We start from the raw sequence: 274,401 nt of genomic DNA on the forward strand, positions 1-274,401 counted from the left end.
GCAAGGGAGAGCAAGGTTTGATCGAGCGAAGCGCTGGGCCGATTTTGAAAGGTTATGTACAGGCTGGAACGTGGCAGCGGGGTCCGGGCCCAGAGCATATAAATGCAATAGGGCCCGAGTCTCTGAGCGAGGAACTGCCTGATATTTGGACGATTTAAACGCGCGGCCGGACAGACTGAAAAGGGAGGTTGTCGGGACCGGAGGTGAGGGTCGGGCTGGTTCCACTCGCAGCTCCATGACGTCTGCTCTGCTCTTTGCTGCACTGAGGCTGAGTCTGAGGCCTGCTCCAGACTTCATGTCCATGGACTCACTTTCATCCTGAACGCTGGTTACTTTTATTGCTCGCATGAGTTTTTTTTCCCCCTCTCGCTGCACATCGGGCACTTGTTGGTCCTTTTTAATGGGTTCTTTTGGGCCTCTTGTGGCTGCCTGACAAGAGACAAATCTCAAGGTTCTATAATGGTTACATGCTGATGCACCATCAATAACTCTCTGAGACGTGAAGGCGAGATATCGGCTTTTATTGACTGCAAGAAAGAACGAGCAGCAATCGACCACCATGCTACATCCTGAAGACTGAGGGCAGGGCTCAGGCCTCAATCGCCTTTATACCGGAGTCTGTGGGAGGAGCCACGGTCAGTGGGAGGGGCCACATGAGCAGTCAGCGCGGGGGGTGGGGGATGTCCAGACAGGTATATGTAGTTCACCACACATACTTTGATAATAAGTGTACTTTGAGGGTACAGTGAAAGGCTTGCTTTGGACACTGTCCATCGAAATCAAGTCTTTGTACAATCTTTTCATTTATTCTGTTGTGGTTCTTGAATTTACTGAGTATGCCTGCGAGAAAATGAATGCCAGGTGACGTGTGTACTTTGATAAATTTACTTTGAACTTTGAGGCAGGGAAAGGGGCAGAGGATAGCAGAGTCAGGGAATCATGAGGAAGCAAAAACAGTCAGACAGACAGACAGACATACTTTATTGATCCCGAGGGAAATTGGGTTTCGTTACAGCTGCGCCAACCAAGAATAGTGTAGAAATATAGCAATATAAAACCATAAATAATTAAATAATAATAATCGTGCCAAGTGGAAATAAGTCCAGGACCGGCCTATTGGCTCAGGGTGTCTGACACTCCGAGGGAGGAGTTGTAAAGTTTGATGGCCACAGGCAGTAATGACTTCCTATGATGCTCAGTGCTACATCTCGGTGAAATGAGTCTCTGGCTGAATGTACTGTGCCTAACCAGTACACTATGGAGTGGATGGGAGTCATTGTCCAAGATGGCATGCAACTCGGACAGCATCCTCTTTTCAGACACCACCGTCAGAGAGTCCAGTTCCACCCCCACAACATCACTGGCCTTACGAATGAGTTTATTGATTCTGTTGGTGTCTGCTACCCTCAGCCTGCTGCCCCAGCTCACAACAGCAAACATGATAGCACTGGCCACCACAGCCTCGTAGAACATCCTCAGCATCGTCCGGCAGATGGAATTGGAAAAAGGGGAATTGGAGCCAATGAGGACCATATCCTGAGGACCTGTAAAACCATTGAGATTCCTTCCTGAGCCTTGACAGAGTCACAAACTTATGTCAGCAGTGTTACCGTGTTTTGGTGTAACATCTCCAGCACAATAATAATCTGCAGTTTTATTTTCCAGTTTTACAGTACAGCTGTTAAAATATCAGCTGCTGAAATGGTATTGATGGCCTTTTGTCACTACCCTGTACACTACATTGTCTGCCAATAGCTTTGTTCTGCTCTCCTGATTCCATAAAATCTAGAGCTCCGGAGTGCTTCTTGAGCCCAGGTGACCTTTGTTCCCGGCACTCCCCAGAGCCGAAGCTGCAGCTCAGACTGTCAGGAGGCATCTTGTCTGCAGGTTCCACACTTGCACTCAGCGACTTGGGACGGGAAGCAGCCCCTGGCCGCCACAGTAGGACCAGCAAGCTGTAATTGCCTGTGAGGTCTTGTTGGCCACCCAAGATAACCTCCGGTGCTGAAGGTAGGTTGGGGTGAGGCCTAAATTCTGATTGGTTTGCTCTCCGCCCTCCACCCTGCAGTTTGTAAATACTAGGCCTCCAAGCCTGAGGAAGGTCTGGGCCCCAGTTTCCACGGAGACAGGAGAGGCCGTTTCATTGAAGGCCATGAGTCAGAAACCTTTTTAGGAGTCAACCAGTACTGAAGGTAAATATTCTGAGAAATATCCAGTAGTGTGATCCACTGTCAATAGGTCTTGGGAATGGTATATATTTGGCAAAAGCTCTTGACTTCGCATTCTACCTTATTCTGCCTTTGCACATTATTATTTGCCTGCACTGCACCTTCTCTGTAACACTTTATTCTGCGTTCTGTTATTGCTTTCCCTGTACTACCCCAATACTACACTGATGCGATGAAATGATCAACTTGGGCAGCAAGCAGAACGAAGTTTCTCACTGTGCCCTGGATTGTGCAACAATGATTAAACTACTTGCCACATAGTAGCATCAGTGACAGTGTTCCTTCTGACTTGACCTCTATGCTCAACAGCTCAATGGGAGCCCAGGGCAGCAGGGGCAAGACAGCACCTACCCCAGCCAAAACCGCAACTAACCCCCTTCCTCCCCATCATCAGCCAAGATAGAAAACAAACAAAAGATTTCACCTCATAGAGCTTGGAAACAGGTACCTTAGCCCTCCAATTTGATGATGGCCAATCAGTACCTAACTATAACAAATAAACTCTTCGCGGGCTTCCAGCTGGGTACAGGTATCGATTATTATCAACGTTTCGATAACAAACTCTGCCATCTTCATCAGGAATGATGTCTGGGCAAGTCTAGTATGATGGTGTTTATACCCCGCAGTCCACCCCTCCTGATTGGTTAGTCCCCATCCAATCAGGTTTCCGCTCTCCCACCATGTTTAATATTGAAACCTGATTGGATGAGGTCCCTCTATTTTACTAATCTCCATGTACCTATCTAAAAGTCCCTTAAAAGACCCTATCGTATCCGCCTCCACCACCATTGCCAGCAGCCCATTTTCTCACACTTGTCTAGTTACTTGTTCAATATTGTGAGTCTCTGTCTTCACCACCTCAATAAAAGTTCAAAGTAAATGTGTTATAAAAGTACATCTATGTCAGCAATATACAACCCTGAAATTTATGTTTGCAGGCATTCTCAATAAATCCATAATAGAATAATAACCAAATAACCATTACAAAATCAATAAAAGCGCACCATCTTGGGTGCAAAAATCAACAAACTGTGCAAGTACAAAAATAAATAAATAATAATGATCAATAAGTAAGCAATAAACATTGAGAACATGAGATTGTGGGACCACATCAGTGATGGGGCGAGTGAAGTTATCACCTCTGGTTCAAGACCCTGACGGTTGAAGGGTAGTAACTGCTCCTCAACCTGGTGCTGTGAGTCTTGAGGCTCCTGTACTACCTTTCTAATGGCCGCAGTGAGAAGAGAGCATGATTTGGGTGACAGGGATCCCTGACGATGGATGCTGCTTTCCTGCAACAGTGTTTCATGTAGATGTGCTCAGTGGTGGGGAGGGCTTTACCCGTGATGGACTGGGCCAAATCCACTACTTTTTGTAGGATTTTCCATTCAAGGGCATTGGTGTTTCCATACCAGGTTGAGATGCAGTCAATATGCTCTCCACCACACATCTATCTATAGAAATCAGTCAAAGCTTTAGATGTCTTGCCGAATCTTTGCAACCTCCTAGGGAAGTAATGTGTTCTTCATAATTGCACTCACGTGCTTGAGCTAGGACAGATCCTCTGAAATAGTAACACCGAGGAACTTAGTGTTGCAGACCCTCTTCACCTCAGAGCCTCCGATGAGGACTGGCTCATGGACCTCTGGTTTCCTCCTCCTGAAGTCGATAGTCAGTTCCCAAACACCCAATGGAAGAAAATATTTTCTCAAAAATTCCCTGTAAATCTCCTACTTGTTGGTGCCTGTGCTAAGAGGAAATGTTTCCACATTGTCCATTACATATTGTTCAAATTTTTGATTAACTCAGCCAGTCCTTGTCCCTGCTTAGGGGACAGAGATATTGGAATGGAAATGGGGGGGTCAGCAAAAGCTGGGGGGGATCATCCCATGGGGGATGATGCTTGGATCAAAACTACTGGCTCTAAGTGAGGCAATACTTCATCTGCGAATCTCTAAGGGTCACCCCCTCCTATGCCTGCGAGACCCAACGTAGGTTGGGGGAGCCGCTTTGTCAAACACCTTCACAACAGGCTGGATTCCCCAGTGACCATCCACTTTCATTCCAGTCCCCACTCCCGTTCCAACATGCCGGTCCTACTACCACGGGGAGGCTGTTCTCAGTTTGGCGAGCAACACTTCATATCAGGGCAGCCTGCAACCTGACGGCATGAGCATCAATTTATCTGATTTCCAGTGATTTCTTCCCACTCCCCTTCTCCCTTTTTCCATTTCCCAGTCTGGCTCTCCTCTTACCTTCTCTTCTCTTCACCTGCCCATTGCCTCCCCGTTCTCCCATGGTCCATTCTCCTCTCCTATCAGATTGCTTCTTCTCCGGCCCTTTACCTTTTCCACCTATCACCTCCCATCTTCTTACTTCATTCCCTCTCCCGCCCAACCACCCTCCTTTCCCCTCACCAGGTGGCTGCAGCTTTCCCTCCCACCTCCTTATTCTGGCTTCTTCCCCTTCCCTTCCCAGTCCTGATCAAGAGACTCAATCTGAAATGTCAACTCGAGAGATGGGACCTGACCTGCAGAGTTCCTCCAGCACTTTACTTGTGTGTGTAACTCTGGATTTCCACCATTGCAGACTGCCTTGTGTTTTTGAGGTGGGGGGGGGAAGGGAGATAGTCTCGGTGTTCGGAACAAATTTTGCTTTGTCCTCGAGTGAGGAGAATGTAGCAAATCAGACCCTGAACTTGAGCTGGACTCAAGCACTTCGACTGCTAGCAGCAACAGAGGGTTCGTTTCGTGACGTCTCCACCAATCTGTCGTGACGGGTTTTGCAGAATCTCGCAATGCAGAGATATGAGGGTGGAGAGGCCCTTCCTTCAAACCACTGGAATGTAGAAGCAAAGCAAAAGGTCAGCCACTCAGCAGTGACACTGCTCGACAGGCAACGGGAGAGAATTTGCTTACACTCCCTGGAAAGATCTATCAAGTAAGTATTACAGTCAGAAGCATACTAAATCAGTTACACCAGCCATTGAACTAGGCAGTACGGGCTTTGTCAATGTCTAGAGTTAATGATAACTGGAGGATTTGTATAATACATACTCCCATGGTCTTGCTAGATCAGATTTTGACCCAGCAATGACAAACAATAGTGTGATCGATGGGGAAGCAGTTGGCACTGGTGTCACTGTGCCTGACGCCTTTGTAGTAGAGGTGGCCAGTTTGCAATCTGTAGCCTTACTGAGCAAAGCCACTGTATTATTGCTCAGCTTGTGAAATTGTTTCATTGTTCAGGGTCAGTGTGACAGAAGGAAGTGGTGTCAGCGATTTGGTAGCTTGATATAAATCCAGCACTGAGTATTGGCGTGCTGATTAAAGGAGGCTCTGGAGGCAGGAATGAAGTGAAATGGTGAAAATATCTGAATTTCACAACAGACAGTCTCCAATGGAGTCACAGTGTGTGGGCAGTGTGCGGGTATAGGTGCCCAGTACCAGTAACAGGTCTATGGTACAGGTAACAGTGTCAGTGTGTGGGTACAGGTGCCCAGTACAGGTAACAGTGTCCATGTCTGGGTACAGGTGCCCAGTACAGGTAACAGTGTCCATGTGTGGGTATTAGGTCTATTGTACAGATAACCATGTCAGTGTGTGGGTACAGGTAACAGTGTCAGTGTGTGGGTACAGGTAACAGTGTCAGTGTGTGGGCACAGGTGCCCAGTACAGGTAACAGTGTCAGTGTGTGGGCACAGGTGCCCAGTACAGGTAACAGTGTCCATGTGTGGGTATTAGGTCTATTGTACAGATAACCATGTCAGTGTGTGGGTTCAGGTAACAGTGTCAGTGTGTGGGTACAGGTAACAGTGTCAGTGTGTGGGTACAGGTAACAGTGTCAGTGTGTGGGCACAGATAACAGTGTCAGTGTGTGGGTTCAGGTAACAGTGTCAGTGTGTGGGTACAGATAACAGTGTCAGTGTGTGGGCACAGATGCCCAGTACAGGTAACTGTGTCCATGTGTGGGTATTAGGTCTATTGTACAGATAACCATGTCAGTGTGTGGGTACAGGTAACAGTGTCAGTGTGTGGGTACAGGTAACAGTGTCAGTGTGTGGGTACAGATAACAGTGTCAGTGTGTGGGTACAGGTAACAGTGTCAGTGTGTGGGTACAGATAACCATGTCAGTGTGTGGGTACAGGTAACAGTGTCAGTGTGTGGGTACAGGTAACAGTGTCAGTGTGTGGGTACAGATAACCATGTCAGTGTGTGGGTACAGGTAACAGTGTCAGTGTGTGGGTACAGGTAACAGTGTCAGTGTGTGGGTTCAGGTAACAGTGTCAGTTTGTGGGTACAGGTAACAGTGTCAGTGTGTGGGTACAGATAACCATGTCAGTGTGTGGGTACAGGTAACAGTGTCAGTGTGTGGGCACAGATAACAGTGTCAGTGTGTGGGCACAGATAACAGTGTCAGTGTGTGGGTTCAGGTAACAGTGTCAGTGTGTGGGTACAGATAACAGTGTCAGTGTGTGGGCACAGATGCCCAGTACAGGTAACTGTGTCCATGTGTGGGTATTAGGTCTATTGTACAGGTAACCATGTCAGTGTGTGGGTACAGGTAACAGTGTCAGTGTGTGGGTACAGGTAACAGTGTCAGTGTGTGGGTACAGGTAACAGTGTCAGTGTGTGGGTTCAGGTAACAGTGTCAGTGTGTGGGTACAGGTAACAGTGTCAGTGTGTGGGTACAGATAACAGTGTCAGTGTGTGGGCACAGATACCCAGTACAGGTAACAGTGTCCATGTGTGGGTATTAGGTCTATTGTACAGATGACCATGTCAGTGTGTGGGTACAGGTAACAGTGTCAGTGTGTGGGTTCAGGTAACAGTGTCAGTGTGTGGGCACAGGTGCCCAGTACAGGTAACGGTGTCCATGTGTGGGTATTAGGTCTATGGTACAGATAACCATGTCAGTGCGTGGGTACAGATAACAGTGTCAGTGTGTGGGCACAGGTGCCCAGTACAGGTAACAGTGTCCATGTGTGGGTATTAGGTCTATTGTACAGATAACCATGTCAGTGTGTGGGCACAGGTAACAGTGTCAGTGTGTGGGCACAGATACCCAGTACAGGTAACAGTGTCAGTGTGTGGGTATAGGTAACAGTGTCAGTGTGTGGGTAGTGCCCAGTACAGGTAACCCTGTCAGTGTGTGGGTACAGGTCTATAGTACAGGCAACAGTGTCAGTATGTGGGTATAGGTGTCCAGTACAGATAACCGTGTCAGTGTGTGGGTAGTGCCCAGTACAGGTAACCGTGTCAGTGTGTGGGTACAGGTCTATAGTACAGGCAACAGTGTCATTATGTGGGTATAGGTGTCCAGTACAGGTAACCGTGTCAGTGAGTGGGTACAGGTCTATGGTACAAGTAACCATGTCAGTGCATGGGTACAGGTGTCCACTACAGGTAACAGTGTTAGTGTGTGGGTACAGGTCTATAGTACAGGCAACAGTGTCAGTGTGTGGGTACAGGTGCCCAGTACAAGTTACTGTGTCAGTGTGTGGGTACAAGTCTATGGTACAGGCAACAGTGTCAGTGTCTGGGTACAGGTGCCCAGTACAGGTAACCGTGTCAGTGTGTGGATATAGGTAATAGTGTCAGTGTGTGGGTACAGGTAACCGTGTCAGTGTGTGGGTACAGGTAACAGTGTCAGTGTTATAGATGCCCAGTACAGGTAACAGCTTTAGTGTGTGGGTACAGGTAACAGTGTCAGTGTGTGTGTACAGGCCTTGGCACAAGTAACAGTGTCAGTGTGTGTGTAGAGGTCTGTGGTACAGGTAACAGTATCAGTGTGTGTGTACAGGTCTGTGGTACAGATAAAAGTGTCAGTGTTATAGATGCCCAGTACAGGTAACAGCTTTAGTGTATGGGTACAGGCGCATAGTATGGGTGAAAGGGTTTCTTCCACTGACTGTCTCTGCTCTCATCGTTCCTCAGGGTCCAGCAGTGCCGGCAGTTACAGCAGGAGTTGCTGAAGGATTATTCCCACTTTAATGACTGGATGCACTCAGCTGAAGCCATGGCCAGGGACCCACGCACTTCACAGATCTGTTACTCAGAAGCAAAGGTAGAGCTGAACCGGTTTGAGGTGAGAAATCTGCCTGCGACACCCCCCCCCCCCGGGTCTGAGATCGTCACTCGGGCAATGACCTCCCCAGATAAGGCTACGTAAGGAAGCTCTCTTCCCTATTACTCCCCTGCTGGGAATGGCATCAACAGGGATTTGCATGGATGGTGTTGTTCAGGAGGGATTTGTGATGGGAGTGGGTTATCACAGTGATAGATTGGAGTTGGTTTTTGCAGCAATTGAATGTTTATAATGGAAGTCACCATGAAGTGTACAGGTTGAGAGAATGGGGCACAGCGTAAGTCTTGATGATACTGAATGAGTGGGAAAGCTAACAAAAGGTAACAGAGGGATGGGTTGGAATAAACTGGAAGACAAAGTCAAGTCCATTGTCATGTGCACAAATATATCTATGCAAGGGTGGAACGAACATCTTACCTACAGCAGAGTTACATTTGCAAATATCAGACACACAACATTCACAAGAAAACTATAAATTGTTCAAAATTATACAAGTAGTTTGGACTCAACAGCCTCTCCGGATCCAACCAAATGTGCAATTATTCGTCCTTTGTATTTATTTTTACGATTACAAGACTCTGCTGGCTATTAACAGCATCAAGTACTACAGGTCTTCCCCATCAATGAACTTCACGACAGCAATGGAGCTGGGCTTACTGCGTAACAATGTTGTGTTGAAACTTGGATTTGTTGTGTACCGTTGGTGCGCTGAGGTGATGCGTGATCCAAACAAAATACTATGCGAGTGATTGTCTTGGTTGTTTTTCTTGTGATTGCAAGACCCTGTTGGACATTGGTAATGCACCCAGTCAACTGGTCCTTTGGTGATACCGAGGGCAAGGCGAACTCCATTGCTTCAGTTGTGGTGAGGACTAGCCTTTTGGACAATAGGGTCACCTGTTGCAACTGCCCAGGAGAAGAGACACTGAGATAGTGTGGGAGGCAGAAGAGGCCTTTGTGGAAATGGTGGGTTGAGGGCTGGTCGCTCCTGCAGGTGCTTCCTTCAGTTGCTGCCTCAGAGCTTCCCTCTGGTGTTCGCTAGGAGCTGCCCTCTGGTGTTCGCTCGGTGCTTCCCTCTGGTGTTCGCTCGGTGCTTCCCTCTGGTGTTCGCTAGGTGCTGCCCTCTGGTGTTCGCTAGGTGCTGCCCTCTGGTGTTCGCTAGGTGCTGCCCTCTGGTGTTCGCTCGGTGCTGCCCTCTGGTAGTCGCTCGGTGCAGCCCTCTGGTGTTCGCTCGGTGCTGCCCTCTGGTGTTCACTCGGTGCTGCCCTCTGGTGTTCGTTCGGTGCTTCCCTCTGGTGTTCGCTAGGTGCTGCCCTCTGGTGTTCGCTAGGTGCTGCCCTCTGGTGTTCGCTCGGTGCTGCCCTCTGGTAGTCGCTCAGTGCAGCCCTCTGGTGTTCGCTCGGTGCTGCCCTCTGGTGTTCGCTAGGTGCTGCCCTCTGGTGTTCGCTCGGTGCTTCCCTCTGGTGTTCGCTCAGTGCTGCCCTCTGGTGTTCGCTCGGTGCTGCCCTCTGGTGTTCACTCGGTGCTGCCCTCTGGTGTTCGCTCGCTGCAGCCCTCTGGTGTTCGCTCGGTGCTGCCCTCTGGTGTTCGCTCGGTGCTGCTCTCTGGTGTTCGCTCGGTGCTGCCCTCTGGTAGTCGCTCAGTGCAGCCCTCTGGTGTTCGCTCGGTGCTGCCCTCTGGTGTTCGCTAGGTGCTGCCCTCTGGTGTTCGCTCGGTGCTTCCCTCTGGTGTTCGCTCAGTGCTGCCCTCTGGTGTTCGCTCGGTGCTGCCCTCTGGTGTTCACTCGGTGCTGCCCTCTGGTGTTCGCTCGCTGCAGCCCTCTGGTGTTCGCTCGGTGCTGCCCTCTGGTGTTCGCTCGGTGCTGCTCTCTGGTGTTCGCTCGGTGCTGCTCTCTGGTGTTCGCTCGGTGCTGCTCTCTGGTGTTCGCTCGGTGCTGCCCTCTGGTGTTCGCTCAGTGCTGCCCTCTAGTGTTCGCTCGGTGCTGCCCTCTGGTGTTCACTTGGTGCTGCCCTCTGGTGTTCGCTCGGTGCTGCTCTCTGGTGTTCGCTCGGTGCTGCCCTCTGGTGTTCGCTCGGTGCTGCCCTCTGGTAGTCGCTCGGTGCAGCCCTCTGGTGTTCGCTCGGTGCTGCCCTCTGGTGTTCGCTAGGTGCTGCCCTCTGGTGTTCACTCGGTGCTTCCCTCTGGTGTTCGCTCAGTGCTGCCCTCTGGTGTTCGCTCGGTGCTGCCCTCTGGTGTTCACTCGGTGCTGCCCTCTGGTGTTCGCTCGGTGCTTCCCTCTGGTGTTCGCTAGGTGCTGCCCTCTGGTGTTCACTAGGTACTGCCCTCTGGTATTCGCTCGGTGCAGCCCTCTGGTGTTCGCTCGGTGCTGCCCTCTGGTGTTCGCTCGGTGCTGCTCTCTGGTGTTCGCTCGGTGCTGCTCTCTGGTGTTCGCTCGGTGCTGCTCTCTGGTGTTCGCTCGGTGCTGCCCTCTGGTGTTCGCTCGGTGCTGCCCTCTAGTGTTCGCTCGGTGCTGCCCTCTGGTGTTCGCTCGGTGCTGCCCTCTGGTGTTCGCTCGGTGCTGCTCTCTGGTGTTCGCTCGGTGCTGCCCTCTGGTGTTCGCTCGGTGCTGCCCTCTGGTAGTCGCTCAGTGCAGCCCTCTGGTGTTCGCTCGGTGCTTCCCTCTGGTGTTCGCTCGGTGCTTCCCTCTGGTGTTCGCTCGGTGCTGCCCTCTGGTGTTCGCTCGGTGCTGCCCTCTGGTGTTCACTCGGTGCTGCTCTCTGGTGTTCGCTCGCTGCAGCCCTCTGGTGTTCGCTCGGTGCTGCCCTCTGGTGTTCGCTTGGTGCTGCTCTCTGGTGTTCGCTCGGTGCTGCTCTCTGGTGTTCGCTCGGTGCTGCCCTCTGGTGTTCGCTCAGTGCTGCCCTCTAGTGTTCGCTCGGTGCTGCCCTCTGGTGTTCGCTCGGTGCTGCCCTCTGGTGTTCGCTAGGTGCTGCCCTCTGGTGTTCGCTCGGTGCTTCCCTCTGGTGTTCGCTCGGTGCTGCCCTCTGGTAATCGCTCAGTGCAGCCCTCTGATGTTCGCTCGGTGCTGCCCTCTGGTGTTCGCTAGGTGCTGCCCTCTGGTGCTCACTCGGTGCTGCCCTCTGGTGTTCGCTCGGTGCTTCCCTCTGGTGTTCGCTAGGTGCAGCCCTCTGGTGTTCGCTCGGTGCTGCCCTCTGGTGTTCGCTCGGTGCTGCCCTCTGGTGTTCGCTCGGTGCTGCTCTCTGGTGTTCGCTCGGTGCTGCTCTCTGGTGTTCGCTCGGTGCTGCCCTCTGGTGTTCGCTCGGTGCTTCCCTCTGGTGTTCGCTCAGTGCTGCCCTCTGGTGTTCGCTCGGTGCTGCCCTCTGGTGTTCGCTCGGTGCTGCCCTCTGGTGTTCGCTCGGTGCAGCCCTCTGGTATTCGCTCGGTGCAGCCCTCTGGTGTTCACTCGGTGCAGCCCTCTGGTGTTCGCTCGGTGCTGCCCTCTGGTGTTCGCTCGGTGCAGCCCTCTGGTGTTCGCTCGGTGCTCCCTCTGGTGTTTGTTCTGTGCTGCTCTCTGGTGTTCACTCGGTGCAGCCCTCTGGTGTTCGCTCGGTGCTGCTCTCTGGTGTTCGCTCGGTGCTGCTCTCTGGTGTTCGCTCGGTGCTGCCCTCTGGTGTTCGCTCGGTGCAGCCCTCTGGTGTTCGCTCGGTGCTCCCTCTGGTGTTCGTTCTGTGCTGCTCTCTGGTGTTCACTCGGTGCAGCCCTCTGGTGTTCGCTCGGTGTTCGCTCGGTGCTGCCCTCTGGTGTTCGCTCGGTGCTGCTCTCTGGTGTTCGCTCGGTGCTGCTCTCTGGTGTTCGCTCGGTGCTGCTCTCTGGTGTTCGCTCGGTGCTGCCCTCTGGTGTTCGCTCAGTGCTGCCCTCTAGTGTTCGCTCGGTGCTGCCCTCTGGTGTTCGGTCGGTGCTGCCCTCTGGTGTTCGCTCGGTGCTGCTCTCTGGTGTTCGCTCAGTGCTGCCCTCTGGTGTTCGCTCGGTGCTGCTCTCTGGTGTTCGCTCGGTGCAGCCCTCTGGTGTTCGCTCGGTGCTGCCCTCTGGTGTTCGCTAGGTGCTGCCCTCTGGTGCTCACTCGGTGCTGCCCTCTGGTGTTCGCTCGGTGCTTCCCTCTGGTGTTCGCTAGGTGCTGCCCTCTGGTGTTCGCTAGGTGCTGCCCTCTGGTGTTCGCTCGGTGCTGCCCTCTGGTAGTCGCTCAGTGCAGCCCTCTGGTGTTCGCTCGGTGCTGCCCTCTGGTGTTCGCTAGGTGCTGCCCTCTGGTGTTCGCTCGGTGCTTCCCTCTGGTGTTCGCTCAGTGCTGCCCTCTGGTGTTCGCTCGGTGCTGCCCTCTGGTGTTCGCTCGGTGCTGCTCTCTGGTGTTCGCTCGGTGCTGCCCTCTGGTAGTCGCTCAGTGCAGCCCTCTGGTGTTCGCTCGGTGCTGCCCTCTGGTGTTCACTCGGTGCAGCCCTCTGGTGTTCGCTCGGTGCTCCCTCTGGTGTTCGTTCTGTGCTGCTCTCTGGTGTTCACTCGGTGCAGCCCTCTGGTGTTCGCTCGGTGTTCGCTCGGTGCTGCCCTCTGGTGTTCGCTCGGTGCTGCTCTCTGGTGTTCGCTCGGTGCTGCTCTCTGGTGTTCGCTCGGTGCTGCTCTCTGGTGTTCGCTCGGTGCTGCCCTCTGGTGTTCGCTCAGTGCTGCCCTCTAGTGTTCGCTCGGTGCTGCCCTCTGGTGTTCGGTCGGTGCTGCCCTCTGGTGTTCGCTCGGTGCTGCTCTCTGGTGTTCGCTCAGTGCTGCCCTCTGGTGTTCGCTCGGTGCTGCTCTCTGGTGTTCGCTCGGTGCAGCCCTCTGGTGTTCGCTCGGTGCTGCCCTCTGGTGTTCGCTAGGTGCTGCCCTCTGGTGCTCACTCGGTGCTGCCCTCTGGTGTTCGCTCGGTGCTTCCCTCTGGTGTTCGCTAGGTGCTGCCCTCTGGTGTTCGCTAGGTGCTGCCCTCTGGTGTTCGCTCGGTGCTGCCCTCTGGTAGTCGCTCAGTGCAGCCCTCTGGTGTTCGCTCGGTGCTGCCCTCTGGTGTTCGCTAGGTGCTGCCCTCTGGTGTTCGCTCGGTGCTTCCCTCTGGTGTTCGCTCAGTGCTGCCCTCTGGTGTTCGCTCGGTGCTGCCCTCTGGTGTTCGCTCGGTGCTGCTCTCTGGTGTTCGCTCGGTGCTGCCCTCTGGTAGTCGCTCAGTGCAGCCCTCTGGTGTTCGCTCGGTGCTGCCCTCTGGTGTTCACTCGGTGCAGCCCTCTGGTGTTCGCTCGGTGCTGCTCTCTGGTGTTCGCTGGGTGCTGCTCTCTGGTGTTCGCTGGGTGCTGCTCTCTGGTGTTCGCTCGGTGCTGCCCTCTGGTGTTCGCTCAGTGCTGCCCTCTGGTGTTCGCTCGGTGCTGCTCTCTGGTGTTCGCTCGTTGCTGCTCTCTGGTGTTTGCTCGGTGCAGCCCTCTGGTATTCGCTCGGTGCAGCCCTCTGGTATTCGCTCGGTGCTGCCCTCTGGTGTTCACTCGGTGCAGCCCTCTGGTGTTCGCTCGGTGCTGCCCTCTGGTGTTCGCTCGGTGCTGCTCTCTGGTGTTCGCTTGGTGCTGCTCTCTGGTGTTCGCTCGGTGCTGCTCTCTGGTGTTCGCTCGGTGCTGCCCTCTGGTGTTCGCTCAGTGCTTCCCTCTGGTGTTCGCTAGGTGCTGCCCTCTGGTGTTCGCTCGGTACTGCCCTCTGGTAGTCGCTCAGTGCAGCCCTCTGGTGTTCGCTCGGTGCTGCCCTCTGGTGTTCGCTCGTTGCTGCCCTCTGGTGTTCGCTTGGTGCAGCCCTCTGGTATTCGCTCGGTGCAGCCCTCTGGTGTTCACTCGGTGCAGCCCTCTGGTGTTCGCTCGGTGCTGCTCTCTGGTGTTCGCTCGGTGCTGCTCTCTGGTGTTCGCTCGGTGCAGCCCTCTGGTATTCGCTCGGTGCTGCCCTCTGGTGTTCGCTCGGTGCTGCTCTCTGGTGTTCGCTCGGTGCTGCTCTCTGGTGTTCGTTCGGTGCTGCTCTCTGGTGTTCGCTCGGTGCTGCCCTCTGGTGTTCGCTCAGTGCTGCCCTCTAGTGTTCGCTCGGTGCTGCCCTCTGGTGTTCACTTGGTGCTGCCCTCTGGTGTTCGCTCGGTGCTGCCCTCTGGTGTTCGCTCGGTGCTGCCCTCTGGTGTTCGCTCGGTGCTGCCCTCTGGTGTTCGCTCGGTGCTGCCCCTGGTGTTCGCTCGGTGCTGCTCTCTGGTGTTCGCTCTGTGCTGCCCCCTGGTGTTCGCTCGGTGCTGCCCTCTGGTGTTCGCTCGGTGCTGCCCTCTGGTGTTCGCTCGGTGTTGCCCTCTGGTGGTCGCTCGGTGCAGCCCTCTGGTGTTCGCTCAGTGCTGCCCTCTGGTGTTCGCTCTGTGCTGCCCTCTGGTGTTCGCTCGGTGCAGCCCTCTGGTGTTCGCTCGGTGCAGCCCTCTGGTGTTCGCTCGGTGCTCCCTCTGGTGTTTGTTCTGTGCTGCTCTCTGGTGTTCACTCAGTGCTGCCCTCTGGTATTCACTTGGAGGAAGAACAAGCTGGACCAGGCAATGTCCCATGCACCATCCATCTGTAGGCCTTGCCATACTTGGGACTTGGGCTATATTATTTTTATGTAACTGTATGCTTTCTACGATCATATGCAAATGTGCTGTGTGTTTTGTACCTTGGTCCCAGAGGAATGTTATTTTTGTTTTTCTATATTCATGTAATGGTTGATGATAATTAGACTTGAACTTGAACAAAAAGGAAAAATATTAGAACGATAAAAGAACAAAGTCCGTTGTAGAGCAAAGTGGTTACAGAGTTGCTGCAATAAGTTAGTGATTAGGATTGTGAAGGTTGATTCAAGAACCAAATGGCAGAAGGGAAGCAGCTGTTCTTGAACCTGTGGGCCTGGGATACCCATGATGTTTGGAGCCCGCATTGCCTGCATTTGAGACCAGCTTTGTTCTTCCTGGTGTTGAGTCAGTGCTTGTTGGAAGATCTGGCCTCAAGACGGCAGGCAAGGCAAGAGGTGGGGAGACTTCAGATGTCAGATCCGATTCCGTGATTATGGAGGAGAAACCTTTGTGGCTTGAGGAGAGTGGCAAACACATTTGGGTAAGTCAGACTGGAACCACTTGATGAGGTTGGATAACAAGAGGGAGCACTGGAGAGAAGTTGCTGGCCCTGCCCCAACATCTGAGCACTGCTTATGGCATCGGTCCCTTTTAAGTTGGCTTGGCCTGGAACACCCCAGTGACTGTGCAGTGAGCAATTCTACCATGAATCCTGTAAAGCTCAGCATCCATTCTTGACCATGAAACCAGTCTCACCCTTAACCTGGCATCTCAAAGTCATATTCTGGTTCATGATAGAATATAGGGCATACAACAGGGAATAGTACAACACAGTGTGGGCTCTATGACCCACAAGGTTGTGCTGACTCTCTAATCTAGTCCAAGATTAAATCTAACTCCTCCCTGCCACATAGCCCTCCACTTTTCTTTCATCCATTTTCCTGTCTAAGAGTGTCTCAATGTCTCTTAATGTACTTGCCATTTGGAATTTGGGCTTCATTTGCCTAATTTTTTCCTTCACTGTAATACAACAAGCCTTTGGATAAACTATCCTTTCATCAAAGCCCTCACATTATTTGGCAACTGTGTTACAACCGCAGATTCGGCAGTGCAGCGGATATGGCAATCGCGCTCATGAATATGCATGTACCAGCTAATTATTATTTCATTGTGAAGCTATTTAACTCCATTCTTTTCGTCATAGTACTCATCGAGACTTGAACAAAGCACAGCAATGTCTCGCTGCCTGCTTGCATTCAGTCTTGCCTGAGAAATTGGGCTGTCGAGTCAACTGGCTCTGAAGACTGGCGGTATTTATTTTATATTTAGTTATTCCATTCAACCGCAGTGTTGGCTTCATTTTCCATTTGAGAGATTTTAGTTAACGGCCCTGTTTGGCCTAGCATTAATTATTTTCTTTTCCCTCTAACTCAGTTCTCATTAAAGTCTGTGACCCACTTCAATGTCTCTTGCTTCACACTTGGATATATCCGAAGGTAGTGTCGGACTGTTCTACCTACTTTGGTTCCCGTTTACACTGAATTGATCTGTTCTCATCATATGAAAAATGGGCTTTCTCTAACACTTTTAATATTCATTCAAGGAATGTGGGCCTCGCACAGTGAATCCACATTTAATTGTCCTTGAGAAAGTTTGGGTGCAGCCCTTGAGGTGTAGATAGAAGGATTTTGACATATTGGGACAACTGGTGGAGACTGAGCTGGATAACCACTCTGCAGTTCTGGCTGAAGATCTTTGTAATATTAACATTTTCACCTTAGTGTGGATATGCTAAATATTTTACATCTTTCTTGTTTGGTAAAAAGTCTACTGCCCAGGAAAGTTCTCCTGAAAACACTTAAGAAATTCCTGCTTCCCACTCTCTGTCCCCCATGTTACTGTTAACCTTGTCTATGTTTCAACATGACTTGCCAAGTTCACATTTACATTGGAGATGCAGAAATGACAGCAGGAGAGGTGTGTGCTCAGCTTTACTCAAACTTCTAAATGCACAGGAAACCTATTTTCCCTCCTTGCACGATATACAGCATCATGAATTAAGACAGGAGGAGATCATTCTTAGCCAAATGCCTGCCTATTCTTTGTCTTTTGATTTCCAGACTCATTGTCTCTCTGTATGAATGTCTGCCATCCTTTTGGTATCTTCCGAGAAGCCAAAGGCTGATCCAATTTATTGCTTCATCTTGAATGCCAAGCAATGAAACCTTCTTAACTGACTTCCCGTGTGAAACCTTTGTCAAAGGCCATGTAGACGACATCAGCTGCCTTGTCTTCATCAACTTTCTTGGTAACTTCCACAAAAAACTGTAAGACTGGTTAGACACGGCTTACCATGCATAAAGCCATGTTAACCTTCCCTATTTATCCAAATCCTCACATATCCAGTCCCTTAGAATACCTGTCAATAACTTTCACACCTCCAGTGTCGGACTCACTGGTCTGCAATGTTGTGGTTTATTCTTGGAATCTTTCTTAAATAACCAAACAACATTACCTATCCTCCAAACCTCGGGCACCTCACCCATGGCGAAGGATATTTTAACTATCTCTGCCAGAGCCCCTGCAGTTTCTGCACCAGCCTCCCACAGGATCTGAGAGATCACATTGTCAGGCTCTCAGTATTTATCCACCTACCTTGCCCCAAGATAGCAAACACCTCCTCCTCTGTAATCTGTGTCCGGTCTATGACCTCACTGCTGTATCGCCTGACATGTGTCCATCTCCTGATACAAACGAAATCCATTTAAGATTTCCCCCATCTCTTTCGGTCCACACATAGAATACCACTCCAATCTTCCAGAGGACCAATTTTGTTCCTTGCTATCGTTTTACTCTTAATATGGCTCTTTTAGCCATATTACCTCACGGCTTCTTTTAGCCGTCCTGATTTCCTTCTTAAGTGTTCTCTTGCATTTCTTACACTCCTCAAGTACCTCATTTGTTCCTGGCTGCCTATACCTGCTATGCACCTCCTCCTTTTTCTAAACCAGGGCCTCAATATCTCTTGAAAACCGAGGTTTCCTAAACCTGTTATTCAGGAACATTCAGACTTGTGGCAACTATTTTTCCCCAGGGTTGAAATGGTTGCCACAAGAAGACATAGGTTTAAGGTGCTGGGGAGTAGGTACAGAGGAGATGTCGGGTTAAGTTTTTTTTACTCAGAGAGTGGTGAGTGCATGGAATAGGCTGCCTGCGTGGTAACAATCCTGAGATCACAACCCTGGAGGTTCTGTCCTCTAACTTAACACCTAAATCCCTAAACTCACTTTGCAGGACCTCTTCACCCCTCCTACCCATGTTATTGGTTCTAACACGGACCACGACCTCCGCTCACCCTCCAGTTAAGAATGCTGTGGATGGAATCCGATATGTCCCTGAACCTTTTATCTGGGAGGCAACCTACCTCTTAGAGAAACCTAGAGGCAACCTAAGAGAAAGAATCTCTTTCTCGTCCGCAGAACCCCCTAACCAAAGAATCCCCTATCACTACAGCTCGCCCCTTCTCCCCCCTTCCCTTCTGAGACACAGCACCAGACTCAGTTCCAGAGACCTCTGCATAGTGGCTTCCAGTTAAGGTCCATCCTACTTTGTCCACCTTTGGTCCCACTGCAGTTGAACTACTGACCGCTATGGTATCATTTCTGTTTTTCACCTCAACAACTGTGTGATAACCAATTTATTGTTAATGAGAAAATAAGATTGCGAGAATCAGAGTTTGGAACTGATTGTCGTTGACAGTCATTGGTCGTCACTCCCTGCATGGGTTCCATGGCCAGTTATTTTGTGGTCTTAACCTTGGTTTCTAGTAATCCATAGCATCGTCAGTCTCTTGTGACCCCGTAGGTCTCCAGTTCTTTTTTTCTTTTATAACTCTAGTAATTGTTGCACATCAAAGGAAATGTGGGATGTTGGAATCTTCTGGGACAATAGATGTGAGGTTGAGATTTCTCTTTGTCTTCTCGAATAATAGAGCAAGCAGAAGAGTAAGTTTCACCTACATTGTCTCAATCTTCTGTAGTCTCAGATAACAACTTCAAGGGATGGTGTATTTTGGAGAAGAAGAGATCAAAGATGAAGATAATTCTCCTTCCTGTCTTATTGGGCCCTTAGCATAGTGGAGCATGGGCGATTGATGACCTCCTGTCTCCATCGTCCAAAGTCGATGGTCTGGTTGGAGTTCCGTATTCCATTGTATCCACTGTCCAGGGGATTTGCCTATGCAGCTTCACTAGAGCCCTGTTGGTTGGCCTTGCCTGTTTCCACCTCTCATGACAGGGATGTAGGGCTGATGATGATTCATGACTTTTCAACGTGGAAGGAACTACAGGTAGACAGAGGAGAAAATCCTTCAATTGGGGATTACTGAACAAAATTCTCCATGAAAAAGTTTGTGAGGTCATGGAAGTGGCTGGATGTGCAAAAAAAATATGGTGGCAAAATAGTAATGGCCACTGAACCATTGATATCTTATCCTGTCGGAGAAGGACCATTGTCTTTCAATTCACGCTGACCAAGCATTTGCAATTTTTTCCACTTTTGAGTCCTCGAGTCTTAGTAAAGCAAGCTAATTTCCCAAATTATAACTGCTGCATATTGAAACTGAGAGGATACTAAATTGGGCAATTGTACCTTATTTTGTGCTGGAAAAATTCGCCCTTTGATTAATCAGTCTTAGAGATTCATTCCCCCAATTAAGTCATCATAATTTTTCCTTGACTCTTCATTGGAGAACATCTCGGACCATTAACTATCTTGTGTGTGTGTGTGTCATCCTCCAGGTGGTGGGTTCAACTGAAAATACTGTCCACCCTTTCACTTGGGACGTTTGCTTTTAACCCTTTCTCATTAGCACCACTGCGGCTTCTGAACATTACTGTAATTTCCTGACAGATTTACTTCACGGTATCCTTCCTACAGGTTGGAAGCTCATTGATTTAAAAGTCTTGTTCTACCACAGGGGTTCCCAATGTTTCTTTATGCTATGGACCAGCACCTTTAAGCAAGAGGTCCATGGACACCTGGTTGGGAACCCCCAATCTATCAGGTAGTAGTGACTTCCCACAGCAAGTAGTTCCAGGTTCTGGAGCAATCCCATCAGTGTTGTATCAGCAAAATTCTCCAGACTACTGGAAGGATAATGAATCAACTGCCTTTCCTCTGTCATCCTAATACACCCAGAATTTCGAGAGACCATGGATCTGCGCCTGGAGCTTCCAGGGCGCAGGCCTGGGCAGGGTTGTATGGGAGACCGGCAGTTGCCCAAGCTGCAGGCCTTCCCCTCTCCACGCCACCGATGATGTCCAAGGGAAGGGCACTAGGACCCAAGCAGCTTGGCACCGGTGACGTCGCAGAGCAACGTGTTGTTAAGTGCCTTGCTCAAGGACACAAACACGCTGCCTCAGCTGAGGCTCGAACCAGTGAACTTCAGGTTACTAGACTGATGCCTTGCCCACTAGGCCACGCGCCAATACATTCCACCCAGCAACACACTCTTGGAATGGACAAGACTGGAACCACTCGGTATGTCAGACAAGGTGTTCGGAAAGAGAAAGTCAGCATTTCAGATCATCGACCTTTCATCAGAATGGGAAAGAGAAAAGAAAGGGTGGGGGAGGGATGGGTAGAACAAGCAGAATATCTCCGAAAGGGTGAGACTAAATGGGGCAGATGAAGTACCTATGAAGAAGTATAATATGCCTGTACCCAGCCAGAAGCCCCAAGAAGTGTATATTCATTGTAATATGCTTCTTTGGCTGTGTATTGTGTTGTTCATTGTCAGGTTGTGGGCTAATCCCAGCAGGCTCGGCTGTACTAACAGAATAAGAAATGAGAGCCAAGGTGATGACAGAAATAAATGGCGAGTTCTGATGCAGACAAAAGGAAACAAAGGAGTTATCTCAAGTTGCAGAGTTTGATTTCAAGTTCACAAGGCTCAGATGGAAGATGATTACTGCCCTGCTAGACACATGCTAGCCTCTGTTCAGTGAAGTCTTGAAGAATTAGGGATGGTTAGATTTAATTAGATTAGTCTATTGACATATATACAAGGGTGCAGTGAAATGCCCTACTCGTGTTAAGCTCATGGGGATATACACGTAGGACACATGGCGATGATCTGGTCATTTCTGGTCTGCAGGTTCATTTAGGAGTCCAAAAATTAATTGAAAACTTGTTGCACTACAATCTTTTGTTGAAAGTTTAAATAAAGGAACAGGGACAGAGCAGATGATAGGAAAGAAATTGAGAACTAAGACAAAGATGGTGATTTTTGAAGAGGCAGACTCTTAAACCAACCTAAGGCAAATTCCTAAGATCAGCAGAGGACCAATTAGAAGACACACAGATATAGCATGTTTAACACTCGGTCAATGAGAAATGAAAGGGATGCCACAGCAACAACCTGGCACTCAACGTCAGTAAGACAGAAGAGCTGATTGTGGACTTCAGGAAGGGTAAGACAAAGGAACACACACCAATCCTCATAGAGGGATCAGAAGTGGAGAGAGTGAGCAAGTTCCTGGGTGTCAAGATCTCTGAGGATCTAACCTGGTCCCAACTTATTGATATAGTTATAAAGAAGGCAAGACAGTGGCTATACGTTATTCGGAGTTTGAAGAGATTTGGCATGTCAACAAATACACTCAAAAACTTCTATAGTTGTACTGTGGGGAGCATTCTGACAGGCTGCATCACTGTCTGGTATGGAGTGGCTACTGCACAGGACCGAAAGAAGCTGCAGAAGGTTGTAAATCTACTCAGCTCCATCTTGGGTACTAGCCTAAAAGTACCCAGGACATCTTCAGGGAGCGGTGTCTCAGAAAGGCAGCGTCCATTATTAAGGACCTCCAGCACCCAGGGCATGCCCTTTTATCACTGTTACCATCAGGTAGGAGATACAGAAGCCTGAAGACACACACTCACAATTCAGGAACAGCTTCTTCCCCTCTGCCATCAGGTAGGAGATACAGAAGCCTGAAGACACACACTCAGCGATTCAGGAACAGCTTCTTCCCCTCTGCCATCCGATTCCTAAATGGACATTGAAGCTTTGGACAGTGCCTCACTTTTTTTTAATATACAGTATTTCTGTTTTTGCATGGTTTTTAATCTATTCAATATATGTAATTGATTTACTTGTTAATTTATTATGTTTTATTGTATTTATTATTTTTTTCTCTCTCTCTGCTAGATTATGTATTGCATTGAACTGCTGCTGCTAAGTTAACAAATTTCACGTCACATGCTGATGATAATAAACCTGATTCTGATGTAACTGTTATATCGCTTTGCCACCAGTAGGTGGAGTCTAACACCACATATTGTGAAAAATACAAGTTAAAAATGCCAGTTGTACATTAGTAAAACTACAAATTCAGTCTTGCTAAAAACTTTATTACTTTAACCAATACCTTCTTAAAAAATATAAAAACAACTGATTCCAACAATGAATAAAGTGATAAAATGAAAATTAACAGAATGTGTAAAGATTGTAGTGCGGTCTCAAGTCGTGTGAAAGAACTGGTGAAGTGTTGGAGTAATCACCAGAGATGGGGTTAATTGACTGAGGACATGACAGCACCGTCAGGAAGTCAAAGAGGTGATTGGATCCGGAGTCTGATAGCACTGGGGTGGAAACTGTACGCCAGGGTGTCTGCGTTTTCAAGGTCCTCCACCTTTCCCCGGCATGGTAGTTGAGACAAAAAGGAATGGTCGGGGTGACAGGCCTCCTTGTCAATACTACTAGCCTTCCGGAAGCAGAGCGCCATGAAGATGGACTCGATGCTACTGGACTCTGGGTGGTTTTGGGGATAGTTCACATTGTATGAACACATATAACCATATAACAATTACAGCACGGAAACAGGCCATCTCGGCCCTTCTAGTCCATGCTGAATGCTTACTCTCACCTAGTCCCACCGACCTGCACTCAGCCCATAACCCTTCATTCCTTCCCTGTCCATATACCTATCCAATTTTACTTTATATGACAATACCGAACCTGCCTCTACCACTTCTACTGGAAGCTCGTTCCACACAGCTACCACTCTCTAAGTAAAGAAATTCCCCCTCATGTTACCCTTAACCTTTTGCTCCCTAACTCTCAACTCATGTCCTCTTGTTTGAATCTCCCCTACTCTCAGTGGAAAAAGCCTATCCACGTCATCTCTATGCCCCTCATAATTTTTAATACCTCTATCAAGTCCCCCCTCGACCTTCCACGCTCCAAAGAATAAAGACCTAACTTGTTCAATCTTTCCCTGTAACTTAGGTGCTGAAACCCAGGTAACATTCTAGTAAATCTCCTCTGTACTCTCTCTATTTTGTTGACATCTTTCCTATAATTCAGTGACCAGAACTGCAAATTCGACCTTACCAATGCCTTGTACAATTTTAGCATTACATCCCAACTCCTATACTCAGTGCTCTGATTTATAAAGGCCAGCATACCAAAAGCTTTCTTCACCACCGTAGCCACAGGAGATTCCACCTTCAGGGAACTATGCATCATTATTCCTAGATCACTCTGTTCTACTGCATTCTTCAATGCCCTACCATTTACCATGTATGTCCTATTTCGATTATTCCTACCAAAATGTAGCACCTCACACTTACCAGCATTAAACTCCATCTGCCATCTTTCAGCCCACTCTTCTAACTGGCCTAAATCTCTCTGTAAACTTTGAAAACCTATTTCATTATCCACAACGCCAATTACCTTAGTATCATCTGCATACTTACTAATCCAATTTACCACCCCATCATCCAGATCATTAATGTATATGACAAACAAGTCATATCAACATCTGGAACAAGTCTCAGAACGAATCCATTTAGGGCAGATATAAAGAAAATGCTCTTCTGTCAAAGGGTTTTGTAATTATCCACCCCAGCGAGCTGTGGAACTGAAGTCACTGAATGGATTCAAGGATGAAATAGAGGGAGTTTTGCAAGGGTTATAGGGAATGGGCTGAGGCCAAATGTCAGCTCAGACATGAGCTTATTGAATGGCAGAGCAGACTTTAGTTAAATGGCCAACTTCTTCCCTTCCTAAGTTTCGACCATCTGGTGAAGAGACTTCAGGCAAGATGGCTGCGTGTTCAATAACAGAGGCTTCTGCAGAGTCAACCAAAGATGTTATGGTCCTTTTTACAATCACAAGACCCTGCAGGACATTAAAAAGTACTGCAGGTTTATTCCATCAGTGAGTTGCTCGTTTGCAGAAAGGAGCTGGACTTGGTGCTGCTGTCTGCTTCAGGGAGATGTCGGAGACATCGGGCACAAAGGAGGTGCACAGTCTGACAGCAGGCGATCATCCTCGTCATTTTTCCTGTGATCATAACACACGCCCTGGGACATTGTTAATACGGAATACTGCAAGTCTGATTCACAGATTTATTGGTGGATGGTGGGGGAGCTGCGCGGTCTCGGTCGTGGCGAAGACTAGGCCTCAGGCCATGGTGTTGTCTGCTTACAGCCGCCCAGGAGAGAGGAGTTGAAGTGGGTTGGTCAGTCCGGAGGTGTTGTGGCATGGTGTCCAAGCTGGAACTGGTGCTGCCCCCTAGTGTTCACCTGGCAGAAAACAGTATTGTGCTCGATGGCCGATTTCTACAACATTCAAGAAGGATTCAGGCTCTTGGACAATACTTCTTTATGCGTCTGTATTTTCCTGATATCTTACGCGTGCTTCGTGCAGTGTGTGATTGTTAGTACTGCATGTTGCACCTTGGCCCCGGAGTAACGCTGGTTCATTTGGCTGTGCTTATGGGCATTTGTGTACGGTTGAACTTGAACTTTGAGCTAAGGCGACACACAGAAAATGCTGGAGGAACTCAGCAGGTCAGGCAGCATCGATGGGAATGAATAGATAGTCAATGTTTCATTCCGAGACACTTCTTTCAGGACTGGGAAGGAAAATGCCAGAAAAAAAGGGTGGGGGGGGAAGGGGAAGGAGGCTAGCTAGAAGGTGAAAGGTGAAGCCAGGTGGGTAGAAAGGGTCAAGGGCTGGAGAGGAAGGAATCTGATAGGAGAGGAGAGTGGAGAATAGGAGAAAGGGAAGGAGGGAACCCATACACTTACTGAGATGTGCTTCTACCACTACCTGTGGCCGCTCATTCCATTTTCTCACCACTCTCTGTGTGAAAGTGTTGCCCTTCGGGTCTCTTTCCAACCCTTCTCCTCTCACCTTTGCCTCCCAGCATTTTGATCCTTTTTCCTGGGGGAAAAGACCGCGTGTGTTCACCCTTTCAAGGATCAAGACTCAACTTTATTTGCCGTAAAAAAAATTACATGTGTTAGTAATTTGCAGTGGTGTGTTGGCCCAACGTGTAACAAAAAAAAACAATAAGTTTTAACAATGAACAAGAATAAGGAATTATACAAACTATAAAGTAAGGGATAAAGCACAGATATGGAATAAAATGTGCATAACTACAGCGGGTTCTGGTTAATTGGGACACATCAGGACCAGTATGTTTTGGCCCAATTAAGAGGCTGTCCCAATTAGCTAAGTTTAATAGAAATAGTTAAAAAGATAGGGAAAAAAAGACAAACTGAGTAACAAATGATGCATTTAAATGAAATACAGAACAAGTCAGAACACTATCTATTACTACTACGATGTTGATTCAGGCCTTGGGGGGGGGGTGGGTATTGGATAGAACACTACCAATAGCACAGTACTACAAAACTGTGGATAAGTTCCTAATACTTATCGACGGAGGAATTTATCCAGTGTACCCAATGAACAAAATCAGCACGGACACCTAGTGCAGATAATGGACTGCCTTCACACAATGCTTTCGGCTATTACATCCTCCAAATCTTCATTCTCATTGTAAAATTCAAGGTGATTGTCGATACCTTCAAAATCCTTCATGGTTCCTAACTCGTTGAAGTAGTGAAATTGTTTCACTTTCAGTCCCGGCTGTTTCTGGCATCTCCAAGCCTGAAACCACGGTGAGCAAAACAGTTCTGAGTTGCCTTACCGTTTATTTCTCGCCAACTACCAGTGACCAAAATTGCTGCTTCTTGAGCACAAACACACGCAATTGATGCTATTTAAAAATGTTCACTCTAAGCACGATGTAGTATCTAATGGTCACACAAGTGTACACCACTGCCACCGGGCAAAACCTATTTGGCAACTGTCCTCCGCCCCAATAAGGCAGCATGGTGACCCAAATAAGCAAAGGGAATTTCAGCGATTTTCTCAGATAGTTTTTGTCCTTTAAGAGTTGTCTGAAACAAGTGACCATCCAATTACAGATGGCCCAGTTAACTAGTGTCCACTGTACATAACTAGCATCATGTATTCACAATGCATTAAAAATAGATTTAAGGTGTTTACAGTGCACTGACAGGGGTAATGTATTGAGGGGGTTGGGTGAGATCTCTAGAACGATTGATCAGATTAACTATTCTCTTCTTGATTTTATATACCCAAGCACGAATGAACCTGTAGAAAAATTGTGAATCCTTTTTTTTTCCTCGAATAGCTTCTTCGAAAGCAAATGATTGACATGATGATCTCACTGGAATCGATCAACTGGAAGTACAGGCACCTGGCCAGGGAGCCCAGGGTGGAAGTGGCCCAGGAGCTGAAGGAGATGTTGCACAGTGGTAACCAGAGATGGGACATCCTCCAGAGGAGAGTTGGCAGCATCTGCAAGAGGCTCAAGGTATTTCCACCCACTCTCTATCTGACTCCTCGCTTCTCAACACCAAGGAGGTACAAGAGGCCTGAAATGCTGGAATTTGGAGTAAAGGAAACAAGGCAGAGGAGGGACTCGATGGGTCAGGCTGCATCAATGGAGGGACATGAATAGTCGACGTTTTGGACCCTTCAACAGACAAGATGAAGGATTTTGTTGTCCATTTCCCGCCATAGGTGCTGCCTGACCCGTTGAGTTCCACCAGCTGTTCATTTTTGACATTTCAACACCACTTTATTAACTTTGTGATTGATGAGTCCAAGTTTTCAAGGTGCTATATAAAAGTCCATAAACCTCCATTTTTCGTGTATACAGGTGCATATTTCGGTGGCGGGGTGGAGATGCGTCTCTAACAAAGGACGTGTAAGGAGGTGTACTTGAATTGATAATCCATAACGCTCAAAGGCCATTGGCAAGCCGGGGTGTCATTAATCAGCTGCACAACGGCCCTTGGGAGGAAGCTGTTTTTCAGTCCTATAGACCTGGCCAAGATGTTTGAATCTCCTCCCAGATGGCTGAAGGTTAAACAGACAGTATCCGGGATGCGGTGGGTCATTAACAGTGTTACAAAGTGTGCTGTTGCCATCGGGAGTTGTAGATTGTCTCCAGGTCCAGTATTGGAGACAGAAGTTGGTGGGTGATAGGAGACAGGCGAAAGAAGAAGAGGGAAGAAGGTTGAAAGGGGCAAATGGAATCAGAGACAGGAGCGGTGAAGATGAAGACAGCGGCTGGAGAAAGATCAGAAGGGACACGAAGCACACACATAATCATCATCATCATCATCACGTGCCATGACATATGACGAGGGTGATTATCATCTTCCAATGTCTACGATTGTCCTTGACAATTTTTACTACAGAAGTGCTTTGCCATCGCTTTCTTCTGGGCAGTGTCTTTACAAGAGGGGTGACCCCAGTCATTATCAACACTCTTCAGAGATTGTCTACCTGGTGTCAGTGGTCGCATAACCAGGGCTTCTGTTATGCACCTGCTGCTCGTACGACCATCACATGACCCTGATTGGGGGGTTTAAACAAGTGCTACACCTTGCCCAAGGTTGACCTGCAGGCTAGCGGAGGGAAGGAGCGACTTGCACCTCCTTTGGTGGAGACTTATCTCCACCCCACCACCCACAAATGCTGGAATCTAAATGACACAGCTTTATAAAGCATTGGTTCGGTCATAGCTGCAGTAATATGCACAGATGTGGTTATTTCATGATGGAATTGACGAGATTGCCTTCGAGAGGAAATTCATCAGGATTTTGTTTCAGACAGAATGTTCTCGTTGTGAGGAAAGACAGGAGAGGCTGGGTGTGTCTGCATGGAGATTGACGAGGTGCAGAAGGTCCTGAGGTGCATAGATCGTACAAAACTTTTCCCTACAGCAAGGGTGTCCAAAACTGGATGGAAATGGGTCAGGAAAAGAGGAAGGGGTTTAGAGGGATCTGAAGAGGATTCTCTCTGCCCAGAAGGTAGTTGGGACCTGAAGGCACGGTGTAGAGGTGGATGAGTTCAACTTAAGTTTTTAGGTAAGGCACAGAAATAAAGGACCACATGCTGGAAAGGGAATTAGTATTGATAGGTACTTGATAGTTGCCACGGACGTATTGGACTAAATGGCCTATTTCTCAGCTGTATTTCCCTAATTACATACCACATACATACACTTCTTTATACATTCCTTATAAATTCCCTTCAACACTGCGTTCACAGCCTCTCACATCGACTCACACTGTCTCACCTCCTCCCTCACTCTGCGTGACACTCTCACACCCTGCCTTACATCCTGTCAGATATGTGCATTATAACCAAAGGGGAAATAGCTGGAGTCACTTAGCACTCTGGTGCAAAGTGTTTATTAGGCGAGTTAAAAATCAAACTTACAAACATTAGAGAAAATAGTGAAAAGAAAACTGGCAATACTTACAAACAGATATCTGCCAGAAAACACAATATTAGCTCCATACTATCTCCCTCTCCCACTCCCTCTTCCTCCCCCTCCCCATTCCCCTCTCCCTCTGTGAGATGAGGTGGGAAGTCCCTGATGATTGACGCTGCTTTCCTGCAACAATGTTCGTGCGGCAGCGCTCAGTGATAGGGAGGGTTTTACCTCCGACTAACATCTTGGACTGATCTGACTGTGGGTTCAACTCCATGCTCCCCATATACGACAACACCCTATTGGTCTTTGTGGTCCCTCGTCGTACCCGCAATTATACCCCTTGAGATTCCTGCGCTTGGACATGCAGATCTTTTAGCTCCTCAGTTTTGAAGCTTTTGTCCTTTCCACTTTAGGACAGTGAACTTCCATTGGAAGTGGAAAATATGAGAAAATGGGTAGGATTTCCTGCAAACGCTCTTTCTCTCTTCATGGCTGCTGCCCGACCTGCTGAGTCTTTCCAGCATTTTCTGCTCTCCCCCCCCCATCCCCAGAATACATTTCCAGACTCAGACCTTCTGCTTCCATAGGGTTCATGTCACAGGTCGAGATTAATTTCTGGTCGTCGGTGACCTCTAGGATGTTCATGGTGGGGAAACATTTAAATGTCCTTTCAGAAATTGAATGGCAGAGGGGACAAAGCTGTTCCTGAATCATTGATAGTGTGTCGACAGGCTCCTGTATCTCCGTCCTGGTGGTAGCAACAAGAAGAGGGCATGTCCTGGGTGATGGGGGTCCTTAATGATGGACCGCCCCTTTGAGGCACCGCTCCTTGAAGATGTCCTGGATGCCGGGGAGGCCAGTGCTCATGATGGAGTTGACTGAGTTCAGAACACTCTGTAGCTTATTTTGATCCTGTGCAGTGACCCCCCCCCCCCACCCCCAGGCGGTGAGAATGCTCTCCATGGTGCATCTGTAGAAATTTGCGAGTGTCTTTGGTGACGTAACAAATCGCCTCAAACTCCTAACGAAATATAGCTCCTTTGTTAATGCATCAATCTGTTGGGCCCAGGATAGATCCTTAGAGATGTTGACACCCTGGAAATTAAAATTGCTCACTCTTTCCACTTCTGATGAGGACTGGTGTAAGTTCTGTCGACTTACCCTTCCTGAAGTCCACAGCCAATTCTTTGGTCTTACTAACATTGACTGTAAGGTTGCTGGTGCGACACCACGCAACCAGCTGACCTATCTCGCTCCAGGATGCCTTCTCGTCACCGTCTGAAGTTCTGCAAACAATAATTGTGTCGTCAGTAAATTTTTAGGTGGAATTTCATCTCTGCTGGAACGTTGTTCAGTTGTTGCTATGTGCAGGTAAAGACCGATTCATTTGCTGATGAGTTGCGAGTGGAAACGAGTGTCACCTGCAAACTCACTTCAGGCATGTTGGTAGGACAAAGGCAGGCATGGGATTTGATGGAGTAGTTTGGCATGTAAGCTATTGTCCTGCAGGTACGACCATGGAGGACCGTGGTGATAATCCGCTGATTGACTCCAGTCTCAAGACGTTTGTGACTGGGTTGGGAATGAGCAACTTTTGCATTTAAAAATTTAAATGCCTGGGTTGATGTGAGGATTGTGTAGATGAAAGTGTGAAAGGGAACGTGTGAGTGTGTGCATGCGTGGTTTTTTTCCAATTATGCTTCTGGCTGGCTGCCTGTGAATACTGAAAGGTGTGGACAGTGTGGATGTGGAGAGGATGTTTCCAGTAATAGGAGAGCCTAGAATCCAAGGGCGCAGCCTTATAAAGAAACAACCCTTTGGAACTGAGTTGAGGAGGAATTTCTTACTTATTGAGTTACCGCGCAGAATAGGCCCTTTCCAGCCCATCAAGCTGTCCGTCCAGAAAACCCCAGTTTAATCCCAGTCTAATCACGGGACAGTTTACAACGACCAATTAACCTACCAACCGGTACGTCTTTGGACTGTGGGAGGAAACCAGAGCACCTGGAGGAAATCCACACAGTCATTGTGAGAACGTACAAACTCCTTACAGGCAGCAGAGGGAATTCAATTCAGGTTGCTGGTGCTCTAAAGACTTGTGCTAACCACTCCACTACGGTGTCGTTTCCTCAGTGAGAGGATGGTGAATCAGTGGAACTCATTGTTCCAGTGGATGGCAGAGGCCGAATCACTGGGTATGTTTCTTGGCATCAAGATGTCACCTGCGTAAAATGCTTGCATGATTCGTTTATCATCTCCAATGTGATTGTGAAGCTGTTGGAGCCAGTGATTTGCAATTTAGAGATCATTTGGCTGTTTCCGTGCTCCGCAAAATCCGAGAGGGTTCTGGGAGACAGAGGCAGCGTGCGTGAACCTTGTGGCGGGTAGGCTGCAGGACAGGGCGCGGGTTGATGCTCAACTCCATTTCACCAATTAAAGCATCTGTTGTTTGCCGATTAAAGCAACGAGGGAGATTGAAACATCAAGGCGAATGCGGAAGGTGAGCACTGGCTGCCTGCTTTTTGTTCACTAGTGGGATTGCTCTATTATTGGAGAGGGGAGACTGTCTTTTGATCGCAAGAGGTATCGCTCGGCTGCTGGAAAAGGGAGAGTCTGCCACTATGCCCAGAGAATGTTACCCAGGTTTTTTTGTGTTTTGGATATGGACTTGGACTATGGACCTTTTTAAAAATTATATTTTTTATAGTCTGTGTTTTTCACCCAATCTGTTCCGTATTTTTCTGTATGGAGGGGGGATTTGAGGGTCGATGATTATGTTGTTTTCTTTTCTTTCTTGGCTTCGTGGCTATCTGGAGAAGAAGAGTTTCAGAGTTGTGTACTTCGATAATAAATTAACCTTTGAAGGCAGAGTTGATAGATTATTCATTGGGAAGGTGGTTAGCAGTTACACAAAAAAAAAACTTGGACAATGGGGTTGAGAGATTTTAAAAAATCTGCTATAATTGATTGGTGGTGTAAACTTGATGGGTGAGTGGCCCGATTCTGCTCCGGTATCTTACGTTTATTTTCTTGTTGTTAGTATTTTGTCAGCCAGAGGGAAGAATTTGAAAGCCAGCTAGGTCATCTGTGGCAGCAATCCATGGATTTGGATATCAGACTGACCCATCTGGAATATTTCTCCACAGAAGGAGCAGCCGGAAAGATCAAACAACTGCAGGTAACCTGCTGGAATCCAGGGTGGAGTTCCAACGTGATACCGGTTAAGGGTGGTCAAGAAAGCGGGAGAGCTGGGACGATTCAGCTAACGCAGGGGTTCCCAACCTGGGATCCACAGACCCCTTGCTTCATGGTATTGGTCCATGGCATAAAAAGGGTTGGGAGCTAGAAATAAAATGATGGGGTACGAGTTAATTTAATGAATTAACTGCTTGAGATCTGGATCATTGATTTGAGTTCAAATCCCACGTTGGCAGATGGGGAGTCCGAATTTCAGTGGTTAAACAAAAATGCAATTAAATCTAGACTTAGTAATGGAAAGTGTAAAATTACTGAACCAAATGTATAATTTGCCTTATCTTCAGGCATCCTCACCTCGTCCAGCCGGTAGGTGACACCACACTTCCCTGGACTCACAGTGTTTTGTTTGGGGAAGACATTTCTATCTGTAAGCCATCTGAGTCATCTGAGACACCAGCTTCTCAATTTTCTCTCTCCTCCCTCTTCCCCCCTCCTCTCCCCCTCTCCCCCTCCTCTCCCCCCTCTCCCCTCTCTCCCTCCCTCTCCCCCTCTCCCTCCCTCTCTCCCTTCTCCCCCTCTCTCCATCTATCCCTCTTCCAGCTCTGTGTGTGTGTATGTGGAGATCCGATTCCTTTTGCCCAGGTCTAGGCTTGGACTATCTGACCAGCAGTGACTGGAATTGAACAGCTGATGTTCCTAGTTAGACCGTAAGACACAGGAGCAGAATTAGGCTGTTCAGCCCATCACGTCCACTCCAACATTTCATCATGGCTGATCCCAGATCCCATTCAGCCCCATACACCTGCCCTCTCAACATATTCCTTGCTGCCCCGGCCAATCATGAATCTATCAACTTCCACTTTAAAACACCCACCAGAGGGAACATTCTCTCCACACTCACCCTATCTAGTCTTTTCAACATTCGGTAGGTTTCAATGAGATCCCCCCCTACATTCTTCTAAATTCCAGTGAGTACAGGCCCAAAGCTGCAAACACTCCTCATATGTTAACCCCTTCATTCCCAGAATCATCCTTGTGAACCTCCTACTGGACTCACTCCAATGACAACACATCCTTTCTGAGATATGGGGCCCAAAACAGTTAACAATACTCCAAGTGTGGCCTGAGTAGTGTCTTAAAAAGGCTCAGCATTATCACCTTGCTTTTTTATATTCTATTCCCCTTGAAAGAAATGCCAACATTGCATTTGCCTTCTTTACCACAGACTCCACCCATAAATTAACCTTCTGGGAGTCTTGTACAAAGACTCCTAAGACCCTCCGCACCTCTGATGTTCGAGAGTTCTGGTCGATGAAGGTTGTTGATAAAATAAATGGCAGGGGGAGTTTGAACTGGCTCTGTGTGAGGTGTTGGGAGATCAGATGTAAAGGGAATGTGCACTGTTACGGCTGATTTATACTTGTGCATCACATCTACACTGTATGTTCCGCGTACCCTATGCCATAGGGTACGCAGTAGGGTGACTTGCACCTCTCCAGAAAAGTAACTCACGCATCGCGGTGACGCAGACCGCAACAACTGCGATTGGTCCGCTTGGTAGCATCGCATTTCCTCCTACGCATTTCCGGTTGCTTCTTCTCCGCCATGTCCGTACACTGATACCAAAATAGATGAACCAAATCATCACATCTACCTGCCGACGTGCGAAAATGTTTGAAATGCATTTCCTCGTCCATGTCTCTTGCGAAGAAACTCAACACACTGGCATAGAAACCCCACCGCCAACTAGCATTTTGGCGCACACCAACGCATGCTCCTACGGCGCAGAGTGACACATGTGAAAATCAGGGCTACGGCGTAGCCCGTACGCACAAGTATAAATCTGCCTTTAGTGGCAGGACCCTTAACAGCCTCGAAGTTCAGAGGGGACTTGGGGTCCCGTAAGTGGCTGCGTATGTTATTTGCTTACCGAGATAAAGCACAGAATAGATCCCTCAAGCCCTTCGAGCCTCACCGCCCAACAGTCCCCCCAATTTAATCCAAGCCTCATCACAGAACAATTTACAGTGACCAGTTAACCTCTCAGCCGGTACGTCTTGGGACTGTGGGGGGGGAGGGACCGGAGCACCCAGAGGAAGCCCGCATGCTCACGGGGAGGACGTACAAACTCCTTACGGGCAGCAGCGGGAATTGAACTTGGGTCACCGGTACGGTGGAGCTGCGCTAAAAACTTGGCTACCATGGCCCCTCCCCCAAAATTTTGGACTGCATTGTCTGGACTTTAGAAGGAGGAATAGGTTCATTGAGCAGTACAGCAACTGGTCCAGCAACAGTTTATAAAGCGCTTGACAGGCAAGGAGGAAATTTTCCTGGCTGAGGTGCCAAGAAACAGGAGACACAGCCTAAGGGTGCCATGGTATAAAGGCAGTTAGCATAACAGTATTACAGGGCCAGCAGCCCGGTTTCACTGCTACCACTGTCTGTAAGGAGAGTAGACTGCATGTGTTTCCTCCCTGTGCTCCAGTTTCCTCCCACACTCTTAACACATGGTGATGCACATCAATAACTCTGAGACGTGGGTTAAGGTAGGCTTTTATTGGCTGGAAGAAAGCACAAGCAGCAATTGACCACCATGCTACATCCTGAAGACTTAGTATTAGGAATAAAATTGATGAGTTGACGGTACAAATAATTACGTATGGTTATGATATTGTGGCAATTACGGAAACATGGCTGCAGAGTGACCAGGACTGGGAATTAAACATACAAGGGTATTCGACAATTAGGAAAGACAGGCAAGAAGGAAAAGGAGGTGGGGTGGCTATGTTAATAAAGCAAGAAATCACTGCAATAAAGCAAAATGATATTGGCTCAAAGGATCAGGATAACGAAACAATTTGGGTAGAAATAAGAAATAGTAAAGGGAAAAAAGCAGTGGTGGGAGTAATCTATAGGCCTCCAAACAGCTGTAACTCAGTTGGTCGGAGCATAAATCAGGAAATAGTTGGGGCTTGTAATAAGGGAACAGCTATAATTATGGGGGATTTTAACTTTCATATTGACTGGACTAATCAAGTCGGACACGGCAGCCTTGAAGAAGAGTTTATTGAGTGTATTCTGGATGGGTTCCTTGAACAATACGTTACTGAGCCGAAAAAGGGGGCAAGCAGTCTTAGATCTGGTCCTGTGTAATGAGACAGGACTAATAAAAAATGTCCTAGTAAAGGATCCCCTTGGAATGAGTGACCATAACATGGTCGAATTCCATATTCAATTAGAGGGTGAGAGGGTTGGATCTCAAACAAGCGTACTGAGCTTAAATAAGGGAGACTATGATGGTATGAGAGCGGAATTGCTTAAGATGGATTGGGAAAATAGATTAAAGGGTAGATCGGTACTTGATCAGTGGTGTATATTTAAGGAGTTATTTTACAACTATCAAGAAAAATATATTCCACTGAAGAAAAAAGGCTTGTAAAAGAAAAAATAGTTATCCGCTAAGTAAAGATAAAGATAAGTAAAGATATAAAGCAAAGTATATGACTGAAAAGAAAGTTATATAAGGTAGCTAAATCTAGTGGGAAGATTGAAGATCGAGAAGCTTTTAAAGATCAGCAGCAAATAACAAAAAGATTGGTTAAGAAGGGGAAGATAGATTATGAAAGTAAATTGGCGAAAAACATAAAAGCAGGTAGTAAGAGTTTTTATTGTTACATAAAAAGAAAAAGAGTGGCTAAAGTAAATGTTGGTCCCCTAGAAGATGAGACCAGGAAATTAATGGTAGGGGACATGGAGATGGCGGAAATGCTGAACAAATATTTTGTATCAGTTTTTACAGTAGAGGACACTCAAAATATCCCAACACTGGATAAACAGGGGGCTCTAGGGGGAGAGAAGCTAACTACGATTCAAATCACCAAGGAAATGGTACTTGATAAATTAATGGGACTGAAGGTGGATAAATCCCCTGGACCGGATGGCTTGCATCCTAGGGTCTTAAGGGAAGTGGCGGTCGGGATTGTGGATGCATTAGTGATAATTTTTCAAAACTCGCTGGACTCGGCAATGGTCCCGGCAGATTGGAAAAATGCTAATGTGACTCCTTTATTTAAAAAGGGCAATAGACAGAAGGCTGGGAATTATAGGCCAGTTAGCCTAACATCTGTGGTTGGCAAAATGTTGGAACTGATAATTAAGGAAACAGTAACAGGGCATTTGGATAAACAGTCAGCATAGCTTTACAAAAGGGAAGTCAAGTTTGACAAATTTGTTGGAGTTCTTTGAGGACATAACATATAGGGTAGATAAAGGGGAACCAGTGGATGTGGTGTATTTGGACTTCCAAAAGGCATTTGACAAGGTGCCACACCAAAGGTTATTACTTAAAGTAAAAAATCATGGGATTGGGGATAATATTCTGGCATGGGTGGAGGATTGGCTTTCTAACAGAAAACAGAGAGTTGGGATAAATGGTTTATTCTCAGACTGGCAGTTGGTGACTAGTGGTGTTCCACAGGGGTCGGTGTTGGGACCCCAACTCTTTACATTCTATATTAATGATTTGGACTAAGTGCAATGTATCGAAGTTTGCTGATGACACAAAGATGGGACGGAGTGTAATGAGTGCGGAGGACATTGAAACCCTGCAGGGGGACATAGATAGGCTGAGTGATTGGGCAGACATTTGGCAGATGAAATATAATACTGACGAGTGTGAGGTCTTGCACTTTGGCAGGAAAAATAATAGAGCAAGTTATTATCTAAATGGGGAGAAACTGGAAAGTGCTTCTATGCAAAGGGGTCCTGGTGCAGGAAACACAAAAAGTTAGTATGCAAGTGCAGCAGGTGGTCAAAAAGGCCAATGGAATGCTGGCTTTTATTGCTGGGGGGGATGGAGTATAAGAACAGGGAGGTCTTACTGCAGTTGTACCGGGTATTGGTGAGACCACACCTGGAGTACTGCGTGCAGTTCTGGTGTCCATATTTAAGAAAGGACATACTGGCTCTCGAGGCAGTGCAGAGAAGGTTCACTAGGTTAATTCTGGGGATGGGTGGGTTGATGTATGATGAGAGGTTGAGTAGATTGGGACTCTACTCATTGGAGTTCCGAAGAATGAGAGGCGATCTTATTGAAACATATAAGATTGTGAAGGGGCTTGATCGAGTGGATGCGGGGAGAATGTTCCCAATGATGGGTGAAACTAGGACTAGGGGGCATAATCTTAAAATAAGGGGATGCCATTCCAGGACTGAGATGAGGAGAAATTTCTTCACTCAGAGGGTAGTGGGGCTGTGGAATTTACTGCCCCAGAGAGCTGTGGAAGCTACTACACTCAATAAATTCAAAACAGAGATAGACATTTTCCTGGATAAAAATGGCATTAGGGGATACGGTGAGCGAGCAGGTAAGTGGACATGAGGCTAGGTTTAGATCAGCCATGTGATCTCCTGGACCAGTTTTCGATAGCCTGGATGGGTCGGAGAGGAATTTTCCAGATTTTTTCTCCTCAATTGGCAAATTGTTTCTTTTTTCCCCGGGTGATCACATGGGTTTGGGCGGGATGAATAATAAAATAAAATGGGCGGCATGGTGACCTGTTGGTTGGCACTGTTGCTTTGCGGGATTCGGTGAAAACTGGAGTTAAGATGGGATCAGCCATGATCTTGTTGAATGGCGGAGCAGGCTTGAGGGGCCGATTGGCCTACTCCTGCTCCTATCTCTTATGTTCTTACGTTCTTATGACTGAGGGCAGGGCTCAGGCCTCAATCGCCTTTATACCGGGGTCTGTGGGAGGAGCCACAGGAGCAGTCAGCAGGGGGTGCGTGTCCAGACAGGTATATGTAGTTCACCACACATGGGTAGGTTAACTGGTCAGAGACTTACATGGTAGTGAATCAGAGACTTACATGGCTCTTACTTACATCACATGGCTTACTGAATCAGAGAGGCCCGTTTCTGAGCTGTATCTCCAAATAAATTTTTTTTTTAAATCTCTAAATAATTTTTTGTTTAAATCTAAGGGGTTGTTTATAACAGAGATGAGGAGAACTTTCTTCACTCAGAGAGTGGTGAAGTTTTAGAATTCTCTTCCCCAGAGGGCTGAGGAAGTTGGCTTATTGTGTGAATTGACTGATACTTCTCTGGGCGTCGTGGGAATGAAGGGATATTGGGATGGTGCAGGAAGTTAGGTGGAAGATTTGCTATGACCTTGATGGGTGGTGGAGCAGGTCCAGTGAGCTGGAGACCTCTTCTTCACTGTTTCGCGTTATTAGTAATAACTGCCTTGCTCGCAAATGTTTACTTTCACTGAGGAATTAAGTGAATACTGATAAAGCAAGTGTTGGGAGTTCCAAGCAGGGTCATCAATTATGATTATGGGATGGAGGGGAGGTAGTCAACGTGAGGATGAAGACAGGGTCAAAATGACTGAAGCCTCCTCAAAGCTAGGCCCCAATGATAGTGCCCCCATAGACAGGTCTTCATTGCTCATTCCTCAGTGAAGACAGGTGGAGACGGTAGGTAGTGTTGAGAAAGCAGGGAGGCTACAGAAGGACTTGCATAGGGTTAGGAAAATGAGCACAGAAGTGGGAGGTGCAATACAGTGTTGGGAATGTATGGTCACTTTGGTAGAAGGAATAAAATCATCGACTCTTTTCTAAACGGGGACAAAATTCAAAACTCCGAAGTTCAAAGGGATTTGGGCATTCTCGTGCAGGATTCACTGAATTTTAATTTGCAGGTTGGGTTGTTAGTGAGGAAGACAAATGCAAAGTCAGCATTCATTTCGAGAGGACGAAAATATGAAAGCAAGGAGGCTTTTGTAACACACTGGTAAGGCCTCACTTGAACTACTGTCAGCACTTTTGTGCCACTTGGTTAAGAAGGGATGTGTTGACGTTGGGGAGGGTTTATAGGAGTTTTACAAGAATGATAGGCTTATCATATGAGGAGCGAATGATGGCTCTGGGCCTCTACTCGGTGGAATGTAGAAGAATGAGCAGGGATCTTATTGAAACCTATTGAATGTTGAAAGGCTTAGATAGAGTGGATGTAGAGAGGATGTTTCTTACGTTTGGGGAGTCTAGGACCAGAGGGCACAGTGTCAAAATGGAGGGACGTCCATTTAGAACAGAAATGAGGAGGACTCTCTTTCGCCTGAGGGTGGTGAAGATGTGTGAAGATTTGGTTCTGGTGTTGGCGCGTGGCCTAGTGGATAAGGCATCGGTCTAGTGATCTGAAGGTCACTGGTTCGAGCCTCAGCTGAGGCAGCGTGTTTGTGTCCTTGAGCAAGGCACTTAACCACACATTGCTCTGCGACGTCACCGGTGCCAAGCTGCTTGGGTCCTAGTGCCCTTCCCTTGGACAACATCGGTGGCGTGGAGAGGGGAAGGCCTGCAGCTTGGGCAACTGCCGGTCTCCCATGCAACCCTGCTCAGGTCTCACGAGACTAATGGATGCCTATATTTGGTTGTCTTTAAGGCCGAGGTTGATATGTTCTTGGTTATTGAAAGGTTACAGGAAGAAGGCAGGAGAATGTGCTAGAGAGGGGAATGGATCAGCCATGATGAAATGGTAGAGCAGACTCAATGGGACGTATGGCCTAATTCTACTCCTATGTCCTATTGTTTTTTTAAGACACCGACTGGCTGGACTCTCAGCAACACACTGAGTCAGGTCTCTTGACTGGGCTCTTGTTCACTGGATCCCCACGGGCCCTCACTGCTAGACTGTCATTAACAGTGTCCTCACTGACAGCAGTCTCATAGAATCTGTCTTGTCACTCTGGAGGTCTCCAAAGCTTTTTATTTTCTCTTTTCCCACTCAGGGGCTCCAGCAGAAGATCACTGGCATCACGGCAAAGACCGTTGAGCTGCTGTCCGTGGTGGAGACGCTGCTCCAGAAGAGCGAGTCCCCGGACACCGTGACCATTGAAGCCGAGGTCTGGGATCTCCTCCAGTTCCAGCAGGAGCTGTTCGCAAGAATAGCTCAGTTCCACAAGAAACTGCTGTGCAGTGACCTCGTAAGTGTTCTGGATGGGGTCAGGGAATTGAAGGAGAGGCGTGTGGGTCGGTAGGTTCATTGAGGAACCTAGGGGAGGCGATGAGAACATTGGAACAATAAGAATGGGATTGGTATAGATGGGATGCGTGGACACATTGCACCAAAAGGCCTGTTACTGGGCTGCATCTCTCTCTCTGTGGTTCTATTTTCTGTTTGTTCTAGCTCCTTTGTACCCATACTTTCTTTTTCTTCCTCCATCTTTCTCCCTCTTCTGATGTTAACTCTTACATTGTTTCTGTTTCCTTTTACCCTGTGAAACCTCCTCAAGGTTCATATTTTGACAGGATACAGTGCTGTATGCTCATGGCTGCTGCTGCAACCCATCCACTTCAAAGATGCTCTTCTGCACAACACCATCTGCACACCTCCTCCCTCCCCACCCCTCTCTGCCTCCTCCACCTCCCCCATACCCCTCTTCCCCCTCCTCCCCATGCCCCTCTCCCACTCCCTCTTCCTCCCCCTTACCCCCACTCTCATCTCTCTTCCTCCGCCCTCATCCCCCCTCTTCCTCCCCCATCTTCCTCCTCCCTCTTCCTCACCCCCTTCCTCACCCTCTTCATCTCCCTCTCCTCCACTTTGCCCCCCATCTCTCTCCACCCCTTCTATCCCTCCTCTCTCCCTAAACCCCCCCCATCTGCTTTAACCCTCTCTTTTCATTCAGTGGCCGGACTGTATATCTCATCGCTGCCCTGGATTGATGCCAGTGTCTGGATAAACGAATGACTGGAAGCCTGCTGGGGTTGTGGAGGGTGCGACCGTGAGGGGCAAGTGCGGAGTGGCTGTGTACCCCCTTGGTAACAACTCGAGTGGCTGGAATGAGTCTGCGGGTGGGTGAGCAATACTGAAAGGATTGGGCGAATGCCTCCGGTGAGGGAAGGAGGTGGCAGTTTCAGTGGATGGATCAATTAATTAGCTTTTCTGTACGCCAGGGATTTGAATATTTACCCAACAAAGAAGGCCGCAAGGCTGGCTACCCCCGTGACATGAAGGTGGAGGGGTGGCAGGCCAGTGAATACAGGAGTACCCCACCACACAAGGAGGACCTAAATGACGTTGACTCCGGCCGATCTAGCCCGAGCAGTTTGGACTCGTTACCCCTAGAGTGGGATTCCTTTGTCGATATTGGAGAGGACATCGATTCCTGTCACGGCAAGCTGCCAGGTGCGTACCCGCCACAGGCACAGATCCTCAATTCAACAGTCTGCTGGAGGAACTCGGGGGGCCGAGCAGCATCTGTGGGGAGAAAGGGACCGTCAAGGTTTCAGGCTGAGACCCTGCATCGGAACTTTTCCTTTGCTCAGGTAATTCCTTTCCTCCCATAGAACCACTGAGCTCCTCCAGCAGATTGGCTTTTCCACCAGACTGCACGATCTGCTGCCTCCTGTGCATGTTCGAGGAGGCACCATAAGATCAGAATCAGGTTTATTATCATGTGACGTCAAATTTGTTAACTTAGCAGCGGCAGTTCAATACATAATATAGAAGAAAAAAAAACAAAATAAAATAATAATAAATTAAACAATTCCAGTATATGTATATTGAATAGATTAAAAACCATGCAAAAAACAGAAATAATATATATTTAAAAAGTGAGGTAGTGTCCATGGGTTCAATATCCATTCAGGAATCAGATGACAGAGGGGAAGAAGCTGTTCCTGAATTGCTGAGTGTGTGCCTTCAGGCTTCTGTACCTCCTACCTGATGGTAACAGTGAGAAAAGGGCATGCCCTGGGTGCTGGAGGTCTTTAATAATGCACGCTGCCTTTCTGAGACACCGCTCCTTGAAGATGTCCTGGGCACTTTGTAGGCTAGTACCCAAATTGGAGCTGACTAAATTTGCAACCTTCTGAGGCTTCTTGTTGAATGTTGAATCAGAATCAGGTTTAATATTTATCTGTCTATTTATTTATTGAGATACAGCGTGGAATAGGCCCTACTGGCCTTTGAGCCTCGCTGCCCAGCCACCCCCCAAATTAACCCTAGCCTAATCACAGGACAATTTAAAACAACCAAGTAACCTACCAGACAGTATCTCTTTGGACTCTGGGAGGGAACCGCAGCACCCAGAGGAAACCCACACAATGACAGGGGAGAACGTACAAACTCCTTACAGGTGGCGGTGATAATTGAACCCGGCTCGCTGGACTTGTAAGGTGTTTTGCTAACAACTACAGTACCATGTAGTGTACCATACACTACACTACCATACAACAAGGAATGTTGACGAGGGTAAGGCAGTGGATGTAGACTATATGGACTTCAGCAAGGCCTTTGACAAAGTTCCACATGGAAGGTTAGTTAAGAAGGTTCAGTCGTTAGGTATTAATGCTGGAGTAATAAAATGGATTCAACAGTGGCTAGATGGGAGATGCCAGAGAGTAGTGGTGGATAATTGTTTATCGGGATGGAGGCCGGTGACTAGCGGGGTGCCTCAGGGATCTGTTTTGGGCCCAATGTTGTTTGTAACATACATAAATGATCTGGATGATGGGGTGGTAAATTGGATTAGTAAGTGTGCCGATGATACTAAGGTAGGAGGTGTTGTGGATAATGAGGTGGGTTTTCAAAGCTTGCAGGGAGATTTATGCTGGTTAGAAGAATGGGCTGAACGTTGGCAGATGGAGTTTAATGCTGAGAAGTGTGAGGTTCTACATTTTGGCAGGAATAATCCAAATAGAACATACAGGGTAAATGGTAGGGCATTGATGAATGCAGAGGAACAGAGAGATCTAGGAATAACAGTGCATAGTTCCCTGAAGGTGGAGCCTCATGTAGATAGGGTGGTGAAGAAGGCTTTTGGAACGCTGGCCTTTATAAATCAGAGCATTGAGTACAGAAGTTGGAATGTAATGTTAAAATTGTACAAGGCATTGGTAAGGCCAAATTTAGAATATTGTGTGCAGTTCTGGTCACCGAATTATAGGAAAGATATCAATAAATTAGAGCGAGTGCAGAGATGATTTACTAGGATGTTACCTGGGTTTCAGCACTTAAGTTACAGAGAAAGGTTGAACAAGTTAGGTCTCTATTCATTGGAGCGTAGAAGGTTGAGGGGGGATTTGATCGAGGTATTTAAAATTTTGAGAGGGATAGATTGAGTTGACGTGAATAGGCTGTTTCCATTGAGAGTAGGGGAGATTCAAACGAGAGGACATGATTTGAGAGTTAGGGGGCAGAAGTTTAAGGGAATTACGAGGGGGTATTTCTTTAATCAGAGAGTGATAGCTGTGTGGAATGAGCTTCCTGTAGAAGTAGTAGAGGCCAGTTCAGTTGTGTCATTTAAGGTAAAATTGGATAGGTATATGGACAGGAAAGGAGTGGAGGGTTATGGGCTGAGTGCGGGTAGGTGGGACTAGGTGAGATTAAGAGTTTGGCACGGACTAGGAGGGCCAAGAAGGCCTGTTTCCGTGCTGTGATTGTTATATGGTTATATGGTTATATGTCACCCTGGCATATGTCATGAAATTTGTTGTTATGTGGCAGCTGTACATTGAGATACATAATTACAAAAACTATGAATTGCAGTAATTACAGAAGTATACAACAAAGCGAGGAAAAAAACGTAGTGAGGTGGTGTTTATCAGTTCCATGTCCATTCTGAAATCGGATGGCAGAGGGGAAGAAATTATTCCTGAATCGCTGAGTGTGTGCCTTCAGGTTCCTGTACCACCTCCATGGTGGTAGCAGTGAGAACAAGGCTTGTCCTGGGTGACGGGGGTCCTTAATGATGGATGTGGCCTTTTTGAGGCATCAGTCCTTGAAAATGTCCTGGATGCTGAGGAGGCTAGTGACCATGATGGTTTAATATCACCAGCATATGTCACGAAATTTATTAACTTTGAGGCAGCAGTGCATTGCAATCAGTTTTAATAGAGAAACAAAGGTGAATTACAGTAAGTATACATATATGCACATTAAATAGTTAAATAAGTAGTGCAAAAAGTAATGAGGTTATGTTCATGGGTTCATTATCCATTCAGAAATCTGATAGCAGAGGGGAAGAAGCTGTTCCTGAATCGTTGAGTGTGTGCACGTCCTTCCTGATGGTAGCAATGAGAAGAAGGCATGTCCTGGTTGATGGCGGTCCTTAATGATGGACACCACGTTTTTGAGGAGCAGAATTAGGCCATTTGGCCCACTGAGTCTGCTCTGACAGTAAATCATGGCTGTTTTTTTAACCCTTCATTCTTCTGTTCTCCTGCCTTCTCCCCATAACCCTTAATCATTCTGTGACTCTTGGGCTCTGCACAGCTTCGTCACTCGAGACCACTTTGCCAGTTCACAGGACATATAAGGGTGGAACATTTGGCTGCCAGATTCCACAAAGGCAAATTATTTACTGTTGGCAGACCATGAGTTATTGATTGAGAGAAATCTTGCAGGCAATGTGAGCAGTGAGCAAATCAAGAGTGTCGGCCAGAACTCTGTAAGGCGTCTCTATCTCTTAATCGATATGATAATGTCTCAGATCGTACTCCAGAGAGTCTTGCCAGTGCAGCAGTGAGCTATTTATCAAATTACTTTTTTATCTAAACAGCCCGCATGGTGGATGGAAAACAGGCCCACAGCTGCCCCCTAGTGCCACAGTATCAGCATAGCACTGGAGGGTGATTGTGTGCCCACCCGCTGTCTGTACGGAGTTTGTACGTTCTCACCATGACCTCGCGGGTTTCCTTTGGGTGCTCCCACAGTCCAAAGATGTACCGGTCGGTAGGTTAGTTGGTCATTGGAAATTGCCCCGTGATTAGGAGAGAGTTAAATCAGGGATTGGTGTATAAATAAATAAACAAAATATCAAGCCCCAGACAACAGAAGAATTCTCTCTGGGTAGCTTTCAACCAGTTAACATGAACAGGATTTCTCTAACTCCTGGTAATTTCCGCCCCGTTCCCCTTCTCTCTTTTACTGTTCCATTTTTTGACTCTTCTTCTCGTCTCACCTGCTTACCACCTCCCCTTGGTACCCCTCCTCCTTCCCTTTCTCCCACAGTCCATTCTCCCCTCCTATCAGATTCCTTCTTCCTCAGCACTTCACCTTTTCCTCCTATCCCCTCCCAGCTTCTTATTTCATTCCCCCCACCACCACCCAATCACCCTCCACCTCACCTGGTTCCACCTATCAGCTGCTAGCTTGTTCTGCTTCCCCTCCTCCTAACTTCTTATTCTGGCTTTTTCTCCCTTCATTTCCAATCCCTATGAAGGGCCTCAGCCTGAAATGATCCCCCTCCACGGATGCTGCCTGACCTGCTGAGTTCATCCACTACTTTTTGTCTGTGCGCACCAGAAGAAATTATACTTTTTCATCCCAGAGCAAATCAACCTTCCCACTGTCCCCAACTTACACTATATCTCATTGCCTCTCTCTCTGTCCTACACTGTCACCCTCTACCCAATTTCACATTGTAGCCTAGTGCCACACTGGACTCCATCCTCGTACAGGAATCCCTGAAGGTTGATTTGCAGATTGAGTCACTGATGTGGTGAGGAAGGCAAATGCAATGTTAGCATTCATTTCCAGAGGACTAGAATATAAAAGCACAGATGCAATGTGAAGACATTTGAAAGTTTGAAAGTTCAAAGTAAAGTTTATTACCTGAGATTCTTTTTCCTTCAGTCATGCCTATCTAACGTATTGGCACGTGGCCAAGTGGTTAAGGTGTTCGTCTAGTTATCTGAAGGTCACTAGTTCGAGCCTTGGCTGAGGCTGCGGGTGTGTCCTCGAGCAAGGCACTTAACCACACATTGCTCTGCGACGACACTGGTGCCAAGCTGTATGGGTCGTAATGTCGTTCCCCTGGACAACATTGGTGGCGTGGAGAGGGGAGACTTGCAGCTTGGGCAACTGCCGGTCTTCCATTAAAAAAAACCTTGCCTAGGCTTGTGCCCCGGAAACTTTCCAAGGTGTAAATCCATAGTCTATCGAGACTAACGGGGGCCTACACACTACACAAACTTATCTAACAAAGGATGCGCTGACGTTGGAGAAGGTTCAGAGGAGGTCACAATAATGATCCTGGGATTGAATGGCTTGTCATATGAGGAGCGTTTGATGGCTCCGGGCCTCTACTCACTGGAGTATCTCATTCAGTGAGAGGGGCGATCTCATTGAAAGGCCTCAAAAGAGTGGACTTAGAGCGGATGTTTCCAGTGGTTGGGGAGTCTTAGACCAGAAGATGGCGCAGAATAAACGGATGCCAACTTAGAATGGAGATGAGGTGGAAGTACTTTAGCTGGAGAGTGGTGAATCTGTGGAATTCGTTGCCACAATTGGCTGAGGAGACCAAGTCACTGGCTATATTCAAGGTAGAGGTTGATAGATTGTTAACTAGTCAGGGCATAAAGAGATACGGGAAGAAGGCAGGAGATCGGGGCTGAGAGGGAAAATGGATCAGCCATGATGATATTGTGGAATGGACTCGATGGGCCAAATGGCCTAATTCTGCTCCTATATCTTATGGCCATTACGTCATATAGACATTGTTACACCAGACACCCATACTCTGGATGTTACATCACACTGCAATCTACTCTTACAGTGCATCCCCCTCACCCTGTACCAACTGTTACACTGTACCCCAGCCTCACGCCGTATCTGACCAACACAGCTTACCCCACCATTCGTTATATCGCTCTGTCACACTGTACATCACACACACTGTTATTCACCCTCACACTGTACCCTTCTACCATACCAAGCCAACCTACCCACTGCACCCCTCAACCTGCTATCTCTATTACAGTATTAGTGTAGATGGGTGCTGAGTGGACAGGAAGATTCAGTAGGCTGAGGAGTATGTTCTCATTCTGTATAACTCTATGATTATTGGGCAGTCTATGCATGTCATCATCATTGTCATTATCATTATGTACCGTATAGTTTGGACGATCATGTATCTTTAAATCTGCCCATGAGGAAGACCCCACGTCACGCTGTTGTTCTTACTCTTTTCTCTAGCCATGATCTTGTTAATTTTTTTCTAAAGAAGTGGTTTGCCATTGCCTTCTTCTGGGCAGAGTCTTTACAAGACGGGTGACCCCAGCCATTATCAATACTCTTCAGAAATTGTCTGCCTGGTGTCAGTGGTCGCATAACCAGGTCTTGTGATCTGCACCGGCTGCTCGTACGACCATCCACCACCTGCCCCCATGGCTTCATGTGACCCTGATCAGTGGTGGGGGGGGCAGGGAGATGGTGGTGCTAAGCAGGTGCTACACCTCGCCCAAGGGTGACCTGCCGGTTAGCAGAGGGAAGGAGCGCCATACACCTCCTTTGGTAGAGATGTACCCCATCCCGCCATCCTAACTTTTATTTAGCAGGGCCCAAACTGCTCCTAATTCTATATTATAATTTGCAGAGCCAAGGTCATCTCCCACTGCTGGACTAGCCTCCTCCCTCATCAATAATGTACACCACCTCCTTTATCTTTTCTGACAATCATTGCTGAGTGCCCCGAATGTTCATCTCCCGACTCTGACCACCCTTCTACATTTTCATAATTGTAATTGGATCATTTACTTCAAAGTATATTTACTTCAGAGTCAATTCATCACTCTGTTGCAAATGCTGTCAGCTACTGGAAATAGCATTTTTTAATTATATTTTCATTGGAGACCGAGTAGAGAAAGTTAATTCTTGTGGTGAAGGACTTGCTGTATGATGAAAGTTGAGTAGGGTGGACTTACATTCTTTGCAAGGTGACTTTATGGGAGTGTAGAGAACTCTGAGTGACAATTTCTTGACACTCATATGGAACACTGAAGAAGTGGTCGAGATAGGTACAATGACAACACTTGGATGGAAAAGGTTTATAACAGGGGTTCTCAATTTTATGCCATCGACCCCAACCATTAACCGAGAGGTCCGTGGACCCCAGGTTGGGCACCCCTGTTTTTGAGCTGTATGGGCAAAGTGCAAGCAAATGGGGCAGCATCGATGACTTGGGCCAAAGGGCCTGTTTCTGTGCTGTATGTCTTTATAATTGAGTATATTAACTAGCATTGAGTATAGGAGTTGGGATGTAATGTTAAAATTGTACAAGGCATTGGTGAGGCCAAATTTGAAGTATTGTGTACAGTTCTGGTCACCGAATTATAGGAAAGATGTCAACAAGATAGCGAGAGTACAGAGGAGATTTACTAGAATGTTACCTGGGTTTCAGCACCTAAGCTACAGAGAAAGGTTGAACAAGTTTTTATTCTTTATTTGGTTTTTATTCTTTGGAGCATAAAAGGTTGAGGGGGGACTTGAGAGAGGTATTTAAAGTTATGAGGGGGATAGATAGAGTTGGCGTGGATAGGTTTTTTCCATTGAGAGTAGGGGAGATTCAAACAAGAGGACATGAGTTGAGAGTTAAGGGGCAAAAGTTTAGGGGTAACACGAGGGGGAACTTCTTTACTCAGAGAGTGGTAGCTGTGTGGAACGAGCTACCACTAGAAATGGTAGAGGCAGGTTCAATATTGTCATTTAAGGTAAAATTGGATAGGTATATGGACAGGAAAGGAATGGAGGGTTATGGGCTGAGTGCAGGTTGGTGGGACTAGGTGAGAGTAAGCGTTCGGCAAGGACTAGAAGGGTCAAGATGGGCAGTTTCTGTGCTGTAATTGTTATATGGTTATAAATGACAGGGTGGATTCTGAGAGCATGTTCTCCCCAATGGGGGTTATCTGGAACTCAGGTTATAGTTTCAGATTTAGGGGCAACCAGGTTAGATGGCGATTAGGAAAAAATTTCTTTGCTTAGAGCAGGTGTTCCCAACCTGGTAAGGCTCCATGACATAAATAATGTTGCTCCAGTTTCATCCCACAGTCCAAAAACATACAGCCTATACCGTTCTTTATCTCTAAATAAATAAATGTATAGATAGATAAATAGGTTTCACTGATATTTCTTTACCTCCTGATATTCTCTATCACTTGCACTACCCTAAGGAAACCTCATCTCCTCTGACCCTGTTATGCAGATATAGATTTAGTCGCAGAGCCACAGAATACTACAGCATGGAAACAAGCCCTTCAGCCCATCTATTCCATGCCAAATCATCTTCCTAGTCCCAGCCACCTGCACCTGGATTGAAGCCCTCCATACCCCTCCCAGGGGTCTCTCCTGCTTTGGACTCATGTCAGGGAATGTGGGAGGGGACAGGGATATGGGAGAGAAGAGTCACGGAGGAGATTAGGTAGGGTTTAATGTGAGGGGGGCGGGGAACAACTGTGCAACACTAAGAATGATCTGCTTCTAATTTTTAGACATGCTGACCAGCCTGGTGGGGAAGAGGAGAAGGAAGAGTCAGAAGAACTGGCAATGGGCGAAGATTGACTCCAGCACGCCACAGAGGGTGAGACGAGACTGGTCCACTGCCCCAGCCAGGTTCTCCCCAGTACCTGGGTCTGGCTCCTCTCACTTCCCACAACTGACTCCGCCCCCTTCCCCAGCCAATGCTGCTCTGACTAGCTCAGTCGGGCCTGGGAAAATCCCTTCCACTGAGAATTATATATAGCCAAAACATACAGATGTTTGAAATCTGGAATAAGAGAGAAAATGGTGGAAAAAAGACCTGAGCAAGTTGGGCAGCATCTGCAGAAAGGAAAGCAGCATGCCTTTCAGGTTTGTGACCCTTTGTAGATTTGGCCACTTGTGGGGGTGTGGTAGATTTCTCACTGCCCCAGATACTGTCCACTCCCTGTCCTACCTTAGCTCCTCCCTCTGCTCAGAATTGGCCCCACCCACTGTCCCAGTCTGGCCCCTCCTACTGCTTCATGACTGGCACCTCCCCCTGCCCATGCCTTCCCCTGAACCTGACCTCAGCAGATTCTCCCACAGCCCTGGTCAGTTCCCTTCCTCTGAATAGCTCTGATTCCACACTAATACCCCATCCCCACTGCCTGGGTTCAACTTCTACTGGCTGACTCCGGGTCAGCTTGCTCCCACGCCCGAGTCAAGATCCATCCCACAGCCCAGGGCAGATCTCTCCAACCAGCCCAATGCGGTTCCTCCCTAATGCCCGGGTCAGGAGCCGGTACCCAACTTCCAACACCGGCTGGTCACGTTGGGGTGTGTCGTGGTTAAGATCAGGGTCACGGAACCAACCAGATGTTTAATTTGTAACTTACTTGAATTGTAAGGTTGGAACCTTCACCTATGTTGCACGTCTCAACTTTCAAACTTCTCTCTGATTTACACATCGTTGTACTTGTCTGCGTTTGAGTCGATGTGCAAGAATTTGTGCATTCCCATTCAAGCACATTTGTCCATCTGTACATGTGTAAGTATGTTATTGTATCTGTGTGTGTGTGTGGATACAACAGTGACGCACGTGATGGGTACATATCATAGAGGCATACAACATGGAGGCCACTCAGCCCATCAATTGTGCACCATCCATTGATACTAACTCTACTAATCTTCACTTTGTTCTCCTCATCTTTCAAACAACTCCTCTAGCATTCCGCCACTTGCCCACACATGAGGGACAGTTCACTGCAGCCATTTAATGTGTCCATTAGTGTCCGAGTGCATCTTTCTGTGCGTCCATATGCGAGACTGGGCCTGTGTGTTTAATTGTAGTGTGGGCCTAAGTGATGTCATTATGAGAGAGGAACTGGCTGCCAACCCGTGCCTGAGTGTACATGGATGTGTGTACACGTCTGTGAGTGTCGGAATTTTGTCCGTCAGTGTGAGTAAAGGTTCAAAGGTTCACTTTATTGTCAAAGAATGCATGTACAATACAACTCTGATATTCGTCTTCCCCAGATAGCCATGAAATGCAGAAAAAAAAGAAAAGACATCCCCACATGAAAAGGAAGAAGAAACAAAACTTGCAAACCCAACCGCCCCCCCCCTCCCATCCTCTCCCTTACAGAAAAGCTAACAGATCACCCACTGAGAAAGTGGTGGCTGGAACATCGAACCCCAAACCCCCAATCCCCTCCCTGGCAGAAAACAGCAGCATCACTAGCATCAAAGACCCAAACCCTCCCTCGCAAAACAAAATAGATAATAGCATCAAACCCCCATTCCCCTCCCTCGCATTAAGAGCTGCGACAATAGCATCAAATCCCCAACTCCCCCTCTCCCACACAGAACTGAGTAGATCACCCACACAGAAAAAAACCCAACAAGAACCTCAGGCCGCAAACCCCCAACCGCTCCCTCTCACAAACACGAACATATCACCCACCAACCAATCAGCGACAGGAGAGAAAGCACAGGAAACCGAAAGAGAGAAATATAAACTATGGTCCAATAATCACACAAATCTTAGAATTTCCAAAGTGTCCTCCCGTCAGGATCGAACTCAGTCCTTCCCTGATGAGTGACCGGCATGTTGCCGACCACTGATCTGAGGCCTTCTGAACGTCGCTGACCCAGCTATCAACCCGGTGACCCATGGCCTCTGTGGAGAGGGTATGTTTCAAACTGAATGTGAGTGTTTGTATGTGTGTCTTTCGGCCTGACTGAGACTGTGTGTGTTGGACTACATGTGAGCGTGCATGTGTGTCTATCAGACGGAGTGCGAGGGTGTTAAATGCCATGCCTTACTCCTCTCCAGGTGGCCGTGGGACGTCAGGATGCCTCTGAAGCTATCAGCGTGTTGGGTGAACAAGGACCCCGCGGTGTACAGACACAGACACACGGCGGTGGGCATTGGCAGGGTAAGTGACTGCCTCGCCCCACACTCGGTGATCTGGGGTTTTGTTTATTTATTTATTGGGATACAATGCGGAATAGGCCCTTCCAGCCCTTCGACCCCTGCTGCCAGCGATCCACCGATTAAATCGGGGGCCTAATCATGGGACAATTTACAACAACCAATTGACCCACCCAACTGGATTGTGGGAGGAACCCCACATGGACACGAGGAGAACGTACTAACTCCTTACAAGCAGTGGCCGGAATTGAACCCAGGTACTGTGAAGAGTTGTACTAAGCACTACGCTACCGTCCTGCCTGACTGACAACGTGGTGCTCCAGCTGCAGGACGACAGGTCGCAAAGCACTCCGACGGGTGATCAGGATTGCTCAGCATCGCTGGGATTCAACCACAGGACCTGGGGACAACCTACAACTGTTGATAGCTACAGTGCGCTCGTAACGTCATTAAAGGCCCAGCCTATCCAGGACAGTGTCTGTTTAATCTCCTGCCATCCGGGAGGAGATACAGAAACATCCTGGCAAAGACTGTAGGACCGAAAAAACAGCTTCTTCCCCAGGGCTGTTGTGCAGCTGAATAATGCTACACCCTCACTTGCCAATGGCCTTTGAGTGTTCTGGATGATCTAAATTATGTGTTGCATTTAAATGTGGGCTTTTAAAAAATTAATTGTCAACATCTGTTTTACATGGATAGGAGTAGCAACACAATCTTGTTCTCTTGAGCAATAACAATAAGGTTCTGTTCTATTTTTTTTCCATTCACTTGTTGACCAGATAACACTGTTTAAAATGTTGATCACCCCAGTTTTTCCCTATTAGAGGCATCTCCCTCTCCCATCTTCCCTGCCAGGGGTTATCTTTGAAAGAAAAAGAAAAGCTTTTTTTCCCAGTTAGTATGGGAATTGTATTTTCTCGGCGTAACCTCACCAGTACGCAGCATTCCTCGGATTGTTTACCTTTTATGTCTAATTGTCTTCTGACTGGCTCTTCCGGTTTTTTACTTGGTGTTGCAGGCATGTCATTTGCGATCATGCACATTGTTAAACTCTCTTTGTACTTATCACTTTTATTCAATTTGGTGTAATTTAATTAGCACGGGATTTTCAATGTCTGATTGGTCCTGAGTTCCTGTGGGCTCCAGGGTGTATTTCGGGGGGGGGGAGGGGGCTTGCCAACCCCTCTTTTTCTTGTCATCGTGGATCCTTGTCTGGTAAAACTCAGACCCAAGTTCTCCTACATATCGTGAGTGATTTCAGTTATTCAAGACTCTGTATAGTTTGCCCGAGTGCTTGTTAGTTTTGCCGGTCGACCTCTGTAATAAATCATTAGTTTGAATTGCAGAACTCTCTGTGATTCCTGCGCCTGAGTTCGCTAGGGACCCTGACAGCTCAACAAGATTCTTTTACTTCTTTCCCACTCCTGACAGAAGGTCTTTGATCAGAAACATTAGCTCTGCTTCTCTTCCTACCTTACCTGCTGACATGAGCACTTGAGATTCAAGCGAAAAGTAACCCTCTGAGCAGACATAAACCTCACTGTTCCTTCTCTCCAGATGCTATTGATCTTGGAAGAACCACAGAGACCAGAAGGATGAGAAAGGTGAACAGGCACTGTCAAGAGGGACAAAGTTTGAGCTGTAAACCGTCAAGAGATCAGGAAAGTCGAGACCAGTCAGATGCGATACAGGACCGAGGTCTGGGGTTGTGCTCTCGTCCAAGAGTCAAAGATGGGGAGCGTCGGCTGATGGAGGTCAGTGAAGGTCACAGGTCATGTCCACTGGCTAATCCCCACGAGTACCCGAACGTCATCACCTCCCACACACACACTGACCTTTATTGAATGACAGCTCCATGGATCTGAGCCTTGTTGGATGACAGTCCAACGCACACACTGACCCTCACTGGGGGACAGTCCCACGCACACACTGACCCTCACTGGGGGACAGTCCAACGCACACACCGACCCTCACTGGGGGACAGTCCCACGCACACACTGACCCTCACTGGGGGATGGTCCCACGCACACACCGACCCTCACTGGGGGACAGTCCAACGCACACTGACCCTCACTGGGGGATGGTCCCACGCACACACTGACCCTCACTGGGGGACAGTCCAACGCACACACCGACCCTCACTGGGGGACAGTCCCACGCACACACTGACCCTCACTGGGGGACAGTCCCACGCACACACTGACCCTCACTAGGGGACAGTCCCACGCACACACTGACCCTCACTGGGGGACAGTCCCACGCACACACTGACCCTCACTGGGGGACAGTCCCATGCAGACTCTGACCCTCACTGGGGGACAGTCCCATGCACACACTGACCCTCACTGGGGGACAGTCCCACGCACACACTGACCCTCACTGGGGGATGGTCCAACGCACACCGACCCTCAGTGGGGGACAGTCCCACGCACACACTGACCCTCACTAGGGGACGGTCCAACGCACACCGACCCTCAGTGGGGGACAGTCCCACGCACACACTGACCCTCACTGGGGGATGGTCCCATGCAGACTCTGACCCTCACTGGGGTATGGTCCCATGCAGACTCTGACCCTCACTGGGGTATGGTCCCACGCACACACTGACCCTCACTGGGGGATGGTCCCATGCAGACTCTGACCCTCACTGGGGTATGGTCCTACACATGTACTTATCCTCACTGAGGAACAGTCTCACATACACACTGACCCTCACTAGGGGACGGTCCCACGCACACTGATCCTCACAGGGTACAGCCCCAAACATACTGACCCTCAGTGGGGGATGGTCCCACATACTGTGGCCAGTGGATTGGTAGTGGGAGCCTTACTGTTAGTGAGGTACCGTATATTAGCAAGGTGCCTATGCCAGGGGACACTGGCTTTAAGTAAGGATTGGAAAATTCATAGGAGATTTGAGGCCGAATGTTTTCACACAGACAGTGATTGAAAATGCCTGAGAGAGTGGTGGAGGTAAGATCTCTCATAACATTCACTGCCTACTAAAAGTATTCACCCCCCCCCCCCCCATTGGAAGTTTTCATGTTTTATTGTTTTACAACATTGAATCACAGTGGATTTAATTTGGCTTTTTTGACACAAAGATTCTTCCGTGTAAAAGTAAAAACAGATCTCTACAAAGTGATCTAAATTAATTACAAATATACAAAAACACAAAATGATTGATTGCATAAGTACTTCCCCTTTTGAGTCAGTATTTAGTAGATGCACCTTTGGCAGCAATTACAGCCCAGTGTGGATAAGTCTCTGTCCTGAAGAAGGGTCTTGGCACAAAATGGCGACTGTACTCTTTTCCACGGATGTTGCCTGGCCTTCTGAGTTCCTCCAGCATTTTGTGTGTGTTGTTTGGATAGGTCTCCATGTGGTGAACTACATATACCTGTCTGGATACGCTCCCTGCTGACTGCGCCTGTGGCTCCTCCCACAGACCCCTGTATAAAGGCGATTGAGGTCTGAGCCCAGCCTCTGTGTCTCCAGGATGTAGTATGGTGGTCAACCACTGCTTGTTCCTTCTTCCAGTCAATAAAAGCCGATATCTCGCCTTTACGTCTCAGAGAGAGTTATTGATGGTGCATCACTCCAACAGCTTTGCACACTGCACACTGCAATTTTTCCCCATTCTTCTTTACAAAACTGTTCAAGCTCAGTCAGGTTGGATGGGTATCATGAATGGACAATCTCTTTCAAGTCCACTCATAAATTCTCGATTGGATTGAGGTCTGGACTCTGACTTGGCCACTCCAGTACATTAACTTTACTGTATTTAAGCCATTCCTGAGTAGCTTTGACTTTATGCATGGGGTCATTGTCTCACTGGTAAACAAATCTTCTCCCAAGTTGCAGTTCTCTTTCAGACTGAATCAGGTTTTCTTCCAGGATTTCCTGTGTTTTGCTGCATTCATTTTACCCTCTACCTTCACAAGCCTTCCAGGGCCTGCTGCAGTGAAGCATCCCCACAGCATGATGCAGCCACCACCATGCCTCACGGTAGGGATGGAATGATTTTGATGTGTGGTGTTTGGCTTACGCCAAACATAGCATTTAGTCTGATTGCCAGAAAGCTCAATTTTGGTGTCATCATACCACGGAACCTTCTTCCAGCTGACTTCAGAGTCTCCCACATGCCTTCTGGCGAACTCTAGCCGAGATTTCATTAGAGCTTTTTCCAACAGTGGCTCGCTCTTTGCCACTCTCCCATAACGCTGCGACTGGTGAAGCACCCGGGCAACAGTTGTATGTACAGTCTCTCCCATCTCAGCCACTGAAGTTTGTAACTCCTCCAGAGCTGTCATAGGTCTCTTAGCAGCCTCCCACACTAGTCCCCTTTATGCACGGTCACTCAGTTTTTGAGGATATCCTGCTCTAGACAGATTTACAGCTGTGCCATATTCTTTCCATTTCTTGATGATTGACTTAACTGTACTCTAAGGGATATTCAGTGCCTTGGAAATGTTTTGTATCTACCTCCTGATTGTGCTTTTCATTAACCTTTTTGCGGAGTTGGTTGGAGTGTTATTTTGTCTTCCTGGTGTAGTTTTTGCCAGGATACTGACTCACCAGCAGTTGGACCTTCCAGACACAGGTGTAGTTTTACTACAGTCAATGGAAACACCTTGACTGCACACAGGTGATCTCCATTTAACTAATTATGTGACTTCTAAAACCATTGGCTACACCGGTGATGATTTGGTGCGTCATATTAAAGGGGGTGAGTACTTTGTGTTATATTTGCAATTAATTTAGATCACTTTGTAGAGACCTGTTTTCACTTTGACACGGAAGAGTCATTTTCTGTCGGAATAGTGTCAAAAAAGCCAAATTAAGTCCACTCTGATTCAATGTTGTAAAAGAGTAATACATGAAAACTTCCAATGGAGGTGGGGTGAATACTTTTTATAGGCACTTTTTATAGGTGAATACTTTTTATATCAACATACATATATGTCACCATATACAACCCTGAGATTTATTTTCTTGCAGGCATAATCAATAAATCCATAATAGAATAACTATAACAGAATGAAAGAACACTTGGGTGTTCAAGCAGTGTGTAAAAGACAACAAGCTGCACAAATACAAAAGGAAATAAATAATAATAATTAAATAAATAAACAATAAATATTAAGAGAATGAGATGAAGAGTTCTTGAAAGCGAGTCCATAGGTTATGGGAACATTTCAATGATGGGGCAAAAAAGTTGAGTGACATTATCCCCTTTGGTTTAAGGGGTAATAACTGTTCCTGAACCTGCTGATGTGAGTCTTGAGGCTCCTGTACCTTCTTCCTGATGGCAGCAGGGAGAAGAGAGCATGCCCTGGGTTGTGGGGGTCCCTGATGATGGATGCTGCTTTCCTGGCAGACAACACTCCATGCAGATGTGTTCAGTGGTGAGGAGGGCTTTACCCATGCTGGACTGGGCCATTCCAATACATTTTGTAGAACCTTCCATTCAAGGACATCGGTGTTTCTATAGCAGGCTGTGATGCCAGTCAATATACTCTCCACCGCACATCAGTAGGGTGTAGTGGAAAGTAATTATGCAGAAGAGCACTTGAAATGCCAAAGCATAGGAGGATATAGACCAAACGCTGCTAAATAGAATTAATATGGATATGTATATAACACCACCATCAACATTAGCACAGTAACTGTATACTTCTGCCTTTCATTCAATCTCCCAAAGTGCCACACCTCACACTTTCCCGATTAAACTCCATCTGTCATTTCTCTGTCCATATCTGTAAATGCTCTATACCCTGCTGAATCCTTTCATAGTGCTTTACACTGCCTACAACTTCCCCATTCCTGGTATCATCTGCAAACTTGCAAATCCACCCATTTGCATTCAAATCGCTGACATATATCAAAACTAAGAAAGAAGTGCCCTAACACTAACTCATTTATTCAAACAAGAACACACCTCTCTAGTTTTACCTATTCAGAGAAATACCCACTCAGACCAATATACAAATACATACACACACACACAAACCCACAAAATGTTTGTCTTTTTGACAAACTTCTATAGATGTGTTGTGGAGAGTATATTGATGGGCTGCATCACAGCCTTGTATGGAAACACCAATGCCCTTGAATAGAAAATCCTACAAAAAGTAGTGAATATGGTGCTGTCCATCATGGGTAAAGTTTTCCCAACCATTGAGCACATCTATATGAAATGCTGTCACAGAAAAGCAGTATCCATCATCAGGGACCCCCACCACCCAGGACATGCTCTCTTTTCACTGCTCCCATCAGGAAGAAGGTACAGGAGCATCAGGACTCACACCACCAGGTTCAGGAACAGTAATTACCCCTCAACCATCAGGCTCTTGAATCAAAGGGGATAACTTCACTTGCCCATCATTGAAATGTTCACACAAACAATGGACCACTTTCAAGGACTCTTCGTCTCATGTTCTTGATATTTATTGTTTATTTATTTATATTATTGTTTCTTCTTTTAGCATCTGCACTCTGGTTGAATGCCCCAGTTGGATGGTCTTTCATTGATTTACTATAGTTACTAGTCTATAGATTTGAGTATGCCCTCAAAAAATGAATCTCAGGGCTGAATATGGTGGCACATACGTACTTCGATAATAAAATTTACCATGAACTTTGAACATTCAAGCATACATATTAACAGGTGTACACATACACTTAACTTCACTGACATATACCCGTGAATATAGAGGTTGTGAAGAGATTTGATAGAGCTTTAAACTGCATGAATGATTTAACCAGGGTAATCAAGGAAGTCTGCCCATCTTAGCAGTTGGCTTGAAGACCAAGGAGCACAATATGTTTTAGACAGATTTTTTTTTACATTCCAACAGTCTGAATGAACCCAACCTCGCTATCTGCAGGGATGGTGGGACAAGATCCAGTCAGCCTTCTGAAGGAAAATGGAATGGCAGGAGGCCATTGGGAAACTGGGATTGATTTAGTCAGACCAATATCAGACTCAATGGGAGGAGGACTCCTGTAATTCAATGATTCATGGGTGAGATAGAGGGAGAGCTGGAGAGCTACAGGGAATAAGTGTGAGGGAGACTGTGGCATAAACAGGAATGAAGGGAGGGACCATGGATTGGAGGCTGACAAATGTGTTTCTGTGTCCGTTTAAATGTCTGTCATAAATGTTATCTTCCCACAGACTAAACAGAAGCAAGACCAGAGAGGAATATCTCTGCCAGGGGGGGTGTCAAGAGGTGGCAGCAAGTGAGTAATTCACATAGTAGCATATTACACAGAAATACAGGAACTAGGATTGGGAGTGGGCCTCGTCTGCACCCTCTCCAAAGCCTCAACATCCTTCCTAGAATGGGGTGACCAGAATTGTATGCAATACTCCAGATGTGACCTTACCAGTGTTTTTATAAAGTTGCAATATAACCTCCTGACTTTTGAACAGAATGCCTTGACTAATAAAAGCAAGCATTTCATAAGACTTCTTAACCACCTTGTTGACCTGCGTAGTCACTTTTGATTACCAATGAACTTGGATCCGAAGATCTCTCTGCTTAGAAACACTGTTAAGGATCTTTCCCTTAACGGTGTACCGTCTCCTTGCATTTTCCCTACTGAGGTGCAACACCTTACATTTATCTGGGTTAAGCTCCATCTGCCATTTCTCCACCCATATCTGCAACTTATCTACATTGTCCTGTATTCTTTACCAGTCTTCTAAACTACCCACAACTCCACCAATCTTGGGATCATCCAAAATTTACTAACCCGTCCATCTACATTTTCATCCAGGTTATTTATACGCATCACAGACTGCAGAGGTCCCAGCGGAACTCTGCTAATTAAAGACCTCCAGCTCGAATAAGTTCCTTTAACCACTAATCTCAGTCTTCTGCATGCAAGCCAATTCTGAATCCAAACAGCCAATTCGTCACAGACCCCATGCATCTCAATCTTCTGAATTAGCCTCTCGTGGGGGATTTTGTCAAATGCTTTACTGAAATCCATGTAGGCATCCACTGCCCTTCCTCTTCAATCTCCTTCATAACCTTGTCAAAAAACTCATTCAGGTTGGTAAAGCATGACCTGTCACCTACAATGCCATGCTGGTTCTCCCTAATTAGGCCATGGGTTTCCAAATGCTCATATATATACTATCCCTAAGAATTTTCTCCAGCAATTTCCCTGCAACTGGTATGAGACTCACCGGTCTATAGTTCCCAGGATCTTCCCTTGTTCTCTTCTTAAATAGGGAAGCATATCAATATGATATGATATCAAATTAGATAGAGCCTGTGACTAGTAGAGTGTCACAGGGATCAGTGCTGGGTCTGTTGTTGTGTCATCTATATCAATGATCTGGATGATAATATTGTACCAACCACTGCCACAGGGCAATGTGTGATTCAGTGCCTTGCTCAAGGACACAAACGCTGCCTCGACTGAGGCTCAAACTAACGACCTTCAGATTGCTAGCCCAAAGCCTTAACCACTTGGCCACACGTCAATGTGGTTAACTGGATCAGCAAATTTATGGAGGACAACAAGATTGGGGGTGTACTGGACAGCAAGGAAGGCTCTCAGAGTTTGCGGGGGGGGGGGGGGGGAGTCTGGATCAGCTGGAAAAATGGGATGAAAAATGGCAGATGGGATTTAAGGTGTTGCACGTTGGTAGGGCCAACCAGGGTAGGTTTTACATAGTAAACGGTAGGGCACTGAGGAGTGCGGTGGAATAAAGGGATCTGGGAATACAGGTCCATAATTGGTTGAAAGTGGTAACACAGGGCATAAAGAAAGCTTTTGGCACATTAGCCTTCATAAATCAAAGTATTAAGTATAGAAGATGAGATGTTACATTCTTCCCCTCTGCCATCCAATTCCTAAACGGACTATGAAGCTTTGGACACCACCTCACTTTTTTTAATATACAGTGTTTCTGTTTTTGCATATTTTTAATAATCTATTCAATACACATAATTGATTTACTTGTATATGTATTACTATGTTTTATTTTATTTATTATTATTTTTTCTCTCTCTCTGCTAGATTATGTATTGCATTGAACTGCTGTCGCTAAGTTAACAAATTTCACATCACATGCCGGTGATAATAAACATGATTCTGATTCTGATTCTGAAGTTGTATAAGACGTTGCTGAGGGCTAATTTGGAGAATTGAGTGCAGATTTGGTTACCTACCTACAGGAAAGATGTAAACAAAGTTGAAAGAGTACAGAGAAAATCCACAAGGACGCTACTGGGTCCGGAAGACCTGAGTTATAAGGAAAAATTGAATAGGTTAGGACTTTATTATTTGGAAACTAGAAGGCAGAAGGGAGATTTAGAGGGTTTGAAAGTCGGGAACAGAAATTCGAATTGATAAAGTGAACTGAAATCCTCCCATAGGCAGAAAGCTGCATGATGTTTAAACAGTTTTTGGATGCGTACCTGAAGATTGATGGCTCATGGGCCAAATAAAATGTAGGAAACCCAAATAAGTCAGAGGGCGGGGTGTAGATACTTTTCTACCAAAGGAGGGATAGGATACTCCATCCCTCCGCTAGCCTGCAGGTCACCCCTGTGCAAAATGTAGCACCTGCTTAGCCCCCCGATCAGAGTCATGTGAAGCTATGGAAGCAGGCGCTGGATGGTTGTATGAGCAGCTGGTGCAGATCACAAGTCCTGGTTATGCAACCACTGATGCCAGGCAATCTCTGACGAGCATTAATAATAACTGAGACTACCCATCTCACCCAGGAGAAGCCACTTCTGTATAGAAGTTTGTCAAGAACAATTACGGTCAAAGCTATGGTTGCTCCCGTCATACGACACGGCACAAAGTAATGACGACTTGAAGTATAATGACCTTTAGAATCACAGATATGGTGCTTTAAAGTGGGATTAGTCTGGGTTATTTTTGACACTTATTGGTAAGCAGCTTCCTGTTCTTTACACTTTGCTCCACAGGGTAACATTGCTGTCTTGTGTTTTCCAGACTACATCTACAATCTGGAGCTTCCAAGAAGAAACATGGATCCCGTAGCTGCTTTCTTCCTCTGTGCAATCTGCTCATTATCCTCGTTCTCTTTCTGCTCCTTGCCGTGATGGCTGCCTTCTTCCTGCTCCTCTGCATAATGCAAGAATTCAACTGGCACCACAAAAGCAACTTCCTGCCTTTTCACCTCACGTTGACCTACACTAATGGCCCGCCATCAATGTAGTCAGAGCACTTGCAAGCTCGGCTGTCAGGCCTTTGGACTGCACAGAGTCTAGGGCGAGTGAAGAACCCCCATTACTGTCAAACATGGCCGCTGTGCCAGGATATGGACACTCGCTGGGTGCATGTCTGTTTAGCCTCCCTAGGTAATGGGATTTGGGGTCATGGGCACCTGTTTCCCAAGACACGGGCTCCTGTCTCCACTGAGGGTGCTATCTGATTCCAGTGACATAGGTTCTGCTCAGTAGGGTCTAGTAGGCCTCGATTTTGAGGGCCAATGCACAGGGAGACCACTGTGAGATGCAACTGTGTCTGGGCAATGGATATTAAGAGCCCAATGTATGAAAGCAATGTGTGGAAATGTGAGACTGCTGCAATGGTAGCAAGTGTGTGTGAAACCCAAGTACAACACTTGGTGGTGGGAACAGTATGTGGTTTATGTACAGGGTCAGGGATTGAGCTCAAAAGAAGGGTAGCCACTGGACCAGTGATTGCAAGCAATAGGTGAACAAAACTCAGCAAATCAAACAATAAAATAATAATAATTATATTTCCCTGCTTTAAGCTCGATACTGTATTTAGGAGGGATGAATAATGGCTGGGTATGAGTTTAATCACAAAAGTAAGAATTTTAATCACATAGACTATCCAGTAGCTGTCAGTATCCTGGTGTTAAATTGCAGGAAATGTCATTGTAAATAACTTTGTCTGGATTTATGTATTCCTGTCAGTGTAGGAGTAGATTAAAAAGGATATAAAGCCATTTTATTGTACAAAATTCTTTGGGCTTGTTTGGGGAAATTTGGGCAAATTATGCTGATGAAAACAATCACTGCCAGAACTCCAGGCCAAGTTTAGCCCCCCAAGTAATGGGGATAGGGATATGGACAGCTATTTCCCAAGACGTGGGCTCCTCCCTCCACTGAGGATGCTATCTGATTCCAATGACGAGGCTCTGCTCTATAGGGTCTGGATATTAGGTATTCGGCGGCCACTAATTTAAGTACGTACCACTTGTACACCTGCCCATTAATGCAAATATCTAATCAACCAATCACGTGGCAGCAACATAATGCATTAAAGCATGCAGACATGGTCAGGAGGTTCAGTTGTTGTTCAGACCAAACATCAGAATGGGAAAGAAGTATAATCAAGTCAAGTCAAGTCACTGTATATTGTCATTTCGACCATGACTGCTGGTACAGTACACACTAAAAATGAGACATTTTTCAGGACCATGGTGTTACATGTCAGTACAAAAACTACACTGAACTACATAAAAAAAACTACACTAGACTACAGACCTACCCAGGACTGCATCAAGTGCACAAAACTGTGCAGGTATTACAATAAATAATAAACAATAGGCACAATAGAGGGCAGTAAGTTGGTACCAGTCCAGGCTTTGGGTATTGAGGAGTCTGATAGCTTGGGGGAAGAAACTGTTATACAGTCTGGTCGTGAGAGCCCGAATGCTTCAGTGCCTTTTCCCAGATGGCAGAAGGGGGAAGAGTTTGTATAAAGGGTGCGTGGGGTCCTTCATAATGCTGTTTGCTTTGCGGATGCAGCGTGTAGTGAAAATGTCCCCGATTATCTTCTCAGCTGACCTCACTATCTGCTGCAGGGTCCTGCAATCCCAGATGGTGCGATTTCCAAACCAGGCAGTGATGCAGCTGCTCGGGATGCTCTCAATACAGCCACTGTAGAATGTGATGAGGATGTGGGGGGGGGGGGGGGGTGGGAGATGTACTTCCGTCAGCCTTCGCAGAAGGTAGAGATCTAAGTGACTTTGACTGTGGAATGATTGCTGGTGCCAGATGGGGTTGTTTGAGTATCTCAGAAAATGCGGCTCTCCTGGGATTTTCACGCACAACGGTCTCAAGGATTTAAAGAATGGTACAAAAAACAAAAGAAACACCCACTGAGCAGCAGTTCTGTGGCCAAAAAATGTCTTGCTAATGAGAGAGGTCAGGGGAGAATGGCCATACTGGTTCAAGCTGACAGGAAGGCCACAGAAACTCAAATGACCACACTTCACAAGAGAGGTGTTGCAAAGACTATCTCTGAATGCACAACATAACAAACCTTGAGGTGAAGTGGATGGGCTATGTAGCAGAAGACCAAGAACACTCAGTGGCTACTTTATTGGGTAAAGGTAAATAATAAAATAATAATTTAATAATAATAATATAATAAATAATAAAATAAATAATAAAGGTAAATAATCAGTTATGAAACAAATGCACCAACAACTTGTATTCATGGTAGATCTGACTGCATCAAAAGTTGTTCGGGAGAACCCTGGAGGTCTTAGTTCTTAACTTGTTTCATTGGAATGGATTAGGGGGATGCAGACAGATGGAATAGACTGTGGGGGCTGTTTGTCACATACATTTTGTTCCTGGGTATTAGTTAACAAAAAAGTTTAGAGATAAAGAAAATGGGAGAGGCAAAGAGGGTGTCGGAGAGAAAATTGGGAGCAAAAAGTAAATCCAAAAATATCAGACAGGAAAGAGGAGGAGTGTCGATTATTAGAAATAAAAGCCAGAATGTATTCATAGAGGCAGAAAGTATGGCTGGGATAATAAAAGTGTTTTACTTCACTAAGGAGAAGGATGCTGCTGCCTTGTTTCCAAGATGGTGCTAGGAAATCAAGGTGACATGTTGCAACTGTTTACAAAACACATAAATATACATCTTCAGAATTATGCTCACTTTAATCTGCAGCCTGTAATTTCCCTTCAAGCAATGTACCTTTGAACCGTCTTTATGAACTAGCAATTTCACAATCTTCTGAATGACTCAGCAGACTTAACTCTAGAGCATGCAGGTACAGTACCTTTATGCAGATGAAGTACATTGCCTCAGCTGAAAGAAAGGGAGGAAGGAAGAACTTCAAGCTATACTGAAATGTTGAGGAATGAAACTCCCTCTACCCAGCCTTTTGTTGGGAGAATAAGATTGACGATCTAAGAGCAAAATTGGTGATTTGGCATGAAATGAGGAATTGCTGTGTTCTGTGTTTCATGGAGACATGGCTCACTCCAGACATGCTGGATACTGATCTGAGAGCTTCTCAACACACCAGATAGACTGGACTGCTAATTAGGAGGAGACATAAATTTGGGGGGGGGGGGGGTTGTGCTTCATAATAAATACATTCTGGTGCTTGGACCCAATAGTTTTGTCACACTTTTCTTCCCCTGACCTGCAACATCTGATGATTAACATGAGAGCTCTCCTCTGTGACCCTGACTACAGTTTACATACTGCCAAAAGCAGATGATATTCTATGTAATGAATGCCATGATTAGCAAAGAGGAGTCAATCTACCCCAGTGCCTTTCAGATCCTAGTTGTGGATTTCAATCAGGCTTGTTTGAAGAAATCTCTGCCCATTTATCATCAACGTATCACCGTAAGACCATGACATAGGAGCAAAATTAAGCCATCTGGCCCATCTAGTCTCCTCTGCCATTCAATAATGGCTGATCTTTTATTTCTGTCTCCTCCTCAACCCCAGTTCCTGGTCTTCTCCCCATAACCTTTGATGCCATGTCCAATCAAGAACCTATTAAACTCTGCCTTAAATACACCCAAAAACCTGGCCTCCACAGCTACATGTGGCAACAATTTCCACAAATTCACCACCCTTTGGCTAAAGAAATTTCTCCGCATCTCTGTTTTGAAAGGGCACCCTTCTATCCTGAGGCTGTGCCCTCTTGTCCTAGACTCTCCCACCATGAGAAACATCCTTTCCACATCTACTCTGTCCAGGCCTTTCAACAGTCAAAAGGTTTCAAAGAGATTCCCCCTCATCCTTCTGAATTCCAGTGAATATAGACCCAGAGCCATCAAAAGTTCCTCGTATGTTAACCCTTTCATTCCTGGAATCATCCTTGTGAACCTCCTCTGGACCCTCTCCAATGTCAGCACACCTTTTCTAAGATGAGGAGCCCAAAACTGTTCACAATACTCAAGGTGAGGCCTCACCAGTGCCTTATAAAGCCTCAGCATCACATCTCTCCTGTTGTATTCTAGATCTCTTGAAATGAATGCTAGCATGGCATTTGCCTTCCTCACCACCGACTCAACCTGCAAGTTAACCTTCAGGGTGTTCTGCACAAGGACTCCCAAGTCCCTCTGCATCTCAGATTCCTGGATTTTCTCCCCATTTAGAACATAGTCCACACATTTATTTCTACTACCAAAGTGCATGACCATGCTTCAATTATAATAGAAGAACATTGCAACTTGCCTCAATGACAATTACCCAGTAGCACTTCCATCCATAGTGATGTAAAGCTTTGAGAGGTTGGTGATGAAACATATCATCAACTTCTGTCTGGCAAGTGATTTGGATCCATTCCAATTTGGCTACAGTCACAACAACTCAACAGTAGATGCCATCTCATTGGCACTTCACTCAATCATGAAGCTTCTGGATACTCTTCACTGATTACAGCTTGACATTCAATATGATCATCCAATACAATCATCCCCTCAAAACATATCAATGAGCTTCAAGGCCTTGGTCCAAATACCTCTTCTTGCAACTAGATCCTCCATTTCCTCTCTTGCAGATCCCAATCTGTTTGGATTGGCCACAGCATCTCCTTCACAATCTCACTCAGCACAGATACACTACAAGTATGTGTGTTTAGCCCCCGACTCTACTCACTTTATACTTACGACTGTGAGGCTAAGCACAGCTCCAATGCCATATTTAAGTTTGCCACAATACCACTATTGTCCAAACCAAAGACGGCGATGAATCAGCATTTAGAAGGGAGATTGAAAATATGGCTGAGTGGTGCTCCAACAAGAAACTCTCACTCAAAGTCAGAAAGACCGAGGAGATGATTATTGATGTCAGGAGGAGGAAAATTGGAGGTCCATGAGCCAATCCTCATGGGGGGGGGGGGTGTTCCGCAATTTTAAATTGTTTGGTATTATCACTTCAGAGGATCTGTCATTAGTAAGCATAATACTACATATTACGAAGAAAGTATGGCAACACCTTTACTTTCTTAGAAGTTTGCAAAGATTCAGCATGTCATCTAAAACTTCTATAGATGTATGGCAGGGAGCATATTAACTGGTTGCGTGTTGCCTGGTATGGAAACGCCAATGCCGTTGTACAGAAAAGCCTACAAGAAGTGGTGTATAAGGCCTAGTCTATCACAGGTAACACCTATATGCAGTGCTGTCACAGAAAACAACATCCATCATCAGGAACCCCACATTCAAGGATATGCTTTATTCTCACTGCTGCCAAGAAGGTACAGGAGCCTCAGGACCCATACCACCATTTTAAGGAACAGTTATTAGCCCTCAACCATCAGGCTCTTGAACCAGAGGAGATACTTCACTTAACTGCACTCCCGTTTGCACAGACTGTTCCCCAATCTTTGGACACACTGTTTTTTAACTCTTCATCTCATGTTCTTGATATTACTTATTTATTATTAATTTATTGTTAATTTTTTTCTTTCCTTTTGTATTTGCAGTTTGATAGGATTGATTTTTTTTTTGCTCGTTGGTTGTTATCCATCATGTTGGGAGCAGTTTTTCATTGGTTCTATTTTGTTTTTTGTATTTACTGTAATTACCTGAAAGAGTTCTTGGGGTTGTATATAGTGACATGTACATTCTTTGTTAATAAGTTTACTTTGAACTTTGGAGTCTCGCAAAGGAAGGAGCAGATAAATTGGCAAAAATTTGAAAGAAGTTTGAGAAAGGCTGGATGCATTACAGTTGGATAAATTATCTGGTTTTGATCTCTCTTAGAAGTATTCCCTCTATCCATTCTTAACAAGATTTGATACTTGTACCAGCTTGCCTTAATCTTGCTTTCCCCGCAGTTTGCAACACAGCACAACTTTGCATCTTGTGTATGTTTAGAAATTGAAACCTTTTGCTTATGGCATTGTATCAAACCCTGGGGACACCTCTCTAGTTTGAAGAACAACTTTTTACTAATTTTCTATCTATTCAGCTTCAGTCTCTGTTATTCCTTGGTCACATATCTTGATGTTAAAGCTATATCATGGATTATATAACTCTGTGGTCACTTTAGTAGGTATAGGATTAGAACCCAGTGTGGTCTTTTACCCAACCACTTCAAGGTTCAATGTGTTGTGCATTCAGAGACGCTTTTCTGCACACCAATGTTGTAACGTGTGGATATTCCAGTGAGGGTCACCTTCCTTCTCAGCTTGAACCAGTCTGGCCATTCTCTTCTGATCTCTCTGATTAACAAGCTGTTTTTGTCAGCACAACTACCACTCACTGGATGTTTTCTCGTTTTTCACACACTCCAGTTTCTCTGCAAACTCCAGAGACTGTTGTGCGTGAAAATCTCAGGAAATCAGCAGCTTTTGAGATGCACAACCCACTGCTTCCGGCACCAACAATCATTCAATGGGAAAAGTCACTTAGATCACATTTTTTTCCATTCTGGTATTTGGTCCAAATGACACTGAACCCCTTGACCCAAGCTTTTATGCATTGAATTACAGCTACATGATTGGTTGATTAAATATTTGCATTAATGCAGGTGTACTGTGCAAAAGTCATAAGCACCCTAGATTTTTTATGTGGTTTCAGATGGTATGGCCTTCACAAAACTCTGATCTCAACATCATTGAAGCTGGGATTACCTGGAGAGACAGATGCAGGTGAGACAGCCAAAGTCTGCAGAAGAACTGTGGCAAGGTCTCCAAGATGCTTGGAGCAACTTACCAGCTGATTTTCTTATAAAACTGCACCATAGTGTACCAAAGTGAATTTATGCAGTTTTAAAGGCAAAGGGTTGTCACACCAAATATCGATTTGATTTGGTGCCTTTTACTGTTTACTGCTCTTAATAGTAGATATTTTGCTACTTAGAAACTTGTCATTTCATTGTTTTTGAAAGCACATCCACTTTACAGTACTGTTTTACATATGCTTACAACTTTTGCACAGTACTGTACCTAATAAAGTGGCCACTGAGCATATATAGAAAGAAACTACTCCTTTTGGTGAACTGAGGAACTGGGGACACAGAAGAAAGGTAAAGAGAATAAAAAGCAAAAGTGATATGAAGATTTTGTTATTAACTTGCTTTAGGAAATTCACTCATGCGCATTACACTTACCTCATTGACTTTCATCAAATAGATTTTCCCCATTCAGTCCATTCTTAGGCAAATTCTAGAATAGTTCTGCTTTATATTCCTTCCTGCACAACTGTTCTGTAATTATTAGGTTGGATCTGCTGACGTTGGAGAGTGCATGAGAGTGATAACGAGAATGAAAGGGTTAACATTTGAGGGGCGCTTGATGGCTCGGGGCACAGGGTCAGAATACAAGGATGTCCCTTTAGAACAGAGGTGAAGAGATATTTCTTTAGCCAGAGGGTGCTGAATCTAGAATTCCTTGCCACAGACAGCTGTGGAGGCCAGGTCATTGGGAATACTTAAAGCAGAGGTTCTTGATTAGTAAGGTCATCTAAGGTTACATGGAGAAAGGGAGATTATAAATCAGCCATGGTGAAATAGCAGTGCCCACTCGATGGGTTGATTGGCATAATTCTGCTCCTATGTCTTGTTGTCATATTGCTATGCCTCTTTTTTTTAAACAAGAATGTAACAGCAGTTTTCCAGTCCTCAATATTCTCCTCAGATAGTTGGAAAATTTTGTCGAGGCTCTTTGCAATGACTCTTCCTGTCCAAATATAATAATTTACTTCTTTTGGTCCGAGGTTCGCTGGCATGTGAAACCCTGGTAAATCTCAACAACACTGGGATCTCTGAAACCCATACCCCAGTGGGGGCCACTGCCTAAGCGTCTGTACCCTCGTGTGACTCAAGATTTGTAGAGTGTACTTTACAGTGTTTGTGTTTGGGCATATTCTGAATTTAGGGTTTATAGCAAAATACTAACTTCAGCAGCTATCTTCAGTCACCAATCTTCAAACCCGAACGTGGACTGTAAATTAAATTTAAAATGCAGCTGTGGACAATAGGTTCCTAGATCTGTGAACAGCAGTTAATTAGGAAAAAAACAGACAATGTTGATTAACATTGTCTATAGTGTGGGTGCAAAGAAGGGTGTGAAAGTTGCATGTAATTCAAAGGAAGCATTGTAAATCATTGTAAATATAGAACTGTTCTTTGACTTTTAGCATACAAAATATCAGGTAATGTTGGGTCGAGCAGGCCTCTTCCTCAGAAAGGGTCACAATATGATACCTGCTGCTTGTTTTTGTTAAATAAACCTCTTCTGTTTTACTAGCTTCAGACTATCTCCGGTTACTTTGTTCACACTACAACAAGCTTGTAAGATTGGGGTTCAATTCCCACCACTCTTTGTCAGGAGTTTTTTGTACATTCTCCCTGACTGCGTGGGTTTCCTCCAGGTGCTCTGGTTTCCTCCCACATATGTACATATGACAAATAAAGCTAACCTTTACATCCTTACACGCATGCCTAAGCATTTGTAGGACCTTAACACCACTGGGGTTCAGTGATGGAAGGACTTTCTACTCCAATTAAAACTATACTAGGAGTATTACACACAAAATGCTGGAAGAACTCAGCAGGCCAGGCAGCAGCTACAGAAAAGAGTACAGTTGACATTTTGGGCCGAACTCATCAGGACTGGAGAAAAAAGGCTTAGATTTAAAAGATGGGGGGAGGGGAGAAAGAAACACAAGGTGAAAGGTGAACCTGAAGGTAGAGGGATGAAGTAAAGAGCTGGGAAGTTGATTGGTGAAAAAGACAGAAGGCCATGGAAGAAAGAAGAGGGGGGGTGCACCAGAGGGAGGTGATGGACAGGCAAGGAAATAAAGTGAGAGAAAGAAAAGGAGACGGGAAGTGGTGAGAGAGAGGGGGTTCGCTGGAGGGCATTACCGGAAGTTTGAGAAATTAATGCTCATGCCATCAGGATGGAGGCTACCCAAATTGAATATAAGGTATTGTTCCTCCGACCTAAGTGTGGCCTCATCACGACAGTGGAGGCTATAGATAGACATATCGGAATGGGAATGAGAAGTGGAATTAAAATGGGTTGCCACTGGGAGATCCTGCTTTTTCTGGCAGATGTAGAGTAGGTGCTTGGTGATGCAGTCTCCCAATCTATATCGAGTTTCACTAATAAACTGGATGCCACTCCGGGAGCACCAAACACAGTAAATGACTCCACAGACTCACAGGTGAAGGATTGTTTAGAGCCCTGAATGGTTGTGAGGGAGGATGTGCAGGGACAGGGGTAGCACTTGTTTCACTTGCAAGGGTAAGTGCCGGAGGGATATCAGTGGGAAGGGGCGAATGGACGAAGAAGTTGCTTAGGCAGCGATCCCTGCAGAAAGTGGGGGAGAGGGAAAGATGTGCTGGGTGGTGAGTTCCCGTTGGAGCTGGTATTAGAGTACTCCACTTGACTACTCGAACATGCCCAACCATTAAATATGTTCTGGCCCAGGCTTCGTCTTCTCAGTCAGTATCAGAGGAATCTGTATTCCAGTGAGAGTTAGTGCCTGTGAAACCCGCATCCCAGAAAGAATAAATGCCTACAGGATTCCTTACCCCTGGTGACAAGTCAGAATCTGTGGAACTCATGGCTCAGTGTGAACCAGGGTCTCTAGGACCTATATCACAGTGACAGTTCATATCTTTACCATGTACTCCCCCAGTTAGAACCATTGTCGATGCCATGCACTACCCGAGCAACAACCAGGAAGGTTACGAAAATGATTCCAGGATTGAACACAATGAAGGGTGACCAGATTGAATCCTATCAAATATTGAAAGGTCTGTAGAGTGGATGTGGAGAGGATATTTCCTATGATGGAAGAGTCAAGAACTAGAGGCCACAGCTTCAGGATAAAGGGATGTCCTTTTAGAATGGAGATGAGAAGGAATTTATTTAGCCAGAGAGTGGTAAATCTGTGGAATTTGTTGCCACAGGCAGCTGTAGAGTCCAAGTCACTGGGTGTATTTAAGGCAGAGATTGATAGAATCTTGATTGGTGAGGGCATGAAGGGATACGGGAGAAGGCAGGAGACTGGGGCTGAGACAAAAATTGTATCGGCCCTGATGAAATGATGAAGCAGACTCGATGGGCCAAATAGTCTAATTCTGCTCCTAAATCATATGGTCTACAGGTGTCCCCCGCTTTGCGAATATTCGCTTTACGCCGCTTCGCTTCTACAAAAGACGTACATTCATAACCTGTTTTCGCATTACAAAGAGGATTTTCGCTTTTAAGAAAAATTTTCCCATATAAATTAATGGTTCTTCGCTTTACGCCATATGAATGGTTTCATAGGAACGCTCCAACTTTGTAAAAGTGGGGGACATCTGTGTTGTCTTTTGGATCCCATACCTCAGTGCAAGCCAGGGTTTATAGGTCCTGTACCCCAACTACAATATATGTCCTTGAGATACAATACAGAATTGTCCATGGCACCTGCATGAAACCCAACCCAAGTACATCTGCATTGGTGGGCCATTCATCAATTTTAGACCAGTGCTTGCAGGAGACTAAGTGCAAATCCTAGAAAAAGCATGCCAGCAGAATCATGATGGGTTTTATTGCAGCATGCAGAAATGTTGAAACCTTAGACAACAATTGGGCACAAGTCCAAGATCCAAACATACATAATATCCCATTTTTAATCATATCTTATGTTGTCTGCAGAGGGAGCTCCAACCCAAATATCAAATGATGTGCACCCTCAATTCTACTCAGGAACAAGCTGGGTGCATTATGTAAAGAAATAAAATGGTATTATGTGTGACCTAGTCACATGTTTGCAGCCATGTCCATAACTCTCTTGTAAGAGTAACCATTCAGGTAAAGGCAGAGTGAATTTTCAGAGCAGAGACTGGTTAGTGGGGTATGGGAGATTTTAGGAAATGAGTTAGCATAAATAATGGGTTTTCTGTTGTTCTCCTGGCTTGATCCATGGTGTGCGATGATTAAGTACCTGTCAATATCAGTGCATGCACTGGAAGCGTGGACACCACACGGAAAGAATCATTCATACAGAGGAGCAATGTAATGTAAAAGCTATTTCTGACAAGTAGTACAAAAAAAACACAGCTCTTGTTAAATGTCAGTTTTCTTTCGTCCATTTCTGGAAAGCTTCAAATGGATTACAGATTGGTCTCTACTTTTCTTTCCTGAGCTTCAAGTGGTCCCACAGTGTGGCCGGGGCAATGCCAGGAGACCGTGGCTCCCCATTTTCATCAAACCTCAGACGCAGGGTGTTCCTGATCACCAGCTTTTCCACAATGAAGGAAGCGCAGAACCAAGGGACCGCATACTCCAGTGTAACTAATCCCATGAAGTCATAGTCGAACTGGGAGTAATCCCAGGGGCAGGCATTGAACTGGCGCAGGATGTATCCTGTTGAGAATTCCCAGATGTAGGTCCAGAGGGTGTAGATGAGGCATCTCACCAAACTGGGGCATCGGTCTTTGAGAGACAGGTACATTCGCTCCACCACCATGATGCATGTGCCGTAGATGAACAGAGCCCACACACTGGTAACTCCTGGGAACTTCCAGTTAAAATTGATGACAAACTCCCAAGCAGCTGTAAACATTACCTCACAGAAGTACCCATGGATGGCATACAGGTACCAGCGGGAAAGGGCACCAAGGGGTTCCAGCGCTCCCACCATCCTTTTACTTTCTTTACGTTGCGTGTGGACCTGAACAAACAGAGATCAAAGCTACTTCTGAAAGAGTTATTTTCAGACACAAGTTGTCTCTCCCCCAACAACCCAATCCCAGACAGATCCCACCCAATGCCCCAAAATCCAGTTACGCAACCAGCCCTCAGCCCATACCCAAACCCCCAATCTCCAAAATCCACTGAGGGGTAGTGCTCACATGTCATCTTCCAAACCCAGAATGATGAACACATGCCCCCAAACATAGACGGTCCCACACCACCCAGCCAAACCATAAAGGAGTCCCTACCCTTCCTTTCAAAACCTTAAGGACCCCTGCCCCACCCTGAACACAGAGAGACCTATCTTCAACCCCAATTCTGCAGCCCCTACCTCAAAAACTAGACATATTTTTCACTTAGAGGGTAGTGGGTATTTGGAACAATCTGCCAGAGGAGGTGGCATAACTATAGTGGCTAAAAGTCATTTGAAGAGATACGTGGATAGGAAAGGTTTAGGGGAATATGGACCCCTAATCAAATGCAGGCACACAGATGAGCATCTTGGTCGAGATGGGCAAGTTGGGACAAAGGATCGGCTTCTGTGCTATATGACCCCAAACCCAGAGAGGATCTCACACTCCCCCACACACTCAAGCTCAAGAAAGGGCCACATCCAACAATGAATAGACACTTTCCCCATCATCCAACATCAGATACCCAAATCTTGAACCAGATGCCAGCATAAATTGCTCAACACCAGACTGAGCCACATACCATCATTCAACATTGGAGGAGCCAGTAACAAAGCCAGGTGAATACAGTGTAGACAAACGCCAATATATTTGCTACGGGATCTGCGGCCTGTTCCAGGGAGCCAGCCAAATGGTCATGGTCACTCAGGAATCGGAGATGATTGGTAAATCTACGTATGTCTGAGGACCCTGATTCTGGAGGCTGGCATTCTTTGGTAATGGGGTGAAATGACTGCTTGGAGAAATAGGGTTTCTCGTCCTAGGTCAATTCCACTCTCCTATGCCACTACAGCATCAGGCTGCTGGGTCCGTGAAAGGGTATGCACCTTGAGGGACCAGAGGACACCATGACAAAAAATTAGCAGCTTGCTCTTCCACTCTTTGATTTCAATGCATCCATGGTGGAGGGTGACCTTGTGTGTCTCTTTGTGCCATTTCTTTTGCATGCCTTTTGAGCTTCAGGAAATGGGAGGGGGATCTGAAGGGGGAAAACTATGTGAGGATGACAATTTGGCCTATACGTTGGAGTTTATTAAACATAAGAAATAGGAGCAGGAGTTGGCCATCTGACCCATCAAACCTGCTCCGCTATTCTTTAAGGTCATGGCTGAAAGGACTTGTCCACTTACCTGGCTTTCCCCCACAACCCTTAACTCCCCCTACTTTGCAAAAATCTATCCATTCTTGCCTTAATTATATTTACTGAGGTAGCCTCCACAGCTTCATGGGGCAGAGGATTCCACAGATATTCCTCATCATAAGCGGTGGATTATTGGTGGAATGGTTTTAAAGGTGAATGGTCCAGCTTTCACTGCAGTAGAGGAAGTTAGACAGTGTGATAACACTAAAAACCAGGTCACATGAAGCATTGGCACAATTGTACCATAATGGATTTCTTCATTGCTAGTGGCCACAGATACCAGAACCATGTGGATGATATGTAGTAGGCCTCCGTTAGTCTTGATAGACCATGGATTTGCCCCTTGGAAAGTTTCCAGGGGGCAGGCCTGGTCAAGGTTTTTCTTTAATGGAGGACTGACAGTTGCCCAAGCTGCAAGTCTCCCCTCTCCACAGCACCAATGTTGTCTAATGGAAGGGCATTAGGTGTTGTCGCAGAGTAATGTGTGATTCAGTGCCTTGCTCAAGGACACACATGCAGCCTCAGCCAAGGCTCGAACTAGCAACCTTCAGATAACTAGACGAACACCTTAACCACTTGGCCACGCACCAATACGGATGACATAAGGCATGTTAGAACATAGAACAGTCTCACACAGTACAGGCCCTTCAGCCCACAACATTTTAACCTACTCTACCACGTAGCCCTCCATGTTTCTATCATCCATGCGCCTACCTGAGAGTTTTTTAAATCCCCTTAATGTATCTGCCTCTACCACCACCCCTGGAAGCACTTGGCAAAAGATGATAGAACCGTGGACATTGCTTCCAAAGACAGGGACTAATATTTGATTATTGATTGTTAATTTTGCATTAGAACAGCACAGTACAGGTCCTTTGGCTGGCAATGTTGGGCTGACCCATATAAACATACATCATGATCAAACCCTTCTCTCCTACCCAGCCACAACCCTCTATTTTTCTTTCATCCATATACCATCCATATCCATATCCATCTAAGAGTCTCTCAAATGTTCCAAATGTATCTGCTCCATCACCATTGTTTTCTGTGTCAGTAAAGCTACCTTTGACATATCCCACTATGCTTCTTCAAATCACCTTAAACTTATTCCCTCCCCTATTAGCCATTTCTACCCTGAGGAAAAAAAGTTGACCACAGCCCATTCCATCTCTACCTCTTATCACCTGTACACCTCTATCTAGTCACTAAAGATCAGTGGAGGAATGTTCTCATCTGAAAAATTTTAAGAATAACACACTGCTGGCAGGTCCTACACTGACTGAGCTTTTGCAAAATTATCAGCAAACTCAACATTGGAGATGTCCTTAATGACGACTTTAGTTTGGGAAAATAAAAAGCAGGAATAGGTCAACGGTCCAACCGGATTTCTCCAATTCAATAAGAATATGACTTTCACACTCTTTTCCCTACATCTCAACTCTGCTGTGATTCAACTGTCTATCAGTGTCTGCTGGGACATGCTGAATGACTCCGCTTTCACAGACGTCCAGGTAGAGAACTTCAAAGAGTCAAAATCTTCTAAGAGAAGAAATTCCTCCTCTTTTGATTTTAAATCAATGACTTCTTACTCTGAAGTTATATCTCCTTGTTTTTTTTATTTACTTTGCAAATGAGCGTTTTAATCTATTCCAAGATGATCTAACCCTTCCCTCCGAGACAGCCCTCATTGTTTCTTTCATCCATGTTTATCTAAGAGTCTCTTAGATGTGCTTAATACATTTGTCTCATTCTGTGTAACAAAACCTACCTCTCCCTTCCACCAACAAGCTCACTTTAAATTCCACTCCACCCCATTCTTAGCATCCACCTTGTCAATGCTCCTCAGAACCTTGTGCAGTGAAACATAATAAACTCTCTATTTTCTGAACTGCAATGTACAAGGCCCATCCGACAAACTGCTTTTTTATCGATGTCATGTCATACTTCCAGTGCACAAATCAACCTAGCGAGCAAATCTTTTTGAAGTTAATTGAGAATATAAAGAGCAGGGTAGGTAATTATAAACATATCTGATCTCCCCAAGGCATTTGGCAAAATGGCAATAAAGGGGTCTTAGTCAAGCATTTATGGAGTTAGGTTTTCTTTAGCACGGAGGGGTAGCTGGTTACCTGTCAGAAACAAGAGCCTCAGGATTAATGGTCTGTTTTCAGACTGGTAAGGCGCAACCAAGGAGATCCATGGAAGTTCTCAACTGTCTCTTCAGCTTGATAGGTGAACCCTCAAGAGCGAGGATGACTTACTACCACATTGGTTTTGTAGGGTCTGAGGTGGCTGATGAGGCCAGTGTCCAGTGGAGAACCTGGGCTGGTGCCCTCCTTCCTTACATGGGGGGTCTGACGAGTCAGGGATCTCAATTTCATTCCTAATGCTCCTTCTCTTGTTCATATGGGCCAGAGGTTCCCTGGATTGGAGAGAGTGCAATTTTTTTTTTCAAAGAGACATGGGGAGCATCCTTAAATCTTCCCCTTTCTCCACCTGACCATCTATTCCTGTCAATAAGGTATTTAGTTCTCACTCCTGGTATCAGGCACGGAGACAATGTGACCTGCTCAATGCAATTGACTGAGTGGATCCGAGGCCTCACACTGGGGCTATTGATCTGGCAGAGGACGCCGATGATAGTTTGATGGTTCGGAGTATTTTTATACTAATACCAGAAAAACGGAATGAAGTTACAGCTAGATTTGCTGTGGATGCAGAGATAAGTGGAAAAACAAGATCTAAGGAGAATACACAGAGCATGCAAAGAGTACAGAGAGGTGTGGTAAACAAGCATAAAATTGGCAAACAGAGAGGTTTGGGGGGGGGGGGGAGGGAAAAGTAAGGCTCTGCGCCTTGGTTAGAAAATGGTTAAATGGAAAGCGTCTCCAGAATGCACCTGTCCAGAGGACTCTGTATTCACCTGCATCAAATTCAGATGTCAGCACACAAGTACAGCTAGTGATTAAGAATTCAGAAAGAATGTTTGCTTTGTTGCACGTGGGAAGGAGTACAAAAGAAGAGAATTCTTGCTTCAACACACAGCGTGTTGCTGGCACTACTCCCATAAGGTCACTTTCCCTTCAGTTCATGAAGGATATTCTTGCCACGTTGGCAATGCAGGCAAGTTTGGGTCTTGAGATGCAAGCATTGCCTTCCAAAATAAAAAACAAATGCTGGAAGAAATCGATAGGCCAAGCATCAGCTATGGAGGCAAATGGGTACATCAGTGTTTTGGGTTGAGACCCTGCTAAAGGATTTGTTGAGACTAGGAAAGATTGCCAGTATGTAGATGCACATGAGGGGAGGGAGTGGAATAGAGGCAGGTAGGTGAGAGGTGGAACCAGGTAGGGGAGGAATGTTGACCAGATGGAAACAGGTAGGCAAGAAGGTGGTAATTTTGGACAACACTTTCAGCAGAGTAGATGGGGCATTCACTGGAGCTTAGAAGAATGATAGGTAATCTCATTTAAACGTACATTTACGGGGAATATTTACAATTAAAAGTAAATTTATTATCAATGTAGTACATGTCACCATATACTGAGATTCATTTTCTTGCAGGCATTCACAGTAGAACAAAGAAATACAATAGGATTGATGAGAAACTACACACTAACAACGACTGACAAAGAACAATGTCAGTTTTGAACAAGGAGTTCAAAATTGTGCAACTACAAAATAACAAATAATAATAATAATAATAAATAAGTAAATAAATAATACTGAGAACATGGTTTTTAGGGCTGTTGGAAGTGAATCTATCGGCTGTGGAGTCAGCTCGGTGCTGAGATGTGAAGTTAGCCCCTCTGGTTCAGGAGCCTGATGGTTAAGGGGTAATAACTGTTCCTGACCCTGGTAGTGTTCGATCTTAAGCTCATGTACCTCTTTCCCAATGGCAGCAGTGAGAATTGGATGGTGCATGGCCTTCATGCCTGGATGGAGAGTGACCCTCATGAGGGAATATGGAAGTAGGGAACTAGTTTCAGAATGAGGTGGATTTGAGGAGCAACTTGCTTCCATCAGAGGGCCGTGAATCTATGGAACTCTCTACCCCACAGGGCTGTAGGGACAGAGAGTCATTGAAAATATTTGAAATATCTTTAAATGAGGCAGATCCAAGGATAATGGAGATTCGTCAGTAAGATAAAGATCCACCAGTGAGATAAAGATAGGGGCAACCAGGCAGCATTGCCATTAGCATAACAGTTTACACTGACAATAGTCAGGGTTCCAGTTCTGCCACTGTAGGAGAGTTTTTCCATGTTCTCCTGTTGAACGCTTGGGTTTCCTCCAGGTGCTCTGGTTTCCTCTCACATTGCAAGGACAAACATATTAGTAAGGGTCAGTGGGATGTGGGCACCAGAAGCAGGTCTTAGGTTGCTTCCGATGCCTGTTCGGACTTGTTGGTTGCTGATACAAATGTTGCGTTTCTCTAAGTTCTGATGTTTCGCTGTGCATGTGACAATCTTTGTCTTTTATAAAGGTGTGGCACAGTGGGCAGAATTTCAGACTCTTCTTATTTACATTTTCTCACCTGCCTATCCCTTTTACCTGGGCCCCCTCCTCCTTTCCTTTCTCCTGTGGTGCACTCTCCTCTCTTATCGGATTCCTTCTTCTCCAACCCTTGACCTTTCCCACCCACCTGGCTTCACCTTCCAACTAGCCTCCTTTCCTTCCCACATACCCTTTTACCTTGGCATCTTCCCCTTCCGTCTCAGTCCTGAAGAAGGATCTTAGTCTGAAACATCAACTGTTCATCAATTTCCATAGTTGTTTGCTTACTGTAATTTACAGATTTTTTTCTCTCTGGTATTATGTATTGTATTGTACTACTGCTGAAAAGTTAACACAATTCATGACATAGTGCAGATATTACATCTGATTCTGATATTCTCCAGCACACAGCTCAGTGTTTTTAGCTTCAACAATTTCTCTTTGACTCACTTCCTTCTGATAAACAGTGTTGTTATGGAGCACATGTAGCTTTAACCTGTTACACTTGCAGCCCCTTTTTGAGAATCGCAGGATCGCTATTGATTTGGGTCAGAAGACCCAGGAAATGAGAGAGAGAGAGACGTGCGGAATGTCTTGACCCCCCCACCCACCCCCGGCGATATAACAGCTACGGGAAACGGCCATTGTCTCTTGGAGATGGACTTGTGTATTACAATACTGTGCTACGTAGAAGTCCTCAGGCAAAGTGGGCTGGTTGAGGGAGGGATTGTATCACCCCAACCTGATTGACATCTGAGACCCTGTGAGTCAGGATAAAAGAGGGTTGGTGGGAACAGTCCCACAGACGCACCAGAAGAAACGCTAGCGATCCCGTAATAGCGGAAGCCGGTGGGAGGAGGCCACGAGCGTTCAGTTCCATTTGCCCCGGAACCAGTGGCTTTTACCACGGGAGAATGGCTTTTAGCTAACAACGGGGAACCCAACTCCCAACGACTCTCGAAGGACTGGGCAAGTTTTAACCCGTCTTTCTCTCAAACCAAAACGCTGCAGCTTGAATGAACTAACAGTGACTTTTATATTTCCATCGGACAATACATTATCCCCTAGACAACGATAGAGCTATTTCTTATTGATTATTATTATACCCGCGCTTTTAGATTTGGTATTGACGACGTATATTATCTGTATGTTTGCATTGATATTATTTTGTGTATTTTTATCAATAAATACTGTTAAAATAGTACCATCAGACTTCAACAGACCTCTCTATCTTTGCTGGTAAGTGACCCAGTTACGGGGTTTGTAACAACTTGGGATTCTCGTCTCGGGATTTGATACCAAATTGGAGGGCCAGTGAATCGGGCTTGTAAGTCCAAACTTAGATCTGGTTACGCGGGTAGCCAGGCAGGAAACCAGCAAAGATAGACATGGGTGAATTTATAGAAAACCCGACTCTGGAGGCGCTAGAGGCGGCCACCAAATCAGACTTGATAAATTTGGCGAAGGGGTTAAACCTCGCAGAGGTGAGGTTGTCAATGAAAAAGCAGGACGTGCGAAGGGCAATAACTCAGTATTATATTGGGAAGAATGCGTTTGTAGCTGAGGTATTGGAAAATATCCCTGAAAAGGTACCAGCTAGTGGGACGGCTCAGTTAGAGTTGGAGAAAATAAGGTTGGAACATGCAATTAAGGTAAAGCAGCTGCGAAGGAGAATGAAAGAGCTGAGAAACAAAGAGAGCATGAAATTCAGTTAAAACAGCTGGAAGCAGCTGAGAAAGAGAAAGAGAGAGCCGAGAAGGAGAGAGAGAGAGCCAAGAAGGAGAGAGAGTATGGGGAGGCAGAGAAACAAAGGAAACATGACTTGGAGATGGAGAAGTTAAGGCAAGGGCGAAGAGATCAAGGGTCAGACCGAGAGGAGCGGTTTAACGTTAGTCGAGAGTTGAGGTTAGAACCTCCGTTCGAGGAGACGGATGTTGATAGTTATTTCTTGCTTTTTGAAAAGGTGGCAGTGAATCAGAAGTGGCCCAGAGATCAGTGGGTGGCGCTGTTACAAAGTGTGTTAAAAGGGAAGGCACAGCGGATATATACAGCGTTGTCCATGGAGGAGGAAGAGGAGGAGAGTTATTACAAAGTAAAGGAGGCCATTCTCCGGGGTTATGAGCTAGTACCTGAAGCGTATAGACAAAAGTTCAGAACTTTAAAGAAAGGGTGGAATCAGACGTATACCGAGTTTGTCTATGAGAAGGGTGTGCTCTTGGACCATTGGTGCACAGCAGAGATAGTGGAGGAGGATTATTGGCATCTCAGGGAGTTAATTCTGATTGAGGAATTTAAAGGTTGTGTTTCGGAGGATATCCGGATGTACTTGAATGAGAAGCCGAATCAGTCCATCTCAGAATTTGCTAGGTTCGCAGATGAATATGCCCTAACCCACAAGACAAAGTTTTCCTCAAATAAAAGTTCCCAGAGAGACCGTGGGAACGATCGAGAAAGTCCGCCGGCTGAGGCAGAGGTTCCGCCAGGAGCTAGTGGTAAGATTGAGGGGGAAAGGCCAGATGACCAGAGATTTCTGGGCTTGACCTGTTTTAATTGTGGAAAGGGGGGGCATATTGCATCTAGGTGCTTTGCTCCGAGGAAAGAGACAAGAAAAGGGAAAGCAGCAGTCCCTATCGGATGTGCTGTGGTAATCAGTAAATCGACAAGAGAGCCCAGGGTAGACAGAGTACGAGAAGGGTCTGAGACTTGTCTGTCAAACGGAATGTCTGTGAGGGAGGGAGACACACCAGTTCCAGTACGGATCTGGAGAGACACAGGGGCTGAACTATCATTGATTAGCAGTAAGGTACTGGATTTTGGTTGCAAGACGGGAATGGTAGCTGTGAAAGGAATAAGCAAAGGGCCAGAAATGGTGCCCTTACATAGGGTCATTATGGATTGTGAGCTGGTGTCTGGACCAGTTGAAATAGGGGTGCGATCAGAATTCCCGAGAACTGACGCGGACGTCCTTCTTGGTAACGATTTAGCAGGTGGTAAGGTTTGGTCAGCAATGACGCTGACAAGCCGGCCGGTGAGTGTAGCGGCCCCGCCCCTAGATACTAAGATCTATCCCGCATGCACGATCACTTGCAGCATGTCAAGAAAGGCAGCTAAGAAAGGGAGCAGTTTAAATCCGGCCAGTTTCGATTTGGCCGAGACGTTTTTACCGACCCTGTACCACGAGGGTTTAGAGGGTGGTAAAACAAAGAGTGGTAAAGTGAAAGAGAGTAAGGGAGAGGAGGCAGACCTGCCCTTAGCGAGTAGAAAAGTTCTAGAGGCAGAAGATAAAGATGAGAAACAGATAGAGCTGTTAAAAGGTCCAGGTTTGGACATGGATGATCTGTCTGGTTTGGCAGAACTGTTTGAAGAAGTTGAAAATTCCAAAGGTGTTCCCGATAATGAAATGAGGGCAGTCCTAGATGAAAAGGGTGCCCTTACCTCGAAGAAGTCTGCTGGGTTGGCAAGTGAGGTTGTTTCAGCCCGCGGGGTTGAGTTTACTCCGGAAGGGAGTTGCCCAGAGAGTAGCTGGGAGGATCAGGGGAATTTAGAATTTGGACCGAGTACAGGTATTGAAAGCCTGGAAGAGGCAAATGTCCCATTTGAGTGTGTCCAAGATGTGGATGCACGTGGTACTGAACCTAGTAATGGAGCTCAGAAAAAGTCTTAGGTATTTGATTCAGTTAAAAAGGAAGGCTGTCCTTGTGGGTCAGATAGACTTGGTTCAGTGAAGAAAGGGTTAACCTTGGTAATAGTGGGAAGTGAGAGTTCCCAGGTGTTTGTGCTCGACGGTGTGTTAAAAGTTAATGCAGAGATCAAAAGTGGGGAGATGAATATTATTATTGAAGGAAACGGGAAATATGTAGTTCCCAAATCGAATGAAGAAAATTTAAAGCCTGCGGATCGCTTACAGATTGAGTTGGAAGATGACGGGGGGGGGGGGGGGGGCATGCTATTGTTATGCCAGAGTGTGGTGTGAAAAGGCAGAATTTGAAATGCTGCTTGAACAAAGAATTCGAACTGAAAACTAATAGCCTGAAGGGTCCTGAAGAGAAAGCTAGCAACTTGTGTAAAATTAAAGAATTCGGTGGAAATTCAGAAGATGCTCTAAGTTTGGGACACGGTGTTGATAAAATAACTCCTATGAAAGAAGCGGGCGAAAGCCTATTTCGCCAGGGTAACCAAGCTCTCCACGTGGGGATTAACCGGAAAAGAGGTGAGGGTTAATGGGGACGCCATTTTTAAATAGCAAAAGCCGGTTTTACGGGATTTCGACAAAGCATGTGAATAATAAAGACAACCCCATGGAAGCCTGCCTGTTAAGTTTGAAAGCAACAGAAAGATTAGTATTTGCATGAACTTTTGTAGTATACACGTAAGCTAAGATCACAACTCCTTAGTTTTTGTTTGTTGAAGTAAAGAAATAAAAATAAGTGGTTATTAAATTGAAGTTTGATGCTACAAGACTTTAGTAAGGTACAACATGTTAAGATATTAAAGGAAGTGACACTGTAATCGTTAACTGTTTAGATGCTGAATTGAATGTATAGCTGTATTACTCTGCCATGAAAAGGAAGAGCTTTTGTTTTGGGTTAGATTCTAAAATCCTGTAAGACTCTGTACTACTTCGTTTTCACCGCTGGTGAAAACGCGTTGAAGAAAGGGGGTGTCACGCCTGCAGCCCCCTCCTTTTTGAGAATCGCAGGATCGCTATTGATTTGGGTCAGAAGACCCATGAAATGAGAGAGAGACGTGCCGAATGTCTTGACCCCTCCCCCACTGGCGATATAAAAGCTACAGGAAACGGCCATTGTCTCTTGGAGACGGACTTGTGTATTACAATACTGTGCTACGTAGAAGTCCTCAGGCAAAGTGGGCTGGTTGAGGGAGGGATTACATCACCTCCTAACCTGATTGACATCTGAGACCCTGTGAGTCAGGATAAAAGAGGGTCTGTGGGAACAGCCCCTCAGACGCACCAGAAGAAACACTAGCGATCCCATAATAGCGGAAGCCGGTGGGAGGAGGCCGCCTGCGTACGGTTCCATTTGCCCCGGAACCGGTGGCTTTTACCACGGGAGAATGGCTTTTAGCTAACAACGGGGAAACCAACTCCCAATGACTCTCGAAGGGTTGACATCATAAAAGGACTGGGCAAGTTTTAACCCGTCTTTCTCTCAAACCAAAACGCTGCAGCTTGAAGGAACTAACAGTGACTTTTATATTTCCATCAGACAATACATTATCCCCTAGACAACGATAGAGCTATTTCTTATTTATTATTATACCCGCGCTTTTAGATTTAGTATTGACGACGTATATTATCTGTATGTTTGCATTGATATTATTTTGTGTATTTTTATCAATAAATACTGTTAAAATAGTACCATCAGACTTCAACGGACCTCTCTATCTTTGCTGGTAAGTGACCCAGTTATGGGGTTCGTAACAAACCACACCATAATCTAATTTTCAACTAGACTTCGCTCTAGCATAGCTACTTCCTACAATGGTGCTGATGTTGCTTCTCCGTAAGAAGCCCCTGAACTTCCAGGAGCTCCTCACAACGTGCCAAAATACTCATGCAATTTCTGCACCTCGGGAGAAATGCAATTTATGGTTGCTGTGGAAATGTTCAAGGCAGGGGAATCTTGAAGAAAGCCTGAGAGATTCCAATCCCCATAAAACCTCCTCTATCTCAGAGAATGTGCTCCATAAGCAACCACTATAAGATCATGTAGTTACACAACTTGACTCCTGCGTAGATCCTTAACCCTTTTTTCAAATCCTTAACCTCTCATACTTTACCCTCCCTCTTTTAAGAACGCCTTAGTCACCCTTATATGTGTGTTCTGTGCATTACTGTGCTTTATACCCTGGTCCAGAGAAACATTGTCTCTCCTGATGGTATACATGTCAGAATCTGAATCAGGTTTAAAGTCACTGGCACATGTTGTGAAATTTGTTAACTTTGAAGCAGCAGTACAATTAAATAAATATAAAGCAGAAATGAATGACTATGTGTGTGTGTGTGTGTGTGTGTGTGTGTGTGTGTGTGTGTGTGTAAATTAAATAGTTAAATTAAGATAAGTAGTGCAAAAATAGAAATAAAAAACTGTGGTGAAGAAGTGTTCTCGTGTTCAACATCCATTCAGAAGTTGGATGGCAGAGGGAAGAAGCTGTTCCTGAATTGCTGAGTGTGTGCTTTCAGGCTTCTGTATCTGCTTCCTGATGCCCTGGATGGTGGGGGTCCTTAATGATGAATGCCGCCTTTCTGAGGCACCGCTCCTAGAAGATGTATCTAGTTAAATGACAATAAACTTGACTTGGCTTTATCTTTAACCCAAATCTTCATGCTGCCACCTGTTGAAAGTACAGACTGTGTTTTGGAATTTTTCTTTCTCTGCGACCTCCTGCAACTTTTATGGTTAATGTTAATTTTTTTTCTGCCACACTTGCAGCTTGCATTTCCTTATTTGCTCCTTGTATTGTTGACGTTTGGTGTTTTCACACGTCTGCATTAACTTCCTTCCCCTCAGTTTTCCAGACCACTCTCTTGGGCTTATCTCTTCCAGAAAGCAGTTTACGCTCTGGCAGTTCCAAGTCAACACATGGTTGGTGCTCTCCTCTCCATCTCTCTTGTATACTGTACTACACCCTAATTTCTTGTTTCTATTTCATTCATTCATGCATTTTTATCTAATTGTCTTGATTTTCCTGAATCTGTACCTTGTTCTCTCGCGGGGGGCGGGGCTCTGCACAGGAACAGAGTAAATTGCAAAAAGTTATGAACTCAGTCAGCTCCATCATGAGCTCTAGCCTTCCCAGCATCCAAGATATTTTCAAAAAGGTGGCACACATCATTAAGGACCGTACCCCCCCCAACATCACCTAGGACATGCCATCTTCTCATTGCTACCATCAAGGAGGAGGTACAGAAGCCTGAAGGCACACACACTCAGCAATTCAGGAACAGCTTCTACCTCTCTGCCTTCAGATTTCTGAATACACATTGAACCCATGAACACTGCCTCACTACTTTATTATTTCTATTTTTACATATATATATTTACTGAAAGTCATACTTCTATTTTATGTATTGCATTGTACTACTCCAGCAAAGACAACAAATTGTACGACATATGCCTGTGATATTAAAACCTGATTCTTTAGACGTGTGCTCCAGCTTCCAAAGACCTACCGGCTGGTAGGTTAATTGCACGTTGTAAATTGTGCTGTCATTAGGTTCAGATTAAATCCGGGGGTTGCTGGGCAGCAAGACTCAAAGGGCTGGAGGCCCTGTTCCACACTGCTTCTCAATAAATAAACATATCTGTGCCTCCAACTTCTCATATTTATTTCCTTATTTTGTGTTCCCCCTCTTTCTATTTGTGTCCCCTCCCTTTCCCTGTTTTCCTTCTCACCCACTCCTCTGTGTATCATGCTGGCCATAACAGCTAAACCTTTGCATTTCTGCCTCTCTTTATTTCTGCCCCTGCTCTTCTCTCTCTCAATCTCTCTCTCTCTCTCTCTCACCCCTCCCTCTCCTCCATGATTTTGCACCGACTCTCTCATCTGCTCCCACAGCCATCACCCCATTCCCAGCATCATTCCCTCTTTCTGTATCACCCCCTTTGCTGGATTTTTGTCTCATATCTTTCCTTCTTTTTCATTGGCTGTTCTCTGCTCCAGAGTCACCTTCTACCTGTCCCTCCAATTCTCTCCCTTTTCTTTTCTTTCTAAATCTTTTTATTAATATTAATAATATGGACAGAATACAGATGATATATTGATAAAGAAATTACCAACATACACATTCCATTACATATGAAAAAAAAACATACATAATAGTTACAATATAAATGAGTTTACCAAGACATAAGCCATAAGATATATGTATGGACATAGTAAATCTAAATATTTCATAATGTATAATATAAAAAAAAACAGAAAAAAGAAAGAAAAAAAAACAAAAAAAAATTTATATAATGCAAAACTAACTAATCTAATCTAATAACTATAGCTAATAAGTAATATAAAAGAAAAAAAACAAACAAAAGAGAAGGAAAAAAAAAGTGGGCTGTTTATAATATCTCACAAAAATAAGTATTCATCAATGCCGTCACTTCCGGTCCTCTCAAAATACATAAGCTAAAAGCTGGGAAATCAAATGTACTTGGCACAGGGTCATATTACATCATATGAAAATGTTGAATAAATGGTCTCCATAACTTTTCAAATTTAATAGAAGTCTCAAAAGTACCACTTCTAATTTTTTCTAAATTTAAACATAACATAGTTTGAGAGAACCAATTAAATACAGTGGGAGGATCAATTTCTTTCCAATTCAACAATATAGATCTTCTAGCCATCAAAGTTAGAAATGCAATCATTCGACGGGCTGAAGAAGATAAATGCTGTGAATCTAACATTGGTAAACCAAAAATTGCGGTAATAGGATGAGGTTGTAAATCAATATTCAAAACCGCAGATATAATATCAAAAATATCTTTCCAATATTTCTCCAAAAATGAACACGACCAAAACATGTGAGTTAAAGACACAATTTCAGAATGACATCTATCACAAATAGGACTTATATGAGAGTAAAAATGAGCTAATTTATCCTTGGACATATGGGCCCTATGTACAACCTTAAATTGTATTAGTGAATGTTTGGCACATAACGATGATGTATTAACTAATTGAAGAATTCTATCCCAATTCTCACTAGAAATACTAAAACTAAGCTCTCTTTCCCAATCCTGTTTAGTCTTATAAAGGGGCTCTGAACGTATCTTCATAATTATATTATAAAGTTTTGAAATAAGCCCTTTTTGAAAAGGGTCTAATTCAAATAAGCTCTCCAAAGTATCTGAAGGCACAAAATTTGGAAACGTAGAGAGTACAGAACTTAAAAAATGTCTAATCTGTAAATATCTAAAAAAATGAAATCTCGGCAAGTTTTATCTGTTGGATAATTGTTCAAAAGACATGAAACAATTATCTAAAAATAAATCAGAAAATCTTAGTAATCCCTTAGTTTTCCAAGCTGAATAAGCTTGATCTATAATGGAAGGGTGAAAAAAACAATTAGATACAATAGGACTATTTAAAACGAATTGAGTCAACCCAAAAAATCTCCGAAATTGAAACCATATACGCAATGTATGTTTAACTATCGGGTTGTCAATTCGTTTCGGCAATTTAGAAAGAGCAAAAGGGAGAGAAGTCCCTAAAATAGAACCCAAAGCATAAGCTGATACCGATTTAGTTTCTAAACTCACCCAACAAGGGCCAAAAGATCCACCCCCATCTTTCAACCAGCATAACAAATATCTAATATTAGCTGCCCAATAGTAAAATCTGAAATTAGGTAATGCTAACCCGTCTTCCTTTTTTGTCTTCTGTAAATATGTTTTACCTAACCTGGGATTTTTATACTGCCATATATATGAAGAAATTTTAGAGTCAACATTAGTAAAAAAAGATTTCGGGATAAAAATTGGTATCGCTTGAAAAATATATAAAAACTTAGGTAAAATAACCATCTTAATAGCATTAATCCTGCCTATTAGAGATAGAGACAAAGGTGACCACTTAGTAAACAAACCTTTAATCTGATCAATTAAGGGTAAAAAATTAAATCCAAACAAATCTTTATGGTTCTTTGTGATTTTGATCCCTAAATAAGTAAAAGAGTCATTAACTAATTTAAAGGGTAAATTTCCATAAATTGGGACCCGTTTATTTAATGGAAACAATTCACTTTTATTAAGATTTAACTTATACCCAGAAAACTCACTAAATTGAGCCAATAATGATAAAACTGCTGGAATGGATTTCTCCGGGTTAGAAATGAATAGTAATAAATCATCTGCATACAAAGATAACTTATGAATATCTGTCCCACGATTAATACCCAAAATATCCTGTGATTGTCTGATGGCAATTGCCAAAGGTTCTAAGGCAATGTTAAATAGTAATGGACTAAGAGGACATCCCTGTCTAGTGCCCCGAAATAGGCGAAAAAAGGGAGATCTTTGATTATTGGTAACCACTGAGGCTACTGGAGTATGATAAATCAATTTAATCCATGATATAAATATCGGACTAAAATTAAACTTCTCCAACACATTAAATAAGTAAGGCCATTCAACTCTGTCAAATGCTTTCTCCGCATCTAATGAAATCACGCATTCTGAAGTATCATGTGAGGGAGTATAAACAATATTCAACAATCTCCTAATGTTAAAAAAAGAATAACGATTTTTAATAAAGCCAGTTTGATCATCTGAAATAATTTTGGGTAATACCTTCTCCAATCTAGATGCCAGTAACTTAGAAAAAATCTTGGAGTCTACATTCAATAAAGATATAGGTCTATAAGAAGCATAATTAGTAGGGTCTTTATCTTTCTTCAATATTAGAGAAATGGAAGCTCTATAAAAAGATTGTGGCAAATTCCCTAATCTAATGGCCTCCTCAAAAAGTTACCTAACCAAGGGGAAAGAGTAGCGGAAAAAAATTTAAAAAATTCAACTGTATAACCATCTGGACCCGGTGCTTTCCCAGAATTCATTGAGGAAATAGCCCCTTTAATTTCTACATCCGTAATAGGAGTATCCAATATCAAAAGATCATCAGATGATAACCTTGGAAAATTTAATTTCCCCAGAAAATCAGACATGGTATTATAATCTTGAGGAAATTCAGATTGATACAGGGAGGTATAGAAATCTTGAAATGCCTTATTTATCTCATCATGATTAACTGTCAGATTCCCATTCTGCTGACCAATCTTAGTGATTTGACGTTTAACCAGAGCATTCTTCAATTGACTAGCTAACAGTTTACCAGATTTATCACTATGTATATAAAAATCAGATTTAGTTTTCATTAATTGATTTTCAATCGAGGATGTAAGTAATAAACTATGTTCCATTTGAAGTTCAACCCTTTGTTTGTAAAGCTCCTTACTAGGAGCAATCGAATATTTCTTATCAATCTCTTTAATTTTATCAACCAATAAAAGAGTTTCCATCTTGATACGTTTCCTCAAACCAACAGAATAAGAAATAATCTGTCCACGTATATAAGCTTTAAAAGTGTCCCAAAGTGTTCCGTAGGAAATATCATCCGTAGAATTAGTTGAGAAGAAGAAGTCGATCTGCTCCTCCATAAATTTAATAAAGTCAGAGTCTTGCAACAAGGTAGAGTCAAATCGCCATTGTCTAGCATTAAAAGCTGTATCCGTAAATTTCATAGAAAGTAATAACGGAGCGTGATCAGAGATAGCTATAATATCATAGTTACAACCGATTACCAATGGAATAAAACAAGAGTCTACAAAAAAATAATCAATTCTTGAATAAGAGTGATGAACATGTGAGAAAAAAGAAAACTCTTTGTCATTAGAATGCCGAAATCTCCAAACATCAAAAACTCCATTGTCAGTCAAAAAGGAGTTAATACAAGTGGCCGACTTATTAGGTAAAGTCTGAATAGATAAAGATTTATCCATCAGAGGATTTAAACAACAATTAAAGTCACCACCCATTATTAACTTATATTCGTTTAGATTGGGTAAAGAAGTAAATAAAGACTTAAAAAAGTCAGGACAATCCACATTTGGAGCATAAACATTAACCAAAGCAACCTTTTTATTACAAAGTAAACCCGTAATTAACAAAAATCTGCCATTCGGATCCGAAAAAAATATCATGTTGAACAAATGAAATAGAGGAGTCAATAAAAATTGAAACTCCTTTTACTTTAGCATTCGAATTTGCATGATACTGTTGACCCCGCCAAAATCTAAAAAAACGAAATTTGTCCTCCCTCCTCACATGAGTTTCTTGTACAAAAATGATATGAGCATTAAGTCTTTGGAATACTTTGAAAATCTTCTTTCGTTTAATTGGGTGATTTAAACCATTAGTATTCCAAATTCTCTCCCTCCATGTCTAGCTCACTATCATCACTCATCTCACTCATTACAATTACTTTACTTTTCTCTCCTATATGTGATTTGCTTTCATAATGTTACTCACTGAGATACAGTCCCCTGATTTAATCCGAGCCTAATCACAAGACAATTTACAATGGCCAATTAATCTACAAATCTTTGTACTGTGGGAGGTCACAGGGAGAATGTACAAACTCCTGACAGGCAGCGGCCGGATTTGAACCAGGGTCGCTGGTACTGTAAAGCGCTGTGCTAACCACTACCCTACAGCGCTTGTGAGTATATTTATCCTTCCCTCTCTCTTTTCTACATCTGCCACCCCCTCCTGTTCTGGGGTCTCTCTCCCTCTCTGGTCTTTGTCAATTCCTTCGCACTTTCTCTGTGTTTCTAGCATGAGAAAACCTGCAGATTCTGGAAATCCAAGGCAGTCCTGAAGAGGGGTGTCAGCCTGAAAAATGAACTCTTTACCCTTCACTGTAGATGCTGCCTGGCCTGCTGAGTTTTTTTTTCTCCAGCCCTTTCTGTGTGTTGCTTCTCTGTTATTTCTTCCTGTTTTTTTACAGTGGCCAATAAGCCTAAAATGTCTGCCCACATTTGGGTTGCAGGTGGAAACCACAGCAGCTGGAGGAAACCCACAGGATAACTGTGAGCAGTCAAACTGCACGCAGGCAGCACCAGATGTTTGGACTGAACCCAGGTTTACTGAAGCAGTGAGCCAACATCTCCACTAACCTGCTGTAGGGCTGCCCATTCTAATCTTTGTTAAGACAAAAAGGAGGCCATTTGGCCCATCGATTTCATGCTAGCTTTCACTGCCATCAGTCTCTTTCAGCCATCCCCACCCGTTTCTCCTCCCTACCCTGCCGGCCAGAGGGGCTTCACCTCAACCTACCCTGCTAGTGGCTCAACCTAACCTGTTGATGGTGGTGGGGGGGGGGGGGTAGGCACCCTTCAACCTAACTTGCTGGTGTCAAGCCTGAACCTCAACCTACCCCGCTGGCACGTCCCCCTCCCATTGGTTACCTTCGACGTCAATCAACTTGTACCTGCAGCGACTTTCAGCCCGTACCCGATCGGGACATCGACGGGTCGGCTCGGCACCCGTTCGGGAGCGGGCGCTCGCCACTTTACTCGGTGTGAGCGGCGAGCACGGCTGGCCGACCGAGCTCAGCCCTGACGCCGCTCCTTCCCGATTCTCCTTCTCCTCCTCCTCCTCCCGGCCCCGCTCTCCCCGGCAGAAACGTAAACATTGCGCGATGACGTCTCCCGCCCGCCGCTGTGGATAGGATTGCGCAGGCGTAGTGTATGGGCAGGGGCGGGGCTGAAACGTGATTGACGGCGATCTGAGCCCCGGAGAGTTGGTGATTCGTCGCAAGTTTGCTGCAAAGTTGCATTCGGGACAACGGGTGGACGGGTTAACACTGGTGATAAGGGGCTCGGCCAGCACATAAGTGCAGGGATGCAGACAGGTGACAGGAGCAGACTAACTTCGCGTTTCCCCGGGTGAGCGAAGGGTTAGGTTCCAAAAAAAAAACATTATGCGAAAAATCGTATACCTTCACTTCTGTGGGAGGCACCAGTTACATGGGAGATTAAAAGAAAATGCTTTAAGGTCGCCATCGGGGTGGAAGATGGCCCACGGTTCAGTAGGCACTGAAGTTACCGGCTAGCCAACGTGGGAACTGCAGATTCTTCCAGAAAGGGACAAAGGTCAACTTCCTTAGGCTGTTTACCCAGGGCTTCAATGCACTTTTGATGCATGGCTCTAATAAGGGGTGACAGGCCATAGAATCCCAGTAGGTCACCGAGATGCTGTACATTTCCCTCGGGGGTTTACTCCCGAAGCCTTGCCCGTGAGTGGATATGGCCGCAAGGCAGCCGAGGTTTGAGCCTCCAACTTCCAACCTGCCTTCAAATTTACCCAGTCCACTTCCGGCACCTTTCTCCCCTTTCACTATCTTTCTGTCCCTATCTCTGGAGACAGCTTATGTGCTGATGTCTATTATAAACTTACAGCTTCCTGGCCTCTGCCTCTTCCCACCCTGTTACTTGTAAAAACGCCATTCCCTGCTCTCAATTCCTCCATCTCCTTCGCCTCTGCTCTCAAGGTGAGGCTTTTCATTCCAGAACGAAGGAAATGTCCTCCTTCTTCAAAGAAATGGGCTTTCCTTTCTCCACCATCAACCGTATCTCTTCCTTTTCAGGCACGTCTGCTTTTACCCCATCCTCTTGCCACCCTTCCAGGACTAGGATTCCTCATGTCCTCACCTACCACCCCACCAGCCTCCGTGTCCAGCACATAATTCTCCGAAACCTCCACCATCTCCAACGGGATCCCACCACCAAGCACATCTTTCCCTGCCCCCGCACTTTCTGCTTTCTGCAGGGATGGCGCCCTATGCGACTCTCTTGTCCATTCGTCCCTCCCCACCGATCTCCCTCCCGGCACCTATCCTTGCAAGTGGAACAAGTGCTACACCTCCCCCCTGACTGCCGTTAAGGGTCCCAAACCGTGCTGCTCGGTGAGGCGACACTTCGCCTGATGAGTCTGTTGGGGTCATATACCGTGTACGGTACTCCAGTGTGGCCTCCCTATATCGGTGAGAACCGACGTAGACTGAACAAGCGGGACCTCCCAGTGGCCACCCATTTTAATTCCAGTTCCCATTCCCATTCCCATGTCAATCCTTGGCCTGTTGTGATGTGGCAGGTTGGAGGAGCAACACATTATATTCCGTCACGGTCACCTCCAACCCAACATTATATCCTGGGTACTTTGTAGGCTAGTGCTCAAGATGGAGCTTCTTTTGTCCCGTGCAGTAGCTCCTCCATACCAGACAGTGATTCAGCCCATCAGAATGCTCTCCACAGGGCAACTCTAGTAGTTTATGAGTGTATGTGTTGACATGCTAAAAATCTCTTCAAATCCTAGTAAAGTATGGCTGCTGTCTTGCTTTCATTGATATGTTGAGACCAGGTTAGATCCTCAGAGATCTTGACACCCAGGAACTTGAAGCTGCTCACTCTCTCCACTTCTGATCCCTCTGTGAGGATTGGTATGTGTTCCTTCGTCTTACCCTTCCTGAAGTCCACAATCAGCTCTTTCATCTTACTGACATTGAGTGCCAGGTTGTTGCTGCGGCACCACTCCACTAGTTGGCATATCTCACTCCTGTACGCCCTCTCGTCACCACCTGAGATTCTGCCAACAATGGTTGTATCGTCAGCAAATTTATAGATGGTATTTGAGCTCTGCCTAGCCACACAGTCATGTGTATATAGAGAGTAGAGCAGTGGGCTAAGTACACACCCCTGAGGTGTTGATTGTCAGTGAGGAAGATAAGTTATTACAAATTCGCACATACTGTGGTCTTCCGATTAGGAAGACGAGGATCCAATTGCAGAGGGAGGAACAGAGGCCCAGGTTCTGCAACTTCTCAGTCAGGATCGTGGGATTGATGGTATTAAATGCTGAGCGTTAGTCGATGAACAGCATCCACACATAGGTGTTTGCATTGTCCAGGTGATCTAAGTTTGCTCATGACACCACTGTTTGTTGCTGGAGTGACAAATCAGCATGTTGGAGATTGAAAATCTCGTTGAGTGGTGCCATAACAACCACCTTTCACTCAACGCCAACAAAACCAGCGAGGCATGGTAGCATTGAGGTAGTATTGTGACACTGTTATACAGTCCCAGGAGAAGGAAATTAGGAGAGGTCCATGAACCAGTTCTCATCAGAGGTGGAGAAAACCAATGAAAGACCGCCCAACTTGGGTATTCATCCCAAGTGCAGAAGGCCACAAACTGTGAAAATACAAAAAAAAGATAGAACTAATATTATTAATAATAAATAAGTAATAAATTTCAAGAACAGGAGATGAAGAGTCCTTGAAATTGAGTCTATTGTTTGTGGGAACTGTTTAGTGATAGTGCAAGTGAAGCTGAGTGAAGTTTTCCCCTTTGGTTCAAGAGCCTGATGGTTGAGGGACAGTTACTGTTCCTGAACCCCATGGTGTGAGTCCTGAGGCTCCTATACCTTTGTCCTGATGGCAGCAGTGAGAAGCGAGCATGTCCTGGATGGTGAGGATCTTTGATGAGGAATGCTGCTTTCCTGCGACAGCGTTCCATGCGGCTATGCTCAATGGTGGGGAGTGATTTAACCATGAAGGACTGGGCTGTATGCACTACTTTGTGTAGGATCTGTAAGGCAGTGCAGTTGCTGGAAATTTGAAGTGAAAACAGCAAGTACTGAAAACAACACACACAAAAATGCTGGTGGAACACAGCAGGCCAGGCAGCATCTATAAGGAGAAGCACAGTCGACGTTTCGTCTTGAAGAAGGGTCTCGGCCCGAAACGTCGACAGTGCTTCTCCTGCTGTGTTCCACCAGCATTTTGTGTGTGTTGTTTGAATTTCCAGCATCTGCAGATTTCCTCGTGTTTGCTCTTTAAAAGTACTGAAAATACTTGGCAGACCTGACGGCATCTGCGGAGATCGAAGTCAAAGTCATGAGGAACGTTGTCTCTTTTTTTGTTCTAATTTTGATTCCTTCTTTTAAAATTTGCGTTTCATTTCTATTTTTTCTCATGATGCCTGGGATTGCTGCTGGAACTATTTCATTGTACTTCTGCACGCGCTGACAATAAACCTGACTTTGACTTCGATCTCCGCAGATGCCATCTGGTCTGCCAAGTACTGTCAGTATTTGCTGTAGGAACGGTGACAAAGAGTAGATGGCAGTTGGAGTTAGACAGGTGCACAGAGAGTAGTGAAAGTTATTAATTGCCCCTGACCTGTCAGGTTTCGAGACGGGAACAACATTGGGGCGTGACCAGTGCCTGGAGGCGGAGCAGCGCCTGCGTTGGGGGGCGGGGCTGGGAGGAGCCAGAGCTTGAAGGGCGGAGTCGACTCTTGGGGGTGGAGTCAGCATTCACGCGGTCGTTGTCACCGAGCGCATGCCCAGGGCGGTCTGGGTTTCGCGCGGGGCTTTCTGGAACTAGTAGTCCGGGGTCTCCTCTGCCTTCCCGTCAGCCTTCGCGCGGCGCGGTGCCATGGCGCCCACAATACAGAGCGCGCAGCGGGACGATGGCCACAGGTAGGTCCAGGGCTTGGCCTTTGCTTTAAAACTTGTTGAGTCGGGGAGGTCACTATCTTGAGTAAGCGCTGTCCACTCATTACCCCCCCATTTCAGTCTTAGCAGACTCTGATCCTATGGGTGTCCCCCCTAACTCATGATTAACCCCCCCCCCCCACCAGGATCCTCTGGGTGTTACATTGCCCCTCTCCCACCCGGATCCCCTGGGACATACCCCCCCCCCACCCCAGTGTCCTACCCGGATCGACTGGGATGTTTGATTGCCCACCCCTCCCACCTGGATACCGAGGGACGTAACTCCTCCGTCCCACCCAGATAGACTGGGGTGCTACATTCCGAGGGCTACAATCCCTCCCACCGGGATTCCCTCGGACATACCCCCCCCCCCCCTACAAGCCGGATCTTCTGGGATGTTACATGCCCCGCCCCCCCCCCACACACACACTGTCCCACCTGGATCGACTGAGATGTTAACACCTTCCCACCCAGATTCCCTATGGCAGTTCAACAGTCTGGAAAAGTGAGGATAAAGTTAGAGGGAAGGAGAATGCAACAGAGGTTATAGAACTCGTTGCTACAGATGGTTATGGAGGCCATATCAGAGTCAGATTTAATATCACCGGTATATGTCATGAAATTTGTTAATTCTGCGGCAGCAGTACAATGAAAGACATGATAATAGAAAAAAACTGAATTACAGTAAGTGTGTATGTGTATATGTATATTATAATTAAATAAGGTGTGCAAAAAATAGTGAGGTAGTGTTCATGGGTTCAATGTTCATTTAGAAATGTATGGCAGAGGGGAAGAAGCTGCATTAGGAATTGTGGCCCTAGCAGTATTGAGCATGTACTGAGGCAAGAGAAGTACTGGTGTGGGATAGAGGCAGGGAGAAAAGGAGAGATCTCTGATAGTGTGGAAAGGGATGTAATATATTTAATAGTTAAATAAGTAGGGCAAAAATATAATTTTTTAAAGAAAATACTGAGGTCGTGTTCATGGGTTCAATGTCCATTCAGAAATCTGATGGCAGAGGGGAAGAAGCTGTTCCTGAATTTTTGAGTATGTGCCTTCAGGCTTCTGTACCTCCTTCCTGGTGGTATCAATGAGAATTGGGCATGTCGTGGGTGAGGGGTGTCCTTAATGATGGACGCTGCCTTTTTGATACATTGCTTCTTGATGATACCCTGGATACTATGCAGGCTAGTGCCCCTGATGGAGTTGACTAGTTTTGACAAATTTTACAAGTCTCTACAGCTTACGTATATCCTGTGCAGTAGCCCCTCACTCCATACCAGATGAAAATGCAGCCAGTTTTTAGGTTGTCCACAGTACAATTTTGTCCACAGTCCACATTGTCCACAATCTGTAGAAATTTGTGAGTCATTGGGTACATTTAAAGTGCTGATTGATAGGTTCCTGATCAGTGAGGGTGTCAAGTGTTTTGGGGAGGAGGCAGGAGAATGGGGTTGAGAGAGCTAATAGATCAGCCATGACTCGATGGACTGAATGTTCTGATCTGCTCCTATGCCTTGAGGTCTTGTGGACCATTCATTGTGTAAGTCCTACCTACACTGATATGACTTTCCAAAATGTATCACCTCACTCTGAATTGATAATCCATTTGTCACTCCTTGGCCCACTTGCCTAAATGGTACAGACGAGAAAATCAGCAGACGCTGGAAATCCAAGCAAAACACACTTAGATGCTGCCTGACTTGCTGAGTTCCTCCAGCATTTTGTGTGTGTTGCCTAATAGATAAGATCCCCTTGTAATCAATGATCTTTCTCATTCTCTGAAACTCCTCCTATTTCTGAGTCATCTGCAAAATTACCTATCAAGCCGCGTGCATTCGCCTCCAATTAATTTAAATAAATAACAAATTAAAGGGTGGCAATAGTGACCGATGCAGCACACTGCTGGCCACCAGAAGGTTCAGGAGCCTCAGGACTCACGCCATCATGTCCAGGAACTGTTATTACTCCTCAACCAACAGGGCTGTGAACCAAAGGGGATAACTTCACTTGCCCCATCATTTAAATGTTCCCACAAACATTGGACTCGCTTTCAAGGGCACTTCATCTCATGTTCTCGATATTTATTGTTTATTCGCTTATTTTTTTAATAAATTATTTCTTTCTCTTTCCATTTGCACATTGTTGTCTTCTGCACTCTGGTTGATCAGCCAAATTGATTGGTCTTTGGTTGATTCTATTATGATTATTACTCTATTAATGATTTATTGAGTATGCCTGCAACAAAATGAATGTCAGGGTTGTACATGGTGACATATGTGTACTCTGATAATAAACTTACTTTGTTTTTTTTCTCTGAGAAATAACTTTTCATCACAACCTTCTGCTTCCTATCTCTGAGCCAATTTTGAATCCTCCTTACTGGCTCTTCCTGAAGTCCAAGGGACCTAACCTTCGAGACCAGATGTCCATGCAGGACCTTGTTGAAGGCCTTGCTAAAAACCAGACAGACATCATCACAGTCCTACACTAATGACCATAGAACCATAGAACACTACAGCACAGTACAGGCCCTTCAGCCCTCCATGTTATGCCAACCCAAATATTCCTTAAAAAAAGTACTAAACCTGGACTACCCCATAACCCTCCATTTTTCTTTTATCCATGTGCCTGTCCAAGAGGCTCTTAAATACCCCTAATGTTTCGGCCTTTACCACCATCCCTGGCAAGTCATTCCAGGCACTCACAACCCTCTGTGTAAGAAAACTTACTCCTGATGTCTCCCTTAAACTTCCCTCCTTTAATTTTGTACATATGCCCTCTGGTGTTTGCTATTGGTGCCCTTGGAAACAGGTACTGACTATCCACCCTATCTATGCCTCTCATAATCTTGTGGACCTCTGTCAAGTCCCCTCTCATTCTTCTAGGCTCCAATGAGAAAAGTCCCAGCTCTGCTAACCTTGCTTCATCTGACTTGTTCTCCAAACCAGGCAACATCCTGGTAAATCTCCTCTGCACCCCCTCCATAGTTTCCACATCCTTCCTATAATGAGGTGACCAGAATTGAACACAATACTCTAAGTGCGGTGTCAGCAGAGATTTGTAGAGTTGCGCCATGACCTCTCTACTCTTGAACTCAATCCCCCTGTTAATGAAGCCTAACATCCCATAGCCCTTCTTAACTACCCTATCAACCCGTGCAGTGATCTTGAGGGATGTATGGATTTGAACCCAAGGTCCCTTTGTTCATCCACACTCTTAAGTAACTTACCAATAATCCTGTACTCAGTCTTCTGGTTTGTCCTTCCAAAATGCATCACCTCACACTTGACCTTTTGGGGGAGCTCTTAAAATAAAACTTAGAACCTCTTGGAACATGACTTTCTGTATCCAAAGCTATGCTGACTCCTTGGTTCTGGAGCATATTTGCTCTCGGTGGAAGTTTGGTTAGGTACTTGCCTGGAGTTGGGTGTTGACAAAGTATGATTAGGTGCATGGACAAAACCAGAGAACAGTGTGGTTTTGGGTATGCCATGAGGTTTGGGAGTTGGCAGCTGGAGTGTGGACATGAAGGGGGTAAACCCATGAGGGAAACCCACATTTGAAAATCTGCAGATGCTGGAAATCCAAAGCAAAGACACGCAAAATGCTGGAGGAACTCAGCAGATCAGGCAGCATCTCTGGAAAGGAGTAGACAGTCTATGTTTCGAATCAAGGCCCTTCTTCAGGAAGGGCCAGGGGAATGTCTGAATTAAACAGTGGGGTGAGAGAAAAGTGATTGGTTGGAAGGTGATCCGTGAAGCCAGGTGGAAGAGGTCAAGGGCTGGAAAAGAAAGAACCTGATAGGAGAGGAGAGTGGACAGTGGGAGAGGGAAGTAATAGGTAGGTGAGGAGAGGTTAAAGGTCAGAGTGCGGACTAGTGGGAGGGGGGAATTTTCTTCACTGGAAAGAAAAATCTATATTAATAACTTTTGGCTGGATACAAGCCCATACTTGTGAGGGAGTGCGTATGTTTTGGGCAGCCTCTGGAACCTCGCCTGTGAATCAAGGCCTTCCTTTATAAAACCAGACTGACAGCCGGTGTGTAACAGCTACTGCGCACTAAAGAAATCCCTGTCAGTAGTCACTTCCTTTTCCCTAATGAAGATTGCTGCAAAATTCCTAGGACCTTCACCATGGTTTATGCCTTAAACAATTATTTCACTTCTGACTGGACATTGAACCCCTGAAGACTTTATATGTAATATAAATAAGTAGTGCAAGAAGAGAAAAGTAGTGAGGTAGTGTTCATGGGTTCAATGTCCATTCAGAAAACATGGCAAAAGGGAAGAAGCTGTTTCTGAATCGTTGATCATGTGCCTTCCGGCTCCAGTACCTCCTCCTTGATGATAGCAATGAGGAGAGGGCATGTCCTGGGTGATGGGAGGGAGGGTCCTCTTTAATCAATGAGGCAGTATATTAGCATCATGGTTGGTGTAATGCTATTACAACACCAGAGATCCCTGATCCGGGTTTAATTCCCACCACTGCCCGTAAGGAGTTTGTACGTTCTCCCTGTGACTGCCTAGCTTTCGCTGAGGCGTCTCAATTTTCTCCCACGTTCCAAAAGACTTATGGTACAGCTTAGTGCGTGGTCTGTATGCTACATTGACGACACTTGCAAAATCCTCACTGTTTTGATTTGATGAAAATAATGCATTTCACTCTAGGTTTCAATGTTCTGTACATGTCTAATCCTTCATCTTTAAACTGGATCTTTAAACAAACATAGCTTGAGCCTCTTTTATGTTTAATGATTTTTTTAATTTATTGAGATACAGCATGGAACACATCCTTCACAGGCACAATGCCTTTTATAGTCAATTACTTTTACGTGTATTTGCATCACCGCTCCAGTTAATTCATCATTTCTTCTCAATTGCATTTCCATTTATGGATATTATACTAGATCAGCCTGGAGATGCTTATTCATTAGTTTAGCCCATTAAACAGGCTGCTGACAGCAGCTCTCCAGTGTTTTCTGTCCTGGGCCAGTCTTTCAAGTTATCCTCCAGTGTAGCCCATCTTTAAAGGTCCTTCCTCTGCCAGGGGTGAGGGTTTTTGGAGGTTGTGATGGCGTTTCTGTCGCTCTGGGTTTTATGGGTTGCAGTTTGCTAGCCCCTCGCCCAACCCTCCTTTCATAGCCGTGTTTGGAACCATCCATGATGGAGTTAGCACTGAAATGTAAAGGGCCAATAAAATTCTTTGGGATTCCATCCTCACTTTGCCACTTTGTCTTGGAGGATAATTGCCCCTTTCCTCCTGCTCTTCCACTGTTGTGAAGAATAATTCTGCACTGGATTTACTTAAATATTTGGATGAGGGAAGGATGTAAGGCGAGGTGCTCTGTAGCATTATAACCATATAACAATTACAGCACGGAAACAGGCCATCTCCGTGCCGAACGCTTACTCTCACCTAGTCCCACTGACCCGCACTCAGCCCATAACCCTCCATTCCTTTCCTGTCTATATACCTATCCAATTTTACTTTAAATGACAATACCGAACCTGCCTCTACCACTTCTACTGGAAGCTCGTTCCACACAGCTACCACTCTGAGTAAAGAAATTCTCCCTCGTGTTACCCTTAAACTTTTGTCCCTTAACTCTCAACTCATGTCCTTGTTTGAATCTCCCCTACTCTCAATGGAAAAAGCCTATCCATGTCATCTCTATCTATCCCCCTCATAATTTTAAATACCTCTATCATCCCCCCTCTACACTCCAAAGAATAAAGACCTCATTAATGTCAGGTAGTCCAGTAAACAATCCTGTATGCAAGAAATGGTAGAATTTTGGACCTTGCTGCCAAAAATAGCAACTGATATTTGATTATTGATTGCTAATTTTCCAATGGAACAGCACAATGTAGGTCCTTCAGCCAGCAATGCTATGCCAGTCTATATAAATATACTCCATACCTCAATCATACCTTCCCTCCTACCCAGCCATAACCATCTATTTCCCTTAAATCCGTGTGCATATAGAACCATAGAACGTTACAGCACAGAAACAGGCCTTTTGGCCCTTCTTGGCTGTGCCAAACTATTTTTCTGCCTAGTCCCACTGACCTGCACCCGGCCCATATCCCTCCATATGCTTCTCATCCATGTACCTGTCCAAGTTTTTCTTAAATGTTAAAAGCATTCACCACTTCATCTGGCAGCTCATTCCACACTCCCACCACTCTCTCTGTGAAGGAGCCCCCCCCTTTTAAACTTTTCCCCCTTCACCCTTAACCCATGCCCTCTGGTTTTTTTTTCTCCCCTAGATTCAGTAGAAAAAGCCTGCTTGCATTCACTCTATCTATACCCATCATAATTCATAATTATGAAAGAATCTATTAAATGTCCCAACCATAACAGCCTCTTCCACCACCTGCATCAGTACATTCCAGGCACCCATCACTTTTGGTGTAAAATAATAAAACTTTCTCTGACATCACCCCAAACCTTCCTCTTTACTTACTAACTTCGGCCCTTAGCTCCCAGGGGAGCATAGGCTGTCGATGACCTCCTGTCTCCATTGTCCAAAATCAATGGTCTGGTTGGAGTTCATCAACACTTCTGCAATCCATTGCATCCACTGTACAGAGGATTGGCCTGTACAGCTTCACCAGAGCCCTGTTGGCCAGCCTTACCCATTTCAGAATGGCTTAGAATCAGGTATGATATTACTAGAATTTCTCTCCGGACTGTGAGAATGGCTGAGAGGATCATAGAAGTCTCCCTACTATCCATTGGGGATATTTATCAAGAGTGCTGAGTTTGCAGGGCCCTTAGTATTAACAAGGATTCCACCCATCCATCCAGCATCCTCTTTGACTTTCTACCATCAGGCAGGGCACTCTGGTGCAAATCAAGAATGGTCAGGATGGGAAACAGTTTCTTCTCAAAGGCCTTTAGGCTACCGAACTCCCTTGCCTCATCGCATTCGAAGTGTCATTTCTTAATCTGTTCGGTACTTTACAATATTTAATTTATGCACTTTGGTTTGTTTGTGGGCAATTTCATCCTTACTTTCATAAGTTGAGTGTGTGCCTGCAGGGTCCTGAACCTCCTCCCTGATGATAGCAATGAGAAGAAGGCATGTCCTGGATTGGATGATGGGATGATGGGGGGGGGGGGGGTCCCTTAATGATGGATGCCACCTTTTTGAGGCACCGCTCCTTAAAAGTCCAAGATGCTGGGGAGACTTGTGCTCATGATGGAGCTGACTGAGTTCAGAACTTTCTAAAGCTTCTTTAGATCCTGCGCAGTAGCCGCAACCCCCCCCCCCCCCCCCCACCTTCCCCCAGTCAGAATACTTTTGCTGCCAGTCAGATTGCTCTCAACTTGGAATTTACTTGGATATGTCTATCCATGGCCTCCTCTATAGTCAAAATGAATCCAAACTCAGATTCGAGGAACACCTTATATACCGGCTGGGTAGCCTCCAACCTGATGGCATGAACAGAGAAGTCAAGTTAGAGAACTTCCGTTAATGCCCCTCCTCCCCTTCTTACCCCATCCCAGATGTATTTAGTTGTATGCCTGTTCTCCATATCCCTCTGGTGCTTCCCCCCCCCCTTCTTTTTCCTGAGGCCTCCTGTCCCATGATCCTTTCCCTTCTCCAGCTCTGTTTCACTTTCGCCAATCACCTTTCCAGGTCTTAGCTTCATCCCACCCCCTCCGGTCTTCTCCTATCATTTCGCATTTCCCCCTCCCCCCACTACTTTCAAATCTCTTACTTCTTTCCTTTCAGTTAGTCCTGATGAAGGGTCTCGGCCTGAAACGTCGACAGTGCTTCTCCCTATAGATGCTGCCTGGCCTGCTGTGTTCCACCAGCATTTTGTGTGTGTTGTTGGAATTTATCATTTATCTTTCACTCCGATTTGCATAGTGAGGTTGAACGAGGAAGACGTGTATGTGCTTGCCATCTAAGTCTCATTTCTTCTTATTGCTCTGTTTCAGGTCCAATGCTCACAGGGCAGCACCTGAGAGGTAAGTGCTGTAGTGCAGGCTGTAATAGTATCACTGACCAAGTAGAGGTTGCATTCTGAGTGCCATACACTTTCACTCCTTCGTCAGTCCTGATGAAGGGTCTCAGCCTGAAACGTTGACTGTTTACTCTTTTCCAGAGATGCTGTTCGACCTGTGCTGTGGATTTCCAGCATCTCGCATTTATATTACATTTTTGTTTTTTTGTTGTTGTTGGAAGATTGAACAAAGTTAAATGCGGAACATTCCACCCACAATGTTATCCTGACCTTTTAATGCACTCGACAATCAGTCTAACCCTTACCTCCCACATCACCATCTGTTTTTCTATCATCCATGTGCCCCTCTGAGTTTTTTAAATCCTCTTCTACCACCACCCCAGTAACATTTTCCAAGCAGCCACCTCTCTCTGTATATAAAAAAAATAAACAGCTTACTCTTCCGTCCCATATAACATAGGACTTGTTGGTGAATCCCAAGGGTGGACAAGACTCATTCTAAGCCACCATGGCACCATGGGAGGGATTAATCTACAACTAACAATCTGTTGGAGGAACTCGGCGGTTCGAGCAGCAGCTGCGTGAGGAAAGAAATTTTCCATGTGCCAGCATCGATATTCACGCAATTTCGACCCAAAACATTGACAGTCGCTTTCTTCCCCACAGATGCTGCCTGATCTGTTGTGTTCTTCCAGCAGATTCCTTGTTACAACAGATTCCAGCATCTGTAGTCTCTGGTGTGTTAACATGTAACTAAAAAGTGGAAGGGGGACCATCGATAGAACTAAGAGACTTGTGGTTGTCTGTTGTGTCTAGCGATAACAGGAAATCTGTGCAGGAGAGTTTTAAAGTGGAAAAGCTGTTGCACTGGGGTAATATCACTCTCTTCAACTCAGAAGTCTGGGTCCAGTGGTACAAACAGGCGTTACAAACTGGGGTCTTTCTTGATTGCAGAAGCTGAACATCTATGCCTCATCATGCCTTTCGTTCTCCACAGAGCGTTGCAATGCCACCTTCCTGTCCTTTGGATCTCCCTGTAGATCTCATCTGCCCAGTCTGCTGGAGCTGATTTTGCATGTTAATACAGGCATGTCCCTACCTCACTGGCGTATGAGGCTCGCCGGCCACCCTCACCTGGTCTAGCCCGCCTGTCGAAGCAGTGTACTGGAGTGTAGCTGCTGATGCATGAAAACAGCTACTTGGAGCTACAGGTCGGAGCTTATTGTCCGGTGGGGACCAAAGATGAGTGAACTGCCTCTTCACCAGAGGTGCTACCCCTCCCTGGATACCTCATACACCCCTCCCAAGAGTCTCTTAAATGTCCCCAATGTGTCAACCTTTACCATCACCCCTGGCAGTGCATTCCATGGATCCACCACTCTGTCTATAAAAACAAAACAAACTTACCTCTAACATCCTGCACTATTCTTTTTTCCAGTTGTCTTACAATTATGCCCCTCGTGTTAGTCATTTCCACCTTGGAAAATCTCATGCTCACAACAAACAAGTGACTGCTGATGATATCTCAGGCATGCTGAAAAGATCCGAAAGGCCCTGCTCTTTTTTTTCTGCTCATTCTTCTATAAAGAAGAAAGCTAAAAGGTGATCTGGAAGATTTTATGATTATGAGAGGGTTTGATTGACTGACTGAAAGAAGATAAATTCAGTGAAGAAGTCAAGAGAACTTGCCTACAGGGTCCTGAACCTCCTCCCTGATGATACCAATGAGAAGAGGGCATGTCCTGGATGATGGGATGATGAGGGGGGGGTCCTTAATGATGGATGCCACCTTTTTGAGGCACCGCTCCTTAAAGTCCAAGATGCTGGGGAGGCTAGTGCTCATGATAGAGCTGACTGAGTTCAGAACTTTCTCCATGGCCTTGTTCCATCATTACTGAAGACTGCAATGGAACCTGTCTCCATTTTTCTAAACAGCGCACTACAACTACATTGTGCATAGGATGCACAGAAGAGTCTTTCTGCATTTAATTCTTCCCTTTATGCTATTGACCTCTGATTCTTAATCCCATTCTCTAGAATGTTAATCCAACCATTAGTTTGTAGTTCAGTTTCATAAACTCCATTAATTTTTGTACCCATACTGTAGTAATGTGTGTATGTTTTTAATTTAGGCCTGGTTGATGAATGAATTGTGTTTTATTGGATTGAGGATGTGGATCTAAGTTGATAGAGCAAGGTCTGGCTGAACAGCCACCATTGGGGAACCTAGTTTTGTGACTCCCAGGTGGAATGCTTGAGGTACAAGTCATTGGTAGGAAGATACAGATCCTGAGGCCGGAGCTTTGTGTTGGGTCTGATAGACCAAAGCCAAAAGTGGAAAAGACAAACATTCAAGAGGTTCTGACTGAGGAGGATGGGTTACTGGCTCTGAGAAATGTTGAGCATAAGAACTTCTGAGCCAAGTGGGGACTATAACATTGGCTTTGTTATTCCCATGACTGAACATTACTATTTCTGTTCCTTTGCAGGTCTGGAGTTGTGTGTCGGGTGAAATACTGCAATTCTTTGCCGGATATTCCCTTTGACCCAAAATTTGTGACATATCCATTTGATCCCAACAGGTACAGTGACGGTTCATTCTGCTGTTCTCTTTCTTTTCCTCCTCCCACTACTCCTCCTCATTGTCCAAAGAAGTGCCTATTAGTAGGTTAATTGGTAATTGTAAATTGTCCTGTGATAAATCTAGGCCAGTGCTTCCCAGCACTTTTTAGCCCACACCCCTTCCCTACTTAGGCACAATATACTTTTCAGCACCCCATAGTGTAAAAGCATGTCTACCATGTGCTAACATAAGAAAAAAATTTCTGCTTTAAATTTTTATTTGTCTTTAAATCTAGCTTACACTACCTGTGCACTGAACAGCAGCTTCAATATCAATGTGATTCTTGACCTTGACAGTTTTTAGCAAGAGTTGTAATATCTGGTTTAAGTAGTGACAGCAAAAGCTTTACGTCCCCACACATAACAAGCAGTTTCTGTTTTTATGAGTATGTGGTTCACTACACTGAAGCCTCTTTCAACAAGGCAGGAGGATGGAAATGCAATGAAGAGCAACTTGGCTCTTCTCCAAAGACCAGGAAACCTCATATGATAGTGTAGCCACGTACCACAAAAGCCGGCATTTTTGCAAAGCATTTTTGCTTCTTTATCATTCTGAATTTTGATCATTTCATCTTGCAAACTCTCTTCCTGTTCTTCCACCTTGCAAAGAAATTGGTTAATTACCCAGTCCAGAATTTCCAGATAGTTCAAACCTCGAATCAGTTCTAAAAATCCTTCTTCAGTGACTGCAGGTGTAAGCAGTACTCATGCAAATCATCGTCTGTGAAAAAGAGTGTCATACTTTCCCTGCAGGGAAACTGAGAACATTCTTCTCCCAATGATTTGCTTATATATTTCCAATTTTCCAATAAAAGTGGACACTGCACTTTTTGCTTGGATTAAATTGAAGTTCTCACCCTGCAGTTTCATATTTAGAATGTTTAAATTATCATGCAGATCAGCTGGTATGCCACATCTCCACATAGTTCAATCTTGTTTCCCAAGCTCTTGTCGACTTTGAGCAAAAATTCAACCACAGTATCAAAAAGATCAAAGAAACGTTTTAAGCAGTAACCTTTTGAAGAAACAGGCGTTTAAGCTCTTCATCGTTACCTTGGCATAACTGGTGAAATATTCTGCTATTTAATAGATGAGCTTTAATTTTGTTGATATCAGATATTACAAGAATAGTGCTTGAAAAAAGTTGCTGGCTGAGGTTTTTGGCTGCCAGAAGTGGACGATGAATTGCACAATGGATTGCAAACAGATTTGGAATTTTTTTCATAAGTGCCGCTAAACCAGCATGGTGACATGTCATATATGGTGCTCCATCTGTTGCACGAGAAATCATGTTCACGATTTGAATACTTTTATCCTTCATATACATTTTGAGCTCATCATAGATTGCTTCTACATTGATACTTGTTTTTAACTTTTTACAAAAGAGAATCTCTTCATGAACTTGTCCCCAAGCATAAAGCCAAAGCTAAACAGGAATGGCTTAAAAACAACAAACATTTTGGAGTGGATGTCAGAGTGCAGACCTCAAAGCAATTGAGAATTTGCGGCTGGACTTGAAAAGAGCTGTTCACTCACGATCCCTATGCAATCTGACATAGCTTGAGTAGTTTTGTAAAGCAGAATTGTGAAAATTGCACTGTTCAGATGTGCAAAGCTGATAGAGACCTATCTACACAGACTCAGGGCTGTAATTGCTGCCAAAGTTGCATCTACTAAATACTGACTTGAAGGGGGTGAGTAATTATGTAATCAATTATTTTGTGATTAATAATTGTGATAACTTTGGACCAATTTGTAAAAATTTGTTTTTGCTTTGACATGAAAGTGTCTTTTCTGTTGACTAGTGTCAAAAAAGCCAAATTAAATCCACTGTAATTCAATGTTGTAAAACAATAAAACATGAGAACTTCCAAGGGGGGAGGGTGGGCGAATACTTTTTATGGGCACTATATGCTATTAGCAATGCCACAATGTCTTGCACAGTTGACTCATCCTGTTGTATCTCAAATTCTGTTTTTTGTAGCTCTGGGCATAGTTGATAGTGTCTTCATTCATTTTGTTAATACGATGAACTACAGAGTTGTTACTCAGAGGAATTAATTTTAAAATCCATTTTGAGTACAGTGGTGAGCGCTCTTGATGCAGCAGGTGTTATAATCTTTCACCAGTTGCATGAGATTTTCCACACTTTGCTATCATTTTGGAAATGTTACAAGAAGCAATGAAATTATCAAGGTCATTTTTTGGATTTCTTAGCAAATGATTTGAGTGTGCAACACTTTTCAAATGCTTCTTTCATGTTCTGGAACTGAGTATTACCATAAGAAGCCCTTCCAAGGTGTCTTATGCAGATGTGTTTCTGCAATCTTGATGGTTTCATGGCTTCATTAGACAGTATTATAAATAAAACACATAGGACATTGCTGATCTGACAGGAACAGTATAAAACCATATTCCAGGTACGTATCATTGTATTGATGCACTTTCCGTAGTCTGTTTCTTAGCAGGATTAGAATTCAAGGCTTACTACCTTCAGGCTCATAGAGATCATACCGTACTGTTACGTACCCCGTAACTGGGTGTCTGACCAGCAGAGAAAGAAGAATCCGTTGGAGTCTGGTGGTACCAAACTAAAGGTGTTTATTAGTAAACTACACAATACAATATCAAAAATGCAAACATACATATAAAACAAGTTAGCAGTAATAAACCTAAAAGTGTAGGAATAATAATAATAATAATAAACAAGATCTATTGATGTCTAGGGGTAAATGAATTGTCATAGGAAAGTATATTGTTCAGTTCATAAATGCTGAGGTGGTTATGGTTGTTGTGTTGAAATCGTTGGGGAGAGAGAGAGAGCGAGCGAGATGTAACAGCAACAGCTGCGGCAGGCAAACCTTTTGTGACTTTCTTAATCCGTCGTATCGTTGTGGCCATTCAGTTATGACCCCTCTGGTCTTCAGCTAAACCGTTCTTCTGTGGTGGACTCGTCACTCTGCCATGAGTGGACACACACACAAGTCCCCACCGGCCCTGCTGTAACACTGTGAGCTTTACTGACCGATCTCCTGGTTTGGTCTCCAAAGTCCCCACCTTTATGTGGGTTCCCAACACTCAGTCAGTGTCCACTCCAGACCTGTCTTTTATCCCCACTCACGGGGTCTCAGCTATCCATCAACTCTGAATGACTGTGTCCATCAAATCAGGCCACTCCTGCTGTCTCCTGAGGAATGTTAATGAGCAAAGTAAAGTCCTTGTAGTGGAAGGTAAATAATCCAGGAAGAGTCATAATACAGTAAATCAACAGTCTCTCTCCCCCTCTTATCTGTAGCAAATATTCTTGCCTGGGCTTTATTTCTCTCTTTCTCTCTCATGAGCAGCATAACAACAGCAATAGTTCGTAGTTCTCGGGGGGGGGGGGGGGGAATGGTTAACTCTGCACCCCGTTGTCCATCAGGTCTGTCCATCACTCATAACAGTATGTAATTATCCATCATTAACGGGGTTAAAATAAAAAGATAACACAAACTGGGAATGTCTATCTGATGTTGACGACAGCAGCAAGTTGACATGGTTGGTCAGGTCTTGTGCCTCAAGTTACCCCCCCCGACAACTTCTATTTCCGTTAACTCTACCTTTGGACACGTAACAGCCCCTGCCGGGAATCACTGTTCTAGGGTTAAATAGGTGGGTTGCTGGGTGGTGTGGTTCATTGGGCCTGATGGAATCATTTGGTTTTCATTGTACTTTTTATAAGATATTAGTTGAAATAATGTAAGACTAAATCATAGTTTGAATCATAGTTTCTTATGAACATAATTAGTATTTTTAACCATATTTTTACGGTATGTGGTGGTTTGTCTTCACTTCTAGAAGGCAGTGTAGCAGTTATATTTTCCTTTTCAGTTTTTAACTGGCTAAGTGTCAACACATTACTCACATAATTTGTAGCTGTTGATGAGTCTGTTAACTAAAGAATTTCTGTTAATTCCAGTATAAACGTGATAGATTTTCAAAGATGCCATCTTTTCATTGAATCTATAGAATCTGTCACCTCTGCTTTGCTTCTCAGCTCCTCACTTAGTTTCAATTGCCCTGTATCTTCGTTTATTCAACTTTAAAATAAGCAATTGTGAAGAATTAGTGAATCAAAGCTTCTCGCTGTCTCCTGAACTGCCAAAAGAGCCCAGGGTTTGAAAGTAATCGATGTCCGACAGGCAGAGAGGTCTGTTTTGCCCTGTTATCTGCAAATCAAACGGATTCTGCAAAAGTGGTAACTATCTCTAAGTTTTTAAACTGGAGAAGTCCAGTGAAGACTCCAGGTTGACTGTACTAAAAAAAATACTATGAGAAGTGAGGGGGGGAGAAGCAAAAGGTGCTCAAACAGTCGAAGAGGAACTGGTCATCAGTGCAGGAGAATTAAAGTACAAAAATGCAAGCTGGCCACACCACACTCAGGCTGTTAGTGACACCGATACTGCCTGTATTCCCAGGAACCACGCATGTCCTTGGGTAAGGTAAGAATTTGTGGCAGTGTCGACATGCACCGTCAGCATAGAAATTCTCCTAGTGTTTTTGGGAACGCTCCCCCTTAGTCACCAAAGCAGTTGGTGATCATTTGCCATTTTGTCATCTTGCTGTGCATTGAATGCCTGCCTTGTAAGTAACATGAGGTGCCTGCATTCCATGAAATGGCATTGTTATTACAATTGTTAAGCTTTTAACAATTAATTGTTAAAATGAGCTATATTTCAGTCATTTTGATGCACATAGTTTGATTTGGAATTAGGATGGCAGGAGGGGATGGACCACAAATTTCAACAATACTGTTCGATAGATTTGTTGAGTATGTCTGCAGGGAACAAAAGCCAAACCTCAGGGTTGTATGTGGTGACGTGTATGTACTCTGGTAATTAATTTTACTTTGAACTTTGCCGACTTGCAGACAAAGTGCAATTTTGGAATTGTTGGTGGGTAATAAGAGATTTCAACAGAAATTTGGTAGGGTTTTGGCAAAAGAGTGTATGGAACTCAGCAAAGAGAGTAAGGTGGTAGGAGGAATGATGCAAGATGGTGCGAGCTACAGTATTTCTTTATTGAGGTACAGCGCAGAACAGGCCCTTCGAGCCTCGCTGCCCTGCAGCTCCCTATTCAATCCAAGCTGAATCATAGGACAATTTGTAATGGTCAATTAACTTACCAACTGGTACATCTTTGGACTGTGGGAGGAAACAGGAGCACTTGGAGGAAACCCGCACAGTCATGAGGAGAACGTACAAACTCCTTACAGGCACCCGGATCGTCCTTGCTGTAGACCTTTGAAGGGTAACACACCCAAAATGTCAACTCTTTATTCCTTACTATAGGTGCTACCTGACCTGTTGAGTTCCTCCAGTGTTTTTTATGTGTTACTTTAGCTTAAGACCTGAACTCTTGCTGTTGGTGGGGGGGGGGGGGGGGGTGGAGAGGGTGGGTAACTGTGTCCCGGGGATATGTAAAATGGAAAGAGCATGATCTTGTACAGGAGCAAAAGTAACGGCGGATTTTACAGCTCAGCTGAGTAGCACAGAAAAATTATTTGTTAATGTTGACTTGGCCAGGTGCAGTCTTTAACTAAACATATTTATTCCTGTGTAATACAAACAAAACACTGGAAAAACTCAGAAGGTCAGGAAGCATCTATGGAGAAGAGTACAAAGTTGACGTTTCAGGCTGAGACCCTTCCTTCTTAAGGACTGAGGAGGACGGGAGAAGGTGCCAGAATACAAAAGGTGGGGGGAGGGGAAAGAGGGTAGCTGGAAGGTGATGGGTTGAAGCCAGGTGAGTGGAAAAAATCAAGGACTGGAGGAGAAAGAACCTGATATGAGAGGGGCATGTACCATAAGAGAAAGGGAAGGAGGAAATGACCCAGGAGAAGTGAGAAGAAGTGAAAAGTCAGAGTGGGGAACAGAGGGATTTGTTCACTGGAAGGAGAAATCAATATTCATGCCATCAGGTTGGAGGCTACCTAGATGGAATATAAGATGTTGCTCCTCCACCCTGATGATGGCCTCATCTTGCCACAAGAGGAGGCCGTGGATTCCCATGTCAGAATGGGGATGGGAATTCAAATATTTGGCCACCAGAAAGTCCCACTTGTGGATGGTGTAGAGGTGCTTGACGAAGCCAGGGTGGTTTTTGGATCAGAAGATTCAGAATCAATTGTGATCTTTTCAGCTCATCTATTGCATGGACAGTGGTACGAACAAAGAAAACGGTTTTATATACGTTACTTTTGTTGCCCTCAGCAGTCTGGAAATACTCTGAAAGCTGCTCAGCGTGGTCTTTTCTTTTCATAACTCCTTCAGATACCGCATCCAGCTATGACAGGACAATATCAAAAAGCTGAGATTCACGTTAATGTGGTAAAAGAGGATTGAATTCTGGCACTGATAGCCCCTGACCTGCTCTGGTCAGCTCTATCTTGCCTTCGAATGTCCATTTACACACTGGAACCAATGGAAAGCCTTTCAGCCTTCCTTGCATGAGAGCCAGGTCCTCATCATCTCTGTGCCAATAATGCCGTGGTAGTTTTTTTCATTCCCTAACCGCACGTCAATAGTACTTTATCTACTCTCCTAGAGTTGCCCATTGATATGAGGACAGCAAATGTCATGGCTCAGGGTCAGCCTGTACCAGTTAATTGTTAATGGCAGTTACCAGTTAATGGCATTGTTAATGTGGTATGGAAGATTGTTGGCAGCTCCAGGTTTCTAGGCTCAACAAGCACCATTAATTTGCCACGTGATCGGTATTTCTGAAGCTGTGGAGCAAAAGAGTCAACATCAATTTGAGAAGAACACCAGACTGCAAGCCAGTGCCCTGAATACATGTTATTTCCAGGCCTCGCTGCTGTACAGGAATGTGGTCAGAATGCAGCCACGGTAAACTGGGGGCACATTGTTCTCCATTGATGCTGTTGGTCCACATTCTTACTCAGTCTGGACGCAGTAGTTGCAGATGTAGCAAAACATCTTTGATTTTGACATCAAGAGAGGGTAGCATAGTGGTCAGCACAATGCATTACAGTACAAGCAACCCGGGTTCAATTCCTACTGCTGCCTCAAAGGAGTTTGTATGTTCACCCTGTGAACTTGTGGGTTTCCTTCCACAATCCAACGACATACCAATTGGTAGATTATTTACTCATTGTAAATTGTCCTTTGATTAGGCTAGGATTAAATCAGGGGATTGCTGGGCAGCATGGCTCAAAGGGCAGAAAGGGCCAATTCCATGCTGTATCTCAGTTAGTAAAATCAGTGGTAATTGTAACGACTTGATGTGTGAAGCTGTACAATATTTGAAAAATTGCGAGGCAAGTCTTGAAAACTGGGAAGAGTGCAGATGCAGGAGATCTGAAAGAGGGAGAGAGAATGCTGGAAACATGAATCAACATCTCCAGAAAGAAAAATTAAAGTTACCATTTTGGATAGAAGACCCTTTCTCAGAGTGTTTCGAGTATTTTCTGATTTAGCATGAGAAGAGGCTTAAGAGTGTGAGGATTTGCTTCAGGCACATCTGAGTCAACTCCTGGTGGGCCAAGGTCACTGGGGTAGTGTTTCTGGACATGTCAGCGTGCTTTCACGACGCTGCTGCAGTGTGTGGCTGGTATTCCTGAGGATGTGCTGTGAAATGAACTCTGCTAGGTCACAACCTACTTGTGGTGCAAGAACAATTTTCAGTGAGGTTGAAAAGTGGACGTGGACCACTGGTGATTAAACATATCAACTCCTGCCTGAGGAGCAGCTTGGATCTGCTCCAGTTAGCCTACCGTCACCACAGGTCAGCAGCAGGTGCCATTTCATTGGCCCTTCACTCAACCCTGGAAGATCTGGACAGAGAGGGTGTACACGTCAGGATGCTCTTCATTGACTACAGCTTTCATTACCGTCATCCCCTCAAGACTAATCAATAAGCTCTGAGACCCAGGTCGCGATACCTTCTTGATTAACTGGATCCTTGACTTCCTCGCTTGCTCACCCCAGTCGGTTCGGATTGGCAGCAACATCCCTTCCATATCAGTGCCGGTGCACCACAAGGATGTGAGATTAGCCTCCTGCTCTTCTCACTTCATTCTTAGGACTCCGTGGCCAAGCACAGCTCCAGAGCCTTATTCAAGTTTGCTGATGACAGCACTGCTGTGGGCCGAAACAAAGGTGGTGATGAATCAACATATAGGAGAGCGGTTGGAAATCTGCCTGAGTGGCGCCACAACAACAACCTCTCACTCAATGTCACTCGATTCTGTCAAAGTAGGGATTTTGAACCAGCTGCAGAATTTTTTTTTTTTTAATAATTTTTTATTGCATTTTTAAATGATTACAAAGTATGAAAAAACAATGTATATAACCCATACCCCCTCCCCTTAACCCCTCCCCCCTAACTGCCCCATAGAAAAAAAAAAGAAAGAAAGAAAGAAAGAATGCCTGGTGGTTGGAAGATCTCCACATGCTCCATGGAATTCATAATAATTTTGATATGTATATTTATTTCTTTCCCCTAATAACCAATTGTTTCATCTTCAAAGCATCTATATATTTAATCCTGTCTTTTGTAAATAAGGGCTCCAAATTTTCAAAAATGTTTCATATTTATCTCTTAAATTATAAGTAATTTTTTCTAATGGAATACAACCATAGATTTCTTTCTTCCAAGAATCTATACTTAAATGTGTATCCGATTTCCAAGTAACTGCAATAGCTTTTTTGGCTACTGCCAGTGCAATTTTTATAAATTCTTTCTGATACTTATTTAGTTTGAGTTTCGGTTTTATCCAACCAGCTGCAGAATTGACTACCAAGGTACAAACCATTATTCTGAAAGGTTGCCAGCAATAAGTGGTGAGTCTGGGGTTCTTGCAGCCAGGAAGGATTAGGAGGTTTAGATAATCTTGAAGGGCCTGGGTAGCGCTAACAAGGAAAATTTGCTTCTAATCACTGAAAGACTGATACCTAGAGATTGGAATGGTGACAGTTTGAAATTTTCTCCTAGGGTAGATGCAAATTTGCCTTCTAAAGAGATGGTCAGATTCTTCATAAAGAGGTGAAATTGCAGCAATAGAAAGAAAAGGAGATGGGGAGGAAAAACAGGATTTCTTGTCAGAAACATCCTATAATGTATAACACTGAATACTTCTCCTGATTTCCCAGATTTGTACAGTATAAAGCTACCTCTCTTGAAAAGCAGCATAAACATGAGCTGTTAACGGAGCCAGATCTTGGAGTAGTGATCGATCTCATCAATCCAGACACCTACAGGATCGATAACAATGGTAAGTCCCAGCTCTGCCTGCATCTGTTGATAAAACAGTGAAAATAATCCCAGCTGTATCCTAAACGTGTGTGTGTGTGTCCCCGCGCGTCCTGTCACATCCATTCCCTTCACAACAGAACTGGGGACGCTTATCAAGGTAGATGAGACTCACAGACTACATGAGTCAAAAGACCTGTTTCCCCGCTGTATTGCTTTCCCCGTTGTTTGCTTCAACTCCGGGTATTCTCTATTTTCCTTATTCACCATTTGACTTGCCTCCATGTAAGCTGATATTAAACATAGAAACATCGAAAACCTGCAGCACAATATAGGCCCTTTGTCCCACAAAGCTGTTCCAAACATGTCCTTACCTTAGAACTATCCAGGCTTACCCATAGCCCTCTATTTTTCTAAGCTCCATATATTAATCCAAGAGTCTCTTAAAAGACCCTGACGTTTCCGAGCGGGACGGAGAGACATAAAGTATCTACGTCCTGCCACCCTGAGATGGAATAGGGTACAGAAAAATGTTTGGGATTGGTACTGATAGAGGAATTCTCTGAGAGCCATCATAGGCTCAAAGGGACAAAAGGCCTCCTCTTGTGTTTGTTTTTGAAAATGTAGTATTTTGACTCCTACTAGATCCTTGCACCTACTTTATATGATGATAACCATTTGAGAAAGTGTAATCATCTACACCAAGAGTTGGAGAGAACAGTGTATCAACTTAATGTATTAGAATCAGGTTTGATCATTGGTATATATTGTGAAATTTGTCTTTGTGACAATAGCACAATGCAGTACATAATAGATAAAAAATGTAAATTACAGTAAATAAGTAATACAGAAATAGAAAAAGTAGTAAGATAGTGTTTATGGGTTCAATGTCCATTCACAATTATAGAGTGGAAGAGGCTATTCTTGAATTGATGAGTGTGTGCCTTCAGGCTTCTATACCTCCTTCCTGATGCTAGCAATGAGAAGAGAGCTTGACCTGAGTGTTGGGGGATCCTTAATGATGGACTCCGCCATTTTGAGGCCTCGCTTCTTGAAGATGTCCTGAATACTACAGAGCCCTTAATGTAGATGACTCGGTTTCTAATTCTCTGCAACTTATTTTGATCCTGTGCAGTAGTCACCGCCCCCCCACCCCATACCAGACGGCGATGCAGGCAGTTGGAACATGCTCCAGAGCACATCTAGAAATTTGCAAGTATTTTTGGTGACGTACCAAATCTCCTCAATCTCCAAATGAAATAGAGCCATTGTTGTGCCTTCTTTGTAGCTACATCGATATGTTGGGTCCAAGAGAGATTCTTAAAGCTATTGACACATAAGAACTTGAAATTGCTCGCTCTTACCTCTACTGATCCCTTTTTGAGGACTGGTGTGTGTTCCCTCATCTTGTCCTTTCTGAAGTCCACAGTCAATTCTTTGTTCTTACTGACGTTGAGTGCAAGGGTGTTACTGCATACCTTATTGTCAATGATCTTTCTTGTAGCTCGTAAAAAGATGCGATGTCTTCATATTCTTATTTTTTGTTGTCTTCTCTCTTTAGTCATGCTTGACATTGCGGATGAGAAATTACTCGAGGAAGAAATTCAGGCGCCGTCGAGTTCTAAAAGGTAAAGTCATTGGTTGTCTTTCTGTGATTCTTGGCCACGAGTGGTTGGTGTTGACTTGTACCTCTGGCAAAGAAGTCAGTTCTTCTGGAATTGTAGATGAGTGTGATTTGGGGTTGCTGCACAGTGCCATTCAGGGACTGAAGGCAGGAGGGTAATGTTGGGTTGGAGGATATGATTGGCTGTCTAAATCTAAATGTTAGAGGGACTAAGAGTGATTTTTTTTTAGTAATTCCTGGTGAAAGAATCAGAATCAGGTTTAATATCACTGGCATAGTCATAAAATTTGTTAACTTTACGGCAGCAGTACAATGAAATGGTGGTTGCCGTCCGTCTGTCTCAAAGGGCAATGGGTGCTGATGATCATCAACACAGACCTCAGCGTGAGGTATGGAGATCCTAAGATGCCCAGTTGTCAAGATCCTCCTCTCGGCCTCACCAGTGTAGTCCAAAGGAAAGCTTATGGCGTCTATTTGGCACCAGCTTGGCCGCAGAAGCTGCTGGAAGGGTGTTCAATGATGTCTAGCCACCTTAGGGGGCTGTCCAGGTTTACTCCTGTAGCCTTCGTCTTTCCGGAGGCTGCCACAAGGCAGTGGGGCTATTTACCCATAGCTGGGAATCTGGTTCATGTGCACCAGGGCAGGTCCACACACTGGTGGGCCCGCGCGCTCTATGTACAGGGGCCGGACCTTGTCCCCAGCAGTTCATCCTAAGCCTGAAAAGAGCTCGGTTTCCGTGTGTTGCCAGCAGGCAGGCACTACATGAGTCTTGCTATTGGAGAGAGTTACACATTCAGCTGTCCTTTTTGCAAGAATTCTGGCCAGCAGAAGGTGAAGGTGAGGGGAGCAACACCTTATATTCTGTTTAGGTAGCTTCCAACCTGATGGCATAAACATCAATTTCTCGAACTTACTGTAATGACCCCCCCCCCCCCCCCCGCTGCATTCCCCATTCCCATTTCCCTCTCTCACCTTATCACCTCACCTGCCCATCACCTCCCTCTGGCGCTCCTCCCCCTTTCTTTTCTTCCATCGCCTTCTGTCCTCTCCAATCAGAATCCCCCTTCCCCAGCTCTTTATCTCTTTCGCCAATCAACCTCGGCTTTTTACTTCACCCCTCCCCCTGTAGCAGCTTCACCTATCATCTACCACCTTGTACTTCTTCCCTCTCCCCACCTTCTTTCTCTGACATCATCCTTTTTCTCCAGTCCTGATGAAAATCTTGGCCCAAACCATGGACTGTTTACAATCTCTGGCCTCTTCTACTGTCCAGATGAAACCACACTCAGGTGGAGGAACAACACCTTATATTCCGTTTGGGTAGCCTCCAACCTGTTGGCATGAACATTGATTTCTCTAACTTCGGTTAATGCCCCTCCTCCCCTTCTTACCCAATCCCTTATTTATTTATTATTATTTCTGCCCCTCTTTTTTCTTTCCTCTCTTTTTTATTTCTTTCTCTGTCCCTCTCACAATCACTCCTTGCCTGCTCTCCATCTTCCTCTGGTGCTCCCCTCCCCCTTTCTTTCTCCCTAGGCCTCCCGTCCCAAAATTCTCCCCCTTCGCCAGCTCTGTACCCCTTTTGCCAATCAACTTTCCAGCTCTTAGCTTCACCCCTCTCCCTCCTGTCTTCTCCCTATCTTTTCGGATCTCCCCCTCCCCCTCTTAGTAACCTCTTACTATCTCTTCTTTCAGTTAGTCCTGACAAAGGTCTCGGCCGGAAATGTTGACTGTATCTCTACTTCATCTATAGATGCTGCCTGGCCTGCTGAGTTCCTCCAGCATTTTGTATAGGAATGATGAAAACAGGTTAATCGCCTGGGGAGAAGCTGATATTAATGGACTGAATATATCATTTAGGAAATTAAAACGCGCAACAGCACTGGCAAACAGTAACGTCGAATAACAATGGAAAACATCTGAAATGTTGTTCAGGAAACACAGGAAAATACTTTCTCTCAAAGGAACTAATGTATTGAGCACTGAAAGTTTGGGGTAAATAGGGAAACAATTGAGGAAAAACAATGTAGTAAAGGTATGCATTAACAATATGGAGAGTGAAGGAATGCTTAACAAGACAGAGAAAAGGGTTTGGGAGACAAGTTCTAAAAGAACCCGGAGGCAAAGAGAAACTATGAAATTAAATTATTATGTGCATAACATGCTCACTGCTGTTAATTTCATGACTTGTACTATGCCTTTGTTCCACTGCTTGGTGATCTACAGACAGCTACTACTGCTGGAAGGGTCATTATCCTGGAAAGTTAACTATTTCTTTTTCCATAGATACTGCCTGAGTGTCCCTTGCATTTCCAGTTGTACCTTCTGATATGTATCAGCCTGGTTCCGGGTACAGGTCAATGGGACCAGACAGTTTAAAAGGTTCAGCACAGACTAGATGGGCTGAAGGGCCTGTTCCTATGCTGCACTTTTCTATGGCTCTTGTATATCTTTTTGTTTTTGCTTCCCTACAATGAACCACTTCCTGATTCATAGCTGCACTAAGTTGTTTGTGCCACTAGACATTCTGTGCTAAATTCCTTTCTCTTTCCTGCCTTTGTAATATTTTTAGTTCATCCCTGTGCCAATTTGGCGCGTCAGGCGGCAACTGTGCCACTGCTTTAGCGCTTGACTGTGTTACGCATTAGTTCGATGCTCAACCCAGCACAAGTAGGACTTGTACACGGAGCTGGCTGGATTCGAACCTGGGAGTTGTCGCGGATACCACTACACCTCCGGCGTTTGCAGTATTTACTGGGTAGAAATTGAGACCTGAAATACTGAACTGCAATTTTACGAGATTTTTTTTCTCTCTCTGTCTCTATATCTCTTGTTTCAGGTCACAACAGCACGCTAAAGTGGTGCCATGGATGAGAAAGACTGAATACATTTCCACTGAGTTCAATCGCTACGGCATCTCCAACGAGAAACCTGAAGTCAAGTGAGTGAAATGTTGCTGTGCAGTTGTAACTCTTCGGTATTTGAAAGGGGTATTTAGCATATGTGTGTGAGTTTCATGCTTTGAAACGGACCCATCTTGGTATTAACTATGCGCCAAGTACAATTAAAGTACAGGTTCCCCCCACTATCCGAAGGTAGAGCGTTCCTATGAAACTGTTTGTAAGGCGAAACATTGTAAAGTGAAGAATCGGTTACCTTTATATGGGAAAAATTTTTGAGCGTTCCCAGACCTGAAAAAGTAACCTACCAAATAACACACAAAGCCTAAAATAACATGAACATATACTAAAAGCAGGAATGATATGATAAATATACAGACTATATGAAGTAGAAAATTGTATGTACGGTGTAGTTTCACTTATCAAAATCGGGAAGACAGCGAGGTGAAATCTCTTTGGAGAAAAAAAAATCAGCATGTACACGCATGCGCACACAACTACCCACACAAGGCTTCACGGTCATGGTAGTCTTTCTCGAGGGTAAACATACATATAAAGAGGGCATCTTTTTTTCATGAAAGCAAAAATCCTCTTTGGTTAGCGAAATCAGGTACTAATGTAGGTCTTTTGTAACAGCGAGCTGTCTTAAAGCGAACATTCGAAAAACGGAGGCCACCTGTAATCTAAAAATAGAGATGGTTAGCACTAATTGTGCTCTTGGAAAGTGGAAAGACTAGCTTGAGATTCCCAGTTCAGCAGCGCCCATGTGAAAGCCAGATCCTCTGTTCTGTTCTCCAACCATAACTGGGAAAGTTGCCAAACCCAGTTTTGAAGGCCTGGAGATCACTGGGGCCCTAAACAAGTTCTGCAGAGCTCATTGAGGACCAAGAGATGGGGCAGTGACATAGCCTTCCTTGACACTTGTCTACTATATTTGCCTCTGCTGAGGACTCTGTCCACAATGATATATCCCAGACCAGTGCAGATTATAATTTTGATGGAACTATTATATCTGTGAAATGGTGGATTCAGGCATTCTGAAGTTCTGATACACGTGATTTATCATATGAATTTAGCACGTCTAGTTACTGTTTTGGTGCTTATGTTGGATGCTGTTTTCTGCATTGTCCCAAATCTGACTGGTATATCATCTTTTTATTCTTACAATCCAGGATTGGTGTATCTGTTAAACAACAGTTTACAGAGGAGGAGATCTATAAGGATCGTGACAGTCAGATAGCAGCAATTGAAAAGACCTTCATGGATGCGAATAAAGAGGTAGGGAAAAATATTCAGATCTGCTCCACTGCAGAGAAGAATGAAAGAGAATACTGGACACCCCACCTGTGATGGGGTTTTAAAACCTCCATCATAATCTTAATAAGCATTACCAACCTATATCCTGATTCCTTCCCTACATAATGGTATACCATTTAATACCTCCCTCCAAAGCCCATATCCTATTGTAGCCTATTTGGTCCAGTCTTTACATTAAAAGCAAACTCCCCCCTCCCTCTCCCCTCTTATTCAATTCTCCACTCTGACATCTTACCTCTTCTCACCTGCCCTAGGTTCCCCTCCTCCTTCCCTCTCTTCTGTGGTCCACTCCTCTCCTATCAGGTTCCTTCCTCTCCAACCCTTGACCTTTCCCATGTATGTGGCTTCACCTATCACCTTCTAGCTGGCCTCATTCCTCTTCCCTCTACCTTTTTATTCTGGTGTTCTCCCCCTTCCCTCCTAGTCCCGAGGAAGGGTCTCGGCCCAAAGCGTCGACTGTTTATTCACTTCCGTAGATGCTGCCTGACCTGCTGAGTTCTTCCAGCATTTTGTGTGTGTTGTTCTGGATTTCCAGCATCTGCAGACTTCCTTGTGTTTATGATTTGTTCAATCTTGCTTGTCAGGAGTGATGATAAGACTGGATCAATTATTAATGTTGTGTGTAATGAGAAACAGCGGGAAGCTTTTGTCATGCATGTTATCCAGACAGATCATGCCACGCCAGGATAATCAAAAGAAAATTAGATTGAGATGCTCGTGTTGCAGTTGCAGGTGTTTGGCAGGTGGATAAATAAAGTGCAAGGGCCACGGTGAAGTGGATTAAAGGTCAAGTTCAATAGTTAGCCCTTAGTGTATGAGATGTGCGTTCAGAAGGATTCAAAGTACATTTATTATCAAAGGACGTATGCAGCATGCAACCCTGAGGTTCGTCTTCCCGCAATCGGCCACGAAACCAGCAAATCGCACATATGGCAAAAACAAAGGTGAGCAAAGACACAGAATATAAAACAAAGAAAATCAAGAGACATATTTCAGTTCAGTTCAGTGTTCCTTATCCGGTTCAAAATTGCCCAAACTAGCACCAAAAAAAAAAGGAGCGACCAGAAAATCTAGAAACACGTCATGACGTGCATTAGAATCCACAATCTACAAACCACGTCCATTGAACTTTGCTCCGGCGCAATCAACCGACAGCATCACGGGAGGGAGGGATCATTCAAACACAAGGACCTTCCTCGGGAGCAGTGGGCGAGAGGGAGAGAAAGACCATCACACACAGGTACCTTCCTCCAGCGGCGGCCAGTGACAGGCTGGTAGACGGCACTGAACGCTCGCTCACCCTCCACATTTGCCTCAACGATTTCTGTCTTTCTTGGTGAGAGATGGAGTTGATCATGGGTTCCTGGCCTTCAAGCCACACACTTTGCTCGCAGCCTCGTGAAACCCTCTCACAGACAGCAAAATGCCAGATCGCCCGGTCAGACTGAAAACACACTGACAGAGTCCAACCATAGCAGAACCAAATTTGAAATAAAAGGAAGACGCAAAAAGTGAAAAGAGTAGCTTCATAAATGGTCTTGAGGATGTCGCCCTGAGTAGCACTGTTCACTGGTACCATCCGCTTCAAAAAAAATGGATCTGATAGATTCAGTGTCTCTGACAGCAGGGACAGAGTTACGGTGGAGGATATTTTCAGATTGTGCCTTCCAACAGGTGCCTGTTACTTCTGCCCTTGTTAAGTTTATGTGCTATAAGACAGGGAGAACTTTGGGTGTTAAAGGCCATAGATGGTCTTGACAGTACAGAAGCACATGTCGTGGACATAAGTGGGCTGTTGAGCCTTCTGTGCTCTTTCTGATCACAATCTGTCATCACAAGTGTTCTGTTGATGTTGTGCATTTGTCCCTTTCTGAGAAAGTCAAGACTCTGCACTGATGCTAATTATGGTGGAATTTCAAGGTGGTCTATAACTGCAGAACTCCCATCCAAAAGCAGCTGCAGAGATCCAGCAGTGTCCATATCCAAACTAGCACCTAATTCCTAAATGTACGTCCAAAAAATATTATTGCTGGGCAAAATTAACATCCTTGGCCTGTCACAAACAAGAAGATCTGCAGGCGCTGGAAATCAAAGCAACACACACACACAGTGCTGCAAGAACTCAGTGGGCCAGGCAGCATCTGTGGGAAAAAGTAAACAGTTGATGTTTCAGGCTGAGATCCCCTCATCAGGAGTTGGGGGGGAAGGGGAGGAATCAGCACAAGAAGGTGGAGGGAGGGGAGGAAGAAGTAGGTGATAGGTGAAATTGGGAGAGGGGGAGGGGTGAATGATTTCCCTGCCCCCCCCCCCCCGGCCTGTGTTCATCATTATACCTCCCATCCCATTTTTTTTAAGAGGTGTTATCAAAACAAATTACCATCTTGCGGCAGGAAATGAACTTTAGGTCAACAATATGCAGTGAAGGTATCATCTCTTGCCATTCCAATTTCAATTTACTGCTCCCTTCCCCCTCAGTAGAGCATAAAACAGTACAGCACAGAAACAGGCCTTCTGGTCCAAGATGTCTGTGCTGACAACAATTGCACTTTAGTTTAATCCCACCTGTATCTTGGCCTGTATTCCTCCGGTCCCTTCCTGTTCGTGCGCCTGTCTAAATGTATCTATTTTATCCATAGGGTGTTCTAGGTACGTACATACCTACTATTCTCTGTATTTTTAATAAAGACGGGTTATAAGAATGCTTTGCAGTACTAGTTTTTTTTGCCCTTAACACCGAGTGGCGTCATGATGGCGTTTTTACGGGGCCGAGTTGCCAGCTTGACGCTCAACCCAGCACCACCGGCCGGCTTTTGCAGTACTCGTGACCCGTTTAAATTGCCACCGCTGACTGTTCTCCCCATGAATGCGTGGGTTTCCACCCACAGTTCAAAGATGTATCAATTGGCAGGTTAATTGGTCATTGTAAATTGTTCCATGATTAGGTAAGGATTAAATTGGGGGATGGCTAGGCAGGGCCAGAGGAGCCTTTTCTGCACTGTATCTCAGTAAATAAATAGTTATAAATCTCTTTTAACTTTAAAATTCCCCCCCCCCCCACACTCACCTTGAATCAATGCCCTCTAATATGCAGGGGTTCCCAAACTTTTGTGTGTGCTGGACTCCTACCATTAACTGAAGGATCCATGGACCCCCTGATTTTAATGTTTCCATGATGGCAGTAAGAAAGAGTCTTATCTACCCAGGCAGTGCCTTTTATAGTTTTCTATACTTCCGTTGAGTCATCTCTCAGCTTCCTGTGCTCCAGAAAAACCGTTCCAACTTCTACTTGAGGCTAAACATAATTGAAGTTTGGCTAACCTCTTCTGTTCCTGTTCGATGGTTTTTATGATTCAGTGTCTCGTTCTGTTCCCTAGGTCACTCATCATTACAGTAAACCTCGGGTTGTCCCTGTGGAAGTTATGCCTGTGTTTCCTGATTTTAAGGTAAGACCTGTGGATATACTTCCTTACAGATGATGTGTGGCCTCCAGACGTGATTCTCTCCCAGTGAGGTGGGAATTTGTGACCTTGTGCACTTGACTGGAGCAGAGGCTTGTGGCTGAGAGCCAGAATGGAGAGGAGATGCTTGCTGAGTGCCAGGATGCAATTCCAGTGATGAGTAAAAATATCTCTCAACAGGATCATTATAATGTTCAAGGTTCAAAATTGCTTCGTGTTATTTCCTGTACACAAGTGTAAGGAGAACGAAATAATTGTTGCTCGGTATCTGATGCAGCACAAAAAAACACACCAAAGATAAAGAACACAATAAAAACAATAAATTACACAATAAATATAACAAGATAAATATACATTGATTGACAATCTCTGAAGAGTATTGATAACAGCTGGGGTCACCCGTCTTGTAAAGACATTGCCCAAAAGGCAGTAATGGCAAAAATGTCAAAAAATTTGCCAAGAACAATCATGGTAAAGACCACGATCGCCTAGATCATACTACACGACACAAAAATGAATGAATGTGATGTGGTCACAGTTACTCATTGCCAGCAAACCTTGCTTTACTTCAGATTATTAGGAATGATTTCAAAACTCAGTTAACCTTCTTTCTGTAGATGTGGATAAACCCATGCGCGCAAGTCATATTCGACTCTGACCCAGCACCCAAAGAAGTCACTGGTTCAGGGGCCGTGGAGATGATGTCCCAAGCTATGATCAGGTGAGCCAAGCTGCTGGTGCGATGAAGGTGTTGGAAGCTTCTGGGGTTATCGGCTACAAATCACCCAAATTCTAGAATTAATTCTTGAATTTGTCATTAAAACTGACAAATAATTTGTCAGGCCAATGATACAATTGCATTAGTTCTCAGTGGGGCTACTGCACAGGAAAATGAGAGACTGGAGATGTCAGAATCTGCAACAAGAAAACACAGGAGAACTAAGTTATTTAGTATTTACAGTGGCAAGAGGTGCAAGATGATGTGCCTGGTTGAGACCCTGCATCAGGATTCGTGGCCCTAGTAGTATTAAACAAATACTGAGGCAAGACAAGTGCGGGTGTGGGATAGAGGAAGGGAGAACAGGAGAGATCTCTGATAGCGTGGAAGGCATGAGGAGTTAAGTGCCAATGGGGTGCTGGTGCACGGCAGCAGGGGATGAAAACAGGACCAGTCCAAAAACTAAAGATGAGGTGCAATGATCACCGAAGGATTACCAGGATTAGAAATCGGAGCAGAGGTTTTGGATCAAAATCAGAATCAGATTTAATATCACTGGCATATGTCACAAAACTTGTTAACTTTACGGCGGCAGTATAATGAAATACAGGATAAATAAATACAACTGATTGACATTCAACTCTCCTTTTTGCAGGACTGCTAGCCAGTGGTGGAAGTTGAAAGTTAGAGTGACAAGGATGACACACTACACTTGACGCATTACAACAACCATTTTGACACCAATGCAATGAAATGCATTGATAAATGAATATAGAGGAAAAACAACTGAGTTACATTAAGTGGGAGGTAGTGTACATGACTTCAATGCCCGTTCAGAAATCAGATGGCAGAGGGGAAGAAGCTGTCCCTAAATCACTGAGTGTATGCCTTCAGGCTTCTGTAGCTCCTTGCTGACAATAACAGTGTGAAGATGGCATGTCCTGGGTGGTGGGGGATAATTAATGATGGACAGCACCGTCTTGAGTCACCACCCTTTGAAGATGTCTTAGATACTACAGAGGCTGGTACCCACGATGAATTTTACAAGTTGCTGCAACTTATTTCGATCTTGTGCAGTAGCCCCTACCATACCAGACGATGATGCAGCTAGTCAGAATGCTCTCCACGGTACATTTATAGAAGTTTTGGTTGACAAACCAAATCTCCTCAAGCTTCAAATGAAATATAGCCACTGTCTTTCCTTCTTTATAGCTGCATCGATATGTTGCATCCAGGTTAGGTCCTCGGAGATATTGATACCCAGGAGCTTGAAATTGCCCACTCTCCATTTCTGATCCTTTGTTTGAAGACTGGTGTGTGTTCTCTTGTCTCACCCTTCTCTGAAGTCCATGATCAGTTCTTTGGTCTTACTGACATTGAGTACAATGTTGTTGAATGCAATGAAACTATTAAACACTTTGATGTTAAATCTTGGAAGTCCAAGATGGGGATTCATTCTAAAATGACCATTTCTTTCTTCTCAGAGGCATGATGGATGAGGAAGGAAACCAGTTTGTTGCTTATTTCCTACCCAGTGAAGAAACCACAAGGAAACGGAAGCGAGACAGCGAGGAATGTATTGATTACATGCCTGACGATATGTAAGTTCCCAGTTAGTTCACCATGCCAGAATTCGGAGTAAAGCCTCATATCTGACTGTGCAATAAATTCTGAAAATGAACACGCAGGGGAGACGGGGCAAGCCATAATCAGAAGGCTTTAGCACAGCTGTTTAAAGTGTTCCCAGCATGGTCCATCACTGAGAAGATAGAGAGTAATGTTCCATTTGCATGGTTCCGGCCAACCTTCCAAAGAAGGCCACAAGTAGCGCAGTGGTCAGCCCAACACTTTTGAGTTCAGGTTACCTGGGTTTAATTCCTGCCATTGCCTGTAAGGAGTGCGTATGTTCTCCACGTGAAGCTTGGGTTTCCTCAGGTGCTGCAGTTTCTTCCCACAGTCCAAAGACACATCAGTTGGTAGGTTAATTGGTCATTGTAAATTGTCTCGTGATTAGTCTAGGATTGATTCAGGGATTGCTGGGCAGTATGGCTCGAAGGGCTGGAAGGGCCTATTCCACACTATATCCAATCAATATCCAATATATTTATCAGTAAAGTAATGGGCATGGTTTTGAAATTTAGGCGCATTGCTGTACAAGTGCTTGGATGCAGAATATGAGACGGCGCTGAATCCTACTCACTGTATGTGCTTACCCGGTTTTATGTCCAAGGACCAACGAATTTCTTTTTTCAGATATGAATACAAAATATCTCGAGAATATAATTGGAACGTGAAGAACAAAGCCAGCAAAGGATATGAGGAAAACTATTTTTTCATTTTCCGTGATGGAGATGGCGTCTACTACAACGAGCTGGAGACCAGGTGGGCACAGTGTTAGCTTATCGAGAGTTTTAGTGGGAAACTCCTTAGAGTTTAATTAATTTACCCCATGCCTTCTTTTCACCTGTACCTCTTTAAAACCCCCTCTTTTCACCTGTACCTCCTTAAAACCCCCAAATAGTAACTGGTTCACTCATTTCTCAAGCAGATTTAAATTATGTAGATTCTTGTCTCTGGCAATTTTATCCTGTGTCCTAAATTATTCTCTTGCTCCGACAGCTAATTATTTCATTTCCACAACCATTATTTCCTCTAATATGTAAAATGAGGCCTCCATCGGTCAGGGTCGATCATGGATGTTGAGCCCTAGCTGTCCTAGCCTGGGCAGCACAATATGGAGAGCAAGCTGTTGCCCATGTAGCAATGCACACCCCCCCCACCCACCCCCACATCTGAATGGCAGAGAATGATACAGTTTGGCACCAGCAATGTGGCAGGAGTTGCCAGCCAGTGTTGAACTCAATGTAGGACTGCCTTGGGTACTCCAACTCTGGATTTTTCCCTCAGCATGTACTCCCAAGGCTTTCCACATGAGTGGGTATAGCCGCAAGGCAGCAGAGGTTTGAGATCAGAGTTCTAGCTGAGCTGCCAAGCCACATCTGCCTGAAGTGACTGGCTTTAAGGCACCATTAATGCGCCTTTGCCCCTTTTCCTGTCAGTAGAAAAAGCTCTGCTAGGCTATGTAGCTGCACATGAAGGCCAGGAGCTGGACTTGGTTGTCAGAGGCTATTTGAGGTGCACGTCTATAACGACCTTAAGGAACAGCAGTATTCAGAAGGCTACTGAGAAAAAGGCTAGCGATACTGTGAATGATCTCACACTCTCTGTTCAAGGACTGTTCGTCCCACTTTCATCAGGGTGATGGCTTTGTAGCATCCATGCCAGGACCACCAAACTCAAAAACAGTTACTTTCAGCATGCAGTAAGGCTGATCAACACATCCACCCACTAACACACCCTACCACACTCACAGCCACCAATACTTTATCATTTCCTGTCAGTCATCTTGTGTATAGAAACTCCAGTGCCTAGAATCACTTTATGTACATACTCTATGTACATAAGATATCAGTTATTTAATTTAATGTGGATTTTTTATTATTTTCTGCTGCATCAGACCTGAAATAACAATTACTTTGTTCTCCTTTACACTATGTGCTGGAAATGATATTAAACAATCTTGAATTTTGACCTGCAGCCCCTCTAATATTACTGGCTGTAAAGTATTGACCTTAAGTACTGCTATCCACTCTTCTATTTAATTCTTACCCCCTGGTGTTTGCTAAATGATCTACCTCTTTTTGTGTCATAGAGTCACAGAAAAGTACAGCACAAAACCAGGCCCTTTGGCCCATCTAGTCCATACTGAGCCATTTGAGCTGCCTACACCCATTGACCTGCACTGGCACCATAGCCCTCCTTACCCCAATCATCCACGTACCTATCCAAACTTCTCTTAAATGGTGAAATCAAGCTCACGTGCACCACATGTGCTGGCGGCTTGTTCCACGCTCTCACAACCCTTTGAGTGAAGAAGTTTCCCCTCATATTCCCCTTGAACTTTTCACCTTTCACCCTTAACCCATGACCTCTGGTTGTAGTCCCACCCAACTTCAGTGGAAAAAGCATGCTTGCATTTACCCTAGCTATACCCCTCATAATTTTGTATACCTCTATCAAATCTCTCCTCAATCTTCTACATTCCAAGGAATTTAGTCCTAACCTAATCTTTCCACACATCTCAGATCCTTCAGACTCGGAAACATCTTTGTAAATATTCTCTGTACTCTTTCAACCTTATTTACATCTTTCCTGTAGGTAGATAACCAAAACTGCACACAATACTCCAAATTAGGCCTCACCAACATTTTATACAACTTCAACATAACATCTCATCTCCTGTACTTTGATTTCTGAAGGTCAAGTGCCAAAAGTTTTGTGTGATTCCACTCAAACCTGTCACACCGTTGGCTGCAGATCTTCGCTTCCATCATCCATTGTTGCCATCTGCTCCTCACTGAAGCTGCAAGCGTGGTTTTCTGTGCTAAAGGGCATTGTTAATGTAAGTTACTATCGCGATCCTGATAGCCACAGCTTCCAGATAACTGACTGCATGGTCCATCTTCACAGAGTGCGTTTGAGCAAGCGCCGCGCAAAGGGTGGTCATGGCGTTCAGTCCAACACCAATGCAGTGCTTGTGGTGAAGCACAGAGAAATGAACGAGAAAGAATTGGAGGCTCAGGTAGGTGAAGCTGCTCTTAATTCACCGGCTGAGTTACCAAGCAGTTCAACATTTCTGAAGTACTGTTACTTTTCTGCGTACTAAAGTATATATTAAACATATTGCATGTTTCTATTTTTACTATAATAAAACCTTAGGGCATTTGGTCCATTGAGTCTGCTCCACCATTTCATCATGTCTGATCCAATTCTCCTCTCCGCCCCAACCTCCTGCCTTCTCATCGTATCCCTTCGTGCCCTGACCAATCAACCTCTGACTTAAAAATACATCAAGACTTGGTCTTCACAGCTGCCTGTGGCAAAGAATTCCACAGATTCACCACTCTCTGGCTAAAGAAATTCTTCCTCATCTCTGTTCTAAAAGGGCGTCGCTCTATTCTGAGGCTGTTTCCTCTGGTCCTAGACTTCCCCACAATAGGAAACATCCTCTCCACATCCACTCTATCAAGGCCTTTCACCATTCAATAGGTTTCAGTGAGGTCACCCCTTATTCTTGTGAATATCGGTCCAGAGTCATCAAACGCTCTTCATATGACAAGCTATTCAATCCTGGAATCATTTTTGTGAACCTCCTTTGAGCCCTCTTCAGTTTCAGCACATCCTTTCTGAGATAAGGGGCCCAAAATGGCTCAAGTATTCCAAGTGAAGCCTCACCAGTGCTTTATAAAGTCTGAACATAACACCCTTGCGTTTATATTCTAGTCCTCTTGAAATGCATTTGCCTTCCTCACTGCAGACTCAACCTGCAAATTAACTTTTGGGGAATCCTGCACAAGGACTCCCGAGTCCCTTTGCGCCTCAGTTTTTTGTATTTTCACACACGCACATATACGTGTGTGTGTGTGTGTGTGTGTATAATATGTATGTATACGCATGTATGAAATTACATGTAGATTACCATGCTTTCCCACATTATTGTTGAGTCAGAGAGAGGCAGAGCACAGAACCAGGCCCTTCGGCCTATCAAGTCCATGCTGGCCACTGTCATGTACCATTCAGCTGGGGTCTCTAATATACAGTTACAGACAACAAACTCTGACTGGATCAAATGATAGGTACATTTAATACCTGCAAAGGAATGTCTACCTCCATACTTTTAAGACGTTAGTAGCGTCAATCATACAGCTCAAAATAAATCATTTTTGTATGTTTATTGAGTCCAGTAATTCGTCAACTTCATGCCTTTTGAGGCCGTTCCATCTCTTAATTGATTTCCTTTCTTATCTGCACCCGTCTTCCATTTGCCTTTAATTCATCTATGTTTTTTGAGACTTCCCCTTCCACGCACCCGCCCCACAACAGCTATGTCCTGTTTTACTCTGTTGTCAAAATACTCCCTGCCATAAACACACCCTGCGATAAATCACACTGTCTTCTTGCAAGCCTTCCAAACCAACAAACCAGCAAAGCTCCAGAACACATAGATTCCATCTTGTCAGTGTGGTTTACAGAAGCTGTAAATTCATAATGACCTCAGGGTTACAGATGTTTTTCCACACAATCAACCACCCATTTACAGTAATCCTATTTATTCCAGATTTTTAACCAGCTTCCATTTTATTGTTACTGACATATAGGGTGCCCAAGACTTTTGCACAGCACTGTAGCAATTTTATGTATTGCTGCAAAAAAAAATACTAATAACCTATGTGAGTGATGATAAACCTGATTCTGATCTGGGTCTCTATTGTGGACTGAGAGTGGGAAGGGGGCAGGGAGAGGGGAATCATGGTTGGGAAAGGGAGAAGGGAGGGAGCGGGAAGCACCAGAGAGAGATACTGTAACAATCAATAAACCAATTGTCCCACCCACGCCAACTCCCTCCCCAGCACACCTTCTCTGCCACCTGTCCCACATCCCTACCGCGGTGCTTCACCCTCGCCGTTCCCAACATCTTTTGCTCCCACCAAATGTGTAAACTCTCTGCTCCACATTGACAAATATAGTACTGTGCAAAAGTCTGTAGCAATATATATGTGCCTAAGACTTTTGCAGTTCTTTGTCATAAAATTTGCTTATTTTGTGGAAGTAAAACAGGGCAACCATAAGAAGTTACTATACAATACTATTTTTAAAACTTCTAAATATTACAAAAAAAGAATAGCGAAGTAGTGTTTAGAAATCTGGTGGCAGAGGGGTAGAAGGTAAGAATCTAAAGTTTCAGTGTGGATCTTCAGGCTCTGTAATTCCTCCCTGATGGGGGTAACGAAAAAAGGGCAAGTCCCGACATTGAAGGTCCTGAATGATGGAGGCCACCTTCTGAAGGCACTGCCTTTTAAAGATATTGTCAATGATCGAGAGGCTTTGTCCATGATGGAATTGACTCAGTCTGGAACACTCTGCAGCCTGTGTATTGGAATCCTCTATATCAAGTGGTGATGCAGCCAGTCTCAGCATCCTCTTATCAACTCCCCTTCTTACCCCACCCCTGATATATTTAGTTTTTTTTCTCTCTCTGCCCATCACTCTGCCTGTTCTTCATCTCCCTCTGGTGCTCCCCTCTGCCTTTCTTTCTCCCTAGGTCTCCCATCCCATGATCCTTTCCCTTCTCTGGCTCAGTATCCCTTTTGCCAATCACCTTTCCGGCTCTCAGCTTCACCCCACCCCCTCCGGTCTTCTATCATTTTGCATAAGTATAGTGTGGTTTATTGTAAATCTCCTTTGTAATATATCAACCTGGTAAACCTTTTCTGCATTCCTTTCATTGCAAATATATCCTTGTTTAGCTCAGGATTTCAGACAGTACTCCAGGTGCATTATCACTTGGATCTTGCAGTATTCCTGCAGTTCAAGTGACCTTACTCCTTTTCAAAAGCCTCTCTTGTTACGCACTTCTAAACCTTGATATTTGCCTTTTGTACTGTGTTGCTACAAAGATGAATTCCCCATCTATCTGCTATCAATATCTATTATCTGCTATAATTCAATAAATGGTGGAAATCTCAACAGAATGCACTAGTAAACTCTAAAAGTTACATCAACCATCTGATAAATTGGGTGTAAAAAGGGATTCTTAACCTTTTATATGCTATTGACTCCTTCGGCAGTCCAGTGAAGCCTGTGACCCCCTTCTCAGAATACATATTTAAACAAAATACATAGGATTACAACATTTAACAATTATATTGAAATAGTTAACAAAATATATTAAAATATCATTTGTGATGCCATCTTCTACGTACTGATCAACAAGCAATTGTAGATAGGCGATAATGGAGAGAAAATAGATGTCTGGGTCACAAATGTATGAACACACAACTTCGCCTTTTGGTGACTGAATGACTGCTAGGCGTAGGGCTGCCCAATAGTTGGTCTGTTACTACGCACGAGCATCTGCAGACAGGAAGACTGTGATCACATTTGATAGATAGGTACTTCATTGGTCCCAAAGGGAATTACGGTGTCACAGGAGCATTACAAATGCACAAGTATACAAATATTAGAAGAGAAGTAAAGGAAGAATAAAAAAAAAAGCTACCTTCAAAATAGGATGTACAAGATTTCCAAGTTTACACTGATAAGCTAGTAGTGCACTAATTACTGCAGTATTATACAGTAATGGGAGCACATTCACACCGTCCAGATAAGAACTGATGGTAGTCTGGTAGCACAGGGTGTCCGCGATGGCAGGATGTGGTAAACAGAGCTGAACAGCCTTTTAACAGCACTCTGGTAAACAGAGATTAACAGCAGCCTAAGCTATAGGTTGACTCATTATAAAGTATGATGGCGGAGTGTAAGAATTACCTCATATAGCACTCTTCAGTAGCGCAGTTGTATAAGTCTATTACTGAAAATACTCCTCTGTTCAGCCAAGGTGGCAGGCAGAGGGTGAGAAACTTTGTCCAGATTTGCCAGGATTTTCCGAAGGACCCTTTTGTTCTTCCACAGACTCCAGTATGTCCAGTTTGACTCCTATAACAGAGCCAGCCTTTATCAGTTCGATCTGGTGGCGTGTCCAATAAGTAAAATAATTTCCAAGTAGTGATGAGCATAAACGATGTTTTAAGATCGTTGTTTGTAACAGCTGTAATGTGATATGAAAATATCTGTAATTTCTATTCAAGATTCAAGTACAGTTATTATCAAATAATGTATAAATCATACAACAATGAGACTTACTTGTTACACAACTCTGCCAGTTTGATCTGGCCCATGCCTTCGTTAGCCAGGTCCAAGATTTGCCTTTATTGGGATCCTCCTCCTCCTCCTCCTTAAACATATTTTATGGTTATGAATATGCTATAATAACGGTGTTATGACTTGTGTTTGGTGTGGGGGATTGTAAGGAATGAGTGGTTAGATGTCCAGAAAGGGCTTGCAGGGATGTGGGGGGGGCAACATTAGGATTAGGGTTAGGGTGTAATTATGTGGGCAGTGGGAGAAGTAACCCTCTTCTTTGATCTCACAACATAAAATTCAGTGCCACCTGACGAATTAGTGACAAAGTCACAGGTACTGCTAATACTGCTGTGGTTTGTTGCCTTTATTCATCATTGTTGAATTTCACTTGGAGATTAGCGAACATAAAGATACAAGTTTTGTCTCATCCAAGTTCATGGACCCCATGGAATCTTATCCACGGATCCCAGGTTAAGAAACCCTGGTTTAAAATATCAACAATTGAAGGGCAAGATATTTCCAAATCAGGATAGTATGCAGTTTACAGGGGAACCTCAAGGTTGCCATTTTGTTCCACACACCTTTACGTACATTGAATTCCGATCATAGCTGCTGCAATAGTCAGGGTACAGGTGGAAAGGTAAAGGGCTGTGAGGAATCCTCATAACCCAGAATCCAAGAAATATCCGCCTGAATTTTTTTTTACTCTACAGGAAGCCAGGCGCGCTCAGCTGGAGAATCATGAGCCTGAGGACGAGGAAGAACTGGAACCAGGGAAAGACATTGTGGGATCAGGTGATGTTTTTTTGGCCAGATGGACTGACTTCAGCTTACTGAGTTCAGTTGCAGTGACCTGGCACGGATCTCTGACTCATTACAACAAAAGCCCTAAGTCTATCCTCCTTTGTCTCCTCGGCCCCTCATTGTCAGGAATCATTTTGGCATTTCATGGTTCTTTTAGTTGCATGGTGCATCTCTAAATGTTGTTTGAAAGTACCGATTGATATTGACTGCCCTGGTTTAACTGGCAAAGACACTGCCTTTACTCATTGGAACTCATCGGACTGTTCACATTAACAATGCTGGCCTAACACTTGGTCTCTCTTCTGCTTGCACTGTTGATGTGGGCTGCTGCTGGAATACAGCAAGGAAACGGGGCCCTTCTGCCTATCGACTGTGTGGACCAGTGCGTTTGTCCCATCTCTCGGTGTTTGGCCCGTAGCCCTCTAAAACTCTCCTGTCTACGTACATATAAGACCCATAAGATGCAGGATTGGTCCATTTGGCCCATTGAGTCTGCTCTGCCATTTCATTATGGCTGATCCAGTTTTCCTCTCAGCCTCAATCTCCTGCCATCTCACCATATCCCTTCATGCCCTGGCCAATCAAGGAGCTATCAATCTCTGTTTAAATATACATAAAAATTTGGCCTCCACAGCTGCCATGGTAAATTCACCACTCTCTGGCTAAAGAAATTCCTCCTCACCTCCATTCTAAGTGGACGCCCCTGTATTCTGAGGCTGTGTCCTCTGTTCTTAGATTCTCCCACCATAGGAAACATCCTCTCTAAGGCCTTTCACCATTCAATAGGTTTCAATGAGATCACACCTCATTCTTCTGAATTGCAGTGAGTACAGGCCCAGCGCCACCAAATGCTCCTCATATGATAAGCCATTCAATCCTGGAATCATTTTTGTAAATCTCCTTTGAACCCTCTCCAGTTTCAGCACATCCTTTCTAATCCTTTTGCGTGAAGAAGCTGCCCCTGATATCCCTTATAAATCCTCAACTTCTTTTAGTTTTTAGGACCCCCCTCCTGGGAAAAGGACGAGCTGCTTTCTTCTTGTCTATGCCCCTCATGATCTTGTATACCTCTCCCAATTCACCACACAATCTCATATTCCAGGGAATAAGCTCCTGATCTATGCAATCTTTCCTTGTTACTCAAGCCCCCAAGTTCAGGAACCACACTGCGAAATCTTTTCTACATTCTTTCTAGTTTAATAATATCTTCCGAAAACCAGGGTGACCAAAACTGTACACAGTAATCCAAAGGAGCCTCACCAACGTCTAGATAAACTGTCCAGCTCCTGTACTCAATGTTCAGACTGATGAAAGCCCAAGCACCTTATTCACCTGTCTGTCCGCTTGTGGCACCGCTTTCAGTGGGCAATCCACTTGTAGTCTTAGCTCGGTCCCTCTTTTCCATAACACTCCTTACGGCCCTACCATTCACTGTACCAGTTCTACTCTGGTTTGGTTTCCCAAAATGCAGTACCTCACACTTAACTGCATTGAAACCCATTTTCCAACTTAATCAAGCAACACACACAAAATGCTGGTGGAACGCAGCAGGCCAGGCAGTATCTATAGGGAGAAGCGCTGTCGACGTTTCGGGCCGAGACCCTTCGTCAGGACGTACTGACACAAAAATTCATATATAAAGTCCAAGACCCTGAGTGACACGGCCCGTGAAATGATGCAGTTCTTCCTGGCAGTCCAGCCTGCCATTCCACCGATCAAACACTGGGGGGCAGCACATCCTGTCACTGTTGACATCATGGGACGGAGGACCTTTTTATTTGCTGTACTGCTCTCTATTCTGATTTATGAATGGATTATCGGTCCTCAGTGTGGGAAGCAGTGGGGTAGGGTTAGAGCCCACCAACATGAGAAAATCTGTAGATGCTGGAAATCCAAAACAACACACAAACATAAAGTACTGGAGGAACTCAGCAGGTCAGGCAGCCTCAATGGGAATGAATAATTGGTCAACATTTGAGGCCGAGATGTTCATCAGGACTAGAAAAAATGAGAAGTCAGAGTAAGAAGGTGAGGGGAGCAAATGTGTTACGTGATGGGTGAAACTGGCAGAAGGGGTGAAGTAAATAGCTGGGAAGTTGATTGGTAAAAGAGATAAAGGACTGGAGATGGGGAAATCTGATTGGACAGGGTAGAAGTACATGGAAGAAAGGGAAGGAGGAGGAGCTTCAGAGGGAGATGATGGGCAGGTAAGAAGACAGGTGAGAGAAAGAAATGGGAATGAGGAACGGTGAAGGAAAAGAAGGGGTGCAATTATTGAAAGTTTTGAGAAATTGATGTTCATGCTATCAGGTTGGAGGCCACCCAAATGTTACTCCTCCTACCTGAATGTGACCTCATCACAGCAGCAGAGCCGACCATGAACTGACATGCTGGAGTGGGAATAGAAAGTGGAATTGAAATGGGTAGCCACTGGGAGATCCCACCATTTGAGGCCAGGCGGAATGAAGGTGCTGGGCAAAGAGACCTCCCAGTCAGAGTCCCTTGCCTAACGTGCCTGCTTCTTTTCGCTAGATGACGAAAAGGACAAAGAGAGTGGCAGCGAGAAGGCTGCCAGTGGGGATGAACGCGCAGCGAGTGAAAGCGAGCGGGAAGAAGAGGACAAAGCCAGCAGCAGGAGCGGGAGCGAAGGGGAGAGCGACAGCGGGGACGAGCGGCAGGCTCGCGCGGCCCGCGACAAGGAGGAGATCTTCGGCAGCGACGACGACAGCGACAACGAGGATCAGCCGGACGAGAGTGGCCGCGAGGGCAGCGGCAGCGATGACGAGCAGCAGAGCGAGGAGGAAGAGCGGCGGAGCAGGAGTGCGTCTAACAGCGGCAGCGAGCACTCGGATAATGACAGCCGTCACCCCGCGCAGAGTGGCAGTGAGCAGGGCACAGAATCGAGTGAGAATGAGGAAAGTGGCAGCGAGAGTGACTGAAGAGCTTGGCCCTCACATGCCTGGTGGCAACATTGTCCAATGGATAGGGCCGTGGTCTTATAAACTCACTGTAACTTTGGTGACCTCCCTTCCCCACCCTCCCTGCCCCACACCCCACCTTTCCTGTCTCTTCATACATTCGGTGAGTATTGCATCGTGAGATACATCTTGATCGTTGAGCTGTTGACCCAGGTACGTCGAGGGATGGGAGACTAAACATCCAGCCAACAGTCTGGATGCTTGGGTTCATTTTTATAAGCATTTGTATAAAACTGCATCTTTCTATAGTATGTTAACAGAGATTAAAATCCTATGTATTAAAGATGATATCAAGGTGGCAGTGGAGAATGTGTAAGATCGTACACGCAGTGGGAGACATTTGGCAGCATCAACCCGTCACTGGACTCAAATGAAGCATTATTTTTTTTTGGGTGAATACCGCATCTTCGTACATTGCTCTTCTGAAATTTGTATGGGATGGAACATTTTATCTTCCAAAAGAAAGGAAGATTAGCTTTATTTGTGCACATTGGAACATACAATGAATTGTGTTGTTTGTGACAAGTCAAATCACCGAGGATTGTGCCAGGCAAGTGTGAAACACTTCCAGTGCCAACGTAGTGTGCTCACAACTCGCTGATCATGAGTTCAACTCACTTTGGGATGTGGAAGGAAGCTCAAGGAGAACGTACAAACTCCTTACAAGCAGAGGCAGGAATCGAACCCCGAGCCTTGCAGCTGGCACTGTAAAGTATTGGGCTAACAGCTGTGCTATTTTAACAGGGCTGGGGTCTATGGTACGGGTCCATGACGTGATAAAGGTTGGGATCAACTGTTGTGGAGCTACAGCATGGTAACTAGCCCAACAATCCTGTACTACATACCCATGAGACCAATTAACCTACTAACCTGCACATCTTTGCATTGTGGAAGGAAACCAGAGCACCCGGAGGAAACGGAAAGGTTTGAAGTGAAGCAGCGGCAGAATTGAGCTGGCACTGGCGCTGCAATAGCTATGCTAACTGCTGTGCTGCCGTCCCACTCTTGTTGTGTCTTTATTATGGGACGATGAACCGGTATATGGAATGGGCTGCCAGGGAAGTGGTGGAGACGGATACAATAACAGCGTTTAAAAGACATTTGGACAGGTGCACAAATAGGAAACATTCAGAACATAAGTACATAAGAAATAGGAGCTGGAGTTGGCCATCTGGCCTGTTGAGCTGCTCTGCCATTCAATAAGATCTAGGCTGATCTGTCTATGGACTGAGTTTCACCTGCCTGCCTTTCCCCCCCAACTCTTAATTCCCCTGCTATGCACAAATCTATCAATACTACCTGCCTGTATTATCATGGGAGGCTGGACTATCTTGGGTTGTTTCCTTTGGAGCAGCGGATCTGATAGAGGTTTATAAAATTATGAGAGACCTAGATAGACAAAGTGTATGTTTCCCAGGGTTGAACTGTCTAATACCAGAGGGTATGCATTGAAGGTGAAAGGGGGTAGGTTCAAGGGGAATGTGAGAGTGATGGATGGCTGGAACGCGCTGCCTGCTATGGTGGTAGAGGCAAATACATTAGAGGCTCTTAAGAGACGTTTGGATAGGTGCAAGAATATGAGAAAGATGGAGGGATATGGATATTGTGTAGGTAGGTGATTAGTTTTTGGGGTGTTTGTGATATATCTTTTAGCTGGTTCAGCACAACATTGTGGGCCAAAAAGCGAGTTCCTGGGCTGTACTCTTCTATATTCTATTACATTTGCCTTTCTTGCTATTGACTCAATCTGCAAGTTAACCCTGGGAATCCTGCACTACAACCCCCAAGTCCCTTTGTACCTCTAATTTCTGAATTTAGAAAATGGTCTATGCCCACAGAAATGCATGACCATGCACCTTCTAACACTGGTGAGAAGAGCAGAACTGCAGTAAATGAACCGAAGCAGGGGGGTGAGCTAGGGTTCGGAACAACAAAGACTTTTCAGAGGGAGAGGAAAATTTCATAAACAGAGCGAATACGAAAGTCAGACATTAGGAGAATGAAATGCGATCCTTGTGGGAGGCAGAAGAGGAGGAATGGTTATGCTCTGAGATGGAAATAGTTCCAGAAAGGGAAGGGTAGAGGCAGAAGCAGAGGATTTTTCCATGTGTCCATCCTATCAAAAGGTGGCCGTAGCCTGGGGCAATATAAATTCCAATACCTACATCCTCACTTTAGTGAAAGTGAGTGGAATTCAAGTTAGTTGGTTAACATGATGAAAAGTTTGGCCAAATCAGGTGAGTGTTGTCAGAGAATTAGTTGGGTTTCTGTTGAAAAATGAGGGAAAATGTCCCAGACTTGTGGGATGGAGATGTACAAGGTTTGTACATCCATTGTGAAGATGAACCAGCTGGGACAAGGGAATTAGAAATTGTTAAAGTGGCAGGAGGCATTAAATTTCAAGTGCAGAGATTGCACCAGGAGCAAACGATGGAATCAGGGTAGTAATAACCATGTTGAGTGAGGCAAAAACAGGTTGAAACAATGGGCCATGTGTCGTCCTATTTACAGGTCCTGAACAGAAGGTGGATCTTTGGCACTTTAAGATAGAAGTTTGGAAGGAAGGTCCTGAGGAGTTGAGATTTTTGTCTGCCTGGGAGACAAAGGCTTGTTGTTCATTGGTGGGGTACAAGGACTGAGGTACAAGGAGGTGTCAGAGAGCTGATGCTTAGACTTCGAGAGATTAATGTCAGTTCTTCAGACCACAACCGTCTTACTCTTACGAGTATTGATTCTGAGTGAGGTGCTACAAGTTCAAAAAGAGGCAGGTAAGAGTGAGTGTAAGGAATAATCAAGGTGGTTGATGTCCTATCAGCAATTGGCAACAAATCGATTCAGAGAGGAGGAGAAGCGAATGGGAAGGGGTCTAGTGAAATTCTGCAAACTGCAGAGAAGACTGCTGTCCAAAAACATGTAAGCAAAAGGAGCAGTATAAGTTCAACATTAAGATATGGATGTAGGAAGCATTGCTGGATCCTCTGCAGACTGGTCATTGGGGATCAAAAAGGTGGTGATGATAAGGATGATGACACAACCAAGGTAGGGAGAGAGGGAAGGGAGGAAGGGTATTTGACTTTGAGAACAGCTGAGGTTTGCAATCTATGATATCTGTAAGTCCCCTGTTGCAGCTCTAAGTGTGACAAAGAATAAACAGAACTGTGGAGCACAGCAGCCTCTGAGCTTGACACAAAGCAAAGTGGTCATTACAGTATTCAGTGAGACATAACTTCTTCAGTGCTCTGGGTACGTGTGCCAATTGACTGCTGTTTCCAAGAAGTGATACTGTTCTCCAAAGTGATTCATTGTCCACAGAGCTTTGTTACACAATGACAGAGAAGATTCATCAGGATGGACAAAACAAAATGTAAAACAAGAACTGAGAAATCAGAGCTACATCTTTAGAACAGAAAAGAGATTTTTGTTTCAAGTGAAAGAGCAGAAGAAAAATTGTCAGTAGATTTCTCCCTTACCTTTTCAGCCCAGTTAGAGTGAATCTGAAACATCATTTGTCCATTTCCCTCCACAGATACTGCCTAACTTCCAGTAGTTTGTCTTTTGCCAAGGTATTTCTCCCAATGGGGGAGAATATTTTTGACAGTGTAAATGATCATCTAAATGCCATTACCTAGCAACGGGAAGTCACAGTCCGTTTATGGGCACATACTGGTAACTGAAGACCCAGAATTTCCCATTGCACTACAGAAATCTACCAGTCTCTACTGGATCTTTTCATAATTTTCAGAATGATGGATGTCTGTGGAGAGTAAGAATTTCAGGCTGTACACTGTGTACATTCTCTGATATTTATTGGAACCTTTTGAAGAGGTAAGGGATATGCACCTCAGTAACTGATGGAGAGCACTTGTCAGCACTACTGGCATCAGTAGAGAGGCAATCTAATTACTGACTTTCCTCCTCCCCTGTCACAAATCTTCCATCATCACCAGAGGGATCTAGAACCTCATAAAGGAGAGAACCAAGCCACCTATTCTCTGTGACAGAGGGACTGTTGTTGGCCAGCAGTTCATGCTGCCTACAGTGTATTAGCCTCAGCTTAAAAGGCTTTTATTCTTTCTCACCTCCTCTTGTACAGGATACCCAGCTAATTGGTAAAGAGAAACCTGAAGTGTCCTGTCCACTCCACAGAAGGAGTTGGTTTTACTGGAGATTCTCAATAGAATGGAAGGGCCTTGTTGCTCACATGGAGTTTGTGCCCTGTATGGTGTTGGTGGCAAGAAAAAGATGAGCGAGGCAGTTCCTCCTAGTACATAGCTCTGCACTCTGGGGCATGCAGCAGTTTGCAAACCACCATCACCGGAGGTTTCAGAATCAAAGTCAAGTTTGTTATGTGCGCAAGTTCAATGAAAAACATAATTGCAGCAGCATCACAGGCACATGGCATCATATAAGAAACATTCACTAGAAAAACACACAAAATATATGCAAACGAGAAAATCTGCAGATGCTGAAAATCCAAATCAACGCACAAAATGCTGGAGGAACTCAGCATGGTAAGGAGTGAGCAGTTGACAGATGTTTCAGGCAGAGACCCTTAATCAGTCCTTGCTTCTTGATGTAGGGTCTCGGCCTGAAACAATGTTTACTCTTATGCAGCCTGACCTGCTGAGTTCCTCCAGCATTTTGTGTGTGTGTGTTGCATAAAATATACAGAATTATTTGTTTTACAAAGAAGAACACAGAATAAAAATCAAAGTGCCTATAATGCAAAGTGGTTATAGTGTTGCTATACTGAGGTGGTGATTAGGATTTATGCCGGATGGATCAAGAAGCAAATGGTTGAAAAGTAGCTGTTCTTGAACCTGGTGTGTGTCGGACTTCTTGCTGGTAGCTGTGAGAACATGGCATGGCTTGGATAGCGGGGAAATCTGGTGATAGATGTCGCCCTGAGGCAGCACCTCGTGTAGATACTGTCGATGATGGGGACAGAGTTGCCTGTGATGTATTGAGCCAAGTCCACTTGCTCTGCAGCTTCCTGTGTTCCTGCATTTGAACTGCTGTGATAATGCAATCAGTCAGTTTGCTCTCGACAGCTCATCTTTGGAAATGTGTTAGAGTTCAAAGTAAATTTTATTATCAATGTACATATGTCACCATTTACAACCCTGAGATTAATTTCCTTGTGGGCATACTCTAAATCTATAGAATAATAACCATAACAAAATCAGTGAAATGCCGTCCAATTAGGGTGTTCAGCCAGAGTGCAAAAGCCAACAAACTGCAAATACCAAAAGAATAAACAATAATAATAAATATTGAGAACAAGAGATGAACAACCCTTGAAAGTGAGTCCATTAATTGTGGAAATGTTTCAATCAAGAGGCAGGTAAAGTTATCCCTTTTGGTTTGAGAGCCTGATGGTTGAGGGGTTCCTCAACCTGGTAGCATGATCCTGACGCTCTTGTACCCCATTCCTGATGGCAGCGGTGAGAAAAGAGTATGACCTCGGTGGTGGGGTTCCCTGAATATGGATGCTGTTTTCCTGCAGCATTGTTTAATGTAGATGTTCTCAGTGGTGGGGTGGGCTTTGCCCATGACAGGCTGGGCCGTAACCACTACTTTTTGTAGGATTCTTTGTTTAAGGGCATTGGAATTTCCAAACCAGGCTGTGGTTCATCCACCTACAGTGATGTCGTTGGTGAAATATGTGCTTGGCCACCTAGCCTTGTGACTTGACAGTGGACCAGGGGGCTAAAGCACACAGCCTTGAAGTGCACCTCTGTTGATGGTCAGCAAAGATGAAGGTCTCCCAATGAGGAATTGATCCATTTGCAGTGGGAGGTGCAGGGGTCCATGTCTTGAAGACTGATAATGAGTTTGATTGGGGTGGGTTTTTTTAAACGCCAGAGCTTTGTGTTATCCTTGTTCCCAGCTCCATTGGTCCTTGGTTTAAACATGGGAAAGGGTCAAACTCCAAAACGCACTGCCGTTCAGTGATGTGTACCTCCACCTACTCTTTTTTCTGTCCAGATGGTCAATCCCCTTTGTTTCTGATGTCTGGCTCCTACCACTGTTTGCACTGTTTCTCATGCAGGAAATGAGGTGAGGGACTGCACAGTAGTAGCCCTCAGAAGCGGTATTATGGCCAAGAGGTTGGGCAGCTCGTGAACTAGGAGCAGGCCACTTGGCCCCGTAGGACACATCTCCCATTCGTATTATCATGGCTGTTCTAACCCAGGTCTCTTCCCTTCTGTGCCAGTTCCCCATTGTCCATGATTCCCTGATCTTTCAAAGGTGTATCTGCTTCCTCTTTAAATCTGCAGAGTTTGCTTGAACATGCTTCGAGGTGCAGATGATGTGCAAGTTCCTTCTCTGGAACTTAAAATGTATTTGCGTCCTCCTCTTCCCTGCATGAAGAGGTGCCAGCAGAAGACGTGATAGATGCTACTCAGATCCCCAGTTGTACTAATCTGTTATAGTATAAAGGGAGTTACAGACTTGGGCTTCTCAGTAACCTTTCAGTCTTTGTCCATCTTTGTGCACCCGTCCTTCCACTCCTAATGGGTAACTCCATGTTCAGGAACTCCCAAGGTTACAAGCATCCAATTGCAAGCAAACTAATTTACAGCCCGTTACGCTGCTGACGTTTAGGACAGCAGTGAAGATCCTCCATCTCTGACAGTGTTCAGGGATTCCCTCCTCATGTCAGTAGCTTCCTCTTGGTTTTCGTTACGGTCAGTCACACAGTTCCCCAGGTGGAGACTCAGGAAGATCATCTCACTCACGTGTAGAAGGACTTTCCATTGCTTTTTCCGTAACAGTTTTGTTTTACTGGTCAGGGTTGTTAGCCCTAAGCTGAGCCCTCGAAACTGGAGGACCAGTTGACCACTCTTAGTCTGGCCTCTTCCATTTGACCATACTAAGAGACAAAGCATAAAGTCCTGAATCCAGCCAATGTGGCCCTCCAGGTCATTGAGGTACACAAGCTTCCAAACCCAACAACAAGGGTGTGGTCCACTTGGAGGGACTTGCAAACAGCCTGAACATAAAGGTGAGTTTGGGAGATGGATTTGCAGACTGTTGTGGGACCTCAGGCATCTTCTGCCATTTGGGTACGTGGCTTCATGGCAATATTGATCTGGTTGAATTAAACACCCAGTTTTAACTCAGTTGCCCTATGGTATGTTTTTATTTAAATATTTGCCAGGATGATATATCTGACTTGAAAACGGCGGGTTACGCACGTTTTTCAGAAACAGTAAGCTAATGCAACTTGTATAATGAATTGCTCAGTTAAACGACATGCTGCTCACCTTTGATAACAGACCATAAGATGTAAGAGTAGAATTAGGCCATTTGGCCCATCAAGTCTGATCTGCCATTCAATCATGGCTGATTTTATTTTTCGTCCCCATTTCCCACCTCCTCCCTGTAACCCTTAACTCCTTTACCAATCAAGACCTATCTATTTATCTAGCTTAAATATACCCAAATGACTTAATGTATCCTTATCCCTCTTGTGACAATTTCATAGATTCACTGGTCTGACTGAAGAAATACAGTACAGTACTGTGTAAACGTCTTAGGTACCCTAGCTACAGTGTGTATGTCTCTATATACATGCACACACACACAGTATTATATTTGTCAATATGGAGTGGAGAGTGAGTTTGTAAGCCTGGTGGGAGCAAAGGATGTTGGGAATGGCAAGAGTGGAGTGCCGTAGAAGGGGTGTGGGAAGGAGTGCCAGAGGCAGTAGTGGGGTGGGGTGCCACAAGTGCAGACACACCAAACAAGGTCACTTGATTTCAAACAATTGGTTTATTGATCATTACAGAATGTCTTTCTGGTGATTCCTGCTCTCTCCCCTCTCCCTTCCCCTTTTTTCCAACCATGATTCCCCTCTCCCTGACCCCTTCCCACTCTCAGTCCACAATAGAGACCCAGATCAGAATCAGGTTTGTCATCACTCATATAGGTCATAAGGTTTTTTTTGTGCCAACATAAATTACTACAGTCCTGTGTAAAAGTCTTGGGCACCCAAGCTATATATATGTGCCTAAGACTTTTCCACAGTGCTGTATGCCCTCATCTCAGTTTTAAAGAGATATCCCTTTATTCTCAGGGTGTGCCCTTGGACCCTAAACTCTCAAAGTTCAAAGTGTATTTATTAATTTATTATCAAAGTATGTATAATACAGCCTTGAGATTCCTACTAATAGAAACATCCTCTCCATTTCCTCTCTATCCAGGCCTTTCAGTATTAGTAGGTTTCAGTGAGATCTCCCCTCATCTTTCAGAACCCCATCAAGTTCAGGCCCAGAGATATCAAATTCCCCCGATCAAAACTGCTTATCAACAAAATGTAATAGCTATTGCCATCTGGACTGACATAGACTGTTCAGTCACAGGACAAGTTCTACCATTTGGAAAACTTGTGGTGAAAATCTGAACACTGTCAGACATGTTTCTTAGGCATCTTCTATTGCCCCATTGGGTATTTTGGTTTATCAATAATGGATAATTATTGGCCTGTGGAACAGGGTCTGCTCCAGACACATCCACAGGAGTGAAGTCTTGGTGTGGATCCGGAAGAACATCTGCTAACAGTGAAAGAAATGAAGAGTAGGTGAACATGGAGACGCGTACTGTGTAGGTGAAAGTTCTGTTATGGTTGATCGTCTCTCCAGAAATCTACAGGTGCTTCGTGCTGTATGTCTGGAAACCCAAACCATCCTTTCTTCCCAGTTCTAAACATAAGACACAGGAGCAGAAATAAGCCATTCAGCCCATCGAGTTTACTCCACCATTTCATCATGGCTGATCCATTTCCCTCTTGACACCAATCTCTTGCCTTCTGTAACCCTTCATGCCCTGACTAATCAAGAATCTATCAATGTCTGACTTAAATATACCCACAGTCACCTGTGGCAATCAGTTCCACAGCTTCACCACCCTCTGGCTAAAGAAATTCTTCAAAATGAATGTCCCTCTAGTCTAATCGAAGGCTGTGCCATCCGGTCCTCAACTTCTTCACTATAGGAAACAGCCTCTCCACATCCACACTGTCTAGGCCTTTTAACATTCAATAGGTTTTGATGAGATTCCTTCCCCCCCCCCCCCCACACACACACATTCTTCTAAATTCCAGCAGATAAAGGCCTAGAGCCATCAATTGTTCCTTATACGATAAGGCTTCCATTCCCAGAATCATTCTCATGAACCTCCTCTCCAATATAAGCACATCCTTTCATAGATAACGGGCCCAGAACTACTCACAGTACTCCAAGTGAGGCCTCACCAATGCTTTACAAAGCCTCAGCATTATACCCTTGCTTTTATATTCTAGTCCACTCGATATGATAGAGGTGTTTAACCGGAGAATTATGGGTTCTGTCGGATTGTCATAGCCGGGGGTGGGGGGGGGGGGTGGGAAGTAGGGAGGGGCGGTGGTAGGGGGACCAATTTGCTTTCACCTACCAAACATCTGGACAGGCTTGGTCATATTAGAATTAGATTTAATATTACTGACTCGTGAAATGTTTTACGGCAGCAGACAGCACAATACATAAATACTGTAAATTGCAAATGAGAAATATTTGTAAATAGTGAGGTTCTGTTGATTGTCCACTCAGAAATCTGATGGCTGAGGAAATTAAGCTGCTTCTAAAATGTTGAGTATGTGTGTATCTTCAGGCTCTTGTACCACCTCCTTGATGGTAGTACTGTCATAAGAAGAGAGCATGGGTGAAGGGTTTCCTTAACGATGGATGCAGCCTTTGAGGCATAGAGTTTTGAAGATGTTACAAGATGTCAGCCTTATCACAAGTTTCGATTAGTTTCAGTTAATGTTGCAAAACAATACAGGATAAATTAGGCTGCAGCAGGCCTGGATGAGTGAAAAGTTGAAAGTACATTTATTATCAAAGAATGTATACAATATGCCGACTGGTGGCGTAGTGACATCAGCACTGGACTTTGGGGAGAGAGGTCCTGAGTTTGAATGCGGCCGGCTCCCTTGCACTCTCTCCATCCGTGCCTGGGTTGAGTGTCAAGCTAGCAACGTCAGGTTTCAGATGCCCAAGACATGCCATACGATGAGCAATCACCAAAAAATCGGTGCAAAAGATTTGTTATGACGGCACCCCGACAACTCCACCATGAGTTAAGGGCGTATACACACACACACACATGTATACAATATACAACTTTGAGTTTCAGCTCCTACTAACAGGCAGCCATGAAACAAAGAAACCCAAAAGTCCCATTTTTTTAAAAAAGACCATCAAACCCCTAGAGCACAGAGAAAAAAAAATCATGCAAAGAATAAACACAAGCAAATAGGTTTCTGAACTGAAGTCCACAAAGAGAGTCTGTCCCCAGACACTTGGTTCAGTGCAGAATTGACATTCAAAAGCATTTTGGCTTGTGTCCTTTTGGCCACTACCTGAAAGATGTGTAGCATAAGAACTGATCCAATATTGGGAAGAGAGAAGCCTGTTTCATCCAAGCCCCCTCAGTTGCACTGATTTTTTTTAAGGATGACATCAGAATCTGGTTTATTATCACTGACACATCATCAACTTTATCATTTTGTGGCAGTAGCGTAGTTCAGTACATTAAAAAACTACTATAAAGTACAGTATGGTGGTTTTCCAATGATGACAGGAAACCTGAGCAGGAGAGTAGTTGAACAGAAAAGCCATTGCATTGAGAAGGTTCCACTCTCTTGTCCTCAAACATCCAGGTCCAGTGATATGAACAAGCATCACAAACTTGAGTTTTCCTTGATTGCAGTGGATGAGCATCATATCTTCTGTGCCTTGAGCCCTATACTCTCCACGAACTGTTGCAAAATCTCCTTCCTGACCATTGGATCTCACTGTTGATCTCATCCGCCCAGTCTGCCGAAGCTGGTTTTGCTTGCTAGGTTGGGCGAGCCCCTATCTTACCAGAACAGGAGGCCATCGCTACCCTCACCTGGTTTAACCCACTGTCGCATGCAAACAGTTGCTTGGAGCTACGGTGAGAGCTGAGTGTCTGGTGGGAACCTGTGGCATGTCTTGGGCATCTGAAACCTGACGTTGCTAGCTTGACACTCAACCCAGGCACGGATGGAGAGAGTGCAAGGGAGCCGGCCGCATTCAAACTCAGGACCTCTCTCCCCAAAGTCCAGTGCTGATGCCACTACGCCACCAGTCGGCATATTGTATACATTCTTTGATAATAAATGTACTTTCAACTTTTCACTCGTCCAGGCCTGCTGCAGCCTAATTTATCCTGTGTCTGGTCTGGTGGGAACCAAAGGTGAGCGAGCTGCCCCAGAATAAGCACGACCAAGCCCCCTCACTAGAGGTGCTACCCCTACCTGGAAACCCAGTTACAACAATAAATATATAAAAACAATAAATACTGTAAAAAGAGCAAAATAGTGAAGTAGTGTTCAAGTACCAATCAGAAATCTGATGGCAAACCAAACCCCTTAATTGCTCTGTTCGGTTTTTGGGGTGAGACAGATTTATGTCTGGGTCCGACCAAATGCCGAATATTATCCTTTGCCTCTCTCCTGGCTAGAGGCTTGATCCTCCTCAGATGGAGAGATGTTGCCCCGCCCACTCATGCTCAATGGCTTAACGACATCATGACCTGTTTGGACTTCGAAAAAATTCATTATTCAGTTCTCAATTCAGATCTAAAGTTCCATAAGGTCTGGGGACCTTTTACCAAGTACTTTCATAACCTTCCTCTTGACTAGGGTTTTTTTTTCTTTTCAGTCCCTTGCTTTCAGCTCCTTTTTTTTCTGGTAGAAGGCATTATTACCCTCTGTTGCTGAGTGTATTCACAGTCTGGGAGTTTGGCTGTCCTGACTTATACTCTCTATATTGTGTTGTGGTTGGTCTGGAGTTGCTGTTTTTTCTTGTGTTGTGGGGCTTGGGGAGGACACTAAGCTTACTTGTCTTTAATTTAGGTGCTTTTTTTTTGCTAAGTTCTCTTCCTTTGTAGCATATTGTTATTGTATGCTTAATTTTTCACTGTTTTAATGTTCCTCATTAGGATTTGGGGTTTTTAATTTGTAAAATGTTTTGAAAAACTAATAAAAAAATTTAAAAAAAAAGAAATCTGATGGCAGAAGTGAGGAAACTGTTCCTAAAGTGATGAGTGTGGATCTTTAGGTTCCTGCACCTTCTCCCTGATTGCAGGAATTAGAAGAGGCCATATTCTGGATGGTGGAGATCTATTTGTTTTCAGGAAGATTTGAAGTTTATATGCAACAAACTGAGGACTAATATATGACCAGCTCTATCAGTGATTTGGATGATGCAAAGCAGATCTGCAGTCCGGACAGTAGTGGTGAGTTGTGTGGTCCACTTCAGTGCAGTGTACATACATAAATGTGGCCCCATGGTGCTGTGTTCCAGGACCATGGACAGAGAGTTTCAGGGACCATTGTATCTCCATATCACAGGTTGCAATGCTGACTCTCACATCTCTCCTGTGCCTTGACCCAGTCCTTGCCACCAGAAGTAATCCTGGATTAGTGCCTTTGTACAAGAAATACCAGGGTGATACCCATCTAGATCGTAGCATATAGAATCATACAAAACCTACAGCACAATACAGGCCCTTTGGCCCACAATGCTATGCCAAACATGTACTTACTTTAGAAATTACCTAGGGTTACCCATAGCCCTCTATTTTTCTAAGCTCCATGTACCCATCCAGGAGTCTTTTAAATGATCCTATTACATCCGCCTCCACCACTGCCGCCAGCAGCCCATTCCACACACTCATCACTGTAAAAAAAAACTTACCCCCGACATCTCCTCTGTACCTACTTCCAAGCACCTTAAAACTATGCCCTCTCATATTAGCCATTTCAGCCCTGGGAAAAAGCCTCTGACTATCCACACAATCAATGTCTCTCATCATCTTATATACCTCTATCAGATCACCTCTCATCTTATGTTACTCCAAGGAGAAAAGGCCAAATTCACTCAACCTATTCTCATAAGGCATGCATCCCAATCCAGGCAATACCCTTGTAAATCTCCTCTGCACCCTTTCTGTTTCCACATCCCTCCTGTAATGAGGTAGCCAGAACTGAGCACAGTTCCACAGTTGATGAAGGCCAATGCACCGTATGCCATCTTAACCACCAGAGTCAACCTGCACAGCAGCTTTGAGTGTCCTATGGACTCTGACCCCAAGATCCTTCTGATCCTCCACACTGCCAAGAGTCTTACCATTAATACTATATTTGACCTATCAAAATGAACCACCTCACACTTATCTGGGTGGAACTCCATCTGCCACTTCTGTGGTAGCTGCTTCACCCAGAGAGAGTCTTTGATCCATGGATGGGGTTGGAGGAGAAGGGCAGAGGTGAAAGGCCAAGTACTGCAGTTCCTTTAGCTGCATGGTGAAGCGCAGTCAGATCAGTGGTTTGTTGGGACGGAAGACTGGACTAGGGAGCCACCAAGGGAACTTGGAAGTGCTAGAAGTGGAGGGAGGGGAATGAGTGCCAGTTGGCCAAATCTTGTTGAAACTGGCAGAAATAGCAAAGAGAAATTGAAGAGGTTTGTAAGGTGTGAGAAAAGGACCAGAGGAACCCGATCCTTGCTCTGACCAAGAGAGGTTCAAGAATTAGCTGAGAAGCAGTCAAGGGATTTATCCAGGCCAGCGAAAAGAGGTCTCTTTATTGGAGAAACCAATACAGACTGGGTGATTGTCTTTCCAGACCACTGCATTCAGTTTATAAGGCTGACCCTGAGCTTCCTGCTGCGTGGTGGTTTAATTCTTCATCTCCCTTTGACTCTTTAGTGTGTGGTCTCCTGCTCAGTGAAGTCCAACACAAACTTGGGGAACAGCACCTAAGCAACACACACAAAACTGCTGGAGGAACTCAACCTACCAGGCAGCATCTGTGGAAAAGAGTAAGTAGTCGATGTTTCTGGCCGAGACCTTTCATAAGCACTTTGTGTGTGTGTGTGTGTGTGTGTGTGTGTGTGTGTGTTGGTTTGGATTTCCAGCATCTGCAGTATTTCTTGTGGTTGTGAACAGCATCCAATCTTACAGCTGGGCACGCTGCAACCTTTTGGATTCAATATCAAACTCTACAACGTCAAGCAATTTGATTTTTATCTCTGTATCATCTACAATATTGGCTCAGCTTGTAATTTTCTCCTTACTTTCTGGGAGTGCAGGATGCATTTAGTGGTCTGCATTTAGTAGCTCCTTCATTGACTTCATTGTTTCGTCTGTGTTCTCACTGTTTTCGTTCATTCAATGACTGGAAAACCTAGTAAACAGCATATAGAAAATCAGTTGTTTGAAAGTGCTCAGGTTTCTGCTGTAAAGCGAGGGAAGATATCCCACATAGAGAGACTTTTGATGGGGTCCCAGTTCACCATTAAAAGGTGGACCAGACCATGTGTGTCCACAGGAAGATGAGGGCAATGAAACGAACTGTGAGCAGGAGAGTCTCCTACAGCAGGGTATCCCAACTTTTTTTATGCCATGGCCCCTTCCAATAGCCAAAGCGTCTGTGGACCCCTGCCTTACAGGAACCATCTCCACACAGTGTGGAGACACAAGGGACTGCAGATACTGGAATCTGAAGCAACAGGCAAAATACTGGAAGAAGGGTCAAGGTGGAGGGTCTCAATCTGACATGTGGACTCCCCGTTTTCCTCCATAGGAGCCATGAGCTTTACCCAACATTTTGTCTCCATTCAAGAGGAGAACAGATCACTAAGGTGACAGAGAAGGGAACAGGAGTATTTCTGTTGGTTGCTTCATTGTGTGGGATGGCATGAAGGGCATTTCCAAGAGGGGGCTCAAGTTGACCAGCTCCTTGGGGAGGCTTTGTGTCCTGTGAGCAATTTCAAATTCCAAGCGCACTATAGTGTAGCATTTACCACCATCATTCCCTCAATCCTGATTGAGAAGTTGCAGAACCTGGGCCTCTGTACCTCCCTCTGCAATTGGATCCTCGATTTCCTAATCAGAAGACCACAATCTGTGCAGGTTGGAGATAACATATCCTCCTCACTGATGATAAACACTAGCACACCTCGGGTGTGTGCTTAGCCCACTGCTCTACTGTATATATACCCATGATTGCGTGGCTAGGCACAGCTCAAATACCATCTATAAATTTGCTGATGATACAACCATTGTTGGTAGAATCTCAGGTGGTGATGAGAGGACGTACAGGAGTGAGATATGCCAACTAGTGGAGTGGTGCCGCAGCAACAACCTGGCACTCAATGTCAGTAAGATGACAGAGCTGATTGTGGACTTCAGGAAGGGACACATACCAATCCTCATAGAGGGATCAAAAGTAGAGAGAGTGAGCAGTTTCAAGTTCCTGGGTGTCAAGATCTCTGAGGATGTAACCTGGTCCCAACATGTCAATGTAGTTATAAAGAAGGCAAGCTAGTGGCTATACTTCATTAGGAGTTTGAAGAGATTTGACATGTCAACAAATACACTCAAAAACTTCTAGAGTTGTACCATGGAGACCATTCTGACAGGCTGCATCACTGTCTGGTATGGAGGGGGTCTGCTGCACTGGTCTGAAAGAAGCTACAGAAAACTAAATCTAGTCAGCTCTATCTTGGGTACTAGCCTACAAAGTACTCAGGACATCTTCAGGGAGCAGTGTCTCAGAAAGGTAGTGTCCTTTACTAAGGACCTCCAGCACCCAAGGCATGCCATTTTCTCACTGTTACTGTCAGGATGGAGGTACAGAAGCTTGAAGGCACACACTCAGAGATTCAGGAACAGCTTCTTCCCCTCTGCCATCCGATTCCTAAATGGACATAGAATCTTTGGACACTACCTCACTATTTTTTAATATACAGTACAGTATTTCTGTTTTTTGCACATTTTAAAATCTATCCAATATGCGTAATTGATTTACTTGTTTATTTTTTTATCATTATTATTTTTATTTTATTTTCTCTCTCTGCTAGATTATGTATTGCATTGAACTGCTGTTGCTAAGTTAACAAATTTCACGTCACGTGCTGGTGATAATAAACCTGATTCTGATTAATGGAAGACGATGCAGCTGGGCTCCTTCAGCATTCAGAAGTTTCCTCAACACCTAGACTGGTGGGTTTGTCAAAGGCTTTGGCTTAGAACCTTTGTGTTGCGTGGTGATTTCTCCTATACCTAGTTTGTCCCCATGTCCAGCACTCAGAGCAAATCCGTTGTTTGGCTTGCATATGTGGAGTCTAATTTGTTTCAAAATAATATCATCTACAGCTGCAAAACCTAATCTTTGCTCCCATTGTTGAGAATGGACTCCAAGCCCTGGTTTCAAAGTACATTTTATTTTCTGCCTATATATACAGTATCCGACCTGAAATTCGTTCTCTTCACAGAAGTCCATAGAATGATAGAAAAAACTTTCCATTTCCCCTCCCCTCCCCTTTCACAAGCAGCGGCAGAAGCATTGACCCCCCCCCCCCCACTCCATCCCTACCCTTGCAAGCTGAAGCACCAAAGAGTCCATTGATCCAGAGTCCATCAAACTGCAGTTCATGAACTTGATACTTTGGTACCTCAGACAGTGAGGGAGAGAAGGGTCGCTCCTGCAATGGGAGAGGAGACAGCAACTTGCTGTTTCAAAGTTACAATCTTCCACATGGCTTCTCCAAGTAACCCCCCCCCCCAACACCCCGTCCAGAGTTTGAGGACCGATAGGACCACCAGTCCTCCAGTGAGGCAACCCTAACACAGAAGTCTCCTCAGAATAGTAGGTTTGAATGGTTGCCTTGACTACTCATTGCCTGCAACAGCCACCAATGGCAAAGCCCAGGAACAGACTGAGGAGGAGGTCCCCGGACTGAGCTGAAACTTACACGCAGCCCAAAGGTCAAGTGCATGAGGCTGAAATGCAGTCAGAACTTGGAGTTGAAATAGGCTCTGCAATTCCTTGTGCTCCATATGTACATGGAACACTAATTCCTCCATGGCTTAGAAGGTCCTGGGGTCCTGGGGTCCATGGATCAGTGTAAAAACTTTTACGTGGATCTGATTTGCGCAGCCCTATCTGTCCCCAGAAATAAGAAGTAAAGGGGACCTCTATTCAGGCATATACTTACTTGCTGCCTGATCGGAGACTGCTCACTTAGGTGAGTTTGGATGATAGAGAAGGAAACAGGAACAGGAGTCTGTGATTAGCTTCTAAGCAGAGTTTCAGGACCTGGATCTGATGAGCACATCTGGCCAAATGTGAGGGGTACATCTAGTCTAGGGGTGACGATATGTCTCTACCAAAGGGGGTGTAAGGTGCTCCTTCCCTGTGCTAGCCTGCAGGTCACCCTTGGGCAAGGTGTAATAACTTCTTAGCCTCACCCCCCCCCCCACCCCAATCAGAGTCACATGAAGCCATGGTAGCAGGTGGTGCAGATCACAAGTCCTGGTTATGCAACCACTGATGCCAGGCAGACAATCTTTGAAGAGTATTGAAAAGGGCTGGTGTAAAGGTGTCTTGTAAAGACACTGCCCAGAAGAAAGACAATGGCAAGCCACTTCGGTGGAAACATTTGCCAAGAAAAATCATGGTCATGGAAAGACCATGATTGCCCAAGTCATACGACACGGCACGTGACAAATGAACGAACATGTAGTCAGGAATTACCATGAAACTCTTGATCTCTCTTGCATGCCAGGACTTCAGCCTAAGCCCATTTGATGACTTCTTGTCATCAGCCACTACACAAATCCATTTTAATCTCCCCACATTCTTATCAATTCTTCACCAGATTCTATCTCTATCCTACACACCAGGGATAATTTACTGTGGCCAATTTGCATTTTTTGGGGGGATGGTGAAGGATGAAACCAGAACACCCTGAAGAAAGCTTACACCGTTACAGAGAAAACATATACAGTATATAGCTAGGGTGCCTTGATCTTTTGCACAGTGTATTTATCAATGTGGAGTGGAGAGCGAGTTTGTAAATCTGGTGGAAGCAAAGTATGTTGGGAGTGGTGAGGGTGGAGTGTCGTGGCAGGGGTGGGGGGCAGATGGCAGAGAAGGAGTGCTAGTGGTGGGGGTGAAGACACACCCACCCCGATTCCAAACGATTGGTTTATTGATCATTACAGAATGTCTCTCTGGTGCTTCCTGCTCCCTCCCCTCTCCCTTCCCCCTTTCCCAACCATGATTCCCCTCTCCCTGCCCCCTTCCCACTCTCAGTCCATAATAGAAACCCAGATCAGAATCAGGTTTATCATCACTCACAAATGTCATGAAATCTGTTTTTTTTTGTGGCAGCAGTACAGTGCAATACATAAAATTATTACAGTACTGTACAAAAGGTTTAGGCACCCCAGCTATATATTATATATGCAGTACTCTAATTCACACACAACACATAAAGTAATATCACAAATAAATTAAATAATAAAAGACTGACAGCACAAACTGCTTTTATGACACTGGTCAAACTGTAAACAGTATAAGCCTTCGCCACCCAAGCTAAAGAATTGAAAATACACGTGGACTAAGATGTTAACTGTCCTGTGTTATCTTCAATGGGATCATCCGTTGATCCGCCACCTGTCTTCAGGAGTTTCGGCCCGCTTGTGATCAAGACTCCCTTGAGGTGGTGGGCCAGCAGTGCTAAAGCACCACCTCCCACTGATGAGCTTAACAACTTGGCATCTGCCTCCATCAGACTCTATCAGAGTCGCTTCCATCCAACAGATAGTCTTCTCTTCAGGTATCTATATAGCTACTGAAGGGTTTGCAAAAGATGGATACACTGCCCGACTATCTGCCCCCTGGACGTACTTGGTCCACACCCATGATGATCCTGCCTCTGCTGCCTCAGCTACAGCCCTGCTGGTCGACTTGATCTCTCTTCTAGTGAAGCCAAGGTCACGCAGCCACTTCTGGAAATGAACACAATAAAACCACGGCAACCTACTTCAAATGGATAGCATGAGACCTTCCCCCCCCCCCCCCCCCCCCCGTCTCTGCACTCTGATCTTAATTCTGCATACTTGATTAATTTGCGCTCATGGGCTTCATCGAATTTGTCTTCCCAGGGTACTGTGAGTTCACCAATAACCATTTCCCTGCTGGTGTCAGACCAGACGATTATATCTGGACGCTATATATATGTGCTTAAAAATTTTGCACATTACTGTATATATTGATTGAGTCACAGATTACAGATGCAAAGTGACAGTAAGTAGTACAGGGACAATCAGTGGATATAGGGAGAAAGTAGAGGACCAAGTACAGCTCATTAGTGATTGTCGAATGGTTGAGCAGAACAAAGGCGCCACGTCGTATCCTATTTTTTTCTGTGTGAGGAAACAAGTTTTATGTAGGAGTAGTAATGAACTGGAAGCCGGAAGCAAAATGCTGCAATTTGGAGATTAAAAATTTGTTTTGTTTGATAGTCTGGGCCGATACTTGCTCTAGTTTAAAAGATTTGGGGAGGTGGGGTCTCATTAAAACCTGTTGAATATTGAAAGGCCTGAATAGAGTAGATCTACAGAGGATGTTTCCTATAGCGAGGGAATGTGAGACCAGAGGGCACAGCCTTAGAAATACTGGGATGCCCCTTTGGAACAGAGATTCGTCTAGCCAGAGGGTGGTCAATTTGTGGAATTCATGGCCACAGCTGGATGTGGAGGCCAATTCATTGGGCATATTCAAAGCGGAGGGCATCAAAGTTTAGGGCGAGCAAGCAGCACAAGGGGGCTGTGAGGGAGAATAAATCAGCCATGATGCGACGATTGAGCAGACTTGGGCTGAATGGCATAATTCTGCTCCTGTGTCTTATGGTCTTGAGTTCCAATACTCTGCAGGTCAGGTAGAATATGTGGAAAGATGGAAAAAGTTGTGGATGGATTCTGGTATCCTCACTTTTCCTTTTCAGTCCTAGAAAGGGTCTTGGCCCCGAAATGTCAATTGTCCATTCATTCCTATAGATGCTGCTGAGATGCCTACTTTTGCCCATGTTTTTTGCCCATGTTGCTTTGGGTTTCCAGTATTTGTATCTTCATGTGGATTTCATTACAATGGTTTATCTAGAACACTCTTTTGCTGAGAGAGTAGTTAATTACAGCTTTCAAAAGGATCTTAGCAAACGTGAGGAAAAATAACTTGCTGGTTTTGGAGGAAAGGGGCAGAGAATTGAACGAATGCAATGTTGTATAAAAAGCCAGGTGTTTAGCGTGTTGTCTTCTTCGAGTTCTGTGCTATGAATCAAAACTGTAATTTTTGAGTACCGTGATAGTTAGATGGCCAGATATCGCGTAAGGTGTCACATGATCTTTTAATGTGCACAGTCATAATGTAGGCAGGACATCACATGATCAAGCCAACCAAACTGGAAGTGTGCCGGTGGAAGAACTGACGATTTTACATTTTAATGTGGATCAGCATCCACAATATGGAAAACCGGCGTTCTGAACTCTCTCCCAATGACTCATCATCTGGAAAATCTGAGACTAGTGTACTGAAGTTCAAAAGCAAAGTTAATAATCTGGATTTTTTTAAAAAGGGCAATTTCGACGGGGATGGTGACAAAGAAAAGAAGTTTTATGATCGTAATATTTTACACGTTGCTGTAACCATGATGCATGCAAATGGACTAGCTGATCTTTTCCTGCCTGTCAATTTCGTATGCATCACTTTACTAAGCTGGTCCCAATTGGCTCTCTACAACTCGTTTGTCTATGACTATAATAAAACAAGTTTAAATTCCCGATGGTTAAAAAAAACATGTTCGCACACAATTACATTCCGTTAAAAAAAACCACTAAAAGGAATAAGCCTCCGGTACTGTCACGCTGCCAATATCAATGATGGCGACACGCCACATGGCATGGATACAGCGGGTCACACGGGATGAGATCTCGTTTGACCCCAGCAAAATCCCGCAGTTAGTTCGCAAAGGAGGAAGATGGCGGCGCAGGAAAGCGAGTTGACGACTGGTGAGGCGACGGCGAACGGCGAGGTAAGAGGAACCGGGGGAGGACGGGCGCCTTCCCGTAGTCCCATAATGTCCGGCCACACACCTGGACGACGGACAAGGGGAGTGGATGCCGGACGTTGCCGCAGTGGTCTCCGGTAGCCGATAACCTGTCCCGGGGTGAGACCGGCGCTGGTGCCGGTGCTCCCAAAGCCGGACCTCGGCCTCCCCTCTCCTCCCGCCCCTTGTCCTCCCCTCTCCTCCCGCCCCTTGTCCGGGCGCAGGACAGAGAGCAAAGGCCGCGGGGTGAAGCCTGGAACTCCCCATTGAGTTGCCGGATATCTTAACCTCAGGGACCCTTGGGGGTCCGGTGGCGGCACAGTCCCAAGGTTGTTTGTGGGTGAAGGCACTGGAACCTGTAGTAACCACCCCCCCCCCCTCTCAGAATACTGGGTTCCGCGTTGATTTATCCATCAAATAGAAGAAGGAATCTTAATCTTCACAGAGCTGCACAGCTCCAGAACGTAACCTCTCCCTTTAATATAAAGAGCCTGTATGATCTAGGCAGTTATTTCAGTTTGTGGTTATTTTCTTTATAGAGGAACTGCGGTAAGCAAGCTTGTCATTGCTAGCTCCCAAGGCAATCATAAATATGTTTCAGTTGCGTTTACTACTCAGTTGCGATAACTACCATTTACGACATCTCATTAATAGTCAAATAATCTCTTCCGTCTGCGGGTGAGGCTCGTGAGATTTTGTTCCAACTGTTATCAATGATATAGATAGCATTCCCTCTGTTCTTGATCACACACCATCAGTCTGGATTGTGTTTATAAATCTGAAGTGCAGCTTGGGCCTACAATCATTTACGTCGAGTGTAGCGTAGTGATCTGGATATTATAAAGAGAAAATGGAAATGGAGAGATATTTACTTTGATAGCAAACTGCTGAAGTGAACTGTAGTCATCTTTATCGAGGATAAGGCTGATAGCAATTATGGTGCCCTACAATCTCAATATGACTCAACATAAATTCCATGAATCTGAATGGTTATGTTTTAAAAATCCAGTTTTAATGTGTGCTGTAAAAGATTTCTCAGAATTGAATTTTATATCACCAGCATGTGGAATTTGTTAACTTTGCAACAGCAGTACAATGCAGTACATAATAACGGAGAAAAGATGAATTATAGTAGTGTGTATATATATTAAATAGTTAAATTAAATAAGTAGTGCAAAAAAAAAGTAGTGGTAGTGTTCAGAAGTTCAATCCCCATTTAGAAATTTGATGGCAGAGAGGAAGAAGCTGTTCATGAGTGGTTGAATGTGTGCCTTCAAGCTTCTGTACCTCCTTCTGGATGGTAGCAATGAGAAGAGGGCATGTCCTGGGGTGATGGGGACTCTTAATGATGATGGCATGGGAATTAAAAGTCAGGGGTGTTGGGGAATGCTGATAATCTGGTCAGAAATATTTTAAGAGATCGCTTAAAGGTGGAGAGGGATGATCAGACTGCAGGTGTATGGCTTGAGAGTGAAGTCTGGACTACTAAAAGTGTGGTTACTGTTGTTGGGGTCAGGGAATGGAGGATGTGAAGAGATTTTTTTTTCTGACACATTTGTTGAAGCTTGCAAGACCTCTTGATGATGTAACTTTCTGAGGAAAACTAGCATGTTGCACTTTATAAATAGAAGCTTGCACCAAGGTTAGTCATGCTAATAAAGGACTCATGAAACCTCTGGTATGCCACATTCAGTTCTGGGCACTGCACTTCAGGTAAAATGGTGAGCATTTGGAAAGGATGCAGTAGGGATTCCCAGACTGATAACCAAGGATGAGGGGTTCCTTTATATAGAGAATCTATTGGACCTGGAATTGTTCTTAGAGTAATATTTAATAGGTCATATGGTTTAGATTGAGTAAGAAACTGTTTGCCTCGGTAGTAGTAAGAGGATACAAAGTTGAGTTATTCAGTAAAAGACTGAGGGATGAGGATTTTTTAATACAGTGTGTTTTCTGGAATGTGTCAGTTGGAAAGACCATGGAAGCAAATTGGATTTTAACACATGAAAGGAAACGAAATTTTGAAACATTTGGAAGGATCTTGTAAACCAAAGGAATGGGATGAAATGGCATTAGAAGAACGATCAGGTAACTGGGCGGCATGGTAGCGTAGTGGTTAGCACGACACTCTACAGTACCAGCGACCAGGGTTCAATTTCTGCCGCTGTCTGTAAGGAGTTTGCATGTTCTCCCTGTGACTGCATTGGTTTCCTTCGGGTGCTCTGGTTTCCTCCCACATTCCAAAAATGTTCCAGATTAAATCGGGGTTGCTGGTCAGTGCAGCTTGAACGGCTGGAAGGGCCTACTCCATTCTGTAGGTCATTTAAAAATAAATTTAAAACTGTGAATGTAAAACCCAGCTATATAACTGGTTCTAACAGACTGCTTCACTGTCTGGTATGGTGGGAGGGCTACTGCAGGGGATCAGAGTAAGCTGTGGAGACTTGTAAACTTAGTCAGCCCCTTCGTGGGCACTAGACTCCGTAGTATCCAAGACATCTTCAAGGAGCAATGGCTCAGAAAGGCGGTGCCCATTGTTAAGGACCCCCATCACCCTAGGACATGCCCTCTTTTCATTGCTACCATCAGGGAAGAGGCACAGAAGCCTGAAGGCATGCTGTCAGTGATTGAGGAACAGTTTCTTCCCCTCTGTTATCTGATTGCTGAATGGCATTGAACTCATGAACACTACATTACTGCTTTTTTATTTCCTATTTTTTGCATTACTTATTAAAGTTAACTATTTAATATGTACGTATTTACTGTAATTCAGTTTTTCTATATTATGTATTGCTGGCACAAAGTTTTCAAATTTCACAACATATGCCAGTGATGTTAAACCTGATTCTGATATCATTGTTAGACATTGTACGTGGGCTTAAAGCCCAATTCTCTGCTCAGGATTGGGTACAGTTGGGTGCAAAGTGAAATTTGAGGTGACTATGGCATCTTGAATTCACAAAGGAATAAATGGGTAGGCCCAGGACTGTTCACACACCACTTGTAATTTGTTTTTGGAGTTGGGTAACTAAATCATCCTATGGTCTCTCCTCTTCTCTGTTTCTGGCCTCTTGAGCATCACTTTGCTTCCCTGTTGATGTGTCTCGAGATGCCAAAACCTTTTGTTCTGAAATTCCCTTCCCAGCTGTCTCCAGTTTTCAAGACCTATTGCTTCGACCAAACTTCAGGTCGTGCTGAAGTTGTTTATGTAGTACTCTATCATAGTTTTGTCTATTTATGGCCCTTTGGAGCTCTTCAAAGTGTTAAAAACAGTCTGGCATAGTTCAATCTTCAGTATAGGAGGCACAAGGTAATAGTGGGGAACTGACAGTTCAGTCTTGAAGAACGTTATAAGTGATAGTTATTATTAAAAGTGTTTATAAGTTGCTGGAAATAGGAGGTGACAAATTGGGACACTACATGAATCAATATTAAACCATCAGCTGCTATAGTTGTGTCCACACCGGGCTTCGAGGTGAATGGTCACGGGTTCGAATCTGGCAGGCTCCTTACATGCTTTCCATCTGCGCTGGGTTGAGCATCAAGCAAGAAGCTCAGCCTCGATTTAAAAAAAACACTTGACAAATGCTAAAGAAGTGGCAAGGTTGCTACAAGACATGGGAAGGAACAATGATGGATCTATACTGGGCTAATGATTATTCATGAATCATCACAAGGAAACAAACCCTTTGGACCACTCCATCTGTGTTGACCATTAAGTACACATCTATAGTGATCCGTTTGCCAATACCTTCTTTCCCTAGGTATTTCAAGTGCTTAGATATTAAAATGTTGTAAGAGTCTCTGCTTTTATCATTCTCTCAGGCAGACTATTTTAAACCACCATCAGGGTGGGGGAAAAAGATTCACAATGTAGTGGTTAGCACAACACATTGCAGTATCAGCATCCCAGGTTCAATTCCTGCCACTGTCTGTAAAGAGTCTGTACATTCTCCCCCATGACCGCGTGTGTTTCCTGCGGGTGCTCTGGTTTACTCCCACAGTCCAAAGACATACTGGTTGATAGGTTAATTGGTCATTGTAAATTGTCCTGTGATTAGGCCAGGGTTAAATCAGGGGATGCTGGGCTGTGTGGCTGGAAGGGCCTATTCTGTGTGATATCTCAATAAATAAATCTCTTCGCAATTTCATGCTCCTTAAATTTATGCCCTGTGGTTATAGAATATAGATCATAGAATAGTACAGCACAGGAAAGCCATTCGGCCCTCAGTGTTGTGCCCAAATAGCTAAAAAGCAAATCCAAAACACCCAAACACTAATCTCTCCATCTCCCTCCATCTTCCTTACGTCCATGTGTCTCTTCAAGCATTTCTTAACAGCCTGTAATGTATTTGCCTCTGCCACTATACCAGGCAGCGCATTCCAGGCATCCAGCACTCTGAGTAAAACAATTTGTTCCTCACATCCTTTTTGAATCCACATCCTTTTTGAATCTACATCCTCTCAGCTTCAATGCATGTCCTCTGGTATTTAGACATCTCTAACCTGGGTAACAGATAGTCCCTGTCTACTCTATCAATGCCCTCATTATCTTATAAACCTCTATCAGATCGCCCCATAGCCTTCGGCACTCCAGAGAATAGAACCCAAGTTTATCCAGATGATAGCACACACCCTCTAAACGAGGCAGCATCCTGGTGAACCTCTTCTGCACCCTCTCCATCCTTCCTATAGTGGGACAACCAGAAGAGACAACTACTGTGGGAGAAAGCTTACCCCTTTTAATTTCATGCACCTCCATCAGGTAACCCCTCATCCTTCCATTCCATGGAAAATGAGCATACTTTCTAAATAAAGACCTTGATGTACCACATCCAGGACTGTTAAGAGAACTAGCCTTCTGAGACAACGTGTCCTGTCAGGTGGAAAATATGGGCAGGTTAAGGACAAGGAAGTTTGTGTAGATTGCAGCAAATTTATTGTTTGCATTAAGAAAGCAACGGGAAAATGGTTAGTGTAAAATTGTGAGGAGTATTTAAATGTTCATATGGTGACTTTCCATATGGCACTTCATGAAGTGAAAAAGGTTAATTTGGAATTCTCTTTACTGTCTGTTGTGCCACCGACATTAAGGGCAGCAATAAAGGTCTTCCATCACTGGTTTGTCATTCCATCAATCGAATACTGGAGCATGGCACAAACCAGAGAGGCCAGTCCCCAACCAAGCGTGAATGACTTGCTTCACCGAAATTGCAAGAGATCCAGTGACTGCCTAGAACAGGGGTTCCCTATCTTTCTATGCCTGGAGCATTACTATTCACTGAGGGGTTGATGGACCCGAGGTTGAGAACCAGTGTTCCTTCTAAGGTGGGCATGTGTGCATTCGGAAGTATCTTTTGATACTAGCACACAAAGGAATTTAAATTGTAAACTGCGCACAGAGGGTTATTGCCCTCTACCTCGTTGACATGTTAAGTATATTTCACGATCGTACACAACTGTATTTCCTTTTCCGGTTTCTGATACAGTATTGACAACATGAAGTTTGCGATGATTTTCTGCAGATTTTAGAACTGGCTATTTATCCTGTTTTTATTGAAGAAATTATTGATTAACTGTGTCAAATTCCAAAGAAGCAAAAGGGGTGAAGTGCAGAAGAACTGCTAGTTAATTTAAAATAGAATGGCTTAATGATCATTTCAAACAACTTTAATAATGTGAAAAGATTGATACCATTATGTGCTGCCATATAGAACATGAGAAAGAAGACTCGTTGATGTGTATTATTTTATTTATTTTAAATGATGAACAGCAAACTGCACTGGGAAGTTTATTATCCTTAGAATAGCTTCAGGTTTACTTCCACTTAAAACTTCAGTGTGCACATGTTGTTGTCACTGGGCAAAAAGTTGCAAGGCACAAGATTTTTGCGCACACTGGTCATTACAAACTAGAAGGAACATTGTTAGGAACCCAGGCCCAGAATCATACCTGTATTCTCGAGTGTTGTCAAGTTTTTCACAGGCTCAAACATCCGAGGTTCCATCACACTAAGAACAGAGGGGTGCTTAAAAACATTCTTACTGCCAGCTGGAAGGAGCATCCTGAAGTGATTACACTGGACAATGATTATTTTCTATAAGTGTTGCCCCCTCAGTAATTTTTTTTTGTTTATGATAGACCACTCGAAGCTCAACACAAATATAATTTCACACTACTTGTATCATGTAGGAATTTGGAGAAACAAAAAATTAACTTTTATTGAATATAATGTGTTTAATTGCACAACAGCACTGATGATTTGCAATAGTTCAACTATGCTAAAAATGTTTTGTTGATTATTTTCATTTGGACTTGGTGTCTGAGGCTTCTCACTTTAGTGTCCAACAATAATCAGCCAGCATTGACGGATTCCAGTAGCCCTGATAACGTTTCACCATGCTTGTCACTGACAGAACTGAGATTTGCAAGGAAGAAATCTAGAAGGGAATGCAGAAAGTTAATCTTTAGTGGCATGTTGCACTTCATGGTTCTGTATGCTCAAAGCATGTTGTCAACCAGCCGCATGTAGTTTGTTGCTCTGTAGTCGCCAAGAAAATTTTCAACATTCTTGAATGCCTTCCATGTGATTTTCTCCTGTCGCACTAGAAGCTCTACAACTTGCCTGCCATTGATGGCCTGCTTGATTTGTGGACCGACATAAATGCTTTCCTTAATCTTGTCATCAATTATTCTGACTTGAATTATGAATTGAAATAAATAGAGGTGATTTAAAAAAAAAATTGGTGCGTGATAGGGAAATTTCATTGTAATTTAATTTTCATGATCATCAGCCCAAAATCCATAAGATATCCTAAAAGTATTCAGGAAGTGAAATCTTTGTTGTCCAAAGCTGTATTGAACTCAGTCAATAAAAGGCTGAAAAGCCAAAGCACCAAATAAAAACAATAACCTGTGGAGTAGAATTTCTCATGCACAGCTTGATTCCTGAGAAGAGGAGTGTGTGCATGGAGTCCTTGGAAACATTAAAGGGTCTCTGAAGTGCCTGGCATGGGTAATCTAAAAGGCCTTTCTCAATGGACACCTTTTACTCCAATGGTCTTCCTGTAAATGGTAAGACAAGGTTTAAACGAGTTGTTCAAAATCGGAACCAGCATGTCATGAAATTTGTTGTCTTTGCGGCAGCAGTACAATGCAATACATAATAATAGAGAAAAAACTGAATTAGAGTCAGTATATTAAATCATTTAGTAAGTAAATATGATTTTATTTTAATCATTAAATAAAAATTGAATATTTTTTATCCAAGAATAAAAATTAAGAAAAAGTAGTGAGGTAGTGTCCAGGAGTTCAATGTTAATTCAGAAATCGGATGGATGCCACTCAACCAGCTGACATATCTCGCTTCTGTAAACCCTCTTGTTACCATCTGAAATTCTGCCAACAATAGTTGTGTCATCAGCAGTTGTATAGATGGCATTTGAGCTGTGCCTAGCCACACAGCCGTGATGCTTTTTGTCCACGTGATTCCAAGTTGTTTTCTTGTTTCTTCAGTCTTCCTGATCCCAGATATTGGTAACTAGACTATAATCTCAGCGGCAACACGAGTGAATCTGCAGATGCTGGAAATAAATAAAATCACAAAATGCTGGCAGAACTCAGACAGCATCTATGAGAGGAGGTAGTGACGACGTTTCGGGCCAAAACCCACTCCTGATGAAGGGTTTCGGCCCGAAACATCGTCACTACCTCCTCCCATAGATGCTGTCTGAGTTCTGCCTGCATTTTGTGTTTTTATAATCTCAGCGTTTGACTTTGAGCTGAGACCCATGAAGTAGTTAACCATTCCGTGCACAAGGCATGGGTAACAATTTAATGCCTGTGGATTCTGTTTCCTATTTCTTTGCTTTCTGTTGCAATGGACCATTTCCCAACTTAGAAATTCATTCAGCCTCTTTGTTGTATTCTCAAAGTTCAAAGTAATTTATTATCAAAGTATATATACATTATACAACCTTGAGATTCATCCCCTTACAGGCAGCCACAAAACAAAGAAGCCCCAAAAGAACCCATTTCTTTTTTTTGAAAAAAGGACCAGCAAACACCCAGTGCGCAGAGTGAAATAAAAATTGTTCAAACAATAAAAGTTAGCAAATAGTATTCAGAACTGAAGTTTTGTGAAAGGCACGAAGCCAGTCAGAACTGCAGCTGAACAGGCCACAGCCTCAGTTCATCGCAGAACCGAGTAAACATTGCAGGAGCACGGGCACGAAGCCAGGCATCACTGCTTTTCGTCTGATATGGTTGCACATTTTAATGGATGCACCAGAAAAAGTATCATATCTGGGTGTATCACGAATTGATACAGCAACTGCTCTAGATGACTGCACCAAAACTACAGAAAGTGGTGGACACAGCTCAGCATGTCGTAGAAACCAGTCTCTCCTCCATGGACTCTGACTGCTCACCTCGTTTCCTCAATGAAGCAGCCAGTTTAGTTTAAAAACCTCATCCACCCTGTACATGCTCTCTTCTGTCCACTCCCATTGACGCATACAGTTCTGGTCACCCTGCTGTTGGAGAGGGTGCAGAAAAGGTTTACCAGATGCTGTCTGGTATAGAGGGTATGTGCTATCACGAGAAGCTGGACAAACTGGGTTCTCTTTGGAGCGGCAGAAGCTGAGGGGAGATCTGAGAGAAGTTTTTAAGATTATGGGAGGCATAGATAAGAGTGGACAGGGTGCATTTTTTTCCCCAAGAGTAGAAATGTCTGATACCAGGGGGCATTGAAGGTGAGAGGTGGTTGGTTCTGTGAAGAGGAAGTTTTTTTTACTCGGGAGAGTAGTGGATGCCTGGAATGCACTGCCGGTATGGGGGTAGAGGCAAATACATTAGAGGCTTTTAAGAGATGTTTAGATAGTCACATGAAGAAAAGGAAGGAATATGGGCATTGTGCAGGTAGGAGGGATTAGTTTTTGATTTACTTGTTAGCTGGTGCAGCACAGCATTGTGGGCTGAATGGCCTGTTCTGTTCTATGTTCTAAGATCATCAACACAGTTTGTGGATGGAACTTTATGATGTGTTTCTAATTTCTGGTTGCTCCAATTTTTATGTTGCTATTTTGAGTGATTTTGATTGGTGCAGCCTGCAGATAACGAACTGTGCTGAACTGAATATGCCTGGACTTCTGCGTTTTATTTTCTGGGTTTTTTTTGCTTGTTTTTTGTTGTCGCTTGCGTGGTTTTTTTTTGTACATTGGGGTGGGGTTTCCGATGCTCTACTTTGAACAGGTTTCATCGTTTTGTTTGCTTCATTGCTGTCTGTGGGGATGATGAATTTCAGGGTTGTCTACTGCATACATACTTTGATAATAATTGTATTTTGAATCTTTAAAAAGGTTAAACACATAACACTCATCTCAAAGATTTCTTTATAAGACTATTGAACTTTTCCCTCGTACTATAATATGGACTCTTAATCTTACAATCTACTTTGTCATGGCTCTGCACCTTTTATCTGCCTGCGCTACATTCTTACTGAAACTGTAATGCTGTAATCTGTATTCTGTTACCTTCCCTTCTACTACCTTAGTACACTGATGTATGATCTGAATGGATAGCATGCAGAACAGCTTTTCACTGTAACTCTGTATTTGTGACAATAATAAACCATTTATTTTGGCAGGTGTAATGGAAACCTAGTTTACCAATTTACGGAATTTACATTACATGCTGCAAACTTCCCTTGCTACTTCGTTTGTCTAAATCTGTTCCTTTGTGTACTTTCCACATGGTGGGTGTGGTTAAAATTTGAACGGTAGGTTTTCCCAATACATTGGCATCCTGCCATATCACTCTGCTCATGACATCTGTTCAAACTTGGCATTGCCCAAGATCTAATTCTGCTTCCGTTTACATGGATGCCTTCTTTAGGATTAGAATGTAAAAGTAAGCACAGAGGAAGACTCTATAAGGCACTGGTGAGGCCTCACTCGGAGTACTGTGAGCAGTTTACAGCTCCTTATCTCAGAAGGGATGTGCTGACGTTGGAGAGGGTTCCAGGATTGAAAGGCTTGCCATAGGAACGTTTGACTCTGGGTCTGTGTGCACTGGAATTCAGAAGACTGAGGGTGGGAACCTGATTGAAACCTACAAATGTTGAAAGGCCTTAACAGAGTATGATGTCTACAGTGTGGGAATCTAAGACCAGAGGGGACAGTCTCAGAATAGAGGGACGTTCATTTAGAATGAAGTTAAGGAATTTATTTTGCTGGAGAGTGGTGAATCTGTGGAATTTGTTGTCCCATGCGACTGTGGTTTCAAGTCATTGGGTATATTTAAGGCAGAGGTTGATAGATTCTTGATCGGTCAGGGCATGAAGGGATACAGGGAGAAGGGAAGACACTGGGGCTAAGAGGGAAATAGATCAGCCATGGTGATAATTGGCTCCTGTATCTTATGGATATTCTTCCATTTAAAAAAATACACTGAAGCTTTTTATTTCTGTTGTTGGATCCTGGTGATTTTGTGATCTGAAGGTTCTTCCCACCAAATACCAGTATATCTTCATGTGGTTTCTTGACCAGGGTACACGCACCAGGAATTAAGATGTCCCCTTCCCATTGGATCCTTCCAAACAGCAGAAACCAGCTGAGAAGCAGACTGAACAGTTTCACACATAGTTGTTGTTTATTTAGCCCATTTTTGTCTTAATGATTCTGGATGATGTGGGAAATGGAAGCACCAATCAGTTTTCGTCAGGAAACATATGTAACCCCCTGGGTCGCCTCAGGCTCGCTCAGCTCGTTCTCATCTGGGGGAGCAGCCTTTGGCCCCGCCAAACTGGGTAATCAGCTGCTGTGGATGCTGTGTGATGTCCTCGCCTCGCCCAAAAACAGACAGTACACCATATGTGATTAAATGAGTACAATTTATAAAGGTTACTATAACTAAGTGATTAATAACGATACAGTATATATGAAGAAAAAAATAAAGGGCGCCAAACTTATCAAAGTCCAAACCACTTCGTGCACAACCGTTGGAGCTCAATTACTGAAGTCTTCTGGCCACCATTCGATTCCCTCCAAACTCCTCGACTCGCAGCTTAGGACCATCCGAAGTGGTCAACCAAGCACATCTAGCTTCATCTCCTCTCCTCGGAGTACCTCCTGGTCTTGGACCCCCGCTTGGGGTCCGTTCCTCGCCCAGCTTACAGCATTGCATCCTCTCTCTCACCCCCTCGCGTCCATCTCCCCAAAAGCCCGCCAACAATAGTTTACAGACTCAGAAGAAAGAACAACGTTAATCCCAATTGGTTTACAAAGGAATACAATTCTCGTTATCAGTAAATTTTAACCCAATCAAGCTTCCAGCACTCTCTCCCAACAAAGAAGCATTCCTGCTTTTAACAAAACAAAGAAGCCATTTTGATTACATACACAGTAACAAAGAAAAAAGAAGAAACCCCCTTTACACATAATTCTTGACAAACATTTCTAGTGAAGTGTTGGTCAGAATCAATATGATGTGGCAATTCCATTTTGGGATATAGTCCTTGATCAGAGTTTTTTTTTGCTGTATGTGTGTGTGTGTGGGGGGGGGGGGAGTGGCTTTACTTGCTGAAAAAGCTTCCACTCATCTTGAAAATTTGTCTGAGTGAGGCCCTCCGTTGGTCAGGGTGAAAGTTGCGTAGCAGCTGAGTACATGATAGGCAAGCCAGGGCAGTGTGCCTCTCTGAATGGTGCAAGGATGATAATATAGGTTGCTCTGTTATCAACTCGAATGGGCTTAATTTAGTTTTCTTGTTTGGGCTTGCTCTGATGCTGCCTAAGACCATAGGAAGGGCTGTAGATGGGGGACCCTCTCTATCATACATAGTGCGATATTGAGAACCAACTGTTTCCCTTGTAGCAGCCTCCCCCTCTCCATGCAACTGATGAATCCAAAGGAAGGGAGAGACTGATGTAGTTTGGTACCAGCAGCATTGCCGGTCAGTGTTGAAGTCAACATAAGATAGCCTTAGAGACTCCACCTCTGGATTGTTCCATGGTGTTTACTCTTGAAGCCTTCCCCATGAGTGATAAGGCAGCAGGAGGTTTGAGATCAGAATTTTCCTTCTGCTAACCATGGCTCATGAGCCCCATCTACCCAAAGTGACTGGTTTCAAGGTGCCAGGTTTAACCCTTTCTCTTGTCAGTAGAAACAGTTCCTCAGAGCATAAAGCCGCATGTAAAGGCCAGGAGTTGGACTTGGTATTTAGAGGCTCTTTGAGGTTCATGCATTGGGAGCATTTAGCAGGGAGTGGGAGCTTATACACACTACCACCTCTGGCTATAATAACCATAAGGTACCTCCTTCTATACTTGAGATATAACACTGGGAAATGTTACAAAGAGTAGTGAGTGCCTTAAGGAATCATGTCCAAGTATTTGTAGTATTTGAGTATTGAGTAATGTAGTCTATTTGTAGATGCAAAATTAGTCCTGGTGGGACAGGATCACCTCATTGTGCTGGGTCCTGGACAATGGACAATTGAAGGCACAGCCATTACTGGTGAGATGAAGTAAGTGCAGAGTGCACGAGCCTAGAGTTGGCAATTTCAAGAGGGTACAACTGACAGATTATAAAAATGGGAAGGAGCCTGCAAGTATCAAGTTCTTGAATTTGAGGGTGAGAATTTTAAAATTATTTTGGATGTCTGGCAGCCAGTGAAGATGGGTAAATGGGGCTTGTTTGAATATGAGTTTGAGTAGTCAGGTTTGGATGACCTCAAGTTTATGGAAGATGGAAGACGGGATGCTGGCCAGGTGAATATCAGAGCAACTGAATATAGAAGTAACATCTTGTGTCCTTTTGCAAGTATGTTTTTCCTTGTGCTTGTGAGTTTCGTATAACAGTGCTTACCACTAGTAAGCGCTTTGTCTGTTGGGTTTATTATTGTAGACCTCTGTTGGTCATGGATGTTGCATACTGGCTGTCAAGATCAGTGGTCCCCAACCAGCGGGCTGCGGACCGGTACCGGGCCACAAAGCATGTGCTACAGGGCCACGAGGAAACAATATGATTTGGCGATATGAAACGATATGAGTCAGCTGCACCTTTCCTCATTCTCTGTCACACCCACTGTTGAACGCAGGCAAGGTCATTATCCACGCGTCATCCATGTCAGCACGAGATAAACTCCTCGAGCTTGCAAATGACAGTGGGCTGAAAGGTATGTTTGACATAACATCACTGCCGGCATTCTGGATCAAAGTCAAGGATGAATATCCTGAGAAAGCCACGAAAACGCTGAAAGTTGCTTCCATTTCCAACATCATATCTCTACGAAGCGGGCTTTTCTGCAATGAATGCAACGAAAACTAAATTGCGGAATAGACTGGACATAAGGAACCCCCCTCGAGTATCGCTGTCTCCCATCACCCCTCGATGGGACCATCTTGTTACAGGGAAACAAGCCCTGGGCTCCTACTGATTCAGCGATATTGGTGTGTTGCAATGATTTTATGTATTCATACGGAGAAAGTATGTGCTGTGTGTTTAATATTAAATTTGTTAGATAAACCCTTTTAGAAATGAAGTATATTAGCCACTTATAAGTGACTTAGTTGACTTAACACCTATATTCCAGTCATGATTAACACCTCCCTCACCCCCACTGGTCGGCCGGTCTACAAGAATATTGTGAGAATTAAACTGGTCAGCGGTGCAAGAAAGGTTGGGGACCCCTGATCCAGCTACACAAGCCAGGGCAGTAGAATATGGAGAGCAAGCTGTTGTCCATGTAGTAAGTTCCCCCTGTCCACGCGGCTGATAAACCCAGAGGAAAGACAGAGAACAATGCAGCAGCATTGCAGGATTAGTCACATCAGCGTTGACTCCAGCTCCGGATTTTTCCCTTAGAGTTTGCTCCCGAAACCTTCCTCCTGAGTGAGTTATTGCTAAACGCCAGTGGCGTTTTGAGATCAGGGTCTTCCTGCTGCTGGACAAGCTGCCAACCATGGCTGACAAGCCCCATGTGCCCAAAGCGACTGGTTTTAAGATGTCAGTAACCTGCCTCTGCCCCTTCTCCTGTCAGTAGAAACTGTTCTGCTCGGCTTAGAAGCTAAGCCACACACGCAAAGGCTAGAAGATGGACTTGGCTGTTAGAGGCTATTTGAGACGCACGGCATTTAGAGGACTTGATGGGTAGTAGGAGCTTACGTCCACTACAACCCCCAACTAACAACCTTAAGGAACCAATGACTTTATTAGTAACTCTTGTTTGTGTCATCAAGTTGAAACACCTACATGATATTCATGGGTCAGATCATCCCTTCTTCCTGAGAAAGGTACCTATCCTGTACTAATTTCCATGTCAGAAGTTGTCTCTTCTATATTTGCCTTTAATGGAGGTTTCATGTCGATCAGTGGTTCCCAAACTGGGGTTCACCAACCTCTCGGTTAGGGGTTGGGGTCCATTGCCCCCTGATGTCGGTGATTTCCTCATGGTTTCTATTGTGGTTTTGTTGCATCTTTCTGACTATAGCAATAAATACTTTAAACTTAACTGAAATGTAATCTGATTATTTTGTTTGAAAGTATGAAGAGGGGCAATATCAATCAAACTTTGAATAAGATCCAGGGTTAAAGACTTCAAGGTATTATCATTAACTAGTAAGATGTCATTAATTTAAATTGATATACAGCACAGAATAGGCCCTTTTGGCCCTTCAGGTCATGCCGCCCAGCAGTTCTCTAATTTAATCCTAGACTAATCACAGGACAATTTACGATGACCAATTAACCAGTGCATCTTTGGACTGTGGGAGGAAACCGGAACACCCAGAGGAAACACAAGTGGTCACGGGGAGAACGTACAAACTCCTTACAGTCAGCAGCGGGAATTGAACCCAGATCGCCTGTACTGTAAAGCATTGTGCTAATGGCTACCGTGGACAACCTTGAATTGTCAAATGTGTCAATGTCATAGGCTTCAGGGAATGGTGGGTTAACGGAACAATTGGAAAACTCTTCCTCCTCCACAAGTTTGATGGCTTCCTTATGAGATGGATTCCATTTTTCTTTCTGCACTTCTAATTGATTTGTATCAGAAAATTTATTTGCAACGCGTTTACATTTTGATTTTTTTTTCCTCTTTGGTTCTTTGTACTTTAGTTTTTACTGACACCTTGGGCCATTCAAATTAGGGCAGAAACAAATGTTGATTGACTTATGGATAAACATGATTAACATTTGATTATTCTGAGATATGAGCTGCTTATCTATCGTGTGGCTTTTGAGTACCTTGTATAAGAAAACTGCTTTAGCAATTTAACTAAAGGACAACTGCAGGATGTTTCAGAACTTCATTGTCCTTGAGTCCTTGAATATTTGAGCAGTTGCGGCTTCGGTGTAGGAGAAAGTACAGCAGCGGAAAATAAATCATCTGATTTGAGTGTTGGTTGTAATGTAAATGCTATTCAAGACTCTGGGAAGTACAGAGAGATCTTTTATCATCATTGGAGATGGGAGACTTTGCTCTCAACTCTTAAATAGAATCTGAGCCCCTGATCTCTGCTTAAGCTGGAGTTTATCCAGCTGAAAATATCTCCTTGCTCTTTCCATTACTTTCCTTCATTGTTCCCCAAGGGTTGTGTGTTTGTTGCTCTTTTCCGCGAGGCACGTAATCCTGTAACTCTAGTATGTTAATATTTGCATCTTGTAGGTCAGCAGTGAGGTGGTAGCAGACGGGCAGGTCCAGGTATCGGAATCTAATCAGGTGGAAACACAACCACCGCAGCAAAACCAGCAACAGCCTCCCAATGCCTGGCAAGTGATAAAGGGTGTTTTATTCAGGTGAGTGCAACATACTTGTATGTTTCTTCCTTTTCTTAAGACCATCATCCCTGCAGGGGCACAAGCTGCCAAAAGCAGTTCACCAGAGTCCTCTGTCGTGGGCCATAGGTCAATTGACCTTGTGGAAGCACCTAGGAATCTGGGGAGAATATAGAAGCACCAATGCCCTTGAATGGAAAATCCTACAGAAAGTACTGGATACAGCCCAGTCCATCAGGGGTAAAACCCTCCTTACCATTGAAAGCATCAACATGAAACACTTTCACAGGAAAGTAGCATCCATCATCAGGGACCCCCACAATCCAGGACATGCTCTCTTTTTGCTGCTGCCATCAGGAAGAGGATACAGCAGCTTCAGGACTCACTCCACTAGTTATTACCCCTCAACCATCAGGCCTTTGAACCAAAGGGGATAACCACTCAACTTCACTTGCCCCATCAGTAAGATGTTCTCACAATCAAGGACTCTTCATCTCATGTACTTGATATTTATTGCTTATTTATTTATTATTATTTATTATTTCTTTTCTATTTGAACATTTTTGTATTTTGCACAGTGGTTGAATACTCAAGTTTGTACGGTCTTTCATTGATTTCTATTATGATTTATTGGGTATGTCTGCAAGAAAGTTATTTGCAGGGTTGTATATAGTGACGTATATATACTTTGACAATACATTTGCTTGGAGCCTTGAACTTTTCTTGAGTTCTACCATAATCCAGCTGGTTGCAAAAACTGATTCAAAGGATTGAATTGTGTACCTCCCTGTGCAACGTTAGGGACAGTAGATGGTGCTATCAAGTTATAAGGGATTTATTTGCTGAGTTTAAGCTCCTTGTCAAAAGAGAAAACTAAATCAGAACCCGGTTTAATGTCACTGGCAAATGTCATGAAATTTATTGAAATATATGTGTTATAATTAAGTAAGTATTGTAAGCAATGTCAATAAGGAAGCATTCATGGGTTCTCTGTTCCTTGAGAAACCTGATGGCAGAGGAGAAGAAGTTGTTGCAGAATCATTGTGTGTGTTCCTTCAGGCTCCTGTACCTCTTTCCTATTGGTAGCAACACAGGAGGGGATGTGTAATGGGGGGTCCTTAATGACGGATTCCGCCACCTTGAGGCATCACTCTGTGAAGATATCCTGGATGCTGGGGAGGCTGGTGCCCATGATGGAACTAAAAACAAACGAAGTTTACAACTTTCTGCAGCTTCTTTCGATCACATGAGGTGTCCCCACCCCATACTAGACAGTGATGCAGCCAGTTAGAACACTGTCCACATTACAGCTGTAGAAATCTGCAAGTGTCTTTGGTGACGCACCAAATCTCAAACTCCTAATGAAATATGGCCTTCTGTCATGCCTTCTTTGAATTAAATGTTCTAAGGGTACTTTGGAATACTTTACCTATGAATAGCAAAGGAAAGTCATTAACACACATCCTAAAAACAGTGCTAGAAGCAGTTCACATTTGAAGATGAAAATTTAACAATATTCAGGGATGTAATTCTAAGTGGAGAGCTATTTGTGCATGAGATAGGTTGAACAGCTACTTGTTCTGTAAATCTTTGATTCTGAGCATTTTCTCTATCGGAGGCATACAGAATGGAACGGGCCATTTAGCTCACTAAATCTATGTCAACATTCAAACATCTATTTACAATAAGCAGAAGAGATTAAGCAGATGTTAAAAATCCAGTACAACACACACAACATACTGTTGAAACACAGCAATCAGGCAGATTCTATGAAAAGACAAAGATTCAATGTTTTGGGCTGATGCTCTTCATCAGGAAACATCAAACTGTTTATTCCTCTATTCTTCTGACCTGCTGAATTTCTCCAGCATTTTGCATGTGTTTCTCTTTTTACAATATTCCTCTAGAACTATTATTCTAAAGTTCAAAGTAGATTTTATAATCAAAGTTGTACAGCTGCATGAGAATGTTTGTGAACCCTTTGCAATTGCCTGGTTTTCTGTATTATGCATGAAATGTAGTCTGATCTTCATCTAAGTCACAATACTAGGCAAGCACAGTCTGCCTAAACTAATAACACAAAAAAACAATTGTACTTTTCATGTCTTTATTGAACTCATTGTTTAGCAGTCCAGGCTGGAAAATGCATGTGGACCCTTGTATTTCATAACTGTTGAACCTCCTTTCACTGCAATAATCTCCACCAAATGTGTCCTGTGGCTACTGATCAAACTTGCAGAACAGCAAGGAGCACTTTTAGACCATTCCTTTATACAAAACTGTTTCAGTGTTTCTGGGATACATTACATGAACAGCCCTCTTCAGGTCATGCCACAGCATCTTATCTGGATTAAGGTCTGGACTTTGACTTGGCCATTCCAAAAGATGAATTTTCATCTTTTTAAACCATTCAGTCGTTGATCTACGCTTGTGTTTTGGGTCATTGTTGCATTATCCAACTTCTATTAAGCTTCAGGTAACAGACCACTACCCTGACATTCTCCTGTAAAATGTCTTGATGTTTGAATTCATCGTTTAATGATTGCAAGCTGTCTAGGACCTAGGGCAGCAAAGCAGCCCAAACCGCGATGCTCCTTACACCATGCTTCACTGTTGGAATGAGGTTTTGGTGTGCAGTGTTCTTTTTCCTCCAAATATAGCAGCGTGCATTTCGCCAAAAAGTTCAACTTCTCGCTCATCTGCCCACAAAACTTTGTTCCAGAAGTGTTGTGGAATGTCCAGGTGGTCTTTTGCAAACTTGAGACTTGCAACAATGTGTGTTTTTTTTTTGAGATCAGTGATTTCCTCCCTTTTGTCCATCCATGAACACCATTCTTGTTCAGTGTTTTTCTTATAGTGGACACATGAACAGAGACTTTAACAAGTTCTAGAGATTTTCCCAGGTCTCTTGCACCTCCTTCAGCATTGCACTTTGTGCTCTTGTTGTGATCTCTGTAGGTTGCCCACTGCTAGGGAAATTAGTAACAGTACTGAATTTCCTCCATTTGTAGACAACTTCTCTTACTGTGGACCGATGAACACACAGGTCTTTAGAAATGCTTTTGTATTCCTTTCCAGATTCATACATCTCTACAATTCTTCTAAGGTCCTCTGAAAGTTGTTTTGATCGAGGTATGGTGCACATAAACAGATCTTTCTTGAGAAGTGCCGGTTCTATCAGTAACCTGTCTTTATGTGTCTTTTATAGGGCTGGGCACCTCTACAATCCAGATCTCCAATCTCAACTCATTGATTGGAACACCTGATTCCAAATAGCTTTTGTAGAAGGCATTACCCCAGAGATTCAGTCATATTTGAACTGAGACTGGTGTATTCAGTATTGATGAGAAGTACAATTGTTGGTGTACAATTGTTTAGGCAGATTGTTTATTATTATGACTTAAATGAAGATCAGACCACATTTTATGAGTAACTAATGCTGAAAGCCAGGTTCACAAACTTTTTCTTCCAACTGCATAGGTCACAATGTACAAACCTGAAATTCATTTTCTCATGGGCATACTCAACAAATCTATAGAATAATAACCACAACAGAATCAATGAAAGACCACCCAACTAGGACATTAAACTAAAGTTCAGAAGACAACAATCTGCAAATTCAAAAAAAAGAAATAATAATATAAATAAATAAGCAATAAATCTTGAGAACATATGAGATGAAGAGTCCTTAAAAGCGAGTCCACTGGTTGTGGGGGCATTTCTATGATGAGGCAAGTGAAATCGTCCTCTTTAGTTCAAGAGCCTGATGGTTGAGGGATAGTAACTGTACCTCAACCTAGTGCTACGAGTCCAGGGGCTCCAGTATCTTCTTCCTGATGGCAGCAGTGAGAAGAGAGCATGGCCTGGGTGGTGGGGGTCCTTGATAAGAATGCTGCTTTTCTATGACAGCGTTTCATGTTGATGTGCTCAATGCTGGGGATGGCTTTACCCTGATGGGCTGATCCAAATGCGCTACTTTTTGTGAGATTTTCCATTCAAGGGCATCATTGTTTCCGTATTCACCTCAACGTTCTACCAGCTCCCTACACACTAGGGGCTTTTTGGTGTGGCCAATTAACTTACCAAAGGGTCTGAGGGGAATGTATAAGCTGCACATGTAGAGCTGAAGATCACAGGAGCTGTAAGGAAACAGCTCTATAGCTATACCACTGTGCTACCTGTGATTAGTTTCTGGATGTCTAAAGTTCCTTTCAATGATGATTCTCAAGTAAATCCTTTAAATTACCATAATGGTCCGTATTCTACCTAGGGTGGTGAGGTGGAGATGCATCTTTACCAATGTAGGTGTAAGGTGCTCCTTCTCTCCGCTAGCTTATAGATCACCCTTGGGCAAGGTGTAGCACCTGCTTAGCCCCCTGATCAGGGTCACGTTAAGCCATGGGAGCAGGTGGTGGATGGTCGTATGAGCAGCTGGTGCATCACAAGTCCCGGTTAATACAAACTCTGACACCAGGTACACAATCTCTGAAGAGTATCGATAATGGCTAGGGTCACCCATCTTGGTAAAGACACTGCCCAGAAGAAGACAGTGACAAAAGATTTGCCAAGAACTATCATGTTCAAAGAACACGATCGCCCACGTTATCGTATGGCACATGATAATGACGAACCTACTCCTGAATCCCGAAGTTGCTGACTTGATGTTGCTGAGGTTGAGTCTTAAGGGATTGTCTTAGAGGACTGGTGGACAGTTATTTTGAATCGTACAAAGCAGTGATTTTCAGTAATTTTCCTGCAGGATTTTTATCATCTGGCTTATAAGCAGTTGGTTCCGTCGAGGAAATGCACCGCCAGAGCAGAGCGATCCAACCGGGACAGTGCGGCAGCCCAGTCGCAATCTTTTCCCCAAAGACACACTTATGGTAAGCAGGCATTTTCTGAAAGTTATGAAAGGAGTTATCAGTTCATTCAACATTCAGTGCAAAAGTTGTTGCTAATAAAATCTGCGGTCTGCTGATCATTTAACCATTGAGTTGGATAGATGCCACTACTAATTAGATTTCACAAGCTGGTTCCCAAGCATTACTAGGCTAATTAATAGGCAAATACGCTAAATTCTTCACACTATACACTCAAGCAGTATGCAAAAACCAGAGGTTAACATTTGTTTTGAAGCAGTATGCCAGTGTAACAATTTGAAAGATGTGCTGACGTTGGAGAGGGTTCAAAGGAGATTCGGGGAAATGATTCCGGGATTCAAATGAGGTGCGTTTGATGGCTCTGGGCCTGTACTCACTGGAATTCAAAAGAATGAGGAGCGAGTAGAGAGGCATTCTTTTAGAACAGAGATGAGGAAGAATTCCTTTAGTCAGAGAGTGGTGAATCTGTGGAATTCGTTACCACAGGTGGCTATGGAGGCCAAGTCATAGGTGAATATTTAAAGCTGAGGTTGATAGATTCTTGATTAGTCAGGGCATGAAGGGGGTACAGGGAAAGGCAGGAGACTGGGACTGAAAGGGAAATGGATCAGCCATGATGAAATGATGCTGCAGACTCAATGGGCTAAATGGCCTAAATCTGCTCCTGTACCTTATGGTATAACCAATCTTTTGTACCATGAATGTAGAAAGAACGATTCACTGTTTCTGTTACAGTTTTGTTTTACCAGTCAGGGTTGTTGGACCTGAGCTGGACTGAACCTGTGGGGACTGTTGGACCAGTATTCATCAGACTTCTACCCTTTGACCCTGCCAAAAGCCAAAGCATAAAGTCCTGACTTCAGCCAGCATAGCTCTCCGGGTCATTGAGGCACAAAACCTCCAAACCGTATGATGTGGTCCTTTTGGAGGTTAATCTGATTGCAACACAAAGTTGTGTTGGAGATTTCAATTCATATGGACTCAAAATGCAGAAGGTAGAACCACTTGTATGAAACCTGAATGTTGGAATTACTGAGTTGTTATGATGGCGAACCAGTCACTGTATTTGATCATTGACCTTCAGTCTGTACTGTTGCTTTCCTCTTTTAAACCCCACTGAGAGGAGGAAATGGAAGTGTTAATTATAGGAATGAAAAAAGAACTCTGAAATGATTTGCCCGTAATCTTCAACCCAGCATCTTGCAAACATGAAGCTCAAGCTCACACTGGGGAAAAATTAGAAAATCCAAATATACATTCTCACAAGATCACAAGACAAAGGAGCAGAAGTAGGCCATTCAGCCCATCAAGTCTGCTCCGCCACTCCACCATGAGCATTCTGTTAACACTGGTGTCTCAATAGCCTTCATGCAACCTCTTTCAACTCATTCTGGACAGATGCTCAGTTTGATACTCATTTCCAGCTTGCTGCGTGTTACACGTTAGTTTCTATTTATTTATTGAGATACAGTGCGGAATAGGCCCCAAGGGCGCTTCGAGCTGCACCACCCAGCGATCCCCTGATTTAACCCTAGCCTAATCACTGGACAAATTACAATGATCAATTAACCTGCAGACAGCTACATCTTTGGACTGTGGGAGGAAACTGGAGCACCTGGAGAAAACCCATGCAGAACGGTAAAAACTGCACCACTGTGCTACCAGTGGTGACCGGCAGTTAAATCTACAGATATTTTTATCAAATATCTAAAAATAGAATAGATAGAGTTGACATGGATAGGCTTTTTCCATTGAGAGTAGGGGAGATTCAAACAAGAGGACATAAGTTGAGAGTTAGGGGGCAAAAGTTTAAGGGTAAGACAAGGGGGAATTTCTTTACTCAGAGAGTGGTAGCTGTGTGGAACGAATTTCCAGTAGAAGTGGTAGAGGCAGGTTTAGTATTGTTATTTAAAGCAAAATTGGGTAGGTATATGGACAGGAAAGGAATGGAGGTTTATGGGCTGAGTGCGGGTCAGTGGGATTAGCTGAGAGTAAGTGTTCGGCATGGACTAGAAGGGCCGAGATGGCCTTTTTCCGTGCTGTAATTGTTATATGGTTATTTCCGAATAAACTGATTTTTTTTTATTCATTGTATTTAATAATCTAAATTATTGTTCTTGACCCTTGCAGGACCTGCGGGTTTATATCTCAGAGAAAGAACACTTCACAGAATTTAATAATAGTGTTCCACTTTTCTGGGAACTTCCGGACCTGGTATATGGAGACTGGACAAGCGGAGAGTCAGGGACAGGATGTTATGAACACTATGGAGAAATAGAAACTACTGAGGTATGAATATTCTGCTTTGCATATTTTGTGATAATCTTAAAAAAAATAAAATTGACTGGGTTGTACTGAATTTCTTTGCTGTTGTGCTGCTACCAGCTACAAGTCTAGAAATTGGTCACTTTGCAGTAGATTCCATACTGATTTCTGCTTCTGGTAACTCCTCTTCCTCTATTCCCCACTCTGACCATTTACCTGTTCTCACCTGCATATTACCTGTGTCGTCTCCTCCTTTCCCACCCACCTGGCTTCACCTATCACTTTACAACCAGCCTCCTCCTCATCCTCTTTCCCCCCCCCCCCCCCCTCAGCCTTTCATTTCAGTATCTTCCCCCTTCCTTTTCAGTCCTGAAGCCCTGAAATATTGACTAACCATAGTTGCCTGACCTGCTGAGTTCCTCCAGAATTTTGTGTGTGTTTTTGTAAGATGAAAAGCATGTAAGGTTTTAAAACTGAAACTTGAGTTTTTTTTTGTTTCAATTCAGCGTAAAAGGTAAAGCTAGTAACCAGTCTCTCACTTCCCAATCCTTTAAACTCCTTGCTTGGCTGAGGGTAGCAAAGAAAGAACCCATTAACAAATACACCAAGTGGCCACTTTAATTAGTTTCTCTCGTACCTAAAAAAAAAAGTGGTCGCTGAGAGTATGTCCGTGGTCTTTTGCAACTGCTGCCCATCCACTTTGCCATTGGAACTGTGCGTTCAGAGATGTTCTTCTGTGCACCACTTTCATAACTGCATGGTTATTTGAGTTACTGTCAGCTTGAACTAGTCTGGCCATTCCCCTCTGACCTCCCTCATTAGCACTACTCTCTGGATTTTTATTTTGTCTTTCACACCTTTTTCTGCGGTCTATAGAGACGGTTGTGCGTGAAAATCACAGGAGACCAGAGATGTTTCTCAGAAACTCAAACCAGCTCTCGTGCTCCAGCAATCAGTCTAAGGTCAAAATCACTTAGAAATGTATCATCTGAACAACAACAGAACCTCTTGACCATGCCTGGTGTGCTTTTATGCATTGAATTGCTGCCACGTATTGGTTGATTAGATATTTACATGAATGAGCAGGTGTACCAAATAAAATGCCCTCTGAGTGTTCTGTGTACACATACTCATATCTGTTGACCTTGGCCTTGAGTTTGTGTTCCATTTATTTACAAAGCAGCAAGCAAATTTATCGACTAACTAATGACAATTACATTGTTTTAAGTAGTGAGCACATTTATTATAATGCATAGAAACTTACTCCCTTATAATAATGACTAGATCATGCCTAATGGCCTTATAAATTGGAATCAGGTTTAATATCACCGGCAAATATTGTGAGTGTTAAATTTGCAGCAGCAGTACAATGCAAGACATGATAATAGAGGGAATAAAAGAAAACTGAATTACAGTAATTTGTGGACACTGCAATTACCTGATTTTTTTGTATTAATTATTCATTAAATGTGGTCTGATGTTTATCTAAGTCACAATAATAGACATACACAATCTGTCTAAACTAACAACACACAAACAGTTGTACTGATTCTTGTCTTTCTTTTTCTTTTTAAATCTTTTTATTAATTTTTAAGCAAACATAAATGAAACATAAATACAGAGTTTGAGAGTACATAGTTAATAGTCTAAATAGACATTCAAATAGATAATAATCAATATATAATAACCTCCCAAACTCATGGTAATTGCGAACAAAAGAAGTTAACCCCCCCCCCCAAAAAAAAAACTAACCAACATGGGCCATTGCATTATGCAAATATATACAGTAGTGCCAATAACTCCAAACCTCCACCCAAATAATTAAGGATAATAAAAGTGAGGTTTAGGAAAAGACAATTTAACTCATATGAAAATGTTGAATAAGTGGTCTCCAAGTTTCGTCAAATTTAACTGAAGGATCAAAGACAACACTTCTAATTTTTTCTAAGCTCAAACAAGAGATAGTTGGAGAAAACCACTGAAATATAGTTGGAGGATTAATTTCTTTCCAATTCAATAAAATAGATCTTCTAGCCATTAATATAACAATTGCAGTCATCCATCAAGATGAGGGGGATAAACGACTATTATCCGCCATTGGTAAAACAAAAATTGCAGTAATAGGATGCGGTTGGAAATTGATAGTCAGAACTGTTGAAATAATACTGAAAATATCTTTCCAGTAATTCTGCAAACAAGGGCAAGACCAAAACATATGGGTCAATGAAGCAACATCAGAATGACATCTGTCACAGGTTGGATTAACATAAGAATAAAATCGAACAAGTTTATCCTTAGACATGCGGGTAGGTGGGACTAGGTGAGATTAAGAGTTCGGCACGGACTAGGAGGGCCGAGTTGGCCTGTTTCCGTGCTGTGATTGTTATATGTTATATGTTATATGAGCTCTATGTACAACCTTAAATTGTATTAGGGCATGTTTAGCACAAATAGAAGAAGAATTGACTAATTGTAAAATTTTCTCCCACTTCTCAGTGGGTATAAGACAATGAAGTTCTTTTTCCCCATTCCTCCTTAATTTTTTCTGATACTTCTGGCTGTATTTTCATGATCATATTATAAATGACAGCTACTAAACCCTTCTGACAAGGATTCAGAGTTAAAATTTTTTCCTTAATGTCCGATGGACATAGTTTCGGAAAAGACATTATTCAAAAAATTCCTAACTTGCAAATATCTAAAACAAATGAGTTTTAGGTAAATTATATTTATTAGATAGCTGTTCAAAGGACATAAAGCTATCATCTAAAAATAGATCACGAAAACATGTTATACCTTTTGTTTTCCATAAAACAAAGGCTTGATCCATAAAAGAGGGCCGAAAAAGAAAGTTAGATGATATAGGGCTTGATAAGATGAACTTATTCAAGCCAAAAAATTTACGAAATTGAAACCAAATTCGCAATATATGTTTAACTATAGGATTAGTTATTTGCTTATTCAATTTAAATAAAGAAAAAGGAAGTGAAAATCCTAAAATTGAAAACAATGAAAAGTCTTGTACAGATTTGCATTCCAAATTTACCCATTGTGGGCAAGCTGCTATAGTTGATTCTTGTGTCCAAAATATTAAATATCGTATATTAACTTCCCAATAGTAAAATCTCAAGTTTGGCAAAACCAAACCACCCTCCTTCTCAGGCTTTAAATATTTTTTGCTTAGTCTAGGATTTTTATTCTGCCACAGATAGGAAGGTATTTTGGAGTCAATAATATCAAAAAAATATTTAGGAATAAAAATTGGTAATGCTTGAAATAAATATAAGTATTTGGGTAATACCATCATCTTAATAGCATTAATTCGACCAACCAATGACAAAGATAATGGAGACCACCTGGTAACAAGTTGCTTAATTTGGTCAATTAAAGGTAAGAAATTAACTTTAAATAAATCTTTATGTTTTTTGGTAATTTTAATACCCAAATAAGTAAAATAATCTGTGACTTTAAATGGTAAATGTTTATAAATTGGAACTTGCATATTTAATAGAACTTATTTACCCTTATTAAAATATAATTTGTAACCAAAAAAGTTACTAAACTGAGCAAGCAAGGACAAAATAGCAGGAATAGATCTCTCAGGGTCGGATATGTATAGTAACAAATCATCAGCATATAATAACTTATATGTCTCTTCCCCACGAGTAATACCCAAAATTTGATTTTGAATGATTTTTGAATGGCTATAGCTAAAGGTTCCAAAACAATGTCAAATAGTAAAGGACTTAAAGGACAGCCTTGCCTTGTACCACGGAATAACTGGGAAAAAAAGATCTTTGATTATTGTATTATTATTCAGTAAAGTAATCAGTAAAGTAATTATTTGATTATTATTCAGTAAAGACTGAAGCCAAGGGTTTATAGTATATTAATTTAATCCATGATATAAATTTTGAACTAAAATTAAAATGCTGCAATGTATTAAATAAATATGGCCATTCAACTCTATCAGATGCTTTTTCAGCATCTAAGGAAATGACACATTCTGGTATTTTGGGCGAAGGAGTATAAATATTAATTAATTTTCTAATGTTAGAAGATGAGTAGCGGTTTTAAATAAATCCAGTCCGATCTTCAGAAATAATTAGAGGTAATATATTTTCTAATCTAATGGCCAAAATTTTACTAAAAATCTTAAAATCCGTATTCAGCAAGGATGTAGGCCAATAGGATGCACATTCGGTGGGGTCTTTATCTTTTTTAAGAATTAAAGAAATAGAGGCTTCATAAAAAGCTTGTGGCAATTTACCTATAGTTAATGCATCTTTAAAAATTTTACAAAGCCAAGGAGAAAGTATAGAGGAAAAGGATTAAAAAAATTCTACAGTATAACCATCTGGACCGGGAGCTTTACCGGAATTAATTGAAAAAGTAGCCTTTTTTATTTCAGTTTCTGTAATAGGTGCATCTAGGAATACACTATCCTCTGTTGTTAATTTTGGGATATTCAATTTTCTTAAAAATTCATCTATTATAGAAGAATCCTCAACAAATTCTGATTGATATAAAGAATTATAAAAATCTTGAAAGGCTTTATTTATCTCTTTATGGTCGATCGTCAGAGTGCCATCTTGTTTACAAATCTTAGTAATTTGTTGTTTAACTGAAGCAGTTTTCAATTGGTTAGCCAATAATTTGCCAGACTTACCTCCATGTATATAAAACTGGGTTCTAGATTTAATTAACTGATTTTCATTCAAAGAGGATAATAAACTATGCTCCATTTGAAGTTCCACTCTTTCTTTATAAAGTTCTTTGCTGGGAGTCACTGAATAAATCTTATCAATTGCTTTGATTTTATCAACCAATGTTAATATTTTAGAATTAGTTCGTTGCCCAACTCCAGCAGAGTATGGAATAATCTGTCCACGAATAAATGCTTTAAAAATGTCCCATAAAATTCCACTAGAGATCTCTGCTGTAGAATTTGTTGAGAAAAACAAATCAATTTGTTGTTTAATAAAATTAAGAAAATCTAAGTCCTGCAATAAAATAGAGTTGAACCTCCAAGATATAGCATTAGTCGATGAGTCCATTGTCTTAATAGATAGCTTCAAAGGTGCATGGTCAGAAATGGTAATGGAGTCATATTTACAATCGATAACATCTGTAAGTAAACAGTGATCAATAAAAAAGCAATCAATTCTTGAATAATTATGATAAACATGAGAAAAGTATGAAAACTTTGTCATTGGGGTGTAAAAAATGCTAAATTTCGGAAATTCCAGAATCAATCATAAAGGAATTAATAAGAGAGGCCGATTTATTTGGAAGAGCTTGGGTGGGCTTAGATCTATCCATTGAAGGTTTTAAACAACAGTTTAAAATCCCCACCCATTATCAGCATGTACTGATTCAAATTAGGAAAGGATGTAAATAGACACTTAAAAAATTCAGGACAGTCAGTGTTTGGAGCATAAACATTAACTAAAACAACTTTTTGATTAAAAAGTAGATCAGTAACAAGCAAAAATCTACCTTGTGGGTCTGAAATTGTTTCATAGTGTATAAAGGAGGTTGAAGAATCTATAAAAATGGAAGCACCTCTTACTTTGGCTTGGGAATTTGAGTAATACTGTTGTCTTTTCCAAAACCTAAAAAAGTGTTGACTATCCACCTCCCTCACATGAGTCTCTTGTACAAAGATAATATTAGCATTCATTCTATGGAATACTTTGAATATTTTTTTCCGTTTGATCGGATGATTTAAACCATTAGTATTCCAAGAAAAAAAATTAATAATCTTATCCATATTGCCAATATTTATTACAATTAACACAAGGTTAAAAAAAAGGTGAACTTATGAATCCAGAAGAGGGAAGTAAGTTCAAGGAGGAACCGGAAGTCATGACACTGCAACCATTTTTGTAGTTTCGAATCAGCCCATGAAGTAAAACTAAGCGTGAAGCAAGCAAAAAGAAAAGAAAAAAGAAAAATCCCCCTCCCTCCACCCTCAAAACCCCAGGAAAAAAGCCAAAAAGAGGCAAGCAAGCGATCTAATACTAAATTTACCCCCATGTCTCAAGACAGCAACTCAAACAAAACAAAGTTAAATAAAAGATACAAACCACCCATATTATAAGAAAGGGTTAGTATAACAAAAATCAAAGTATAAAATTAGTATTTTATATATATATATAAAGCAAAAGGATTAAAAAAATTAAAATGATAAAATCCATAAATGGATAATATTGTATTAGTGTTTTAAAAGAAAGTCCTTAAACTTATTCAGACACATCAAAACGGATGTGACGTTCCAAGCACTAAGGTCTTTCAGGAAGAAGAAATGACATTTAAAAAAAAATCTTAATATTTAAATGTTAAAAATGTAAAAAAGTGTATATGAACTTAAAAGAAAACCCTAATGAATTACTTTCAAAACTAACAGATTAATAATATAAAAAGAACAAACTCAGAATAAACCAAAAATGGACTTTTACCATGTATAAGAAATACGTGTAAGCCGTCACGTAAAAAAAATCATTTTATAAAAGATCCAAATCTATAAACTAATTATTACATTAGTCAACCCGTAGAAACAATAAAGTGTTATTCTTCAAGGAATCTTTGAGCATCCGCTGGAGATTTGAACAGCGAATAAAGTCCATCATTGACTGTAGCTCTCAAATGTGCTGGAAATAACAGCGCTTGCTTGCAGCCTTCCTGATGAATTTCCGACATAACCGATTTTAAAGCCATTCTTGCCTTTAAAACTTCGGGACTATAGTCTTCCAGAATACGGAATTTAAAATCTTGAAACCTGATCGTAGCCTTTTTCCGGGCAGCCCGAATCAAACACTCAAGCATTACTTGTCGTGGTTTCAAACCTGAATCTGATTGAAAACGAGAAATGCGATGTGCACGGTCGATTATTGGAGGGGTATCCAGCATTTCTGAGCCGAAGACATCCATTAAAAATTTGGAGAAAAATACAGTGAGATCGCCGTTCTCAAATTTTTCCAGAATCCCAGTTACCCGGAGATTTCGTCTTCGAGAGTGGTTTTCAAGATCAGTGATTTTAGATTTATAACGATCCAGCTGTTGAGAAGTCGAAACTTGCTGTTGTTGCAAAGTTTCAATTATTCGATCTCTCTGGCGAGCAGCATCTTCAAGGACTAAAATACTTGTTTGTTGTTTTTGTGAATCCAGTGTAAGTGATTGAAGTTTTGCGTCAAGTGTCTTTAAAATTTCATCGAACGTAGAAAGCTTTGAGGATAATTGATTCTCCAGTTTTTCAAGTCTGTCGTCCATAAGCTTCGCAATTGCTTCTAAAGTTAACGGTTCTTTCGTCTGTTTCGATTCCTTTGCTTTAGACATTTCAACGAGTTGAAAATGATTCAAACAATTGAAAAAAATTTCATACGTCTGAACCCCTTTAGAATAGGTAGAAAAAGATTGATTGGGGGTGTTTGTAGGTTTAAAAAAAAGTAAAAGGATTGGAGCGAATCCTTGAGACTCGATTCTTGTCAATACTGAGTGCACCGTTTAAACAATCACAGTCTGGGTTCAAAAAATTATGTGAACCTCTGGAGTAATGGGTTCTACAAAAGCTATTTGGAGTCAGGTGTTCCAATCAATGAATGCCGAAGGAGGTGAAGAAGAACCCAAGGGTGACAGCAAAATATATACAGAAATCTCTACAACTTGCTGAAGTCTCTTTTCATGTGTCCGTTATGAACAGAGCTGAGAGCACGCGGGCAGCGAGAGAATCATCCCTCTTGTGCTCCTTGACCTCGTCACTCGAGATCCAGTGTCACTCAACCTTGCCACCTTGATCTGGCCCACGCCTTCATTAACCAGGTCCGTCACTTTCCTTTATTGGGTTTTGCTCCTCCTTACACAAATCATTGGGTTTGTGTGGGTGTGGCCAAGGTTAATCAGGGTACACATTGATTTGGTGGAGGTGTGTACCCCCTTGTACCTTAGGATTAGATTTGAGGGTAGGGCTGGTGGATGTATATGGGGCTGGGAGAAGAAGTTCAGAGACCTCAACTTTGACTCTGCCTTGTGTAGCTGGATCCTGGACTTCCAGTCAGATTGCTGCCAGGTGGTAAGAGTGGGCTCCCTCTCCTCCACCCCTCTGACTCTCAATCCAGGAGCCCCTCAGGGCTGTGTGTGAAGCCCCCTTCTTTACTCTCTGTATACCCATGATTGTGTCACCACCCACAGCTAATTAAATTAATTTAATCTGCTAATTAAATTTGCTGACACCACTACATTGATTGGCCTATCTCAAACAGTAGTGAGGTGGCCTACAGGGAAGAAGTCATCTCACTGACACAGTCGTGTCAAGAAAACAACCTCTCCCTCAGTGTCGCAAAAAGAAAAGAGCTGATTGTAGATTACAGGAGGAATGGAGGTGGGTTACCCCTATTGACATCAATGGATCTAGGGTTGAAAGGGTAAACAGCTTTAAATTCCTCAGCATCCACGTCACCTAGTACCTCATGTGGTCTGTACACACCAGCTCCATGGTGAGAAAGACACAGTAGCGCCTCTTTCACTTCAGACGGTTGAATATGGGCCCCGAAAACAGGGGCACAATTGAGAGCATCCTGACTGGCTGCATCACTGCCTGGTATGAGAACTGTACCTCCCTCAATCGCAGGACTCTGCAGAGAGTGGCGCCGACCGCTCAGCGCATCTGTAGTTGTGAACTACCCATGATTCAGGACATTTACAAAGACAGGTGTGTAAAAAGGGCCTTTTGGATCATTGGGCTCCCGAGTCACCCCAACCACAATCTATTCTAGCTGCTATCACCTGAGTACTGCAGCATAAAAGCCAGGACCAACAGACTGCAGGACAGCGTCTTCCACCAGGCCATCAGACTGATTAACTTACGCTGATTTGAGTGTATTCTATGTCACCTTGGCTGTTCTATTCATTATAAATTACTATGATTGCACATTTAGATGGAAACGTAACGTAAAGATTTTTACTCCTCATGTATGTGAAGGATGTAAGTAATGAAGTCAATTCAATTCAGTGTAAGAAAAACACTGAACAAGACCATGGATGGGCACCACGGAGGAAACCACTGCCGCCACCACCCAAAAATATCATTGCTTCATGTCTCAGATTTGTAAAGGACCACTTGGATGTTCCAAGCACTGCTGCAACAATGGAGGGAAAAAGGCACTGCAGACCGTCACCAAAACCTCATCCCAACCGTGAACCATAGTGGAAGGAGCACCATGGTTCGGGGCTGTTTTGCTGCCTCAGGGCCTTGACGTCTTGCAATTGTTGAGCAAACAATGAATTCAAAATTGAATCAAGACATTTTACAGGAGAATTTCAGGGTAGCGGTCTGTCATCTGAAGCTTAACAGAAGCTGGGTGTTGCAACAAGGCAATGATCCGCAACACAAGAGTAAATCAACAACAGAATGGTTTAAAAATAGAAAATTCAAGTTTTGAATGGCCAAGTCAGAGTCCAGACCTTCAGTCAACTGAGATGCTGTGGTATGAGCTGAAGAGGGCTGTTCGTGCAAGGTATCCCAGAAATATTAATGAACTGAAATAGTTTTGTATGGAGGAATGGTCTAAAATTCTTCTATTCTTTTGTGCAAGTCTGATCAGCATCAAAGGAAACATTATGTGGAGATTATTGCTGCTAAAGGAGGTTCTACCAGTTGTGCAACACAAGGGTTCACATACAGCAAGGAGGAATTTTAGACCTTTCCTCCATACAAAACTATTTTAGTTCATCAATTCTTCTGGGATAGTTTGCATGAACAGCCTTGGACTGTGAATTATTAAACAATGTGTTCAATAAAGAGATGAAAAGTACAATTCTTCGTGTGTTATTAGTTTAGGCAGATTGTGTTTGACTATTATTGTGACTTAGATGAAAATCAGGCCACAATTTATGAGCAATTAATGCAGCAAACCAGGTAATTGCAAAGGCTTCACAAACTTTTCCTTGGAACTGTGTGTGTGTGTGTGTGTGTGTGTGTGTGTGTGTGTATAAATAATATAAAATATAGTAGTTAAATGAAATAAGTATCACAAAAAATAAGAAATTAAAAAAAGTAGTGAGGTAGTGTTCATGGGTTCGATGTCCATTCAGAAATCAGATAGCAGAGGGGAAGAAGCTGTGTCTGAATCATTGAGTGTGTATGTGCCTTCAGGCTTTTATACCTCCTCCCTGATGGTAGCAGTGAGAAGGCATGTCCTGGGTGGTGGGGGCCTTATTTGAGGTACCACCCCTTGAAGATGTCCTGGGCTTACAACTCCCTGCAGCTGTGCAGTTGCCCCCACCTCCCCGTACCAGCCAAGTGATGCAGCCATTTAGAGTGCTTTCGTCACAAAACGTCTGTAGAAAATTGCGAATGTTTTTGGCAACCTACCAAAACTCCTAATGAAGTATAGCCTCTGTCTTAATAACATAAATTATCACGTATAAGAGGACCTAATTCCACTTGCAAATATAAGAGATTCTTTGTCTTTTTCTGATGAATATCAGCTGAAACAGTCCAAAGCAATTGCTACCTAAAGAATAAGCATAGAAATGATGAAAATTGAGGCATATAAATTGTCTCAGTGATATACAAGACCTAAGCAAATGTTGTTATCAGCATACATATTCCAAGTCATTGGGTGTATTTAAGGCAGAGATAAGTTCTTGATTAGCCAGGGCATCAAAGGGTATGGGGAAAAGGCAGGGGAGTGGGGATGACTGGAATAATTGGATGGTGGGGCAGTCTCGATGGACCGATTGGCTTACTTTTCCTGTATTTATGGTCTTATATGTGTCACCATATACAAACCTGAGATTCATTTTCTTGTGGGCATACTCAATGAATCTATCGAAAGACTGCCCAACTGCGGCATTGAACCAGAGTCCAAAAGATGACAAACTGTGCAAGTACAAAAAGGAGGAACAATAATAAATAAATAAGCAATAAATGATCAAGAACATGAGATGAAGAGTCCATGGTTGTGGAGCTATGATGGGGCAAGTGAAGTTGAGAGATGTTTTCTTCTTTGGTTTAAGGGCCTTGATGGTTGAGGGGTAATAACTGTTCTTGAACCTGGTGGTGTAGCAGCAAGAAGAGAGCATGTCCTGGGCACTGGGGGTCCATGATGATAGATGCTACTTTTCTTCAACAATGCTTCATGTAGGTGTGCTTGATGGTTGGGAGGGCTTTACCTGTGATGGACTGGACCATATCCATTTCTTCCTGTCTAAGATCTTTATAAAACTATCTCCCTTTTGTAGAATTTCTCAAAGATGGTAAGGAGTTAATAGGAACTGTGCAGAGAAGCATCGGAGGGTTAAGTATAATGGCAACTGACGCTATACTGCCAAGAGCTTTGCGATCTGGAGGGTTGTAGGATTAGTCCTATCAGTCCAATTCGACCAGATTAATGCTGATTTGCCAACATCTCTAAAGGTCTCTCCTGAGCCAAACTTAACAATGCAATTATAAAGAAGGCACAATAGCTGCTACATTTCATTACGATCTTGAGGAAACTTGGCATGTCACCAAAGAGTCCAGCAAATTCTACAGCTGTATCGTGGAGAGCATTCTAACTGGTTGCATTGCTGCCTGGTATGGAAGGGCCACGGCATAGGATCAGAAAGAAGTGCAGCAAGTTGTAAACTCAGCCAGCACCATCATGAGCACTTGACGCCCTGGCATGGAGGACATAATCAAAAGCGGATGCTTCAAAGAGAACACATCCATCATTAAGGACCCCCAGGCCCCCAATCCCCCCAGAACATGCCCTCTTCTTATCACTATCATCAGGAGGTACAGGAGCCCTGAAGAAACACTCAACAATTCAGGACAGCGTCTTCCCCTTTGCCATCAGATTTCTGATTGGGGGTGGAGTTTCAAGATGGCGACGTAAACATCTGCCTTTTAGGCGCTCTTCACTTTTCTAACTATAATCACCCTTTAATCTAATCTTTTCGAATTTAATCAAATGAGTTGATATTTTCGATTGACTTTTTTTTCTTTTAAAACTATATTTGATCTAACTTTGCCGAACTTAAAATGGCTACAAGTAAGAAATCGTCTAAGGAGCCTTTATCTGTTGAAACAATTTCTAATCTTCTGGACACTAAACTTGCAGGTTTGGATAACAAGCTGCAAAGTAAAATGGCAAGTTTGGAAAGTAAAATGGCAAGTTTGGAAAACACGTTTACCACGAAAATGTCTGAACTTGAAGGAGCTGTTAAATCGCTTGATACTAAGTTTCAGTCGCAGGCATCGGTTATTCAGCGGCATGAAGATAAGTTGGCGACTCTTGAAAAATTAATTGTTGAAAAAGTACGTACAATTGAAGTGTTGGATAAGAAGGTACAATCGACTCTTAAGACTGTAGATCAGTATAAGTTTAAAATTTCTGATCTCGAAAATCGATCTCGCAGACAGAACTTGCGTATTATCGGGTTTCCCGAAAAAGTTGAGTCCGGTGATTTAACTGAATTTTTCTCTAATTTACTATGGGAAATTTTCGGTGATGAAGGTTTGCAAACTAAACCTGTTATCGACCGCGCTCACAGAGTTGCGAGGTTTTCGTCTGTGCCTGATAAACCACGAGCGGTGATTGTTCGCCTTCATTATCCTCGTGAGAAAGAGCTTCTAATTCGATTAGCTCGTAAAAAAGGTATGATTTCCTACAAAAACTTTCAGTTTCGAATAGTCGAGGATTATTCTTTTGAAGTAATGAGAGCCAGGATCGCTTTTAAACCAGTGATGGCAGAGATTCATTCGATCGGACTTAAACAAGCTTTAATGTATCCAGCGAAGCTTAGAATTGTGCTGCCCGACTACAGTCAACGATTTTTCAACACTCTGGAAGAAGCGAAGAAATTTGTTGGAGAATTTCGATCTTCTACTGCAACTTGAACTATGTGTTATGTGGAAGATTTTTCGGAGAGAGGATATCTTTCTATTTTAAGTTTTAACCTATGAAGTTGGGTTATAACTTTTTATTTTTTGATCTATGGGTCCGGTTTTTTTTTACTAGCTTCATTGTTTATAGATGTTTTTTTTTAATTTTGATAATATTCTTTTTTTTCTTTCTGTTTTGGTTATATACGTTTATATTTTGCATTAAGGATTTATCTTTTTTTTAAGTTGTTTATTTTTCCCGTAAGATTCTGTTTTTTACAAGCATTTATCTGTTTGCCTGTACTCAGATATGGGACGAATGTTTTGGACTTTTAGTTTTTTTTATATAGATGCTGTACTGTACTATATCCCTTTCTTTTTAAATGTTATTTTGTCTTTTAACAGATTGCTGAACTCACATTTGTATTTAGTAATATGGTTTTTTCAAAATGGCGTTTCTTCTTCCCATAAGTCTTTGCTCTTGAAACGTCATCTTGTATTTGAATATGGGATTTTTTTTTAAAGGTATACTACACTTTTAAATTTTGACGTTTATACCTTTTTTTTATTAATGATTGTTGTATTATATTAGTTTTTTTTATTATTCTGATTGATATATTTTTTTTTTTTGCAACTCTATATTTTAATTTGGGTGATATATAGTTTTCTTCTAATCTTTTTTTTTATAGAGCTGCCATCTTGAAATGGGGGTAATATTAGTATTAGATTATGCGCCTGCCGCTTGGCTTTTTTTCGAAGGGTGGGGGGAGGGGGTAGGGATCTTTTTTCACGCTTTTGCTTTTTATTTTTTTGCTTTTAGTTTATGGGCCGACTTTAAATTACTAATATTGTTGAGGTGTCATGTTCTCCGGCTGCTCCTGAATCAATTTTCCTCCTTCCTGAATTGTGGGTTATGTGTCTTTTTAACCTTTTATGATACACACAATTAATATTGGTATGATGGATAGATCTGTTAACTTTATCTCCTGGAATACTAATGGTTTAAATCATCCGATTAAACGCAAAAAAATATTTAAAGTATTCCATAGACTGAATGCTAATATTATCTTTGCACAGGAGACCCATATCAGGAGGGAGGATAATCAACGTTTTTTTAGGTTCTGGAATTTCATTCGAATTGTACCGCCAAAATTAGGGGTGTGTCTATTTTTATAGATCCCTCAATATCGTTTACACATCATGAAATTATCTCTGACCCACAGGGTAGATTTTTGTTGATAACTGGTTTACTTTTCCATCGGAAAGTTGTTCTAGTTAATATTTATGCTCCAAACTTTGATTGCCCTGAATTTTTTAGACGTTTATTTACCTCTCTTCCTAATCTAAATGAATATATGTTGATAATGGGTGGAGATTTTAATTGTTGTTTGAATCCTTCGATGGATAGATCTAAACCTATTCGCACTCTTCCGAATAGATCAGCCCTACTTATTAATTCATTTTTGGTTGACTCGGGAATTACAGAAATATGGCGGTTTTTGAACCCTAAAGATAAAGAATTTTCTTTTTTTTCACATGTATATCATAGCTACTCTAGAATTGACTATTTTCTTATTGATCATCGGTTATTAACGGATGTTATTGATTGTAAATATGATTCTATTACTATTTCGGATCATGCACCTTTGAAGTTATCTATTAAGATTTCGGACTATTCCAATAACACCAGATCTTGGAGACTTAACGCTACTTTGCTTCAAGACCCAGAATTTATTACTTATATAAAACAGCAAATTGACTTGTTCTTTTCTACAAACTGTACTGAAGAAATCGACAGAGGAATACTTTGGGACTCTTTTAAGGCTTTTATTCGTGGTCAAATTATCTCATATTCTGTTGGTAAAAGAAAACAAAGATATTTAGATATTGCTTTATTGGTGGATAAAATTAAGGAAATTGATAAGATTTATTCCGTGACTCCTACCAAAGAACTTTATAAGAAGAGAGTTGAGCTTCAAATGGAACATAGTTTACTATTATCTTCTTCAATTGAAAATCAATTAATTAGGACCAGGGCTCAATTTTATATTCATAGTGACCGTACTGGTAAACTGTTAGCTAATCAATTAAAGGCTATCTCGACTAAGCGACAAATTATTAAAATTCGCAAATCAGACGGTAATTTAACTACTGATCATAAAGAAATTAATAATACCTTTCAAGATTTTTATAAATCTTTATATCATTCAGAATTTGATGGTGACCAGTCCATGATAGATAATTTTTTTAACAATTTGAGTATTCCTAAACTGACTGATGAAGATCATAGTCTGTTAGATGCTCCTATTTCTATAGTGGAAATAGGAGAGGCTATTTCATCAATGAACTCAGGGAAAGCTCCTGGTCCTGATGGTTATATAGTAGAATTTTTTAAAACTTTTTCTTCTTTGCTTTCTCCTTGGTTATGTGAAATTTTTAATGATGCGTTTGCTAAGAAGAGATTACCTCAATCTTTTTATGAAGCTAATATCTCTCTAATTCTTAAAAAAGATAAAGATCCTACTTTATGTACATCTTATCGCCCTATATCATTATTAAATGTAGATTCTAAGATTCTTACAAAAATTTTAGCTATTAGATTAGAAAAAGTACTGTCTCAGATTATTTCAGAAGATCAAACTGGTTTTATGAGGAATCGGTATTCCTTTTTTAATGTTAGAAAATTGATTAATATAATTCATACTTCACCACCCACAATCCCAGAATGTGTTATTTCATTAGATGCTGAAAAAGCTTTTGATAGAGTTGAATGGATATATTTATTTAATACATTGAGAAATTTTAATTTTAGTCCTAATTCTATATCATGGATTAAATTAATATATCATAAACCTGTTGCTTCTGTTTTTACGAACAACCACAGATCCTCTTTTTTTCAATTATCTCGTGGTACGAGACAAGGTTGTCCCTTAAGTCCTTTATTATTTAATATTGCATTAGAACCTTTAGCTATTACTATTCGTGAATCTCCTAATATTTTTGGTATTACCCGTAATGAGAAGTTATATAAATTATCTCTTTATGCTGATGATTTGCTGTTATATATTTCTGACCCTGATAGGTCTATTCCTGCTATTTTATCCTTGTTGGTTCAATTTGGTACTTTTTCTGGTTATAAACTAAATTTAGATAAGAGTGAATTATTTCCTTTAAATGCACAAACTTTATTGACTGATAGGATACCATTTAAAGTTGTTACTGATAACTTCACTTATCTAGGTATAAAAATTACCAAGAAATATAAAGATTTATTTAGACTGAATTTTTTACCTATGCTTCATCAAATTCATCAACTTACTACAAGATGGTCTCCCTTGTTTTTATCATTAATTGGTCGGATTAATGCTGTCAAAATGATGATTTTACCGAAATTTTTATATTTATTTCAAGCCCTACCAGTTTTTATTCCTAAATCTTTTTTTGATAACATTGATTCAAAAATTTCTTCATTTGTGTGGCAAAATAAAAACCCTAGGTTAAGTAAAAAGCAATTACAAAAATCAAAAAAAGATGGTGGTTTAGCTTTACCTAATTTTAGATTTTATTATTGGGCAAATAATATTCGTAATTTATTGTATTGGAAATTAGATTTGGATTCACCACTGTGCCCACAGTGGGTAAATTTGGAATGTAATGAGGTAAAGGGATATTCTCTATTCTCTGTTCTTGGTTCTTGTCTTCCTGCGGATTTAGTTAAATTTAATAAACAAATATTTAATCCTGTTATTAAACATACATTACGAATTTGGTTTCAATTTCGTAAGTTTTTTATTTTGAAAAACTTTGTTCTTGATAGCCCTATCTTATTTAATTTCTTTTTCAAACCCTCCTGGACAGATCAAGCTTTTAACATATGGAAAAGGAAAGGTATAAAATGTTTTCGTGATCTCTTTTTTGAAGATACTTTGATGTCATTTGATCAACTTTCTAATAAATTTGAATTACCTAAATCTAATTTTTTCAGATATTTACAAATTAGAAATTTTTTACATAAAGTTTTACCATCTTTTCCTAATTCAACTTTGATGGACACTACAGATTTGATCTTTATCTTAAATCCTTGTCAGAAGGGATTAGTAGCTTTTATTTATAATATGATTATGAAGATACAACCAGAAATATCAGTTAGAATTAAACAAGAATGGGAAAAAGAACTTCAATACAACATATCAACAGATAAATGGGAAAAAATTTTGCAAATGGTTAATTCTTCTTCTATATGTGCTAAACATGCTTTAATACAATTTAAAATTGTACATAGAGCTCATATGTCTAAAGATAAACTTGCTCGATTTTATTCTCATATTAACCCTCTATGTGACAGATGTCATTTAGCAGTGGCCTCATTGACCCATATGTTTTGGTCATGTCCCACTTTACATAATTATTGGAAGGATATATTTACTACTATTTCCTCAATTTGGAATATAGATTTACAACCTCATTTTATTACTGCAATTTTTGGCATACCAAATGAAGATGGCAATCAGTTTTCCCCCTCAATCAGACGAATGATTGCTTTTGTAACATTAATGGCCAGAAGGTCTATACTACAAAATTGGAAAGAAGTAAATCCTCCTACTACATTTCAATGGCTTTCTCAAACTATTTCTTGTCTGAGTTTGGAAAAAATTAGAAGCACTATTTTTGACTCATCAATTAAATTTGAAGAAACTTGGAGACCGTTTATTCGACATTTTCATATGAATTAATTTGGCCTTCTCCAGACCTTTCTGCTTATTCATGTTCAGGTATGGAGTTCCGGAGTTCTTTGACACTATCTTATACTTGTAAACTGTTATTATTGCCTATGTTAGTTTAGTTTAGTGTTTTATTTTTTTTTTAATATATATATTTTTTTTTCTCACATATTTTTTAATATTTTTTTTTCTTTTTTAATGGTTATTTTTGTTTTTTTTTCATATAATCATGTGGACTTGATTAAGGTATTTTCTTTTGTTGATGTTTAGTAGGATATTATTATCTTATTATCAATGTGATTTCAAGTCTACTGTATTTATAATTTACTTATTACTATGTTATTTTTTTGTGTATATGTGAAAATCAATAAAAAGATTGAAAAAGAAAGAAAGATTTCTGATTGGACAATGAACCTATGAACACTACATTATTTTTGCTCTTTTCTTTATGTCATTAATTTTTATACATACAGTGCAGTGCAGAAGTCTTGGGCACTATATATAATATAACTAAGATGTCTAAAACTTGCACAGTACTGTGTTTGCTAATGTGGAGTTGAGAGCAAGTTTGTAAATCTGGTGGGAGCAAAGGATGTTGGGAACGGCGAGGGCGGAGCCCTGTGGGAGGGGTGTGGGACAGATGGCAGAGGAGGGCCAAGGGCTGAGGGTGGCATGGGTGCAGGCACCCAGTCCTAAGACACCAAACAGGTCATTTGATTCGAAGCAACTGATTTATTGATCATTACAGAATGTCTCTTTGGTGCTTCTTGCTCTCTCCCCTCTCTCTTCCCCTTTTCCCAACCATGATTCCCCCTCCCTGCCCCCTCCCACTCCCAGTCCACAATAGAGACCCAGATCAGAATCAGGTTTATCATCACTCACATATGTCATGAAATGAGTTCTTTTTTGCTGCAGCAGTACAGTGTAATACATAAAATTACTATATCACTGTGCAAAAGTCTTAGGTACCCTAGCTATATATATGTGGCTAAGGCTTTTGCACTGCACTGTACTGTATGTATTTTTTCTTACTGTAATTTGTAGATTTTTACAACAAATTTCACAACAGATTGCAGTGATATTAAACGATGCTTATTTTGACTCTTTTTTTCTGCTTTGATTTCATTGATAACCTTGTCTTTTGTCCTCTAACCTGAAAAAGTTCAGTATGTCTAAAGGATCGTATTTGGTTCTGATCTTACAGTTATTTTCTTGTGTAGCTGAATTTTTTCCCCCCGAGAAAATTGTTCTGGTTTGTCTCCTTTTGTTCATGAGATGTGGGCATAGCTGTCAGCATTCATTGTGCATGCCTGAGTTCACCCTGAACCAAGAAGGCAAGTAAATCTCAGCTGCCTTTACCTTGTCCGACATCATTTAGCATTAAGTATCTTCACAGGTCATCCCTCAGTCTCCTTATACTGAGGAGAAAACTTCAATTGTGTCGTACTTATTCCTTGTCATTTAGTAACTTGTAATGCCATTCATATGGTCTGATAATAGAATCTGCACTCATCTTTCTAGATCTGTTGTTTGAGTTTAACTGTTCAATCTTTAATATTAAATATATTTTCAAATGATGGGTAATAAAGAGAATGATTAAAGTTACCTTGGTAAACAGTTTTAAAGATTCAAAGTATGTTTATTATCAAAGTATATGTGCAGTATACAACCCGGGTATTCGTCTTCACATGGGCAGCCACAAGAAAAAGAAAAACCATGGAACCTGTTCAAAGAGAAAAACATCACACCCATTCCTCTGTATACACAGAATGAAACATATCGCACAAACGATGACAAAAACGAGTAAAAGACAGATTATAAAGCACAAAATCGAAAATGTTCAGGCGTACTCAATTCAGCTCAGTGTACTTTGTTTGCAGGCATTTCCGATTCAAAATCAGCCAAAATAGCAACAGAAATGAACAGAAGCCAGAAGGTCATCATAGCATGAACTAAAGAGTCCAATCCACAAATCTTTTCAATTAAACCTTATTTTATCTTGTTATGTAAACAAAAAACAGTACTGCTGAGATATTCCTTGGCTGCTCTCGCTATACACTAGGCATAAAGATTTGCAAATTGCTCATTTACCAAATTTCTCTTTATACATTTAGAACTGGTGAAAGTGTAATTTAAAAAAAATCAATTATTCAAAATTCATCTATTATCAAAGTATGTATACTATATAAAACTTTAAGATCCTTCTCCTTATAGCCACAAAGCAAAGAAACTCAATAGAACCCATTAAAAAATGCCCATCAATCACCGAATGTGCAGGAAAAAATTGTGCAAGCAGTACAAGTCAGCAAATAACTTTCAGAACTCAAGTTCCCAAAAGTGAGTCCACAGCCACAAAGCCAGCCATCACTGCAGCCAATCCAGGAGCAGCTATCTGAACATCACCATGTTCCTTGCCCTTGGCCTGGTACTTAAATTGGCAAACTCGGGTTGTTTCTCGCTGTCTTGCCCTGCTGCCTCAACACCTCCTTGTCTCTACTTGCCTTGCCTCGGTTCTGCCACTTTGAATTGCCTCCAAATTCATTCCAGCAATGGCCAAATATTGGCTCATTCCCCACTTTCAGGTCCAGGCCCTGCCACTTCGATTTGGCCTGTACCCAACATGCCACAACCATCCTGCACCTACGAGACTTCAGTGCGCACTGCTGAAATTCCAGGTAATGCAGGAGAGTCGAAAGCCCAACTGTGGAAGAGAAATTACAGGCTGTTAATTGTATCAGCGACAGTTTAATACAGTAATTTATTGTTTTGTGTGCTACCAGCAAGTCGTCACTGTGCTTCACCAGCATCACCTTATTCTCTTTTCAGCATATAAGATCCAATGGTTCCATGTACATTCACATATATTTCACCAAGAGTGGGTTTCATCCAGATCCAATGAGGAAAGGACAGTATAAGCGCTTAGCCACTGTGTCCACAACGAGAAGTAAGTCAAAAGATTGTTTTCTTTAAAAAAAAATTGTTGTTACATTTATGTCCTGAATGTGTCAGTAGTGGTTACTGCAACGGTATTACAGCTCGGCGTGTTCCGGAGTTTGGAGTTCAGTTCTGACTCCATCCTGTGATTGGTCTCTGTGGAATGTGCGGGCTCCTCTCTCAATCTAAAACCGTAATGGGTAGGTTAATTGGTCATTGTAAATTGTCCTGCAATTTGGTTAGGGTTAATTGGGGTTGTGGAGTTGCTGGGGCAGCATGGCTCCAAGAGCCAGAAGGGCCTACTCTGCTCTGTATCAATAACTAACGAAAGAAAGAAGTAAAATCTTCCTACTGATTGTATCACCATCCTTGGTTTTGCTACTGTGTTGGGTAATTAGCATAAGCACCGGAATAATCATAATACCAATCCTATAATGATGTCTCATCTACATAGAGCTGGTATTGTACAAGGCATTGGTGAGGCCAAATTTGGAGTATTGTGTATAGTTCTGGTCACCAAATTATAGGAAAGATGTCAACAAAATAGATAGAGTACAGAGAAGATTTACTAGAATGTTACCTGGGTTTCAGCACCTAAGTTACAGAGAAAGGTTGAACAAGTTTTTATTCTTTATTTGGTTTTTATTCTTTGGAGCATAAAAGGCTGAGGGGGGACTTGATAGAGGTATTTAAAGTTATGAGGGGGATAGATAGAGTTGGCGTGGATAGGTTTTTTCCATTGAGAGTAGGGGAGATTCAAACAAGAGGACATGAGTTGAGAGTTAAGGGACAAAAGTTTAGGGGTAACACGAGGGGGAACTTCTTTACTCAGAGAGTGGTAGCTGTGTGGAACGAGCTACCACTAGAAATGGTAGAGGCAGGTTCAATATTGTCATTTAAGGTAAAATTGGATAGGTATATGGACAGGAAAGGAGTGGAGGGTTATGGGCTGAGTGCAGGTTGGTGGGACTAGGTGAGAGTAAGCGTTCGGCAAGGACTAGAAGGGCCAAGATGGGCAGTTTCTGTGCTGTAATTGTTATATGGTTATAAATGAAGTTATGTCTTCATTCTTGGGAGGGTGGAAGGTTTGGGGGGGGGGTACTTGATAGAGGTATTTAAAATTTTGATAGAGTTGATGTGGAAAGGCTTTTTCCATTGAGAGTAGGGGAGATTCAACCAAGAGGACATGAGTTGAGAGTTGGGCAAAAGTTCAGGGGTAACATGAGGGGGAACTTCTTTACTCAGAGAGTGGTACCAGTAGAAGTGGTAGAGGCAGGTTTGATATTGTCATTTAAAGTAAAATTGGATAGGTATATGGACAGGAAAGGAATGGAGGGTTATGGGCTGAGTGCAAGTCGGTGGGACTAGGAGAGAGTAAGTATTCTTCTAGACACGGACTAGAAGGGCCGAGATGGCCCGTTTCCGTGCTGTAATTGTTATATGGTATTTTGAATTGTAGAACACACTGATGTAATTGCTGATTCAACATCTATAGGTTTAGAGATGCATGTTCAAATATTTCATTGACAACTGTATAATCTGGAATAAGAAAATCTATTGGTGAAAGTGAGCGTGAAGTGACTGGATTAGCTTGAGGTCCAATCTGGTTCAGTAGTGTCCTTCAGGAGAGCATATTCCAGGGTCTAGTGTAGATCTGGGGTGGTGGTGTAGCAGTTAGCATGATGCTCTTACAACTCGGGACTCAATTCCAGTGTCTTCTGTAAGAAAGTTTGTAACCACAAGGGTTTCCTCTTAGTGGGGTGGCACAGTAGCTTAGTGGTTTACAGTTGAGGTGACCCAGGTTCAACTCCTGTTGCTGTCTGGAGGGAGTTTATATGTTCTCCCCATGACTGTGTGGGTTTCCAAAGAAGTACCGATTGGTAGATCAATTAGTCAGTGTAAATTGTCCTCTGATTAGGCTGGGGTTAAATCGTGGGTTGCAGGGCAGCACAACTCGACTGACTGGAAGGGCCTATTCTGTGCTGTATCTCAATAAATAAATGGCTTAACAAGTCAGTTTGTTGAAGGGAAATTTGAGATTGGCAATAAATTGAGCTTACAAAGCCCATATTTCCAAAATGAATAAAGATATACAGTTCCAAACATGCATTAATTACTGTGTACGTTTCACATTTCTGAGTATTGTGTTCAGTTCTGGTAGAAGGATGTAGAAGAATTAGAGAGGCTGCAGAGGTGATTTACCAGGATGCTACCTGGATTAGTGAACATGTCTTTTGAGGATAGGTTCTGTGAGCTGGGGCTTTTGTCTTTGGAATGAAAGTGGATGAGAGGTGACTTAATAAGATGTTAAGAACCATAGATTGAATGTACTGTCAGAAACGTTTTCCCAGAGCGGAAATGGCCAATACAAAGGGTATCATTTTAAGGTGATTGGAGGAAAGTATAGGTGGGGGGGCAGTGTGTGATGATATCAGAGGTAAGTTTGTTATTTTATACAAAGAGTAGTGAGTGTGTGGAGCACCCCGCCAGGGATGGTGGTAGAAACACATACATTAGGGAAAGGGTTCTCAACCGGGGTCCACGGACTCCTTAATGGTATGGGTACATGGCATAAAAAAGGTTGAGAACCCCTGCATGAGAATCAATTAAGAAATTCTGAGATGGACACATGGATGATAGAAAAATTGAATGTTAAGAATGGTTGGATTCATCTTGGAGTAGGTTAAAATGTTAGCACAACGTTGTGGGCTGAAGCGCCTGTACGTGCTGAAATGATCGATGTTCTGTGTTCTAGTGTTAAACAAGTATAAGAGGAGAAAGTTTCAAAAGACAAAAAATCTTCTGACGGGGCAAACGGATGCTGATCCTGAAATAATTAAGGTACAGTTTTCAACGTGTACTTCCTTGAATAAGACATGGTTTCAATGCTTTTTAATAATATTGCCTGTGCATTTCTCTTGCAGCGAGCTGAAGACTATGGGCCAGTTGAAATAATCTCCCACTGGCACCCAAACCTCACAGTTCATATAGTGGATGATCACACGTCATGGGCAATGGGCGCAGTGCCACCTCCTCTTGATCAGTGTAAGTGAATAATTTTAAGCCTTGTGTTAAACCTTCCGTTCCATCATTAGTTCATCATTTTTTGTAATGGCCTAGCAAGCCGGCAGATACACTGGGGCAGGGCTCCCAAACCTATGGCCAAAGCATAAAGCCCTGACTCCACCCAACGTAGCTCTCTGGGCCATTGAGGTGCACAAGCCCCCAAACCCAATGTCAAGGTTGTGGTCCTCTTGGAGGAAAACCTACTATGCTGTGGATTAGTGCCATTAGCACATTTTCTGATGACGTGGGTGATCTTCATTCCTCTGTGCTATAACCTTCATAGTATGATCAATTGTGTTTTAATATGGCAGTTGCTTTGGCATTTCACCCTGCTCCTGTCAGTTTCCTGGGCATTCATCTTGTGTTTTCGGCTGTCGGATCCCTGTTTAATTTCTGATCCTTAGCGTTCTTCCAGGGGTCAGAAATGACGAGCAGCTTTAATTCCAATATTTCATTTGATTTTTGAGTACAAACGTGGAAATTCTGAGCAAGCTAAATGAAAAGCTGAGAAACTATGCTGAGGGGAATTAATGCTAAGGGGTGTAAGTCAAAGGAATAAAGATGGCGCCTCTGAAAAAATCCCTCACTTTTATAGTTCAGATAAGGGATATTCCATTGATAGAGATGAATTAATTACCACTTCAGAAATCTTGATCTCTTCAATTGGTTGGCACGATTTGTGTTTTTTTTTCCTTTCCCTTGCTCATAGGGTGTTGGTCTTTTTATTTTTTCCTTTAATTAGGTTCTTTCAGGTTTTTTGCTTTGTGGCTACATGTAAGTAAACAAATCTCAAAGTTGTATAATTTATACAATCTATAGAATAGTAACTATAACAGGGTACTTTGAATGTAATTAATAGGCTACATAATTAAAGCAGTTACATCACTTGGGTAATGTGCTAATACTTAGCCAATGAATAACAAAGATGATAAACTGTTAGTTGCTGCTGTACCAATTTCTGTGAGGGAGTGTGAAATGTACATGTTTGTTTAAAAAGTACAAATTTTATAAAAAGTATTAGTTTTTAAAAAACGTTTTCCAACACAGTAGAGAGTGGTATGGTGTCAGAGCAGCCGATAAAGCCACTGCTTGCCAGCTTCTGACCATGGATGCTCTCTGTGTGGAGTTTGTATGTTTCCCCCCCAAGACCATGTGAGTTTCCTCACAGGAGAAAATCTGAAGATGCTGGAAATACGAGCAACACACATAAGATGCTTTAGGAACTCTTGCAGGCTAGGCAGCATTTATGGAAAAAAAGTACTTTTTTTGCTGAGTTCCTCCAGCATTTTGTGTGAGTTTCCTCCAAGCTTCTTCCCTCATTTCAAAGACCTGTGGGTTTGTAATTTAATTGGCCTCTCTAAATCACCCTGAGTGTGTTAATGAACAGTAGAATCTGAAGAGAATTGATGAGAATAAAGTGGATTTCATGTAAGTGGAAGCTTGATGTTCAGTATGAACACATTGTGCCAAAGAGCTTTTTTCCTTGTATCACTCTGCGACTCCATGTTCTAAGAATAATCTGGAGTTAAACATGAAAATGGGAATTAACATAGATGCCTTAGCCATGATGATGAAGCTAGGGAGAGATTTCTGTAACATTCTTCAAACTTCAAAGTAAATTTACTATCAAAGTACATATATGTCACCATATACAACCCTGAGATTCATTTTTCTGCAGGCATACTCAGCAAATCTATAGAATAGTAACTAAAACAGGGTCAATGAAAGATGAACTAGAGTGCAGAAGACAACAAACTGCAAATACAAATATAAATAAATAACAATAAATAAAGAGTCATTATAGTGAGACGATTGGTTGTGGGAACATCTCAATGGATGGGCAAATGATTGTAGTTATCCCCTTTGCTCATGGGCCTGATAGTTGTGGGGTAGTAACTGCTCTTGAACCTGGTGGTCACTTGGATCTACAACTGATGACTTATTTGCCAAAGTATATTTAAAAGGAAGAAGGGGTGGGATTAAGCAGGATGCCAAAATTAGAACTGGAGTATTTGGCAAGGTGCTGGAGGGGAGTTATAGGGATTGGGCTGGGCAAGTCCACTTTGGGACCAGTGTATATGGATGATAAGTAACAAGTATTGGGACAATAGATGCTAATATTTTTTGATATTCTGGTGGACCGTGGCTGCTATTGCACGAGGACTTAATAAAGAGCTGGTTTCTTTGTTCACAGATTAATTTGAGCAAGAAATTGTATTCTGGAATAACTTTAAAATCATAACAAAGGCTGTGATATCTTGATGATAGTTATTTGTCCTGAATTATCCGGTTTTTAATGTACACATAGATGATCATTCTTGTGACCAATATATAGACGTTTGGTTATCATTTCTTAACCCAGAATGAAATAGCTGCTGCTGGTCAATATTGATTATAATAACCTTTCAATTCAGTTAATCAATACTGCATCCATCCTATCATCAGCCCTTTATTAGTATCCACTTCTTTTGCCCATCTGTACTCACAGATCAATCCTTCCTTCAGTGATTAATAGGAGCTTTCCTTTCTTTTCTGCCATGTAGCTGTTCCCTGCTGTCTGATGTCAATGGGATAACAAGGTCTTGTTTATCTCTCATGGGACCCTTTGTTATTTGTATTGTCAAGGCCAATCACATGAAGCAAGTTTGACTTGTTTCAGAAGCAATATTTGTCCTGTTACAACTTATACCAGCTGCTTCATTGTCTTAAAATATTTATTGTGATACAGCATGGAATAGATCCTTCTGCCCTTTCGAGCTGTGCCACCCAGCAACCCCCAATTTAACCCCTTATGGGGTGGTTATTTTATTCTTGTATTGTTTCTACTTCTCTTCTAATACTTATATCTGTGCACTTGTAATACTACTGAGATGCTGTAATTTCCTTTGGGATCAATAAAGTATCTATCTAACCACAGCCTACTCACAGCATGATTTACAAAGACTGATTAACCTACCAACTGGTACCAAAGAGTACCAACTGGTACTCTTTGGACTGTAGGAGGAAACCAGAGCACCTGGAAGAAACCCATGCAGTTGTAGGTAGATATACAAACTCCTTACAGCCAGCAGTGTGAATTGAATGCGGGTCTCTAGCGCTGTAATAGTGTTACGCTAACTGCTGTGCTTTTGTGCTGACCCTGTATATTCCCATTTTCTATGTAGCTGAGGTGGATGAGCTACATGCTCCCAGACAACTACGAGGCTAAATACCTAGAGAAACCTTACTTTCTTCGCAATCACACTGAGTACGAGAGCAAAGAATTTAATTAACTATATTGGATATTTAAAAAAAACCTTCACAGAATCCTGCTCCTCATATGGCTGTTCATACAGATCATCTCCCTGGAAATTCCTGGCTGACTTTGTGCAGCATAACTCCTTATTCTCCAAACCTTTCAAATTTGATCACCTATTTTTTTTTAGAACTTTCCTTTATCACAAATCTGCCATCCCAGGAATCCACGTGGTGAACTTTTGCTCCACACAGGTTTGGGCAAGTGCTATTACAGTGCCAACAACCCACTGCTGCCTGTAAGGAGTTTGTATGTTCTCTCCGTGACCACATGGGTTTCCTCCCATACAAGTTAGCGTTGGTAAGTTGTGGGCATGCTATGTTGGTGCCAGAAGTGTGGTGACACTTGTGGGCTGTACCCAGCACGTTCTCGGACTGCGTTGGTTGCTGATGTGAACGACACATTTCACTGTGTTTTAATGTTCTGATGTACATGTGACAAAAATGCTCATCTTAAAAGTATATCCTCCTTAAGGAGGGAGACCAGGCATGTACAATTTAGGATGGGGTCTCACCAGAGCACTTCTTGCAATTGTAATGTAAACACACATTTGAATTTCTTTGAACACCAACTCTCATCATTTAGAAAGAACACCCTGCCTTTTATTTCCCTTTTCTAAACAGGCTAACTGTCTCATGTTACATTCCAACTGCCTTGCCCTTACCCTATCACTCGTCTTGGCACAATTTCCTTGAAAGCCCTGCATCTTTGTTGGCTCATGCAGCTTGCCCAGTTTTGTAACAATAGTAAGCTGGAACATATTAGACCGTAAGACGCAGGAGCAGAATTAAGCCATTCAGCCCATCGAGTCTGTTCTACTGTTCCATCATGGCTGATCCCGGATCCTACTCAACCCCAAACACTTCCCCTTTTGCCGTATCCTTTTATATTGCATTTCATCACCTCCTTAAAAAAAAATCTTGGTTATAGAACGTAAATATCTGAACCCCAGATATTTAACCTTAAGACCACTTTCCCAGCACAGCACTAGACGTAGCCTGAAAAATTGGCCCATTTAACTTGTGTTTTAAGTGATGCTCAACTCCTGTCAGTATTTTGACCTCATTACTGTGTGCTCTAATTATGTTCAATAATCTCTTTCGTGACAATATAATTTAGAAGTTCAGTTAAAAGGCTGCATAATAGCATAGCAGTTAGCATAATGCTATTACAGTGCCAGCAGCCCAAGTTCAATTCCCACCACTGCCTGTAAGGAGTTTGTACATTGTCCCCGTGTGTGGGTCTCCTCCGGGTGCTCTGATTTCCCCCAACCTTCCAAAGATGTGCAGGTAATCGGTTAGTTGGTCACAAGTGTGTAATTGGACAGTGTGAGCTCGTTTGGTTGGAATGGCTTGTTACCATGCTGTATCTCTAAATAAAATAAAATAAAACTGCATTAACTGGTTTGTTCTTATCAGTTTTACTTGTTACTACTTCCAGAGGTCTTTTCAGAAATTTATCACACAAGTTTCCTTTTCGTAAATCTGTTCTGTCCCTTATTAATCAATTTCCTGTCCCTTTTATCTTAAAGCCAAAAATTCACCTTACCGTCAAATGAATTGGTCTGCAATTCTATCTTTTCTCTCTGTCCTAAATAATGAGCTTACATTTGCAACCTTGCAGTTTATGGAACTGCTTCAGAATTTGTCAAATTTTGGAAGATGACAACCTATGTATCAATAGGAAGCAGTTAAAGCATATGTGTACCTGCCAAGCCTCCAAAGGATTTCATGTGATGTACAACCATTTCTTGATTTATAATAGTGATATGTTCCTGGAAAATGTTTTAATGTGAAATTTCATAAATTGAAGAAGCTGGGTAAATTGCTTTATGACCATTTTATTATAGTACAAGGAGAGAGGAGTATGATTTATATTTCTGCTGAAAACCAAGTATTTCTTAATAACACTTTTTATAAGATTTGTACTTTTTAACAAACTCGTGCTTTTTTCACTCACTGGCAGAAAGCAGTATAGCTGTTAAACTAACGGTTCATCACCTTTCTCATTTTTCATTGGCAAAGTTTTAGCGCGTTATCCACATGATGTAATTGTTTTAATTACGTAACCTATTAACTGGATTATTCCTATCAAAGGAATTTTTTATCTATAAAAGTGATGAATTTTTCAGGGGCACCATCTTTGTTCCTTTTGTTGCATTCATTCACCTCTCTGCTTTGTTTCTCAGCTCTTTATTTAGTTTGTTTAGTATTTGTATGTATGTTTGTACTCTAAGTAAACTATTATTAGAAGTAAGACTGCTTGTCGTTCCTGACTCCTGAAGGAATTCTAAGAATCAGTAAATAAACAGAGATCCAACATTAAAAAAAAGCTTCAGAAATCCAAGACCCAAAGAGTTGATGTCGTTCCAGTGAGATTTTATAAATAGAATATTCAAATCGAGGTATTACTAAAATGTGGTTCAACTTTCTGGAATGTGTACATCCTAATTTTTTTAATTTTCTGTCTTTAAATGGAGTAAGTACAGTACAAAACGTTCAGATTTTCTGGTTATATTGAAGTAAATAATCTATTAACCGGAAATGGGTAGAGTCGTGGTTAGCACAACACTTTACAGTACCAGCAACCTGGGTTCAATTCCCGCTGCACGTAAGGTGTTTGTACTTCTTCCCCGTGACTGCACGGGTTTCCTCTCAGTGCTTCAGTTTCCTCCCACAGTCCAAAGGTGTAGCAGTTGTGAGGTTAATTGGTCATTGTAAATTGTCCTGTGATGAGGCTCAGGTTAAATCGGGGGATGCTGGGTAGCGTGGCTCGAAGGCTGGGAGGGCCTATTCCGTGCGGTATCTCAATAAATAGACCTTCAAACACAATAAGTGAGTCTTATTCCCCTCTCCCCTGCTTTCATTCCATAAGATCACAGCTAAAACTCTTACTCCCATCTAATCCATAGATCACCCGTTCTCTTAACGTGCAAGTACCTGTCAAGCTTGGACTTTGAGTTAATTACCTGTGTGTCCATTGTCTTCAGGGATAGGAAATTCCAAATGGTTTATAGCAGAGATGACTAAACAGCAGTTCCAGAACAGCATGCTTCGCTTCCATAAGTGCCTGTCAGACTGCACCCTCTAACCTCAGCTGATCCATTTTGGTGGTGGGGATTCAGGATGTTCAACTCATTGTCCCTTGACTTTGGAAGACTGACTTTGAAAGAATACTTACAGCATGCAGCATTGCAGAACTATGATAAGTGGGTTTTTTTCATCCATAGGATGAGTAGGTGTAGTGTGTCTGTTATCTCCTAAAGAATATCTCTGCAGAATACTTGGCTTATGTGATTCAACTTCAACCAGAAATTAACTTGTAATTTTTTAATTGCTATTAGTGCCACAGTGGTGTAACAGTTAGTACGACCCTATTACAGCGCGGGGCATTGGAGTCTGGAGTTCAATTCTGACGTCCTCTGGAAGAAATTATGAGGTATATTGGGGCAGTACAGTAGCATAGTGACTAGCGCAACGCTTTACAGTACCAGCGACCCAGGTTCAATTCCCGCCACTGCCTGTAAGGAGCTTCTATACCCTACCTGGACCGCGTAGATTTTCTCTGGGTGCTCTGGTTTCTTCCACAGTCCAAAGACGTACGGGTTGTCCTGTGGTTAGGCTAGGGTTAGATCGGGATGGCACGGCTCAGAGTGCCTATTCCACGCTGCAGATCAACAAAATAAACAAATAAATAAAAGTTTGGACATCTTTCCCATGATTGCCCTGGGTTTCCCCGGGGTGCTCCAGTTTTCTCCTACAGTACAAAGGCATGCCAGTTAGTAGGTTATTTGGTCATTGTAAATTGTCCCGTGATTAGGTAGCGTTGAAATAGGTGGGTTCCTGATAAGCGTGGCTTGTTTTCCTGGAAGGGCCTGTTGCTATAGTAGTAATTGAACTTTAGTGTTTTTTTTAAACTTAAACTGTTTTGCTAGTGTGTTGTGTAGAAGCTTTTGATTATTATCGTTTGTGTCCTTGAACCAGAAGGTTTCACCATTCCTACTTGTAGAATAAAAAAAAGTTCTCATATCAGTTCAAAATGGTTGATATGCTATCTTTGGAATACAGTTAACCCTCCATATCTGTGGGATCTGCACACGCAGATCAAAAATAGAAAAAATTCCGAGCACTACGCTGAATCCACGCGAATGAAATGATGTGTAGGCACACCCTGCTGTGACCTCCCGCCATCTCACAGATCCTCAGTCTCTCTCCAGCACTCGTTGTTTGAGCATTGTTCGCCTCGTGTCTTGTTCGTTCGCTTCGTGTCTTGTTCGTTCGCTACTTGTGTTGTGAGCGAGAGGAAGGAGTTTAAGGCTAGTAAGGGATGGCTGGCTAGCTATGTAAAGCGCTACAGCCTCAAGAACTTAAAGATCACGGGAGAATCGGCATCGGCTGATGCCACGGCAGCATCAGCGTTCCCAGAAGAGTGACAATGGTTGCTGAACACGTACAGACCTTTTTTCTTGTCATTATTCCCTAAACAATACAGTATAACAACTATTTACATAGTATTTACATTGTATTAAATATTCTAAGTAATCTAGAGATGATTTAAAGTATAAGGGAGAATGTGCGTGGGTTATCTGCAAATACTTTGCCATTTTATATAAGGGACTTGAGCATCCGTGGATTTTGGTATCCGCGGGGCGTCCTGGAACCAGTTCCCCTGCGGATAGCGAGGGACAATTGTACCAAATTCCTTTATCTGAAGACTTGACATTGCATTTGGATTCAATTTTCCTATGTTTTTTTCTCTCCTTAACAGATGTGAAGTTTGACCCTGTCAGTGGTGATTATTATCCAATCATTTACTTCAATGACTACTGGAACCTGCAGAAGGACTACTTCCCCATCAACGAGTCACTGGACAAGCTCCCCTTGAGAATGACCTACTGCCCCTTGTCACTGTGGAAATGGCAATTGTACGCTGCGCAAAGTACCAAGTCGCCCTGGAATTTCCTGGGAGATGATCTTTATGAACAGCCGGATGAAGAGCAGGATTCTGTGAAGGTTATTTTCCTTAATCAAATTCTTTGTTCACATACTCAGTCCAATTGTGGAGAATGTGCCAATAAGGTGCCAATAAGGTTGAAAGAGTATAGAGAAAAGTTTCAAGGATGTTGTCAGATCTGGAGGACCTGAGTTATAAGGAAAGATTGAATATGTTAGGACTTCATTCTTTAGGTCGTAGAAGATTGAGAGGAGATTTGATTGAGGCATCCTAATTTATGAGGGCTGTAGATAGGGTAAATGCGAGAAGGCTTTTTCCGCTGAAGTTGTGTGGGACTACAACCAGAGGTCATGGTTTAAGGGTGAAAGATGAAAAGTTTAAGGGGAAAATGAGGGCAAACTGCTTTGTTCAGAAGATGGTGAGAGTGCGGTACAAGCTGCCAGCGTATGTGGTGCATGTGAGCCCGATTTGAACATTTAAGCAAAATTTGGATAGCTACGGAGATGGTAGGGATATGGAGGGCTATGGTCCCAGTGCAGGTCAATCAGAGTAGGCTATTTAAATAGTTTTGACATGGACTAGACAGGCCAAACAGCCTGTGTCTATGCTGTACTTTTCTATGACTCTGTATCTAGCCCTGTAGTTGCCTGGAAGCATGTAGCTCATCTCCCTCAGCTATGTTGCAAATGGGAATATGTGGGGGTAGCATGGTAATATAGCGGTTAGCATAACACTATTACAGTGCCAGGCAACCCAGATTCAGTTCCCACAGCAGCCTGTAAGGTCTACCTGTGACCACACTGGTTTCCTCTAGAAGCTCCAGTTTCTTCCCATATTCCAAAGACCTACAGATTAGTAGGTTAATTGGTCACATCGGTGTGATTGAGTGGTGTGGCCTTATTGGGCTGGGTGGGTCTGTTACGTTACTGTAAGAATCTAAACCTCTAAACTAATGCAACATATCAACCTTTCTCCTCTATTACTAGGTTATGGCTGATTTATATCTGAAAACCCACTTACTCGTTTTTGTTCTTTACCCAAGAAAAAATCTGTTGAGTTTGGCCTTGAGTTCAGTTCGTGAATAAACTAATAAACAATAATAATTTGAGCATAGAAGCATCTAAGAATCAGGGATATTTGAGAGACAGGAATTACCCATTAAATCTGTTGCTGAGAGAGGGCTGTAATATTTGTCACTGGGTGTGATGGCGTTTTGGAGCTTTGCCCACAGTTGACTTCTGTTCTTGGTTTGTAAGGTCCATTCAGAACTTGGTTTGCTGATGTCACTACTAGGTCACTACTAGATCACTAATGGTGAAGCACATGCAATCCGTTGCCAGCTGATCATGCAGCTGAAACTAAATATAAATGTGATCTTGTCCCAGCAAGATACCGGGGGTTCCCAACCTGGGGCCCACAGACGCCTCGGTTCATGGTCAGGGTCCATGGCCTAAAAAAAGTTGGGAATCCTGGTTTAAACAGAGATGGAAATGGAGGAATTATTCATTTGATTTCATTTGAATTCATTTGATTTAATTCTTTTCAATTCCCTCCTTTAAGAAGCCATAAATCATTTAAAATGCTCTTGCAAAGGTTATAAAATTTTTGGAACCTTTGTCACTTTTAAATCACTAACAAAGGAAAATCTGCAGCTGCTGGAAATCCAAGCAACACACACAAAAAGCTGGAGGAATTCAGTAAGCCAGGCATCTATGGAAAATAGTACTGTGCAAGAGTCCCGGTGAAGGGGCTCTGCCCAAAATGTCGACTAGATGTAGCCTGGCCTGCTGAATTCCTCCAATATTTTGTGTGTGTTGCTTGGAATTAGTCAAATATACTTTGTCTATATCAGAATCAGGTCTAATATTCCCAGCATGTGTTGTGAAATTTGTTAACTTTGCAGCAGCAGTACAATGCAATACGTAATAATAGAGAGAATAAGAACTGAATTACTGTAATCATACATACATATATTACATAACCATATAACAATTACAGCATGGAAAAGGCCATTTCGGCCCTTCTAGTCCGTGCTGAACGCTTACTCTCACCTAGTCCCACCGACCTGCACTCAGCCCATAACCCTCCATTCCTTTCCTGACCATATACCTATACAATCTTTTTTTAAATGACAATATCGAACCTGCCTCTACCACTTCTACTGGAAGCTCGTTCCACACTGCTACCACTCACTGAGTAAAGAAATTCCCCCTCGTGTTACCCCTAAACTTTTGCCCCCTATCTCTCAACTCATGTCCTCTTGTTTGAATCTCCCCAACTCTCAATGGAAAAAGCCTATCCATGTCAACTCTATCTATCCCCCTCATAATTTTAAATACTTCTATCAAATCCCCCCTCAACCTTCTACACTCCAAAGAATAAAGACTTAACTTATTCAATAGTTAGTTATATTAAATAGTTGTGTGCACATATCTACTGATGCTTCTGGGCACATCATCAGTGATGTTCCTGGGATCATCGGGTGTTTCGGGTCTTTCAACATCATACACCCTTCTTCAGGTGATCCAGCCGGGGCTGATCATACCCCAGCTTGTGTCCAGATGGCTAGCTACACATGACTTCATGGCTCCCCTCTCTTGAGCCACAGCCACCTTGAGGCCCTCTCTGCCGCATCGGTGGTACTGTGGATGGCTCTCCTCTTCCTCTCTCCATCGATGCCCAAATTGCTGTAGGCTCTGGCTAAGGAATGGGCAGCGAATCCCCTACAACCAACAGTTAAATAACAGTGCAAAAACAGAAATAAAACAATGTATTAAAGTAGTGTTCATGGGTTCAATGTCCATTTAGAAATCTGATGGCAGAGGGGAAGAAGCTGTTCCTGAATCTGAGTGTGTGCCTTCAAGCTTCTGTACCTCCTTCCTGATGAGAAGAGGTCATGTCCTGGGTGGTGGGGTTATTAATGTGATTAATTCCTAAGGCAATGCTCCTTGAAGATGTCTTGGATACTACAGAGTACCCATGATGGAGCTGACTAATTTTACAACTTTCTGCAACTTACTTTGATCCCGTGCAGTAGCTCCTCCTACCCCCCCCCCCCAAAAAAAAACAGACAGTGTTGCAGCCGATCAGAATATTCCCATGGTTTACCTGTGGAAGTTTTCAAGTGTTTTAGGTCTTCTCAAACTTGTAATGAGCCATAGCCACTGTCTTGCTTTCATTATAGCTGCATCGATATGTATCTAGGTTATGTCCTCAGAGATATTGATACCCAGGAGCCTGAAAATGCTCACTCTCTCCACTTCTGATCCCTCTATAAGTTCTCTCATTTTGCCCTTTCTGAAGGCCACGATCAACTCTTTGGTCTTACTGATGTTGAGTGTAATGTTATATTTCCTTGGTATCTTTACAATCCCTGATTCTTAAATGCTTCTGTCTGCCCAAATTATATTTTTCCCTATTGACATATTTATTTGATTAATATTAAGCACCAGTAAATTAGTAACTCTGCTTCTGTATTCTATTGTAAAACTGTCGACAAGCCAAATAGCCTGACTTGGTAAGATTGCGGCACATTTGATCGCATGATCAACAAAGGGTTCTACTGTCCTTTTCAAATATATTTTTTATGATCACAAGATCTTGCTGGAGTCAGCGTGAGAAGGAGGCATGCGGTCTAATAGCAAGTGACCGTCTTAGTCACTTTTCTTGTGATTGCCAGACCCTTTTGGACATTGTTAATGTGAAACGCTGTAAGTCCTATTCACTGATGTATTGGCAGACAGCAGGGGAGTTGTGTAGCCTCGGTTGTAGCACGGACTATGTCTGAAGCCGTGGTATCGCCAGGAGAGAGGTATTAAAGCCCATGTGCTCCACAGGGGAAACGGTGGGGTGCAGCATCCAGCCTGGAGTTGGTGCTGCACCCCAGTGTTTGCTCAGCTGCAGACAAGCTATATTGTGGTCGACCGCAAATTTCTGTGGCAATCATAGAAACCTAGAAAACCTACAGCGCAATACAGGCCCTATGGCCCACAAAGTTGTGCCGAACATGTCCCTACCTTAGACATTACTAGGGTTACCCATAGCCCTCTATTTTCCTAAGCTCCATCTACCTATCCAAAAGTCACTTAAAAGACCCTATCGTATCCACCTCCACCACCATTGCTGGCAGCCCATTCCACGCACTCACCACTCTCCGCATAAAAAAAAACTTACCCCTGACATCTCCTCTGCACCTGCTCCCGAGGCAGCCTTTTCAGCCCTGGGGAAAAAGCCTCTGACTATCCACATGTTCAGTGCCTCTCATCATCTTATACATCTTATACTCTATCAGGTCACCTCTCATCCTCCGTCGCTCCAGGGAGAAAAGGCTGTGTTCCATAAAGCTATTTTCATAAGGCACGCTCCCCAATCCAGGCAGCATCCTTGTAAATCTCCCCTGCACCCTTTCTATTGTTTCCACATCCTTCCTGTAGTGAGGCGAGCAGAACTGATCATGGATCCAGTGTCTTGATTTTACGGTGCTGTTTTTTACTGATATGTGTGCTTGCTATCTTGTCTGTGCTTTGTGCTGTGTGACTGTTGTTACTGTGTTTTGCATCTTGGCCCCAGAGTGTCGCTGTCTCATTTGGCTGTATTCATGGATATTCCTGTATGGCTGAGTGACAATTAAACTTGCATTGAATTGGTGCTTGAAGTCTAATTCAATGGCTCTTTCAAATAATTGGCTGATTCGACTCGTGGGCTCTCTTTTATTGTTTTCAATCTATGGAATTGATCCAAAGGTCTTAATGGAACTTAATGTGCACTGCTGTTTTTGTTAATTTCTGAAAGGAATTGTTGACAGGTAACCCTGGCATTTCTGATATATTTACATTTTTATTAGTAAAAGACATTTGGAAAGCTCCAATAAATTGAATTGTATGCACAAACATTTCTTGGTTCTGCTTCTTTCATTAGTAAAGTCTGGAGCTGAGCCACATTTCCCTCAGCCAAAAGAAACACTGAATGGTCCCTCCGTGGAGGTCTTTAAAATTTATGAAGTAGTTTCATAAAGTTGATGTTAAAATATTCTCAAGTGGGGGAAATTAAAATTAGTGTTCATAAATCTAGTAAAGTCATAGGATATTCAGGCTGCAAGTTGTTGCAGGACAAATTGAAGTAGTGAGCAATGGAATCATCATTATTAATTGAGAAATTACTAATTAAAAATGAGGCTCATTCATTAAGTTTGATTTTGCAGAATAAATCAAGGAAGTTTTTGTTTCTAAAGCAGATTTATGTTATATTCCCTAACTGCTTGATTTAGATTTTCAGTGTGGTGGCACCCTCACTCAATAATAATTTTCTGTTGTTTATGCCAGGTTGCATTATTGGAAACCAACCCCTATCTCCTGGCAGTAACTGTTATCGTGTCAATCGTACACAGTGTGTTTGAGTTCCTGGCCTTCAAAAATGGTAAGCCATCGTTGAAAGTGTTTTGCAACACACACAAAATGCTGGAGGAACAGCAGGTCAGGCAGCATCTATGGAAATGACTAAACTAAATGTTTCAGGCCAAGGCTCTTCTTCAGAATTGGAAAGGCGGGGGAAGGCACCAGAATAAAAAGGTGGGGGAATGGGAAGGAGGATGGGTGAAGCCAGGTGGGTGAGAAAGGTCAAGGGCTGGAGAGGAAGGAATCTGATAGGAGAGGAGAGTGGACCATAGGAGAAAGGAAAGGAGGAGGAGACCCAGAGGGAGGTGATAGGCTGGTGAGAAAAGTTGTGAGGCCAGATTGGGGAATAGAAGAGGAGGAGAGGGGAGGGAGTTTTTATCCCTGAAAGAAGAAATTGATATTCCTGACATCAGGTTGGAGGCTACCCAGACAGAATATAAGGTGTTGCTGCTCCGTCCTAAGGGTGGCTTCATCTTGATATCCCATCAGGTCGAAGGCTACTCAGACAGAGTATACAAAATCCTGAAGGAACTCAGCAAGTCAGGCAGCGTCTATGGAGAGGAATAAAGAGTCGACAATTTGGGCCAAGACCCTTCATTAGGACACAAAAGGAATAGGGAAGAAACCAGAATAAGATAGAGGGAGGAGGGGAAGGAGTGCAAGTTGGAAGATGATAGGTGGGGGCTGGTAGGTGGGTTGGGGGAGTGTGATGAAGTGAGACGCTGGAGGTGATAGTGGAAAATTTAAAAGGCCGAAGGGGAAGGAGTCTGATAGGAATGTAGAGTGGACCCATGGGAGAAAGGGCAGGAGAAGGGGCATCAGAAGGAGGTGATAAGGAGAGAGGAAGGAAGCCAAAGTGGGAAATGGGTCATTCAATAGAACGATGAATGAAAGCTGTGGACCAATTCCTTCTGGTTTGGACTGTGCTGTGCAGTATTCTATTGCTGTAATTCTTGCATACAATCTCTTGTTTAGCACATTTTGCCCTTTTGGTTGTGTATAGGTCTTATTGGAAATCCACAGAAAGTCATTCTTTCCCCTGAGATTTTATGGCAGGAGGGGACAATGGGAATCAAAGACATCCACCCTCACTCCACTATAGAATTGTTAATTCACACCAGAAATCATGAGGATTCATTATTATCTCAACGATCGCTAAATGGTCAGAAACCATAAGCTGATAACCATTGCCTTTAATGCCTTGAAACTCACCAATAAGCTTTGACCTTGGCCTCAATGCCTCTTTGTGCAATTGGATCCACGATATCCTCACTTGCAGACCCCGGTCAGTTCAGATTGGCAACAAGAGCTCCTCCACTATCTCCATCAGCGCAAGTACATTGTGCTGATGGAGATTGTGATGAGGTGCCCTGTGTGCTTAACCCCTGTTTTACTCACATATGACTGTTCACAGCTCCAGTGTTATATTTAAACTTGCTGATGACACCACTGTCGTAGGCCGAATCAAAAGTGGTGTCAAATCACCATATTGGGAGATTGAAAATATCTCGCAACAACAACCTCTCACTTGATGTCAGCAGGACCAAAGAACTGATTATTGACTTCAGGAGGAGGAAACTGGAGGTCCATGAGCCATTCCTTTTCAGGGGATGTGGGGGTGGGGAGAGTCACAGGTGGAGAGTTTTAAATTCCTCGGTATTATAATTTCAGAGGATCTGTCCTGGGTCTAGCAAGCAAATGCCAATATGAGAAAGCACAGCAGCGCCTCTATTTTCTTAGATTTGGCACGACATTTAACATTTTGGCAAACTTCTATAGATGTTGGGGGAGAGTATATTGGCTGATTGTATCACTCCATTGTATGGAAACACCAATTTCCTTGTATGGAAAAGCCTTCAAAAAGTCATGGCCCAGTCCAACAAGTCCCTCCCCAGCACTGAGCACATCTACATGGAGCGCTGTCGTAGGAAAGCAGCAGCCATCATTAAAGACTCCCATCATCCAGGCCAAGTTCTTTTCTCGTTGCTGCCATCAGGAAGAAGGTACAGGACCCACCCATCAGGTTCAGGAACAGCTATTAATCCTCAACCATCAAGCTCTTGAACCAGAGGGGATAACTTATTCAACTTCACTCGCTTCATCACTGAGCAGTTCCCAGAACATTCAACACTTTCATGGACTCTTCATCTGATGTTCTCAATACATTCCTAATTTATTTATTTTTTATTATTATTATTGTATTTGTGCAGTTTGTCTTTTGCACACTGATTACTTACCCTTCCTGTTGAGGGCAATCTTTCATTAATTCTATTGCGTTCCTTGCATTGACTGTGAATTCTCGCATGAAAATGAATCTCAGGGTTGTATATGATGACACGTATGTACTCTGATAATAAATTTACTTTGAACTTTGCACTTTTATATTAGAATGTCTTGTATGTAAATTTGAGAGGCTATAATTATCAAGAGTTCTCTCCTTCCTCTGAAGCTGAGTGGGGAACAAATGGTGTAAAGAATGGAAGACAAAATGAATAGTCACAAGTGCCACAGCAAGTAGAGCCATTTCCTTACAGCTCCACCAACCCAAGTTCAATTCTGCCCTCTGGTGTTGGCCCCGTGAAGCTTTCACATTCTCCAAGTGAACAGATGGGCTTTCCTTGGTTGCTGTGGTTTCCTCCTACATCTCAAAGACGTGTGAGGTGGTGGGTTGCTTCTGAAAGAGTGACAGATTCTGGAGGGGCGGGCGAGTTAACGGGAATGTGGGAGAATAGATTACAGAAGAGAATAGGCTACAGAAGGCAATTAGTGAGGAAATTATAAACATGAGGAAGTCTGCGGATGCTGAAAATCCGAAGCATCAGGCACAATATGCTGGACGACCTCAACCAGTCTGGCAGCAAATATGGAAATGAATAAACAGTCAACGTTTTGGGCTGAGACCCTTCCTCAGGACTGAAAAGGAAGAGGGAAAACTTCCTTTTCAGAATAAAATGTAAGGAAAGTGACTTGATGAACTTGTCCTGTGTTGGACCATGAACATTGCCTCATTATTCCTTTGCTCTTTATTTATTTAGTTATTTGTTTATTTAATGATTTTAGTAGTTTTTTAATGTCTTTGCACTGTCACAAACAACAAAGTTCAAAACAAGTTTATTATCAAGGTACATGTATGTCACCATATACAACTCCTGAGATTTATTTTCTTGGGGGCATAGCCAATAAATACATAATAGAATAATAACCATAATAGAATCAAAGACCGCAACAGCTTGAGTGTTCAACCAGAGCGCAAAAAACTCCAACTGCAAATACAAAGAGAATTATCGGTGATAACCTGATTCTGATTCTAACTCAACTTGTAATTTGAGGGAAGTACCTCAGCAGTGTGTGAATAGGACAAAAAAATTACAGGAAGGCCTAGAAAGAGAAAATGGATGGAAATTGAGCTTCTAACATTTTTCTGTTATTTATTCTTTGGGTTTTCCTCCCCCCATCTGTTTTGTGGAAGTCTGTGAAGAATAAGGATTTCAGGTTGTATACTGTCTACATTCTGTTACATTAAATTGAGCCTGCTATGCTGCATATTGATCTTCTGACTGATTATTTTCCAGACATTCAATTTTGGAACAGTCGCCAGTCTCTAGAGGGTCTGTCTGTACGTTCAGTGATATTTGGTGTCTTCCAGTCCGCTGTTGTCCTGCTGTATATCTTGGACAACGAGACCAACTTTGTGGTGCAGGTCAGCGTGTTTATTGGCCTCCTGATTGATCTTTGGAAGATCACCAAAGTCATGGATGTGAAGGTATGGATATTTTCTTCCTGATATTTTATGCCAGCAATGTTTTGATGTACAAGAATCAATTTTGTGAAGCTGGCTTCTTATTCAGAGTATAGGAGTAGATGGTGCTTTTTCAAGCTGAAGTTGGATTTCAGGTGTAACCTCTTTGGAAACGCAAAGTATACTGCAGATGCTGTGGTCAAATGACTCGTACAAATAAGCTGGATGAACTCAGCAAGTCGGGCAGCATCCGTTGAAAGGAGCAGTCGACGTTTCGTGCTGAGACCCTTCGTCAGGACGCTTTCCTGACAGTGTCCTGACGAAGGGTCTAGGCCCGAAACGTTGACTGCTCCTTTCAATGGATGCTGTCCGACCTGCTGAGTTCATCCAGCTTATTTGTATGTAACCTCTTTGGATATAGTTGATGAGGCTTGTGTAACTGTGCCAAGCTTGGGGACTAAAATCAAATAAATGCACGTTAGACGACAAATGATAAATGGATGTTCTTACCCTAACTTTGCTACAGTGGGACTTCTATTTTGAAAAGTTTTCTGAAGCCATTTTGTTTTGGCTGGATTGAGTTGCTCTCCGATCTTGGCAATTTACTTGCAAATGTTACCATGTGAGGAGACGTCAGTGGACAGTTGATTTTGGTGTGTCATCCGAATGCTTAGCCTTTATATACTTTTCAGTCAGCTAATTGAACATCATTTCAGACATGGGGAGGAAATTTTTTCACTGATTTGCCATGCGACGAACTTGCATTGCGGTCTGGAATTTTGCCCACATCAGCTCATAAATAGGATCGGGGTCAATGTGTTTCTTTACAGAATTGTTTGTGGAAAACCACGCTTACAGGAATTCTGGAAGCGTCATTTTCCACGAACGATTCTGTAAACAAATACCAGTTTTTTTTTGGAATAAATGTTTCTTGGTTCTACTTTATCCATAAGGCCAGCTGGGGCTTGGGCATCTTCTTCTCATCTACCTGAAGATAACCTAACTGAGGGCTATATTTAAAACTGAAGGTGTTTGATCGAGGAAGATTCATCTACAGGAGGAAGACCAAAAACTGGAAATTCTTTAAATTGAAAAGAATGTTTGCAGCAAATGGTAAACATAGGACACTTGGAAAAATGCAATTGGTGTGGACCCTTCATGTGCTGTGTCTGGTACTGCTGTAAATTAATTGATTGATTGGATGCTCTTAACCCCATCATGAAAGCTCTGGATTGCAGTAAACTGGGCGACACACACTAAGTGCTGGAGGCACTCACCAGGTCAGGCAGCATCAATAGAGGGAAATGAACAGTCAACATTTTGAGCAGAGTTCCTTCATCAGGACTGGATGAAAGTGTCTCAGCCCAAAACATCAACTGTTTATTTCCCTTCGTAGAGGCTGCCTGACTTGCTAAGTTCCTCCACCATTTTGTGTTTTGTTACTCAAGGTTCTAGATTTATAGAATCTCATGTGTCCCAGTGAACCCGATAAACATAGACAATAGGTGCAGAAGTAGACCATTTGGCCCTTCGAGCCTGCACTGCCATTTTGAGATCATAGCTGATCATCTACTATCAATACCAGGTTCCTGCCTTGTCCCCATATCCCTTGATTCCCCTATCCATAAGATGCCTATCTAGCTCCTTCTTGAAAGCATCCAGAGAATTGGCCTCCACTGCCTTCCGAGGCAGTGCATTCCAGACCCCCACAACTCTCTGGGAGAAGAAGTTTTTCCTTAACTCTGTCCTAAATGACCTACCCCTTATTCTCAAACCATGCCCCCTGGTACTGGACTCTCCCAGCATCTGTAACATATTTCCTGCCTCTATCTTGTCCAATCCCTTAATAATCAGATCCCCTCTCTATCTCCTTAATTCCAGCGTGTACAAGCCCAGTCTCTCTAAATCTCTGCGTAAGACAGTCTTGACATCCCAGGAAAAAACCCTGGTCTTGTTTTTTTCCCCGCCCAGAAATGGTGGAGAGTTTAAATTCTTTGCACTGCATTTAATTCAGTGTTAGTTTTAAAGTTTGTATTTCAAAATAATAAACTATAATTAAATAATTCAACCTGATTACGGCCAGTATCATAGATTCTGGTCCTAATATTGGATTGAGCTATCTGCTCACTTTATGGTTGCTTTGATGAGATAGGTTCATCATTTATTCTAATATTTCCTCCAAGATTTTACTGGATTTTTCTCTTGAAGCCTCCAGCTCAATCTGCCCACCAGTTGACTAAGTAATGCATTCTCCATCCCAATCACTCAAACTTCAAAAGTTCAAAGTAAATGTTATTGACTATACGTCACCACATACAGCCCTGAGCTTTTTTCCTGTGGGGATACACAGTAAATCTACAGAATAGTGTAACAGGATCAATGAAAGATCAGAGTGCAGAAGCCAACAAACTCTGCGAATGCAAATATAAATAAATAGAATAAATAATAAGAGCATAAAATAGCAAGATAAGAGTCCTTAAAGTGCGATCATTGGTTGTGAGAACATCTTAATAGATGGGCAAGTGAGTGTAGTTATCCCCTTTTGTTCAAGAGTCGGGTGGTTGAGGGGTAGTAACTGTTCTTGAACCTGGTGGTCTTGAGGCTTTTGCTCCTTCTACCTGATGGCAGCAGTGAGAAGAGAGCATGGCCTGGTTGGTGGGGATCTCCAATGATGAATGCTGCTTTTGCACAACAGTGCCTTGTGTAGTTGTGCTTGATAGTTGGGAGGGCTGTCCCTGTGATGTACTTACTGGGCTGTATCCACTACTTTTGTTTAGGATTTTCTGTTGAAAGGCATTGGTGTTTCCATACTAGGCTGTGATACAGCCAGTCCACTGCACATTTGTAGAAGTTTGTCAAAGTTTTAGATGTAGTTGCAGGGAGAAGGTGCAAACTCCACCCTGCACTTGAAAGCAGAATCAAACTTAAGCCAGTGGAGCCACTGCTAGCAAAATATCAGTGCCACTTGTGGCGCCAGTGAATTGCCCACAGACGTCAGTGCTCAATAAACACTTAATTCTTCAATCATCCTTTATCCGTTCAAAGTTATTGCACACCTTATTATTCAGCATTTTGTTTCGTTCCAGCTTGACCGTGAAAATAAAGTGGCAGGAATCTTCCCACGCTTGACGTTAAAAGATAAATCAACATATGTACAGTCCTCGACTAAGAACTATGATGATGTGAGTATGAATCAAGACAATGCTGTTATGTACTTGAAACTGTAGCATAAGAATGAAGTCCAAGGTAAAGTAATGCATTCCTGGCATTCCATTCCCAGTTCTTACCTTGAATGCAAAGGGTCACTATAATTTTGCATTCTTGGGTGGGGCACAGCAGCAAGTAGTGTTTGGGGAAATGCAGATGCAGGTGCTCTGATAGCAAATTAGATAAGATGTTTGGTCCGAAGGCATCGGCTTGTTGATATCATTGGGTAGGTTTAAAGCAGAGGTTGATGGGTTCTTGATTAGTAAAGGCATCAAAGGGAAAAGGCAGAAGAATGGGGTTGAGATAGATGATAAATCAGCTATTGTGGAATGATAGTGCAAACTTGATGGGCCAAATGGCCAGGTGCTATTCCTATGTCTTATGGTCTTATAGAACAAAATACTCCATTGAATATGTGACTGGAGAGATGGTGCAAGAGGGAGGGATTTGTATTGCCTGGAGTCTGCAATTTCTGCAGGAGGAGTGTGGTCATCTCCGTACAGGTGAGGTGATTATATTGGCTCAGTAGAAGTTACTACAGGTAGGACTAGGACCAATGTTGCTTATTTCTTAAAATACTGCATGGAATAGGCCCTTCTGGTCCTTTAAGCCATGCCACCCAGTGACCCCTGATTTAATTCTAGCCTAATTACAGGACAATTTACAATGACCAATTAACATATCAACCGGTCTGTCTTTGGATTGTGGGAGGAAACCGGAGCACCCTGAGGAAATCCACGTAGTCATGGGGAGAACGTACAAACTCCTTCCTAGTGAGAATGTTGTTTAGTGTCATTAAGGAGGAATTAACCTGGAATACTAGGGGTTTTGTGGGTAGTTCTTTTAACCTAAGGAGAATGGCCAAGGAGAGAGAAAAATGGTTATGCAAATAAGATGACAAAAAGTGAAACCAAAGGCAGGGAGGGAGAAAGTTAAAGAGGGCCATAGTGCAAAAACACGAAGATTTAAAAAATAATAAAGACACAAGACTGAAGGCATTGCACTTTAATGCAGGAAGTGATAGTTACATTAATTGAATGAATGGCATAAATGGACACAGTCTGATCTGATGGCCAATGTGGAGTCATGGTTGCAAGCAGATCAAAGTTGGGGACTGAATACTTGAGGCATTTGACTTCTAAAGGGAGCAGATGGGAAGGAAATGGCGGCAAGAAAGCATTGATAATTTGATATGAGATGGGTACGCTTTTAAGAAATACTTCAAAATCAGATGTTTAGTTGATTGGGCTGTCTTTGTTCTTCTTAAATCCTCTTGCTATATTGTTCAGTTTCCTCTGTACGTTGATGTTGAGTTACACGCAACACCAATTCCCGCAACACCAACACTTTTCCGTCTCTCATCATTTAACAAATACTCCTTTTTATCATTGCAGACAACCCAGTATTTTCCATATATTTGTTTTGTCCTCCTTTTGTTTAAGTTCACAGTACATACGTTATCAAAGTGTGTATAATATATACAACCTTGAGATTTGCTTCCTTTGCCACAAAAGAAACACAGTAGAACCCATTAAAACACCCAATGTGCAGGGGAAAAGAAAATTGTGTAAACAATAAAAGTCAGCAAATAACATTCTAAGCTGAAGTTCATGGAAAGTGAATCCACAGCCATGGTCATCACTGAAGCCAATCCAGGAGTCTGTTAGTTACCCGCCACAGCCTCAGTTTGGCGCAGAGGCGAGTAAACCTCATGGAGCAGCCTGTCTCTCTCCTCTGGCCCCGATACTCTGACCTTTTCAATCTGGACCGGTGCTTAAATCAGCCCAAACTCAGGTCGTTCCTTGCTCTTGGCCCTGGCCCCACCGCTTTGATTCAGCCCTTACCAAAACCTTTCCAATAATCTGGGCCGTTGCCTAAATTGCCCAAACAGCGGGTCATTCCTTGCTCTCAGGCCCAGGCCTTGGCACCTCATTGCCTTCAAGTCCACTCCAGCAATGGCCAACCCTGTTGGCCTCAATTCAGCCTCTACACGCCACATCGCAACCGTCCTGCACCTTCGAGGCATCAGTTCATGCCGCAAAAATACCAGGTTTTGCCGGCGGTTCGGAAGCTCAATTCCAGAAGAGAAGTTACAGGCTACTGATTGCTATTAAACATGATTAATAAAGTATTAAGTTTGTTTGCTACCAGCAAGTCATCACTGTGCTTCACTAACGCCATCTTAGCCTGTCAATTAAGGAAATACTGAAAGATTAAGACATAGGAGCAGAATTAAAACATTTGGCCCATTGAACCTACTGAGCTGTTTCATCATGGCTGATATATTATCCCTTTCAACCCCAGTCTTCTGCCTTCTCCCTGTAACCTTTGGCTATTTTTGAAGCAGAAGTTAATAGGCTCTTAATTAGTAACACTTGGCCTCCACAGCCATCTGATGCAATGAATTCCATAGATTCACTACCCTCTTGCTAAAAGAAATTCCTCCTCATCTCTGTTCTAAACGAATGTACTACTATTCTGAGGCTGTACCCTCTGATCCTGGACTCCCCTCCTATAGAAAAAAATGTGCTATCTATGCTCACTTATCAAGGTCTTTCAATATTTGATAGGTTTTGATGAATTCCCCCCCTTATTCTTCTATACTCCAGTGAGCCAGGCTATAAAAGTAGAAAGCCAAGACTGAGAAAAGTTTGGGATAAACAGTTTTAAAAAGGCACAGGAAAAACGTAGTGAAGCGAATGATAGCAAAAGCAGTGATCAGTACGGAAGGTTAAATCACAACGGGGCAGTGATGCAATGTTACAAAGACCAGAGATGTGAGCGATAATGATCAGAAATGAACAAATAATCTACATGGATCTTCTTCTCTTCGGCTGTCCATTGATTTTCGATGATGACTGAGGCCCGGGCAAGGTTGTATGGAAGACCGGCAGTTGCCCATGCTGCAAGCCTTCCTCTCTCCACGCCACTGATGTTGTCTGGGGAAAGGGCACTAGGACCCATACAGCTTGGCACTGGTGTTGTCGCAGAGCAATGTGTGGTTAAGTGCCTTGCTCAAGGACACAACACGCTGTCTCAGCTGAGGCTTGAACTGGCGACCTTCAGATCACTAGACCGACGCCTTAACCACTTGGCCACGCACCACACTTTTACATGGATCACTGCTACAAGAAATCAGTGTCCATCATCAAAGACCCTCACCATCCAGGCCATGTCCTCTTCTCACTACTAGCATTGGGCAGGAGGTACTGAATCCTTTGGACCCACACCACCAGGTTCATGAACAGTTGTTACCCTATAACCATCAAGCTCCTGAACGAGCATGGATAACTTAAATCACCTCTTCTCTGAGCCGATTCTACAATCTACAGACACACTTTCAAGGACCCTTTACCACTCTTATTTTCAGTATTATTTTCTATTTGCACAGTTTGTCTTCTTTTGCACATGGGTTGCTTGTCATTCTTCCTTTACGTAGAGCTTTTCGTAAATTCTATTGTATTTTTTGTTCTGTAAATGCCTGCGAGCAAGTGAGTCTCCGGGTCGTATATGGTAACATGCTGATGATAAATTTAGTTCAAACTTTGAAAGAAAAGCCAGAAGACTGAAATTAGAAAAATTATCTGAAGTTGTTAATGTTGAAGCTTGAAGGTTGTAATGTGCCTGTTTGGATGAGTATCACCCTATTTGCTCTAATCCAGCGAATGTAATGCGGTGGTGGAAAATAGAACTTCTGTAATGGAAACAATTCTCCTTGTTCTCCATCTCTTCTCTAACTACAGCTTAAGACGTGCTTGTTATCACAGTTTCCCAGTTCTGGTGAATGCTCCTGTTTCTCCTTCCACACACACACACTATCTGACCCACTGAACATTCCAGCATTTTCTTCTTTTATTTCAGACTTCCAGTGTCTGATTTTCAATCACTGATAAGTAATTCAGGTGGATATCCTAGTGGCTGAGATGTGTAACCCTTCCATTTGGGGTGCATGAAGCAAAGAGCAAGGCTAAAAGCAGGCAATGACTTGGTCTGTGGTTAAAATCTATAATTACTGCCCTCATTTACAATTTGTGAATATCACTGTATGCAATTTACTCATACCATAAACTTACAGTTATAGTGCATTTTATTTAGAGTTTTGCAAGTTCATTGTCTCTGTTTAAAATCCAAGAGTTTGGGAGATGATATTTCCATAATTTTTAAAATTAATAATTTGCATTATTGGTAATTTTAACATTTGAGGTTCAGTGCAGGCGAAGTCTTTAGCATATAGCATTTGTTTGAAGATTTTTAACAGTGGTTATTTTATTGTTCTTTTCAGATGGCCTTTAAATATTTGTCTTGGATTCTGTTCCCATTATTGGGATGCTATGCTGTCTATAGCCTCTTGTACTTGGAGCACAAAAGCTGGTATTCCTGGATATTGAGCATGCTGTATGGTTTCTTATTGACATTTGGTGAGTATACGTGATTTGAAAAATTCTGCACCAACTCTAGAAACTGCAGCTACACCATTTCAAACAAATTAAATTGATCTACTGATTTATCCATTCCATAATCTGACAGCTAATTCCATGACTGTTACATTTCTGTAATGTGATACAAGTGTTAGTCATATAGCCCTCATGGTTGATGTGACAGACAACCGCAAGGGTTACCTCTAGTTAACTGCTTCAGAACATAGAACAGTACAGGACTGGAACAAGCCCTTCAGTCTGTGATGTTATGTGAAAGTAATTAAGCGAGTAACTGAAAGCTTACTAAAGTAAACCCTGCTGCCCACATAACTCTGTGTCCCTCCATTCTCTGCATCTAAAATGCCCCTTATTGTATTTGCAATTACCACCACTCCCAGCAAGTACCCTCCACTCTTTGTAACACTTTGTAGTATGAGTATAGAAAGGGGGGGGGGGGGGTTCCTTAAGGTTGTACAGCCGGGCTTGGTAGTGGGGATAAGCTCCCACTATTTATTAAATGCTGCCACTGTGTGCACCTCAAATAGCTTGACAGTCAAGTCCAGCTCCTGGCCTTCACCTGTGGCTTAGCTATGAAGTCTAGTGGAGCCATTTTGACTGACGGGAAGGGGCAAAGACAGGTTACTGGCACCTTTGGGCAAATGGGGCTCATCAGCCATGATTGGCAGCCCATCTAGGAGAAGGAAAACTGATCTCAGACCTTGGCTGCCTTGCGGCTATACCCACTCATGGGGAAGGCTTTGGGAGTAAACTCCGAGGGAAAAATCCAGAGCTGGAGTCTCAAAGATAGTCCTGTGTTGAGTTCAACGCTGACTGGCAACTCCTTTGATGCCACTGGTGCCAAACTGTATCGGTCTGCAGTTCCCTTTGGATTCATTAGCTTCACGGAGACGGGGAGCCTGCTACATGGGCAGCAGCTTGCCCACCATATAGTACTGCCCTGACTTGCATATTACATAGCCAGCTGGGACACAGCATACATGATCACAGCCAACGGAGGGCCTCAGGTAGAGGAGTTTATGAAATTATCTCCAATTTGAATTGCCCAGGTATGAAAATGTCATATATTTAGAAAAAAGAAACTGAAAGAAAAGGATTTTAAGAATCTCGCTGTGTTTCCCTTAAATTGCAGCCACGGGTGGAAGTGAGGGACAGGATAGGGATAGTCCCAAAACAGATTCCCCGGATAAACTGCTCATACAACCGTCCATCACCTGCTCCCATTGTTTCATGTAACCCTGATCAGGGGGCTAAGCAGTTGCCACACCTTGTCCAAGGGTTACATCTCCTTGAGTGGAGACGCATCTCCACCCTGCCACCCTAGATGCTGTATTACATTGTCCATTAGACTGGGTGAACAATAAACAAGACACGTATGTTACTATCCAGGGTGCAATCACTTTATATTAGCAGATCAAGGTAACAGCATCTCTGTGTTCAGTAGTTGTGAAGGTTGTGAATGACTGCTTTGTTTCCTCTCTTCAGGATTTATAACAATGACACCACAGCTGTTCATTAACTATAAGCTGAAATCAGTAGCCCATCTCCCGTGGAGGATGCTAACCTACAAAGCATTAAATACTTTTATTGATGACCTCTTCGCATTTGTAATCAAAATGCCAATGATGTACAGGATAGGATGTTTGAGAGATGGTAAGTCTTTGTGTAAAATTCCAGCTCTCAACACGAGACAAATTAAATATGATGGGTGTTTGAATTAATGTGCTTTTCCCCTCCATTTTACACACCAGATGTGGTATTTTTTATCTACCTGTACCAACGTTGGATCTATCGAGTAGATCCCACCCGACTGAATGAATTTGGAACAAGTGGGGAAGACCTTGCAAAGGTGTCAAAGGAAAATAGTTCCCCGAAAGCCGTAATGGAGAAAGCAGAGGTGGAGAAAAAGAACGATTAAAATGTAAATCTTTGTAACAGTAAACCTTGATGTTTCACTGTAAAGGCAAAAGTGAGACCATGGACTGTAATAATCAGATCTCCCAATTTTTGTATTAATATAATCCTGTTGAAGACAAGTGAATTTGAAGTCCAGGTTAATGTGCTGTACTGTATTTGTTCCGAAACATATCTGTATTTAAGTATAACTTTGTAATCATTGTATTCCGTAGTGGAATATTTGGTACATTACATTGCTAATAACGTTTAAATTGCGACCATATGTTGAAAGGGCAGCCTCTGTTAATTTAGAGGGAAGTGATAACAGATTTTAGTAATAAAGACTCTATTCCATTCATCTGAAATTCTGATTCCTGTTTCAATAAGCACACCGATGTTTATTTATTAGCTGTGGGACTAACTTTGATGCAGGATTTATGTGAACTTGTTAGCCTCGCCAGTGAATACTTGTTAAGGTGTTTAATACAATTGCATTTAAGAGGGTTTCCCAAAAAGTGTGGATTCCAAGGACGTATAACAGCTGCTGATATAGGTGGGTATTTCTGTGCAGAGTACCCTGTTGTGAATATGATGTTCATTTCTAATAATAGAAACCATTTTAAAAAATGTTTGTGCAAATTACTCGAGCGGTGCTCAAAATTAATATTTACTTGTGTCGAAGTTGCAGCACCTAAATAAAAGTAAGATTAGTTGATTTAAAATCAGTTCCTGCCTCTGGTGCTCTTTTTTGCCCCCCCATTTCATGAGATTTTTTGTAAAGAGCTGATTGGAACCAATGTTCCCCGAGGCTGAGGTGACTTTGGGACGACACACTTCCCTTGGATGTGCAGAAATTTGGAATATGCTTATTCTCTTTGAATATAGGGTCATAACTTGATTCAAAATAAATCTATTAGCAAGGTACGTACACTCAGTGGGCACTTTATGTTCAGCGTTGGAACCCGTGTGTGCTTCTATAGCCCAACCAGTTCAAGGTCTGACGTGTTGCGTGTTCAGAGATGCTCTTCTGCACATCACCATAGTAACACGTGGTTATTTGAGTTACTGTTGCCTTCCTGTCAGTTTGAACCAGTCTGGCCATTTTCTTCTGACCTATCTCGTTAGTAAGGCGTTGCCCCCCCCAACAAAACTGCCACACTCTAATTATTTTTTTAGTTTTTCACACCATTCTCTGTAATCTCTGTAACCTGCGGTCCACGAACCCCTTGCTTAATGGTATTGGTCCATGGGCCCAGAAAAAAGGTTGGGAACCCCTGCTCTGGAGACTTGTATGTGAAAAATCCCAGGAGATCAGCAGTTTCTGAGATGCACAAATCACTCCATCCTGGCGCCAACTATCATTCCACAGTCAAAGTCACTTAGATCACGTTTCCCCCCCATTCTGTTGCTTGGTCTGAAAACAACTGAACCTCTTGACCATGTCTGCCTGCTCTTGTACATAGAGTTGGCTGATCAGATATGTATATTAACAAGCAGGTATGCAGTTGTACCTAATGAAGTGCCCATTCAGTGCATGTTGCCATATTCTACCTCGAGATCCATTTTCTTGGCAGCATTGACAAGAAAAATAAACAATGGACCACAAGAAACATACATAGGGGAAAAAAAAGACTGACAAACGACATGATTGAAAAAGTGACCATGTGCTGTATTCAACGTCAAAAATACTTCCATGAGGAATACTTACTGGGTATCCCTGGAAGCCTCATCAAAAGTGTTCCTCACATTCATGCTTAATAAGGCAAGCACAGTGTTACCTGCACTTGTGTTTTGTTGTTACTCCTATGATCAAAGTTTAAAGTCCAAAATAATTTATTATCAAAGTACATCTGTCACTGCTTACTATCCTGGGAATCAGTTTCTTGCGGGCATTCACAGAAAAAGAAATACAATAGAATTAACGAAAAACTACACACAAAGACTGGCAAACAACCATTGTGCAAACGAAGATGGTAAAAATACAAGGAAAACATGACAAATAATTATAAGTGAATACATTCATACATAGCACTGAGAGCATGGGTTGTAGGGTCCTTGAAAGTGAGCCCAGAGGTCGTGTTCAGTAATCAGTTCAGTGTTGGGGTGAGTGAAGTTATCCACACTGGTTCAGGAGCCTGATGTGTGGAATCAGTTCAGAGTTGGGGTGAGTGAAGTTATCCGCACTGGTTCAGGAGCCTGATGTGTGGAATCAGTTCAGTGTTGGGGTGAGTGAAGTTATCCACACTGGTTCAGGAGCCTGATGTGTGGAATCAGTTCAGAATTGGGGAGAGTGAAGTTATCCACACTGGTTCAGGAGCCTGATATGTGGAATCAGTTCAGTGTTGGGGTGAGTGAAGTTATCCACACTGGTTCAGGAGCGTGATGTGTGGAATCAGTTCAGTGTTGAGGTGAGTGAAGTTATCCACACTGGTTCAGGAGCCTGATGTGTGGAATCAGTTCAGTGTTGGGGTGAGTGAAGTTATCAACACTGGTTCAGGAGCGTGATGTGTGGAATCAGTTCAGTGTTGAGGTGAGTGAAGTTATCCACACTGGTTCAGGAGCCTGATGTGTGGAATCAGTTCAGTGTTGAGGTGAGTGAAGTTATCCACACTGGTTCAGGAGCCTGATGTGTGGAATCAGTTCAGTGTTGAGGTGAGTGAAGTTATCCACACTGGTTCAGGAGCCTGATGTGTGGAATCAGTTCAGTGTTGGGGTGAGTGAAGTTATCCACACTGGTTCAGGAGCCTGATGGTTGAAGGGTAATACCTGTTCCAGAATATGGTGGTGTGGGACTCAAGGTTTCTGTAGCTTTTTCCTGATGGCAACAGCAAGAAGAGAGCATGTCCTGGGAGGTGGGAGTCCTTGATGATGGATGCTGCTTGCTTGTGGATTTGCTCAGTGGTGGGGAGGGCTTTTTCTACCATGGATCTGGTTCTATCAGAGGTGTTGCAGTGTGCTCTTTCCAAGCTTCCCCAGCAGATTTTCTCATCGTGTATATTATAATACTGTATTCCTCGTGGACCAAAGAACTGGTTGTGGAATTCAGAACTGGTAAGATGAGGGAACACACGCCAGTCCTCGTAGAGGGATCAGAAGTGGAAAGAGTGAGCAGTTTCAAGTTCCTGGGTATCGATGTCACTGAGGATCTATCCTGAACACAATATATCAATGCAGCTACAAAGAAGGCACGGCAGCGCCTATACTTCATTAGGAATTTGAGAAGATTTGGTATGTCACCAAAGACGTTGGCAAATTTCTACAGATGTACTGTAGGAAGCATTCTAACTGGCTGCATCGCTGATCGGTGTTGGGAGGCTAATGCACAGGATTGTAAGAAGCTGCAGAGACTTGTAAACTTTGTCAGCTCCATCATGGGCACTAGTCTCCGTAATATCCAGGGCATCTTCATGGAATGATATCTCAAAAGGACCCCATCACCCAATATGTACCCTGTTCTCATTGCTGCCATCAGAAGGAGATTCTGGAACAGATTCTTCCCCTCTGCCATCTGATTTCTGAATGGACATTGAACCTGTGAACACTAATTCACTACTTATTTAATTTAACTACTTAATATATGTATATACTGTAATTAATAGTTTTTATTATGTATTGCATTGTACTGCTGCTGCAAAAACAAGAAGTTTCACAACATATGCCATTGTATTAAACCTGATTATGATTCTGCTTAAATCTCAATTTTAAGACTGTCAGAATCACTAACAATGTTCTTAACTCTTGACCCCACTTCACCCTCCACCCCCAATCTAACTCAGCATGGCCTTCACTCTTTACTTTATTGTCACCAAACAATTGATACTAGAGCGTACAATCATCACAGCGATATTTGATTCTGCAACCTTCGCGCTCCCTGAAGTACAAATCAAAGTAAATATAATAAAAATTTAAATTATAAATCATAATTAGAAAATAGAAAAGGGAAAGTAAGGTAGTGCAAGTCAGGTCTGGATATTTGGAAGGTATGGCCCAGATCCGGGTCAGGATCCGTTCAGCAGTCTTATCACAGTTGGAAAGAAGCTGTTCCCAAATCTGGTCGTACGAATCTTCAAGCTCCTGAACCTTCTCCCGGAGGGAAGTGGGACAAAAAGTGTGTTGGCTGGGTGGGTCGTGTCCTTGATTATCCTGGCGGCACTGCTCCGACAGCGTGCGGTGTAAAGTGAGTCCAAGGACGGAAGATTGGTTTGTGTGATGTGCTGGGCTGTGTTCATGATCTTCTGCAGCTCCTTCCGGTCTTGGACAGGACAACTTCCATACCAGGTTGTGATGCACCCTAGAAGAATGCTTTCTACGGTGCACCTATAAAAATTAGTGAGGGTTTTTGGGGACAGGCCAAATTTCTTCAGGCTTCTCAGGAAGAAAAGGCGCTGGTCTGCGTTCTTGGCAGTGGACTCTGCTTGGTTAGACCAAGTCAGGTCATTTGTGATATTTACCCCGAGGAACTTAAGTTTTGGTTATGTGACCACTGGCTCCAGGCAGTCAGACTCTGAAGGGTATTGATAATGGCTGAAGAAGGCAATGGCAAACCACTTCTGTAGAAAAATTTGCCAAGAACAATCATGATCATGAGACCATTATTGTCAACCGCAAACAATATGGTACAAATTGATAATGATGATGATTTGTGGCTATTCCTGACACACTGGTTATCATTAACAATTTTACTGCTCTGATTAATGGCTTTGTTCTTTCAGCATGGCACTTACCCCAGCAAGCAGCCCAGGTGCTGCACCTCCCCATGCACCTCCATTCAGGGCCCCAAAAAATCCGTCCAGATGAGGCAACACTTCACCTGTGAGCCTTCCGGAGTCATCTACCATGTCTGATGCTCCCAAAGCGACCTCCTCTACATTAGTGAGACGTTGGTAAATTGGGGGACTGCTTCATTGAGCAGCCCCGCACCATCCACCACAAGCGGGATTTCCTGGTGGCCAAACACCTTAATTCCCATTCTGATGTGTCCGTCCACGGGCTCCTCTCGTGCCAAGCTGAGGCCACCTTCAGGGTGGAGGAGCAACACTTTTTATTCACTCTGGGTAGTCTCCAACCTCATGCCATGAACTTTGATTTCTCCTTCCGGTAAACAGAATTCACCCCCGCCCAATTCTCCACTGACCTTTTACTTCTTCTGACATCCTGGATCACCTCCTCCTTTTGTTCACTTTCCTCTCCAGACCTTTACCTTTCCCACCCACCTGTCTTCACCTATCACCTTCCAGCTAGCCTCCTCCCCCTCTCCCCATCTTTTTATTCCGACGTCTTCTCCTTCCTTTTCAGTCCTGATGAAGAAAACATTGACTGTTTATTCACTTCCACTACCTGACCTGCTGAGTTCCAGTGTTTTGTATGTGTTCATGGAACATAGAAATCTACAGCACATTGGCCCAAAAAGTTGTGTCAATCATGTAACCTACTCTAGAAACTGCCTAGAATTACCCTACCTCATAGCCCTCTACTTTTCTAAGCTCCATGTACCTATCTAAGAGTCTCTTAAAAGACCCTAATGTATCCACCTCTACCTGTGTTCTTTTATCTTTCAGAATTCCATTTACCAGAACTGTCCCTTTCAACGACCGACAGCCCAAGGTGGAAACTATATAGTTGAGTGTTTTCTGGTTGGCTATTTCTATGGGATTTGCTTGGATTCCTCGAGACAATCGTTCTGCATTTCAGAACTCTTTACTCCAGCTCTGGGATTTTCACGATTTTCCATTTTCCCCTCTTAGATGCTGATATGTTTTATGTTTGATGATATGTGTTTTATAACTCAAAACCATAAAATTGATAGGAGCAAAAAGAAGGGAGACCAGAATGTGAGTCTGGCTTCATTTTTACTTCAAGCAAAGCATGTACGTATGTTCTGGTGGCATGATGACATGCACCATTTACATGCTTTTACATATAACCTATGCAAATAACAAAGAATGCTTAATCAAGCAATATATTTACAATATTAAGATCACAAGACCATCGAGCCTGCTCCAGCATTTTATCATGGCTGATCCAGTTTTCCCTCTCAACCACAATCTCTTGCCTACTCCCCATATCCCTTCATGCTCTGACTTATCAAACCTCTGCCTTAAATAGACCCAATAACTTGGCCTCCACAGCCACCCGTAGCAATGAATTTCACCAACCCATCACTGTCTGACTAATTCAATTCCTCCTGTTCTCCATTCTAAGAGGATGCCTCTCTATCCTGAGGCAGTGTCTTCTGGTCTGAGACTCCTCCAGCAAAGGAATCATCCTCTTCACATCCACCCTATCGAGGCCTTGCAACATACTGTAGGTTTCAATGAGGTCACCTCTCATTCTTTGGAATTCCAGTGAGTCAAAGCCTACAGCTATCAAGTGCTCTTCCAGTGACAAGCCTTTAATCTAGTAGTCACCTTCATAAGCCTCCTTTGAACCGTCTCCAATGACGGCATATCCTTTTTTAGATAAGGGCCCAAAACTGATCACAATACTTACCCGGTGCTTTATAAAGACATTTTTGCTTTTATACTTCAGTCCGGTCAAAATGAATGCTAACATCGCATTTGCCTTCCTCATCACCGACCCAGCCTGATGAAAATTTATCTTCATGAGGATTCCCAAATCCCTTTGCACCTCAGATTTATGGATTTTCTCTCCATTCAGAAAATATTCTACACTTTTATTACTCAAGTATTAATTATTGGAATATTAAATACACAACAGATGCTACCTGTCCTGCTGTCTCCAGTATTTTGTGTGTTGTTCTAGATCCCTGCATTAGCAAAGTAGGCTCTCTCGAGTTTCCAGTTGACTTTGAAGGCTGTGCTGACATTAACCATTGACAACACTAGATGGCGCACGCCACCACTTTATTTCACACACAGCCATGAGGATTCCTTCTTGGTTAATTGATCATAATGTTACTGAGGCTCGGTAGATTCTGAATGTAAAGTTGTTGGCAGGGATCAATATGGCCAAACAGTAAATACCATAGTAATGACGCTGAGATACATCCTCGGATGGGCTGGGACACATAATCAGTGATGTAACTTGGGGTCATCAGGTGCTGCGGGTCTTTCAACATCAGACACCCTCGCCCACGTGAGTCAGCCAGGGTTGATCAGACCCCGGCTCCTGTCCCAGCAGCACTGGCCCACAGGTCATACTTCTTGGTGCATAGCCATCAGGAGGCTTGGCAGCCTCTGTGACAGTTGCGGTGGCTCTTTTCTTTCGGATGCTGAAAAGCCTAGATGGAGTGGACATGAAGAGGAGGCTTCCTAATGTGGGAGGGTCTGGGGACCGGAGGGCACAGCCTCAGAATTAAAAAAACGCCAAGCATTAAGAGGATACACCACAAATGGATGTACACTGATGATGTCTCCTTGTATGGAGACAAAGTGTTTACATGTAAATTGCCAAGATGGAGAATAACTCAACCCAGCCCAACTGTGATTCTGTGTTTGTGGATTGTACTATTGCAATTATGGACTTTGCACTTTTTCAGACTGATCGTTTTCATATTTTAGGTTTTTTATCGTCTGATCCCTTTTGGTTTTGTTGTTGCTGGGGGGTAGGTTTGGGGGGGGGTTTGATGTTATTAATGCATTCTGTTAGTTTCTGTGCAAGAGGGGTTATTTTTGTGGCGTCAATGTTCCTGTTCCATTTTGTGTGGGGGGGGGGGGGCTTGGAGGTTGTTTAATCGAGATGCCATTCTTTTCTGTGCGGGGGTGGCTGAGTTGGTGGGTTTGGTGTTTTTCTCTGAAAGACTTTTGTGTTCTTACTTTGTTTCGTGGCTATCTGGAGAAGACAAATTTTAGAGTTGTACATGGATATTTATCGATAATAAATGAACCTTTGAAAAACGCCCTTTTGAACGGAGATAAGAGGGAATTACTGTAGTCAGAGTGTGGTGAATCTGTGGAATTCACAGGCACAGGCGCCCATGAAGGTCAAGTCATTGGGTATATTCACAGTAGATTGGCTCTTGATTAATCAGGGTGTCGAAGGTGATGGGAGAAGGCAGGAGAACAGAGTTGAGAGGTGATGCACCATCAATAACTCGCTCTGAGATGTAAGCAGTCAGCAGGGGGCGTGTCCAGACAGGCTCACGTAGTTCACCACAAGAGGGAAAATAAATCAGCTGTGATCAACTAGTGGAGCAGACTTGATGGGGCAAATGGCCTAATTCTGTTTTTATGTCTCATGGGAAAATGGTCTTATTCTGCTCCTCTGTCATGGTCTTCTGGTCTTCATTGTCCACTGTAACTTGACTGTTGTCTGTGCGTGAGTGATAGAAGGTGGGGCCAGGGAATGAGATGAAGACTGTAGGAAGAACGTGTTAACCAAGGACTGACTTAAGAATAGGTTCTTGATGGTTGCCACTGTTTGGTGGCTGAAGGTCCTTATTTATTCCTGCAACTCCATGTCAATGTTTAAGGCTGACGGTGATCCTCCAGCATTATGGCTTGTGGTGGTAGACAGACGTTGTTCATTATTCCCACTCTTAGACCTATAGATGTAACAAGCCTTCATTTGATTGTTACAAGCATGCAGAGATGCTAGAGGGCTACGTGGTAGGGAAATTCTGGGCAGTTTTTAGAGTAGGTTACATGGTCAGCACAATGTTGTGGGCCGAGTGGCCTGTAACGTGCTGTAAACGTCCATCTTCGATGTTCTAAATGGTTTGCCATTGCCTTCCAGCAGCTGAAGGATCTCTTGTGTTTGTGAAGTGGTGCAGCAGGGGTGGGGTTTGTAACGCAGGTTCCCTTTCTCAAGCCGATTCACACCTTGGACTCCACTGGGGCTGAGTTGTTGGATTCCCTGCCACGCATTTGTCCAAGTGTCCATCATGTCCCTTGGCTGCATTGCACGTGCAATTCACTGTAAACCCACGTGTGTATATTTGAGAAGTTTTCACTGTCAACATTTAAATATAGTATAAGATGATCAGGTGACTGGTTTAGAGGCTGGTGTATTGTACTTAATATTCACCTGCAGCCTCCTCCAAGAAAATACTTTTCCTTAAATGAGCAAGTGTTTCACAATCGAACTCAGTTGGCTTACTTTCAAGGATTATACAATGCATGTTCTCTGTATTTATTCACTATTTATTATTTATTGATTATATATCTATGTATTTATTTACAGTACTGTGAAAAAGTCTTGGGCACATATATATAGCTAGGGTGCATAAGTTTTTTGTAGTAAATTTATATACTGCACTGCTGCCACAAAGAAATAACAAATCTCAGGGGCAGGGCGAGGGGAATCATGGTTGGGAAAAGGGGAAAGGAGAGGGGAGGGAGCGGGAAGCACTGGAGAGACATTCTGTAAAGATCAATAAACCGTTTGTTTAGAATTAAATGACCTTGCCTGGCGTCTCAGGGCTGGGTGTGTCTGCACCCGCGCCACCCCTACACCCTCTGCCACTGGCACTCCTTCTCTACCACCGGTCCCACACCCCTCCCGCGGCACCAAACCCTTGTCATCCCCAACATCCTTTGCTCCCACCAGATTTACAACTCGCTCTCAGCTCCACGTTGACAAATACAGTGCTGCGCGGAAGTTTTGGGCACGCACATTACTCCCAAGACTTTTGTATAGCACTGTCATAATTTATCTATCTATCTATTCATTCATTTCTTTAGTAATGTATCTATTTACTTATTTGCATTTTCACACTTTGTCCCCTCTTGGTTGTTTGTCAGTCTGTGTCTTTTTCCATTGATACTGTTGTACTTCTTTGTTCTATTGTGAATGCCCGCCAGAAATAAATCTGATTAGCATTTGGTAACATACACTTACTTTGATAATAAACTTCCTTTGAACTTCGGACTTGGACAGGCAAACCACCACTACCTCTACAGTGGCAGATTAGGTTCTGATTATATTAACGCGGCTAAGCTTGTGGTTATTTAATAAAAGGACCGACTCAGGGACTGACCATCTGGGAGTAACGGGCTTTTCCGGACTTAAAGACCAATCTCTAAGGCCCTGAAACAGATAAACCTTGGAAAAAACATCTTTAAGAATTCAAAAATGTTTTGATTATCTTTGACCAACTTTGTGCTCTGCTTTTGAAAAGTATCAGGAGCACTATCACTTTGTCAGAGGTCGTCCAATCAAGTTCGAGAGACTGCATGATTTCCTGATTGGCTGGAGGGTGGGGCAGCACCATGTGATTGGACTGATGACTCAGAGTCTAATGGCAGAGCAGATGTAGGGATGGGGTTCCACTCATCGGAAAATGTTCCACTCATGATTTAGGAGTGTAGAGTTAATGAGATCCTGATTCCCCTCATATTCCAAGTTCCCTCTCCCTGCCTCTTTTCCCAGCTTGCCCTGAGCTAGCAAAGTAGAGGCCAGCTAAGATGAGACACTCCCTGTCGGCCTTCCGTTGTGTGATGTGGAAATCTCAGATTTGAAAGCTCTGCCTTAGCCTTTTGCACCTCTCAAAGGCGCCTTGAATTTGAGATCAGAGCTCGTCTCGGAGAAAAGAAACTCTCTGTGATCCTTGCACTCTCACAGACTTCAAAGAAGACTGTGTTTGTGTGTGCATGCGGGCACAGGTGACACAGTATTTGTATCGCAGGGAAAACTTTGATCAGCGGTCTATTTACGGCACAGGCAGTTGAAGTGGCTCAGATACAGAATCTTTCCGCCACTTGAATCATTCTTGATTTAAGTGTTTGAGTAACAGCTTCTTGTAAAGGCAGAAAAGGCAGACGATCCAGCTGAGGAGCACTTTGCATATTCAGTAATATAATATAAGGCAAGGACTGACTGGGGAAAGTCAGTGTGGTTCTGCGTAAGCGATATTTGACTGGAATTTTCAGATGACCAAGAGAGTTCACAGTTGATGTTGTCCACACAAATATTAGCAAACCCTTCTGCAAGGTCTCGAGGGTAGGCTGCTCCAGAAGGTTACATCTTATGGCAAATTAGCTTGGTAGTAGGAGTCAGAGAGTGGTAGTAGATTATGCTATTTGGATTGGAGTTTCATCCCCAGCAGCTGCGTAACAGAGGACTCTCTGATCTACGGGCTGTTCCCGGGGACGCACACCGAGACCCCATCTGGTGAAAGACGTTCTTTGGTCGGCCCGAAACTTGAGGGTCTACCAGCACGCGGAGATGTCGGTGGGGGAATGCTACCGACTGGCACACTCTCGGCTGCAGGAGTACGTGCCGAGGGACGCACCTGAACTCGGTGCAGCCACCGCAAGGGCCCGGTGGGACCACAGTCTAGGGTTCTTCTCCCGCGGGAGTTGAGGGGTAGGGGGCGGGGTGTATAGCCCTCAACGAGTGTATGTAAATGTAAAGTAACAGAGTGCCACCTAGGTGGCAAATTGTGGAAATGTAAAGACCATACTGGACCATACATGGTTTATTGTACATAATTTTATTTTTGAATAAAGTGTATTTTGTTTAATAAAAAATTTGGATTGGAGACCCATAACCAATGGAGTGTTACAGTGACATCTATATGAAATGCCGTTGCAGGAAAGCAGCGTCCATCATCAGAGACCCCCACCACCCAAGACGTGCTCTCTTCTCACTACTGCCATCAAGAAGCCTCAGGCCTCACACCACCAGGTCTAGGAACGGTTGCTAGCCCTCAACCATCAGGCTTTTGAACCAAAGGGGGTAACTTCACTTGCCCCTAATCAAAATATTCCCGCAACCAATGGGCTCACTTTCAAGGACTCTTAAGCTCATGTTCTCAATATTTATTGCTTATTTATTTATTATTATTATTTGCTGTTTTTATATGTAAACAGTCTATTGTCTTCTGCACTCCGGTTGAACACCCTAGTTGGGTAGTCTCTCACTGATTCTGTTATGGTTCTTATTCTATAGATTTGAGGAGTATGGCCACATGAAAATTAATCTCAGGGTTGTTTATGGTGAGATATATGTACTTTGACAATGAAATTTAATTTGAACTTTGATCTGTTGCGGGTCCTTTGCAGTTATACTTCATGACGTTTTTTCAGGTGACACAATAGGTAAGTTTGCAGGTGACACTGAAATTGGTGGGATGGTAGCGTAGCGGGTAGCACAACAGTTTACAGTACAGACAATCCGGGTTCAATTCCCACCACTGCCTGTAAGGGGTTTGTATGCTCTTCCCGTGACTGAACAGGTTTCCTCCCACAATCCAAAGGTGAACCGGTTGGTGGGTTAATTATTCATTGTAAACTGTCCCGTGATTAGGCTAGGATTAAATGGGGGGGGGGGGGTGCTGCTGGGTGGCGTGGCTCATAGTACCTATCCCACTCAGTGGGCTGGGTTCTTAATCAGTTGACAAAATGGGCAAGCGAATGGCGGGTGGAAGGCAATTCAGACAAGAGTGAAGTGATGGATTTGGGAAGCTAAACCAGTCTGAGAGATGCACAGTGAATGGCAGGGCCCTGGGGAGTCTTGTTGTACAGCAAGGTGCGAGGGTAGGCTTCTCTGAAAACGGTGACCTATGTGGACAGAGTAGTGAAGAAGGCATATCGTCCTAGGCACATTTACTCTACGGAACCAGGGTATCTGTGTTTGTGTTTGTCACCGTGGTGCAGAAAGTGAGATAGTAAATCTGGCGGGTGCAGAGGATGTTGAGAATGGTGAGGGTGGTGCACTGCGAGAGGGGTCTGGGACAGGTGGCTGAGAAGGAGTGTCAGGGGTGGGTCGTGGCCTGGATGCAGACACAGTCGGCTCCAAGGCACCCAGCAAGGTAATTAACTTGTTTGTGGTATATTTTGGTAATTTGTGGTAATCTGCGGTAAAATTTTACTGCATCTGCTGTGTAGTGTATAGCGAGTGCACCATGGTCCAGGGGAACATTGTTTTGTTTGGTTCTATATATGGACAGTCAGATGACAATAAATTTCAATTTTAATTTGGACTAGACTAGCGTGGTGAAATCTGGGTGGAATTCATGGGAATTTGGGAAGAATAAAATTCAATTCAATTCAAGTTTAATTGTCATTCAACCCATGAATACAAATGAGACAGCGTTACGACAGGGCCAAGGTGCAAAACACAACACCAACAGTCATACACAGAACAAAGCACACATAGCACGTTTAAAATAGAAAGCCACGGCCACTCAATAAAAGTGTCCAAACTTGAGCGATTTAACGCTGCTGAAAACTGCAGACAAGCACAGAAGAGCTTGTCTTCTGCTGAGCAAAGACTGGGAGTGGGGGTCAGCGCCAACTCCAGCCTGGACGCTGCACGACGGTCGACTGCATGGTTCTGATGCTTCTTCCAGGCGACTCCGCGGCCTGAGGCCTAATCTTCACACGTACAAAATAGCAAGTAGGATATCTATAAAATACAACCACGTTTTATATATATATAGTCCAGACCCTAATTCCAGTGATATCTTCAGTTGACCGTGTCTTCTGCCAATGAGATTGGTGGGGTTCTCTGTCATTGGGGGCTGATGGATGCCAAGATCTCAGAGTACTGAATATCTGTGTGACAATATAAACCAAGGTATTTACACAGGTTCAAATCCCTCAAACTGTGATGACCATGTCCTCAGCATTATGTTTCTTGAGTCCCTGGACTTCCTGAGCCGTAGATGGCTCTGTGGAACATTCTTTGAATGGGAAGATCAGGAATTCACCTCCCTTCTTCCCATTATCCAAGAATCTATCAACCTCTGCCTTAAATGCTCATAATGACTTGGCCTCCACAGCAACCCGTGGCAACAGATTCCACAGATTCACCACTCTCTAGCTAAAGAAATTAATCCTCATTTCCATTCATCTCCTCTACTCCGAAGCAGGGTCCTCTGGTCCTAGGCTCCCCCACCTTAGGAAATGTCCCCTCCACTCTGCTGAGGCTTTTCAACACTCGATAGGTTTCAATGAGGTCACCCCTCATTCTTCTGAATTCCAGAGTATACAGGCCCAGAGCCATCAGACGCTCTTCATATGACAAGCCATTCAATGCTGGAATCATTTTCACTAACCCCTCAACCCAGTGCCAATGCTAGAGCCTGGGAATGCTCTTCTCCCTCCACTCAGCATCTTGCCTCCTGTTGCCCGCTGAAACTCTTCAATGACCAGACATCCATTTCAGATACTGGGTTCCGGATTCTCCCACGTCACCAACAGAGTCAAGGAAGCCCTGCGAGTCTTCTCTCGCAAGTGGATGAAAACCCAGCTTTCTACATATTCTACCACAGCAGGCTCTCCTCCCATTGTTTGTGCCTCACACTGCAGCCCCACGCCCCCACCTGTTTCCCAGCTGCCACCCGGGCTGTGCCATCTTATTGTAACCACCGTCGGCCAGGAGGAACTGAAATTTGAAGTCCAACACCATGAGGTTCAAGAACAGCTACTTCCCTTCAATTATTCAGCCCTTGAACCAATTGGCACAACCGTAATCACGATCTCAGTACCCCCCCACCTCGCTCTCACTCACAGAGGAAGGTACGGGAGTCCTGGCTCTTGGGCCAGGGTTGATCGGTGCAATTAGTGGATTGGACTCATTTTTACAGGACCCTGCAGTTGATGAAATATGTTTTTGTTTTGGTTTCTGATTACTCCTTTTTTACCGCTATTTTGTGCGACTTTGATCGGGGTGGACTGACTCTGTGGCCTGCAGTCAGCGTTCGACACAACGCTGAAGTAAACGGGCCTGAACTGAACTGAACATTCCTAGGCTGTTTCAAGGACTCTGCGGTTTGATGTCAATAATATTCATTTTGTTATTCGCTTGTTCTTTTGTCGTTTGTGCGATTTTTTATTTGCGCCTTGGATGTTTGATATTTTCTTTGAACGGGTTCCACCGTGTTTCTTTGTTTCGTGGCTGTCTGTGGGAAGGTGAATGTCAGGGTTGTATACCGCATAGACATTTTGATAATAGATGTACTTTGAACTATTGAATCTTTGACTGCGATTACTTTGCTTTAAAATGTTTTTTGATATTCTAGTCGTAAAACATTGTGTGTAGTTTATGTTCAATTACTTACTTTCTTACTGCCCGTTACACTGCTGGCAATTAGGGCAGCAATTAAGGTCCTCCAACTGTGGCCTCCTTCATCATATCAGTCGCTTCCTCTCGGTTTTCACTACTGTCAGTCACACAAGTCCCGGGTGGAGACTCAGGAATACCGTCACACTCAGATGGAGAAAGGTTCTTCGTTGCTCTTTCTGTAACAGTTTTGTTTTGCCAGTCAGGGTTGTTAGCCCTGAGCTGAACCCCCAAATCTGGAGGACCAGTGGACCCCTCTTAGTCTGACCTCTACCCTTTGACCTGTTTGCAATGGGTGACCCGACCAAGAGCCAAAGCATAAAGCTCTGACTCCAGCCAACACAACTCTCGTGTCATTGAGGCACGCAAGTGTACAAACCCAGTGACAAAGTTGTGATCAATATAACCATATAACCATATAACAATCACAGCATGGAAACAGGCCATCTCGGCCCTCCTAGTCCGTGCCGAACTCTTAATCTCACCAAGTCCCACTGACCCACACTCAGCCCATAATCCTCCACTCCTTTCCTGTCCTTATACCTATCCAATTTTACCTTAAATGACACAACTGAACTGGCCTCTACTACTTCTACAGGAAGCTCATTCCACACAGCTATCACTCTCTGAGTAAAGAAATACCCCCTCGTGTTTCCCTTAAACTTCTGCCCCCTAACTCTCAAATCAAGTCCTCTCGTTTGAATCTCCCCTACTCTCAATGGAAACAGCCTATTCACGTCAACTCTATGATATCTGTTCATTATCTGATGCTCTGTACCTGTGATGTTGCTTCAAGCGAGTTCTCATGGCACCTGTGCCAACATGCCAGTGCAGATGACAATAACCCTGACTTTGCCCTACCCAATGTGTTTCTCTCCCTCCATACCTGACAGATTGTCACTCTTCTCAGGAAAGGGCCTTGACTCGGGTGTAACACCACCATCAGTGAAAAGCCAGCAGCAGCTGCTTCCAGCCTTTGGACTGCGAAGAGGTTGCTATGACAACCTGAAGCAAAGACACGGCGTCTGTCAAAATGTGCTTGTACTGGATCCAGTCTTTAATACTGTGGACTATAATCAGCTTTCTGCCTTCTCCATCTAACAAAACTCCGTCCATCACACCAATTTAACTCCATTGTTCCAGATGCTTGGCAATTCACCGAGGGTAACCCGGCTCAGAGCAAACTGCAAAGGTGGGGGACAGTGGCAGCAGGGCAGGGTAGCAGCTAGTGTATGTTTTACAGCACCAGTGTTTGGGGTTCAATTCTTGACTCTGCCCGTAAGGACTTTGTAAGTTCTCCCTGTGGGTTTCCTCTCACTTCCCAAAGAGAGGAAACTTGGGAACGTAGGAAGAAACTGGAGCTCCTGGCAGAAATACGGGGGTTACTTAGTTGTGGGCATGATATTTGGCACTTAAAGCACAGCGACACTTGTGGCCCACCATGACGATCTGGAAGAGAGGACCGAACGTAGTGTATTTAAGTTTGCTGATGATACTAAAATGGGTGGAAAAGCAAATTGTGCAGAAGCTACGGAGAGTCTGCAGAGAGATATAGATAGGTTAAGCAAAGGTCTGGCTCATGGAGTACAATGCTGGTAAACACGAGGTCATCCACTTCGGAAGGGAAAATGAAAGAGCAGATTATTATTTAAATGGCGAAAGATTGCAGCATGCTGCTGTGCAGAGGGACCTGGGAGTGCCTGTGCATGAATCACAAAAGGTCGGTTTGCAGGTGCAGCAGGCTGTCAAGGAGGCAAATGGGATGTTGGCCTTCATTGCTAGAGGGATTGAGTTCAAGAGCAGAAGGTTATGCTGCAACTGTACAGGGTACTGGTGAGGCCGCATCCGGAGTACTGCGTGTAGTTCTGGTCTCCATACTTGAGGAAGGATATACTGCCTTTGGAGGCGGTGCAGAGGAGGTTCCCCATGTCGATTCCAGAGGTGAGGGGATTAGACCATGAGGAGAGATTGAGTCGCCTGGGACTGTACTAGCTGGAATTCAGAAGAATGAGAGGGGATCTGATAGAAACATATAAAACTAGGAAAGGGTTAGATAAGATAGAGGCAGAGAAGTTGTTTCCACCGGTAGGTGAGACTAGAAGGAGGGGACATAGCCTCAAGACTCAAGGGAGTAGATTTTGGACGGAGATGCGGAGGAACTGCTTTTCGCAGAGAGTGGTGAATCTGTAGAATTTTCTGCCTAGTGGAGCAGTGGAGGCTACCTCAGCACATATATTTAAGAAAAGATTGGATGGAGTCTTATAATTTGGGCAGATTTAATGGAGTACCTGTTAAGCTAAATGTCCAGTATTGAGATTTTGGGTAGGTTAGATGAACACTTCTTTGACTAGACACCTGGTTTACTGTTTCACTATTAAATAAATAGTTAAAGTGCCCATTTTAAATCTGTCCTCTATTCCACTGATTGGATCGTTGAACCTGCCCCCTCCCTGGGGGCTTGCATGCCTCGGTGACATGGAGAGCTCTGTTGGCTGGAGCCAGAGCTCTGGCTCTTGGTAGGGTAACCCATGCCGAACAGGTCAAAGGGTAAAGGCCAGACTAAGAGAGGTCCACCTGTCCTCCAGGTTTGGGGGTTCAGCTCAGGGTCAACAACCCTGACAGGTCAAAAAAAAATTGTTACTAAAACATCAAGAAGAATCCTTTTAGATCTGTGTATGAACCAGGACCCTGAACCGCACTTGGGGCACAATAGAGTAGTCGGCCAGGGGCAGGTGGAGATGGAGGACTTCCATCGATGCCCTAAACGCCAGCGATGTAACTCTCTCCATAGATGCTGACTGACCTGCTGGGAGTTTTCTTCATTTTCTTATTTTATTTCAGTATTTCAGCATCTGCTTTAGACCAGCACAATCTGTGTCAGCATTATTAGTGGAAGCTCATAGTTGAGAAGTTGAGCAATTTTCACAAGTTACTGTTAAACCATGCAGGTCTTCAGTCAGGAGAGACTTAGGAGAAACCCGACTTAACAACAGTAACACATAACTCCTAAGTCGTCATGGTAACAATTTTTTTCCAGGCAAATTCCAAATCATACGTTGTGAGTCACTAAACGGATCCGTTCTCATTCCTCCTGGTAAACCTCAATTTGTCTTTGGACACTTAGCGCTGATTATCCGGCCGGTGGTGCAGCAGCATCAGCACCGGACTGCGAGGGGGGTGGTCCCGGGTTCGAATCCGGCCGGCTCCTTGCACGCTTTCCCTCTGTGCTGGGTTGAGCGTCGAGCTGGCGACTCGGCCTCGTAAAAGACAGACAAACGCTAAAGAAATGGCAAGGTTGCCACCCGATGCACCACAAGGCTCGGAGAGGAACGATGACAAACAAAGCTTAAAGTTGAACAGTTACCTATTCACCAACACGTCCAAACGTCAGCTACTTAGGCCTACACCAGTATTTTATGATCTCACGCTAAATACACATTCAAAGCTCTCTATTCCTCAGGAAAAGCCCTTGATGCATCCCCCAGATCAGGGGAATGGTCGCAGCCTGAAATATCTACCATCTATTTCCCTCCATGAATGCTGCCTGACCTGCCTGCTGGGTTCCTCAGCACCTCGTGTGTTTCTCCATCTGCTCCTTTCACCTCCTGAGGTCCCAGCTTTACACAAATTCTGGAACATCCATGGCCGACCTCTTTAAGGTCCCCAATTGTAATTTTTCCTCAACTACTGGACTTGGAGACAACCTACATCTCTCGACGCCTATCGTGTGCTCATACTTCTCTGGAATTTTGAAGAATGGAGAGAGACCTCATTGAAACCTATTGAATGTTGGAAGGTCTCGATAGAGTGGAAGTGGAGTGGATAAGTCCGACGGTGGGCGAGTCTAGCACCAGAGGACACAGCCTCAGAGTAGAGGGGCTTCCTATTAGAATGGAGATGAGGAGGATTTTCTTTAGCCAGGGAGTGCTGAATCTGTGGAATTCATTGCCACAGCCGGCTGTGGAGGCCAAATCATTGGGTATATTTAAGGGAGATGTTGATAGATTCTTGATTAGTCAGGGAATGAAGGGATTTGGGGAGAAGGCAGGAGATTGGGGCTGAGAGGGAAAATCAGATCAACTATGATGAAATGGCGGAACAGACTCGATGGGCCAAATGGCCTAATTCTGGTCTTATGGTAAAGTCACTAAAGACCCATTGCATCCCAGACACTGTCTGTTCAAACTCCTGCCACCTGGTAGGAGATAAAGAAACGGGTAGTAAGACTGAGAAATAGCTTCTTCTCAAGGGCTGTTGTGAAGCTGAATAATGCTACAGCCCGCCTTGCCAATGGCTTTTGAGTGTTATAGACCATCAAAGTCACTTGTTGCATGTAACTATGGGATTGTTAAAAAAATTAAGCCGTACTGAATGCATTGAATGCACTGTTTTGCATGTGCTGGAGTAGCACTGGAACCTTGTTGTACACAATATATGCTGGGGGAGCTCAGCAGGTCAGGCAGCATCTATGGATGGGAATGAACAGCCGACATCTCGGGCTGAGACCCTTCATCAGGATCCTTGGCCTGAAAGGTCAACTGCTTATTCCCATCCATAGATGCTGCCTGACCTGCCGAAATCTTCCAGCACATTGGGTGTACTGCTCCGGACGTGCAGCATCTCCAGTACCTCTGGTATCTATGACCACAGTCTCACTGTCTTGGGCAATGACAGTAAGGTTCTATTCCATTCTATTTCTTTGCCAAAACTGGCTGCCTCCAACCTGCCTGACTCTGGTGTGGACGTCTACTCCCCCGTCCCTTTGGACAGTGGGTTCCAGATCTCTAAACTGCTCCTCCAGCCTGTTCAGGAAATGGACATGATACAGTTCCATGAAAACCTCCTACGCAGTTCATTGTGAGTTTCTGTTTATGAGTCAGGCATGAACAAAGTCTATTGTTATTTGAGAGATTGAACAGTGAGCCTGTGAAATCCCGATGAGTGGCCTTGATTTCCCATTATATTCAATTCTGTTCTCCAAGACAAACAAGAACGATTACGTATAATCCTCTCCCAGTCAGTCTGTCTTTAATTTCACACTTTTTCAATAGCTTGGAACAGAACATTCCATATTATAAACTGCATCGGAAGGCAGTAATGTTCCCTTCAGAACCACAGGTTTGCTTGTCTACTTAAACAGGCAGGGTCATATACAGTTGGGAGATAGGGTTGTCTTGTTCAACACACACAAAATGCTGGAGGTGCTCAGCATCTATGGAGGGGAATAAGACGTCGACTTCATCAGGGCCTCGTCAAGACTCTTGCGCCTATTTGTTGGTACGCAGCCTCCTTGCTATACTTCACAGGCGTGGCTGGGATATTTGACAATGGGAGGCATCTCACTTTCCCCCATGAAATATTGAGAAGGACTGGAAATCTAGTGGTTAATTGGTATTAATGCAAGAGTAACACACACACATCAATATGCTGGAGTTGATACCAGGCTCATTATTGTCCAATGTACAATGTCCATCCTGGCGTTAAGTGCCATGCCAAATTACGCTAGGGTAGTAAAAAACAAATGAGATGCAGGATGTAAGAGCAGAATTAGGCCATTTGGCCCATCGAGTCTTCTCCTCAATTTCATCATGGCTGATCCATTTTCTCTCTCAACCCCAAACTCCTGCCTTCTCCCCTGACCAATCAAGGACCAATCAACCATAACCCCACCTTAATCATACCCAGAGACTTGGCCTCCACAGGTTCCACAGACTCAGCACTCTCTGGCTAAAGAAATTCCTTCTCATCTCTGTTCTAAAAGGATGCCCCTCTATTCTGAGGCTGTGTCCTCTGGTCTTAGACTCTCCCACCACAGGACTCATCCTCTCCACATCCACGCTATCAAAGCGTTGCAACATTCGATAGCTATCAATGAGATCCCCCGCACTCCCCACCATTATTCTGAACTCCAGTGAGCACAGGCCCAGAACCATCTAACGTTACTGACATGATAAGCCTTTCGATTCCGGAATCATTTTTGTGAGCCTCTTTTGCACTTTTTCCAATGTTAGTGCATCCTTTTTTAGGAAAGGGGCCTAAAACTGTTCTCAATACACTGTGAGGCCTCACCAGTGCTTCATAAAGCCTTAGCATTACATCCTTGCTTTTATATTCTAGTGCTTACAAAATGAATGTTAACATCACATTTGCCTTCCCCACCTCCGACTCTGCCTGAAAATTAATCTTTAGGGAATCCTGCACAAGGACTCCCAAGTCCCTTTGCACCTGATATTTTTGGGTCTTCTTTCCATTTTGAAAATAGCTTATGCTTTTATTTCTTCTACCAAAGTGCATGACCATACACTTCCCGAAGTTATATTCCATCTGCCACTTCTTTTGCCCAATCTTTCTAACGTCTTTGTATCGTCTGCAAAATTGGCCACAAAGCCATCAATTCCTTCACCCAAATCATTGACATCTAATGTAAAAAGAAGCGGTACCAACACAGACCCCTGTGGAACACCACTAGTCACTGGCAGCCAACCAGAGAAAGCTCCCCTTATTCCTACTTTTTGCTTCCAGCCAATCAGCCAACACTCTGTCCATGCTAATATCTTTCCTGTAATACCATGGCCTCTTGACCTGTTAAGCAGCTTCATGTGTGGCACCTTGTCAAAGGCCTTCTGAAAATCCAAGTACACAACATCACCTTTGTCTATCCTGCTTGCCGTTTCTTCAAAGAATTCCAACAGATTTGTCAGGCAAGACTTTCCCTTGAGGAAACCATGTTGACTACCACCTACTTTATCATGTGCCACCAAGTACTTTGAAACCACATCCTTAACAATCGATTCCAACGTCTTCCCATCAACTGAGGTCAGACTAACTGGCTGATAATTTCTTTTATTCTGCCAACCTCCCTTCTTGAAAAGTGGAGTGACATTTGCAATATTTCAGTCCTCCAGAACCATGACAGAGGATTGGTTCTTGAAAGATCAAGACCAATGCCCCCACAATCACTTCAGCCACCTCTTTCAGATCCTTGGGGAGTAGACCAGCTGGTTCAGGTGACTACCTACCTTCAGACCTTCCCGATTCCCAAGCACCTTCTCCCTAGTAATGGCAACTTCACACATCTCATGACCCCTGACAAATGGAACTTCCAGTCTTTCATAGTGAAGACTGCGGCAAAATACTTATTCAGTTCGTCTACCATTACTGCCTCACCAGAATCATTATCCAGCAGTCCGATATGTACTCTCACCTTTCTTTTACACTATATGTATTGTTAGTTACAGAGAACATGCAATGAAGACAGACAGATAAAGTACAAGGACTACTGGGGACAAATTGGGAGATCAATAGTTCATTTTTCACTGTATTAGATGAGATATACTTCTGAAACACCATTGTTGCAATTCACAGCCTGTAATTTCCCTTAAGAATTGTACTTTTGAACCTTCTGAACAAACTAATGATTTTGCAGTCCTCTGAAGGAATCGGCGAACTTGACTCTCGCTAAAGCAGGTATGGCACATTTGAAGAGGGAGGTCGGTCATCACCGGTGGGGTGGGAGGGGGGACGACTTCAAGCCGGATAAAAGCGTTGAGGCCCGCGAGCGGGAAACGAACCTGTATTCAGCCCCACTACTGCAGGCCAGATGAGGTCGCCTACTTGAGCTCTTCCCGTCTGCCTGCATCAAGCCTGTCTCCCTCGCCTCTTGTCCTGATGCTTTTGTGATCCTAAGGTTCTTCAGAAATCAAGAATGGGGCATGAGATGATTGTTTTATTAAGTGTCACAGGAGTGGAAAATGAACAAGAAGGTTGGTTAGGAAGGTTGCTTGGTGTTCAAGATGAGGTGGTAAATAGAATTAGACATTAGCTTTGCGGGAGAAGGCAGAGAGTGGACTATACATCTGGAGCCCAGTGACTAGTGGTGTGCTGCAGGGATTGGTGCTAGATTGTCATCTATAGAAACAATATGGATGATAATGCGGTTAGCAGGATCTGCAAATTTTTGGATCAGACCGAGATGGGGGTGCAGTGGACAGCGAGGAACTCTATCAGAGCTTGCAGCTGGTCCACTTTTGGACCCGCTGCAAAAGTGGCCGATGGGATCTAATGCAGACCAGTGTGAGGTGTTGCACTTCAATAGGACCAACCAGGGTCACAGTGAGCGGAAGGGCACTGAGGAGTGCGGTAGGACAAGAGGATACAATAGACAATAGACAATAGGTGCAGAAGTAGACCATTCAGCCCTTCGAGTCTGCACTGTCATTTTGAGATCATGACTGATCAATTACTATCAATACCCGGTTCCTGCCTTGTCCCCATATCCCTTGATTCCCCTATCCATAAGATACCTATCTAGCTCCTTCTTGAAAGCATCCAGAGAATTGGCCTCCACTCCGAGGCAGTGCATTCCAGACCCCCACAACTCTCTGGGAGAAGAAGTTTTTCCTTAACTCTGTCCTAAATGACCTACCCCTTGTTCTCAAACCATGCCCTCTGGTACTGGACTCTCCCAGCATCTGGAACATATTTCCTGCCTCTACCTTGTCCAATCCTTTAATAATCTTATATGTTTCAATCAGATCCCCTCTCAATCTCCTTAATTCCAGCATGTACAAGCCCAGTCTCTCTAATCTGCATAAGACAGTCCAGACATCCCAGGAATTAACCTCGTGAATCTACGCTGCACTTCCTCTACAGCCGGGAGACCAAAACTGTACACAATACTCGAGCCGTGGTCTCACCAGGGCTCTGTACAAATGCAAGAGGATTTCCTTGCTCTTGTGCTCAATTCCCTTTGTAATAAAGGCCAATATTCCATTAGCCTTCTTCACTGCCTGCTGCACTTGCTCATTCACCTTCAGTGACTGATGAACAAGGACTTTGAGATCTCTTTGTAGTTTTCCCTTACCCAACTCTACACTGTTCAGATAATAACCTGCCTTCCTGTTCTTACTCCCAAAATGGATAACCTCACACTTAATCACATTAAATGCCATCTGCCAAGTATCTGCCCACTCACCCAGCCGATCCAAGTCACCCTGAATTCTCCTAACATCCTCATCACATGTCACACTGCCACCCAGCTTAGTATCATCAGCAAATTTGCTGATGTTATTTTTTATGCCTTCATCCAAATTGTTAACATAAATGGTTAACAGCTGTGGTCCCAATACCGAGCCCTGTGGCACCCCACTAGTCACCACCTGCCATTCCGAGAAACACCCATTCACCGCTACCCTTTGCTTTCTATCTGCCAACCAGTTTTCTATCCATGTCAATGTCTTCCCCCCGATGCCCTGAGCTTTGATTTTACCCACCAATCTTCTATGTGGGACCTTATCAAATGCCTTCTGAAAATCGAGGTACGCTACATCCACTGGAACTCCCCCATCTAACTTCCTGGTTACATCCTCGAAAAACTCCAACAGATTAGTCAAGCATGATTTACCCTTGGTAAATCCATGCTGGCTCGGCCCAATCCTATCACTGCTATCTAAATATGCCACTATTTCATCCTTTGTAATGGACTCTAGCATCTTTCCCACCACCGATGTCAGGCTGACAGGTTGATCGTTCTCTGTTTTCTCCCTCCCTCCTTTTTTAAAAAGTAGGATAACATTAGCCATTCTCCAATCCTCAGGAACTGATCCTGAATCTAAGGAACATTGGAAAATGATTACCAATGCATCCGCAATTTCCAGGGCCACCTCCTTTAGTACCCTACGGTGCAGACCATCTGGACCTGGGGATTTGTCAGCCTTCAGTCCCATCAGTCTTCTCATCACCGTTTCCTTCCGAATGTCAATCTGTTTCATTTCCTCTGTTACCCTATGTCCTTGGCCCATCCTTACATCTGGGAGATTGCTTGTGTCTTCCTTAGTGAAAACAGATCTAAAGTACTCATTAAATTCTTCTGCCATTTCTCTGTTTCCCATAATAATTTCACCCAATTCATTCTTCAAGGGCCCAACATTGTTCTTAACTATCTTCTTTCCCTTCACATACCTAAAAAAGCTTTGCTATCTTCCTTTATATTCCTGGCTAGCTTGCGTTCGTACCTCATTTTTTCTCCCCGTATTGTCTTTTTAGTTAAGTTCTGTTGTTCCTTAAAAACTTCCCAATCATCTGTCCTCCCACTCACCTTAGCTCTATCATATTTCCTTTTTTTTAATGCTATGCAATCTCTGACTTCCTTTGTCAACCACTGTGGCTCCTTTCCCCCCTTTGAATCCTTCCTTCTCTGGGGGATGAACTGATTTTGCACCTTGTGCATTGTTCCCAAGAATACCTGCCATTGCTGTTCCACTGTCTTTTCTGCTAGGCTATCCGTCCAGTCAACTTTGGCCAGCTCCTCCCTCCTGGCTCTATAGTTACCCCTGTTCATCTGCAACACTGACACCTCCAAGTTGCCTTTATCCTTCTCAAATTGCAGATAAAAGCTTATCATATTGTGATCACTACCTCCTAATGGCTCCTTTACTGCGAGATCGCTTATCAAATCCTTTTCATTACATAACACTAAATCCAGAATAGTCTTGTCCCTGGTCGGCTCTTGTACAAGCTGTTCCAAGAATGCATCCCGTAGGCACTCTACAAACTCCCTATCCTGTGGTCCAGCACCAACCTGATTCTCCCAGTTCACCTGCATGGTGAAATCCCCCATAACTACTGCGACATTACCTTTGCCACATGCCAATGTTAATTCCCTATTCAACTTGCACCCAATATCCATGCTACTGTTTGGTAGCCTGTAGACAACACCCATTTAGGTCCTTTTGCCTTACTGTTCCTCAGTTCTATCCACACAGACTCTGCTTCTCCTGACCCTATGTCCCCCCCTTGCAAAGGACAGAATCTCATTCCTCACCAACAGGGCCACCCCACCCCCTCTGCCCACATTTCTGTCCCTACGATAGCACGTATACCCTTGTACGTTCATTTCCCAGGTCTGATCTCCCTGCAGCCATGTCTCCGTTATCCCAACAACATCATAGTTACCCATTCTCACCTGGGCTTCAAGTTCATCCGCCTTATTTCTGACACTTCGTGCATTCAGATATAGAATTTTTAGCCCATTTCTCCTCTCTCTGTTTGAATCACTGCCTATTGTGCCTAACCCAGCTCCCCAAACTCCCATCGGGCTATATGCCCCTAGAATTTTGTTGTCCTTCCTAAATTTACTTATTCTTGCAACACATTTAACTCCATGTTCCGTCAGACCATCCCTCTGTACATGTGTCCTCTTATCACTTGTTCCGCCCCACCTTTCTCTACTACACACTTAATATTCCGGAACCATGTAGTCCCCACCTGTCCTTTATTCTTCCTCTCGCTATCTGGGAATACAGGTCCATAATTAATTGAAAGTCAGATAAGGTCATAAAGAAGGCTATTGGCACATTGTCCTTCATAAATCAAAGTATTGGGTACAGGAGATGGGATGTTATGTTGAAGATGTATAAAATGTTGATGAGGCCTAATTTGGAATACTGTGTGCAGTTTTGGTCACCTACCTTCAGGAAAGATGTAAATAAGGTTGAGAGAGTTCAGAGAAAATTTACAAAAATCTTGCTGGGACTGGAGGTTCTGAATTATAAGGAAAGTTGGAATAGATTAGGACTTTATTCCTTGGAACATAGAAAATTGAGTGGAGTTTTAATAGAGGTATACAAAATTATGAGGGGTATAGATTGGGTAAATGCAAGCAGGCTTTTTCCACTGAGGTTGGGTGGGACTACAACCAGCGGCCATGGGTTAAGGGTGAAAGGTGAAAGGTTTAAGGGGGACGTGAGAGGAAACTTCTTCACTCAGAGGGTGGTGAGGGTGTGGAACGAGCTGCCACCGCAACTGGTGCATGTGAGCTTGATTTCAGCATTTAAGTGTGGTTTGGATGGGTCTGTGGATGGTAGGGTTACGGAGGGCTATGGTCCTGGTGCAGGTCAATGGGAGTAGACAATTTAAATGGTTTCAGCATGGAGTAGATGGGCCGAAGGGTATGTTTCTGTGGTGTACTCTTCTCTGCTCTATAACTCTAAGAAAGGGGAATAACAGTTGTGGTCATCTCATACACAGACCAGAGGTAACAACATTTCAGTGATTACAATTAACCTATAAAATAACGAGATTCAAATGGTGTTACTCCTGCGACAGAAAACTAAGGAGATTGTAGAAAAACACAGAAGCAACTGTACGTACTACACATACAGTATGTAGGTGATTACGAGCAAGCAAAGGAAAGTTACACCACAATTCTACACTCCATCCATCATGGAGCCAACTTTCAGAAGACTCCATCTACCTTCTCAGGGGCAAATAAAAGATTTTAAAATATCCGGTCAGATCTGAGCTTGAGAGTTGCACCATGAGTCTTGGCTGGAATTTATGTTTAACCTACAGTGCTGTGTAAAAGTCTTGGGCTCTTATATATATATATGTAGCGAGGGTTCCTTAAGAATTTTATTTATCATAGTTTATTTATCATACTATTTAGCATAGTATTTATCAATGCGGAGTGGAAAGAAAGTTTGCCAATTTGGCAGGAGCAAAGGACATTGGGAATGGTGAGGGTGGACTACAATGCTGTGCAAAGGACTTAGCACGTATATATAGCTAGGGTGCCTAAGACCTTCTCACGGGACTGCAGTAATTTATGTATTGCACTGTAGTGCTGCAGCAAAACAAATCTATGACATGTGTGAGTGATGATAAACCTGATTCTGATCTGGGTCTGTGCTGTGGACTGAGAGTGGGAAGGGGGCAGAGAGAGGATTTTTGGATCAGACCAAGATGGCTGGGAAATGAGGAAGGGAGAGGGGAGGGAGAGGGAAGCACCAGAGAGACATTCTGTAATGATCAATAAACCAATTGACCTTGCCCGGTGTCTCAGGGCCAGGTTGAGCGCTGAGCTGGCCACTCAGCCTTGTAAAAAACAAGGGTCGGGTCAGGAACGCTCATACCGTGACCCGGTTAATTGGAAAGCAGACCGACCCTGACACTACGCGCCAGACAAGAATGGCTAGCCGTCTGGTGCGGCAAGCTATGAATTGACCTCTCCCACAGCACTCCACCTTCGCCATTCCCAGTACCCTTTGCCCCTGCCAGATTTACAAACTCGCTCTCCACTCGGTGTTGACAAAGACAGTCCTGGGCAAAAGTCTGAGGCATCTAGCTAATTACATGCAACTCAGACTCTGCACAGTACAAAGCAGCTCATTATCACATTGGTACTTATGGGAGCGAGCTGAGTGTTCCTAACTTCCACAGCGGCATTTCATTGGCGGTGAAACGGCTGGGAAACCATTAAGAGTTGAAAAGTGATTTTAAAGATGAGTCATTTTCTGTCTGTTGTTCTTATCTGTTGCGCTCTCCCCTCATAACCACCATGTACTGTGCTTTGTGCTACACGCTGTACTGCCTGTGTTGAAATCAAGACTCATCGGAGGCAGAATCAGGCTTACTATCACTGACATGACATAAAGCTTGTTATTTTAGGTAGCAGTATTGAATTGACCTTATTATTCCACCCTTCACATGCATGAGGAGTAAAAATCTTCCTGCCATGTCTCTGTCTAAATGTGCAATTTGTAATTTATAGTAATTTATAATAAGTAGTATGTACAACAAGCAAAGTCAATAGAACATAGAAATACAGTTGTATCAGCATGAATTAATCAGTCTGATGGCCTGGTGGAAGAAGCTGTCCTGGAGCCTGTTGGTCCTGGCTTTTATGCTGCGGTACCGTTTCCCAGATGGTAGCAGCTGGAACAGTTTGTGGTTGGGGCGACTCGAGTCCCCAGTGATCCTTCAGGCCCTTTTTACACAACTGTCTCTGTAAGTGTCCTGAATAGTGCGAAGATCACATCTCCAGATGCACTGGGCTGTCCGCACCACTCTCTGCAGAGTCCTGCGATTGAGGGAGGTACAGTTCCCATACCAGGCAGTGATGCAGCCAGTCAGGATGCTCTCAATTGTGCCCCTGTAGAAAGGTCTTAGGATTTTGGGGCCCACACCAAACTTGATCAACCATCTGAGGTGAAAGAGGCGCTGGTTTATCTTTTTCACCACACAGCTGGTGTGTACAGACCACGTGAGATCCTCGGTGATGTGGATGCTGAAGAACTTAAAACTGTTCACCCTCTCAACCCCAGATCCATTGATGTCAATAGGGGTTAGCCTGTCTCCATTCCTCCTGTAATCCACAACCTGCTCCTTTGTTTTTGTGACATTGAGGGAGAGGTTGTTTTCTTGACACCACTGTGTCAGGGTGATGACTTCCTCTCTGTAGGTGGCCTCATTATTATTTGAGATTAGACTAATCAGTGTAGTGTCATTGGCAAATTTCATTAGCAGATTGGAGCTGTGGGTGGTGACAGTCATGGGTATATTGGGAGTAAAGGAGGGTGCTCAGTACACAGCTCTAAGGGGCACCTGCGTTGAGGGTCAGAGGGGCAGAGGTGAGGGAGCCCACTCTTACCACCTGCCGGTGATCTGACAGGAAGCCCAGGATACAGCTGCACAAGGCAGGGTGAAGACCGAGGTCTCTGAGCTTCTTGTGGAGTCTGGAGGGAATTATTGTGTTGAATGCTGAACTGTAGTCCAAGATCAGCATTCTCACCTCAGCATCCCTCGTTTCCAGGTGTGTAAGGGTGGTGTGTAGAGATGTAGTTATTGTGTCACCTGTCGATCAGTTGTGTCAGTAGGTGAATTGTAGGGGGTCCAGTGTGGGTGGTATCATGCTGCAGATGTAGTCTTTGACCAGCCTCCCAAAGCATTTGCTTACTATTGAGGGGAGTGCAACGGGACACCAATCAGCCGTTATCTTGTTCTTTCTTAGGTACAGGGACAATGGTGGATGTTTTGAAGCAGGAGGGCACTCTACACTGCCAGAGGGAGAGAATCAAAACAAAATAAATTACTATGGTTACAATCAGAAATATGTATCAAATAAATAGGTGGTCCTAAAAGAAAGCAAAGATCGAGACAGTGTTCATGGGTTCACAGTCCATTCAGTCAAAGTCAATTTAAATTTATTATTAAAGTACATATATTTTACCACATACTACTTTGAGATTCATTGCAAACATTTCTTGCAAAATGTTCTTGTAAACATTTACAGGTCGTTAAAGAAATAGAATAGAATCTATGGAAAATTAACAAACTTAACGACACATGCTGGTGGTGTTAAGCCTGATTTTTACTCTGGAAGCTGTATGTAAACAAACCAATGTGAAAAATAAGACAAATTGCACAAATAATTAATAAATAATATTAAGAATACTAGTTGTAGAGCCCTTGAAAGTGAGTGAAGTTATCCGCACTGGTTCAGGAGCCTGATGAGTTGAATCAGTTCATTGTTGGGATGAGTGAAGTTATCCGCACTGGTTCAGGAGCCTGATGTGTTGAATCAGTTCAGTGTTGGGATGAGTGAAGTTATCCACACTGGTTCAGCAGCCTGATGTGTGGAATCAGTTCAGAGTTGGGATGAGTGAAGTTATCCGCACTGGTTCAGGAGCCTGATGAGTTGAATCAGTTCAGTGTTGGGATGAGTGAAGTTATCCGCACTGGTTCAGGAGCCTGATGTGTGGAATCAGTTCAGTGTTGGGGTGAGTGAAGTTATCCACACTGGTTCAGGAGCCTGATGTGTGGAATCAGTTCAGTGTTGAGGTGAGTGAAGTTATCCACACTGGTTCAGGAGCCTGATGTGTGGAATCAGTTCAGTGTTGAGGTGAGTGAAGTTATCCACACTGGTTCAGGAGCCTGATGTGTGGAATCAGTTCAGTGTCATGGTGAGTGAAGTTATCCACACTGGTTCAGGAGCCTGATGTGTGAAATCAGTTCAGTGTTGAGGTGAGTGAAGTTATCCACACTGGTTCAGGAGCCTGATGTGTTGAATCAGTTCAGTGTTCGGGTGAGTGAAGTTATCCACACTGGTTCAGGAGCCCGATGTGTGGGATCAGTTCAGTGTCGAGGTGAGTGAAGTTATCCACACTGGTTCAGGAGCCTGATGTGTGGAATCAGTTCAGAGATGAGGTGAGTGAAGTTATCCACACTGGTTCAGGAGCCTGATGTGTTGAATCAGTTCAGAGATGAGGTGAGTGATTTTACCCATGCTTGTTCAGGGATCTGCTGCTTGTAGCTGTTCCTGAATCTGATGGTGTGGGACCTAAGGCTCCCAAACCTTCGGACTGATGTTACGAGTGAGAAGCGAGCATTGCCAGATGGTGAAGGGAAAGAAACTGTTTCTAAAACAATGAGTGTGGGTCTTAAAGCTCCTGCACTTCCTCCCTGATAGCAATGAGAAGAGTGTATGTATTGGATGGTGAGAATCCTTACTGATGGATACTGCCTTCTTGAGAGATGTTCATGTAAGATATACTCAATAGCCTTTTTAACCTTTTCTTTCTGCACTCCTTAAAACAATGGGAATCTTTACCTCCTTCAGGGTCCCCTTTGTCCTGGGTCCAGCACACAGGTGCAATTATGAAGAAAACCCAGAAGTGCTTTGACTTCCTTAAGAGTTTGTGAAGATTTGGCATGACATCTAAAACTTTGGCAAAGCTCTACAGATGTGTGCTGGAGGGTGTATTGATTGACTGCATAACAGCCTGGTATGGAAAATCCACCAGAAAGTGGATATGGCTCAGTCCATTGCAGGTAAAGCCCTCCCCACCATTAGGCACATCCACATGAAACATTGTCACAGGAAAGCAGCATCTGTCATCAGAGACCCCCACCACCCAGGAAGAAGGTACAAGAGACTCAAGTCTCACACCACCAGTTTCAGGACACAGTTACTACCCCTCAACCATCAGGCTCCTGAACGAGAGGAGATAACTTCCCTCAACTCCACTTGCCTCATCACTGAACTATTCCTAAATATAACCAATGGACTCACTTTCAAGGACTCTTCATCTCATGTTTTCAATATTTATTACTGTTATTTCTTCTTCTTGTATTTGCATGGTTTGTTGTCTTCTGCACTCTGGTTTAACACCCAAGTTGGGCTGTGTTTCATTGATTCTGATTTGGTTATTATTCCATGTATTAATTGAGTGTGCACCACAAGCAAATAAATGAATCTCATGGTTTTATATGGTAACTTACATGTACTTTGATAGTAACATTTACTGTGAGCTTTGAACTTCATTCGCTTTGCACAGGGTGGTCACTCTTTTGTTCATGCACGTTGGCTGTGTTTTAGGCTGGAAGTGAAAGGACGATTGCATGAAGATGAAAACAAGGACAGAGATTTCTTCTTGATGGGATTTCACTCGAATGCCACTTCACCTTTTTATTTTTGAAACCTATGTAGTTCAGGAAGAAGGGCACAGCTTTATCTAAACGAGGATGAGCTGGCTTTGTAGAGGGTCCCGAGGAGGCTGATGAGAAAGATTTCAGGAATGGAAGGATTGATGTGTGAGGAGCTGTTGATGGCTCCGGGCCTGTACACACTGGAGTTCAGAAGAATTTGAGGGTGCATCTCATTGAAGCCTTTTGAATATTGAAAGGCCGAGATAGAGTGGATGTGGACAGGATGTTTCCTGTAGTGGGAGAGTCTAGGACCACAGGATACAAGGTTGTCCCTTTATTTTTCCCTTTAGATGAGGAGGAATTTCTTTACCCAGAGGGTGGTGAATCTGTGGAATTCATTGCCACAGAGGGCTGTGGAGGCCAAGTTATGAGGGTTATTTAATAAGAGGTTGATTAGGTTCAATAAGAGGCTCCTGATTAGTCAGGGCATCAAAGGTTACAGGGAGAAGGCAGAAGAATGGGCAATAAATCAGCCATGATGGAATAACAGGTTAGACCTGATGGGCCGTAAGGCCTAATTCTGCTCTTATGTCTTGTGGTTTAATGGCCTAACAATTGTGGTTGGGAAATTAAGTATGGCCCAGACACTCAGACACCAAATTACCCTGTATGGCTCTCAGGTGGATATAAAAGATTTCATTGCAATACATTAAAAGAAGGAATTCTCAATGTGTCTTGGAAAACATCTTTCATGCCACAGCTTGCATGTTAGATCCGCTTGTTGTAGGGAAATAGGCTGTTGAATTTCCTGCGTTGCACAAGTGAGTGTGCTTAGTTGACTGCAGAGTGCTTTGGACAAGACGCAAATGAATCCGAGGTTTGGACAGTGATTTTAGCGGCGGGTCAAATTGAGAAGGTCGGGTACAGGCCAAGTCGAGGCGGTGAGGTCCAGCCCCCAGAGTTGGAGCGACTGAACCCAGTGCTTGGACAACGACTTAGGCACTGGGCCAAATTGGAAAGGTCGGGTGCAGGCCAAAATGACGCGACGGGGTCCAGGGCTCAGAGCGTATTGAAGCGACAGAACACGGTGCTTGGACGACGACTTAGGCAGCGGGCCAGATTGAAAGGTTCAGAGTGTCGGAGCCCGAGGTGAAGGACGAGCCAGTTCAGCTCGCTGCTCCGCTCTGCACCGTGAAGGATCTGTGGATGTGCTCTCTTTGTGAATTTCAGTTCAGAATGCTATTTGCTTACATTTATTGTTTCATGATTTTTTTTTCTCTGCACTTTGGGTGTTTGATTGTCTTTATTTTTTAAGTGGATTATTTCTCGATTTTGTACTTGCCTTAGGCGATAAATATCAAAGCTGTATAAAGTATTCATATTTTGATAATAAATAGCTGGACAGTAGTATAGTGGCATCTGCACTGGACTTTGAGGGGAGTAGTCGGGTTCGAATCCAGCCGGCTCCTTGCACGCTTTCCATTTGTGCTGGGTTGAACGTTGAGCTAGCAACTCAGCCTCGTTAAAAAAAAACAGACTGAAATACTAAAGAAACGGCAAGGTTGCTGCCCGATGAGCCAGCAAAGCATGGAGAGAAACGACAAAAAAAAATTGATAATGAATGTACTTTTACCTTCCAGATAGTGAAATGTATTGAAGGAATGCAAATCTTCATTTTCATCTTTAAGCCCGTTAACTTTCAGGATCAGACAAAATTTAAGCATAACAAGGGGATAAAAAGCATGTTGGTTATCAGGTGTCAAAGAGTGAGTGTCCTTGCCTGTGGCCTCCACTGTTACAGACTGGGCAGGAGGTCAGCATAACTGATGTTCTTGCACACATAATGAAGTTGATCTCTCCAAGTCACTTCCGTTAATTACGGGTGATATTTAAATAATTAGATTCGATTTGTCACTCATTTGCAGGACAAATGCACTTGGTTCTCCCTTCCCCGCTCAGTTTCAAAGGGGAGAACAAATATTATTCCATTATTTTGTAATCCTGTTCAGTTTGATGCTGTTCAATTAAAATCAAGTGTCAAATCCCAGCAGGTTCAAGCACTTCCAGGACAGGTATGGGACAGGTTGGTTACTGAGGCAGAACTGTCCCCAGGGCAGGGACAGCATGGGTTAGATACAGAATGTATCTCCCTCTACACTGTCCCATCACACACTCCCAGGACAGGGACAGCACGGGTTAGATAGAGTGAATCTCCCTCTACACTGTCCCATCACACACTCCCAGGACAGGGGCAGAACAGGTTAGATACAGAGAGAAGCTCCCTCTACACTGTCCCATCACACACTCCCAGGACAGGGACAGCATGGGTTAGATACAGAGTGAATCTCTCTCTACACTGTCCCATCACACACTCCCAGGACAGGGACAGCACGGGTTAGATACAGAGTGAAGCTCCCTCTACACTGTCCCTTCACACACTCCCAGGACAGGGACAGCACGGGTTAGATAGAGTGAATCTCCCTCTACACTGTCCATCACACACTCCCAGGACAGGGACAGCACGGGTTAGATAGAGTGAATCTCCCTCTACACTGTCCCATCACACACTCCCAGGACAGTAACAAGTTAAATTCAGAACAGATCTCTCTCTGCACGTTGCCTTCAAATGCTCCCAGGACAAGTTCAGTGTAGGTTAGATATTGAGTAAATCTTCCTCTTCCCTCTCCCATCATAGTACAGGTTAATCGCAGGAAAGAATCAGAGTAAGTTTGCTTATCTTTCTCTATCCATCACAACTGGATTAGGGGCATCATAGGTTAGAATTAAAGTGGGTTTGAAGAAGGTGGGTTACACTTTCTGGTATTTACATTATTTAGAGTATGATTCCAGTCCAATGTTAACTATTGGACTGGGCGTGTTACGAATCATGCAGATTTCTGTAATTGATTAGGGATTGAAACCTCTTTTTGTATAATTAAACTTTGCCACCTGCACCAACTTTCCTTCTATTTTTTTTTCACCAGTGAGAGTTGCAACTATTCCTCAGACCAGGAAACTGTTACATGGTCTGAAAACTGCACAGCACTTTAAATACTTTTTTTGTGTAACTCTTACCCAACAGGCTGGTATATGTCTAGGGGAAAAGGAGATCCAGCCACTCACAACCCCACCTCCCGTACACGCAGGTGCTGTAAGAATCAAGTTTATGCTGCGTGTACACACACCATATCAAACTCACACCAAATACCGTTATGGGATACTCTTTAAAGATTTTACTAAAACTAAAAGAGTACTATGCAATACAGTATATATGAAGGCAAAGGAGATAAAGTAAAAGGCACCAACTTATCAAAGTTCAGTCAGTTTAGTGCACATCATCGGAGCTCAACCATCGAACCATTCGACCCCTCGTCACTTTCCTCCGACCTCCACGTCCTTGCACCTGGGACCACCCTGGTGGTCAACCGAGCAGTGCAGTGCACGTCCACCTTCCTCGGCGTCTCCTTCCTGCCTCCCCCGAAAAGACCGTGAAACCCCCAAGCTCCCAGCCTCACAAGGCAAAATAACATTCCCCATTGGTAAACAAATGAATACAATCCCCATATCAGCAAGTCCAAAGCTAAACAACTGCGAGAGAAAACACTTATCAAACATAAAAGCATTCCTACTCTAGCAAACCAAAGAAGTCATTTTGATTAACATACACAGTACATTGTACATTCTCCCCCCATCAGCAAATGTCATGCCCTCATGACATTACCAGAGTTTCCCAATGCTTCTTGCAACACTCAAAACCCAACCCAGGTGCAGAAAGCAGCGACATAACTACCCAGAGCAGTAGAAATCACACTCGGTTCTCCTGGCACCACATATGTCAACCGTTCTGGGGGGGGCGCCTACTCCTGTGAGATCTCCATACTCCTTCTGCCGACCCTTCTGCCTCACTGGGCTCCTTCTTCACCTGCGAACCCTCTGCCTCGGACACCCCAGGTCTACCTGACAGACCCTCACCCCCTCCCTCACGGGGATCCCCCCTCACCTGAGAACCCTCCGGCTCATGTTCGGGTTCCACCCTCTCTCCCCCCAACGCTGGCTATCTCTCCATCTGACCATCAACATCTTCCCTCCTCTCGCCCAACTCAGTATGGGAAGGGCCAGGAGCCTCCTCTTCTGGTACTGGAGCGCCAGCGAATGGGAACAGGGGCCAGTCATCTGAGTCGTCATCTTCCGAATCGGTAGCCATTCCCGGGTTAAAGACCCGTCTCGTCTCTTCATCAGCGGCCTCTTCCCTCGCTCCGTACCCTCGCAGAGTCCTGGTACTAGGCACAACCTCCCTCTCTGGCTCCTTATCCACCCGCACCGCTTGACCCAGAGGCAGCAGGTGATTCCGATGGACTACTTTGACAGGCCCATTCCCATCCTCAGGTTTCACCCGGTAAACTGGCAGGTTCGGCATCTGGCTCTCTATTACATAGGGGCTGGCCGCCCATCGATCTGCCAACTTGTGCTTACCAGGGAGTCCCAAATTCCGTAAAAGGACCCGGTCGCCCGGCAACAAATTGGGCAAACTTCACCTTTTGATCATACCGCATCTTATTCCTCAGATTTTGTTTGGTAGCCGCCGCCTCGGCCAACTCGTACGCTCTCTGTAACTCCTTCTTCATGTTGGACACATACTTTAGATGGGACTTCCCGGGTAATTCACCCACTTCAGCCCCAAGTCAATGGGCAACCCCGCTTCCCCGCCCGAACGTCAGATAATAAGGCGATTACCCTGTAGCACCATTGCATACAATTGTAACAGTGGACCAATTGTCCAATATGACGACTCCACTTATTTTTCTGCCCAATCTCCAGCGTCCCGAGCATATCCAATAGGGTCCTGTTGAATCTCTCTGGCTGAGGATCTCCCTGTGGGTGATAAGGGGTAGTCGTGGATTTCTCAACCCCAAGCACAGTCAGTAATTCCTGGATAAGGCGGCTCTCAAAGTCCCGCCCCTGATCACTATGGATTCGCCTGGGAAGGCCGTAATGAACAAAATACTTCTCCCATAACACCTTCGCCACTGTCGTCGCCTTCTGATCCTTAGTGGGAAATGCCTGAGCATAGCGAGTGTAATGATCGGTGATGACTAATACATTCGCGGTGTTGTTGGTGTCAGGCTCAATCGACAGGAAATCCATACATACCAGGTCCAGAGGTCCCGCACTCTGCAAGTGCGACAGTGGAGCCACCAACGCTGGCAGGGTCTTCCTCTGGATGCAACGACGGCATCCCCTACAGTATTCTTCGACGTCCCCCCTCATCCGGGGCCAGTAGAACCGGTCTTTGAGTAATCCATATGTCTTTTCCACCCCCAAATGTCCAGAATCATCATGTAAGGCCTGGAGTACAGTCTGGCGATACTCCTCCGGCAGGACCAGTTGCCAACAGCGGGGTTGGTCCGGAGGCGCCGTTACCCGGTACAAGATCTGGATCTTTAACTTTAACCGAGACCACTCCTTCAACAACAGAGGTACGAATGGGTGTTTCGCCTTCTCAGCCAACGCCACATCCCCCTTCTCAACCGCTCTCCACACTGTGCCAAAGCCCGGGTCATTTTGCTGAGCAGCTGCCACTTCCCCCGGCAACTGTTTAGTCCGCAGTGCGGTCAGGTCACAGTAAGCTAGGGGTATGGCGTCGTCAAAAAACCCCAAATGGTTCACGGCTCGTCCAGCCTTCCTCTTCCCTCACTCTTCACCGTGATAGCAAACTGACACATAGCCTTCACTCCAGGGGCAAGGACTCCTCGTCCTTCTCCTGTCCACCCGGCTCCCGACCTGACAAAGAATCCGCATCGACATTCCTGGTTCCTGGGCGGTACCTCAGGCTGAACTCATATACCGACAAGGCCGCCAGCCACCCATGTCCTGTGGCATCCAGCTTCGCCGAAGTCAAAATATAAGTGAGAGGATTGTTATCCGTTCTCACCTTCTAACTTGGCTCCGTACAGGTAATCGCCCAGCTTGTCCACCACCGCCCACTTCAGCGCCAGGAACTCCAACTTGTGAGTGGGATAGTTTCTCTCCGATGGCGACAAGCTTCGGCTGACAAAGGCTACCGGTCTCAATGCTTTGCCCTGCTCCTGGTACAGAACAGCCCCTAGACCCTCTCGGTTGGCATCCATGTGCAACACATAGGGCTTCTGGGGATCGGCAAAAGCCAACACCGGGGCCTGGGTCAGGGCCCTTTTCAAAGATCGGAACGCCTCTTCACATCGATCATCCCATCTCGAGCCAAAAGGTTCCGCCGGGTTCCGGTATCCTCCAGCGTCTTGCCTCCGGTCCCCCGTCCTCTTCTTTCCCACCGGGGGATAGCCACACCAGCTGAGTCAACGGGTGACTCATTCTGGCGTATCCTTTCACGAATCGGCGGTAATACCCACAGAACCCCGAAAATGAGCGCAGAGCGGCCACTTTCTGGGGTATCGGCCAGGTGGTCACGGCCTCTTGGTTGGATCAGTAGCCACTCCCTCTCGGGAAATGATATGGCCAACGTAGCTGACCGATGACTTGCAGAACTGGCATTTGTCCAGGGAAAGCTTCAACCCTTCTTCATTAAGCCGGCCCAACACCTTCAACAGCCTCTCCTCATGTTCCTCCAAAGTCGATCCAAACACTATCAAATCGTCCAGATACACCAGCACCTCCAACAGATTCATATCCCCCACAGTCCTGTCCATGAGCCTCTGGAAGGTGGCTGGGGCCCCCGATATGCCTTGGGGCATTCGTTCGAACTGAAAGAACCCCAGCGGGCAGATAAAAGCGGTCTTCTCTTTATCGGCCACACTCATCGGGATCTGGTAATACCCACTTCTTAAATCCAGCACACTGAACCACTTCGCACCGCTCAGACAGGCCAACGCGTCCTCGACCCTCGGGACAGTATATTGATCAGGGACAATTCGCCGATTCAACACACATGTGGACTCTCCCATTCTTCTTCCGTGCCACCACTATTGGGGACGCATAAGAACTCAGTTATGATTCCGGCCTCCTTCAACTTGCACAAGTGCTGCCGCACGTCCTCAACATCTGCTGGGGCCAGCCGCCGGGATCTCTCTCGGAACGGGGTGTCCTCCGTCACCTGGATGGTGTGGCGAGTGCTTTTGGAGCAGCCCACGTCAAACTCGCCCCGAGAAAAAACAGCTTCCATCTTCAGCATCTTCTCCACTAGCCTGCGTTTCCATTCCGGCGACACTGGAGAATCACTGAAGTTAAAGGCTTCAGCGGTCAGCTCCCTTCGATGCTCCAACCCCTCCTGGTTAGGGGTCCTCACTGGTGCGCTAGACATTACCGTCACCGGGAACAGATGCGCTAGCGGCATTCCCCTCTTAAAGATGATTTCTCTTGCCGTAGTGTTCCTCACACTTACGGCTATACGCCTCGTATGTACCACCCCAGGTCTCTGCACTTCGGGCCTCACCAGCGGCCCCGCCGGAAATTGTGTCTCCCCTTCAAGTTCGTCCGGAGCGTCCACTAACATGGCTTCGCCCGTCGGCACTCCTGGGAATCTGGGGGTCCCCATCACTAGGGCTACCTCCCCGGGTCGAATCACCTTGGGCCTCGCCTGCGTACACCACACCGTCCCTCGTTTACATTCCGGGTCCAGCCCTTGGGGGGCAACCCCTTCAAATACCGCTCGAAACACTGGATGCACAGAGAGGGTCTCCGGAAAGTGTTTCCCCCCTTTCTCCTTACAAGCTCCCAGGAGCCATCGCACAACGGGGGAGTTAGACCACACCAGGAGGGCAGCACCACCGGTTTCCACCGGGTCCGGACACACCAACACCAACGTCTCAATAGCTTCGGACACACCCACATCGCCCTCCGAGAACTCCAATCTCACCGATAGGTACCCATCGTATGGGTAGTCACCCTCGCTCACACCCCAAATCTGCAGGGCGTCAAATGGGGTTACGGGCAAGTGCTGTAGATATTGGTTGTAGAAAGACCGGTACAATAAGGTCACCTGCGATCCCGTATCCAGAACGGCTTTTGCGTAAACTCCCTCTATCCGTAGACCCACACTGGCACGGGGTCCTACCAGCCCATCCGGAATAGAGGCGTGGGCACCCGGTGGCCCCCTGGCTGATCTCTGGGAACGTTTTCCTCCAGAGGCTCCATTCCGTTCCCTCACTGAGCCTCTCCTAAGTTTCCCGACACCTCTCCCTTCTTAGTCGCAGAGGGGCTTGCCCTCCGCGGGACTCCTTGTCTCTCACAATCCCACCGCAAATGTCCCTCCTCTCCACAGCTATAGCACACCCTCGGCCGCCCACAGTCCCGCCTGAAATGCCCCTCTTTCCCACAGTTAAAACACACGCTGCCTGCCGCCCCTCCTCTCCCAGGACGGCCCCCGCTCCCAACCCACTGCACGGGCCGCCCCCGGGAATGAATACCTTCCCTGTTCTTCCCCTCCAGAGGGGTGTCCCTACTCCCCTGGGGGTTTTCAGTCCTCCACCCAGCCACCACTTCCTGTGTGGCTGAGGATCGCTCCCGGTGACCCGCGCCCCTTTTTCGCTCCAACGCTTTCTCTTCCTCCCGCACCTCTCTGATCGGTTGCCCGAAGGGTGGAGGGGGGCCCTTCGTATAAGCCTGCCGGATAGTCCACGCCACCTTGTCCTCCTCCAGAGAGTCACTGAATATCTGACTCATCCTCACGCTAGCCACGTCAGGCGCCTTCACTACCCCCCGGCGCCGCAGCCCCGAGAGCATCCCCTCCATCCGAAATATGTCCTCGGAGAGCTTTTCCCCTCTCCGTTGTTCCAGGCGTTGGAACTCTGCTAAAAGCAGCCAGGCTTCCCCTGACAACCCAAACGCCCCCTCCAAAACTTCTATGCATTCCTACATTGAGGCCCCAGGCTTCTCAGCTTTCAACTCCCGGACAGTTTTGGCTGCTAAACCCCTCAAACTTCCCACCAATCGCTGCCTCTTCTCCTCCTCCGAGCCTGGCCACTCCTCTAACATCAAAGACGTGTGCTCGATCCAGGTCTCATAGTCCACCTCCCCGTCCGGAGTAGGCTTGGCTCCGGAGAACACCCCCGGCTTCAGCCGTAGCCTCTCGGCCACCCCCACCAGGGAGTTAAGTGCGGCTGCCAGCTCCGAGGCTTACACTCTACCTGGGGGCCGGGGCCTTGTCACGCCTTTCCCGTCCGACCCCCCTTTATTAGTGACGGGCACCTCTCTGGGGA

General features: G+C 43.8%; 4 protein-coding genes and 1 long non-coding RNA gene across 12 annotated transcripts; 3 read left to right on the forward strand and 2 right to left on the reverse strand.

The window, feature by feature from the left end:
• The first annotated feature begins 1,465 nt into the window (after nt 1-1,465).
• LOC132381480 (nesprin-2-like) lies at nt 1,466-69,878 on the forward strand. Of its 5 annotated transcripts, none has more exons than XM_059950918.1 (12): nt 1,466-2,020; nt 5,017-5,168; nt 8,166-8,316; nt 26,425-26,607; nt 31,565-31,702; nt 39,510-39,704; nt 40,675-40,906; nt 48,991-49,079; nt 51,294-51,396; nt 52,950-53,146; nt 58,573-58,637; nt 61,380-69,878. In XM_059950918.1, exons 2-12 carry the CDS (start codon nt 5,026-5,028, stop codon nt 61,603-61,605), a joined length of 1,722 nt encoding a protein of 573 aa, XP_059806901.1. In that variant the 5' UTR covers nt 1,466-2,020; nt 5,017-5,025; the 3' UTR covers nt 61,606-69,878. The 5 variants fall into 5 exon arrangements, with proteins under 5 accessions (XP_059806901.1, XP_059806900.1, XP_059806904.1 ...); XM_059950917.1 differs by having other exon boundaries at nt 1,467-2,010; XM_059950921.1 differs by lacking the exon at nt 5,017-5,168 and having other exon boundaries at nt 1,469-2,010.
• A 1,969-nt stretch (nt 69,879-71,847) lies between these two features.
• Nucleotides 71,848-92,372, reverse strand: LOC132381475 (transmembrane protein 229B-like). 4 transcript variants are annotated; one of them, XM_059950914.1, is made up of 3 exons: nt 92,161-92,372; nt 76,785-77,077; nt 71,848-73,300 (listed from the first exon to the last, which is right to left on the reverse strand). In XM_059950914.1, exon 3 carries the CDS (start codon nt 73,268-73,270, stop codon nt 72,755-72,757), a length of 516 nt encoding a protein of 171 aa, XP_059806897.1. In that variant the 5' UTR covers nt 73,271-73,300; nt 76,785-77,077; nt 92,161-92,372; the 3' UTR covers nt 71,848-72,754. The 4 variants fall into 4 exon arrangements, with proteins under 4 accessions (XP_059806897.1, XP_059806896.1, XP_059806895.1 ...); XM_059950913.1 differs by having other exon boundaries at nt 92,138-92,372; XM_059950912.1 differs by lacking the exon at nt 76,785-77,077 and having other exon boundaries at nt 71,850-73,300; nt 92,138-92,372.
• A 3,756-nt stretch (nt 92,373-96,128) lies between these two features.
• paf1 (PAF1 homolog, Paf1/RNA polymerase II complex component) lies at nt 96,129-138,940 on the forward strand. The gene is made up of 14 exons (XM_059950916.1): nt 96,129-96,212; nt 104,181-104,210; nt 106,696-106,788; nt 115,981-116,102; nt 117,642-117,708; nt 120,544-120,645; nt 121,777-121,882; nt 125,296-125,364; nt 125,997-126,100; nt 127,582-127,698; nt 128,351-128,479; nt 130,628-130,739; nt 135,574-135,655; nt 138,197-138,940. The coding sequence occupies exons 1-14, from the start codon at nt 96,169-96,171 to the stop codon at nt 138,601-138,603; spliced, it is 1,584 nt and encodes a 527-aa protein (XP_059806899.1). The 5' UTR covers nt 96,129-96,168; the 3' UTR covers nt 138,604-138,940.
• Nucleotides 133,338-152,900, reverse strand: LOC132381479 (uncharacterized). Its single transcript, XR_009508045.1, has 3 exons — nt 152,790-152,900; nt 134,861-134,951; nt 133,338-134,765 (listed from the first exon to the last, which is right to left on the reverse strand). It is a non-coding gene; the product is annotated as an uncharacterized LOC132381479 (long non-coding RNA).
• A 6,550-nt stretch (nt 152,901-159,450) lies between these two features.
• Nucleotides 159,451-233,764, forward strand: clptm1 (CLPTM1 regulator of GABA type A receptor forward trafficking). Its single transcript, XM_059950915.1, has 14 exons — nt 159,451-159,593; nt 175,276-175,406; nt 180,145-180,268; nt 182,396-182,554; nt 202,946-203,063; nt 205,809-205,894; nt 205,978-206,098; nt 214,182-214,426; nt 219,689-219,782; nt 223,333-223,523; nt 226,586-226,681; nt 230,989-231,124; nt 232,628-232,795; nt 232,894-233,764. The coding sequence occupies exons 1-14, from the start codon at nt 159,540-159,542 to the stop codon at nt 233,058-233,060; spliced, it is 1,890 nt and encodes a 629-aa protein (XP_059806898.1). The 5' UTR covers nt 159,451-159,539; the 3' UTR covers nt 233,061-233,764.
• The last annotated feature ends 40,637 nt before the right edge of the window (nt 233,765-274,401 follow it).

Source organism: Hypanus sabinus, chromosome 26 (genome assembly GCF_030144855.1).
Source record: "Hypanus sabinus isolate sHypSab1 chromosome 26, sHypSab1.hap1, whole genome shotgun sequence".
In the NCBI taxonomy this organism is placed as follows: Eukaryota; Metazoa; Chordata; class Chondrichthyes; order Myliobatiformes; family Dasyatidae; genus Hypanus; species Hypanus sabinus.

What these genes read in the sequence shown, in the direction of transcription:
- LOC132381480 (XM_059950918.1), top strand. Translation starts at nt 5,026, where the DNA reads ATGCAGAGATATGAGGGTGGAGAGGCCCTTCCTTCAAACCACTGGAAT. An exon ending in GCATCTGCAAGAGGCTCAAG is followed by an intron (nt 26,608 to 31,564) that starts GTATTTCCACCC and finishes TCTTGTTGTTAG; the next exon opens with TATTTTGTCAGCCAGAGGGA. An exon ending in GTGTCAAGAGGTGGCAGCAA is followed by an intron (nt 58,638 to 61,379) that starts GTGAGTAATTCA and finishes TGTGTTTTCCAG; the next exon opens with ACTACATCTACAATCTGGAG.
- clptm1 (XM_059950915.1), top strand. Translation starts at nt 159,540, where the DNA reads ATGGCGGCGCAGGAAAGCGAGTTGACGACTGGTGAGGCGACGGCGAAC. An exon ending in CCAAAGTCATGGATGTGAAG is followed by an intron (nt 223,524 to 226,585) that starts GTATGGATATTT and finishes GTTTCGTTCCAG; the next exon opens with CTTGACCGTGAAAATAAAGT. An exon ending in TGGTTTCTTATTGACATTTG is followed by an intron (nt 231,125 to 232,627) that starts GTGAGTATACGT and finishes TCCTCTCTTCAG; the next exon opens with GATTTATAACAATGACACCA.
- paf1 (XM_059950916.1), top strand. Translation starts at nt 96,169, where the DNA reads ATGGCGCCCACAATACAGAGCGCGCAGCGGGACGATGGCCACAG. An exon ending in ATGTCCCAAGCTATGATCAG is followed by an intron (nt 126,101 to 127,581) that starts GTGAGCCAAGCT and finishes CTTTCTTCTCAG; the next exon opens with AGGCATGATGGATGAGGAAG. An exon ending in TACAACGAGCTGGAGACCAG is followed by an intron (nt 128,480 to 130,627) that starts GTGGGCACAGTG and finishes CCATCTTCACAG; the next exon opens with AGTGCGTTTGAGCAAGCGCC.
- LOC132381475 (XM_059950914.1), bottom strand. Translation starts at nt 73,270, where the DNA reads ATGGTGGGAGCGCTGGAACCCCTTGGTGCCCTTTCCCGCTGGTACCTG.